Source organism: Erithacus rubecula (assembly GCF_903797595.1).
Source record: "Erithacus rubecula genome assembly, chromosome: 15".
NCBI classification, from domain to species: domain Eukaryota; kingdom Metazoa; phylum Chordata; class Aves; order Passeriformes; family Muscicapidae; genus Erithacus; species Erithacus rubecula.
In genome coordinates, this window is record NC_136667.1 from 9,274,988 (window position 1) to 9,518,441 (window position 243,454).

The 243,454-nt window shown below is 40.0% G+C and overlaps 3 protein-coding genes and 1 long non-coding RNA gene across 14 annotated transcripts; 3 read left to right on the forward strand and 1 right to left on the reverse strand.

Moving 5' to 3' along the window:
* The first annotated feature begins 7,313 nt into the window (after positions 1 to 7,313).
* GRIA3 (glutamate ionotropic receptor AMPA type subunit 3) lies at positions 7,314 to 151,828 on the forward strand. Of its 6 annotated transcripts, XR_013776029.1 has the most exons (17): positions 7,314 to 7,942; positions 8,774 to 8,932; positions 41,635 to 41,874; positions 71,703 to 71,890; positions 88,449 to 88,502; positions 89,954 to 90,115; positions 93,603 to 93,770; positions 96,885 to 96,989; positions 98,276 to 98,383; positions 99,543 to 99,749; positions 109,351 to 109,727; positions 116,523 to 116,721; positions 131,129 to 131,376; positions 131,935 to 132,049; positions 147,351 to 147,465; positions 149,592 to 149,839; positions 150,435 to 150,676. XR_013776029.1 is itself a non-coding variant. In XM_079318994.1 (16 exons), exons 1-15 carry the CDS (start codon positions 7,852 to 7,854, stop codon positions 149,835 to 149,837), a joined length of 2,667 nt encoding a protein of 888 aa, XP_079175120.1. In that variant the 5' UTR covers positions 7,314 to 7,851; the 3' UTR covers positions 149,838 to 149,839; positions 150,435 to 151,828. The 6 variants fall into 6 exon arrangements, 3 of the variants coding, with proteins under 3 accessions (XP_079175120.1, XP_079175122.1, XP_079175121.1); XM_079318994.1 differs by lacking the exon at positions 147,351 to 147,465 and having other exon boundaries at positions 150,435 to 151,828; XM_079318996.1 differs by lacking the exon at positions 147,351 to 147,465 and having other exon boundaries at positions 149,592 to 149,809.
* An 8,596-nt stretch (positions 151,829 to 160,424) lies between these two features.
* Positions 160,425 to 209,485, reverse strand: THOC2 (THO complex subunit 2). 2 transcript variants are annotated; one of them, XM_079318527.1, is made up of 40 exons: positions 209,284 to 209,485; positions 203,558 to 203,613; positions 202,305 to 202,396; positions 201,106 to 201,157; positions 198,986 to 199,056; positions 198,181 to 198,302; positions 197,344 to 197,477; positions 195,620 to 195,786; positions 194,841 to 194,933; positions 192,308 to 192,463; positions 189,290 to 189,462; positions 188,949 to 189,144; positions 187,226 to 187,267; positions 186,497 to 186,538; positions 185,890 to 186,020; positions 185,702 to 185,803; positions 184,431 to 184,515; positions 183,334 to 183,427; positions 182,818 to 182,898; positions 182,451 to 182,547; positions 180,641 to 180,758; positions 180,248 to 180,427; positions 179,489 to 179,653; positions 178,539 to 178,814; positions 177,925 to 178,066; positions 175,411 to 175,568; positions 174,450 to 174,578; positions 173,859 to 173,990; positions 173,591 to 173,775; positions 172,690 to 172,874; positions 172,294 to 172,399; positions 171,502 to 171,938; positions 170,601 to 170,659; positions 169,086 to 169,121; positions 164,934 to 165,071; positions 164,519 to 164,588; positions 164,286 to 164,443; positions 163,579 to 163,655; positions 163,430 to 163,477; positions 160,425 to 161,302 (listed from the first exon to the last, which is right to left on the reverse strand). In XM_079318527.1, the coding sequence occupies exons 1-39, from the start codon at positions 209,343 to 209,345 to the stop codon at positions 163,450 to 163,452; spliced, it is 4,827 nt and encodes a 1,608-aa protein (XP_079174653.1). In that variant the 5' UTR covers positions 209,346 to 209,485; the 3' UTR covers positions 160,425 to 161,302; positions 163,430 to 163,449. The 2 variants fall into 2 exon arrangements, with proteins under 2 accessions (XP_079174653.1, XP_079174654.1); XM_079318528.1 differs by lacking the exon at positions 187,226 to 187,267 and having other exon boundaries at positions 172,294 to 172,396; positions 209,284 to 209,484.
* A 347-nt stretch (positions 209,486 to 209,832) lies between these two features.
* On the forward strand, positions 209,833 to 216,643 carry LOC306808222. 3 transcript variants are annotated; one of them, XR_013775924.1, is made up of 4 exons: positions 209,833 to 209,930; positions 212,428 to 212,507; positions 213,485 to 213,538; positions 215,482 to 216,643. It is a non-coding gene; the product is annotated as an uncharacterized lncRNA (long non-coding RNA). The 3 variants fall into 3 exon arrangements; XR_013775925.1 differs by having other exon boundaries at positions 209,833 to 209,906; XR_013775926.1 differs by lacking the exon at positions 212,428 to 212,507 and having other exon boundaries at positions 209,838 to 209,906.
* A 1,235-nt stretch (positions 216,644 to 217,878) lies between these two features.
* Positions 217,879 to 234,761, forward strand: XIAP (X-linked inhibitor of apoptosis). 3 transcript variants are annotated; one of them, XM_079318537.1, is made up of 7 exons: positions 217,879 to 217,999; positions 225,606 to 226,508; positions 227,975 to 228,074; positions 229,540 to 229,618; positions 230,208 to 230,241; positions 231,476 to 231,700; positions 233,154 to 234,761. In XM_079318537.1, the coding sequence occupies exons 2-7, from the start codon at positions 225,638 to 225,640 to the stop codon at positions 233,345 to 233,347; spliced, it is 1,503 nt and encodes a 500-aa protein (XP_079174663.1). In that variant the 5' UTR covers positions 217,879 to 217,999; positions 225,606 to 225,637; the 3' UTR covers positions 233,348 to 234,761. The 3 variants fall into 3 exon arrangements, with proteins under 3 accessions (XP_079174663.1, XP_079174662.1, XP_079174661.1); XM_079318535.1 differs by lacking the exon at positions 217,879 to 217,999 and adding an exon at positions 224,587 to 224,651; XM_079318536.1 differs by lacking the exon at positions 231,476 to 231,700 and having other exon boundaries at positions 217,902 to 217,999.
* Positions 234,762 to 243,454: the final 8,693 nt, after the last annotated feature.

A 243,454-nucleotide genomic window follows, 5' to 3' on the forward strand; every position in this document is an offset into this window, starting at 1 on the left:
CTCTTGCAATTAGAAATAAGAATGACAAAAGTAATCAAGTCTGCTTAGTGCAGTTAAGGTGAAGCTTCAGCAACAGACTCCTGCTGTAGATTCTGCCATGACTTTATGCTAACACTATGGGTTTAGCCTAGTAACATCAAAAAGCACAGTGAAAATGCCATGTCCCAAATTCCATAGCATTTTTCTAATCCACTATTACACATTACAATGAAAACACATTAGCTAATTATAAATCATTACCTTCTCCTGCTCAGGTAGATAATCTGAATCCCCAGTGTCCCAGAACACTATAAATCATCTAAACATGAAGCTTGATTATCCTGCAAAATCTTGGGTGTAATTAGTAAGAGAAGGTACGGGAAAGCATCTGGTATGACCTCAGTTACCATGGACGTCATTAATTCTAGTCACTGAGCATTCCTAGCAAAGTATATAAAACATTTCCATGGCACTGATATCCACATAAAGGCAAGTAATCTACCATTTTGTCCCAGGACACACTGAATTCACTGTAAGAAAGATAAACTGTGTTGAGGTCTGTAGATTTCTCCAAAATCCATATGGATACAGACTTCTTCTGTAAAGTTCTGTCAGGTTCGGTTTGGTTCCAGTTGTGTCAGGTGGAGATTAAAGGTATGAAAAGGTATGAATGCGATTTCTGCGATAAAGTGATTCCTTCGGATGCATACAGGAGTCCGTGTCGCTTTGTTCCCCACAACCACGGGTTTTCTGGACAAGCTATATTAAAATAGCATAGCCAACCTTAACGTGCAGTAGAGATGGCAAAAAATGTAAAGGGCTTGTTGACACTGGAGCTGATGTCTCTATTATTAAAAGCAATGAATGGCCTAGTAATTGGTCCACAATCAGCCCCACATCGACCTTTATTGAGGTGGGAGGAATGCAGTGCCCTAGACAAAGTGATCACCTTCAGCTTGTCCTTGGCCCTGATGGGCAAACTGCCCAGATTTCCCCATTCCTTGCCTCTATACCATACACATCATGGGGAAGAGATGTTCTGGGACAATTTGTAACAACCATATAAATAGACTTGACCTCACCAGAAAACCTTTTTCATAGGTTTTCACTGATTAGCCATTACAAAATCAAATTCTGGACATATGGAAACTCACATGGTAGACCGAAGACTGTGTGGGTTGACCAATAGCCTCTGCAAAGGGAACAGCTACTAAATTTAAAACATCTTGTGAAAGAACAATTGTCCTAAGGCCATATCTGTCCATCTCCTAGCCCCTGGAACAGCCTTATCTTCTGGATACCTAACCAGAATAAGGAGTGTCAATTATTTCAGGATCTATGGGCAATAAATGCAATTATTGAACCTATGGGAGCTCTGCAGCCTGGGCTTCCATAATCCACAATGATTCCCCTCAATTGGCCCCGAGTAATTTTAGACCTAGAAGACTGTTTTTTCAACATCCCTCTACATCCTGATGGTGCCCCTCAGTTTGCCTTTCTGTGCCTACCTGGAATCATGCAGAACCAATGAAGAGATTTCATTGGACCATGCTGCCACAAGGCATGTGTAACAGTCTGACCATGTGTCAAAGGGTAGTAGATCTTGCCCCGCAGCCTGCTTGTCATAAATTTCCTGCTGCATCCATATATCATTATATGGATGACATTCTACTCACAGCTCACAATAAATCCATCATCTGTTCTATTCAGGTAGCCGTCATGCAGGCAATTCACAATGCAGGACTCATCGTGGCACCTGAAAAGGCGCAATGTGAGTCCCCATGGTATTATCTGGGATGGAGAATTACTCAGCAGACCATCAGCGCTCAGCCTTTAAGGCTTTGTGTGAAAGACATCCTAACCTTAAATGAATCACAGAAACTGCTAGGTTCCTTGAATTGGTTGCATCCTGTTTTGCGTCCATCTACAGAACTTATAAACCCTTTATTTGACTTACTCAGAGAAAACCCCCACTTGCATTTGGTTCAACAGCTAACTCCAGAAGCTAAAACTGCCCTTGCACACTGTGCTCAAGCACTAGAAAACTGACAGAATTGGAGGTGGGATCCTGATAAATGTGTACCTTGCCATAATTGCTAGTGAATTTTTTGCTGTTCTGTTTCAATGGTTTGTTCATGATGAAGACACTTTCCATGTGTTAGAATGGGTATTCTCACCTCACACAGCAACAGTGACTGCATGGACTGTGAATGACATGTTCTCATGTTTAGTTAAGAAAGGCAGAGAGTGACTACAATCTCTCAGTGGCCGAGATCCACGTACCATTTACATACCTGCACGTAAAGACAATTTGACCTGGTAACTATCAGAATACACCAAGTTTTAAATTGCACTTGCTGGTTTTTCTGGACAATTATCAATCCATTATCCCTCACATTGTTTTTGGACAGAGATGGGTAACCTCCCCCTGTATGCAAAACGTCACTGCAGCATGACCCCTGTCAACAGACCAACTGTTTTTACAGATATATGCAGCAAAACCAACAGAGCTGCAGTGATTTGGCATGAAGGTGACTCTGTCCAGTGGCATAAAAGGGTATTAATGTTAAAGGATGCCTTCGTGCAAATTTTAGAATTGGCTGCTATCCGATATGCCTTTCAGTTATTTTCACAGGAACCACTTAACATCATAACTGATTCTTCATATGCTGCCAATGTTGTATTCTGTTTAGAATATTCATATTTATACCTCTTTTGTTTACAGAGTTAAGAATATTGTGGACTTTGATTAACAGCCAGCAGCATGATTTTTATACGTTGCATGTTCACTCCCACACAGGTTTATCTGTGCCTATTACAGAGGGTAGCAACTATACAGATATCACTGTGGTGACAGGTCTGGTACCAAATACTTTTGCACAGGCCAAATTTTCTCACTACTTTTTCAACCAGAATGCTCATTCTCTTCGTAAGCAATTTCAATTGATCTCCTCACAGGCTTGTGATATCATGCTGCCTTGTCTCTCCTGTGGGGTTGCTACTGCTCCTTTAGCAGAAGGCACTAACCCCTGAGGCTTAAAAGCTCTGGGGCTAGCATCTGGCAAACTGATGTTACCCATATCCCAGAGTCTGGTCACTTAAAATACGTTCATGTTTCTATTGACATCTATTCTGTTTTGTAATGGAAACTGCTCACACTGAAGACAAGGCTCAAGATGCTATCGGGCACTGGCTCACCTGTTTTGCCACTTTGGGCCTTCCAGATACCATCAAAATGGACAATGCACCTACACTCAGAGCAAGCTCATAACTTTTTGCAGCAGTGGGGTATGTCTCACCATACGGGCATTCCCCACTCTCCCACAGGGCAAGCTATTGTTGAGTGTGCCCACAGAACCCTAAAAACCATGTGTCCTGGTTTGGAGGACAGGTGTTTGTCAATAAAGGCAGGAGCTTCTCTTTGAAACGGAGAATGTAGACCTCCTCCCTCCGAATTATTATAATTTTGCAATTAAGGGGTTCTCAGGCAAAGATATAGGAAACAAGAATAACAGTTCTTTACTAGAAAAACTAAAATAGAAATGCAGTATTACAGGGAACAAGCCCAAAACACTGACAGAGTCAGAATACAATCTGACACCCCATCAGTCAGGGTGCTGGTAGCAGTCTCATTGAATGGTGGCTGCATCCTCCTGCAGTGGCAGATGTGGTTCAGCTGGAGCAGTGCTCCTGTAGAAGGTGCAGTTTTCCTCCAAAAGTCCAGCAATGATGTGGAAAGAACCGGTTTTCCCCTGGAATCACGTGGAAAGAAGGCTGCTTTGGTGTTCAAAATCTCAGTTTTTATCTAGGTAGGAAAGGCTTGGCTCCTCCCCCTTGCTGGAGCATCTCCCAATGGGAAGATGTAATTTTATCAGTCATACAGTGGGACTTAATGGCCCATTAGCAGATGATATCTGCCTGGAGGGAGGTGCATTGTGGAAAAGATAAAGATCACTGTCCCACCTGGTTTTAAAGATGGCCCATTAGCAGGTAATGGGAGATGAGGATCACTGCCCCACCCAGCTTCAGCAGATGGTGATAGAATACACGTTTTTGGTCACATCCTGTATTGCAACCCAAGACACACTGCTTGAAAAACAAAAAGTGGGGGGAGTTGGGGTGCCCACACAATGGATTAGCTAAAGTCTTATATGTCCTCAATTCTTTAAATCAAGATGAGATGGGACAAACCTCATGTGAGAGGCAGTATTGCTTCAACACAAAGGCTCATCTAAGACCTCCCATAATGGTAAAGGACTAACTGACTGGAGAATGGAAAGGACCCCTGGACTTGTTAATATGGGGGAGCAGCTCTGCCTGCATCTCCACAGGCCACAACATGGAATGGATTCCATCGTGATGTGTGCGGCCTTTGGTCCCACGGTTCTGATTCTACGCGTGTATAGTTACTATGCTATATGCATTTGCCACAGTTCTTGTTAGAGTAATTATTGTTGCCACTTACTAATGTCTTAGACGTTGTTTAGGTTTTTCCTAGTAGGTTTTCATTGCTTAATTAAAAAAATAAAAAAACTAAAAAGAAGAGGGGACAATATAGGATATGGGGTTCTGACTGTTAAATGGTTCAGGCTGTTGCTCACCGGAGGCCCTGTGGGAAGGGCACAGCCCCAGCCCGCACGGCTGGAGCTCGCTGAGGGCTGAGCAGCGGTTATGGGTGAGGAGAGGCAGCGACGGCTGCAAGTGAGATTGTGATTGGCTGGAGGAGCGCAGGGACGGCGTGTGAGCGGGAAGCTGATTGGGTGGAAGGACGCGCGGACAGCAGCGCCGCAGCTGAGCCAGCCAATGGGCGCCCTCCTTCTGTAAAGTTCTGTCAGGTTCGGTTTGGTTCCAGTTGTGTCAGGTGGAGATTAAAGGTATGAAAAGGTATGAATGCGATTTCTGCGATAAAGTGATTCCTTCGGATGCACACAGGAGTCCATGTCGCTTTGTTCCCCACTGCTACAAATGGCTGTTGTGCCATTTGTACCTGCTAATCATGCCATAAAGCTAATTGCATAAGAAAAAAAAGCAAACTGCATATTCCAAATACTGATGAGAATAATAATAACAACAACATGTAAGGGACTTCAGAAGGAAGAATGTGGGTGATAATGAAGATTTGTCTCTCAGCACAGACATATTTTGGATCACCATGACTGTCCATTTGTAGATTTGACTGTGAAGCACCATTTTATTGGAGACAAGGTACCCACCCTGCTGGCAGTGTGTGAAACTGAGACTCTGATACATGCCACATTCATTCATGGCTCTTTTATCTCCTCTCTCGTTCTAATACCTATAATGTTATACATAATTTCTTTCATAACTTTTTCAGCTGTCAGTGTGGCAGGTGGAAATTAGCCTGCAATACTTAGCTGCAGAGATGGAGAGAATTTGCAAGAACAAGTGAACAGGAAGAAAGCAAGGCCGCTAGCAAAGGGCACCAAAAAAAAGAGGACAGCAGGACTTTTAGAGAATACATTAGAAAGAGGCTGGAGGTGTGTAGAATAGGAAAAAGTAAGTAGTGCTTCTGACAACTATCCTTGATGTCTAAACTTCCTGTACCTGTCCGTAGCTTTCAGGTCTGCTATTCTTACCAAAAGATATTTGTGAGCAGAGTGCTCTACAACAAAGCCAGTCTCAAGATGCTAATTAGATTAGTTCAAGATGCTAATTCTGGGTATGAAACTTCTAGTTAGGTGAAGGGGGCCAGTTGCTGTCCCTGGGTTTTAGATTTTTACATGTGTAAAAGAAGAATATAATCACACCTCATGGGGATGCTTACAGGAATTCATAGGTAATATGTGTTCAGAGCTTTGAGCTTGAGGAGTGCTATAGATATAATCATGACCCTTATACCCCACTGTCCATACATACTACCATTTCTTTAAACAGAGAAAGCGACAACTGCCATCTCAATCTAAATAGGGAATATTACCATCCACCCTGATGGATGGATGCAGCCTGATCCCCACCTCTGCCTGAACTGGGACAGTCTCCATTTTCTGGGAATGATTCTCATAAAGGAACACAACCAATGCACGCACCTTGGAGAGAGCAGGTGTCACTAAAAGCACGTGTTACACTCCTGCATCATGGCTGTGGTGCCCTGCTCCTCACCTCTACCTCTGGCTTCCTTCAAAAGTATTGGTTTGAATCGCTGATGTTGCTCAGCAGCATTTGTGCAGTAATCTGCAGCAACCTTCAATCTTACACCTTGACGACTTACATGATGCTACAGCCAGTGGCACTGGCTGATTGTTTTACAATATTATCCCTAACTGATCTAAACATCAACCCAAACAATGCCACACTCTAAGATTAAGATTAAAAAAAGAAGCAGAGCAGCACTGACGTAAAGTGACTTCTGAAATCAGAGGAAATACAAATATTAAGGGAAGAACAGTCTTTGTTGGGCCTATGAGACAGACAACTCCACCTAGTATCACTTTTCTGTCTCTATTTAGTACATTTTTATGAGTACCAAAGCAGGAGAAAAAAAAAAAAATAAAAAAAAAAGCACTGCATGATCCTTACAGCGAAGTGTCAAGGATGTGAGTGAAAGACCACAGAGAAACTGACCCAGGCAGATGCACAGCAGCTCTCTGTGGATACAAATGCCAGGAGCGTCCCAGGGCTGGTGTTCAGGACACACAGGATATCTGCCACCCATCCTCCTGCTCCCCCGCGACCACCAGGCTGGCCCTGCTTTGTGCCCTGTGGTGGCAGCCCATCAGCTGACACACGTTGTGTCTTTTTCTAGCATCAAGGATGAAACGGAGATTTTATTTGAGTTCCTTCCTTTAGAATAGGTTGGGAAGGACCTAACATTCCCTTGTGTGGGATTAAACTCTTCTTGTCTTTCTTCACTTCACGGCACTGTGGGCGGATGATGCTTCCCGCTGATGCGCTGGCACCGGAGGAGGGATGGGGAGAACTCGGGCGCAGGGCCGGCAGTCCCTTGGGAGAGTACGGTCCCTCGGCACCCCTTGCTGCGGCCCTTTCCAGCCCTCCCTCGGCAGCCCCTGCGCTCCCGTCTCCCCCCAGCCCTCGCCCCCCAGGCGGGGCCCAGCGGCACCCGCCGGCCCCGGCCATCACCGGGCCTCCCGCTCCGCCTCCGCTGCCTCCCGGCCCGCAAGTCCTGGGGCGCCCGCACCGCCCCCCGGGCCCGGGCGCGGGCACGGGCAGGACCCGAGCACAGCCCCATCACCCCCGGCCTCCTCTGCCGGCCCCGGCTCGGCTCCCCGCTCCTCCTTCCCTTCCCCGCTCCCTCCCCCGCCCGCCCACAGGCGCACGCACCGCACTCACACTCACACACAGACACACACACACAGACACACACCCCGAGCCGATGCAGCTTTAAAGGGGCAGCTGCAGCCCGGGGGCCGCCCCACGTGAGGCCGGTGCGCTCCCGCCGACCGCAGCCCCGAGCGCGGAGCCGCGGCCGGAGCCGCCGGGGCTGGGCGGGCGGGCCGAGCGGAGCCGAGCGGAGCGGAGCCGAGCGGAGCGGCTGCCAGCCCGCCTCACGCCAAGTTTGATCGATAGCCCCCTCCCGGCCCGGGCGGAGCAGCCTCGGCGGCTTCGCTACCCACCATCTTTGGGGGAAGTCCCTGCGTTGGGGGGGGCTGCCGGAGACGGGGGAGAAAGGCAATCTCGCAGCCAATGAGCCCTGCTAGACTGGGGTGAAGACGAGAGCAGAGGGATTTGGGGAAGGAAAGGATAAAAAAAAAAGAGACGAAAGGAGGGGGATCGTCCTACCCACCACCTCCGCCAGCATCGCCACCACCGTTGACACCGCTCCGAGTCTCCAGTTGCGCCCATGCCTGTGCCGCCAGTTTCGCTTTAGGGGCTGAACCGCAGGGGCTGAAGAAAATGGGGCAGAGCGCGCCCCGGACCCTCCTGCTGCTGCTGGCGGGGCTGCTGGGGGAGGCACTGGCGGGGTTCCCCAACACCATCAGTATAGGTAAGCGCCCGCCGCGGCACCGCGACCCGCGCCGTCCCCGCCAGCCGGGGGAAGTTGAGTGGAGGGGAGCGGGGGGCGAGCCCGGGCGCTGCGGGGAAGGAGCCAGCCCCGCTCCGCTTCCTTCCCCTTTCGGGGGGCGAGAGGCAGCGGCGGTGCCGGGGCTGCGCCGGCGGGCGGCTGCGAGGGGCGCCGGGCTGCCCGCACCGCTCCGAGCAGCGGGGATCGGGTCCGCGCTCTGCGGAACCCTGCCCTGGAGCAGCGCATCCCGTGGAGCGCATTATGTGAGAGAGTGGCGGCGTGAATCTGTGGAGACGTGCCCGAAACCGGTGCCGAGCGAGCCGTGAGGCTCAGGGCAGCGAGTGAAGCGGGGCTGTTCCTGCCGTCTCTCGGAGCATCATTTCCCTCGGCCGCGCTGCCGCTCCAGCAGACCGTGAAACCGCACGTTTGCCACGCCGCACGCCACCGTGTCCCCGCACATAACTACAGTGGCGATATTTCGGTAGTCTGGACAGGATTTAGGAGCCACGGTTCCCCAAGTTAGACTTTTAAATCTCTGTGTGAGCATCCGTGTAGAAGTGGCCTGGTTTTCAAGGTGCACCTGCAGCTCCAAGCGACTCTCATTGCTCTGGGGGCACCTGGATGTGGTGTGTGGCTTTAAAAGCCTGACTTTGGACTTGGAATAAGTGTTTCATGTAGGTACTCGGTCAGAGTTATGTGCTCAGGTTCAGGCTGCTCATGTTCATTCTCTCCTGCAGTGTGCAGCCATTGTTTCTCCTCAAAATTAATTCTGAAATACCTTTTCCCTTTCTTCCTTTTTTTCTCCTCACCTAGGTGGACTTTTTATGAGGAACACTGTTCAGGAGCACAGTGCATTTCGATTTGCTGTGCAGCTATACAACACAAACCAAAATACTACAGAAAAGCCCTTCCATTTGAACTATCACGTAGATCACTTGGACTCTTCCAACAGTTTTTCAGTGACAAATGCTTGTAAGTAAATACCTGCTTTTTAAAAATATATTCATTTGTTATCTGTCCTGCGTTCCTTCCTGGTAGCCTGGAGTTCCTAGAGCCATACAATATATAGTGCAATAAATGTGTGTAGTGACTGGAGGATAAGTAGATTTGGAATATTATATGGAATACCTTAGGAAAAGTTCTCTCACCACTTCATCCCCTTAGTTTTGTTTTTCAGGAAAACAACCATGTTGTTGATATAGCAGTGCTGTGTAGCTTCAATCAGTGAATTGCTGCTGAAGTAAGATCCCTCTTCTGTTGAGGCTACAGCCTAGCTGTGTGAAAAGGCATAATTTGCAAATAATATACCATGTAGGGAAAAGCCAGAAACAACTGTTTAGAAGTGACCTTGAGGGGAGAAGGCTAGAGGGGCTTACTCTCCTCATCTGCTTTGAAATACTGAGTTGTTTTCTTCCAGTGAGAGTCCTGTGAAAAGCTGAGGAGACTGTAAACTGACACATACTGTTAGAGCTGAGGGAAGAGAAAATGGAATCAGAACACTTGGCGTAAGGAGAAATAGCTCTGCACAAGCCGTGCACATGTAGAATTTGGGCTTTTATTAACAGAAGATGCAAAATAGAATTTTGAGTATTGCTAATGTGGTGTTAAAATGCAAAATCTCTTTCAGAAAGACTTGTGCGTGTTCTGCATTTTAAAAAGCATTCCTTTACCAATAGTAGTTCCTGGATATTTGTTTTACTGATGTATCCAAATTTGATTCTATAAAAATTTTATTGTAAATCTTTGAAAATGAAAGGAGTCCTCTTTCAAGATAACTAATGCACTTTGCAGTGTGGAGATATATGTCTGCACATGATCTAATGGATCACTGAATGCAATGTACTAACTTTTCGTTATGAGCAGGTTTCCTTTCACAGTTTGCAGGTTTATACTCACAGTAAAAAATGGTCAAAGAGGAAGAACTGTAGTGAAATAGTGAAATACTGGAGTACAGAAGACTAGTATTTTTTGCTTCAAAATAATTCTATATTTTTAATAACTTTTTTTTTTTATTTGCAGGAGATAGGATAGTTCTTACATTCCTGTCCCACTGTATATTCTGAGAAAGTTGATGGTTAAAAATTATACAGTCAGGAAATATTTGGACAAATTTTGGATTCATATTCTAATATATCCCCCATGTGACTGCTTCTTGGTAGTGCAGTGTTACGCTCTCCAAAGGACTTTGAAGTAGGGCCTTTTAAACTTTTGCAGGGGAGTTAATTTTGTAATATACAATAAAAATATTTGGAAAAGTTGGGAAAAAATGATAAATAAAAGCGTGTCTCTACTTTGCATCTTATTTTACTAATCCTATCGAGTCTCAACAGCTCTTACAACTAACATCAGACTATTAATCCTTAATCAGTGTAATCCCTTCAAGACGCTGTATCTCAAACACTGTTTCCTAAATATCAATTATATGGATTTAAGCTAAATATGTTGAACTGCTTGGACGATTAATTGTTTTAAAAAAGTTATTGCCAGTGCTTCTCTCACCAACAGAAGTGATCCACTTGTTTATGGGCAGTCAGTATATTTAGTCAGTGTTCTACTCATCTGGTGTCTAATGATTTTTGTCAAAGCTTAATAAAAGCTGTGGCAATTTTAGTAAAGTGGAATGATTTTCTGTAGTACAGGGTTCCATGTCCCAACATCCATATTACCAATACAGTAAAATCGGAAAAACTTAAATCTCTGGAGAAACTGTTGACCAAAGAATATATACCTACAATAACCTATTTAAAAGCAGAAGATGTGAAAAAGAAATAGACAAAAGAAAACAAAAAGGTGACCTTGTCTGTACTGTGTCAACCATCTGATAATACTGTTGATAAGAGAAGGATATGGTGAGTCCAAGTCACCAGTCACAGGATTCAGTAGCTCAAAATATTAAAAAACCCATCAGAACAGTTGTTGTTTTGAATCAGGTACCAGTTATCTTTGAAAGTCACAACACTTGTGTGTATCAATGCATTAGGATGAATTAATAGCTCCTCACACTACCTGACCAAAATTCCAGCCATTAACCATATCCTTGTTTCATATGGGAGTGGCAAACCATTTCATCCTGCTGCCATATCCATGAAGGAATTCTTTCCACAACATTTTTACCTCACTTGGAGATAAGCATACATTGTCTCCAGTGCTGTCACACAGCCATTTGATCAATATTTGCAATTGGCAGGGTTCCATAGGAGAGAAACCTGCAGTGACTTTGCCTTCACTGTGGTGGGATAGGTACAGGAGCTGAGAGGAAATTGAAGACAGAAGCATGTTAGGCTGAGCCTAGTGCCTGTACTAGTCAGTACCCATAAAATAATACTCTTTATTCTCTTTTGCATTGATTTGTGTGATAGTGACTGTAGTAAGCATTCCTGTGTGCAGGGATTGAGGGGGGCTCTGCTCAAAAAGACTTATGTTCTTACTGTGCAGCTGCACATCCCGCTTGATGCAATCTGGTGCATTCCAGAGGAGAAAAAAAACCTCTTCTGAAGTATTCTCATGAGCCTGAGAAAAATAACCCACCTCTGCTACGGCAGATTTGGCAATATCCCAACCTAGGAACAAATTTGTTTAGAAGCAAAAGAAAATTCCTGCCCTAAGCCCCTCCTTCTCATTCCTTTTTTAGTTAAATGATGCATAATCTGATTTATGTACATGTATTCCCTGCTTCACTGCTAGCACCAAGCCTCTTTCTGTATATTTTACACACATTCATACAGTATTTATCCCCTCTCTATTTATCTGCCCACTTATTTATTTAGCTGTATGATATCTTAACAGAGAAGAAATGCAAACACAGATGAAAATTCAAGTGTATTTAAAGGTGAATTGAAGTTTATCAGTTGGCTCTAGGGAAATTATTGCATTTCTTGAAATATGCAAGTTTTTGCTGTCAGTAGGAAGAGAAAGAAAGCTAACTTGACCTATGAATGTATAAAATCAAAATCAAGTTATATTTTCTTTAAAAATGCTCATGTAGAGAGTGAGCTAGCTTTTCAGAATAATATGAATATAACAACTCACATATATAAATTTGTCACTGAAGCAATAACTTCCATGCATTTCTCATAATCTGGTGAAGGATGTTTGTGTTAATGTTGAATTGTGAGTATAGTTCTGTAGATCACATTCCCTGGAAATAACCCACGTCTGTCATTCTGCTCTGCACTTGTAGTGCACTATACTAACACTGCTCCAGCCTCTGCAGTGTCAGCTCATTAGCACACAGATCTCATATTCCCTCTCTGCACTGTCATTGCAAAAAATTGCTGTTGTACACCTTTACAGCCAACAAATGTGCACTTGCCTTATGTACAATTTTCAATAAATATTTAGAAAAGTATACTAAATCTTACGTCTTGCCTTCCTTGAATTTCTCAAAATCAAGCATTTTTTTAATGAAAAGCATAGTTTTCATTAAAATCTGTTGGTCATGTAATGGGATGTGTGCAAGTGAAAAGGGGCTGTGATTGTAGAATCTAATTAATCTACAGACAGATTCCATCTCTCAGCTAAACCAAACCTATCAGCTGCAAATTCTTGTCCTATTAATTTATTTGAGTTTTTTATAAGCTTTTTGTATTTTCCAAGTATAGATGTGTAGTGGGTTGTTGTTTTTTTTTTTTTAATATATGAGCATTCATTTTTCAAGAGGCAAAAATAAAAAGGGAAGATGCAAAGATATGCTAACCTTAGGTTGCTAAAATCCTGTAGGTGGTTGTGTGAGCACTTTCTTGAGGGATTCTGATTTCAGACTTATAAAAATTTACTTTAGCATCCTTGCAGTCTTTGTGTTTAATCTTAAAATTCAACTTGGAAGATTGTAATGGGAAAAGTGCATGTTCATTGTTGTGAGAGTGTTGCAGAAAATGATAGCTCAGGACTGGCAGACAGTTTTCCCAGTTTAACTGAGTGCTCCCTTTCCTGAGCACAGGTGTGGGGTGTGTATGCTCACTCCCACCCGAGCACCTGCACAGGCACACGTTTTCTTTAGGTGCTCTTCAGCATTTCTTTTTTGCCAGTGGGCAGATAATTTGCTTCCCTTGCATCTGTGTGCTCTTTGGCCAGCTGGCAAAGGACACTGATGCTGCAAGTGGTCAGCTCCCTTCTGCCAAAAGCATCAGCATGTATTGCTGAGAGCATTGCCAAGTCTGGGCCGTGTTCTGGTGGATTTGTGGGAGCAGCAAGCACAGGGGAGATGCCTGAACTTTCCCAATGTGGAATATACTCTGGTGTTCTGTGGTAAAACACCTGGAAATGTGCTTTCTACACAACTCTGTTCATTACAGATCACTGAAAATGCCTTTTTTTGCTGCAAAATGTGCTCAAGTATTGTGTGTAACTGCTGTTTGACCAAGAATAGCAGCTGGCTTCAGTTTAGGGGTCAAAGCTTTTGCATTGTTTGGTCTAGGTTGAAACATGAAAGGTGTATTCCAGCTTATATTTGTTTCCACTTCATGGCAGAGCAGATGATTTGTCATTAAACTTAATGTGATCTCAGTGTTAGCAGGAGGAACCATGCCACTTTCAAACTGTTTTATTATTTCTTAAATTAATTTCAGAATAAGTTTACTCTCTCTCCTCTGCTGCATACACAACATTGATGTACATTGTGTGTCTAGATGTGAGGGTTCCATTTAACTCACACAATACAGATGGAAATAATATCTTGCATGGATGGACACTTTTTTGAGAAACTGATTTCACCAAATGAAAAAAGAATAAAGCATGGTAAAGAGTTCCATTTACCTGTTTAACTTTGGAAAGATTTTGTGCAGATGCAGATATGAAATTATTCAGTTTTGGATGGAGTAATTTGGACAGTTCATTTTGGATGACCCATGGGGCTGTTAGGATGGGTTGGAAAGCTACTGATAACTACACCTTCCCATGAAATGTACAACAGCTGTAGTTTATCTCTGAGAGGAAATGGAGATGCCATGATGGGAAACTAGCCTGTGATAGAAGCTTTTAACAACAAAAAAAGTCCCACAGTTTTGTTGAAGGCTGATTTGGGAGCTTGTCCAAGAGCTGCAGAAAACAGTGGGTTTCTTTCCTCTGGGTTTGCTGTGTTCAGTCTGGGAGGTGGGAGGCCATCCTACTGCCAGTGCAGGACTGTTATGCAAGAAGGTGTGAAATGAGAGAGCTGTTGTGTTTCCAGTCCTTCTTTATTGTCACAAACTATCGATTTTACATTTTCCTTTTAAAGTATATACTTTGTCATTACCAGTTTTAGAATGCTAATTTTGATTTAGCTCGGCATCCTTAAAATGTTTTAGAATATGTTATTTTTGAAACAGCAACAGTGTGTTTTCCTAGTTCATTTCAAACCAAGCCAACCCATATAAATGAAAACCTGTGCTCATTTATTGTGAGAAAGTTGTTATGTGAATTGGTATTGGGCATTTAAGTCACAACCTGAAAGCTGTACTTTCTGTACTGCTGGAGAGCAGAGATCACTGGAAGGCCATGACCTCTTTTCTGAGGAAACTCATAAGGCAGCTTAAAAACTCTGTGCCTATTGTCAGGACTTTTGTTATATGAAGGCTTGTACTTCCACTGAAACAGCATGGTGATCTAAACCCAAAAATTTAGAAATTATTGATCTAGATTAAACTACTTTCTCTGAAGCTGTGATGATCACTGCAGTGAAGCAATTTCCAAGTTTCACCCATAGAGATTTTTTTTTTTCTAAATATGTATGCATTATATTTCCTGTCAGAGCTAGAGGGTTCTATCTGTTTTATCACCTGCTTTATATTATTGTTGATATTCAGAATGTCAGATGCCTTTGAAACTTCAAATTTGAAATCATCTTTGAATTTTTATGTGTAGTCATCTGATGGAGACTCCAGAGCAGACTCTCCTGTTTCTGTCTGTAGTCATTGCAGCTGGACACTAATAACTACCACACAGCCTCACAGTGCCCACTCCAGCCTCACTCTCATGGCAAGTTTGGAGATATTTCTGTATCACCAGATACAGAATGCAGAGTTCATTTTATTAGTGCACAGCAAGGTGTGAAATATTCAAAGGCAGTGAGTGCCCTTTCAGATGATCTCACGAAGATGTAACTGTTAGTGGTGAAACTATCTTATGTGCACAGAGCAAGAGAGAAGCATGTGATAGAGTTTCTGTGTAAAGAGAAAGAGTGAATGTAGGAATGAGTTATGTCAGTGAATCCACTGGGCAAGGAATGAGTTATGCCAGTGAATCCACTGGGCAGTCATACCTGCATATCCTTGCCATTGTGTCTGAGGCTCTGGATCTGTTTTGTCATCTTGACTGTTTCTAAAATAGCAATGTGCAGCCCTGACACAAACACCACACAGGGGGCACAGAAGCCCTTATTGCATGAGGATCAATCTGCAGACACAGTGCTGTGGGTAACTTGCCCAGGCACTTGTAGAAGGGTGAATTGCTCTCTTGGAATGGATAATAACCCAGGTGAGCATTCTTCTGCTGGGATGTAGCAACCTATCTGGTCACTTGATGTCATTATTTTGCCAGACTGTTTAAATGTTTCAGATGTGCTAAAAGTTTTTTTGCATGGTTTGTTTCAAGTGCAATTTACATGTTTGCTTTCAGTCCACTTACAACGTAAGTGATTGGCTTTGAGTGCTTGGTCCTGCCCCTGTTTTGGGCTGGTGTTTGCTGGAGTTTATTCAAATGTAATGTTTGAAATTCTGGTCAAGAATTAAAAAAAGATGCAGGGGTATGGGCACTTGAATAGCTTGAGACTTTCTTGGTAAATGCATTGTCTTTAAATGGCTGTTTTTAGCTATCTCTGGGTAAGAGATAGCTAGTGTCTGATGGTGGTATGTAGTCTGTGCATAGTCACTCATTTTGTGTATACTTCATTATTTTCACACGACTTTCTCCTGGGCTGATGTATGTAATGGTGCTTGCTGATTTAACCATGGGTGGTTTTGCCAAGTGCAAACATCAAGCATTTGAGCCTGGCCTATCTGGTAATGGGACTGAACTTGGGAAATGGTGGAGTCCTCTGGTGGCTCATAGCATGATTTGGAGTAAGTTGATTTGTCCTTTTGGTAGCACAGTTTTGCTATCTCTTCTACAAGGGTAGTAAAATTTGCCTCTGTCTCAGAGGTTCTGCAAGGCTATTTCCAGTAAAAAACTTGGAGAATTTAGGCTAACAGCTCCTTCTTTGATTTATTGGTCACTTCTTCCACTTCCTAAAAGAGACAAACCCCAAACCAAAAAAACAGCCAAAAAAAAAAAAAATCCCCCCCAAAATCCAGCCTACTTTTGATCTTACTGAAAGATGAATTAAAATTGGCAATTACAGATTTGCTGTCCTTGCTGTAAAATGTTCATTCCCACGGATGGACCTGGGAGAACATGTGTCACACCTCTACAGTAAGCCAATCTATCACTTGGCTAAGGAGGAACTTTCAGCTCTTTACCTGAAGTAAGCAAAGCTGTTGGAGAAAAAAGAAATTTAATACTAGAAAGACTTTTTGTCTCCTATGCCCTTTGGGTAGTTATAATAGGTATAGTCCATACTAGTGCAGCACAGCATATGCCCAGTTCTTGCCTACCTGACCCCACACTCTGACTGCTTATTTGAGTGATGAGAGAAAGACCTGTCTTTACTAGAAATGCTGCTGTCTGTTGATTTCTCCCAGTGAGGTGTGTAAAACGTGCTGTAATCAGTATCTCACAGCTGCTAGCTTTTTTCAGAGATGTGCAGCAGTGTGTTTCAGGGGTTGCTGCCTCCCCTGATTACCCTGTCTCATTTTCATTTAGAGATCTCAGTCTGATAGAGGTGCTGCAGCCCTCTTACTGAACATGGATCAGGTCTTGTGGATCACAGGGTTGCTGCATCATGACACACATCTTGATTTGTCTTTGTGCTCTGCTGTGCATGCTAAATTCCCTAAAACTTTTTGGTAGTTGCCATTGTAATCTGTGTTTTTCTGCTGTGGGAGATCTGCATGGGGGAAGATGGCTTGGGGGAGAAGTAGTAATGGGTAAGTTTTTTCAGGTGGTGAACTTTTTATAGTCTTTCTACCGGGGAGAATGATGAAACACTGATTTTTATCAGTTACTGAGGTTTTGTCTTTTTAGACTTTACCACTTGTGTCACCAAATTTGAATTCTAATGAAGTCTGCTGTTCAGAAAACTCAAGTTCATGCATTCTTTTTTTTTTCCAGCAGTTAGATGAGAGCTAATTAGTGTCTATTGATTTGCAAAGGACTGACCCCAACTCTAACCCTGGATTGAATCAAAACTGTTAGGGGGATTCTAAATTGTCTTGCAAGTTTAATGTACTCACCCATCTTTGTCTGAAGTGTTTGTGCAGTGGTCAAATAGCATCTTCAGAGTGGCTTCACTACTGTTGTGGAATATGAGAAAACCATTTGGACCTTAGGAAATGCTGAATGAGCAAACATTCTGTGTAATACCTTCTATCCAACTCTGAATTTGTTTTTTAAAACATTGCTTTTTTGTGCATATTTGCTTATGACTTCTTGATGAATAGAAAACAGAGCTAAGGAGAAAAAGGGTCATGATCATAATGTGCCAGCTAATCCTATTTCTTTTCCTATTTCAGCCATGTCAGCAGAGTGATTCTCATGACTAATGATAGTTTTTATATATTTATATTGAATGCCTTGGCCAGCTCAGACCTACTTCCTCTACAGAACCATTATCCTACTGTTCTGTGCATCCCAGAAACGAATTCTATATCCCAGAATATCATGATGTGACTTGCTGATCTTTTGTTTTAGATGTAGTTTCAAAAAGGTTTTAAGATTTAGATTGGGATCAACCAGAAAATGAGACAATTAAAAATAAAAGCTTTTTTTGAATAGTTTCAGATCTTAAAAATTACTCAGCTTCAGTTGAAGTCTAATGATTTGTTTTGGAAATGACGATTTCTGTTTTGTGCATTTTTTCCCCTCTTGAAACAATTTGGTGATGCTTATCCAAGTTAGCAAGATGTTTCTGAAGGCATGAATCTGCCTTTCTCAGTGCAAAAGCACCTGTTCTGTCCAAATTTTATAGCAACATATAGATTATGGATGTGAATTTGAAATTGAGTGTGATTTGGACAAAATCCTACTTTTTTTTCAGGGTATATAGTTCAAACTGCTTGTGATGGATTTTATGGCTAGAGAACTTTTGTCAGTCAAAGTGTGTTTAGCATGTATTTCCAAACCATCTACAGGAAATTTACATTATTACCTGGAGAGGCAGTGAGATAAGCCCAAAATCGATTAAAATGAGACCAGTTAACCCTCCTGAAGTTTTCCACTACTCCAGTTTGGCACTCCAGGTGCAGAAGCTGCTTTAAAGCATGGGACAGTGTAGCTTTACTACATGCAGAGAGTAGTAAATGTTGTGAAGGTTTCCACAACTGCCCGTGTCCTGTTTCAAAGATGTGAGTTCATATGCATCAGATGTCCTTTACTGATAGTTACTTTGTTCTAGATAACACAAAAAGAAATTGCAATTGGTGATACTTAATTATGCCTATCTGCAGTGACCACTGGGACCTAATGTTTAGTGCTTCATTGTTCTACCCAGAAAAAAAAAAAGAAAAAAGAAAAAAAAAGCATCTGTATTCCATTAGAATAAATGGGGGCAGTCAAGATACATGATGGGGTCATGTATCTGTGATTTACCCCAGAGTAGATTTGGAGTAGTTCTGTGAAGTCAGTAAAGGCTAAAAACTGAGTGATCCCTCCTGGGGTGTGCCTGGCTCTGAGTGGGGAACACGGGTCCAGGACACCAATGGATTCTTCAGGGGAAATCCTGAACATCTTAATCAGTAGCACACCTTTCCTCCAGGGCTGTGCAGGTTGTCCAGACTCTTGACTTCAGCAACTGACTGAATACATCCTTGTGTTGCATTGCATGTTATTTCCTTCTGGAACTTTGGGAAATTTAGCAAAATGATCACGTTCAGCAGTAATAAGTGTCCCTTTATAAATGATGCTGGGTATCTCACAAGTATCTGTAATAGACTGTGTAGAGCAGAATCTGCCAAGGAAAGATTTCGTTTTTCAATTGAAACAAAATAGTGTAAATCAAATAGTCTCCAACAGAAAGTGCTGACCCTGCTTTTAGCAGAAGTCACTTATACTGAGTCTACTTTCAGATTTCCCTTTTTTCCCCCCTTTCCCAACTACAGATATATTTTTTTGTAGCTGTGATGCTTTCACTACTTTTCTCTGCATCAGTTTATGTATTTTGCAATTTTATGAATAGAAGCTGTGTGGCATAAAAGACCATAGACTCTCCTGTGAAATTTAACTCCTTGTGTCTCTTATGTGCTTGCATGAATAGTGATAGTCTTGGCTGAAAAACGTTGCACCTTTTTCTGAGTTATTCTAGAGATAATTCAAGAGCCAGACTCTGGAAGAACAGAGTCTTTTGACAGAAGCATAAAGTTAACATTTTAATTTATTTTCACGTGTAAAAACACACTGTTGTTTTTCATAAATAGGGAACCTATTGTGGGTAGTGATGCTGCTACCTCCTGCATCCTGGTCAGGTTCCAGCTTGGATCAGCATCAACATAAATCAGTTATTCTCCTGGAAGCTTTATTTAGATAAATTATCTGCACTTCCTGTCTTAAATTCTTACTGTGTTGTTCTGCAGTGCTAGCCCCTGTTTCACATAAGATGCATTTGAGATTTGAGGCAATCATTGCATACGCTGGAGGATACAATTTGATATTAAAGTATATTTTCCTTGCAGGCTTTTCTGAAAAAATTCTGTGCTTTCTTAGTACTGCCTGGAGATTCTCTGTGTTAATAAGAATTGTTTTGTTAATTGATTCCAGAATCTGCTCCTCTGGAATAGTCTGCCTTAATCAGGATCTCCACATGAATTTTAAAATGGCATCTTTCTGGAAAAATTCTACTTTCTACTATGTTGTCTCTAAAACTGATTATATCAGCCCAGTCTATTTCTTCTTTATGCTGGGTTGATTCCAGTTTACAATATTCTCTATAGGGGGATTAAAACCAAAATTAACTGTGTTTTCAAGAAGCCTGGGTGAAGCTGTGTATGAAATATGAACCATCTCAGTTTCTCAGAAATTCAGCTCTGTAACTGAATGTGCTCAGAGTACACTTGAAAAACTGTCTGAAAACTCCAAAGACAGGAGACCTTCTTCTGCAGAAAGGGTGTGTGACAAAAGTAGTTTGACAGTCTCCCCTGCTATCCTGCCTGCCTCATTCCTGGATGAAAGAAGCTGGGGAAGTGCAGAGCATTAAGATCAAACCTCCTGGATAATCAGGACTGTGACTTTGTTCTGCATAACAGAGAAGGGCCTGCAGTTCCTGCTGCTGCCTGCCTTTTCCACTGAGCCTGCCAGCTAAAGGATCAATTAGTGCCAACTGCAGGAGTGCAGCTCCCTTACAGAGGCCTGTGTCCACTTAGGACTGTTCATTTAAGCTCTCATTATGAACTTCAGTTTAATAACAGTGCATGCTGCTACCTCATCATTTACCTGAAACTGAGAGACTATTTTATCAGTTTTGCCATCCTCCAATCTAGTTTGGGTGATTTTTTGCAACTGAGTCCAACTCTAAATCACCAGGCAAAGTGGATCATGTTGTGCTGTGATGATTACAGTTACAGTGTGTAGAGATTTATTGGCAATATAGAATAAAAAATAGTAACTTTAAAATATTGATGATCAAAGCAATAAAGATGTGCAGCTTGATAAATTTACCTATTCTTAAAAGCTGGCTTTTCTTTATTAATGTCCTGCAGACAATTTACTTTAACAATAAAATCAAGGCTTTTGTTTTAAAACAGCCACAGCCTGCCTCATTTCTCAGAGGTGTGGAGGTGGTGAGGTTCCCCTGTTTGTCCACTGATAAGTCACTTTTCTCTTTTCAGGGAGCTTGGTGCCATTAATCTTTTTGCTTTTGCTGGTTATGCTGAAAAAATCCCACTGCAGTGTTGGCTTAGTGTGGCTGGGCGTGCTGATTGTCATTAAACTAGCAATAAGCTTGTAAATTGGACAATGCTACAAGTTGAAGATTATTTTAATTTCCAGGATATAAATTTTCTGAGCAACAGGCTTTAAGACTGAAAAGAGATTTTGGGTGTAGATGGAAGAGTGTGACTTTTGAAGCTTGGTGCAGCAGTAGTTTGATTACCTGGGTTCACACAGATGTGCCGTTCCTTCCTGTTCAGACAGTGTTCAGAGGGCTTGGCCACTTCTGCAGAGCTCATCTGATGGAGTTTCTTTGGAACATTACACTCCATGTGAAGGAGCTGAGGTGATGGCCTTGGCTCCCATTCATGATCTCTGCAGAAAAGAATTGCTGCAGTCTGGTGGTGTATTGAGCTCTCTGCAGTGGTGGCTCATGGCACCACAAATCCTGCCTGGAAGCCAAGGAGTGCCAGCCTCTAGGTCCTTGGGAGAACTGATCTTTCCTGTTTCCCCTAGAGCACACACCAGGCATCTTGTAATTCTTAAAGTGAAATAGGATGGAAAACCTCATAAGAATTCCTGATGGGTAGGAGATTTTCCTGCAGGAGCAGGAGGTATGTGCCTGAGCCCAGGGCTGGTGGCCCACCAAGGTGCAGCAGTGATGTTGCAGTACTTGCCCACAGCCCTGCAGGATTGCCAGGGAGAGATTCACTACGACCACAGCAACTGGATCTTTTTCACTTCAGTGCTTTGGAAGCTTTCTCTGGGATCTGTACTCTGCAGGGATGTGGTTTTTCCCTTTAGTCAGCTGTCTTTATTCCTTTTTCTCTGTTCTCTGTTCTTTCTTTGCTTTTATAGATAGGAACATAACTTTTTTAAGAAGAGCTATTTCCCTTCCCAGAGACAGGGAACAGGACTGTGAATGGCACCTTCTGTTCCCTGTCTGCCTGGGTTCACCTCGCGCCCATCAGCCTTGCCATTAGTCTCACTCACATGGAGCTGTTTGGTTTGTTTTGCTCTCAATAACTCTTTTGAGAATGGGCAAGTTTCACACTGAAGTAGTTAAAAACCCCAAACACTTGCTCATGTTTCCTTTTAAGTGACATTAGTGTAAGTCACTACCCAGGCTGGGTTTGCTCAGATCACTGGAGCTTTCTGTGAATCCAGTTTGATTTTTGAGGTATTTACAGTCCTTGAGATTGTGTGAGTTTCCTGCAAAGTTGAAACTGCTAAAGCACTGGAGGGATCATGCAGCTTTCAGTGGAGTCTGTATGTAAATACAGTAACTGTGTGAGTGAAAAACAGAGTAAATTTCATCAGCATTTCTTTAGTTTCTTGAAGGCTGCCATGCTTTCTGCTCTGATATGAGACTTCTGCAGCTCCCGGTGATGAACCTCCTGAAACAAATGACTGAGATTAGTATTATTTATAGATAACCACAGAGATCATTCATCCTTCTCAAGCTGTTTATTTTTGGGCAGCCCAGTGAAACTGATGAAATTGCCAGTTGTCTGAAATGCTGCTGCCAGTTGTTTGAATGAACAGTATTGATTATAGTTACAGGACTATTCATCTCATACTGGCACACATACAATACATGGATTATAAAAATGTTGTCTCTGTTGACAGCTGGGTTATGAAATGATACACTGAATTATATGTCCTTGCAGGCAGTGTCTGCATTGACTTTTCTTACCCTAATTCAAAAGTATTAAAAGTTACTTGAAGGAGTACAGAATGGAGCATCAGACTCTGAAAATATTAAAGTACCTTTGTTAGAAATAATCAGTTGACAAGTTTATGTTGAAATGAGGTGACACTGCAAAACTCCAATGAGTACTAACTGGTTTAAGCAACCTTTTGCTGTGGAGGTGAGGAACATTTGTTTTATTAAAAGAGTAAAGGACTTATTGGAAGTTGCAGATAGAAAAGAGACTGTTTAAATATGCTCTTTTACCACAGTTTTGTTTAAAAATCAAAGAAAACCTTAAGACAAGCCCTGTTTGCAAAACATATAGTAGTAGTCTTCTGGCTTCAGAGCAAATACCTTCATATTTCTCTTTCTTTTATTTAAAAAAAAATGCATTGATGCAGTGATTGTATTTGTCTACAGTTACCCTCAAAAGTTTTCCATTCTTCATTCTGTCTCTTACTCAGTGGTGTGTATCCCAGTTGCCTGGGCTGTTCCATCACAATGTCTTTTGCCATGCAATTGCTGGAGACAAGGTCAGCAGATGGCCTGTTGGCTGTGGAGCAATCTGTTCTTCTAACTCAAATGAGTTAGAACCCCAAAACTTGAAATAAAAGCTCTCTCACATGTGAGAAAGTGCTCTCTCACTGATATATTGTGGTATATTTGAAGGACTCATGTTTTGAAAAAATGTGATCATTAAATAAAGATTACATAGATTTTTAAGTACTGTGCTTGAAAATTTCCATTGTCTTACTCTGTAGCCATGAATGACTGTAAATAGATTTAAGTGCTCAGAGCATTTTTATTTTAGTTTTACTCATTCTTACTTGTTTATATCTGAAGTAACACCACTGCCTCCAGCTGCTGTCCTGAGAACAGACTTTCCCTATATTTACCTGAACTAGTTGGTAGCATGAACAAACTTCAATAGTACACAGTGGTGACAGAAGTAACTGTGGAATGCTAGGATCTGTATTGAAATGTGTTTGCAAATGTATCCAGTTTATTAAATAATTGCATTTAAAGTTTTTCATTAAAAATCTATTGCATTTAAAGTTTCATTAAATACCTAAGTCCATATCACTCCAGCTGGAGTAGATTGACTTCTGCCTCATGGAAACAGATCAATGTCACTATGGTTTTTAAAATTATATTTAGCAGTTCTTCTTGACAGTAGTGTTTACAGATTTGCTATGAATTTGTGAGTTGTTCATTTGCCAATGGGTCGTATTCTTCAGCAGCTTGCATTACTTGTGATAGCTTTCAAGTGGAATATTTTTTACCATAATTCCAGGTTTTTCACAGCATGAACCACCAATTTCCCAAACAAGAAAATAATATTTTCTCTTGTTCTTTCTTTTCCTTCATAGTCTGGGATTTTTTTTTTTTTTATCTGTAAAATTTGTAACCGAGAAAAAGCTTTGTTTGAGTGTCTCTTGTCATTGGCTTTTCACATCCTAGCAAGCCATTTTTTATCTGTCTGCTTCTTTTGCTTGCTTTTCCTTTGTCTCAGTCTCTGCAGTGAAGCTGTTCTAATACCACCACTTTAATTGATGATGTTTTATTCTTAAATTCTTTCTCCAAGAATTTAATCTCCTCTTATGAGACGGGATATGGTCAATCTCTGTATAAGTGGATGAGTTAGCAGAATAAATATCCTATGTGTTCATGGGAGAATAGACACCCCCACGCCCATGCTGTCAGCTGAGAGATGGATTCTGTTGATATTTGTGTGGTGCAGTGGCTGACAAGATACAGTAGCAAGGATAAAACACTAGTGACTGCACTTGGCAAAATTTAGTGGTCTCTTCAGCTGTGAATGGGTCTGCTTAATTGTTCCCCTGCTGGAACGATGCATCAGAGCAGCACAAGCTGAGCAGTTGTGATGGCTGAACTTGCTCCTGCTGCTCATGAACCAGACAGACTGTAAATGCAAACAGTAGGTGCTCCCCTTACCTCTAATTAAAGCCTGGATGTGAGTTTGACTGTTCAGCTGCACTGTCAAGTCACTCACAAAGCCAGCTGGAGGGGTGATAAGCAGGTATTTTTGCTAGATACCTTTGCCTTTCTGGCTTCCTCGGCAGAAAGGATAGCTTGAGGGTGAAGAAAGGTACAGTGATGAATCTCTCCTTTTTTCTTTTTCTTTTTTTAATTATAGAAAACTGTGACATTTCTACAGTTCACTTTAGCATAAAGATTATTTCCTGTGAATCCTGAGGAAAGGTGTCCTTCCCTTAGCAGAATTGTCTGATTCTTCTGTGGAGCAGCAATATGACTGCTTCTGTCCTGCTTGAGTTTTAAGGACACAAGATCAACTGTGGTAATAAAGGTTACCTGTGATGGCTATCTGAGCTCTTGAGAAAAGAATGGCAGAGAAAGAAATAAGAAAGGGTGATAATGTCATTTGAGAAGTTGCTTGTATAGGGCTTGTAGCTAAAGCACCTTATTTAGTATTCTTCAGTGTTCTGTGCTCTTGTCCATAAGGGCGTTAACACCTTGTGGAGAACTTGGATGTTGAAACTGAACACCCTAATGTCCAAATTTGCCTTTCAACAGTCTGCTCAGCTGTATAAAACAGCTGTGGATATCTAATTCTGGCCCCAGCTTTGTTCTGTGTGGTAGCAATATCCATTGCAAGAGGCAATCTGTGTAATCTCTGTTAGATGTCAGTTGGGGTGAGTTGTGTTGTCTTTCAGAAGAATGAGAACATGTAGGCTTGCTTAGCTTAAACAACTGGCTATTTTTCCGATCTAGTTAACCACAAGGCCAAGTTCTTCACCTGAGTTATCCTTCCAGAGTAATCCATTCAGGTATTTTTTTCTGGTCTTGGGCAGCAATTACATTTTTAACACAAAAAATCTGATTATGCTGTTTTAGAGGAAGAACCTTCCTCTTGTGTTTGACAAGTCTTATTTTTTAGAACTCTTGAGTTTTATTTATATTTTTCTTTTGATGCAAACTTCGTTTTATTATTTTTTGCTGCATTTGTGTCATGGACTAAATGTACATCTTCTGCTTGTGCAGACAATATCTGCTGATATCAAGAACACAGATTTTAAAATTATGTGTTGCAGCAGCATCTTTTTGTAATAGTACTGTGATCAGTGCTGTTTCTTAATAGCAACACCATATTATTGCTCCATTCCTGAGGACAGTCTCACAAAGATGAGTTAAGTTTTCCAGAGTGAGATTAATTTGTCACTTGCTTCCCCCTAGTCTCCAAAACTGTTATTCAGAAATAAATATTTTAGGAGTAGAATTTAATTATCTTGCATTTCCCACATTGTTGGCTCTAATTAGCTGACTGTGCTTTGGATTCACCTCATTTGGGAAGTTTGAATGGACTCTGTAGATACAACAGTTCTGGAGACTTCAGAGTGTCCCTTGTCAGAAGGCAACAGCTCTGTAGAGCATGATTAGTTTCACTTACTGGCTTCACCCAACACATTTATTCTGCTTAGCTGAAGAAATGAAAATCCTAGATACTGGATTTATTTACATTTGTTTGAACCATCTTTTTGCTAAGAGAAAATATTTTTATTGTGACATTTCCATGGTTTGTTTTATTTGCAGTAATACTCTCCTTCTTATGTTTTTATTCAACATTAATTGTGTGATAGCAGGATAGGTTTTATTTGAGAATGGGTTTGGTGTTGAGAGAGGAAGAATAGGACCAAGTATGTGAAGGGAAGCTGCAGTTTGGAAAAGGATCTGCAACCAAGAGTTAAATTGCACTTCTTTCTAAGATGTGAATGGCTTAAAAATACTCTTTTCTAGGGGACACTTCTTGGTGTGTTTGCTAGTGCTGTCTAGAAAGATTTTCAGTCACTGTATCATGGGTAGATTTTATGAAAGGGAAAGGGTTTTTTTTCTAACGAACAGAAATTAACTAATTTGGCACTAGTGTTTAGCCCATATATTCATGGCTACTAAATTATCCTGTTACTGTCAATCTCTGTGTTCCTATAGTACCTTAACAAAGTAAGAGGGAAGACTCAGTGTAATTTTGTTTTGATTCCTCCAGACTGAAGAGGAGGCTCCTATCAGCTGGGTACCACTGAATCCTTGTATGACCTGATAATTTTGAGGGAATGAAATGTTATCAAACATAGATTAAAACAATAAAATCCCAAAGGTTCTGTGCTTAACAGACAAAGTAAATTTATGAATTATATATACTATGTGTAAAATAATTTCCTGCTGTCTTTACTCATAGCACCAACATGGCAGTCAACCAGGGGGGAAAAAACATTCTTTTATTCTTTTTCTTTTTTCTCTCATTTCTGTAAGTGGCAGCAATTGCTGACTTGTTACAGGATTACATGCTTATGTTTGTTAGTCCCAGCAATTTGTCTTTTTATTTATCTAATAACAAGAAAAGAGAAAGTACTGTATGTAAAAGTATACTGCTAAATCCATTTTAAAAAATTTTATAGTCCATGATTTTTCAATCCATGATTTTTCAATCCATGGAGTTCATTTAGTATGTTTGATAGGGTTTCGGTAGGTCTCAGAACTTTTTGAAATGCTAGAATATATTGTCAGTGCTTAACTAAAACTAATGATAGTCTGTGTTTGCATTTCTGGCATGTTTTTGAAGACTTTTCATGATTTAGTGGAAAACCATAAAGATCAGTAGCTTGCTATGTGTCCATACAGTAACTTCAGAACCAGGATCCTAACCAGAAAGGGTGTTACAAGTGTATTATTCTAATGAGAAAGATTGGAAGCAAATCAGAATATGTTTAAACGTGTCACATTTACTTACAGCAGATCCAACAGTGAGTTTAGCCCCAGAGGCAAAGAACAGAATAATAGAGGGACTTGAATGCCTGCTTTTCTTTTATAGGTGATATCTGTAGAACAGGAGGTAAGAAATACTGTCTGGGCTTCTTTGGGAAGCTTGGAAGAGCTGATGAATTCATCAATCCCTTTTATGCAGCTCTTCTAGAGGATTTAAATCTTCCTGTCTTCAACTTATTAAATTATTATGAGAAAGTCGTTCTATTGTTATCAAATTCATTTTTCTTATGCAAGTTTCTGTGCTATTTTTGTTATAGAAAGGTATTGTCTCACTGATAACATTGCCAATGGGAAGGAGGGCTTGGACTCCCTCGTGCAAATGGAAAATACATGGAGAAAATCAGAGTACAAAGAAGTCTTCTCTGCCTATAGCTGACATTTCTTAGAAAATGAGGTCTCTCAAGCCTCCTAGTATAGTCTGGAGAGATACTTTACTTAGTCCATTAATCTATCTGAAAAGCTTTATTACCTGAGTTCAACAAATAAATCTATTCAAGGCCTACAAAATTTTCAAGTCCAAAAGTAGTCTGTTGATGGGACACTTTAAAAAGCTTGACTCTGTCAGGGAGTTGGTTTGATTATCAGAGTATAAAATTCAGTAGCAGTAGCCTAACATCAGTTCCTACAATGCATCAGTTTAATCAAATACAAGGGCACATTATCATAGCCCTTTCTGTTGTCTGCTGCTTAGGCAGTATAGAATTACATGGGATGCATTAGTGTGTGATGCAGAGAAAGAGAGGTTTCCAGGTTTGGAGCCTTTGTGATGAGCTGCTTTTTGCTAAATGATGTGAATGCTTCTCTTGACTATTACATGGGTTTTAACAGGAAACAAATATTTTAAATTTACTTTGAAATTGGCAGTGAAATTTTCAGGTTAAAATTCAGAATCATTATTCTGTAAAAACTGGAAGATATTGTGAGTTACTTTATAAGAAATTAGTAAACCAGAAATTTAGTGAGTTTTTGTTTGGTAGGACATGAGTACATTTGAATTAAAGTAAGGCATTATTTACAATCTCTAACTGTAGTCACATATCAGTTCCTGTTCTGTTGTGCATGGCAAGCTGATTTTTTAAAAGCTTTTTTGAAAGGCAGCTGAAAAATTAATCGAGTTCATTGAGTTCATGAAATGGTTCCTCCCACCACTGTGTCTGTGCCTGCTGTGAGTAAGAGCTGCCCAGACTCCAGAGCCTGGTCATGGCTCCCAGAGCTGGCAGGGACTCTCCAGAGCCTGGTCATGGCTCCCAGAGCTGGCAGGGACTCTCTCCAGAGCCTGGTCATGGCACCCAGAGCTGGCAGGGACTCTCCAGAGCCTGGTCATGGCATCCAGAACTGGCAGTGACTCTCCAGAGCCTGGTCATGGCACCCAGAGCTGGCAGTGACTCTCTCCAGAGCCTGGTCATGGCACCCAGAGCTGGCAGGGACTCTCTCCAGAGCCTGGTCATGGCACCCAGAGCTGGCAGGGACTCTCCAGAGCCTGGTCATGGCACCAGAGCTGGCAGGGACTCTCCAGAGCCTGGTCATGGCACCCAGAGCTGGCAGGGACTCTCCAGAGCCTGGTTATGGCTCCCAGAGCTGGCAGGGACTCTCCAGTGCCTGGTTATGGCTCCCAGAGCTGGCAGGGACTCTCCAGAGCCTGGTTATGGCTCCCAGAGCTGGCAGGGACTCTCCAGTGCCTGGTCATGGCTCCCAGAGCTGGCAGTGACTCTCCAGAGCCTGGTCATGGCACCCAGAGCTGGCAGGGACTCTCCAGTGCCTGGTCATGGCACCCAGAGCTGGCAGGGACTCTCCAGAGCCTGGTCATGGCACCAGAGCTGGCAGGGACTCTCCAGAGCCTGGTGATGGCACCCAGAGCTGGCAGGGACTCTCCAGAGCCTGGTGATGGCACCCAGAGCTGGCAGGGACTCTCTCCAGAGCCTGGTCATGGCACCCAAAGCTGGCAGGGACTCTTTCCAGAGCCTGGTGATGGCACCCAGAGCTGGCAGGGACTCTCTCCAGAGCCTGATCATGGCACCAGAGCTGGCAGGGACTCTCTCCAGTCTCATCTCTCTCTAAGATTCTTCCTGTCCTTAGCACAGTTTTGTCCCATGTTGACCTCCCAGAGCAGGTGGTGCTGCAAACAAGGGATAAGCAGCAGTGGGGGCAGCCCTTCAGGGTGATGATGTTCTTCTGGAAAGAGCTCATCCTGCAGCTCACTGCAGAGCTTGAGGAATGGTACAGCCCTGTGGGAAATTGCCTTAAGGCAGAGAAATTTATTACTGTCTGTCATCCATAGTGCTGCAGTTGAGCTCTTTGGCAAATTGGATATCAGACCTACTGTCCTAAAGATGCACACTGCCCTTTTGAGACTGTTTCTCCCAACTCTGTACTGATTTGGGTGTGGCACAGTTGTATTTCAGACAGTGGTGAGACTCATCTGCTTGTTCCTTGGCTGAAAAAATGTTCCCTAAATAGGATAATTCCAAATGATTTGTCAAAGACTGATTGAGAGATGTGTGTCTAAAACTGAGGGAAGGATCCACAGAGTATTGCTATTTAGAAATTCATATTTACTTTCTGCCATAAGGATTAGTGTTCTTGTTCCCAAAACCAGAAAAGGTTTGGATGGTGTTGGAGCAATATTGTTGTTTCAGACTTCCCCCTGCTTCATTTTCCTCTCCCTCAAAGTTTACTCAGTAGTTTTGCAGGACACTTGGAATTTATTGGTGTATACAAGCAAGTTGTTAGCAGGTTTAGTGATTCTTGTAAAAAGCCAGAGAGATGCTTCTAATAAAGTGTCAGAATATTTTCAGAAGAAAGCTAATATTTGCTAATCATATTTCCAGTAGGGAGGAGCTGTAACAGAATAATGTAATCCAGATTTTTAAAAAATATCTGTGGTTCTACATCCATTTCTGTTCATGCTGATGAGACCACAAACATGGTAAGATCACAGGAAGATTCACTGGCCTGCATGATGTTTGTGAATAAAAGAGTTCCTAAGTCATAGGAGTGGAAGTTACAGGAGTCTTCTTATTTTCTGTTAACTCTCCTAGTAAGTGAGAGAGAGAGGAAGAGGGAAGGAAGGGCTGTACTTTGAAGGCATGGATTTGCAGGTGTTTTACTGCAAAGAGAGATTTTACTAAGTTTAGTAGAGAAGAGACCAAGGAAGTGTGGAATGTAATGGTGTAAATCAGATTAAATCACCTGACATCAGATTGTAATGCCTGGTGGAAGGGACCCACCAGAGTGAGCACCATGGTAATTTGACCCTCAGCTCTGATTCAGTGTCTTGGGCTGACACATGCTTCAGTCTCTGTCTGTCCATCAGGACACCCAAGCATGTTCTTAAATTGGTGCACACACAGCTTTGGGATGTAGGACATTAAATAAAACCTTCTGTGCATGTTGAGCAAGTAACCAAGCTGTGGTTCTTCAGGTTCTAGAGAAAATGAAGTGCTGCACCACACTACCACTGTCTCATGACACATCAGTGTTCTGATGAGGACTTCTAGGTTCTCTTGGTCTTAGAACCAAGGGGCTGCTAGTCTGGCCTTGATATGAGGCAGTTAGCTCTTTTCTGTCAGTGAAGATGTGGGAAGAGCCCCACTTCTCTATCAGCATCACTCATACCCCTGCAGACCACAGTCTCATGCTGCTGCTGATGATTAATGGGATTGTTCTCTGCTTATGAATGTAGCAGCATCTTGTGGAGCACAAAAAATGCATATGCACTGTTTTAACATTTCACTGTGCAGGTGGCTGAGAGCAGACTTTAAACCAGTATTTAAAGCTATGACCTTGTGTCCAAACCCTCTGAGATTAACAAATAATTCCAAACTAGGTCTGTCTCTCTTGGCCTCCCCTTCCCCCTCTGAAAGGGCAGCAATCACTTAAGAATTAACATGTAGCAATGTGACTTTTCTTTTGCAATCAGGCTTTTGCTGTACCATTTCCATCAATTTTGGCTTCCACATTATTCAGCTGTGCACCAGACAACTCTTTTGTTATGTGCCAATTAACCCAGCTTGATAAATAGTGATTATGCATAATTCATAAAGAATAATATTCTTCTTGTTCCGTGTAAATAAGGCACTGGCTTAGCTGAATGTACTGGTCTGTGAATTACTGTCAGATGTGATCATGAAGGTCCAGAAGGCTGATAGCAAGAAGAACTCTGGGGGCTAAGGCAGATACAAATAATATCAACAAAAATAGATGGGAGGATGCTTTTGTAAGGGCAGTTGGGATGTTGATGTGGCATTTCTGTAGTTTGCACTTTCAGTGTAAATAGGTCTCTCAGTTCTAATCTAGCTTTCACTGAATTCCACGTGAACTTCTCCTGTGGTACTGATGAGTGCTTTATTGGGCCCCTAAGGAGCATCTTCAAATAATTTCTCTGGCTCCTGAAGCCAGTTTTCACAGATATCCTGTTTCTGTTTCTGCATTAACTGGTCTGAAACCTCTCAGACTGATAGACTGAAGCAGTGGAACACGAGGGTGACAACTGCATAGCTCCATGAACTTTGAGTAGAACAGGAGAGGAGATACAGAAATGTGAAATCCAGTCCACTGGTCCAAGATGTACTTACAGTGACTGGGATCCCATTGCAGAGCCTCTAGGAAAGTGTGAGGGACTGTGGCTTTGGGTAAACTGGGCTGTCTGTCAGCCAGCACTGTGCAATCATGGAGCCAACTGGAATCCCTCCAGAGCTGGAGGCCGCTTGCACAGCTGCTGTTCTGGCATTCACATCCCCGTTCTCCTTGAACAACCTTAATTGTGACCTTCACCTCCTGGTGAATTTTACCCAGCTCAGTGTTTCAGGTATGTTGGCCTCTATGCCTTTTCTATCTCATCCTCTGTAATATATCCCCACAGGCCTATAAATGGCACCACCTCAGCAGACTCAGCTCATCTTTCATCACACTGCCAGAGCCTTGTTTTGATTTATTGCCTCTCACCACAGTGGCCCAGAATGAAGTCAACTTCTGAAATCACTTAGAGAAGGATCTGCTGAACAAGCATACATTTAATAATATGCCTCCGCCTTTTTATTTCTTCCACACTGAGATGTTCCAGTGATATAAGAAATCCCTTCAGAGTACTGGGGTGCTGGAGAGCTCAGCTGCTGATTTGTGGCTCTGAGGCACAGCATTGCCTTCAACTGCTGCTCCTTGATTCAGCCCTACGTTCTGCCTAACATCTGCAGCTACAAAATGCTGCTCTTTTTTCATAGGTATGAATTATTTTATTCTTCGTGCCACAAAGCTCTTGCTTTCCTTTAGCCTGGGTTTAAAGTATTGTTAAGATACATGTCTCTGAAGAAAGTAACAATAGTGAAGTGGGTACCCCGTGGTCTACCACACCTCGTCAAGTTCATATTTTTCTGAACATGTCTTTGTTCCAAGGCAGAGTGCTTAATGGCTTGTGGAACTCTTATTACTCTGAATACACTTACAGAAACATTTGTGTTACTGTGTTTATTAGAATATGCATATTATTAGAATCTATTGTCTGCTTGTAAATAAATGGCTATGAAATTTACTAGTGTGTTATAACTGGACAATTTTTGAAAGAACAGGGGTTTTCTTATTTTCTTCCCACCAACATTTTTAGAAAAATTGCTTCAGAAAATAAGAGATACAGTTACAATCCAAAGTGATCAGAGCGAGGAGGCATGACATAGATATTAAATTAAAAGCATTTCAAATGGTGCAACAGATGGAAACAAGTTATTTCACTTGAGTGAGTGTTAGATATTTGTGTTGCATGCACAGTGTCTGTGTTTCTGCAGAGATTAGTCACGAAGCGGGAGTTGGATATTGGATGAGAAGAGCACAAATGATCATTGTTTGCTGTGAATATATTTAGGCTCTCCTGCTGGAAGCTTTGACAGGTCCTCTGGACCCCTCACACAGGTGTTAGCTCATCTCCCACGGTCCATGGAGAGGGAGTGTGTGGTTGTGTGCACGGGATTGGCGAAAGCACTCGCCAAGGGCAGAGCTCAGTGAACTGCTTTACATCCACTCATTAAGTCTCTGACACTCTCTGAACCTGAGGGAGGCCCGTGCCATAAATCTTAAGCATTCAGGATGGTGGAGCTGCAGTCTGGAGCTGTGTTGCCATTGCACATACTGCTGCTGTTGGCAAGGCATTGCTTGTCCTGGAGTAGCTGAGCAGAAGCTTTTCAGCAGGTGTGAAAGGCAGCTACCAATACCTTTCCATTTCTCTCCAGCACTGAGTTCACTGTCTGCCAGGAGAAGCCTCTTATGCTTCTCCTGCAAGCATCTGCTTTGTTGTTAAGATCGCCATAGGCAGAAAGCAGAAGAGGTCACAAATAACATAAATCCACAGCATTTAAATTTGACTCCTACAGCAGTGTTACAAAGTCTTCTTTCTAAAACCTCTTTGTTTAAAACTGCGTGGTATGTGATGTCTTTCCTTTAAAAGAAGTGCTTTTTGTGGGCAGCTTGTGGGGATGGTGGGATCAGGATGAAAATTGTTCTGTTAACAGTAGAAGATCGTGAATTACCAGGATGGGTTTAAGAATAGAAAGCTTGGCTGTATCTGTGGTGCCTGGTCTGAGAGCTTGAACTCCATCTTGTAAAGACACAAGCAGGACAATGTAGTATTCTAATCAGCACATACCTAAGTATAGTCCTTAAGTACCTAACATGTTTTTTTAAATCGTCTCCCAAAAAAAATCAGTTGATTTTTATGACACATATATATATTCTCTCACCTTTAATCCATTTTAAGCTTAAACCCCTGTTTTATTTCTTTCAAACTCCAATGCTTTATACCTCAAAATGAGTCATGATTATCTGACTCACAGCCTTTCAAAAGGAATGTTCTAATAGTACTCAGAATCAATGATATATATTTTTTTCAAATCACTATGTAAAAGAGGTCCCAGGTAAACAAAATCCTTTCATAGTTCATATTTTGGTCCTGAGAAGAGGTTGACATTTCCTGGAAAATGGCTGGATTGACTCCTGGGTTTCTTCCACCATCAGTAATGTGTCATAATTACAGAGATTCTGAATAGCAAGTGATTTTTTTAAATTTTCCTTTTCCTTTTAAATTTTTTTTATCATTAAAACCATGCATTATAATTTGGTTGATTTGTGGGACAAAAGACTCATTTTGTGCTTAAGTTTTAACCTGACTTTACAGGAAAGAAAAGGTATTTGTTTTTGTTTTCTTAGCTTGGTGGCTAGTAACCTGAAAACAGAGGTAGTTCAGACTCCACACCATCTTAAGTTTGGAAGTAGCTTGGGAGCTAAATGAAAGTGAGTAGAAAATAACAATACAAATAGCACTGCCTGTTCCAAGCTGCTCAGGCTACATGCAGTGCCTTCTCAGGTACTTCTCAGACTAAAGCAGTTTTCAGAAAGTTATGCACAGCTTTCTCAGTAAAATCAAGGTTATGTTCAGCCTGTCTTACAGTTTGGTACTCAAGATGAACCTTTTTATTTGCATTTTAAACATATTAGCTAGATTTTTAAATACCAAAGCTTTAATTCACGTATATATCAGATTGGCAGTTGGGGCCAGAGAGGTTTTTATTCTGGTTTACATTTGTCTTACTGCAGCTGTGCTGATGGACAAGTACCCTTATTGTGGCATGTATGAGGCATGGTGCTGCTGATGTTCCCACTTAACACCATTGCAGCCTAAGTGGCTTGTTTTTGTCATTGCAAGCTGGCATTTTTCATGCACCCATAAAATTCACACAAACATTTCAGTGTGAAGAGAAGATCCTGCACACAAGAAATTCATGTACATTATTAGGGTTTTATTTGACCACAGTCGTGCATATAAAAACCAAACTGTGTAAAGTTTAATGAGTCAAGTATGTCATAATAATTGGGCACACTGAAAGATACCAAGGTTGTGGTGATGGGTTTGTACAGCACTCAGTACAAAGGAACTGTAATTGTGATCAGGGTTTTCAAAGTCATCTTGAAAAGCAGATAAGGAATAAAGACCCTTTAACACTTTGTGATGGAGTTGTGAAATGGTGACCAAAGAAATCTTGAACAGGATCATGACCAGAGTGTTCAAGGATGCTTGGATCTGAACATGTGTTTTGAATTACTTTGCAGTAAATGGTTTGTAAAATATGAATGGATTAATCCTTATGCCTTTCATTTGCAATTTAATAATATCCCCCCTCCTGCTGCCTGAACATGCTGTTTTTATTTTATTTGCTCTCCTAAAAAGAAATGCAAACTGAAGTAAGTGTGTATATTAGAAGACATTAGATAGAACGAATCAAGCTGAGTAGTTCTTTATAAGAAGAACTAGATAAAACATTGGAATTTCATCATTGAGAAAACTGATGCCATAAGTGAATTAGCAAGTGTAAATTACGGTTTTATTTTGTGCTCTGCTCTGAGATTTTAGGTTGGAATTTTTTGTTTTCAGGGGATATTTTTTTTGTTTGTGAGGGCGTATTTTTTCTAGGTAGGACGCGAAGTCATGTTATAGCCAATATCTCAGGAAGATTTGTATCCAATTTCAAGTGGTAGCTTCCTTGGTTTCCTCCTGCCCTCAGGAGTTTTCACTGTTAACTATTCCAGGAATAGCTGCTTTCAGAAATGCATCTTTTCTCACCTGAATTTTAAACAATATTTTCTTCATGACAGAATTCAGTGTCTTAATTAAAATGTAAAAGATGGTTTTATTGGCTGTAGGTAAATGCAGTTCACTTCAGTTTAAATTTTTAATATGATGGGCTTGTCTTTAAAGGAAGCTCTCCAGTCTGATTGCCTGGAGCCCCCTGAAAGTAGCTCATTCTGCATTCAGGGGCACTGCTGTGCTGATCTCCTCAGGGCTCAAGGTAGAGAGAGTTGTTGCTTTTCATTCTGTGTATTAAAATGAAAGCAAAAGAAAGCAGTAGAGGCATTGTCTGTCTCTAAGTTAGCCTGTATTCTTACTGTAAGAGGTAATGTTAATGGTAACCCTTGCTTTATTACAACAACGAGGTCAGGATGGAGCCCCAGAAAATGGCAACTGCTCTGAGATAGGCTGCATATTATTCCATTATAAAGTAGTCCTATTAGTCTGTTGGCTGGAGCTGGCAGTGAGAGTTGTCTGGAATCCAAGACAATTGGCAGAAGAAAGTGGAGGGAATAAAATAATTTCACAGCTGAGGAATACCCAGAACACACACTGAGGAGCTGGTGTGAGCAGCAGGCAGTAATGTCAGGGAGATGGAGCTGCTGCTCCTTCCCTCCCACGGAGCTCTGGGAGTGTCACTGGAACAGCTGGCACTGCCCTGTGACACGGGAATTCTGTCACCTGCTTCAGAAGAAATTGATATGGGCCAAGGGGAAATTACTTGCTCATGAAAAGACTAATGAAGGAGGAATAGTGTCTGAGGTATTGTAGCCTCCAGCCCCTGACTCCAAAACTCTCAGGCTGTTGTGTCCAGTCCAAGTGCCCTGGATGCCACACCTGGGAGGATCCTGCTGGCTTCTACAATTCAGTCATTAATGATATCATCCAGTGGAAAAGCATCTATTACAGTCCACCATTAACATATCTCTTTTGTTAGCTTCATACATCTTTTCTTTAAACAAACAAAATCCAAACCTACTTATAAATGTTCCTAGTAACACTTCAGTTGTTTATAGTAAGAACTGGAAGTAAAAAAAAAAAAAAAAAAAAAAAAAAAAGGTGTCAGAGGAGTTTTGACTTTAGCTTCTAGGCAATAGACAGTAGAAATGTCAGGTCTTATACAACCTTGTTGTGTCAGGAATACTCACAGTCACTAAAACACAAATAAAATAAAAAACTAAATACCGTTAGAAAGCAAAAATAAATTTTAAAAAGACATAAAACATTTATTAACTTGTGTGAAGTGGGGCATCTTTTGAGATTCTGGCCTGCAGCCTTCCTGGGATCTGAGTGCAAAAAAAGACCTATCTGGTTAATCTTAGCAAGTTTCAGTGGTGGGCCTGATTTGGCTGGAGGGAGGATGGAAATACAAGTAAAACAGATGTCTGGGTTCATTGGATTATACTGATTCTTAGGATGGCTCAGCTGCTATTCAGTATGGAAACTAAGATTTCTATTTATTTGGCTTCAGTAGTTGCATTTTGTGTGGTTGGTTTTGGAGCTTGGGTTTTTTTAGAGTTTGTTTTTTGGTTTTTTTGGAGGGGTTTATTGGTTTGGTGGGAGGGGTTGGTTTTTGTTTTGTGTTTTCTTTTTTTTTAAGTAAATTCTGCTTACCTCTGTTATCACTCTGCCTCTGAGCATTTTCCTTCCTTGGCAGGAAACACCAGTCTGTCATGACCTGAAAGTTTCATATCTTCTCTTGAAATTGAGAATTCACAGATTCTGTCATACCATCACTTCCTCTCCTGGACACGATGGCATGTGGCAGCTCACTCTGAGAACAAGTCCAGTGTTAAATCTCCAATAATAAATACTCACCCTGCACCTAATGCCAAAATAATGGCTTATCATGATCTTCCATTGGATAATTACTGCTCAGGACCTCTCTCCCTCATTTGTGGACATTGAATCTTTTTCAGATCAAGTTATAAAGCAACTTGGTTATGTGCTGTCCTTGGAAACAGATGTGCATCCACATCAAAGCAGTTTCATAGCTCAGCAAAAAAAAATATTTTTTCTTGAGGAATGAGGACTAGTCAAAATAATCTCTTTAACAGCCAAAGTATGTGTTTGATCATGTGTTTTTTTCAAATAGGAAAAAAACCCCTATAAATCAACTGTGATTAATTAAGGAAAAAATACCAAAATTCTTACTCAAACAGACAATTGTTCTGATTGTCAGTAGAAAGTAGTTTGTAAAAAGAGCTTAAGAATAAGGCTTAGCCTTTTAAAATTTTTTCTTGTAGCTCAGTGATGTTAGAATAATAGTGTAATTAAAATTAATTTAATTACACATTTGTGTTTGGAAAACAAGTAACAATATGACTGTGGGTTCATAGATATTCTATAGGGTTTTCTGATCACAGAGGAGATTAGGTCACAAACTGAGTGGAAGACCTAATGCCATAAAATTTTAACAAAACCATGAGTTCATAAATGCAAATAAACACTGAGGACCAAAATAATTCACCTTTTAGCTTTTCCTTATAAAAACAAAGGTTTATTTGCCTTTAAATAGGCTGGTAAAACTAAATTGGCATCTTAACAGTGCATGCAGAATAGATAGTCAGGAATAATAAGCTACTAATAGAAGACAGTTTATCAAAGGGTTAATCTTTAAAATCTGCTGTCAATACAAACCTGAAGAAATAAGAGTGGGCAGGCAATTGCATTTGTTAGAAGATATTCTTGGTGGTCCTCCAGTAGGAAACAGAATTACAAATACTGAGAGGACCAAATCAGAATTCACCTCCATGCCAGCAGCAGCTCTAGGAGAAGGTTGGAGAAGGTCCTGCTTAGTCAGATTATTCACAGACTGTTTTTTATTCTCTGCTTGCTCACCAATTGCAGATGGGCTCTTTGCATAAATGAGCACAATCTGCTATGAAAATGTACTTAATTCAGGTGAGTTGCAGTTCACAAGTATTCCTGAGTCTTAGGCCTGATAATAAATGATGGGTGAATCCAGAACTGTTTGGAATATTCTCAGTTTTTAAGATCAAGTGATCTTTGAGAATGTGTTTACATTGCAAGAAGTGATGATTCCTGGAAAATTTACTTTTGTCTGCAGTACAGAATCTACATAAAAACTATGCCATTAATATAAATGTAAAAGAAGCATGATTTGTGAACTATAGGCTCAGTGTATGTGAGGGCACTCAGCTCATTAATCCCACTTCATTGATTATTCCCATGGAATTAGGGGGTTTACACACCATTTAAATTATTAGGAAATTGCCAGACTTTCTAATGTAATTTTTATTTTTCCCTTTTTTTCCACCTGTAAGTTAATGCTTTTTATTTGTTACTTCAGCAGATAATTTTTTATGGTAGCTTTTCTGCTTTGTATCCTGCTGGCATATAGTTTAACAAAATGCCTTTTATAGCAGTGTATTTATTTCCTCAGTCATGCCTCTGGGAAAAAATTTGTACTGTATTATAATTTCTTTTGTATCTTTTCTGTGAATGAGAACCTCTGCAAACTTTCCTTTCAGAAATTACCAGCTCTTATTTCCTTTCTCTGTCTCACCAGCTGTTATTTGCTGCAGGTATCCACAGCTGGTCATGTCCTGTTACAGTGACTTAAATACTTAAAGAAATTCCTTAACAGCATTTCTAGTTTTTGCATCTAGAGCTCCAGGAAGAAAATCAAAATTTCACACCTGACTGCTGATTTTAGATGTTCTCTGTGATGCTGTGTCAATGAGCTGATATTGTGGAGAATCCTTTTTAAAATTACTTTAACAATTTTTAGTGATTCTGAATGGTAGCATTTATGGTGGAAAATGTGATGGTATTTCAGAAGTAGCAATGCTGTACATTTCAGTGTAGAAGACATGTCTTACTGGTAATTACTTGGCTTTTTGCAAAGTTAAATATGCAGCGTTTTTGCAGAAATGTTTAATGGATGTCTTGGTTTAGAGACAAATTTTAAGAGAAAATGCCCTGGAATTAGCACTTCCTCTAGGGAGGAGGGAGTTTACCAATGAGATACCAGTGGGTGAAAGTGAAAAAAACTCTCAAAACCAAACCTAAAAAAAACCTTAAAAGCAAACCTAAAAAACCTTAAAACCCCACCACAGCAGCAACCAAAAAAAAAACTCCACACACACCCTCCCTCCCCCAAAACAAAAACCCAAACCAAACCAAAAAAAGAAATCGACCACCAAAGAGCTGAAGGGTCTCTGCTGGAGTCCAGAGAAAAGGGTGGGAAGTGAAAAAAAAGAAACTTCTTGTCCAAGCAAGCCACAACTGATCCAACAGCAGGAGCAATGTCACATCCTGGTCCCTGGTGTCCCAAGCACACCCCAGTGTTTGAACCCCCTGGATTCCACCCTGGGGTTCCCAGACTCCAGCCCTGCCCCTGGCTCATTGTGAATCCACAGAAACCTTTTCTGGGCATAAAGCAGATGAATAAGGAATAGAGTATCACCATAAAATCACCCCAAGACAATGGGGCTGGTTGTAAATTGTTGTTAAATCCAGTTTTTGAGGAGTAAAATTATTGATGCTAATTGTTAATGGATTAACATTTTTCTGGGAAACCTTTTTTTATTACAAATGTGCCTTGCTGATCCCTGTTCAGCAGTGGTATGGTTAGCAGTGCTGCTGTGCTGTATTGTATTGCAGTTGTACAGTCTTTTTATGATCCAGAGCCCCAGCACCTCACAGATCAGGCTCCCTCACTCTCTGTGATGCAGACACCCTCCATGGAAAGAACCCAGGGTCACAAGAATTTTGTGCTTTTCCTACAGAGCTGAGCAACAACAACATTATTTTTCCTGCAATGCCCATAAAACTGACCATGTTTACAAATTGAATTATTTTCATTTTTGTACAAAATGGTCATTGTTCAATCTCTGTAAAGGATGGGAAATAATGAAGTGTTTTCCCAGATAAGTACATGTGAAAAAAAAATCATCTTTGTCTGCATTTTTATTTTCTTTCTGGTACAAGATGAGTTCCTCAGGACAGCAGAATGGTTAATGGCTAAGAGCCTTCAGCTTAAGGGATATCAGCTTTAGTCCCATGAAGCAATAATATGTGCTCCTCATTTGTGTTGTCATATAGTAAGTCACAGATTTTATTGCTTCTGAAAGATTTTAACACACTGTTAAAAAGACATCATAATTTCTTACTGAAAAAGACCATACAGAGATTTCAGAGTTGTGGACTATAAAGGAATAAAACACCTAGATTTCATTGAATCAGATCTGAATCAAGTTTGGATACCAGGAAAAAATACACCTTAACATTCTGACTTTTAGGCAGGTCTAACATTTGTCATGTAGCTCCTCACAGAGCTCTCAAGGTGCTACTCAAGGAAGGAAAGGTGTTTTGCAGACAGGTAATGTAATCCCATGTTAATTTTTAAAGAATAAAGAGAGATCAGTGAATTGTAGCAACACAGGACAAAACACAACGAAAAATAAATGTTTCAAGCCAGTTTAAATGCTACAAAGTTGGTGCAATTTATTGCTACACTGAAATTAGTATATATTATCTCATTATTTCACTCTTACCTGCTGCATGATACAGAATAATTTCAGAATGGTTAGAATGCTTACCTCAAATATAGTTTGAAAGTTTGATCATATTAATTATATTTCAGATTTTAACACCCTTGCCTGTGTTTCTCAGTCTGTTCACAGTTTTCCAGAGGAGTTTATGCCATCTTTGGATTCTATGACCAGATGTCCATGAACACCCTGACGTCGTTCTGTGGAGCCCTTCACACGTCCTTCATCACGCCGAGCTTCCCCACGGATGCAGATGTGCAGTTTGTCATCCAGATGCGCCCAGCATTGAAAGGAGCCATCCTCAGCCTCTTAACTTACTATAAGTGGGAAAAGTTTGTGTACCTCTATGACACAGAACGGGGTAAGCACTATTATTTTAACTGATTTTCTGTTTCACAGCTTGCTCCAAGTACTGCCAGCATCAGTGCGTGCAGCTCAGTTTTCTTCTGGATTTAGGTAGAACATTCTGATGGTCCTGGGAAACAAGTTTGTTCTGAAGAAAGTAAATTAATGGATAAATAACAGGGAGGCATCTTCATGCTATTGATAATTTTTAAAGAGACTGTCTGAGAATAGTGTTAGCAGTGTAAGTATTCAATTTGGTATGCCTGGTTTCCACAGAACTGCAGACTCCACATTTGCCAGGCTATTTGAGTCCGTGCAAAATAAATTAGGTCAACACTATGAAATAGGGTGATAAGCAGAACCTTCTACTGTGCATAACATTGCAAATCTCACACTGCTTTACATAAATGCACATTTTTCCTCTCACTGGACAAAGTCCATGCTAAGATATGCTCTGGAGATGTCTAAACATTAATGATGGTCTAAGCATATATTGTGTAAGATCTCTGCTGGAGTCCTGAGAAAAAGGTGGGGAAAGAAATAAAACCTTCTTGCCTAAGCAAGCCACAACTAATCCATCAACAGTAACAAGGTATCTCAGCTGTGCTAGGCTGGAGAAAAGGTGCTTTAGGTCACTCATATTCCAGGGACAAATTGACATACATACCGAGAATGCCAGAGTTATGTTTAACTAAGTGGAAACATATTAAAACCAGTTTTCACACTTAAGCCAATTGGCAACTACTAATAAGCAGAAAATGTAGCAAATACTGTCAAAAAGATATCTAGACATCAGAAACCATTTTGTGTGGGGAATCTTTCAGCTGCCACCTGCTCTGAGTGTATTGAATTTGCTGCATTTGCTGAATTTGCTCTGTTACAGATTTCACCTGGGTAGCATTTTTTATATCAAATAGATGTGCCACTGCCCTTCTTACCAGCTTTATGATTTTCAACTTCAAGAAGTTTTTCAGATCAAAGGGATCTCAATAGAGACAAAGAAGCTTGGATTCTGTTACTGGCTCCCATGACAAAATTTCCTTAGGCTACTGCATATTGTTAAGGATGAAGTCTTCAATGGGTGTGCTTTTCATACTGAAGAATAGCAGCATCCTGCAAATAAGAACACAACTAAAACCTAAGAAAAACATATATTGAAGAAAAGTAATTTTCAGTCTGATTTAGGTGAATGCCAGGAGTTTCAAATTTTCTGAGTGATTTGGAGGTGTTAAATATTTCTAGCACTGAAAAGCACTAGCTGTGAGATTAAGTAGGAAAGTATAGAGAAGAATGCCATTACTTTTTAAATCTTGTAAAATCACTCCTCATACATCTGTTTTTCTGGCTTAGTCCACTTTTAAATGGAAGCTCCTGTGAGTAAGTGATTTGTCTGAGTAAGAAAGGCTTATTTGATGTGGTCAGATACAGTGAACTTATAGTATGTGATGAAGTAAAATGCCATATAGTTCCAGGACTGATTAAACTTATCATGATTAGGGCTAATAAAGTTTGCTTTGGAAAGAGTTTCACTAGTCCTTCAAGAAACTTGGCACTTTAGGCTGGAAAAGTTATCCAAAACAATAGGAGTTTCACTGGAACTTGTCCAGATGACATGACTGAGGTAATAATGGGAGTCCAGAGGAAGGGAGATTTGCAGCCTCAAACCTGTGTTTATTTGCAGTTCTCAGTGTGTGCAGTCTTCAGGTAGACACAGTCTGAGCTTATTATGATGGCTAATCCCTTTGGCACACTTTATTCATAATCTTACAATGACTAACCAAAACCCCTTCAGCATCCCACAGTGGTGTTACACTGGCCCTGTGTTCTGTCAGCCATTCTGGCTGTCAGATGACAAATCTGAACGAGCCAACAGTGAAGGTCACTGTAGGATTATAAAAATGTAGCACAGGGCAGAAAGGTAAAGAACAGCTGTGTCTTTAGGATGGAAGAAACATCAGTACATGTAGATAGCTTGATGATGGGCTTTAAATTATTTGGGATAAACTTACACCACCTTATCTGTTCTTCCTAGTTGCTGCTGTTTGGTAACATATCTACTATTTGCTAAAATGGGAAAAAAATGAACAGTTTGTTAGCCTCACTTACTGCTAATTTAGTTTGCTTAATAGAAACTTGGTAGCCATCCCATCAAGAGTTTTAATTCTTCTAGTATTATAATAAACTAAGAAGTTTACTGTAGGAGAGATGCAGGCAATTAGGTACTGAGAAATGGAGGTTGGATTCCTTTGTTTGAGGAGTGGTATGACAGCACTTGAAATATTTGCCAATTACAGTAAGCTCACAAATTTTTTTTTATAGGCCTTCAAATACAAAAAAACTCCCCAAAAGCTTGGACAGTAATAATGGGGAGTCACTGCTTGTGTCAGTTAGTGAATAGACTGTACATGTTCTTTTGCTAAGAAATGCAATCACTAGAGCTGTGCCAATATTTAATAATTCCTGTCTTAGATATTTAACTGCTTTGGGGCACAAATACTGTAGAGAGAATGTGTTGAGCAGTTAATTGTCAGTTCCTGAGATAAACTATCATTTAAATAGTGCTGTTTTAGGAATATTATAATCTCACTGAGGACCTGAGAAATCACTAAATATTGTACTCCTCTTTCTTATGTTCAGTATTATTTATGGACTGAATTGCTGTTGCAAGTAGCTTTACCATGTTCTGCTGAAGTGGAATACCACCTTGTACTAAACATTGCATTTACTAGTAATACCACAACATGTTACACATGCCATACAAAACTGAGTAAATCTTGTGGTTTTATTGAATTTTTTTTTTGTTTAAGCTTAGGAAAATGCAGCTTTGTAAAATTGTTTTCATTTCTTTGCCATCAAGTCATGTAATTGTGTGATTTCCTCCTCAGTGATATTATGTACAATACTGTGATTTTTGGCTTCTGCAATGAAGACAAAAGATAGATCTCAAACAATAGAATTAAATTAGGATGCATCATTAGATAGATAGGTGGTGAAGCTTTTAATCAGTTGAGTTAGTGTGTACATTGTATATAATTACATTCTTAAGTATAAAATAATATTTTCTATTGCTATGAGATGACTGCTGCAGATTGTGCTCTCAAATGTATATTTCTGTGAAGGTAAATTCAGTTTCTTAAAAAATGCTAAAGCACACAGGAAAAAGAAAGGCGAGATTCACTAATTTCACCAGCAAAAATTGTCTTATCATTGTTAATTTCAGTTAATAAACTTATTCTTCTATGAAGAAACAGAAATTTAAGAGAAGTACCAAATCACATTGCTCTTCTAGAACCAGCAGGTAAAAACCAAAAACATGCTTTGCAGAGAGCAGTGATGCCTTATGAAATGGCTGCCAAGGGAAGGAGGGACATTAAATGGTGTGTACAAGAAATAATCATATGTTCACTCCATGCCACATGCTTTTAGTTCAAGTGGAAGGAACAGGCAGGGTTGATTTCTATTTGTATTAACTCACATCAGTAAGTTGACACTGTTGGTTGCTGTGAGGTGTGCAAAATATCAGATTAATTGTATGGTGCTAACTGCCTCAGTAGGTTTCTCTGCAGTGGGACTAAGACTAATTAAGATTATGTCAGGATGAGATGAAATGAGGTGAGGTTATGTACAGGAAGCTATTAAAAATTTGGGTAGCACTTGTCAGGAAAGTCACCTTTTGTATCTCATGCTGAGGCTTGTGTTTCTTCAAAACCCTCAGGTTTGCTTTGAGTCTTCAGCTCTGTTTCTTCTCTTGCTTTGCTTTTAATCAGATGTAGTTCCACTGAATTCAGAGAACTGAAGTAACAGAGGTGTGAATGGGTGTAGGGTTTCATGATCATTATATTGTTATTTGAAAGTATGAAATACTTCTTAATTATAAAAATGGTATGGTGAGCTATAACACTGAAGTTTTTGTTTATTTAAATTTCCATAATGTCAAGTAACATTTTGGTTTGCTTTTGCCAGAGAAACACAGTTTTGTGCAGATTGTTCACTTTCCATCCAACAAGGGCATTTTTACGAGGTTATTTTGATTGGTCATACTTACTGTGCACAAAGACTGATTTCTACTAGGCAGATCATTTAAACAAAACCACACCAAGTGATTTCTGTGATTTGTGTCGAGTCTTCATCTTCTTCAGGTGATAAGAGTCATCACAAGAGAGGAAAGCCAGCTGTGTTTGTGTAATGCCTTCCTACTCCATGGCAGCTCAGTCTGGACAGACCTACAGAAACATCTGGTTTTTGCAGTGTTGTGACCAAACCCCTCACTAAATCTGAAGTCATTTGGTTTTGATTTAGTCTATCAATAGATACCTAGCAAGACCTAATGTCAAGGAAAAAAAAAAGCCTTAATAAATGTGGTATTGTTGGTTGGTTTTTTGGTTTTTTTTTCCATTGGCTAGCAGTGGCTAGATGAAGGCTGAGGCAGAGAGATGTTAATCTAATGCCTCAGGTTATTTGGCTAAGGAGAGTTGAAAATATCTGCTTTAAAAGCAATTATATCTTTAATCCTACTGCTACCAAAAGACAAACATTTGACCTGAATGTAATGGGGTAAGCATGCAGAAGGCCTCAAAATACAAGTTCAGAAAATATGACCAGTCCTATTTCTTCTAAATATAAAACCTCCTGGTACTCTGTTGCATAAAGTAATGCCAGGTGAAAGGAGTGGGGAGGAAAAAGAAGTTACAACTGGGAACTTTTCAATGATCATGTGTAAATTGCCTTAAAATGGGCTCAGTACAAAGCAATGAGGTCTGATTCCCTGCTTCTGCTGAAGACAGAGAACAGCTCTGTTGAGTTCTGCTTTTACAAAATGAGGTTAGTTATCTATTGCTATCAAAGGACAAGGCACTTCTGTACTGCTTTCCCTAGAGAATGAGAGATTGGAGCTGATAAAAGAAGTGGTATGTAGAACCAGGCTCATTATAGCTTCCACAAAATTAAATTGATGGTTTTTAATTTTTTTAATCAAGTAAGAGTTGCACTGAAAGTTACTCATATGTAGAATATAACTTTTTGTTGTTTTTGTTGTTGTTTTGTGAAACATGGGATAGGATTTATTTTTATAATCTCAAAGGACTGTGCTTTAGTACTTGGTGAATTCCTAGGGATTTTAGAATGCTGGGTTCTGGTGGACTGATTCTCTCCTGAAAACAGCACTGAAAAATGTAAACTCAGAGAGTGACTGACTGCTGTTTATAAGCACCTTCCATCAGCAGAGAGGTGCAAAGGGAACTCATCTTTTCACATAACTCATTTCTTAGACTCTGTGCTGTCTTTCTGCATGTCAGGAAGTTTTATTTCATTATAAACATCATTCTTTAATGAAGGTGAAAATAAAAATAGTGGTAGTAGCTACACCACCATTAGTAAACCTTGAATTCAGCACCTACTGTTCAGTCAAATGTCAAAAGAATCAATAGCTGAGCTGTTCATTAACATGTTTATTCTTCTGAGCAGGGAAGTTATCCCAATAGCTAAAAAACTACTCTGAATCCCTTACATAAAGAAAAAAGTAATTAACTCCAGTTTACAGTTTTCTCAGAATTGAACACGGGCTTGGTCCATTTTAAAATTGTAATTCTAGTTTGCTAGAATGTTTCTACCTGTGTAATTCTTCTCAATTGCACCTGTGAGGTTGAGTTGCTTACTCTTTCAAAAGTATGAAGAGTTTTAAAATTTTGACATTTTCTTCTGTAAGTGTCAGTATGTCAGTCTGTGGTGAAGAGTAAAGAATCATACAAAGCTTGTTTGGGACTCTATAAAATACCAAAAGTGATGAAAAAAGGGAGGGTTATCTATGTAGATAAAATGTCTCATTCTCATTTCCCACTTTATATAGTGACAAGACCTCCCATGTCACAGGACCAGGTGTCACAGGTCTCTACATTTTAGAACTTGTGTGCCCCAGTAACTGCCATGCAGAAATTTCCTTCTAGATCAAAACCAACTTGCAGCATGGCCACAAAATGTGGCACCTTTTGCATTGCTTTGCTTGAAAGAATGTGGTGTAGTTTCAGGTTTTCATGTTCTGGTAAAGATCCTTATGACAGAATATCCATTATTTAGATTTAAAGAACAATCTTCATGTACTTACACACAATACTTCATGTATTTGCATGCATTAAGAAAATTATCTCTTTCTTTCACTATCACCCTTTTGGGCATGAGTAGTTTTACCATGTTATAATACCTAGGATTTATATTTATATAGAATTGAAATTCACAGATACTGCTTAGAGATGCTTGTATAAAATACAAATAATTTAACCTCACAAGGAAGTAAACCTTGACATACCTCTATTTAGGGAACATTGTTTCATTGCTTTCAATGGTATAATGTATGAACCAAAGCTCTATTCAGGAAACAAGCCAAGACCTTAGCTGAAATATTTCAGGATTACTTTACTGTTTGATTTTACTGCCTGAATGAATAATCTGAGTCTGAACAGTTAAATCTAGCTTTTGATGATCACTTTCCATTTATATCTTCTGAAAGCTCTGAAGTCTCATACTGACTGCTTTTATCTTGGTCTCTGTGGTACACAGATCAGAAGAATGTCCTTCCACTGATCCTTGCCCAAACAAACATTGAGATCCCGTGTGGGAGAATGGATGTTGGCCAGTTTTTAGGTGGACTGAGATCCTTAAGCATTTTTCTCCTGGTTTTTCCCATTAGCTGCTATTTGTTTAGCTCACCCCTGGTAATCACTTAAACCATTTTTCTAGCTTATGAACAAGAGGAATTAATCAACTTTGAAAGTCATCCAGCATGAGATGTGTCATGCTGGCAAGATGCAGCTTAAGACCAACAGCACAGAGTTCATGGGGGTATTCTGTATGGCAGCTTTGTGCCTCTTTACAGCAGTTGTGTAAACACAGTGGGCTCAGTTTGGTGTTGAGATTCCTGGGCCCAATGCCTGAGCATCCCTTGAAGCTGTTGGAACACACACTACTGTCAGCAGTGTTTTCCAATAACAGGAATAATTGCACATGCACAGTACATTTGTGTCTTGCTCCATGGAACCTCAGAAAATAAGGAAGTGTGTCAGCCCATTCATAAAGAGAGGGGAATCATGGTATCCTTATACCCACATTCACACTGAGTGTGAATCCAGTTGTGGCTGAGAAAGTGTCTGAATCTGTCTTGACCTTGTGTGAAATCAGGTCATAAACCTGAGTCAGAACATTCTGGATACAGAGTAGGAATGGGCAAGTTCAGGATAAATGGTATCTGGAAGTCTAAAGCAGGATATGTCCATCCTTGAGGTTCTAATGAAAGCAGCCAGAACCCTCAGCATCATGAGCTGAGGCCCTGAGTATCTTCTGTAGTAAACAGGAAAATCAGCAGCATTGCTACTCACCAATACCTTGCAGAGATAAGTCTGCAAATCATTGTATTTATAAACTGAGTTGGTTAAATGTGTGCCTTTAAATATTTATCTTTTTATAAATATGTGTGTTTTATCAACTTTTGGTAGAGCCATAACATTTAACTTTTTCATTGTGTGCACTAGTAATTTAAGTGGCAAATGCTTTTGTTCTCAGTTGATTTTATGTCTGCAACAACAAGTCTTAAATGGTTAGAATCTCACTTTTCCAGATTTCCTGAAACAAAGCTAAAGTTTCAACAGGTTTGAGGTGGAGGGAGAAGGGAATCATTGTTGGCCCTTTTGCTCTGAGGCAAAGGCAAGGACTTGACACAAAACCAAGCTTTAGATATGATGGCCAGGTTTTGCTTGGAATCAGAGGAGACAAGGTGGAATTTCTTAATCCTGGGAAGGAGGTATGACTTTTTAGACTAGAAAGGAAGTTTGTAGAGAAGAAAACCTATATGCGAAAGACTGTGGGTAAATTTTTATCAAACCTATTTATTTAATCTATCTCACCCAACAGATCTAGGAGTGTCTGAAAGCTATTTTCCTTGAGGTTATTATTTGGCATTTGTGCATGCAGAACAGCTTTAAAAGCTGGAAGCCTTTGGTGTCTTTGGCATATGGATGCTCCAAGAAGAAGCCATGCTTCCCAGGCTGGCTTCACCTGGGAACTTGGGCTGATTCTGTCCATGGAACTGAACTGTCTTGCTGACTTAAAATCTTCATAAAGGAGCTGGTATTCTCAGTGGGACTGAATAAAGCAGCACTATTTAACACAAAATCAAGAGGAAGCAATTTTCAAGTACGTACTAAAAAGAGATGTGTAACATGAATTAATATGTGAACTTGACTGCTTCAGTGGAGTAGCATGTTCTGGTTATCACAAGTTTTCCAAAGGAGGGACATTTTGACACCTTGTTCCTCAGTGAAGTTAAGGTGGCAGTTACTTAGCATGTTAGTATTCTTAAAAGTTTGCAAATGTCATCTGCCTTCACTGGATCTTGACTTTGTGTTTGTTCTTCCTGTGCATCCTTCATCACCTAGAAATCAGCCTTTGTTAGCCTGAGTGACAACTGCTACTGGTATTTATGGAAGAAGGGCTGTTTCTTATTCACAACAAGGGAACAGGTTCCCAGCATACACTGTGAGAGACTACACACTTCTTTAAACTTGATGTGGTGGTGAGAAGATGGTTTTCAGCCCTGGCAAATGAACCATCCACCAGGTGAAGAACTTTTGTGGAATGAGCACAGACTGTTGTAGCTTAATAGAAGGACTGTAATAGTGGAAGTAGAAAAAACACCTCAACACAAAGGAGATTTCTGCAGTGTTTGAGAAATATGTGAGTAAAATGGAGTATCTGAACAAGTTAGCAAACCAAAGCTTCTCCTTTCATAGAGTAGCCTGAGATGCTCCAAAATGGCTTTCTCAGCTGAGCAATGATATGCATGTTCTTTTCTCACTGCTAATACAGAGACTTCATATGCAGTTTGAATTTCTTTTGATACAGAACTGTACCATGCTGGGTGAATGATGTGTAAGAATTTAGCTTTGTTAAAGCCTTTGTGCTTTTGAAGTGGTTTTCATTCAGTGGTTTCAAAGAGCAATGAGAGAATGCTGGTATGGAGGTTCCAGTCCCATTTTTTAGATGGAAGGTTTGATGTACTGATCAGCAGGTTAACAACCTGGTCTTTGTCTGCTTACATGTATGGAAATACTTTTGTTGAGTTGAAAGCTCTGTGAGCTTTGACTTAAGAGATGTGCAGAATGCCATGCTGGAAGTCATGGACATGGAATGGCCATCATTACTAATGTAAAGAGTTTTTCATGCTCCTGCACAAGAATTCCCTGAAATTTTACCATTAATTTCCCTTTTCACCTAGAAAAATACTTGAGTATTTGAAAAAAGTCATAATGGATTATTTAGAAGCTTTGTATTTAAGGTAGTTATTTAAATATGTTTGCCATGGAGTTTATATGAACAAATCCGTTGGTCATGTCTTCAGAACTTTCCTTCATCTATGACATTTGGCCAATTTTGATGTGGTTTATTTCAGGTTTCAGAGGATTTACCAAACTTGTTTGACCACATGCATTTTTCTTTACAGAAAATATCAGCTGTTTCAGTAAGCATAAAGATGATTTGTCTGCTTTGTAGAAGGAGAAAAAATGTGAATGCATTTGTTACTAGCAGGTAAAATGACCTCATATTGTATTTAGGTTAAGGAGTTTTTAAAGGATTTTTCTCTCACAGGTAGATTTTTCTCTAGTTTCTCTTGAGACATTTAATATCAGACCTTCCTCTTGTTTTATTTTTTTTTTTTTTTAATTCTCCTTCTTGCAATTCAGAGTAGGACAGCACTGTGAGCCTGCATTTCAGAAGGTATATAAGATATGGTAGTACAATGGGATGAAAAATAGCTCCATAAAGTGATTGAGTATCAATCTCTAAAGAAAAAAAAAATTAAAAGTTCCTGACATTAATTTTATACTCAGTAGCAAGTAATTACTCATTTCTTCAACTCCAGATGCATAGCTTTTCCTGACCACCTCTTTTGCTTTGATTCATGGTGTAAAGAATCATCGGGAGGGAAAGGTGACCTGAGGTTTTATTCCTGCTCAGCCTGAGCTCACCGTGTTCACAGACTCTTGCTTTGCACTTATAAGTATTTCTGACTTACCTTGCTTGTCACTTAGCCCAAGGAAACAAATCAGCAGTCAATGATTTGCACAGCTTAGCAGCATTGTTTGGGGCCCCTCTTCAGTTTGTTACACTGAGCAGAGTTGTCATCTCTTACAGCAAAGTATCCCCTTTAATGCTGAAGAGTTTCTCCTCCAGTACTTAGGGCCAGATTCCTCAGGCACCACTCCACGATGCAGGTTAGCCCTGGAGTCTGAATGTGCACATAAAGCACACCTGTGCTCCTTCCAGCTGCATGGGATGGAGCCCATGCTCCACCAAAAGGTGCTTTTGCCCAGGTAGTAGTTAGTGAGTGGTGTGGGCTGCTGTGACAAACCTGAAAGTGCAGCATTTCACAAAGCAGAGCTGTGACTGCTGGAGCCACAGCTCAGCTCTGTCCGTGCCCCAGAGCAGTGACTGGTGCTGCAGCTGTGGGTGCTTGGGAAGCTCTGAGCATCCCAGAGCTGTGCTGGCATGTACCAGCAGCAGTCTGGAAAGGTGAGCACATACAAGTGCTTGGTAAGGTTTCTTAGGAGCTTCTGAGGTGTTGTTTGCTTAGGGAATATTTTTGTCAATAGTAGAAATTACATGCAGTGAATTGTCTGGGCTGTGCACATATAGGTGTAAGAAGACTACTCTTATTTACATAAAGTGCTAATATCTTTATAACATTTCTTCTGTTATGAGTTATTTCTCCAATGTATATTCATGTTCAGAAGAGCAATAATTCATTTTGATAATCTGTACTATAACTGGTTTATAAAGGAGCAGGACCACTCTGCACAGTGCACTGAACCCTCCTGCCCAGGGTCTAATACACATCCAAAGTGCTTTGTTCAGCTGTGGCACTTTTTAATCAGCACCTGTGTGCTGTGAGCATTTAACTGAGGCTTCTTTCCCCTTTGCAAGGTAAAAGACACTCCTGGCTATTCTACCTTAGCCTAATGAAAGGCTGTTCAGTGAAAAGTCCCTTTGCTCCTTTCCTGTTCTTGTGGCTGTACAAAACAGTCTAAACAGTGGTTCTGAGCTGTTCTTAAGCTGTCTAGATCTCATACATAAGAGGACTTTTCCAGAGAAGAAAGTGCATGACAATGGCCATTTAAGATTTTCTGGGGGTACCTTAGAATATTTTAGACACTTTGAAGCCATTAAATAAATATGGCAAATAATGGAGACACCTTCAGGTGTCTTTTAGCAGAAGTATTTCATGCCAGTCACTCGGAGGACATAATACTGTAATTTTTGTAGCTATATATGGCTTTGTAAATTCATACTATGATCCCCTTGGTGATATAAAAATAATGATGTAGTCTCAGAATTAAGATGGAAAAGCATTTATTAAAACTCTTGGGTGCTTTCAGCTGGAGTGGAGTAGTTAATACAGAAGTATGTGTGGTTCTAATGGATGAATGCATCAAATAAACTGAAGTTGGATGGAGGTGTGATATAAACAATATATTTTCTCTTTTTAATGTAATTTTCAGTTCCATTATGTCCTGCTGAGCCATTTAAAATATTTCAAAGAATCCATAATTGTCACTCATTTTTACGAAATGCCAGTCGTATACTACATGGACCTCAGTCTATGTGCATTATTAATTCATCAAAAATTTAATTTGTTGAGTTTAAGTCAGAACAGAAGTATGAAATCCTTTCAGTGCAATTTATTTATTTTGCTAGTCTTATATATGCATGACACCATCGTGGACTGGATTCTGTCATGATCTGCTGCTACAACTGTTTCTAGATCAAAGATTGCTATTTCCTGCAATCTTAGTTCTTACTGGCCTTTTTCCCCCTGCTTAAAAAAGGAGATATTATGATTTTAGGAGCCAATATTAGTCTACAGTTTGTGTAGTTTAGCACATCTTTAACTAGCAAGATTAGGCTTCATTCTTCTTCAAGGGGAATGAAAAAGAAAAAAAAGAACAAAAATAGGGATATGAAAAACAAGTCAGTCTCCTGACATTGGCTGAGCAAGATCAAGCCTTTCAGCTGCCTGCACTGGTGTCAGTAATTGCTCTGTAGATAGAATTGCCTATTGCTCTGTAGTGCTGCCATTATTGATCAGCTGGGTTTGTCCATGAACTGACAGTGATAATCTCAAATTAGATCAAGTTTTTATTAAAGGAATAAAATCAAATTATACCTGACTGTAGACAAATAATAATGAATTATATAAACACATAATTATTGCAGTACCATTTTTGCAGAGATTTCTTGAAAGTAAAGCCCCAAAGCCTCCTGGGTTTTTTTTTTTCCTGACATTTGTTACACAGTTCTCTGGGCAGGCCTGTGGGTTTTTAAAGGCTTTATAAGGGTTGCCACAAAGAGATGGAGAAGTGGGGGTGGGATTGGAGAGCTGAACTTCTCTTTGAAAGGGGAGGTGTTTGAGGGGGAATACAGGGATGCATAAGTAATTGCAGCCTCAAGGCAGCAGTAATTTATGCACTGACAGTTTGAGTTTCATGCTATGCTATTTTAAAAAGCCTTACAATGAACTGTCTCTGTTACACAAGTGTCTGTGGTGCTTTAAGAGATATTCCACATCATGAAGACAGTTTTTCTTCAAACTTTTGGGAACACGCTCACCACAATGTTGTAGTTGTCCTGTTTCAGTAAAAAAAGAGTGCTGAAAAAGCAGACTTACTTTCCACATCTTAATATAGATTTGGGCACCCTGAAGCACTTTGCAGCATTGTCTCATTACTTATTTGTCTGCTTTTAGATACGTTGATGCAGGTGAAAATTGTGTGCATCTGTATTGTTTTAATGTAGTTACTATTGTAGTCATCCTATCTAGAAACACTTAGCTACACTTTTCAAAGAAAAAAATCAAAATGGATGTGAGTGGCAAACATTTAATAGTGATCCATTTGGTTTTCATGTTTTCCTTATTCTCCAAATCAGAGGAGAGAATAACTGCTCACAGCATTCAAAACATGTAAGACCAAAAAATGCTTCCCTTTTGACATGACCATATAGTAATATCACTGTATTAAAGCACCATTTCCTTACAAGAAAGTATTCACCTTGGCTATTTGATTATAAATTCTCAATTATACAGTAGTAATTTTCATTATTTTAACAAATTATTTTGAAGCTACACATCCAGAGGCATTAATAAAAACAGTGACTTCAAAATTTTGAACTGTATAGAACTACACTGAGCTTTCATTAATAATATAACATACTGACTGTAAGCAGCTGTAGACCATTGCAATTTAGATGTAATCTAGGTAATCTCTGGGTTGACCTTCTTCAAAAACTGGCTGCAGTAGGCAATGTAAACACATCATTATCTGTCTCATAGTGAATTTTAGATGCCAGCTGCATCCTCATAACATTTTACTTGGTCTCTTATGGAAATTTCGGATAAAAAGATAATGCAAGCAATGATGTTATTTGTTCTTAACTTTTAAGTGCCATTTATTTTGCATAGATATCTTTTTGCTTTATGAGATATTAATTTGCATTTTTCTGCAGATAGTGTTTCTGTGACTTTAGTGACCTCCCTTTGACTCAAAAGCTGGGTTTTGTAAAAATGTTTTTAACATTAAAACTTTTACTGCAGGGAATTCAGACTGCTACTGGATGTAACCAAGTAATTTCAGTTGCATAAAAATCAGCACATGCCTCAGAGCATAGCAGAAGCCATTCATTGCATTTCTTTGAAGTGAAGCTATGCAGATTTGCACAGGTGAAGATTTGACCTAATGTGTTTAAAAATAATTTATTTACGTGTCCATTTCAAACAACAGAATTGTAACACAGGGATAAGAACTTGTACAAAACCATTCTTAAAAAAGATGAAAAAATTGCCATTTTTTTTGATATTCAAATGTGCTCTTTTTCCTAAATCCCAGATAGGTAATCTTTTGTACTCCACATGAATAATGGATGCTATTTAAAATGTTTGCTTAAGAACAATGGGTTCATTGTATCAATAATGAGAAGTTCTGCTGTGGACCACTTTGTAATATTTTGATTGTCATGATTTATACCACTCTGGAGGTCAAATGGTAGAACTTCACTTAATTACTGTATTTAACCTCCAGTCATTACTGAAGGTGGGGAGGGAATGCATTTTTGCTCAGTTCTGCAACATCTGTCACAATGGGGATTCTTGAGAACTACTTTAAACAAATTATTACAGATTATTACAGTGGAGTGGAGGGAAATGGGGAGGCTTCAGTGGACATTTTGCTAGAAAATTACGAATTAGCTTCAGTTTTATCACTTGAGGTGTGTTCATGGGAGTTAGAGTGAGAAGAATCACAGCCTCAATTGTCACACAGAGACTGGAGCTAGGAGCAATAAAAGTGGAAATTGCTGTGTCACGAGGGAAACTGGTTTTCTGTAAACTAATAAAAATGATGTTCTAATGATTTCTCTGTGATCCCTCAGGGATTTTTAGGGACATATTTGTTAAAGAAATCTGAAAGCTATTGTATTTCCCTGGTTTTAGTTTTTTAATGACTGTCCTGTACAGAATATTCCTTGGCGCAGTGTCGTCTTCTGAGTTACTATTCACAGACTTTTCTCATTTCCTTTCCAGGAATTTGTACTTTATTCTGTGATAACATAGGCTCTTTAACATAAGCAAAAAATGTATATTTTCCTTTCTGCCTGACAGAATTAAAGCTCAGAAAGAATAACTTAAAATCAAGTGGAACTTGAGAAGGAGTGGGAAATGTTGAGTGAAGCAGAAATTGCAAAAATTCATTTTGGACCAAGCTAAAAAATGTTAGTTTTTCTGCAAGAAATCTGGTCCATGCTATTTCAATCCTAACTTTTAGTTTAATCTTTGTTCAGTTTTGAAAGTAAGTGTCTTTAACTTTCATTTAAAAAATATTTTTCTTCCTTTTTTTAAAGTCTGAGTTACAATTTCAGTTTGGCCTGCATCAATCATTGTGGTCTCTTTTTCTCCTAAAGGTCTGTTCTTTCCAATGAATGTAATGTCTAACTTTTCTGTGTTTGTTTTATTTTCTGTTCACTGTGATCTTGTTCCCATGACATTTCCATACTGTTGTCTAGTGATGATAATGCATTATCTTTGTAGAGGTCTTAAACATTGTTTTATTGGTGTGAATGAGAGATGCTTTTCCTTTGCCCCAAGTGTTAGTTTGTATTTTTGTTAGGAATTATTATCAGTAACTTGCCAGAACTGTCTATTTGTAAGGACCTACTCAAGAGGTTTGGGTGGTGGGTATAGGTTCTAGCCAGACATGAGAACCACCAGGCAATGGACAATCATGTTTGCTTGCTGTCATATCTCTTGCCTGTTGCTTTCCAGACAAGCAGTAGTTTGGGTATTTTTGTCTTGCCTCATACAGAAGGTGAATGGCACCACAGGAGTCATGAAGCCATGGGACAAAGTTGCATTTTCTAGTGGTGAGAGTATTTTTGCAGATGGAGTAAATCACCTAGACAAAATGAAGTGTTAAGACTCTTATCTCTTAGTCCTGGTGGCATGTATTGTTCATTTTCACACTACCCCTTAGAAATACCATGATGAAAATCCTATTACAACTGAGACCTTTTCCATCAGCATATTCACTTTTCAAAGCAAAAACCCTAAGCAACAGGAAAGAGACTCCAAAATCCATTAAGCTACATAGCAAATAATTGCTCTGCCAGAAAAGCAAGCTTGTTTCGTATTCCTTGTGGAGAATGGAGAAGTTGATGTCTCTACTGTGAGCTGTGGATCTGATCATAAAGGAGCACTGCATGCTATTGTGTTCCAGCAGCCAGTTCTACCAGTGTTATAGGAAGGCCCCTTCCAAGCCTCTGGTCTTTTTAGATAAGTCATACTGCAAGGAATTCATTTTTTATCATGAAGTTAATAGAAATATGTAGTTTAAAAGGCAAGTCTCTGTACATCTGTACATTGAGTCTTGTTTTCTAATGGTGCCTGGAAGAGACTTTATGCATGAACTGTGGTTGTTTCACTAATTGGATTGTTGCATTCAGCTGCTATGAGTTGCTTTGACAATACCCAGTGGAGCCTCTGCATTTTGTGAGCAAGGGTACAGTCATGGTGCATCAGTTTCACCACAACTGTGGCTGTTTTAAAACCATCACACTTGCTGACCATTCAATAAAGGTCATTCTGTTTGTGACAGAGCGAGCCAGCCTGAAAAGAATTATATGGCTTCTGGCCAAAAAAAAAAAAAAAAAAAAAAGGCACCATGGAAATATTTTCTCTTTTAAAATGTCTCCTTTTTTTTTTTTTTTTTTTTTTTTTCTTGGGATTCTATCCAAACAAATGAAGCATATTATTCATGTGGCTTTTGGGAGAAAGAATATTTGAAATAGCCTTTTAGCAATACATCACTGAGGTCAATATATTATGTCAGATACAGGTGTTGCAGTTTTATTTACTAGGCAGTGTAGAGGGATGCAGTCTGATCCATCAAAGTAAGGAGAAGCTGACTTCCATCACATTCCACCTGAGTGTGGAACAACTGCTTTAATGCAGTCTGAGTGCTGCTACATCAGAGTCTTCATCTCACACCTTTCTTTGTACTCGTAATGTTATTCTGGAACACTTGGGAGAAAAGGCACAATTTTGGTTCTTCAAATGCCAAGTGAAAATTTAAGTCATTCTTTCAAAGACAGCTGCTGGTGCAGAACTTCCCTGATTATTCCAAGGCAGTCCCATGGCACTGGAGTGTTCAAGGGGGACCCAGCAGTGTTTGAATGCTCAGTGTTGTTGCTCTGAGAAACTGTGAAGGACGCAGGAACTGAAGTTCAGTAGGGAGTGAAATCTTTCTCAAATTGCCAATAATGTATTTTATTTAAGAGGAAAATCTTTGAAGAGAATACAAATAATAGGAAGGAAGAACTTTTCCCGTGCCACAGCAGAGGTGCAGCTCCATTCAGAATTCCTAGAGGAGGTAGTGGGAGGTTTGTCCAGTGCATTAGATTTTCCATTCTCCTTGAATATCATGTCAGTTGGCCATGAATTGATCTCTGCAGCTTTCTAAAATGTGATAATTTGGATTTAAATTTACACTTTCTCCCTTCTTTGACAAGTATATTTTTTATGTTTTAAATGTGGAATGTCAAAAGGTCTTTTCTGTTATTCAGGTTTAGATGTTTAGATTGAAATTGGGTATTTTTGTAAACTCTTTCTGGAATAATACACACCAATCTCTTTGGAAATATGGCTAGAATAATTGCATGTGATCTCTGAACTCCCACAAAAATTCCACATGGCTTTAGCTGAAGCAGATTTAGGCTAATATTAATTTTCAGTGTTTTAAAACTCTTGGCAGGCAATGGGCAATATCTAGAACATACACAGTTTAGCTCTCTTCCTGCTTCATTCCCAAGGTATTACAGTTCCAGGATAAAAGAGGGAGAATAAAATACTACTATATGTGGAAAATGAGGTGGGAGTATTATGTGGAAGGCTGAGGAATTAGAAAGTAATTTCTCTTCTGCTATTCTGGATAGATATGTGATAAATTCACTCATCTCCAGAGTCCTGAGTACAGAGGATGTTTGGGAGTGTGCTTAGGATAGGCTGAAGGTCTGAAGCAAATTATCCCAGAGTACCTGGACCACTGATGTAAGAAAATCAGTGGAGGTGGAGAAGGGATGTGCTTCACTGCATGCCCATAGGGACGTGGTCTCAGCCCTCTGTGTTTCACAATGCCTTTATTTGGATCATCCCTCAGCTCCACATCATCCAAAGTAAATCACAGTGGGGAAGTAGATTGAGTAGAAGCCATGAAGTGTAGCAGAGGAGAACAGCAGTGCTATTTCTGACAGGTAGGAGTGAAGACAGCAAGACTTCTATTACAGGAGAGACAAAAGGGATATCCAAAGAATGAGGGCAGAGATGCCAAGTGTAGACCTTTTAAAACAGGAGCAAAACTTCTGCTGCATTAAAAAGAATAAAAAGAATCAATGAAGTGATGGGGCATGCACCAAACAAGCAAGAGTATCTGGCACAGAGAGCTAAGACCTTAATGGGATCTCTTAAACATTGCAGTACAGCTGGAATGTGATTCTAGACCTCTTTTACACTATATTACATAGCACAGTCATAATCCAGTGTTCAAAGAATGTACTTTATAAATGTTTGTGCTTTTATTGCCCTTTTTTGGGGTGGTTTTTTTTTGTTGTTGTTGTTTTTTTTTTAGAAACAACAACAATAGAACTTTTTGCTACAAAAAGAAAGACGTTGGCTTGATATTTCATTGCAGGGAGAGTGTTGGTTAGTATTGAGTGCAACCAAGGGGACCTGCTCCCTGGAGTTAACACAGGCATCATATTTTGAGCCTAGGACATCTGTACATTAATAATTAGTAAGGTTAGATGGAAATTTCTCATTGAAGTCAACTCCATTTGCTTGCAGGCGTGACCGACCTGGTTTTAACTTGTATTTCATACCTGCACAGAGATAACCACAGTGGCAGGAAGTGTTAAAGAAATCTTAGTTAGTTTACTTGGTGGTAAAAAGTAGAAGTAGACAAGAAGTGTCACCCTATTGCAGGAGGGCAGTGATAGAATGAGAACCTTTTGGTTTAAGGTATTGATTTGCACAAAACACAACTTTTCCGCTCTTCATACCAGGGACCTCCATTGTTCTGTGAAATCTTGCTTTGCTTGAATGACTACAGTAATTGTAAACTGGGAGATCAAAACCATCAGTGCTTGGGCCTCTAGCTGTGTATGCCAGTTACTGTATGTTTTCTCCTTCAGATTAGATAATGTTAAAGTTCTTGCATGTTTTAGTTGCTAACCATTGTCATTTGCTAACCATGCAATCAATCAGATTTGTGAGGCTTTGTATTCATGGAAGAGTAGTCATGCATCAGTACAATATCAAAGCAAATGGAATAAAAGAGTTATTTTGTTTTACTGGATATCAGACTGAATATTCAAATAATATGTAAATATTTTAAATAATAATAAACACTTGGCAGCGTAATTGTGTGTAAACCCCAGTGTAATTGGAATACTGAGCCTGTCTGGTCTCAAGGATGTGTTTGCTACAGCTGCCTAATTTTACAAAGCAATTCTGAGAAAACATTAAGAACAATTGAATATGAACCTAAGAAACCAGGGGTTATGTGGTTTGCATGCAACCCCTGGTTTGTAATAGTTAATCTACTGCTCTGCAGCCTTGGAGGGGAATTTTCTATCTTCCTTTTCTTCTTCAAGCTAACAATTGATAGCCTGTCTCAGATATATGTACATCCCATTTAGTCAGACAGTCCTTATCTGTACACTTGTTGAACATGTTACAGTGAAATAACTAATTAACAGCATATTCTGTAGAGAATTCTGTGCCACTTTTTAAGCAGGCCACAGAGTACAAATCCTGAGATGCAGATATCCTATTTTGGTAAGTGATTTTCAAAGGCACACAGGGCAGGTCTTTCAGAGTATTCAGGATTTCAACACACAGAGAATGACATTGTGAAAAGCAAGTCAAAGAGAGCTATGAGTGGCTTTGGAGTTATGTGTGTCAGTGAAGGCAGTGGAATGCAGATACCTCACCTGCTGAGGCTCTTCAGCATCTGCATCTTAATTGCCTCTGAAAACCTGCTACCACCACCCTACCCAAGTCACTTTTGGAAATTAAAGACAGAAATCTATGAAAGTGTTACCTCTACTGTACTGTGAAGTGAACCCATTTCTGAGAGAATCATAGGCAAATGTATTATTGGTTTCAAATTCTCTGGTTATTACCATTTCTAGATAATTTAACAGAATCTTTACTATTTGCCACGTACACATGCAAGGACAAGACTTTTTTCCAACATTTATTTATCATATTAAGCTAAGAAACACAGTTTTACATGTTCAGTAGCATCATGAATAGATATAAGTCTGTAATTCAGCAGCAGGTCTAGAGGACATGAAGAATGCATGACCTTTTGCTGATACTGTTCCATGGTCATGGTGATCCAGCATGTACACTTCCATTATGCTAATTTTTGGACAAATTTTGAGGGCATATGTGTGTCTGTCAAAAGGTTCTTTATATGCAGGACCAGGTTTTGCCCAAGGTGACTGTAAGGTAAGGTTGAGCTTCTGCTGAGGTGGCCTTTGAAGTCATGTAGGTTACCTGAGTCCTGTTTCTTTGTGAAGCCTGTCATGCTGGTATTTCCAAATGACTGTTATCAGAGCAGTAAAGCAAAAAAATTCCACCCATGTCTAAGCAACATAACCTTTCTTTTCTTATTTTTGGTATCTTGTGCTGTATTAAAGTCTGGATCTGAAGCCCAGACCTTGCTGGTTTGTGGAGCCAACTCCAAGAATGCCTCTCTGCTTCCTTCCCCAACTGAGCACATGGAAACTTGGAGAGATGAAGCCAGAGCTAAATGTTTGAATCACATCCTTTCTCTGTTTAGTGAATCTTTATGCTGAAATGTTTGCATGTTTCTGGATAATCCAGCCTAATATTTCATGTGAGCTGCCTTCCTGAGCTGAATCAGGAACAGCATGTGCTGAACTGACCAGAGATCAGACACACATCTGGGGCTTCTTCCCCCATCTGAGCTTACTGTCTCTGACCTCTGTATTTAGAAGGTGCAAAATAAAACACAGCAGCCAAAATATTCTGTGTTAGTAGAGAATGGATAGCTGATACTAAATTTCTGATTGTTGGTGCAATGAAAAAATTCTAGACTTCTAATAGCCAAATGGTATTACAGGGTTAAATAATAAAAGCAAGGCATTGTTTCCCCTTTTAGTTTCTTTCTTGAATAGCAGGTAAAGCCAAAGGGATTTCCTGACTGGCAGGCAGTGGGAAGTCTCTAATCTGCAGGTTCATGAGCCTGTTGGTGTCACCACCCAGCAGAATAAAGCAGGTTCCTTTTGAGACACAGAGCATCATGCTGCAGGAAGGAAGGAGTTTGGCCACTGAGCCAGTCCATCCTTGTTCTGTGGCCCCATCTTTGTGAAGTGTTCTGAAAGGTAACTTGTTACCCCCAAGCTTTGTCTTGGATAAGGTGTTGCCTATTGATGCCATGTGGATTCTCCAGTGACTTTGTGAATTGTCATTCTGTGGTGTCACTGCAGCAGGAATCAGCATGAAGCAGATCAGACCATACACACTGTGCTCTGGTCAGTGTAGATGAACCATGTTTGTATGTTCAAACTCAATTCACACCAAATTACCAAGGATTAGCATGTATACAGACTGGATTAGAATTGACATGAGGCCTTGTGATTAACAAATATATTATTATTATGAAGAGAAATCTACTGAAAAAATACAAGAAATAGTTTCCTATAAGAATATAGGAAAGTTCCATATTGCAAGCTATTAGCAAAAATCAGGCAGAAATAGCCAGCTGAGTGACAAAAATGAAACACATATGCAGACTGTGAATGTGGATCCATAAATTATCATTTATATTACCATAAAAACTCATTTAAATTTCAGAATACTTTTAAGCTTGGTAGTCACCCTTTGATTGTTTTTTTTTTCCTCTTTTTTTCTTGTTTTTGTGTTCAGAATAAGTAAAAGGAAATTAACTCATGGGTTGAAATATGAAACACATTCCAGCTGCAAGGGCAGTTAAAATACTTGCTGCTAAAGGGTGAGATGTTGATGAGGAGAGACTTTGAAAATCTGATAGCATCTGTTAATGAAAATTCTCAGAGGCATAAGATCTGTTTGCTCAGGTAGTTTGAAAACTGCAAGTGTAGATAAAGGTTACAAAGTGGAATATATATTTTTCTAACATTATTGACTGAAGGTCAGGTAGAAAGAATAATTTTTGTACATCTGAGGACAATTCAACTAGCACTGTTTCTTTTCCAAGACATTTATCTGAGGTGAATCCAGGGGCTTTTTTGTGATGAATATATATTTCAATTCATAGTCTGATTACCATAATCTCCTGTGATTGTTTCTTCAAAGGAACAATATTTATCACTTTTTAAACTCAGCAGTTCCAAACATGGTTTTAAGAGAAGGCAGACAGCAATACTCTTGCACACTCATGCTAAAAAATCTAATGTATCGTGATAGAGTTAACTTGTGTTACTAATATTTTTAAGTTTATACAATACTTTGCGGTTATGTTTTTCACTCTTTGAATATGTGAAGCCAAGTTTTAGGTATTTTCAAAATCCTCTCCTGTTGATAAGTGAGTAAGTTTCTTTTTTCCAGAATATCTATGGCCTTTAACAGAATAAAAGCAGTGATCCTCTCTTTTGGCTGAAGAAGTTATTTAAGCTTAAAAAAAATTAATTTTTATTTCCTTTCTCAGATGATAATTCCACACGATACTTTCCTTTTTAAATTTATTTGTAATTGTACCAAAATGATGCAACTTTACCTGGAATAATAAATAATGGTTGGTTTCCACTGGTATCCCAGCTCACTGGTGGCTTGTAGCTATTCAACTTGCTGTAGTAAATAAGAGAAAAAAGTATTCTGGAATGCCATATGGGTGGAATGTGGCTTTATATGGAATGTAAAGGCAGGTTGTCTTTTCTAGACTGATTCCTAATTAGAATCTTTTTTTTTCTGAGATAAATATGTAAACACAATGAGATATGTACTTGTAGCATGCAGTAAAATCAGCCTCATCAGTTGTTAGTCAAGACACTGAGATTTTTCTTCTGGTTTCGTTTTTCAGTTGCAGGTGGAGGTTGTGAGTGATACCTGATGATGATGCTTTACACAGCTTTGTTCCTTTATATGTTTTCTTCCACTGATTTCCATGCGTGTTTCAAACACTGAAAAATTACATGGCATGTCTCTCTCTCCTGACTAGAAAGAGAATATAAGAGACTGTCATCCAAAGGTGCCTGAAGTTAAGGACAGGTGAAGTCCATTTAGGCCTCATGGTGGTCAGCTCACCTGTCTGATGTCAGCAGGGTTATGGCTGAGCTACTTTCTATCCATGGTGACTAGGTCTGGCTTTTTCAGTAAACTATGCACAGGGGTAATGAAAAAAACAAACAAAACTTCTCTGATGGGTCTGAAGGAAATAGTTGATGATACCTGTGTATCCTCATTTCTTCTGTTTTTACCCAAAAGAAACTTCTGATGTGATTATATCATTCAAATGCTTTTCAGCTGAAGGCTGGTCTATTGCTAGCATCAAAGCTTCTTGCTTGTTCCATTCAAGAGTCAGTAAGTGAGGCTGCAGAACCATGGCTGTGAACTAGAAGAGCTCAAAGGTGAAGAAGACAAGGGAGAGCCTCTGCAGGAAGCTGCATCTTGGCAAGACTGTGCTGAAGTTATGGTGTTAGCTTGCTGATACCAGTAGGATGCAGGATACTCAGCAAATAGTTAATTCTGGGTTTGCTGATGGCACTTGAAGCATGTCCTTGCTGGAAAATTCAGGGCACTCAGGGAAATTGGTATCAGTGATAAATATCATAGGAATTTACCTCCATAGATTTGTATCTGACTGCATATGTAACAGTACTGTGCTTACTGCCTGGTGTTAGGGTTTGGGCTCTGCTGGACTCTGTAGAGCTTCCCTGGTGAAGTATCTGTACTTAGGCATTTTAATTATTTTTTTGTTATTCAGATATTCTAAAGCTTGAAAGTTAATTACTTTTAATGCTAATGTAGTTTTACAATTTTGCCATTTGCATGTAAGAAGTTTTACTTTTGGGAGAGCTCTCCACTGCCCCCAGGCCCGTGTCTCCCAGATCTCAGCCCTGGCTGGTGACAGAGTGCCCTCACAGCTCTGGTAGCATCAGCATCAGTCTCCTCAGCATCAGTACACAGAGGATACCCTACAGCCCATATCACTGGACAACACAGTGCTCTTCACTTTCTGTCACTTCTCAAAATTCATTATTCCTTTTTCTGATTTACAGTGTTAATTCTGCCTTTTGTTCACGTGTTATGTTTTCCTCAAGTGGAATCTACTCTGGTTTTGATGTGCTTCCATCTTGTCTGTTCTGTTACCACTCTGTATCCAGAAGCTGTTCACTCAATTAGCGTTCCTTTGAAAATTATTTAAATAAAGATTTGCATAGCAAAGCTAAAACTAGAACACAGCTCTTTTGATAAACTTTGGATCATATCCTTGTACTGAGGTATCCCTATCTGTCCTACACCAGCAGATTTGCCCACAACATTATGAAAGTCATATGAATAAGTCCCCCTGTGGAAGTGACAGCATTGCTTACGGCATCTTTTTGTCTTGTCCTTGGTTATTGAACTCTTTGATCCCTTTCTACATTGCTCTCATTTTACACTGGCACAGCTTCATTCAAAAACAACGTAGTTGCACTGACCTAAAACTTGAGTGAAATGGGAGGCGAGTTAGATGCAAGGTTGTTATGAAAGAATAGATCAAGGTGAAATGGATTCAGAAAGAGCCATGTAGGGGGAAAAAGGTATTTTACTTGCATTCAGCAGCTCTGAATTTCTGCAGTTTTAGCTGTATTCCATCCCTGAAAAATGTGAACCAGATGGTTCCTGTAAATTCTCCTTTAGAGCCAGGCAAGTTCACATTCACTCAACCAAGCTGTCATACCTATTTCTGTGTGTTTCTCTGTTTATGGATGACAGGTTGCAGTACTGTAGTGTATGTACAGGGGAAAGTAGAGGTTTATAGAACAGAAAAAGCAGAAATTAAAAAAAAAAAAAACACATTAGAATGTGTTTGCTACTTGGTCTTGAAGATTGTCTGCTACCAGAGTAGTGGAGTGTAACACTTTACATGTTGGTTACCAGTCAGAAGTGCTCAGGTCAAAACCAGATGTACTGCACTTACTCTATTTAATAATTTGAATGAAAGTATATTAGACTGAAAGAGCATCCCAGAGTCCTCATCATTTGCTGAGTTGCTTCCTGGTGACTTGTTCAGTGGCTTATGAAGTGTTAAGCAGACCTGGGTTTTGCAAAGCCTATTTGCCCCACAGACATGTTGGCATTTTGGATGATGGGGAATTTTAGTTGTTTTAGTTGTTTTTTCACCTGTGCCTAAAATGTTGATCTATTTGCTTTCAAATTAGTGTTAGGTTCAGTGCCAAAGACACAGAATATCAAATATATCTCAACCTACCATCCTCTGGTACACTTGAAGTGTAAGATGGCATCATAGAAATTGTATTTGTCATGGGGAATCACTTGCCTGGATGGTCTCCTCTTTGGTGAGTTCATTGTGCCCTTGACAAACACAGCTCAACACTTAAATCCCTGGAGTTCACTCATGGGCCAGAAGTGTAGATCTCTGTATCATGTCCCAGGTGCATAGTACAAAACACAAGTATTCAGATCAGAGCCCATGTTCATTCAGGTGGCACAAGCATGCTGCATGTCAGGAAAATACACCCCTCATAGATCATTGGTACTCAGCAAGGCAAAAGGGAGAACAAGTGCCCTTTCATTTCTGTAGGAGGCTAAAGGTCTGAGGTCTTAGCAAGAACATTCAGGAAAATAAATTTACATAAGTGGCAGCATTTTTCAGTGAGTACTTTGGTGCCAGTTACAAGGGCTCATGTGATACTACAGATGTTCCAGTCTGATCATTTAGTCATGTCACATTAATGATTGCTGTTACTTAAGAGTAAGTTCAGTGATGTAGCACATACATTTTCATATAGCTGATCAACTGCTGACATGAATTTTGTCTGTGTGGATGTAGGAGAAGTTTTGTGAGCTTTCAGAGATGCAAAAAAGTGAAATGTCATATTCACTTGTGTTAGTAGGATCAGTGGAGAGAGGCTTTTATCAAAGGAATTATTGGACAGGCACAGACTTTACTTCCCTGGCAGAAGTAGGAAGATACTGGCTGAATTTTTTTCTTAGTCCAGCTTCAGGGAGGACTGGCCAGAATGTAATTCCATCTGTGTTGCTTAAAGTACAGAGATAGCATTGCAACAAATAAGACTTTCCCTGCTTTCCCTATGAGAAATTTATTTAGAATGTTTTTCTTCTTTGCAGGCTTCAGTCCACAAAACTCAAAATACTTGCTTCAGCTCACTAAGAGGCAAGCTGGGCACTAGATTTGCTTCAGTTTTACTACTGTATTTACCTTCATCACAGTAATTTTGCAGGCTGTTAGATGAGGGCTAGCTCTTTGAATTCATCAATATTTTAAGAATAAGTCAGACAATGCCATATTTGAATGTTAAGGCCAGGATCATCTAAGCTTTTAGCAGTGCAGATCAAATTGACTTGTGAGATTGCACTCAAAGATGATAGAAGCAGCCTGTGTGTTACATGACCTGGCAAATATAGCCACAACCATCATGTCACCAGACTATTCTTAAATCTGTAATGCCAGCTCATTAATAACAGTGCAGAGAAGGGATGTGGTGCCTTCAGATGAACTGAGCTCAGAAACAGTGCTTTCATCCTACTATTTTTCACATCCAAGGTATGATTTTAAAAAAGAGATTGAAAGATCACATTGGGATCTAAATAAATTTTTATTGTGGTCTGTATTGTTGTTAATGACTACAGAATGAACAGGCCCTGAATTTTGGTGATGATATTGTGTACCCTGTTTCAAAATAATCCCTAGGAAGATTACAGTTTTTCTTGCCTTAACTAATATTTTTTGGCTGTCTTGATAGAAGTAGTATGAACTGGCTACAGTATTGATGGAAGTCCTTCCTGCATGACTTCTCCACAGACCTGTGGTGAATTACCAGTTCTTTAGTCTTCTGGAGTAAATGTGATGCACAGCAAAGACTTCAGACTGGAGATAGTTGCCATGGCTGGCTGTTGCCTTGTCCTTTGGGGGAGCAAGATGAGAATTACCTGTAAGAGTTCTGCACCTCCAGGGTGCTCAGGGGTGAGCAGTTCTTGAGGAGTTTTCACAGGTGTGTGTACTAGGGGCAGGGTGTGGAAAAGCACATGTGCAGGCATGGTCACTGACAGTGCACACAACATGGAAAATAACTCCCCTGCCCATTACCCAGACAGTGCTCCCAAAATGGCACAGCTTGCATTGTTATGCTAAAGAGAAATAAAAGTTCACAATTCAAGATAAAATGGTCCTTTGAGTTAAACAATCATACTGCTTATGCAACAGCTCTTTTAATGGCAAGGTACAGCTGGAGCCTGGAACATGCTGTTTACAGGAGCACCACGTAATGGGTAATGATGTAAAATGCAGTGAATGGTGCTGAAGGCATTAGACACAGGGAGAGGGCTGAGACTGAACAGTGAGGATGCAGGCGCTGCCTTCCTGAGAGCCAGGTTTAAACCAGGCTTTAGTAAACCAGGAGGATGGGCTCTGTAAGGGTCATCAGGGGACAGGTCTGAGGAGCTGCTGCAGGAGGGGCAAATGGTTCTTCTCAAAGCAAGGATGGGAGAGGGCCCAAGAGAGATGAGCTGGCACAGCACAGAAGGTGCCCAGAGGGAGGATTTCAAGAGCTGGCAAGGGTAGAGTGGACTGTGATTGTAAAGATTTTATGTGACAAGAAGAAAGAGGAAGCCAAGAAGACAGAAATTACAAAGTTCTGAAATTTCTCAGTCTTAGCTTACTGTAATTGCATTTTCATGCATAGGAGAAAGGCTGCTGAGTAATCTTGCTCTTCTCTTTCTTGAAATGGTAACTACTGACTAATACACATGCATACAAAAATACACATACACTCACACCCACACAAACATGCAATTGCACAAAATTAGGAAAATTGTCCAACTTTCTTCTGAGCTACTCAAGGTTTGACAGAGCAAATTCTGACTCAGTGTTAGCTGGGAGAAACTGAGAGCATGGCAGTTAACCAATGTTATCTTCACTCCAGCATATTCATTTTCCTTCTTTCCTGGAGATAATTCACAGGCTTTGTAAGTGTCATTAGCAAAAAACAGACCTACAGATATGTTTGTTTTTTCTGGCAAATATGTCAGTTCTTCATAATATTTTGAACTAATTTGTTCAGTCTGGAGTAAAAAAACCTGGACTTATGGTCAGTTGTTGTTTACAGGAAGCTCATGGCTCATACTTAGATGTTACACAAATGATGAAACAAAGTTGTAAATATTTATTACTTAGTGGAATCGTGTCTTTTCAAAACCACATCTTTGTACACAAAGCATTTGTAAATCCCCATTAGTGGTATTTATGTTTCCACATAAAAATTCTTCATTTGCAGCCAACAAAGTATCTTAGGCTTAGATCTTCCTGCCACGTGTAATGCAATCACAATGCTGCCACAGACATCACAACCATTTTCGTGAAATATGATGTTAAGGAAGACTGAGTTCATTGTACTATACATATGTAAATGCCTCTCTTTCAGTCGTCTCAGAGGAAAAAAGATGCCAGAACGAATTCTCAACTAGTGTTCATATTAATTGTCACCACCTTTCATGGGATAGTAAAGTGCATTCATACAAAGACAAGCATTAAGAATCAAGGAGGCTGCACAGGGAAAGTGAGGGCATTTGAGTGAGACCTAAGGAAGTCACACGGTAAATTATGATAATCTAATTGTAATCCAGAAAATCATTCTTCCCTTGTTTGTGTCTGTAATGAGGTAATGGTCCAGCTCCTCTGCCTTCAGACAGTGCACACTACAGATTTACAGCAGGCTGTGGAAGATCAGGCTGCAGCACAAGTTCTTTGTTATTGTTGTACCTCTACAAGGGTGTATGAGTTCAGAACAGCTATTGGTGTAATTCACAGCAGTGAACATGTTGTTCCTCTGTAGCTCAAACTCCTTTCAGTTTCAGAGAACTGGTTATCACAGAGCACGATTAATTGGTTGTTGATCCTGTATGTTTATGTGGTTGTGTGTAAGCTTTTTAAATCTGGCTGTGGATAAGAAATCCACAAACAATTGAACTGAAAGTCCTGCAAATAAATTTTATGGACAGAAATAACACTCACATGGATATGCTTTAGTACAATAAAGCTCTACTGAAAATCACTGGGTGTGCTTGAAGTAGATGACCTCTGTCTTTGATTGGCATCTGCTCAGAATTGAAGGAATTAAAACTATGCACAAAATTAATTTCCTGAATGAAAACAGGTTCCCAGCTACATACTAAAATAAAGAGTTGCAATTCAATATCTGATGATTCCTACATAAGCATGACTTGACAGAGATTCTGTCTTTTATTCCACCACTTTTCACTTAGGGACCTGACTTGGGTTCTGCCTTTTGCTGAGGCATGGCTGTTCACAAGAAATTGAAATGCTGCTTGCCTCTGTGATTTCCCATTGTGTAGTCCTTGGTCATTCTGTGCTGCTCCTCTCCTGCACTGAGGATGCTAAAGGAGTTGGTATGACCTTAATGAACACATCGAAAGTGTGCTTAATTCTGCTAGACTCCTCATTTAAAAACATTTTTTGAAATCAAAGTGAGTATCAGTAAAGTACTGTCTTGTGGCTGTGGCTCCAGTGACCGGAACAATGACTTAATTGACATTCTTGTGCAGTGCTTGGATTCCTGCCAGTTAATGACCCATTGCTGCAGTCTGCACAGGCAAATCACCCCTTTTGTCCCACTCCTCAGGCTGATGGACTTCTGCCCAAGTTATGGCTGCAGGCTCCTACTCTCAGCTGGCACAGACCCCAGCATGACCATAAACATCCCTGAGAGGATCATGATATGGTTTATTGGACAGATTCTGATATGCCTTGCAGTAATATACCACCAAGATGTTCTACTGAAGTCAGTGACTTTGCCAGTGGCATAGCTGAAAGAAGAAACTGGTCCCTATGCTGTTGTTTTCTCAAGCAGTGAAGCACTTGCAGGCTCTCAGCTAGTCTGCATCCCTTTACATGATGCAAGATTTTGTGAACCCTTTGTCAAACATTCAAAATAGCTTTTTTTTTTTTCTTCTACTTTTAAATGGTTGTATTGTCTCTTCCCCCACAGGATTTTCCATTCTTCAGGCAATTATGGAAGCAGCAGTACAGAACAACTGGCAAGTGACAGCCAGATCTGTAGGAAGCATAAAAGATGTTCAAGAGTTCAGAAGAATTATAGAGGAGATGGACAGACGGCAAGAAAAAAGATACTTAATTGACTGTGAAGTAGACAGAATCAACACCATTTTGGAACAGGTATCTGCTTTTCAGAAATTGTGATCTCTCTGTGTCAGTCATCATTAATATTTCCAGAACTGCTTATTTCTAAAGATTATTAAGTATCCTTTGAGATGTGAGTCCCAACTGCTGGCCAGTTACCTAATAAAATTAAAATGCCACAGTGATGCTCATAGTTGGTTGCAGCACTTATATGTAACCTACCAGAAAATGTCACTGTGATATTTTTTCCTGAATGCTAATAATTAATTATTTTTAAGTAGATAAGGAACCTAAAACCTCAGCTGACAGAGTAATATTACTGGAATCGAGGCTGCTTGTAAGGATTGCAAGAAAGGTGCAGTTTTTTAAGTGGAACATGAAACAAGAAATAAAAGGCCAGTGAAGTATCACAGAATCATCTTAAAGAATTCCCAAACAGAAATCTTGCTATTGAAATACTCAGCTGAAAGTCCAAACAATTCATTAGTACATTTTGGTACATAAAGCCCTCCCCTCAGCACAGACATTGCTGTTGACAGGCATAAATTGTGGATGATGGAGTCTAAGAACCTTAGTGAGGGGAGATGCATTTGGAGTGACTCTTTGGCTCTTGCATGGCTTTCCCAGTGTTTGGTTTGCTCCAGAGGGATGGCTGCACCCTCTGGCCATCCCAGGGTGGTACCCATTGTGCCTGTGTCACTGGTTGGGCTGTGCAATGTGCTTGAAGAGGTGCAGTAACAGATACAAATTGTTGGACAGATGCAGGACAGCTCCCTGCTGGCTGGGCTCACAGTAAAGCTTTGTTGCTGGTGTAACTCCAAATCCATGCTGCTTGGTTATTCACAGGCATGTAGGAATTCACTTGCATTAAGACTGAAAAACCCTCTGGTTACTGCCAGTTTGTAAATTTAACTGTGGGCTCATAGTGGAATATGGAAGTGGTTTCATGTGGGTTCATGGAATAGATTAAGAGTAACATTTAAATTTCATAAAGCATTAGCTTATCTCTTAGAAATGTTGCATTGGAAACTACCTACAAACTCACCTCACTGCCATAAGCCCTGGGAAACATGAAAAATATATTCACTGTGTTCCTTCTCAAAATATTCAGTTCCTGTCAAGCCTTGAGGTGTATCAGTGAGGGTCAGTCTGTGGAGACAGCCTGGTGCCACAGCTGCTACCTACAGAGCAAGGAAAGCAGTGCTAAAAGAACAGGGCACAAATGAACTGGTCCCTAACTCTAACAACTGCTATGGTTGTGATGCTAATACACAGCATTGCATTTTACACTGTATTTTTAGGCAATATGGTGAGTGCTGTCTTTAGGGAAATTCATACTGAAAAGTGTAAGAAACTTCTCTCATCCTTTTTTTCCTTTCGTTTGCTCATGCTCTTGGAAAAGATGCAAAACACCATACCTACCCACAGCCCACTCTTCTGAAAATGCTGCAGGAGAGCACTCCTGAGCCAGCTTAAAGAGCTCTTTGGGCCCACTCTCAGCTGAGAAGCAGGCCTTTTGTTTGATCTGACTTCATTTACATTTGTTCCAATTTTGCTTCTATTGTCCAAGTAAGAGAAAAAAAAGTCGAAGTATTTCAGTGCCTGAAAGAAAAGCTGTATACCAAGCAAACTATGTAGCAAAAAAACTGGCAGCTCTTTGCTTCTGTTACTGTTCTAAATTCAACTCTACTGAAGTTTAAATTTTGTTAAAATGTGTGATTTGGTCTTCTGTCAGTGTGATTAGCATCTGTTAAGTAAAAATTTGCTATTGGGTCCTCCAGGTTTCCCCAAACTCTACAACACATGCTGGTGCCCTTGATGCTGAAAATGTCTTTTTTCAACAATTTCCAGCAGGTTTTTAATTGGATACTGAAAAGCAGTAACTTAAATTTCTGCAGGGAAAGTCAGTAATGGTGGATGGACCCTAGGTCAATAGCTGAACAATTATTGTTTGTAGGCTTTTCCTTCCATCTCCTCTGCTTACCCTGTTATCTTCTCATAAATTAGTTAAAAGTTTTCACAAACGTGTCGTATTTAAATCCATCCATCCCATTTGCTCAAGGGAGTGGAGAGTTGTCTTTTTTTTAGTCAAGTGTGTTTGCTGATAGCATATTATTGAGGGGAGAGATAAGTCTGGATTTGCATATTTAAAATCTAGCGTTTTATTGCAGTTTAAAAGCCAGTTTGGTGCTATGTGTGGAGTCTAGGAAGGCTGCTCAGCTGAGAAGCAGGAACACCTGAGCCTGTTACCACTTGCTGATGCACATTTGCAGATGAGTTTGTTTTTCCCAGTGAGAACAACAGGAAGCCAAGACACTTTACCTGTCTGAGCTGCTGTGTCAGAATACTGATGAACAAACTGTCCCTCACAGAGGGCTTGTATAGCTGCCTCAACCCAGCTGCTTCTCCATCCCTCTGCCTTTTTTGTCCTCCTAGGAGCAGAACTCCAAAGGTCAACCCTCCCATCAGCTTGTGGGAGTGATGCCTCCCTCCAGAGAGGGGGTTTGTGTGGTCACTGTGTGGCACCTGCTGTTTCTTTCTCTGAGTCAGCACCAGCATTTGCCAGTGACCCTGGATTTCAGAGGCTTAAATAGAACTTATTCAAGAAGAAAAGTCATAGCAGAAATAAACAGACTGTAAACCACTAAGCAGTCTACACACGCACTGAGTTTGCTATCAGACTTTTGGGCTCCTGGCCAGCCCATTCAGCAAGCTTGTCAGTGCTCTGCTCCAGGAACCATGTATCATGGCTTTGTGTTACTGCTTGCATTCAGTAAGAGTGACCTCTTTTCCTGTATCAGGCTGGTCAGTGTGTGCATTTTCTTCCTTTGATCCTTTTTTTCAACCAGTTCACACCAGGGTATACATCTCTTCCAAAAAATCAGGGTCATCCAAAGAAATTACACGTCTGGAAATTTTCTTCTGAGACTTCAGGTCATTCTGGAATATTCTGTACCTTCCTCCAGTAATGTACAGACATGTGAGTCAGTGACCTTGAGTATTCCATATGCCTTTAGCATATGGCACATGTGTATGTCCCCCCATTTCCAAGACCTGTAACCTGTCATATGAATTATTTCTGTTCTCAGGGCTCTCTGGTACCTGATCTTCCCAGCTGTAAATATGAGGTCAGGGAAAGAGGGCACCTCAGCTCCCACCCTGCCTGACTAACCTGCTTTGTGCCAAATTTCCTAGTGCAGACTGATCTGTTTTCATTCCCCATTCAGAAGATTTTGTGATGGGCCTTATATTTTGTCCTGGAGGTGGATATCCTGCCCAGACCTTTTCAGCTTAGAACAAAGAGAAGCAGAGAAATTGGTGGTTGTTCTGTTCACTTGCCCTGTAGCTCTGTAACCACTGAGCATGTGGATCTATATCCCCTTTGCACAACAAAACTATATCCAATTCAATCATCTACTGGCCTCTCAGGCATACACATAGCAACACTTATATAATGCAAAATTCATAAGCTCCCCACACTTCTTGTCCCTTGATGCTAAAATATTCTGTATTTATTCACAGATAGATATAAAATTTTGTTCTCACAAACAGAAGAACATTTTCTTCTGAGAGTTAACAGTAAGCCTTAGCCTCTTTGACCATGTATTTAGAGATATGTTTTTAAGTTAAAAAATACATTTTTCTTATTCCCAGGATAATAAGCTGTATTTCAGACTAGAGTGGCTTTATGTCCACTTAGAAGAAAATCTCCTGAGGGCAAATGAGGAGGAAGAAACTCCATTCAGGATCAAAATGGTGGAACTTTACAAAAGACCTGTTTATTCCAGAGACTGCATGCTTTTATCAAAAGGATGCTATCTCCAAACTTAGTCATGAAGGTTAGGCTCCAAGGCAGTGTCTGTATTAAGTGAAGGCATCTCACAAAGCAAAAGAAATATTACAGTAGAGAATGCAGAACCCAAAGTTTTACAAAAACAACTTAAAGTGAAGCATCTCTAGGATTAAGAAGGGTAATCTGATTGACTGAACTCTGTCCTTTGCACACACTATGACAACCTTCGAGTCTGAAATTTTGAGATTAGAATGGAGGTGTGAATCTGAATCTCTCTGCAGATCTGCTCAGATCCCAGAGGAGTGAGCTCACTGCACAACAACTTTCACATTTAGGGTGTCATAAGAATAAACACAGAACTGCAGTATTGGGTTGACAAACAGTCATTAAAAATAACAATGGGGAAAAATGTCATTGAAAGCATTCAAAACTGTTGTTATGTAAACTTCTTGGTTTATCTGTTCCATTATAAACAGATGGTCTGGTGGAGGTTTGCCTGTGTTCTCCACAGCAATTTAAAATACAATTGCCTACGAATTCAGAAGGAGGCTTGAAGCAGAGCTATGAGTAGCTGCAGCTTCTGCTTTGCTGTTGAAGCCCAGCAGTGCCATGTCCTCTGAGGCACTGCCCTGCTCAGAGCAGTGTGCCCATCACCTGCTCCAGGGGCCACAGCTGTGTCACAGGCTGATTGCATCCTCCCTTTGGAGCTCTGGGGTTCAGTTGAGGCTCCAGGAGAGTATCTGCTTTGTAGACTGTTGTGTAACATCACTCTGAAACTGGTGCAGTTCATTTTACATTTCCAATGAACTAAAAACTTAAAATTTAGGACGTTTCTCCGTTAGATACCCATGAGGATTTTTGAAACCAGGATGTAAAGGAGAATGAAAGGTCACTTTTCCCCTTCACGCACAGGGAGTTTCAGCAGCTCACAAGTCTGTATGGGCATATGGGGTGGAAAGGGGAATTACTTAGGTCAGGCACCCTCAGGACACAGCCAGCACAAGAGTCAGAATGGGCATAAGTCAAAAGTGACAGCTGGATCTGCCTTAAAGGGCCTGCTTCTGTCAGCTGTGAAACTCAAAAAGGGCAGGAGATAAACTGCTAAAGCAGAGAGAGTAACATCTTGGGTTAATTGCCCCACAAACAGCACATTTCACACGTACCTGAGGAAAGAATTTCTAGCTTGTAAAAAGGAATGTCTCTCCAAAGCCATCATCCAGCTTTCATAAAACAAGCCAGGTTCTAAATGACAGGAATTTATCAGAGCATTATTAGTCATCCTGCTGAATGATTGACGTAGTGGCACCCAAAGCTTAAAGTGTTCAAAATTCATTAAAGCACAGTTTTAAATGTATCTGATCAGTGGTAATAATAAATAGTACCAGAAACATCTCACTGTAAATGTGGAAGCTGCTATATGTAGAAGACTTCTGCCAAGCAACTCTTGTTTCTTGTGCCAGGTGTATATGAACCTGAAGTCACCATTAGAGTTTTTATTTTTCTGTGATTGTAGCAGTTGCTCATTTTATGTTTTATGATAATGTATGGGATATAAATGCACACACCAATGCATGGACAGGCATCTGCTTTTAATACTTTGCATATTTTTACCACAATATTTGTAATATACAGTCACATTTATATGGCGACCTCTGCATTGCCCTTAAATGTACAGAGAACCAAAATCTTTGTTTAGTTATGCTGTTGCAAATAGAGAGTCAACCATTATCCTGGAGATGATATTTAAATTGATATCATTGTGCTCATACAGAGATTGTATTTGCTTTGAACTTCAGTTAATAGGTAGCCATAAAAGCTCGATTTGCTGCATAGTTCACCTTCCTATGCAGCTTTTCAGTGCACAGAAATGGTGCATGTGTTTGCCCTGAGCCCTCTGAGGATCCCACTCACTGTGTGTCCACACTGCCTGAGCTGCTCAAATTGTTACCCTTGTGGGTAACAGAGATCCTGAGGGCTATTGGCCCTCACCTTTCCCTGTTGCATTTGATGAGTTTTGAGAGCAGATCTATCCATAGGGGCTTCTTATGCCATATCTGGACTGGAGGAGAGGATTTGGTCTTTCATTAGCTCTACAGGTATTTTTCAAAAACAACATTCACAAGAAGTGTTTTAAAGACACAGAGGATTTGAGGGAGAGAACTGTCTGTAATTTGTTTATCGTGTGATCCCCTGAGTTTTTGTCTTTCCCTGTTTGTCCAGCTCTCCATCTCTAATAGCTTTGGGAATCTGATAAGATTCTTCTGAGCTCCTGACTGATTTTGAAACCCCTCACTCACTCATCTCTTCCAGGTTTTAAAACTCAGTTTGTGTATAAGTTGCTTTGTTTCAGTCCTGGCATTTAAATGTGGTTCTTTCTTCTTATGCATAAAGGATAACTCCTTTCATCTTAGCAGACATTACCTTAATTTCTGCATCTGTCTCTCAAATAGTTTAATGCTTCAAACTCTGCTTCTAACCAAAGCCTTTCCTTAATTAGTTTCCAAGGCAACCAACCATCTTGGCGACAATTCAGATGAACTAACTGCAGGGAGAGGAAGGAAACACACTATCAAAATGAATAGCAATAGCACAGTGCCACTGTGCAAACAGGCGCTGTACATCACCAGGGACAGCACGGGACTTCTGGTGTCTCATCAGTTCATTTACAAGGGAAGAACTCCCAACTCAGTAAAAGAAAAGCTGCACAAGAGTGTGTGTCTTTTTTTCACAGCTCACTAAACTGGGATTAATGACTTCAGCATGACATGAATCACGTATCTAGGGGAGGAGGAGAGCCACTGGGGCTTCTCAGGGCCCCTCATGGACCAAGGTGTTCCCAAGTGCATCTCAGAGAGCACATCTTGCTCAGACAGCAAGATTGTCAGAATGGGGGCCACCTCACTGGGCTTTTTCAGCCCAGCTGCTGGTGGTGCAGCCTGGAACACCCTGATAGTTCAGAGCTACAGTCTTGTGCAGAGACATCCCCAGACATGAGGTCCAGGGCTGTGATCTCTGGCTGTGATCCATGGCTGTGATCCAGTGCTCTGATCCCTGTCTGTGATCCATGGCTGTGATCCATGGCTGGGATCCAGAGCTGTGATCCATGGCTGTGATCCATGGCTGTGATCCATGGCTGTGATCCAGTGCTGTGATCCCTGGCTGTGATCCAGAGCTGTGATCCATGGCAGTGATCCAGAGCTGTGATCCATGCCTGTGATCCATGCCTGTGATCCATGACTGTGATCCAGGGCTGTGATCCAGGGCTGTGATCCATGGCTGTGATCCAGGGCTGTGATCCATGGCAGTGATCCATGCCTGTGATCCATGCCTGTGATCCATGCCTGTGATCCAGGGCTGTGATACAGAGCTGTGATCCATGACTGTGATCCATGGCTGTGATCCATGACTGTGATACAGAGCTGTGATCCATGACTGTGATCCATGGCTGTGATCCAGGGCTGTGATCCATGACTGTGATGTGTTTGCTCCTGGCTCCAGCTGTTTTTGAATCAGACCATTCCATGGCACAGTACCACAGTACCACTCCAGTCTCTCACTGCTTTATTTATACATTCATATGGGATTCCTGTCTCTTATCCCTCCTGTTCAATTCCACCTGTGTCTGGGGAGCAGGTTTAAGACATCAGGGGGAACCTGGACATAAAGTCAGGCCCTATCAATCAACTCAAATACAAACTTCCCCCACTGTATCCGACCAGTGAGCTGGAAAGCAGTGTAACAATATTAGTGAAAACTTATGTTCCCTGGCTTTAAAAAAATCCATGTTACTAAATTAAATTTGTTCGTGTCACACCATAGGCATGCATGTGGAGGTATAATGGTGCATGTATTAGTGGAGGCTCTTTCTTCCAAAATGTGTAATAAATATGTATCAGCAAGATACATAGACCCTAAAAGAATACCCTAATTATCTTCTATCCTGGGAAAATGCATGTAAAGAATCAGAAAAGAAAAATATTGCTGTATCTCTATTACCTCATATGAGTAAAACAGTCACCCCTCTGCATAAACTAAATCTAGTGAAAATAAATTAACTCTTCATAATCATTTTCAGTTCATGGTTTATGCACCAAGTTATATGGGAATATTGCAGAGTGCTGCTTATAGTGAAGCAGAATAAACCTTTCAGACTCTTTGAAAGCACTGAAGAAAGCAAATTGAGTGCAATTCCAGTCACAGTAAAATGCTATTTATAATAAAAAAATAAGAAAAAATAACCTTGTCTTTCCTAGAGGAGATTGCACTTACTTTTTTTTCTTAATTTTGTAGGGCATTTGAAAAGGAAATAAAATGCTTGAAAAGGAAAAAAAAGAATGGCTACTATTCAGTATTTTTGGTCTGCTTGAAGGCAGTGCTCTGCAGTACAAAACCCCTTCCAAAAAATTCTCGTGTGAGCACTGGGACTGAATTACTGCGACACTTCTGGGTTATATCCAAATAATAGTTTGAAGTGATCCTGACATGCAGTAATAGTTTATATAAGCAGAATTCTTTTTCCAAGGACTCTTGTCCAATTCCGGGGAATAACACTGGGATTTCACTCTGACATGCAGATGAGAAGTATGGAGAAAATGTGAAATATGTTTGTTTTTAAAATGAAAACTATGTGACTCCATTTACCTAATTTCTTCCTTTCTTCCCCCAGTGAATATAGATCTTTTTATATTTTAAGCAGCTAAGACTGAAGAAGTTTTGTTTATGGGATATGAAAAGCAGGAATGAGCATTGCTTATGTGTGTCTGTGAGCAAGGGTGTGCTCTTAAATGTAAAGTTTCATGGAATTACAAGCCAGAAGGGACAGTTGGATATCTCCTGTCACAGGTTTGAACACATGACCCAAAGGGCACTAAAGAGCTGCCTGTTAGTGATGTGGATACACCATCAAACTCTGACAGTGCTGAAGCTCCTCTGGCTTCTGCAGAAGCTTTGGACAACTAAGAATAAAGTAGTATTACTATTTATTTGCAATCTTTGTGGAAGTGACTTCAAGTGTTGTGAAATTTGGGGAAGCACACTAAGCTAAAGTCAGCTTTGATAGTGGTAGTTCTGATCTACCTGATATGGAATTTTATGTGCTCAGGATCTGCTGAGTGAAAGGAAAGAGGGTACAGGGAGCTGGAAATGAGGAAGGTGTTGTGGTGGGACCATGTTACACGGGATTGGAGCTGGTTGCACTGTAGATTGAAGGAAATGTAACTACAAATGTTGCTTCAAAAGCAAATTTTTTGTGATTTCTGTGAGATGGGAAGCCTCTATGGGAAATATTAGGTGAAATTTAAATTTCAGGAGAACTTAGGATTTTACAGAGGCTTGGAAAAGTACTGAAACTTCCTTGAGTGTTAAAACATCTTTCATTATCATTTCTCGAGGGAGGATATTTCTCAAAAAATATACTAGAACTGCGTAGACAATTTAAATATTATCTTCTTAAAATTACCTATGTGTGAAAACCACTGCTGCACAGTAACATATGTAATAAGTCATTTGCTTCCCATAAATACAGCTGCAAAAACTCCTCCAGAACACAACTGGATTTCCAGATCATTACCCTTACTTAAGAATCTAAAGAATTCACTAATTAAAAATTTGTTTGACACATTTCTTCAAGGAAGCTGTCTGGGAACAAGTCTCTTTTCTTGAACAAGTATCTTTTCTTGGCAAAATAAGGGGGAAAGGTCTCAGCAATTTTGAGTATCCTTTTCATATGGTACAAAGAATTTTTGTTGTGGTTGATCCCCTTGTATCTGATCTTGCTTTTAGTGATCTAGCTTCAAGTGATGGAAGGTAGTTTAAGTTTGGATTATTTTTGGCATGAAGTCTATGTGTTGAAGGATGTGAGTTGTGAAGAGAGATGCAGTCCTGAGAGATATAGCACTGGTTTTGTCTGTCTGAACAAAGGAGAAATTTTGATAGAAATTTTATTTAATGAATTTTATTCTGCTTAAAGAGTAAATAATTGTGATTATGGATGGCAGTTACCAGAAATCATAAAACTCTTCATCTCTGTGTGCTCTGATCTGATGTTTTGCAGTCAAATATGTCCTTTAACAATAATTGTGCCAACAGATCAGTTAATCTGACAATATTACTAAGTCATATCAAGAAAAATGAGTTTAAAATTTTTTCTCAGGGCACAGAAAATTTTGTCAGCACAGTGAAAGAAATTAGGAGAAGGGATCATGCCCTCAGAACCAATGTTGCAGTTTGTACTTTATTTCTGAAATAATTTCTAATGTAACCTTGTGTGCACAAATTAAATGTGTATTCCAATATACAGTCTTCAATCAGTAAATGTCAATTAGTTATGGGAAAAGAAGTTTTAGCCATATGGAGGGAGAATGAAGCACAACACAGCTTTCAGATGTTCCATTTAATTACCCTCTAAGGGCTAACATGTACAACCATCATCTATCTGGAGATGGCCTAAAAGTAGAATTTCACTCTTGATGTGACTATCATGAAGGACAGAAGGAAGGGGCAGAAGGACACAGGAAGGGGTCAGAGGGGGAAAGCCTAATGAAATGTTACAGAGGCATCAATTCCCTGCACCAGCTAAACAGAAATTTGTCCTCTTCTTCTTGGAGATTCTGGTTCTCTGGGAGAGAATCTCCCGTGAGAGATTCATTGCAGAACAGCCAAAAGCTGTTTGAAAACTGTTTTATATGCCCAAACAAATGATCTTGTTATTGTGCTGTAGAGAAAAGTGAGGATTTGATTATAAAGTATAGTCACAAATGTATAAGGTGGCAGTAGCATGGAAGTAAAATTCTTATGTCCATATCCTGCACAAAATACATTAATTGGGATTGTGTGTGGATTTGTGACATTCTCTAAAGTTCATGAAGACTGAAATGATGGATTAATTAATCTCAAATATATATTCAGTTATTTTTATCTGCAACAAATAATACGTGTATGGAATCTTCATCTTAATATTTAACACATTCTTCATTTAATATTTAACTCAAATTTAATGTAATATTCATTCTTCATATAAATGAAATCATTGTTTACTGCATATTTTACAGCATCACTATCCCTGGTGGCCAGATTCCTGCCCCATTAATACCAAGTGAAGAGATAAATTGCCTTCTCTGAGTTTGCACTACAGTTACAGTCATGAGGTTTTGACCCTTTGTATGAGGGAAGCAGCTCCTGCAGAATGTGAAAATGGTTTTGTCTCAGCAGAATTAAAGGCAGGACAGGCATCACTTGTTTGGCAGAGGCAGGCACCAGTAGTTGACATGCACCTTTTATCACCATGAGTTCGTGGTTCCTGTGGAGCCTCATATATTGGCACTGGTGGTGTTGGTGTGATAGAAAGAGACAAAATCATGGCACCAAAAAAGCCTTTTTTTTATAAGTGTGCTGAGAGAAGATTGAACCTTGTCTAGTGTTTATAATCCTCACAGGGAATTTGGTCTTCCTTCAGAGGCTTGTGTGTAAATTGGAAAACAGGTGAGTGGGCTCTGCAAGCTTGCAGTAAAATTGAGCTGCTGAGGTTACAAGGGTTCTTATTTTTATTGTGATATCTGGTTAGATGAGAGAAGTCCTGTTCCCACAGGAGAAGTTTTGTTTTCTGTTCTCCTCCTGTTTTCCTTCTCCTATCTGTAAAATGTCCCTGACAGGGGCTGAGCTGTGCAAACACAGTGAGGAGTGGCTGTGTGCTCTGTCCATTGCTCACATGGTGACAGTCCAGCATTGCTGTTTGTGGTGCACTGAAGCAGAGCACTGCAGTGCCATGGCTGCAGACCCCACAGGCAGCTCCCCCCCTGCAGGGGAGGCCAGGGAAAGGACTCTGAAGTGCTTCATAAGCTCCCCTTTTTCCTGAGGCTAGGATCAGAGCAGAGATGTAGTACTTGCAGATGGCACTCAAGAGGTTAAACATGTTAAGAATGTACTGACAGCTTTTTGGGGCTTGCCTTCAGTTTCTACTAAACTAATTGGATGGTCACCCTGATATTCTGTTCCTCTCCTTTTTCATGTTGTCCTGAATACATATCAGCCAGTAGAACTGGTTCCATAGGGTGCTGCATCACCTGGCACAACTCTGCATTCTTTCAATACAGTATGGGTGGGAGCTGCTCAGATCTGAGATAAGCTTCAAGTAACTCCATCCTCAGAACAGAGATGCTTTAAATAGAATTTGGAGCTAGAAAACACCTGACCTGCTACCCAGGTGAGAAGGCAGTGTGCTCCACAGCAATTTAGGCTTGCCAGACAGTTGTTGCTATGCTTGATATCCCTCTGTTCCCATAAAGTGCAGTCAACACTGATAGCTCATCCTGATGATGCTATTAAATTTTTTTATCCCTGAGTCCATTTATCAGTTTTGCTTGTTTGCTGTGGGAAAGAAAGAATTGTGCCATCACTTCTGACATTTCCTGACTGCTTTGAAGGCAAAGGTGTCCTAATTGTCTTTCTATAGCAAGGCGTAAAGGCCCATTTACTGTCTAGGTAGCTAAGTTCTCCTGTCCTCAGAAATGCACATGTATACTTGAAAAACAGTAGATTCTTTTCTAAGTGTGGGCTTTTTGCAACAATGACACCCAAGTTATTGTGCAAATAACCTCAACAAAGACAACAAAATACTTTTAAACTCTGATCTTAGGGGAAATCTCATTTTCCTTTCTACTGTCTTACTAAAACCTAGGAAAGCTCTGGAGTTACCACTGCCTCATTGTTCCCAAATATGACCAAAATGGAAAGACACATTACAGCAGGTCAGATCTCTGCCTGTCATTCCATTAAAGTGGCATATTTCTGCCACTTGTCAGGTATGAAAAGCATGGTAAAAATTTTCAGATCTTCTTTGTGGCAATATTGCATGTCAGCACCAGTATTTTATGTGATGGAAAGATCTAACAGACTCATAAAATATTGTGATTTTGAGCTGTAGATGTGATAGTCTGTATTTTGTGATCTGCATTTTTTCTTTATTTTCTCATTTGTAAATAAAGGATGATGAATCCTTTAGTCTGACATCCTAGTCAGACTAAACTGATCAGAGGGCAGTGGATTCAAGTGTAGGGAAGATGTGTTCCTAAGAGTTATTAATTTGGATGGTGGTTTTCCTTTCACTTCTGCCAAAGTCATGATAGCTCCATCTCTCAGTAAAAGTGCAAGCATATCCTCTCAGCTTTTATTTTTCAACGACTTTTTAAAATTAAAGCCCACAGAGGCTAGAAGGTGGATTTAAAAATGACTGAACTGCTGGGTTTAGAGGGTTGTGATCAGCAACACAGAGGCCAGCTGGAGGTTAGTTACTATTTGGGGTACCCTGGGGTTAATCCTGTTTGACTTCTCTCTGAGTGATCTGAAGGTTGTAGGATGGAGTGCAGCCTCAGCAAGTTTGCTGATACCAAATTAGGGGGAGTGACACACCAAGTAGTTGTGCTACAGTACTTTGGCAGGCTGATGAAGTGGAACATCCTGAAGTTCAAGAAAGGGAAGTGCAAAGCCCTGCACCTGAGGAACAGCCCCATGCTCCTGCACAGACCAGGTGTACCTGGCTGGAAGGCAGCTCTGCAGGGAAGGATCTTGGGTTCCTGGCACTCCAGCTGACCCCAAGCCAGCACTGTAGTGTCACAGCAAAGGCCCACAGCACGCTGGGCTGCAGTGGATTAGCATGGGCAGCAGGTCAATAGAGGTGACCCTGCCTTTTTGCTTTGGTGGTGTGGCTGCCTCTGAAGTGCCATGTACAATTCTGAGCTCAGCAGTGTAGGAAAGACATGAGTGTCCTCATGAAAGAACTGTCATTATAGCTCTAGAAATGCCACAGTGGTTCATACCAACTTAATATTAGCCAGTTAATATCTTTAGTGCTATCTTCCAAAACTTTTAGAAAAATCGAAAAGCTAAGGCAAAAATTTGTAGTTCCTTTTTTTTTATAATGATGACTGATGCAGTGGAAACCAAATTGTCTTTTTGCTTGCATTCAAAAAATAACTCCCCTAGGCAGAAGGAAAAGTAAAATTGCCAATGCTGACTTAATTTCTCAGTATGGCATGTAGGTCTGTACTTCAAGTAATCCTGGTGCTGATTACTAATTTTACTTTTAGTTTGAAAGCAGATATATTTTAGTTATGTTCCCTCTAGATGTTCTCTTAATTAATTGAAAATATCCAAAGAGTAATTAAAAATACAAACTTTATTTGATTCTCTATCAAACCTGACATTATGATCTTTTTATCTACAAAGCAAGAATTATGTGGGATCAGAAATCTGAATTATTCATTATGGTTCCCAGCCATTTTTTTCTCTTGTCCTTTGTTCAGTGTAAAATCTTATAAGCTTTTCTTTCAGTCAAGGTGAAAGCAATATTAAGTCTCGGAAGTCAAACTTATGAAAGACATGTAGCTCTGTGAAATCCTGGCCCTGTAATCCTGGCTTTCTATTCACCACCACTATTCAATATCCCACTTTCTGTATAAGCTTCACAATATATCAGCAGTTGATGAGATTTGTTTGTTATACTCCTGTTATACTCCTGTTTTCCTTCTTCATAAAAAAGCTTTATGCATCACTTTGCTCCCCTGGGAGTAACACATGTCTGTGATTGTTTCTGCTGGGCTTGCTAATCCAGCAGCTCCCTTCAATATGCTGGACAGTTGGTACAGGGTGGAAAGTGAGGGAGGAGGAGAGTTGTACTTGTTAAGATTTAGGACAGCTGTATAGTGTGTAGTGAATTTTAAACACACTGTTAAGATCCGGTTCAATAGTTATGAGCCAACATGGTTGATTGTATGAATAGAAATGCTGTCAGGTCACTCCTGAAAGATGCTTTATGAATTAAAGCTTGACTGTAGTGCGTTGGACCTCTCAGGTTTAATAAACAGAGTCATTTTGAACACATGACAACAGATGAGACAAAAGTTGAGTCTCATCTATGCTAATGAGTTCTACATTTTGTGTTTGCAGTGTAACTCCTGATGCCTGTAGCAGTTCCATGTGTGTTTTTCTTACAGCCTCTGACTTCATCTGTGGTGATATTTGTCTCTTAAATAAACACATTTCTGAATAGAAATGTAAAGGCTTTCTTATTCGTTGTTAAGGTTAAAATCTCAATTGTTGTTCTTAAGTAAGTTTTTTGTCTCTAACCTGCCTTTGAGGTGAAGTTAAAACATACAGAAATGTATGCAAATAATGCACACCAGATGATCTGAAGGAAGCCTGCACATTTCCACAGAAAACAAATGTGAGTATAGGAAAGCAGATGCTTTCTACCAACAGAGTGTACATACAGTTCTCAAGAGGACCTGAACAGCAATTTATTTTCAGATTGCTGGAAGTATGCAAATTCCTCCAGAATTAAATGTGAATTTTAAAAAATGGCATCTATTAAAGACAATACTACCCAAAGAGTCAATTGGGAACTTAATAATTGAATCAAGAACTTGAGCAGGCTCAGCAGTATGTCTAAAGTCAGTGACTCAAATGTCATCTGTTTTTAGCAAAGACGTAAGTGGTTATGTTGTCTTTTGAAGTGTGGCATTTTGAGTGTTCTTCTGTGATCATGGAATTCATTTGTATGGTTATGTATAGATTTTCAGATGATTCTCCATCAAAAAGCATCATCTACTTGCTTGAGCTGCATATAGGATATATACTACTATAACACGTGTGTATTGCTAGCATTGTGTTTGCTGGTTTTAACCCAGCAAGCCTGGGTAGAATGGATTATGTATTGACATGCATGCAATCACCACAATTATAAATTAAATTCTTACTGGTGGACGTTGTTCCATTTGATGGCTGTGGAACTGGTTGGATGTTTCTGAGATTATAATCTGAGGGCAAGGGCATAGTCTTGCACCAGTGGTCTTGCTGGTGAGCCAGCTGCCAGCTGTGTAGACATGGGAAGTGTGTGTTTTCCTTCTTTATGCAGAAGGACAGCATTCCTGGAGTGGGGGGAGCACACAGAATGGCAGAGTTCAGGCTTGCCAGACAGTGCTGCCTCCACTCTCCCCATTACCCTCAGAGAATTCAGCTGCTGAGTTCATCCTGCTGCCCTTTTGTCTCTTAGCAATTCCATTTATTGACTGTTTGTACAGAGAGATGCCCGAGTGAGGTCAGCGAGGGAGGCAGGAGATGTTGCTTAGTGGAATGTGCAAAATAAGGTTTAGTAGCAATTTTGACACAGCACTGTAAGGTCGGATGTATCCATTTAGATGCACTGGAAATGACAAGTTTTCCAGCCTTTTGAAACCTGTCAAAAGGCAATGAAGGTCGCTGCTTAGAACTTTGGGAATTTAGCTTTAGCCGTTCATACATGGAAAGGCTTGGCCAGGGTTCTTGTAGGGAACTCCCTTTGCAATTTGGAGCCTTCCCAGCCCTGCTGTGCTGGTACAGGTCGGTACCCAGTGAGTCCTGGGCAGTGTCCTGCACCTCTCCTATGCTCCACAAACAGGGAACTGAGTAAACAGGATTTTTAGATACAGTATTACCTCATTTCAGAGCAGAAATACTTGAACTGATAATTAAAATTAACCTGATCTGCAGGGAGGACACTGTGACCACAAGAGTGAATTTGCCAGGTAAGGTCATCTCTACAAGCTGAGTCTTCTCAGCCTTGTGAGTTATTCTATGTTGTGCTCTGCCCATGTCTTTGAAAAACACAAATGACTGCATCTTGTCTGTAATGCCACACATCTGGAATACTCATGCTGTCCACGGATTGAACATGGAAGATTATAAGAATGTTGATTCTCTGTCTCTTTTCCACTAGTTAAGAGTCATCTTCTTACAAATGAATAATATGTAATATTTTTCTCCACACAGGTTGTAATCCTCGGCAAACATTCTAGAGGCTATCACTACATGTTAGCTAACCTGGTAAGAACTTTTCTTCATGGAAAGTATAGTTGCATTTTAGAGGGTAAAATATTCTGTTCAGGTTGTGGAAACTTTAATCAGAAAGTAGAAATGCATGGATGAGTACTTGGATTTTGAGAAATTACTTCAGTAAATACTTAAACTGGTATGTCATCTCTGCACAGTTTCTGTTGTCAGAAAATGTCATGTCCTCTACTAATTTTAAAGTAATAATTTAATTATATATTTTCCACTAATTTCTAGCTACATAAAGTAGATACTTGTGACTGTGATTTTCTATATAACATATATTGAATTTAAGCACTCCAGGAAAAATAGTTGTAGCATATTTCTGTATAAGTGGTAAAAATCTGCAAATTAGAACAATTCTATCCAGTAAACCAACAAGGCTGTTTAGCTTTTCTTTTGTATTTCAGAGTGTAGTGTTGTGCCTATGAATGTGCTGTCCTACCAGGAGGAGGCTGTACATTTTTATCTGTATCAGAGCTTCTTCTGAAGAGTAGGATTGACTTTCAGGGATGTTTGTGATGCTTTTGAAACACCATCTACTTAAGTTCCTTATAAAATGTCTTGTAATTAATCCTGCAGGAAGACTCATTTTTTAGGTTCTGTGTCTACTGCAAGTGAAAAAATGTTTTTCCAAAACTGTCACTTTCTAGTTGGCAATCCTAATTACTCAAAAATTCTCTGTATCCATGTTTTGGTGTTGTTAAAGCAGAAAAGACAAATTTTAAAATATTCTTATTTAGTGTAAGTACTGTATGACTTGAAGATGCATCATTTTGCATTATAAGAAGCAGTCATGATTTCACTGATTAGCTCGTGCATAGAAATACAGAGGTTTCTTATTCTAAGTTGCCTTTTAGTATGTGTAACCATTGACATTCAGATAAACATGACTGCAATCAAGTCATACTAATCAAAAAGGCTCCAATTTACTGCCTCAGGTATAAATAACAACAGAGTGGGAGAGAATCATCCTGTTCTGCTTGCACGTGACATGCTGAGTAATGCTGTGATGGAGAGCTGCCTGGCAAGAGCATTGAGTGGTTTTCTTTCCCAGCCCTGAACCTTTGTGTTCATTTTGCTGTACAAATGGGATTTGAGGTCCTTGACCAGTTTTCACCATGATCAGGACAAAAGAGGAAATGGTACTTTGAGTTTCCCTGCTATTTTCTGTATGCATGGCAAATATTACCTACCACATTGCCACAACCCAAAAGGAAAGTTTTCTACTCAAAGAACAAGAAGATGTTTTAAATTCTATTCTATGCCACTATCAAAATCCTAATTGTGATAGTAGTTGTCTCCTGTAGATGGTAGAATATTTTCAGCTAACAAGATGGATGTTGAGCAGTGTCTTCTGTGCTGCACTTGTAGCAGGTAAAACTGAGACAGAGAAAATGGCTTTGGATGACAATGATTCTTTTTTTCTACATGTGTCCTCCCAGGGTTTCACAGACATTGTTCTGGAGAGAGTAATGCATGGAGGTGCCAACATTACTGGATTCCAGATTGTTAATAATGAAAACCCAATGGTTCAACAGTTCCTACAGCGCTGGATGAGGCTTGATGAAAGGGAATTCCCTGAAGCAAAAAACTCACCATTGAAGGTATTTATTTTAATCTGCCAGCAATGGACATGGTATGCTTTTAACAATTCTTTGGGAGTTTTTAATCTCAGATATGTTCATGAGTATGATACAGATCCCTGATGAGAATATGTCACTACATTCAGTGCCCTTCCAGAGAAAGAGGCCGAGGCTGTTTCACACAAGTGCCCCTCAGAAACAAAGGCTTGGTCTTGCAAATCCTGTCACTGTGCAGTGGATGTATGAACTTCTGACATCAACCTCTTGAGTTAGTCTTGGGCTGGGAATGGGGGCTAGTTAGGTTAGGTTTTAGATGGAAAATTTGGATGACTAGTCCATTTTAATGGTAATCAAGAATTTCACATGGAAAATGAAGTAGCTCTGGATTCACTGCTGCCTCCTAGTTACTGCTGCCAGTTACCCTCATAATCTAACCCTCTGTTTTGCACCAGTCCTTTACTTAAACAGTCTGGCTATATAACTGAAACCAATAAAATCTTTCAAAAATTTTTTGGATGAAAGTCCCAGGTTCACTGAAACTGTCACAGATTAGATGAAGTAAATGCACCTGTTATTAGGAAACTTGCAACCTGTTGCTATCTCACCCAGATTTTTTTTTGCCTCAGCATCTCTATCAAAAAGGGGGATGCTATTCACAGTCCAGTGGAGTGCATCAGGAAAACTCTTTCCAGCACAGAAGTCATAAACTCTCCTAGGACCACTGCATTTTAGTAATTTTCCTATTGTGTTCCTTCTTTCTTTTCTTCTTTTGTTGAGATCTGTTCTTTTTCACCACTATCCATAGGTGAAAGAAACCTGGGTATGGTAGTATACAGACTAATACAAACCACTGCCCTGATGGGAAAGTTCATGTCTTTCATGTTTGATTTGAGAAGGACACATGCAAACTGATGGAACAGATTTGAATTAAGAATTACTTTGATGAACTGGAGTAATGTCTCGGTATGAGTAAGACAAAATTCAGGAAAGCTTTAAAATACTGGATAGGAAGGAAAAATCTATTCCAGTTCCATGCATGGGGGCACCAGGGTAGGCAGTAGCACTGGACTGGGCTTAGAGACAGAACAGGAGCCTCTTACAAGGGTTTTCTCTTTCTGGCAGTGCCATTCATGAGTGACTGGTGATTTGTAGAGGTACTTTTCTATCCCTGGGATAAAGTAATTTCTGTGAGGGAGGAAAATTATCTTAATCCCACACCATCCCACAGCCTTGCTGGCATTTCAGAGGAAGCAGAGAAAGGCAAACAGAGGCCCACAAAAACCAGATTAATGTATTGTTGCCTGTGGATTAGGACTTAGTCCTGCTTTCTAAAGCTTTCTAGCAGTGATGCAGAAGTGAAGATAAGTATCATGCTAATCTTAAATGCTCTGAAATATACAAAGTTAACCTGAGATGATTTTATTCCACTTGAAAGCAATTTACCTGAAGGAAAAAATTATTCTCCCTCCTTAAAAAAGAATCTTAAGTATATGGTAGAAACACAAAGATTACATTACCTTTCCACAAATATGCAGCTCATTATAGAAATGTGCACAGTATTTGTTAATCAGACAAAAAGCATATTTAAAAATTGGTGTACAATATTTTTGATTAGGAAATAAAATTGCCTAGAGATTAAAGTCCTGATGTTTAATTTATTCTGTATTTTATCAGCCTTTCCCTTCTTTCTCTCTTTTTTCTCTTTGCATGCTCATGCATTTATAAGTAGAATTCAAATAAAGTAGAAAATTAGATAGCTCTCTTGGCATGACTCGGAAGGAACTGCATTAAGGTTACTGACAATTGACACAGTCTACTGAAAAAATTATCAATGTGTAAGTTTTATGTACTGCTAGATTAGGCAGCTATTACAATACTTCTTTTAAATACATGAACAAATACCTTAAAACTACTGTCCAGTTCTGTATTATTTTGTGGATTGGGACATACAACCTTTGTTAACTTTATAAAAGAGGAGAGAGTGGTTATTGTGAAGCATCACAGGGAGAGGTAAAAGTGGGCAGGATCAGAAGTGAGTGCCTGTGCCTGAGCACCACCCATTCCCAGTGAGTTTATAAGCTGCTGTCATTTAAAGCTCAGTGAAATGTCTGCTCTATAACCTTCTTCCCAGCCCTACCTTTGCACTCTTTTTGTCTGACACAATTCTCTTGGTCTGCACGTGCAGACACACCTTGTTCTGTGCAGAGTTCCTATGTCAAACTGAAGAACTTACAGCAAAATAATGCTCAGCTTTAAGAAATGCAGAATCTCCAATTGTGCTGTCCTGCCCTACAGAATGGAATTAATTTCTGAATATATTAAATCTGATCCACAAAGAAAGTAGCTGAACAAGCAGCTGGAACTTGGACTTCTGCCTTTCTAACTTGCATGTGGGCAGCAGGTCTTGTGGCCTGAACTCCAGCATGAGATTCCTCAGGAGGCAGGATGTCTGTGGGACCACAGACAGCCCAAAGAAGGGCAGGTGCACCTTCCATTCTTCATTTCTTCCTTTGTTCTATTACAAACGATGTGGAGGTATTGAGGATCACCTACAAGGGACTTGAAATCTGCTCTTACAGACTGAGCATGTTCAATTGCTGCCATGGTCCATGCTACAAGGGTTTCCCATGCACAGACCCTGAAATTATGGGTTTGCTGTAATGCCAGTGGAACCCAGGGTGTCATATACAAAGCCCAGGCCATGCTAGGAGCAAAGAACTTTCAAACAACAGATACATGTGGAAAAAATGCCAAAAAAAAAAACCCCTCTTTGATGACATTTGCTAGGTGATACTAAATTTATAGCATGGTGGAGGTGTCACCAGATAACATGCAATGAGCAGTGAATGAAGATGGCAGCAACAGGAACATGTAAATTAAGTTGTCTGGGGTTTTTTTCAAGAGCTGCTGCTACACAGAGTTTACCACCCTCTGCAGATTTATCATGGAGTAAGGGAAGGCAGATGTGGAATTACCAAGGTGATGTAATGCCTAAAATGTATTTTGTGATTATTTGCTTGTATAGCTGTTTTCTAAGAAAAGTAATTTTATCTATTCTTTGCCACAGATGCTACCTAATCAGGATTGTGATCCAAAGAGAAATGATTTATGTTAACTTCAAGTGAAAGCTCTCTTGGCAATCTTGTTAAAAACAACAACGACAAAAAATCTAAAGCAAAAACTCAGTTGTGGTATCAGTATGGTCCAGCATGGAATTGCAGAATTTCGTACTAAGCTCAACTAGATGAGCAAGTTTCCAATTAAATTGAAATTTTATGCAACTATGAACTAGTATTGTTATTTTGCTGCTATATACTGTACAGAATGAAAACATTTTTCTTTTTTTAATTGAAATAGGTGGAATTGTTACAAAGCACCAGCTGAAAGACAGCAAGCAGAGGGATCTGCAAAGCACGGTTCTTCTAAGAGAAAGGAGGCCTTGTGGTGGTGCAGCAGGGGCAGTTCTAGAGCTGCAGTTTGTGATGAGTTTTCCTTGTCTCCGTTGCAGTACACGTCTGCACTGACCCACGATGCCGTGCTGGTCATTGCCGAGGCGTTCCGCTACCTGCGGAGGCAGCGCGTGGATGTCTCCAGGAGAGGCAGTGCTGGGGACTGCCTGGCCAACCCTGCCGTGCCATGGAGCCAGGGGATTGATATAGAAAGAGCCCTGAAAATGGTAAGGGCAAAGGCAGCAGCTGAAGAGCAGCAGCAGCAGTTCTGTGGTGCTTTGTGTCCCCTGCCTGTACACAGAGCTCCTCTACCCGCACAAACGGCTGCAGCTCCTCAGGGGAAGCAGAGTAAAAACAGAGTTAATGATGAACTCAAAGGATGGATAAATGTATTCGATAGAGGGCAAGGCATAATGTACTGACTCTCAAAACTTTGGCCAAAATCCCTCTGGTACTGATGCAATAGCTGCCTGATTGTCCCCACCAGAGCACCTACAATCCCCCAGACCCCCCATAACACCCCAGCTTCCCAGGAGGGTGAGCATGAGCCATTTGGCAATCAAACTCTTATTGGGGCTTTCTAAAGTCACAAGAGCTGCAAATCTGACTAACAGAACCCCACTGGGTCTTTGGCACCCGGATTGTAATTCTTGAAGGAATAGATATGTTTATGAATTTAAATACAAGTGTGCAGTTTTGATAATTTGCCAGTAAAAATTCAACTCAGATTAGTTTAAAACAGTGGAGAAATTGTTGTTGGTCATATCTGTACTGATAGATCTCAGCACCAGGCTGAACCTAGGAGCAGTTTAGCCTCCAAGCAGCTCCAGTTGCTGGCATAACTTTGCACTCAACCAGATTGCCTTCTGCATGGCCAAATTTTTTATCCCTAGCAGTAGTTATGCATAACAGTATTTATGGGATCATACCTCACTTACGTCTCTAATTGTGTTGATTTTTAACTCTTTTTTAATCTGCCATTTGTGTTAAAGCAGGTGACAACAGGAAAAATCGGATAATGTTTTTGTAGATACAAAATACAAGATTGCTTTTAATCTGCTCAAAATAACTCTCAAACAAATCTATTATCATTGATTATATTAATGCAGACAGAACTGGAGTGAGTAAGATCAGAAATAAGCCTGTGTTAGGTGCAAACAAATCCTAGGTTAATCTTCATACACTTAGCTTAATTACTACTTTTTCTCAGCTACCAGATTGGAAGGATTGTATGAGAATATTATAATGAGTTGTGGATGGTTATAATCAGATTATATTACTCTTGAAACTGAGATGGTTTAGTCTCACATAAAAAGAGCCAGAGTTCTTTTTTATGCCATTTTTTCACCTCCTAACATATTCCCTAACTGCACTTCTCTTAGTGTATCATTACACACTTTTGAAGAGAGATGAATTCAATCTTCACAACACTTAAAGGATTTGTGCTGTCCTGATATACGAGGTATTCATGTCAATAGAGAAAACCAACACTGCAATAGGACACTCCATTATTTAGGAGAATTTATTTTAAAAACACATTTTAAAGATATGAAAAGGCATGATTGGCAAAAAAATGCAGAAGTTTGACTTTTAGCTGGTTGCCTTGAATTTTTTTAGCTATTTGGAGTCATGTAAGTGAGGTTTACATATACCTCCAATGAGAGCTGCCCAAGATCATCCCACATGGCCTTCCAGTACCCATCCTGTCCATCACCTTTTCTCCTTCTATTCAGACATTGACCTTCACTCAGGAAAAAAATAAAAACAATGATTTAATAATTTTTCCTCTCCACTCTGTAGCATCAGGTCAGATAATAATGTTTTTTCCAAGATACCCTTGAAATATCTATCCTGTGCCAGCAGAAGGTCCAGTGCCTCACTATAGTCATTAGGCATTACTTGAAACTTCTTCCCAACAGCCTTGAAAACTGTGCATATCTTTGTTTCTGAAGCTGGTTCTAATACATCAGGTCAGTGGCAGTTTACCTGAACAGATCTGGACACTTAAAAATAGTCACTCTGCAATTGCCTCAACACACTCCCACCAAAAGTGTTTGAGTCCTGGCGAGCCTTCCTGCCTCAATGCAGACAAGTTTTGCAAATTGCTGTTTTCCCACCACAGAGAAACAAATGAAGTTTGAAGCCAAAAGGTGTCCAGTGCACAAAGCTCGTGTCTCAGTGGGGACTGGGAGGAGCCAGTTTAACAAGCTCCCAGTAAATGCCAAAGGCAGGTGCAGCAACTCACATCTGGATGCACCTTATGTGTCAACTGCCCTACAAGGACATTTGCTCAGTCCACAGTTGATAAGATGTCTTGGGGTCAAATTTGGTTTTCAAAGTGCAATTCATCTCTCTAAATTTCTGGAGACCAGAATACCTTAGATTTTTTCCAGCCCCTATAGTGATATAAACTATTTTAAAGAAGATTCAAATCTACTTACAGATAAAAAAGAAACTCCCTCTGTGTTGTGAATTAGGCTCACTGGATAATTTGGAGTCCATAGAAATTTTGGTTCATGTAGCTTTGCACTTCATCTCTAAAGAGTGAACAGCAAATCAGTCACAGTTTGCCTTTGACTAGTCTAGCATCACCTCTTCCTGTAACTTCTACAGTTTTTGCTAAATATTAAAGCTAATTTGCCCCTACTGAAGTTTGAGACTCTTACCTTTTCTGCCTTTGATGACAGCTTGTCATTATTGGTAAGTGATAAATTAAAATACCTCATCCTTTCATACAGGGAAATAAGAAAGGCTTTTTTTTTTTTGAGACTAAGTACTTTATACTTCCCCTTCAGATGATTCATATGAGTAGGTAATGATAATCCTGTCTGTACACCCATCCATCCTGACTGAGACCAAAACTCCGTAAGCAGCAGAGACAATTGTCTGTGCTCATTCAGAGAAGACATTTGTTCCTTTCTCCTACACTGGGACTGATCCTAAAATAAAGCACTTCCCAGAATGAGCAATGATATGCCATTCTGGTCTGTGATGCAGATCACTCTGTGCCATACTGTGAGAGGTTTAACTGCACTAATTGTTGCTTGTGCCTCGCTGATGCTCTGTTCTGTACCAGTGAACCCAGTGTGGCCAAGCATGGCAGAATCAGTCTTTCTTACATTTAGCATACCTGCAGGGCTCATTTCACTTAAATGCAGCTCACTCTGGAGTGAGTCACCAGCTGAGCTCTAACAAATATGTGCAGCTGGAACTCAGAGAATGGGGACTGGGGTTGTTTTGAACAGCACAGCTGGCTGTGTCAGAAGCAGTACAAGTCTCTTACATAGGTAAAAAATAAAGTGAATCTTTTATTAAAATATTTTTCTGTTTATTTCCTCAAGGTGCAAGTTCAAGGAATGACAGGGAACATCCAGTTCGACACCTATGGGCGGAGGACAAATTACACAATTGATGTGTATGAAATGAAGGCTGCTGGGTCACGGAAGGTGAGCTTCAAGACATGGATCCAGATTTCACACCTTCACAAATACTTATTCCAAAAACCAATGACATTCAAAAATATGGGAGATGCAGTGCAATAACAGGGTCCTGAGGAGTGCCCCCTTTGTGCTGTCTTCCCTATCCCAGGAACCTTGTTATATTCAGTTCCTGGACTAAACCCCACTCACTCTGCTTAACGTCTTCACTGGTTTCCATGTCAACTTCAAACACAACTTCTTCCCTTAAAATCCTTCTGGAACTTTTTCACTGCCAAGCATAATACCTACTGTCACGGTCCTGTGCCTAGTCCTATCTTCTAAATTCCTCTCCATCTTGCCCTCCCTCTCTACATTGGACTTTGGAGCCACAGTGAAGCTGGAACCAGTGAAACCTTCTGAAATGAACAGAAAATAAGTTTGGTTTTAATTAGAATTTTATATTAATTCTCTTGTCTTCTGAATAAAGTTTAGATCCTAAGTGGGATAGTTGCCTAGATCAGTGTTATAAAAGAAGTTTAAGGCAGATGTTAAAAAAAAAAATAGGTAGACAGGGTAAAAAAACTACTGAGAGAAGAATGTGTGTGGGTGAGTCTCTTAAATCCCCTGATTTCACCTGCTTGTTCACCACTGAGACTCCTTAAACATTTCTGCACATTTGATAACCAAATGCCTCTAAACATGGCCCAGCCACTCAGGGAGGTGTGCAATGCAGAGAACAGTGTTACTTCTGTGTTGTGCAGAAGTACAAAAGCTATTGTGATAGCCTAGTGATGCAGCCAAAGGTCAGCACCAGCCAGCTGATAAAGTCCCCTTGTGCTCTCAGAGGGTTTTGTGTCCCACAGTGGAGATAATGTGGCTGTGCCTGCATTGCTAATGATGTCTGTGATCTTCTCTAAAGCCAGCTCACATCTGCAGGGACTGTATTGGATAAAAATCACAAAATCAGAGAATTTTACTCAGAATGCTATGCAGTTTATTTTCTTCTCTGTAGTATGTCCTTATGCTGTGGGCATATAGGAATTTATTCCACAGGCACCATACTGATGTGAATTGAGATAGGAAAAATTTAATATGTATTTTCACTTAGATTTGGCTTGCACTGATTTGCTCTTGGGCTTGAGAACATTGTTTCTTTAAGGAAATAAATGTAAAGCTAATGTAGTCCCTTAATGAAAAAACAGTGAATGAGAAATGTTGCAAAGCCTTAGGTTTTTACAGTTGTTCTTATAAGTTCAGATACCAGAGTCCTTGTAAAGGTATGTAATGAGGTAACAAAATCTCCATTTTTGTAGGCTGGTTATTGGAATGAATATGAACGATATGTGCCAGCATTAGATCAGCTGCCTTCTAATGATACTTCATCTGTGGAGAACAGAACTATAGTAGTCACCACCATCTTGGTAAGTTTTATGTTCTTAGTGTATTTGTGTTTAGGAAACAAGGCACATGACTCCTGAGGTGTGCTAGACACCTTGTCAGGAGGGAAATGGTGAATACTGTGTGAATTCAAGTGGCTGGAAAGTTCAGTATCTTACAGAGATGTTCTGAGGGTTTGACCCTGCTAACTTTTATATGTATCAGTAAGTCTGCTCACTGAGCTCACCATTGTGCTTTGATGCTTCCCAGACACTTGAACTCAAATTAAGTGCCTCGTGTAAGTGAAGTTATTTTGCATGTGTGTCAATGAGCACAGAGATTGGCCTTTCTGCTGTAGAGTCAAATCTTGCACCCCTCACTCAGGTACAGCTCCTGTAAACTCAACCCTGTGGACTGAGTAAGGGTGGCACAGTGAAGCCTGTAGAGAACTGGAACTGCTCTAGACTGGGTGAAAAGCAGCCTTTACCTGTGCAATTCCAGAGGAGCAAAGCTTTTCCTGAGTGTCACGAGCAGCAGCACCTGTGTCAGTCCCAACGCCTCTACAGACCTGCCCTGTGCAGCATTTGCTGGGACTTCTGTGCTTTTTAATTCTACTAAGCATGAGTCAATTTTATGCTGTTTCCTGAAGCATTGTATTTTATATTCCTATGGATTTAGTGAGATATAATCAGCATTTCAACTAGAATTTTCCAAGAAGGCTAAGGGAATTCAGTGACAAAAAACACTGATGAGGATTTTAATCTAACTTCCCTTAGGCTGCTTTGAAAATATCTCCATCAGAGCCCCAGTTTTTGGCCCTGGGGCCTTAGGAAATTGTGGTGATGGTATAGGCATTGGATATGTCAGTCTTTAAACACTAAAACTTGAATTATTGCTACGATGATGCTTCTTGACTGTCTAATCAGGCAGAATTCTGCAAACAGAAGTGTAACTTTGTTTAAAAAGTCCTGTTGTCTTCAATGGGTCCTTACTAGAAATAAAATCAATAAATAGTATGTGTGGCTGTAGGTTCAGCCAAGGATTTTTATGCTTTAGAAGACTGTCTTTCTAATTTCTGTAGTAAAGCACGAAATATTGTAAATGCTTGTCAGTAATATAAAGGATAATAGCAGCTTTCATTTTGTGTGGTTTACAGCTGTGTTTTACATTCATAGACTTTTGATCTTTACTTTTGTTTCAAAGGAATCACCATATGTAATGTATAAGAAAAACCATGAACAACTAGAAGGGAATGAGAGATATGAAGGATATTGTGTAGACTTAGCTTCTGAAATAGCAAAACATGTTGGAATAAAATACAAACTGTCAATTGTTGGAGATGGGAAATATGGAGCTAGGGACCCTGAGACTAAGATATGGAATGGCATGGTGGGTGAGCTGGTCTATGGGGTAAGTTTCTCTTAACCTTCATTTTAATGTTCTTTATAAAAAATTATGCTCAAAGTTAATAAACTGCAAAATAAAGATTATCTGTTTGAATACTACCTTTAAAATTCTAGATATTTCTTTGTATTGCTATTTTTATAGTCTACTTTTCTAATTGTTTCAATGCAGGAAATGTCACATTTTTATTGCTGCTCTCTATATCAGAGTCCACAAAATGTTAAAAAGTAGCATTGGGCAAACTTCAAATTCTAATTTACAGCAGAATTTCCAGTTTGCTCTTCATATGCTTCTTCCTCATTTGCCAGATCTTATTTTTCTGTATCAGTCTCTTAAGTGCTGGGGGGAGGGTATCCCTGTCATTGAAGGTCTGATCTGGGATGCTGAGCCCTGCTGGGTCACTGATCTTGGTGTGTGTTTGATCACACCCATTTAACTCCATGGTTCCTTTTCAGGGTAAGAAGCAATGCAGGTGTGAAATTGCCCACATGTTTTTTCTCTTCTTCTGTTTAAACTCTGGGTTTGGCTTCAAAAATCAACTGTCAGACCAAAAAAAAAAAATCCAAAAAGAGGGCTAATTCAGTGCATTCCTCTTTGTATTTCTATATTGGGTGTACATCACTTTGTTTAGTAAGAACAAAAACAGTCCGGAACTGCCATTTTAGAAACTTCTTTCTTCTTTGGAAATGAGAATTTTGGAATACAGATAAACCAGATGGAAGGGGGAGAAAATTGGCTTTGCAGAAAAGACTTCTCAAGCTGATATTTCATCTTTTTTTTTCCCTCAGATGCTAATGAGATGATTTGTGATTCCGCCCAAATCTTTTTTGCAGTTTATTTTTAACAAGTTTCCATTTATTAAAAATATCTGAGCAGAAGCACATATTTCAATTGCCTCCTTTTGTTCTATGGCTGACTGTAATTTCTAAAAGTCACCTCAAAATTTCCTTGGGATAATGCATCATCATTCTTGCAAAATGTTTAGTGAGAATTCTTTTCAAATGAATCAGTCTTTTTTAAGTAATTGCTAGATTTTCACAAGTTTTCTTACTCTGAAGCAGTCAGTCCTAATGCCTTATTATGTAATTGGTAGCCTGTTCAAGTTGAAAACGTTTTATAGAAATAACAATGTTTTTGTTGTATTGTATTATGGCAAGGAGGAAAAACTACTGATTACAGAAAGTAAAACAGGGTTCTGGACCCTTGGTTTGCTTCTTTGTTTTCCTGTTGCTTTGAGGTTTGACATTATGCAAATCTTCTGAACTCCCCATGACTCAGTTGTGCAGTTTGGCAAACTGATGTTTGCTGTCTTGGAGAGCACAAGCCCACTGAGAACCTCTGAAGCAAAGGTTCAGTTTAGTTCCAAGCACATTGCATTGCACTGGAAACCCATACCCTCAGTTGCTCTGTGTGTGATTTAAGAAATATCAAGAGTATCAGCTGTAATTGGTTCTTTTGATGCACTTGCCAGTGACAAAAAAAAAAAAACAAAAACCATACCATGTGGAAAAAGCATGGCCAAAGAGAAGCTGAAATAGCTGGTAACAGAGCACAGGGCCTGTCTGCACTAGGGAAGAAAAGGTGTGATGGGGGCTACAGCTTTTGTGTCCTGAGCAGTGAGATCAGTCTGTGCAGCTGCTGTGCCATAAAGGGCCTCTAAAAATGCTCTGAGGGCTGGAGCAGCTGTGCTGTGAGGAAAGGCTGAGAGAGCTGAGACTCTTCAGCTTGGTGAAGTGAAGGCTCCAAAGAGCCTTAGAGCACCTTCCAATATCTAAAGGGGCTACAAGATAGATGGAGAGGGATGTTTTAGAAGGTCATGTAGTGAGAAGACAAGGAGGAATGGCTTTAAACTGATAAAGGGTAGATTCAAATTAGATATTAGGAAGAAATTCTTAATTGTGAGGGTGCTGAAGACCTGGCCCAGGTTGCCCAGAGAGGCAATGGATGCCCCTTCCCTGGAAAAATTGAAGGTCAGGCTGGACAGGGCTCTAAACACCCTGACCTCATGGGAAATGCCCCTGCTTACAGGAGGGAGGCTCAACTAGATGATCTTTAAAGGTCCTTTCCAACCCAAAACAATGTGTGATGAGCAGGTTGGCTGCAGCTGCATTTTCCACAGCCTCTTGGGACCAGCCTAACTCAGAGTTCTGCATCCTTGGCATCAAACTTAGCCCTAACCATATTTGTGACCTTTCCACACCAGCAAAGCCAGCCCTGCAGGCACCACAGACCATTCCTTAAAACAACCCCAAAACCACCCCACCATTCTCATTTTCCCCTGCAAAAAAGGTCAGTTCCTTTGTATTCTGAGCACAGTTTTCATCTGTGTTTTCTTGCTAATGAAAAATTGAGGAATGTTTTCCTCCCTGACCCCCAACAGTTCCTGTACTCATGCTGTGAGCTCTGTTACTGAAGCCTCTCTACTGCAATGCTCAATTATTCAAAGGTCAGATGTGTCCCATGAGGTTTGAGTGCAGACCCAGGTTAATGCTTCCAGCCCTGTGCTGCTGAGCCAGCTCCCCAACCTGTCCAGCTGAACTGAGCTTGCAAGCTGCATGGAAATCCACCTGGCTTTCTGTAAGCAGGGAAAATAGCCCCTGAACTCTTGAGTACAAACCTCACCAGCCCTCCAGACCTTTTCCCAGCTCTATTTGCAAACATTGTGAAATACCCTTGGCCTTTTTCTCCATCCCTTGAGAGGGGGCTGTGTACCACACTCACAAGGATGTGCACTAAGCCCTTTGAAGATGAGAAGTACTCTAGAAGTGCTAATTATTTGGAGCAAGTGCCTCATTTACTTGCTGACTTTCCTTTATCTCTCACTGGCTTAAAACTCTATTAGGGGACTAAAACTATATTAACGTAATGCCCCTGTGAATCTTGTCAGCAAAGTGACTCAAATTTGGCTCCTCTGGATTCCATTTTGGGAAAATAAGAGACAGATTAGATTTTAAGTACCTTTGTTAGCATCTATGGAAGATAGACTTGGTAGATAAAAGGGGCCTGATTGGTTTTGGTACCAGTTATCCAGCAGCTGAGCTGAGCTGTGGCAGAAACAATCCTTTAGATTGCATTTGTCTCAAGTGATAACCAGTGACTAGTCATTTGTCAAACACAGCATATTCCTGACCCAGCAGCCTCCTATCCACCACCTGGCACTGCTGGGGCCTCTCAGCCAGCTTTTTGAATACTGAGCCCTTTTTTGCATGCATGCAACTCTTTTCTAAAATTGCTCTTAGGACAGTCGTAGGAAACAAATGGCTTGTCATTTTAATGTTAAAAGCATAATTTACTGTATTTAATGTTTGGGTTGGGCCAGTTCATTGTTACTATTGCTGTCACTTATGGAATGCAGGCAGCACAGAGTCAGGGGAGGAAAGGCAGCCTCCAGACCCTGCCTTGGAGGGGAAGGGCCTCAGTGTGCCCTGAGCTGTACCCAAAGCAGGGGTGATGTGTCACTGTGCTGCAGGTCTGGGGGGTGGCACAGCCCTGGCTCCAGTGTAAGGCTCACTGGAGGTCAGCATTAGTTAGGCCAACTGGAGCAGTCCCAAGACTTGCACATTGCCATTTACACACTGAAATGTTGCCCATTAGAAATTCTCCCTGCCCTGTCTCATTTCACATCAGGTCTGGTTGGAGGGCATAAAAGTCTGCTGTACTGTAGGGTCCCTGAAGTCAAGGACAATCTCAGCTGTGGCCCTTGAGTCTTTCCTTGTGGAAAAGGGGCTGTACCTAAGCACCTGGCTGCAGAGGGATTGCAGCCCCAGACAATTCTGCCTGAGCATACATTCCCAAACTCCTTTTCTGCAGGCAGGAGAACCCAGCAGTCTTGTTCGAGAGGAAATAACAGGGCTTTGTGATTTGTTAGCAAATTTTAAGTGTTAGTGATAGTAGTAATAGTAGTAGTAATTATAATTGTAATACTAATTAATAATAATAATGAAATTTGTCATGAAAGAAGATGTATTTGGCTTTTCGTAAATCAAAAAGTGTCAGTTCAGGCTGAAAAATGCTCCTTAATTTTGCTCTTTTACTCTGATGGCATCAAAATAAAACTCTTCATCTTGCCAGATACCCATTCAAGCACTATTACTTTTTTTAAACTAAGAGAAATTTCCAAAGAATAGTGGAAATTTTCAACAGAATAAAAATAGAAAATAGGTAAAGCTTTTTTCCTGGACATTTCAGAAGGGAAGTAGCTAAATCATTCAGTCCAGGAGACTGAATCACTATTTAAATCTCCCCAGCACAGCAATCCAGCGAGGCAGTGCTGTCCTGCAGTGACCCAGAGGCTGAGGACGTGTCCTTGGCTGGGGCTGAGGAGCAGCAGCAGCTCCCTCAGCCCGTGTGCTTGGGGCTTTGTACCCACCAGCTGCTGAGCATAGACAGTCGTCTTTTCTCTTCTGTGGGGTCAGCCTCTTTCTGTAGGCTTTTATTTCTTCTTCCCCTTTTGAAGCAGGCTGCTGTTCTTCCTTCCCTGTTCAGCCAGGGGAAGCCATCCCTCCCCGGGCTGACGCTTTTCACAGCGCTCAGGCTAATTGACAGGAGTTTTAACACAGATCTTAATTGTAACTACAAATGCTTTGGGAATGAAAAGAGCAGCCAGACCTTGCAGCCTTTAAAACTCTGCTCAGGTTAAAACAAGCCTTTATAAAGACCTCTCAATATGTAAAATGGCACAAAGGAATGAAGCAGGATGTGAAGGGCGGGCGGTCCCGGAGCAGGAGCTGCACAGTCTGTCAGTGGGACTGTGACACATCTCCTGCCTTTAGCAGACTGGCCAGCCTGGTGTGGGGCTGCCTCCCTGGCTCTGCCAGCAGCATGCAGAAATACCAAAGGTGGCCCATACAGCCTTTGAATCACTGCAGAGAGGCAGACTAATTCAACTCCTACTTTTTTCCTTAAAACCTCCCACATGCTCTTAGTCTGTGGCAGAGCCTGACTGTGCCATGAGTGGGTGAAGCTTGTTCTTTGCTCCTCACTCCAGGTTTCTGCAGGGGGGAAGCCCAGGGACAGGTCCCCAGAGGCAGCTGTGTGATGCTGCTGCCCTGCAGCTCAGACCCTCATCTGTACTCATGGACAGATGTGTGCACATGGCCAGGCTGAGCTGTGGTGGGGACAGGATCACAGCCCTGGCACAGAGCCACACTGCCAGGGGCCTGGGCTTTGGCTGACCTGGGCCCAAGCACAGGCAGGGGAAGCACACATATGTCCACAGCCCCAAAAACAGATGTACCTGTTATGTCTCCATCTGTGAATGGCAGGAGTGTGTCAGAATGAGCTGTGGGCATCCACAGAAATCACAAATGGACTTAACTTTGACAAACTGTGGCAGACAGGGCCAGCTGCTGTTTTAACACCTTCATACCTTTTTACACTGCTCAGCTAGGGTGTATTAAGACTTCAATGCAGCATATTGCTGGTCAGATATGACCTGTTGGCTTTAAATAAGTGTGAGCTAATGTATTAAAACCACATTGCCCCCATTACTCAGCCTCTCAGCACACCCTGAATATCCTTGGGAATATTGGACTGCCTTTGCAAAGGTAACTCTTACTAGCTGATACCACAGGTGAAGTGCTGCTCTGTCTGACTATTTTCTAGTACCTGGAAACCTCAGATTGCACTGAGAAGTGTTAAAACATGCTCAGAGACAGTCACCATTGCAGCACAGTCTCTTCTGGTGCCCCTGTGTACCTGCATACAGCACTTTTGGGGTGCCCAGAGGTTTGGCTGCCAGTGGAAGTTGGTCAGTGTCCCTGTGCTTCAGTCTGCACAGAGTTGGGGTGATGCCTGGCTTCCCATCACACACAGTGACTGCAGTCCAGCCCCCTTCTTGAAGAGTGACCCTCAAGCAAAGGAGGTGTTCAGTTCTGTGAGCAGGGGTGGCCCAAAGCATGTGCAGGCAGGAGCACAGCCCAGATGTCTCACTGTCTCTAGTGCACAGATTTGAATTTGGGAGAGTTATCAGAAGGTCTGTAAGCAGAAGAGTCCTGTCCCTCCTTTTGGATTATAGAGGTGGAACATCTTATCATTTTTCATTCTCCATGTAGAAGGATATTTCCATTTGCTGCTTTTTTTCTCCCTCCCCGTAAGAGTCTGGAGGTTTGCAGCTCCCTGGGGTCATCTTTGAGCAGAGTGGGCAGCGCCTCTGTTCTGCCTGTCCTCTCTAAATCCATCCCTCCCACACTAGCAGGCAAAGACAGAACAAGCCTCAGAGGAATGCATGACATTTCTTGCCCAGCTCAAATGCAGTGAAGATGATGTTTGAAACACCATTAGTCATGAGTGATTAGCAAAGCTCAGTTTCTGAGGTTCTTAAACCCCTCTCCAGCTCTGTACGAAGAAGGGCATGTTTGTGGTTGTGTTCTTTTTAATCAAGCTCAATTTGTATGGGCTCTGCTTATCTGCAGCCATAACAGGGAGAGAAATTCTCAACAGTGCTGCAGTTATTAATGATCCTTTAGGGTGCTTAGAGCTCTCCATAAGCTCTCCATTTCAAATACTGTATCTCTAAATAGATAAGCAAAGAGAGAACTGTTTTTTAACCTCCCTAGTGCAGCTAATATTCAAGGAAGTGATGAGCAACCAGGCTTGGGTGTTGGATTGTAGCTGGTCCACTCTCAGTGCCCTGGTTTCCCAGGACTCTGTGTGTGAGCCCATGCTTGTTCCCTCTGCAGAAACCCTTTGCTGCCACGTTCACAAAGGGATGAAGGTGGTTTTTGGTGTTTCCAATACAGTGAATGCCATTTGTGGGAATGGTAGGAAAACAGGAAGACCGAAATGTATCAGAAAATTAGTACTTGTATCCCATTTAATATTAAAATGCAGTTCAAAATTATTTACAAATAAATCTGTGTACCATGAACATGGTAACAATCAGGGTTTTAATAAGTGATTTTTCAGTGCTTCAGCATCAGCTTCATCCCCTCATAGGAACATCCTACATGAATTCAGTTGCCCATGGAGATACACACCTTATTGCATGCTGCATCAGCACTTAGGAACAGTTCCACCATGTCTGATCTGGCAATTAAAATATCACTTTAGGAAAATTAAAATTCTCCAAGTCCATGAAAATGCTCCAGAAACGAAATGCTCTTACAGCTGAAGCAGCCTTTTCCTCCCTTGGCTGCTCCAAGGCTGGTAGTCCATATGCCAAAGTGCCTGGTGGAAAGACACCTGCCTCCCACCTAATCTTCACTTCACATGGAGACATTGCTAAGTCTCCACAGGGGTCCTGATCCATTTAGCTTGCTCTAATAAGGATTAATTTGTAAGTACCTCCTTAATTCAACAAGAAATACAGTGGTATGGTCAACGTGCTTAGTCTTCCTGCTGGCTGTGGGCTCTGACTACATTTAAAACTGATATTTTGTGTGACTCTCACCCTGACTGCAGACATCTAGTATTTAACAGGAGCTCAACAAGCAGCAGCAGTAAGAGAAATGCACATTTTGGGGGAATTCCTCAGTGAACAAGTTCTAACATCTTCTGAATGTGTTACCTCACTCTGCCCATGTCCTCCCCTCCAATCTCTCCATTCCTTAGGTGATGAACACATTCATCTACAAAGCCAGTAGCATCTAGGCATCCAAACACATTTTCAGTTTTTATATTCAAGCCATGTTCAGCTAGAATTTTGCAGTAAGTGAGCAGAAACCAGCTGAGGTTTTCTCCTTGAGGAGCAGCCACTGAAGGGTAAAGGCAGTGTCCCACTACACAACTGTCGAAAGGGGCTGAGCAGGGCTCAGAGGGGCACCCAGGGCCATGATTTCTGAGTGGCTTCCTTACATGCCCAGGCATGGTTTTATCAGATTATTCCAAGCAGTGAACTTGTGCACATACCTTATAGCTGCACATGCTGCTGTGAACTGTAGAGAGGCATTCTTGGGTGGCTGGAGCAAACCTTGAGGTTGTGTGTGCAGATGGGTGCCCTGCAGAGAGAGGCAGCTGTGGGGAGGGCCAGCCCTCATCTGACACTGGCCTTGGTCTGCAAACCCTGAGCAGTGCTCCAGGATGGCTGCACCAAGCCCACGATGCTCTGATCAGTTGTATGAGAAGCTTTTGCCATTTCTGCTTATCAAATGTAAAACCCAAAGCAGTAGCTAGGAGGAGGAGCAATCCAGACAGTAATGACAGTCACGTACATCACCACCAGATTTACATAAAGGCATATTCAATTACTTTATGGCACAGATTTTAATCATATCTTATTAACATTTCCCATTATCTTTTATTCAAGCTTCCATTTAATCAGGCTTTACTTTTCCACCAGAAAAAGATGCCTGCTTACTAGAGGGGAAAAATCTCATTTAAAAATTGCATAGTGGCATGGGCACTAATAAATTAAGGTTTCCCCAAGAACTGTTTTTTCTTTCTGAAATTCTTAATTACCAGTGGAAGGCTTTCTTTAAAAATATCAATAACATGAGTAGTTTGAGTGTTTAAAATAGTATATGTATGTCTGTAGACTCTCATAACACTCTTCAAATGAAAAGGACTCTTTTTAACATTCCATTCCACTCTCATACAAATACTAACACCTGCTTGAGTACTTGGCTGGATCAAGGCTAGGGTATCTAAGTAGCATGATTTGAATCTTTGTAGCATAGAAATACAAGTACAGTTAAATATCTTGAAAATCTATTCTGGGATGTTATTTTTAATCAGGAAACCAAGCAATGTGTTGATACATGCCTGCCTAGCCATGGAATCCAGCAGGGATGTACAGATTGAAGGGAAGGGCATTCTTTCACCAGCACACAGGTGAACAATGAATGATGTGACAGATGCAGCTGTGCTTCCAGGTGACACAGCCCCAGAGCAGTCTCCTACAGGCCTGGAGAGCCAAGGTCTCTAAGACAGGAGGGCATACATGACACTGCATTCTCCTCAGATTATCCAGGCTATTTGCTCCTCAGAAATCTGTGTTAACTGTTCTTCAGTGGCCACAGAAAGGGTCTTTCTGATTTCCATCCCCCCAGTACTTACTATCTTCTGTCCCTTACTGCAGTTGAATTTTAAAGGAGCATATGAGTAGTAGCACCCAAGTGCAAATGAAATTTGGTGACTGATTGCTTCTCATGAGTTCCTTTTAAAGATCCTGGACTATTGCTTCTCATGGGTTCCTTTTAAAGATCCTGGACTAATCAGTAAGGCAAGAGAACTTGCTGAAAGAACAAAAAAGAGAGAATTAAAACAGAGCAAACACAGAATTTGTCCAAAGTCTTCGAGACAAATGAGTGTTACAGACCATTACAAGAAAATGACGTGTTGGTTGCCATCTCACTGTCCAGTTTGAGTAGTGTTTTAACTTAACAGAAGTATCTGCTGCTGTCATGAGCCCCTTGCACAGATTTGATTTTAATTTTTCTTGCTAATAATTTCATGAGCCCCTTGCACAGATTTGCATTTAATTTTTCTTGTTAATAATTTTCTGTTAGTATCGTGTAGTCTTTAACTTCAGTGACTGCAAAATAGCCTGCAAAGAATTTATTTCTACTTGCTCTTGTAATTTATAATCTGATTCATTAGCCTGAGACTCTAGATTGTGATTCTGTTGTGTCTGACTTGTACCTAACTTGGGTTTGTTTTCCCTTTTCAGAGAGCAGACATAGCTGTTGCCCCCCTCACCATAACCTTGGTGCGAGAAGAAGTCATAGACTTTTCCAAACCCTTTATGAGCCTGGGCATCTCCATCATGATCAAGAAGCCTCAGAAATCTAAGCCGGGCGTGTTCTCTTTCCTGGATCCTTTGGCTTATGAGATTTGGATGTGTATAGTCTTTGCTTACATTGGCGTCAGCGTAGTTCTTTTCCTAGTCAGCAGATTCAGCCCTTATGAGTGGCACTTGGAAGACAACACTGAAGAACCACGTGACCCTCAGAATCCTCCTGACCCTCCAAATGAGTTTGGAATTTTTAACAGCCTTTGGTTTTCCCTGGGTGCCTTTATGCAGCAAGGATGCGATATTTCTCCAAGGTTTGTTCCATATCACTCCATCACCTTTTTGCATTTTATGGTCATTTTCTGATTCCATGGTGCATATATGTTACTTTCTCAAATTTCTTTTTAATTCCAAATTTTTTATTTTGACATTTCCATTCAATATTCAGCATCCTCATCAAGCCACTATGCTTGCTAATATTCGCCTCCAGAGTAAGTAGCATTGCCTGTAATGCCATTTATGCATTTCTGCCAAACTTATATTCACCATGTTGAGGCTGTAAAATGCATAGGGTCTTCTGTTTTCAGCAATGCTTGGAGCGCTACCGTGTTTTTGCTGCATATCTCATTTTGCGGTCATCTCCTTGGTGCATTGAACACATTCTGCTTTGTAAAATAAGATTTCTTTTCAAAAGTCACATGCAACAGCATTTTAAAGCATCTCCACTCCCATCAAGGCTCCTATGAATCTGTTTACTTTCTTTTGAGCCTAATTTCTCCAGTTTTGTTCTTCACCCTTCTGCTTACCACCATTTTGCACGTGTTCATGTCTCCAGATGTGCTACTGTCCTCTGTCTGTATTGTTATTCCAGTCCAGTCTAATCTGTTGTCCCTCTGTTCATAGTCAATATAGCCAAATAAGCATTGCCAGTTTCCATAAAGATTTTTCTTATTCATGAAGACGTTCTTTCTGGATAAGGCTGTAATAAAGTATGATTGATATTAGTACCCATTTAACAGAGAGCACTGTTATTAACTATTGTAGAATTACATTTCTTTTTATAGAAGTATTTTAAAAACCAAAAGAAAATAGTGAAGCTTCCTCTAATTGAACAATTCATACCACAGATTATTTTTTTTAGTAACATCTATCATGTTTCTGCATTTACACTGGTAAAATGCTTTGGTGATGTGCTTGTTATAAGCAGTAAAATTATCTAGTTTATTAGTCTTGGAGCAATAATTTTGTTTTGTATGACAATAATTTAATAACCAGTTTCCAGCTATTTTATTTATTAAAAACACCTGCAAAGACAAACAGAATACAGTTTTCCATTTAACAAGGTTGCTATTTAGAGGAAGAGAGAGATCTTTTTCCTAAGTGCTGGCACCTTGTTCTCCATGTTGCCCTTTTTAATACGTAAATCATTGAAAAGGTGCCAGGTTTTCTTGGTCCATATAGCATTAGTAGTCTTGAGTTGCCTCACTGAAGCAAGTGATAAAATTTCTATGAAGTTTTTTGGGAAGGATCATGATTTAGTCTGTTAGTGTGCAATAATCACCCTGTAAATTCACGTTATTTTCCCCAGTTCCTGGTGTCTGGCTGTGCTGCCTCCCAGTGCACTGACAGCCCTTGGCTCCCTGCCCCTGTTGCCATTCCCTGATTCTGCCTTGTGCCTCAAACCTTCATTGACACTTTGCCCCACTGCTTGCTGTTAGAGGGGATGAGTAGCCCTAGCATTTAAATTGCTGTTGAGCGTGTGTGTGCCCAATATCAAGGACCGGGAAATAAGCACTGGGACATCACATGGAAAGCTGCAGGCATGGTGCTGTTCCACTGGGTCTGGGTATTGACACTTAGATACAAGTGCATAGGATTTTTGGGAAGCTCTCATGTGACTCTTTGGCATGGACCTTATATAACAAGTGGAACACACTGGGTTTTTTTCAATGCAACCACAATAAGTGCCTTGGAAATACCTACAAAAGAAGGAGGAAGACAGCAGTATATCTATTTATTTTATCTGTCCATGAGAAGCTATTAGCTCAGTATTAATATATGGCCTTCATTTGAAGAGGGACAGTTATTGTGTAATCTTCCATGATAACATTCCAGGCAGTTACATGCATTGTTATGGGGGAAAAAAAAAATCAAACAAAGAAAGAAAAATTTAATGCCTTGGTTTAAATTCCAGAAACTCTGTTCCTTTGATTGATATGTTGATTTAGGTTGATTAAAATGCCAAATTTCTTTTCTGTAGAAGGGACTATTCCAAGTACCCCATCCTTAATCTGTATCTTTGTAAGGTTATGCCATTCACAGTACATTGACTATATGAATGTTTCATACTATTTTATTGCCACTAAAAGGGGCTTCATTCTTCCATTGTGAGTTTTGTCTGAATAAATTTCTTATATGAGAGCGTACAGCACTCGTAGAGAGATGCCGACAAGCAGTCTGAAGAGATCGCTTTTGTACTTGCTGATAAAGGCTCTTTCAGCTGCCTTTGTGTGGAACAGCTGTGACATCTAATGACTAGTTAGATCTGTCCTTGGTGAGTATGCTGTGTGGATATTCCAGAGGATATATCCCTATACTCTCCTCTCTCTATTTAATAGGAGTCGTCTAAACAGAATCAGAGAGCAGCCAAAGGCTGGGAGTTAGTGCATCCCTTGATGTAATCAACATTTATTTCAGCAGTTTTGTTCTACTATCAAAGGTTGCTGTGTTTTCTGCAGAGTGAGCTAAATCATTGAAAATTCAGTTTTGAGGGATCAAAAGTAGATTATTAAACCTGCTTTTATGTAAGATGTGTACAGCAAATGGATTCAGGAAAAAACAGTCAAATTTGTAACACTGTTCTGAGCAAAAATATCTTTGAAATCTCTATGAGAGCATGTATTTTCATTTTGCTCTTTATTCATGTAGAACAAAGAGGCTAGATTAATTAATTGCTGATGGAAAAAGACAGAGGGGTTATTAAAAACTGTCTCAAGAGGTTGGTCATTTAGAGGGTGTATTTCTAGGTCCCTGCTTTCACAGCAGAAGACTCAAGAGACTCCTATTAAAGGCATGGGAATGACTTTGTGGGACTTTCACACTAGCAAGGAGACAGTAACCTGACATTCCTGAAACTCCCACTGCCATTCCTGTGGTGGAGCATCTCAAGCCAGTGCTTCAGATGCTGTGTCTGCCTGTTGTGTCTCCAAGGCCAGGGGCTGGCTGGGTCCAGAGCTTGGGGGTACCAGCTGAGGGGTGCTCAGGGTGTGAGGGGCTCCACACTAGGGCAGGTGTTCAGGGTAATTTGTCAGCATAACAACCATCTTATATTGATCCAAACAGCCCAATTAAAAATGGAGTAGTGTGAGAAGCTTATTATGTATCTGTAATATAGGAAATCAAATATCTTTCATGGCCTTGAGCAGAAACAAAATCCAAGCTATTTTGATCAATGGTGTTGTTTGAATGTAATATATGTGTTATTCTCCTGGAAACTGAATGTGAATTTGAATGTTTATTTGTTTTTTTCTCTTGTTACTAATTTGCTCTCATTTGACTCCATGCTTCCTTTTAAATTTCCTCTCAAGGTATGCACTCTTCCTCTTTACTTGCTTTTGAAAACACCATCTGACTTTGTTTTGACAATGGAGTTATAATCCTGTTATTCCTGTTCATTGTTGCTCCTCTCATTTGTTAGCACTCTAATTCATTTTAAAATAATGTCATACAAATTGAGGTGATTTGGAAAACTGTATTAAGCTAAAGCATTAATTGATTGTTTTTAATTACATTATTGCACATGTGGACAGGTATGGCTTACATCAGAAAAAGTGCTGCTGGTATTAAAAGCTGTGATTGAGTTTTCTATAATTATTATCTGAGCAATAGAAAAACATTTCTGTGGTTCACAGTATAAACTAAGCAGGCACTCTCTGATTACCAGCCCAGTATGTGTGTACTAACTCTTTTTCTCCTGCATCCCTCTACACCAGCCCCTGCAGTGGGTATAAGGAGTCTTCGTTTGAGCAGATGGACTGGGGGAACTGGGGTTCTTTGGTCAAGGAGGCTGCCAGGCCATGCTTGTCCATGTTACTGTTCTTCAACTCTCTGTCTGTCTTTCCTTCAGTGTCAACTTTGTGGTTTATTTGATTTTTCTTTTGCCTCATCCTGTGAAACCTAGTGACACCAAGCTATGTCAGCCCAATCTGCTTGGTAGTAGCTGCTGTTTAATCCTTCTTTCTGTGCTCATTGGAAGACTCTGGAAGAAACAACTCTAGTGACATCCAGTTTTCTTTGAAGTGACCTCAACTCTTCTGAGAACAACCATAGTCCCCATCTAGCAAGACCCCTCTCTTGCACGTAAGACTTTTCATCAAGGGCTCCCCCATTCCCATCTTCTCCTGCCTCTCAGCTCTTGTCTGTGTCTGTCTGACTTGGTTCATGCAGGTTGCCAGACCTCTGGGGTGAGGTATTTTTACCTTTCTCAGTGTGTAGGATGCTATCTGAACATGCAGCCTGGTACAAACCTTTTATTGTTGATGCAATGGGACCTTGAGGTTTTGCTGGTTTGGAAAACACTTGTCTTCTGCAGATCTCCATCCTAGCAACCCATCTGTCCTACCAACAGAAGGGGCAGCTACCAGTGCAAGTAAGGCATTTCCTCACATATGGGAAACTGTAGGGAAAATGAACACATACTATTTTATGCCAAATGCTTCCACTGAATTTATCAGCACACCCTGATAAGTCCTTTTTCATCTTCCTGTTTTGAGTTCACCTACCTAAAGAGGGCCTTGGGAATCTGGAAACTCCAGATAAAGCTTATCCTGCTGTAGGGAAGTAGATGTTTCATCTGCTGGACCTGCTAGCCAAACTCCTCCTCAGTCTGGCTCTGAAATTGTCCACATCACTGCAGGGAGGAGAAGTTCAACTCCAGGCCTTGTCTGAAGATGGAAAGTGTGTAGTGAAAAAAGGAGCTAAAGAAGGATGAATTTCACCTGACATAGTTGTCTGAAAGCAACAGACTGTGGTTTTTAGTGAGGCATCTTGGTTCCCTCTGAAGTCATGAGACAGATGGACAACTTTAGATGTATCCCACACTACAGCAAGTGAGATAAATCTCTTTCTGAGGGTGTCAGGCTCTTCTCTTTTTCTCACTGGCTCCAAAGGAACCTTATGTGACACGTTCAGCAGGTGCTGATTTATAGTTGGAGAAAATTGTGTCAGCGTAAGTAAGAGGGTATCAAGTTATACCAAATAGCTAAAGCCAAGATCCCACCTGTTAAGGAAGCTGGCCAAAAAGGCCTGCAGCCATCTGTAAAATCCCACTCACCTACAAAGAACGTAGACTAAGGTAGATAGATTCCTTGACTTAAGGCATTATTCTGTATTTATATTGCTGCAAATTCCCTTTGCAGCAACTCAGTAGTTAGTATTAGTGAGCACAACGGCTGCACAGCCCATGTTGAAACTTGGCAGCCTTTTATCCTCTTGGGAGGCCCTCAAGAAAGGCAGGAAGGCCTCCTCCACTTGTGGGTGATCTGGTGGATGTGTGCCTCCTCTGAGGAATCAGCCTTTGTCTGCCCTCTCAGTGGAAGCAGCTGCTTTAGCTCCTTGGGCAGAGTAGAGTGGAGGGCAGTGCTGCTTCACCTTTCTTCATATTACTCTCACATATTCCAGATTGAGCTCTCTGTTTTTATTGTGTTGGTGACTTTTTAATTTGTTATGATCTTTAATGTTGGATGAATATGTTTTTTTCTTTCTTCTTTTTTTTTCCCCTGAATAATTTAATGGCATTTTTTTAATGGCTCAGGCAATCTCAGGCTCTGGCCAAGACTGGGCACTTTGCCAGCAAACCCCCCTGTGTGGGTGGGGTGGGGGCACATCATGAGACTTTTGGGTTTTGCCTATCTCCATCTGTTGGTAGGACAACTTGTACCCACTGTCTGGGGATGGCACTGAGGGGCTTGAAGGAAACAATTAAACAGGTAAGAGTTTTCTATTTCTTCTCTTCCCACAAACTGAGGACTACAGCACACAGGTTCCACACGTGTCTGGGATTGGTTCTTCCTCCACTGATATCAGTAGAGCTAAGGGAAAACGTGAAATAACTTTGTCTCAGCACTTCAAATGTTTCTTGGTCAACATGCTGTATTTGGAGAACAAGCAATGTACATGGCAATGAAATTCCCCACCCAGCTGAGTGATGTGTCACTGCCATCCTTCAGCCCAGATCAAATTCTTTGAGGCTGATGTTAAATTGTTGTAAAGCATCAAGAGCTCTTGCTGACAGGGTCCAGACCTTCTGACCATTAGGCATTTTGTATTACATCTTTGCAAATAAGCTTTTTCTTAAGTCCTTACGGAATCCCTTTAAAAAAAAAACAAAAAATCAAAGACCGCAACAAAAACAAAACACTTTTTTTTTTTCTGTTTCCTTATCTGTTGCTCTGGTGCTTATAAAGCAGGAATATGCTTGACTTGGAACAGCACAACGTGGAAATTTTAATTAGCATAAAACATAAACCAAACCAGCCTCTCTCTCTCATCACTTCAATATGAAGATTCAGTTTGTAATTCCTGCTAGGTTGTGATGAGAGAAGGATATTGGATCATTTTTGGTGCATTCTTTTGAATGTTTACTCAGATTATTTTTTGCAGTTTACTGTATGTTATATTTTGGGAGTGGATGCAGTAAAAGGTGCATTTGTGTCCTCCCAGCTGGGCAAAGAGGCATGATGCTGGCATATCCCAGCATATCCAGCACAGGGAAAGAGTGGGCACACAGAGGCAACAGAAATCTTCTAGCAAAAGCCTTGTCCAACAAAGGATTTGTGGAAGTCAGGAGAGCTTGTTCCTCTCCTGAAATGAATTATCTCTTGTTTTCCCTGAAAGACTACAGAAAGAGTTGCACTAGGTAAGACAAGATGTGCAGTGATTTTTCACTCCTGAGGAAGGTTATCAGGAGTCCACCTCACAGTCCACCTGTTCACAGATTCCTGGAAGATCTGGACAAAAGGGTTATGCATGTGAATTTCTCTTCAGTCAAGAAAGAAAAAAAAACCAAGGATTGTTTTCAAAGCAGTTTAATGATGTGTGTTTTTCCATAGATCTCTCTCAGGGCGAATTGTCGGAGGAGTCTGGTGGTTCTTCACTCTCATCATTATCTCTTCCTACACTGCTAATCTCGCTGCCTTCCTTACGGTGGAAAGGATGGTTTCACCCATAGAGAGTGCAGAGGACCTGGCTAAACAAACTGAAATAGCCTATGGCACCTTGGATTCAGGCTCAACCAAAGAATTCTTTAGAGTAAGTCTGTTAAATCTCCTTTGAGTGCCTAATTTGTGGGTTTCGGTTGTTTGATTTTACCCAGCTGCAATAGCCATCCTGGTGAAAGCTGCTTTGTGCAAGCAGGACAGGCCTGAGTGCAGATTTTAATATCAAAAGGCATTGTATCAAAATTGGGTGGTTTTGCTTAACCTGAAATCTCAAAATGGAAAACCCGACCTCTGCTATCACAGGAAGGTTTTTGTAACACCAGTTTCAGAGCTTGGTCTGACGAGCAATAATGCAGTTGTTGGCACAATATTCAGCAGTGAAAACTCTTGCAAGGAGTGATGCTCTTGACCTACTTGCTGTGCATGCCCAGCTGGCAGGCAGTAATGCCATCCCACGTTGGTGCTCATTGCCAGAATGAAGGGGGATGGGAGGCTGTGCTGCTGCTCATTCCTGGTGGAGTATTGATTGCTGCCATTGTTGTGTCTTCATTGCTCACTGGTGTCTGGCTTTGGCTGTATCTGACAGCCAGGTAAAAATTTTGCACCCCAGAACTCTGGTTGTTTTTCACCTTGTTTAGGGAGACGTAGGGTTTGCAACATTTGGGGGTAGGGGCAAGTGCACACTTTTATTTAAGATCATCCTTTCTTTGTCATCTTGCCAAGCCACAGGCTGAACTGCAGAGAGTTTGGTGAGAGGCATTAGGAACTCTAAGTGTGATCTCAGTCCACTTTATGTCTCTGAAAAGAGACACTTTTATGTCATCCTGAAAAGTTCATATTTCTTTCCAATGGTGAACTGGAATGCTCAGGTCTTTCAGGGAGCTCTTGGTTCTCTCTGAACACTGCCAATCAGATGCCATTCAAACCAACACTTTTTTTGTATAGAAGAGTGGTCAGTGCTGCAGGACTAATTACTGTCATGAATACTGGCCAGGTGTGAGCAAAAAGAAGGGAGACAAAAAACCCCTTGCTGCTCTAGGCTGATGAAATACTGAATGCTCTTTGGAGAAATACTCAGGGCTCCTTGAATTTACATAAAATTTCAATACATGACTGCACTCACACATACATGTACATAGACATCTGATGTAAATCTGAAAGGGAATGCAAAGGTCTTTTATGAAGCTTTTGCATTCTGCCTGTAATATCTTTATATCAAAAGAGGTACTCAGTGGTTCTTAATTAACTCTGGTAGCAGGTACATTACAACAGCTTCTGTTTGTGTTAAAATCCTGTGAGATGAATAATGACCTTGTAAGGGTGACATTAGGGTATAAAAATTTTTATTCTCCTTAATTATCAATTCAAAGCGGTATTATCTCTACAGCAAAAATAACTTAAGTGAACTTGTCAAAAGAGGTAGCACAACTTGTTTAGAAATATTGGTGCTGTTTATCATCACTATACTGGTCTTAGGGGGGAAAATGCCTTCTTTGACTATCTTGTTGCAGTTCATATAGGAAGAGGGATTGTGTAGACATGTTTCTTCATTTCCTTAATAGTTTGACACGACAAGGAAACCCCTTCTCATGCAGAGATCAAAGGAGTGAGTGTTTCGTGTGAAAGGATACAAAATCTGGTAAATGTGTGAATGCTTTGTTGTGCTGCTAATAATCTTGAGATGAGCTGTGTCTCTCTGCTGGTGCTGGGAAAAGCAGGGTTGTAAATGAGCTGATCTGTCAGGAGCTGCCAGCTCCATCAGGCCAGGACAGGAGTTGGGTGGGATGGATGAGAGCAGAGCCCCAGCAGTGTGGAGCGAGGTGTATGGGCCAAGTGGGAAGAATGAGCCCTAAGTGTGCTTCTCTCTCTTTGGCATTCTCAAGGCACACAACATAATTTCAGTTGTATTAACTTTTGCAGAGTAATTAATTTGAATAGAGTGATGCATCCATGAAAGTGTTGTAATTAGAGTCTTCTTCAGTTGATTTGAAAAGGGCAAGAGCTTTGTCTTGGAATAAATGCGTGTGTTCACATAAATTCTTCATTGTACAGTTTTTATTAGTTACTTAATCAGATGGTAAAGGTGGCCAAAACTTGAAATAACTTAGAAGACTCTTGCTTTCTGAGGTCCTGCAGCACAGATGGCACCTCTCTGTGGTTTAGGGGACTAGTTCTCCCTTGGCATCTCTTTTCACTCTGCATCAGTGGGAGTGACAGTGCTCTGAGTTGGATAAAGCCATGATTTCTCCTGAGTACAGGGTGATGCTTATCCCCTGTGTAAGGGGAATATCTTCCACCCATTTGCCCCCAGCATTTTGCTGGTTTAAACAGCAGTTAGCTGAATGGCTCATGATCATTTACTTAGTGAGAATGGAGTAACTTGGTTTATAGCTTCATGCAGGAGGTTCAGGACAGTCTCTCCAAAATCTCATTAAGAATGGGTATGTATGTATCTCTTTCTAGAGCTGTAAGCTAATAGATACTAATCTAAAATAGATACTAAGGCTAAAAGATACTAATCAGATAATGGTAAATGGATAATGGCTGCTGTTGGCCAGAGAAAAGTGCCAGACTGACAGTAGAAAGGAAGAATTGCCTCCTGATGCATCATGAAGGGATGACATGTAAGTGAGCTTCAGATCCCCACCATGTGTCTGCATGTGTTAGAAGGAGCTCCTCTAAAACCTCCAGCCATGGCTCCCTTCTGCCAGCCCCATTTCCAGACAGGATCACTTTTGAAGGTTCTTTTTACAGTGTGAATACCTGAAACTGGACTGATACCAGCCTCTCAATTCAGATGAACAGATGGTAATGACTTTGAGCCACTTCAGACCTGGGCAGACTCCAGCTCATGACCTATTTTCCAGTCTTGGCAGTTTCCCTAAACATCTCAGTGTCTCCCAGGTAGACACTCTCCCAGCTATGGAGTTAATCTGGGTACACCATTGCTGCTCTCACAGTTCCAGCACTGCTCTCACAGTTCCAACCAGAGCTGGTACGTTGTGACAGTTTCACAGCAGACACTATTTACACTTGTCACTTGTTGGTAATTCTCTGCATAAGGGTGTTTGTCCTCCCAGCATATCTAAGATTCAGAGGAACCTTCCTGTAGTCTCATGGTTGTTGCTTGTTTCTGCCCAGAAACATCTTATATTTTGCACTAATTAGCTCATAAAGGCGTTTAAATGGCAATCAATAGATCACATCAATTCCCTTTTAGCTTTCAAAGGGCACTCATCCATATTGAAAAGGAAAAGAAGAAACCTCTCCTGTGGTATTTATTAACACATGGTCTCAGATTAAGGACTCCAAAATTAATCTTTCTCAAAGGTTGGTGAAGGCCTGTATGAGAAAGAAGTTTCAAATCCCTGTACTACTTTTAAGGGTGTATCTATTAGAAATAACATCTTATAATACATTCAATTAAAGTTTCAGCACATCTGAGGAGCTTATCAAAACAATATAATGCCATTTAATCCAAATTTAGCACTGAGCCTAAGTATAACACCACAATCTAATACGTTTCACCTCCAATATGCATATATTCCAATTAGTGATTCTTGTCTAAACTTGGCTGTATTTGAACTTCAGCAGAAGCAGAGCATGTTTGTAGATATTTAGAAATATAAATTGCCCTTGAATTTATTGTGGTTTCTTTTAATTTATAGCAGATTTCTCTGTTAAGAGGCTTCTGCAAAAGAGCTTGCCAAGTATATGTTTGATCATTGACAAACACAGTTGACCTGCTAGTACACTCCACTGAGAACTTGTGTAGTTAATCACTGTTAACTAAATTAAGGAGAAAAGAAGATCTCAAATGAATGTTATTTTATTGTAGAAATTTTTCTTTGTGTATTTCTCAGCACAAGTTTAAGGATGTCCCCAGCCAAACAACTCAGCTGCTGAGTGGCTCTCCCATGCCTCAGGTGGAATGGACGTGCTGCCCTGAAATCAGTTCCCTGGTTTTTCCTCCTGGAAATGTCATTAATTGCCAGATCTGTTGGGAATTTCAGTAGAAAGGCCAAAGATCCTTTGGGCATGATGGTTGTTCCAGCTCATAAAGTTGGTTCATCAGTTTCCTCAAAAAGTGACTCTGCAAACCAGGTTCAGATGTGAGTCCTATATATAAAATACATAGAAACCCACAGTTTTTAAGAAACAAGAAGTCATGCTAAGGATGGCCCCTTAAGATATTCCCTATTTTGGTCTCTTCTTGATTACATCAAATCAGAATAGTTCAGTAGGGACAGATAAAGGAGCATGAGATGCTCTGGCAAGAGGCTTTCCATTTCTGGTTGTCCATACTGAAGAGAGGTACTTTGACATGCAAACAGCTACCAGAAAAAGCTGTAAGTGGGAAGAGGACTGGTGAGATACCTTTTGAAAAGAAATTTAAGTACCAAATTGTTTAGCTGGTAAAACTAATGGCAACATAGAAAACAATTAGTTTTAAAGCAAAGAAAAAAACACCAGGCAGATTAGCACCAAAACAGAAAATGAACATTTATCTGAAAGAACAGTAAAAGAACAAATGAGCTCCAAATTCTATTGAAATGAACAGAAAACATTCCTTTAACCCATCAAAAGGATTTCTAAATACCTTCAGTTAAAAGCATATGGGATAACTCAGACCCCCCCCCATCCTGCTCAGTAGAACCTTGTGTTGGGCTGTGTGAGATGGGGCTGTGGTGGCACAAACCAGGGTCCCTCCTGGTTTGAAAGAGCCAAGTGCCACTTGCCCCTCCAGCTGGCAGAGAGGATTCCCCATTCAGGTGTCTCTGACTGTGGCAGATGAGGCCAGTGCCAGTCAGGCAGCCAAGGAGGAGCTCAGCTCCATCCCAGAGCCTCAGGAGAGGGTGAGGAATTATGACTGTAATGAGTTCAGAAGCACCAGTGTGTTACACCCTGTTATAAGTTAAAGAGCTCATTGCTTTCCTCTGTTGATAAGGTTGTGTGAAGACAAGAGGGAAATAAATTCCACAAGCAAGCAGTTTAGGTGAGGAGAGGCCTTGGGTTCTACACCCACAGGTCCTATGAGATTTTTATGCATTCTGTGCAATCAAATTGTATTGAGATCATCATTAGAGGCTATTAAAAACACCATTGTGAACTCAGTGCACGCAGAGCTAAGGGTTTCATCTGTAGTTAAACTCTTTGATTTTTAATTTCAAAATTTATTTTGCAAGTGAAGATGAAGGACTTGTTTCTAGCACGGCAGTCATACAGATGCTTTGTTTTTGCCTTAGGATAAAACTATGATTAGCAGTTCTGTGTTCTTGACATCGAGCAAAACAACACAGTCATCATAACAAATTCCTGACAAAAATATTGAAGTGCAATTGTATTTATGGGCTTTAAAGAATAGAACATCACAGAAAAGTGGTAGCTTCAAAGATGCATTTTACAGATCTGAGATATGCAATGTGGCAGTGTTAATCATTAGAAGTACTGTGGTTTAACTGTTTTTCAACACAAGGTGTGAAAATTTTACTCACCCATTTATTTTCTCTCTCTTTGTGTTTGATATAGGTGGGAGCATGTACAAATATTAAAAGGTGAATGTATGTGTGCAGAGAGATCAGAGCCTCTCCACTGCATGGATGATAGATGGTCTGCTTGTGGGGGTCCTTTAATCTCTTGAACTCCTTTCTGCCACATGGCCAACAGGCAGTTATAAAGGCAACAGGAAATCAAATGTGACATAATTGCAGAAGAAATGGTTTCCCATGAAGTGATCTAATGTCTTTAGGCCTATAGATTGGAGAGGAAAATGTATCCTTACAGGAACTAAAATTAACAGCTCATCCATCATCCACTCCTTGGAAAGGATGCATTTCAATAGTGCTGGGCTTAAGGTGGCTGAACCATTTTACTAATTCCAGCAGGCAAGCCAGGAGTTAGCAAAGCTTTCAGTCAACACTTAGTAACAAATATTTGAATAAGTCTCTCAGTTATCTTCAACAACAGATGGCATTTGTCTATCAGCTCTTGTGTTTGTGGTTTAGGCTTTCCAGCTCACCTCTGTTTCCATACCACCAGCAATCACCCTCTGTAAGAGCAGGGCTGTGGGTTCTGGGGGCCAGATAGTGAGAGGGGTGCAGGCTGGGGGGAGATGGACACAGAGGGACTGCAGGCTATGGGGAGATGGACACAGGGACTGCAGGCTGAGGGGAGATGGACACAGAGGGACTGCAGGCTGGGGGGAGATGGACACAGGGACTGCAGGCTGGGGGGAGATGGACACAGAGGGACTGCAGGCTGGGGGGAGATGGACACAGGGACTGCAGGCTGGGGGGAGATGGACACAGAGGGACTGCAGGCTGGGGGGAGATGGACACAGGGACTGCAGGCTGTGGGGAGATGGACACAGAGGGACTGCAGGCTGGGGGGAGATGGACACAGGGACTGCAGGCTGTGGGGAGATGGACACAGAGAGGTGCAGGCTGGGGGGAGATGGACACAGAGGGACTGCAGGCTGTGGGGAGATGGACACAGAGGGACTGCAGGCTGGGGGGAGATGGACACAGGGACTGCAGGCTGAGGGGAGATGGACACAGAGGGACTGCAGGCTGGGGGGAGATGGACACAGGGACTGCAGGCTGTGGGGAGATGGACACAGAGGGACTGCAGGCTATGGGGGATGGACACAGGGACTGCAGGCTGTGGGGAGATGGACACAGAGGGGCTACAGCCTGTGGCACAGCATCTCACAGTGGGTTAATGCCATAACTGTGTCTGTACCACAGAGGAGAAGCAGAAAGTGCCTGGGGGAAAATCACTTGCTGTTTGAATGCTCTACTTTTTGGAGAGCAGCTCTATAATAATGATAATGACATTGCTCAAGACAGCAAGGACCCCGGTTTTTCAAGTCTCTACTACTTTATGTTATGCTGCTGTGTCACATTAGTACATGCTTATTAGAGATTCATTTAAAATACATGGGTGCTGATAAATGTCTCACATTACTGCTACTGTTACTTTTGCATAGTTAGAAAATACATGAAGATTTAGAAACTCTAATGATGTGAATATGAAACATCCCCTCATTGCAGTCCACTGGGATTTCTCCATCGTTGCCTGTATATTGGCCTTTTCTGTCTGGAGCTGAAAATTCATTAGACCTGACAGTGTTGGGATCCTGTGCTGGAAATGCTGTTCTCTGTTAATTTATTACGGGCCAAATCCAGAGCAGGGCTGGTTGTGCTGCTCAGTTGCCCAGACAAGACAACTCTGCTGAATATGTCACTGCTGGGAAGGTGCCCCTTAGCCTGAAGGCTGACGTAAGCCTCCCTCCAGCCAGCTCCAGTGTGAGCTGCTCCTGCTCCCCAGACAGACAGACAGACAGACAGACAGACAGGCTTGCACAGCACAGCTGCATGTGCCCCCCAGCCCCTGTCCCCACAGCGCTGCTTCCTTGGGGCAAGCACTGCCCGAGCACTGGCTGTCCCTGAGCCACAGAGGGTTTACAAAGGCAGCTTGTCTCTGTTAAAGACTTTCATTTTAATTTCCCAATTAATTTCCCAACACGAGGAATGGATGGCAGCAGTAAAGAGGAGATGAGTATAGGCTGAAGTTCTGTGTTGTGCCAGGAAAGGACATCTTAAAATCTTGATTTACATTCTGCTGCTCAGATTGCTGCTGACATGTCAGCAATGTCTGGTTGCAGCTGGAGTGACTCTGCTTGTCTGTTTGTGTGAGCAGAGTTCACTGCAGAAGAGCCTGTTAAAGCAGATACAGCACATCACCCGCCTGCTGCCAAAGGTCTCACTTTGAAAAGGACCATGATACACAGGGAGAAAGTCTCAAAACACAACTCCTAAAATATTGTATTATTTCTGTAAGACTCTTTTGTAATCAGGCCACTGTCTGTGTCAGGCTGAAGCCTGGACAGGTTTTATCAGGTTGCTTCCCCAGCTGTTTGGGGGGCAGCACTGCTGTGGACTGTCCTTCCCCACCACCACCACCTCCATCAGACCCCTACTGGACTCCCTTTCTCTCAGCCCCATACAGGGACCTCTTGACCTAGAGGATTCTGGAGAAAATCAGCAACCCAGGAGTTTGCAAATCCTTCTGCTTTCTGGGCTTCACTTGCTCCAACTGGGAAAGAAAAATGTCATTTCTAAAGCCTAAGTTATCATTTGAGCAAGCAAACAACATGACAATGTGTCCCATCACATGCTTGGCTGCAAAATATTATTAGTCACCAGGTCACTCTTTCTTTTACATGCGTGCATACACTCTCAAAGATTTGTGTATTCCTGCAAACATACAGAGTAGTTTACATGTGCATGCTTGAACTTTGCTTTTTTGTGGCGTCCCACAAATTTATAAACCTCGGGTAGAGATTGGTAGACTTGGGGTTTGGCCTTGCTAGAAAAAAAAATGCCCTGACCTACTTTCTTCTGCCGAGAATGTAATAAAAGCAAGAGGTTCGTGTAATGATGGGATTGATTTTTCTGTCCATATAGGTAAGTGAATTGCTGGCATCACAAGTTATCTGTGGCTAAAAGCTGTGACATTGATCTATTAGACTCTGCCCTGTGACCTTCAGTAAATGACATCTCTGCTTTCATGTCCTCACTGGGTAAAGGGGACTAATGGTGCCCTCTGGCCTTCATGAGACCTATTTTTACCTTCTCAGTAAAGAGCTTGGAAATCTCAGGCAGAGGGACCCTACTAATAATATTTATCATGTTCTTATGTAGCATCATCATTAGGCTGGCCTCCATGTGCTCCAGGGCTGAGATTGGGCTGAGGGCTCCCACCAGTGTCCCTCACCCACCCAGAGGCAGCTGTGCCAGGGATGACAACATCAGGCTTGGAGGGGAGTGGAAAGGCATCAAATCAAAGCCATATCCAAACAGCAAGTACAGTGATGCCACTCCATTGCAATTTGCCATATGAGAAGTTCAAGCAACTGCCTAAACCCAGAGGATACCAGTGGGGCCCAAGTCAGGCAGCAGCAGTGGTACCAAGGCAGTCTCTTGGCAGTTTTTTCATTCCTGTTTAGTAGCTTGCTTTTAAATGGTTCATAGGCTCCTGGACTCATTAGCTGCTGCAGAAGAGCTGATTGCACACGTGGAGCTATGAGTGATGATAATGATAATGAAGCTACAGTTCACACTTAACTGCCCAAGTTCATTCCAGTGAGGTGTGCATCTACACAAAGTGAGGTGTGCATCTGTACAAAGGCACCATGTATTATTCAGATTAAATACTGCACTGATTTTAGTATGGACCTTTGTGTTTTGTCTCAGCAGCATCTGTCTGACTTAAGGGCTGCAAATCTCCCTTGTTAAGGAGCTATAATGTAGTCATAGGGCCCATGCAGCAGAGAAGAGTGGTAACTCTGCTGCTTTAGGACTTTTATTGATATCTCTGCTTACCTTTATGTGTGTGCTGCAGGCAGGATGCTCCACATTCTTTTTTTATTTTGCTACACTTTGATTATCACTCTTAGTTTTGAAGGCAAAGGTAAAAAAATCAACATCAGTATAACCTAAAATTTTCTAAAGTATAAAGCAGAGAATATATAACTGGATTTTTAAAATAAAATTTATTTGGGTAAATTTGGCTCATGATTGGATGATCAACAACCCTCAACTATAGGAGAACAATTTGAGCTTGTCTGATGGGAAACCACTTTCTGGTGCCTGTCATAAGAAATTAGGGACCATTTTAGTAATTTTGAATGAAATATCCCAACGGGGTGTACAAGAAAACATTTTGAAGAAGACCTTCAGGTTGTGGAGGTGGTGGTAGGGAGAGTTAAACGTTCTAAAATAGGTAAAGGACATCCCTATAACATACTTTAACTACAAAGGAGAAATGTTGCTTCCTTCAAACACAACAGCTTCACCCCTACTCAGTAGTGGGGGAGGTGACACAATGTCACTTTTAGCAGAAGTGTGAGACAAATGTCTGCAGAGGGGGAAGGGAATTCAGTCACTGGGAGAAGGCTTCATATTTTACAGCTAAATTTAACCAGTGTCAAGGAATTGTCCAAGATGTGCTGGGATTTGCTAGGTATCTCTAGGTGATTTGGAATGTGCAAAAGTGAAACCAGGGCATCAGGTATAGCTCAGCTGGAGCCACGTTTGTGGTTGCTGGGATGGATTTTTGGTTGTTGGAGGGACTGAAGAGATAGCTGCAGCTGAGAAGCAAACCTGCCTCCTTCCCATGCCTGTGCTGGCCACGCTTCTGGGTGCTGCCACACACTGGCTGACCTTTCATTTTGCTGCTGGAGCCAACCACACATCAAAACTAGGAGAATTAGAATGGAAGACAGTGTTAAAATTGTGGACTGATTGAATTGGCATCTTCTTTTCAAATGAGTGCATTGGTACCCAGAAGCAACGTGCATTGAGGTGCCAATTAGTAACGGGCCAAGTGAAGTGAGTCCTTGGCACGAGAGCTGCTGTCTCTGCTGACACAGAGGGGAGCTGCCTGCACCCTTGGCTATGGTGTTTGTGCCCTATACTTCTGCATAAACATATCCCAATAAAGGAAAAAAAATAAAAGCCAGCGTTATTGACAAAGCAAAGGCCAGTTCTATTTATGGCTGCAGTAAGATTGCAATAATGAAAAGATGCTTTAATGTGTCTCAGGGCCTAGATGAAACACTGAAAATGTAGCTTTTAAGAAAAAAATTATAATAATATCCCCTTGAAACCCCGAGGAAATGCGTGTGGCAGTCTTCTGGAGAGCAATATCAAAGAAACAGGACTTGCAGAGCATAGGGAGTTACTGCAGTTATGGGCTTTGAATTGGCTTAAATCTTTGCTTTTAAGTTGTTTTTTTTTTTCCTAAGGATCTCTTTAAAAGTAACACTTTATTGACAGGGAAAATGTTTTACTGCCACTGAACTCTAGCAACAGTGCAGATCTGTCAGACCTTGCCTTACTTTGGAGTGTAAATCCTTTCTCTGTGGTTGCTTCTGCTGTCTGGCCCCTCTTATGGGTGTCAGACTCCTGGGGGGGCTGGGAGAGGCAGTGTGAATGTCTGCAGAGGGGGACAGATGGGTTAGAATGTTCTTTCAACACAGAATTTGGAGCTTTATATTTAGGAAAGACATTTTTCTTTTCTGAAAGTCTTTTAGGGGCTTCTGGGGTGGCTGGGTTTTGTTGAGGCAATTGGAAAATTGGAAAAAAAAATATTTACTAGAAATACCATCTGTCATTTCATCCCATTGCATCTTTTACCTGTTTAATCAACTGGTTGTGTCATGGCATTAATGGTTTAAAATATGGCTCTAGGAGTAGCAAATGCCCTCGAGCATTGCTGAGCACATGTGCAGGTGTCACAGCTCGTCTGGTGGCACTGTCCCTTTCTCCAAGAAGCCTCATTAGGAGTAACTACTTTCACCTTATTATGAATTTGGGCGAATGGCTGCAAAAAGCTGCACTAACCAAGCAGTGGCCAAAGCCCATCACATCCCTGGTCCTCTCTCAGGACCCCTGGGATCCTCAGTCAGACTGTGCTCCAAAACTAACTCAAGCCTGATGCATTTTAGATTAACCTTTCCCAGTCAACACATGCTTTGTTCATTTCTAGCTTGAATTTTTGTCTATTTATACTAGATCAGACTGCTATTCTTAATTAGTTAATTTGATAATAACAAGATGTGAAATCCTGCTTGGCAGAAGAAGAGGTGGGCAATGACCATATAGAAATGGGAGCTGATTTTTAACTACATCATCCAGAAGAGTTAAATTAAGGCAACAGACTATAAAGTTTAGGCTAGTGGTTGAAGTTGAAAAGAGATCAGGTTTTCAGTTGTAGAATTTGGTTTTCTGAAACATGAATGATATTAACCCTTTGCCCTTGGAACAAGGAACATGCTTTGTTTGGACCATGTGCAGCCCTGAGCATGCTGCTGGCACTCATCAGATAACTGTGGTTATTAACAATACACAGATGTACTGGCCACTGCTTTCAGGTAGTTAGGCCAGGTGGGAAGATTATGAAAGAACTTATTACAGACAGGTAACAAGTGAGTTAAAAGATTGTAAGTAAATTAAATTCTGGTTTATCTGAGTAATTAGAGGCACACTCTGCAGAGGAAAACAAGCAAAAGCGTACGTAGTGCATGCACAGTTTGAAAGGCACATGACTTCAGCTTGCTGAGAACTATAAAGAGTAAAGATGGTTTTCTACCTTCCTTTTGTCCCCTGGATGCCTATTTGCAAGTATAAATGGCCAGATGTGTTTGTATTATTTATGTTAAAATAAGATGAAAGTTGTAGGGAAGAGAATATTGAAACTAAGACACGCCAGGATTGCCACTGCTCTGCAGTCTCTGTGTTGGCCAGATGAGCTGTTTTATGTTCCCTTTCTGCCCAAGAGGGCTGTGCTAGAAGGGCTGGCAGGCTGGCCATGGGCAGTGCCTGGGACACTGCCTGCACTGCCACCTGCATCGGTGCAGAGCTGTCACCCTGCTCTGCTGCCCGCGGGGCACGGGGTGGTGGCAGCCCCTGAGATGTGACAGCCACCACCTCCCGGCATTTCTGGTATCCCTGGAATCCTGCAGCCCTCTGGCAGGTTCCTGGGAGCCCTGCAGTGTCCTGGCAGCTCCCAGCAGGGCAGGAGATGAGGAAATGCCCACATATATTAAATGGGTAGTTGGAAAAGCAGGAGTGCCAAGCCAGTGTGCTCAGAGAGGGCACCTGGAGCAGGCACTGATAAAGTGGCTATTGGGGTGTTCTGGCTGCCAGCCCATGGGTGCTGGGCCCTGAACCCCAGTGAGATTCCCTCCTTGGACAGGATCTGTGGTCCTGCAGTCAGCTGAGGCTCAGCACTCCCTGCCAGGAGCTGAGCTGCCACATTCCCCACTCAGCCTCAGAGCCACCATCCTCATCCCAGGATATCCAGTGCTTGCTGTTGCAGAGGAAGGTCAGGAAAATCCAGATTCTTTCTTTCAACTGCATAGGTTACATCCCAGTTACATCCCTCTTTGTCCTGATGCTGGGCAAACAAACCTGTACAGCCCATCTGTAGCCAGGAGATGCTGTCTCTGGCTTGTTTTTCACACCTACCACACAGCCAGCCCCTTTTGTAACTGGGCTGTATTGTTGTCTCTCTTATTCCTGTTGTCAGATGGGCTGATTTTAATTGGTTGGCATTTTCAGTTGTTTTTCAGTTCATCAGGAAGGATAAAATAAAATCCTGCCCTCCATGCTCCTCTCTATCCACCGTAGCAACACCAGCTGAGCATGTTAATCTAAGGAGAAGTGCAGGCAGGGCTTAACCCCTGTGAAGTGTTTGGAGGCTGGTTGTTAAGCATTACATTATTCAAAATGCATTAAATTGTCCTGAATGTGGAGGAAACATGTCTCAATCATCAAGCTGATGGACATTAGCAGTCTTCCACCACAAGTTTGCAAAATTTGAACTAGATTTAGCTACTGCCTGCTTCATTCCTAATCTGCAAGGAGGGTTGTGGAACTGGCAAGGAATAGGAGGAATAAATTTGAGGTACCCACAACTTGGACTGAAAGCCTTATATAAATCCTTAGGATTTCTAGACTGAGGAAATGCAGTTGGCATTACTGCCTTCCATTGACCAAGCAGGAAAGTTTAACCAGTAGTCCAAGATACAAATTCTTGACAGTCTGGAGGTGGCTTTAAGATCTGAGGGTGGCTTAAATGTTACTGGTGGAGAAGAGTGAGGAGGGGAAGTAACACATTTCTCAACATTTCCAGGCTTACAAAGCCTGTATGCTGAGCTAGAAGCTGTTAGGGTTTGCTCAGTTTCAAAATGGGGAAATCAGGAAAAAATATAGATGGGTGACAGGCAGTTAACCAGCAACTTTTCCAGCTTATTACTAATATTTGTATTTGCTGTCTTTTGGGAAAATGAGAGGACAAATTTTGAATATCTGATTATTGATTCATAAAAGATTTTGTAATTGCTGTTTATATCATTCATTTGAATATTTCTGTTGACAGCCACTAGAATGTCATGGTCTCCTGTGTCATAGACCTGCCAATGCCAGTGTGGAAAACACACTCCTGCCTTGCTGAAAACCTGTAATAAGCAAATGCCAGCCCTTCCTAGCTGCAGTTACTGTAAAAAAAACAAATGCTGAGGATTTGTGTGAAGAGAAGAGGCTCCTTTTGCATCTGTTGGCCGTGATGGATGAGCTGGGATTTCCCATCCTCCCTCTGGCTCAACAGCAGAGCAGCACACGGGGTGGATAAACCCAGCACAGAACAGGAGCCAGGGCTGGGTCAGGCACACACTATTGCTCATTCTGAGGCTGCCAGTTACTCAGCAATCAGTAGAATAAATGTCTGAGGTCTGCTTCTCCCTCCTCAAACATTTTGTCATTTGGTCTTTGTTCAGGGGGCAATATATCTCTCTCCAGGCTAAAGTCTCCAGACTTTTTTTGTCTGTTAGCCTTAGTCACAGAGTGTCCTTTTACCTCTAAGCCAGCTAAACCCAAGAAACTCAGTCTTGCCAACATGACTCTTCATTTCCCTCCTTTCATCTCTCCCAGAGGTCAAAAATAGCTGTCTATGAGAAAATGTGGTCCTACATGAAGTCGGCCGAGCCGTCGGTGTTCACCAAGACGACGGCGGACGGGGTGGCGAGGGTGCGCAAGTCCAAGGGGAAGTTTGCCTTCCTGCTGGAGTCCACCATGAACGAGTACATCGAGCAGCGCAAGCCCTGCGACACCATGAAAGTTGGAGGCAACCTGGATTCCAAGGGCTATGGTGTAGCAACCCCCAAAGGCTCAGCATTAAGGTGGGTGGAATAATATAACAATATCCATGTTGTTATAGTATTCCACCTACCCTGATGTATTGTGTTGTCATTTTCTTTCTTGTGGATTTTGAGGTAACTTAAAAGTTTAAAATCTTCAATATTCCATGGAGTTAAATAAGACGGTAAATTATGGTTTCGTTTATTTAATGCATCCATTTTTTTGTGTTCTCTTCGTGTTGTCCTCTCTGATTGTTTGTTGCTGTTTTAATTTTACAGTTCAATGGCTTTTTCAATTTAAATGGTAAAAGCCAAGTTAACCTGCCATATGTGACGAATGTTAACTGCATGATGTGGTGTTCTTGTTACTTTTTTTCTCAAAGACAGTTTCCCCATCCCGCACACTTCAGTTTTGAGCAAATGTTATCCTCCATGCCACCTTCCAATATTTAACCCTGTATTTGCTGTACAGACATTTTGATAGCTCCACGTTCTGTGAAATTTTAGCCAATTTGTCCTCTTGTGCTCCTTTTTTTATACGTTACGATTTCCTAAGCATTTGTGCATTTTTTCTTACAAGTTATGTTTTATCGTTTCAAGAAATGCTGTTAACCTGGCAGTATTAAAACTGAATGAGCAAGGCCTCTTGGACAAATTGAAAAACAAATGGTGGTACGACAAAGGAGAGTGCGGCAGCGGGGGAGGTGACTCCAAGGTCAGCCTCAATGTCACCACAATCGGGTACTTTAGCAAAGAGTAATCGGCAAGGCTGTTATTTTGCTTCTCAAGAAAAAAAACTCAAAAAGAAAGCAGATGAAAACTATTTCACTAATTGTGGTGGGGAGAAAAAAAGCTATTTTCTTGTTCAGTAGCTCTTTCAAAGAAACTTGTCTTATTTAATATCATCAGCGGGTTTGTTCAAGCTTGGAAACCTTATTTAACTAACAGATAGAAAGTCTAGTGTTGGTGGGACCTAGGCAGAGTGAATCAGAGAGGTCACTGTACAAGAAACCAATGATCACTTCTGGTTGCTGTCCCTGAGGCTCAACCTTCTGGTCACTGACGACAAGGGTTATGAGCCTTATTTTTGTCAGGACCAGCTGTGTCAGCAGACCTGGAGGTGAAAGAGCTTTTGCTTCCTTTGCTCCTTTGGGTAGCTTTTGGAAATTTTGAGTATTCAAGTGTCACCTTCTGTGCAGGAGCCCTGTATCTGTGTTTGACATGCCTTTGATACAGATGTGGACTCTAGTCTGGCTCCAGTGGCAGCAGTGGCAACCTTATCACTGCCTTCAGCTGAGCTGAGGCTTCCCCCAGCCTCCCAGGCAGCCTGTACTGTACCTTCACAAAGTCACTTCAATGAGTTCATGTATTGCAAATGTTAACTAGTGTGCTTCCCTCTTGCCAGCTTTCCACTGGCAGTTTCTGCAGTCTTTAACTCACTGAGGATAAGCTATTAGTAGAGTTGGCTGGGTGCTCTTGGTCACCTTGGGTGCAGGAGTTACCAAGAAAATTAATTTAAATGACACTGTTATACTAAAAATACTGAAATTCATTTTTATGGTGACACTCCTACATCTCATAAAACAAGATCTTTGGGGAACAATAACTCCTAATGTCTCAAATAAAAGTGCTTCAGATTTGGTCCAAAATCAATAATAATAGTAAACTGCAGTTTCAGACAATTACTGCAAATTACTGCTACAATCTATTAATAATAAAAATGTAAGAGTTACATACAGTTGGCTACATAGGAAATTGCTCAGCTCGTCGTGTCTGCTGCTAGCAAAAGCCACTGTGTAATATTAAAGGAAGACAAAGCTCTTGAATTTGGATTGATTCAGTAGCTGGAGGTCTGTAGTGCTCAGCATCAGCCTGGAGATGAGCACAAGCTTTTTTATGCTTTTTAGCTGTGCTGCTCATCCTTCACAGAATATTTCTATGTGTCATATTTGCCAGTATATTAAATGTTTAATATCCTCCTGGGATCCAGCACCTAATTGTTTAATGCTGCTCTCTCTGAAGAGAGAAAACTCTTCTTGCAAACAAGTTTCAATGAACTTCATTGCTTCAATTTCTTTGAACTAAACCCAGCCAATAATGCTTTCAGCCCTAAGGAAACTAAAGAAGGCTTTTGAAATGGTCATAATTAGGGCAGGGCCATCCTTCTATTTTTGCTTGTGCTGGAAGATATTTTACAAAGAATGATGCTGTCTATTTGGCAGGCCCTTGGCCTGGTCAGGCAGTGTTGAGGGAGTGGAGTCTGGGGTGCTGTGGTAACATGAGTTGGTACCCAGAGAAGAGAGAAGGGAAGCAAACACAATAATGTGTGTTTTGCTAGTTTAGTCCCAAGTGGTGTCTGGCTGCAGTTTGTTGTAACATGCTGTGCTGAAGGACTTGTTGGAGCTGTAGCCATCAGCTCTTGGGGTACAGCTCAGCTGGCAGAAGTGCCCACAGGGGAGAGCTTGGGATGTAGAAGATTAAGCTAAGGGAGGCAGGGAAGGGATTAGTGGTGTTTCTAGAGGTGTGGTAAATCAAAGGGCTTTTTTGTTAACAAGTGGCTTTTCCTTTGAGGTAGTTCTGTAGGCTTGAGTGCTGCAGACTGCAGTGCAGCAGTTGTTGCAGCAGACAGGCAGTGCCTTCCAGCACACCCCATCACCCTGCCCTGCCCCAGCCCACAGGAGCCTTGCTGCCCTTGGGGAAAGATGAGCTCTGGTGCTACTCCTGTGCACTACAGCTCCAAGAGTCTCGCTGGCCTCTCTCTCCTCACTGTCCTCCCACCAGAAGTTGCCCTCATCATCTCATCCCATCTCTCCAGTTAATTGTTTATATCAACATGGCTTCATTTGTAGAGCATTCAGAGGAGTTCCTTCAAAGCTGGTATTTTTGGATGGGGTGGTGAAGGCGCCCGAGGTGGCAATGCAGGCCTTGCCCCATCTCACAGCAGCCATTGCTGGCTCGGGGCAGCTCTCTCTACCGGCTGAGCTGACAGACTCCTCTCAGCTTGCCCAGTAGGGACCCAGCTTGGGAAACCGCTGCCCCCGAGCCCGCAATCCTGCCCCTGCCCCTGGGCTGTGTGTGAGCCACAGCTGGCTCTCTGGTGCCAGTTTCTTGAGCTAAGTTCCTCTCTAGCTCACACGGCAAGGCAGAGGTAAGTATGAGCCTGTTTGCCCGTGCCAGTGCCCGTGGCTGTGCTGCAGAGGACCCGCTCGCCTCCGCGCGTCTCGCATGCGGTGTGCCCGTGCTCGGAGAGGAATGACTCTGAGTTGTGAGTTCTTCTCTTTATCCTCATTGCCTCTGGAAAACACTGACTTCCGTTTTCACAAGGATTCTGAGTCTTGCTGCAGGAAAAAGTAAAGGTATTGAATTGACTTCCTGCAGGTTTTGAACCTGTTGGCTTCCAGAGTGTAAGGTTAGGCTTTGGGCATTCCATGCTCCTGGGGTTCACTCCTAATTCAAGGCTAAAGAGATGGTGCCATTTTAATGAGTTTGTTTTAAAGGCCTCAGCTGACGTGTCCTGTTTTCAGTGCTGCCATCTGTGTCAGTGCTGGTGTGGAGCAGAGGGTGCAGTGTGCTCTGCAGTGCCTTAGCTGTCAGTACTGCCCTGGCAAAGGGAATTATCCGGTTTCAGTAGTGGTTCTTATTTAACAAGTCTGAAGGGCAATATGCTCCACCCATACGTAATTTTTCTGAGATGCATGTCAATACATCTGGGCTGACTTGGCTGATGGGGATGTTCTGGTACATGCATCAAAACTTGTTTACTTAGCCCTCCTAAATGACAATGAATTCAGTTTCATGGCAAAATTATCCTCTCTTCAAATGCTCTTATACAAGAGTTCTCAATCATGAGAGAATACAAAATAGCAGTTGTAAAAAAACCATATTCCAGGAAATATGTTGCAGTGTATTACAAGTTTGGAAATTAATTATTTTGTTTATTATACAATCCTGTAATCTTAGAGCTGAGTGATGACTGAATAAGGATTTAACAAGAATTAGACAAAAGGGGATGCAGACGGTGGTCACAGGCTGAATGACTTAAGTGAAACTAATTTTTCAGTTGCATAGGAACAATTTTCTGCTAAGATAAATTTCTATGGTTCTGCTGTTGATAAATTTCCTGTATTCTTATGCCTTCATGGTAATATTTAATGACAACCAACATGGAAGTAGAATGTTTGAATGAAGCTTCTCACCAATTTCAATACCAAGATTCCTTGTTAATTATTTGACTTAATTTCTTTAATATATTCCTTTTAGGCTGATACCTCTTTTGGAGTACATCAGAGAAATTACATGCAATGTAATATTTTTTCATTTTCCAATTGTTTCTTTTTAATCATAGTATTACTTTTCCAGTGTGCTAGTTGAGGTTTTCCCTCAGAGCCGTGGTCCATGCAATATCCCATTCCCAGGACCTTCAGAGCTGGGTGTGGCCATTAGCAGATGGGATCTGTTCCCCTGTGTCCATGTGCTGTTTTGCTTTGATACATTTTCAGCACAGCCGTTAGCATTTGCAGCATAATTTTTTTAAGTGGCATATTTTTAGAAAAAATCTGTTATGCTTTATTTTAGATGATACCTGATGCCTAAAGAGCACCATTGCCAAACATGTCGAGCATAAAAGAGAACATTTGGGGAAATGGCTATCTTAAAAAGATGCAGCACGATTTATTTGAGCAATTTGTTTGAAATTATGTTCATCAGCATGAATTTCCTTGTCATCCATTCTATAGGCCTGCGTTATGAGCTGGAAAAAGATAAAATGGCTGATCAGAGCCAGTGACAGTAACACAGGGCTAATTCATGCTCAGAGCTGGGAAAGTAATATGAAATTACTGTATTGTGCAAATTAGTGACAAAGCAAAATAATGCTTTTAAAGGAAGACACTAGAATATTGGTTTAATTGACAGCTATTACTTTATAGCATATTAGGAAATAATACTGTGGATATTTTGTGCTGGTGATGAAGTCTTAATGCTCTAGGAGTTCACTGGAGCATCTCAGAGCACTGCCAAGAAGTGCAGAGAGCCTGCTCTGGTTTGCAGAAACAAAGATGCTGTTGTGTAGATTGTTGAGGGTATTTTCCTGGAAATGGAACTGGGATAAGCAGCACGACTATTTGGGAAGAGTAGGTTGCCTACACTGGGAAGGAGTTGGAGTCAGAACCAGTGGTGTCCAAGAATTGAGAATTGTTTATTTTGCCAGTATAACCTTTAGCATCATGGAGACTGGCTTTGCTGCCTTGCCAAAGTCAACTCAAGACCTGAGTGTGCAAGGGGACCTGTTTGTGCAGCATTAATTGTGGCAGACCTGGTGCTCATGCTGGTGCACCATGTCCTGCCTTTGTGGCAGCAAGAGATCATTCACTGTTTTTGATAATATCTGTGGTGCTTAACAATGGATTGCTTACATGAGTCATTTATCCTGCACTGTATCAGTATGGGAAAAGTCAAGGCAAAAGGCTATGTGGTACTGGAAGAGGAAAAAAGGAAAACCAGCAGCTGGAAGTGGAGCTCCCAGCAGCAGGAGCAGAGCCTTTCGTTTGAACATCTCCCTGGGGGTCTGGGCTTGGTTGTTTCTCTTTAATAGTAACTGCTGTCATTTAAGGTACAAAGGGAAAAGTAAATGTCTTTCTTCTTCTTCAAAGTGACTCTAATGTTTCAGCATTGTGCTCACGTGGACACAGGCGCTGGTGCTGCTCTGTGGATTTCTCTGTGTTTGCTGGCACTGTAACTGTGGGCTGAATCCCTCAGGCTTTTGTACACAATACGTAGCTGTTCTTTGAATGTCTTGTGTAGCCTTTGGACTAAGCAGCACCTACCTGCCACCTGCTGAGGAGCCAAGAGCAGGAGTCACAGAAGAAGCCGTTTCAAGAGGCAAATAAAGATGGGGGGAAAAGTGGATGTGCCTAGAGACAAGAGAAAGAGAAGGTGAGGGGATAGCTGGCATGCAAGGTAAGTTGAGTCTCTTGCTCATACCCATCCAGGTTAGAAAGGACTCAAGCAATGGCAAGGAAGGTCCATGCCACTGTTTCAGGTGTTGTGAGTTTGAGTGTGATGTTGGGCACTTGCCCTCCTTTGCTCTTCCTTCCACCCTCTCACCACATCCATACCTCAAGTGTCAGGCACTGCTGTAAATGAGCTAAAGTGACTTGTTATGTCTTGTATTTCCTAATCCAATCAGCATGTATTATTGCATTAGCACTTGGCACTTCTCTTAAATTATGATCCTGTTAGTCCAGAGTTTAATTTGCGCTACATTTGTGAAACATGTAAATATTCTTTCATAGAGACAACTGCTGCTGCCAAACACAGGCTGCAAACCCTGCAGAGAGCAGAGGAACTTGCAGCCACAGTTGGTAGCACATCTGGCTCTGTGGAGGTGTGCAGAGTGTCTGTAGATGATGCAATGACATCAAGTGCTCATTCAAACACCCAAATTTAAAATGTATACCTGGTGACCAAAGGAAAAACACTTCAGATTCCGCAAAGATAAACTGGGTGCTCCAGCCTGTAATGGCAAGTTACTCCTGCCCAATAATGGAGACTATAACAAAGTTCTGTTATGGAGAACTATTGCAGCTGCTGAGTGCTCTGCAGGAGCTAAACCCATCCCCTGGCAGCCAGGGAGCTGCAGCCCCAGGGTGCTCCTCACCATCACTCAGGGCCCCAGGGCATTGAGCAAAGGGAACTGCTGCTGGCTCTGCTGCTGAGGAAAAACAGCATCCTCTGCCAGAGGATTTATTGCTCTGCCTCCAAGCACTACCCCAGCCATCAACATGCAGCATATTTCTTAGGTGGCTGGGGGATATATAGGACTTGAGGTGCTCAGTTTTAAGTTTCTAAATTTGCATGCTCTTTGTCTTTCCAAACTAGATGGCTGTCACTTTTATCCCTTCCTCTGCCCACCTATAAAGCATTTCAATCCCTCAAATGTTAAATCTTGGAGATGTGCAACTGCTGGTAACACAGGGCAGGGGAAAAGTGGTGTGGATCTGAAATAGTACCAAAGAGCAACCAAGGGCTCATTACTTACAAAAGAAATGCCCGGTGCTTTTTGCGTTTTTTCATTGAATGTTAAATGTTCAGTGTGGAATGCCGAAGATCACATTTTGATACAGAAGGAAGAAAATAGTGATTGACAAGAAGGAACAGGGATTGACCATATGGGTTTATGCCTGTATTTTCAGGGCTCTTCACTTCTTCTTGAGATACCAGGCAACTGTATTCTTTAAACAAACGTAGTGGGTTTGGAATAACAAGCTCATTTCCAAAGTCTTCCCCATCCCTCACGTGTGGGTGTGTCACAAAACGTGAAGTCGTGGCATAGAGACATTGCTGAGTTGGTAAATTGCAACAGGCAGATGGGTGATCTGATCTGAGCAAGAGCAGAGCTCTTGGACAATCCATTCACCCGCAGGTTTTGTATCTATTCAGAAGTTATTTTGGTAACAAGATCTAACAAAAAGTCCATTATACAGCTTGGGGGAATAAAGTGTCTTATTTGATTTGAATGGGTCTATAACCTCAAGCAATGCCCTCTAGAGAGTAGTGCTGGATTTAGTGTATCTTCCTAGATTGTTTCTATCTTTATCATTTAACAATAACACAGTAGTTGTTAGTGACATTTTTTATGGTATCCTGTCAAATTAAGCAGAGATCCTGTGCTTGATTTCTGCCTTTGTCATTCCCTGCACAAGGCCTGTGCCTGGGCAGACTGGCTCAGGGATCCAGTGGTGGCCACTTGTCTTCTGGCCCACTCAGCCCCACTGAGCATCACCTCCCCTCCTCCTGCCAGCAGGGTGGGGAGGGCTGGTGGTTCCTCTGTGTGATGTGTGGCCCTGAGAGATTGCTCTGCTTGGCTGGATGCACTGCCAGGTAGTGGTGCCATCGTTCAGGGTCACACTGAGGGTGGCTCAGTTGGTCAGAGCAGGGTGCTGGTAATACCAAGGTTGTGTTATCCCTGAATGGGCCTTCCATTGAAGAGTTTGACTCAAAGGTCCTTGTGGGTCCCTTCCAGCTCAGAATTTTCTTTTCTGTAACCTCTGTGCTCTTCAGGTATTTGCCTCTCAGATCATGGTAAATGTGACATGTCTCACATGTCTACAGCAATCTACCCTCTGTGCTTGCCCTGAAGTTACTGGGGATTAGTCAGTGACAACAGCAGGAACAATTAATTCAGCATTTTCAGTAGTTTTACCCAACGGGATTTTAGAAAGCATTTTGGATTTAGAAAATGCTTGTTTGTTTGCTTATTCCACTTGCCTTTCTCTGACACTGTGAGGTAAATTTTAGAAACACAAGTGCTTAACATCTGAAGTCTTTGATGTTATAATGGTTTTGTTTGGGTTGTGCTGGTGTCGACAATCCCAGGGATGTTCCAGCCAGCAAGGACAGCTCTGGTCATAAGGAACAAAGGAAAGCATTTCTTGCTGTAGAAGTGAGAGTGCTCTAGATATGTCAGATTCCTAAATTAAAAGGATTAGGTAAAACCAACGGGGATTATTTAATTATAAAACAAGTTTATTACAATTTAATAATAAGTCAAAAAACACTTTATAATGTACTAACCGAGACCTGCTACCACCACAGACTCTCACTTCCTTCACATCACTGAGATTTGGACAGGAGGGTAATGAGCCCTTGGTCTGAACATGGGACTTGGCTGGGGCAGCACTCTGATACAGAGAGAAGATGGGGACAGATTTGCCAGAAGCCTTCTGTGACTTTCTGTTGCTCTGATGCTACAAATCAGCAATGAATCTGGCCTAGCCAGATACTGACCAGATTTCCAGCTGTTCTATGCCGTGCAGTGTGACACAGCCAGAGCCCAGGGTTGTCTTTGGTGCTGTGATTTTGCCTTCAGCTGTTCACCCAAAGGGCCAGTACCAAGTACAGGTAATCTAAGTGCTGCATCCCAAGTGGTGTGCCTGCATTTCCACATTTCTCCAACCAGAAGAATTTGTTGTCTGCTGTTGTACTGTTGGGGAAAATGAGCAAGGGCCTGTTGGTGACCAGTGTTGTGCACTGTGGTAGCTGCAGTGTTGAGTACACAGGGAGGTCTGTTAGCAAAGGACAGTTCTCCCAGTGACCATATTTGCTGTATGTTTGGAGCCAGTATCCATCTGTTTTTGTGAGAAAGATCCCCACTGCCCATGGCCACAAATTTTTTATCTTTGCCTCTAAATGAACTCTGTATTGCTGGGTGAGGTGGCCCCATCCCTCCCCAGTGCTGCTGGGGACATGGGTGTCCTGGCCAAGTATCCCTGCAGAAGCCTGTGGATCTCTCCTGTGCAGGGGCCACTCATGAGCAGTGAGGCTGCAGTGGCTGGAGCTCTTGTCCAGTGTTTGACATCTGCTGAGCCAGCTGGGCATCCCTCCATGGCTGCAGTGATGACCAGGTCTGCTGCAGCTTGTGCTCTGCTATCCTGAGCCACAGCCCCAGGCACACCTCAAGAGATGATGTTTTCAAGACCAGAGAGGAACTGTCAATGCTGAATGTTACTCTGGTCTTCCTTCAAGTTTATGGGTGATTTCTTTACTCTCTACCCCCAAAAGGGCTAGGTCTGGGCTCTCAAGATGCTGCAAGCAGCACTGTTGCAAAAATGCCACACTGTACCCTGTACCCTGGATACTCTACAGAAAATCAGGAACCAGCTGATGGTGGGTGAAGGAACTTCAGCTATAAAACCCAGGTAGTGAGAGGTGCCAGGCAGCCCATGGGCAGCCCCATGGTCTGGGAGATTCATTGCAGCCCAGGCACTGCCCTCCCATCCTGAGTCACCCTGAGGAAGCCCTTTAACTGGTGCTTTGAAAAGCCTTAATTGTTACAGTTTTACTTTGCAGCTTGCTTTTCTGGAAGATTTTATCTAAAAATTCTAAATGAATTCTGAGCAATGGTTCATCTGGTTTGAAAGGAACAGTGTGCTGTCTGCCATGTTCATTCACTCTTCTTGGCAGCGATTGGGTTTGGGTATAACATTTATATTACATCCATTAGAGCATGGAATGGGATGTGAATTATCCAAAGCTGTTCCAATCATCACTTAAATCTTTATAGATTGCAAGTAATAAACATAACTACAGTGTTGCTGAGACTTCATGCCATTCATACACCGGTTAGACAGAGCTGGAAAAAGTCTGCAGATTATTGGGTGAGATGTTCAAGTCCTAAAGTGACTTCTGCTCCCAATTCTCACCTCAGTGGTCACTGACTCCTTGTATCACCTATTGTGACTTGTGAGGACCAGCCCAAACACTGACTACAAAGGCACTGGCATCTTTCCTGGAAAATGGCCCTTTCCTGGCAGGATCACAATGTTCTTTTCACAAATTAACAGCACTTTTCCAAGAAACTGCTCAGACTCTCCACTGCAGCCCAGGTTCATTCAGGAAAGGGTCCTGCTTACAACACCAAACACAATGGGCAGTAACTGGACCCCACTGCCAAAAGCAGCAGCCTGGCCAGCTTTGCAGCCCTGTGTGGGACTGCAGCCTGCTGGGCACGTGTCTTAAGGTGGTAGAAGTCAGTGATGGCAGTAGATAGAACATCTGGTTTGGGGTTATCTTCTTTAAATAGGTGCAGGTAAAATCATGATAATTAACCCAAAAGGCCATTAATCATGCTACTAAAAACCTGTTATGATTTATAATTTTAGAGGGTCAGTAGTTCTACCTTCCCACTTTTGGGATTAATAAAGATCTACTTCTTTGATGATTAATTTACTTGTCTTCTACTTCAAGCTTGTTCTGGCCAGAAAGAATGGAGGGAAATATTATGCCACCAATTTTCTCAGTGGAGATAAAATTTACTGCAACTAATCTGGAACTGGGGCTTTGGTAAGAGAGGCAAGGCAAGAAATCCCTCAGACAGGTAAAGCTGTCTCAAAAAGAAGAGGAGAGAGCAGATGGCCTCTGAGTCATTGTGTTCCATCTTTTCCATATTATTTGCATGAATGGAAGATGGGTAATAATGAAATATAAATACAATAAATGCTCTTCAAAGAGCACATACAGCTCCTTCTTCTGAGAAGGAGCATCTGCATGGTGAACATACTCAGCCTGGAAACAATGCTATGTTTTGTACAGGATCAACCTGCATGATAAAGTACTGTAGCACTTCCTGAATTTGAGGGAGAGGTGGCCCAAGTTTTTAAATTAAACCTGAAGCTTTGGGAACCCAGCTCAGGGGTGAGATTTTAATGAGTCTGTTTTTCAAAAATCAGTTCACTCCATCAGTATCATCCTGTCATCTGGGGCCACCAGCAGCAAAGGGTTCAAAGGGCTTCTGGGTCTGATGTCCTGCACCCAGATGGGCTGAAGTGCAGCAGGGAGGAGACCCAGGGACACAGAGCAAGAGGAGGTTCCCTTTGGGATGGGGTCATATTAAATCTGGAAACAGACTGGCACAGTTTGTTTTCTAGCAGTAGCAGTAGCTGATGACTGAAGAGGGGAAGGTTATGCTACCAGCACCTGAATGGAATCTCCTAATGGGATGGCAGAGAAACGAGACAGCTGAAACACCAATAAAACCCACTTCTGTCAAGGTATAAAATTGTGTTTGTGGCAGTATATAAACTATAAAACAGGTGGGCACTTATCTTACAGTCATACCTCTTAAAAAAACAACCACAGCAGATGGCTTAATTCTTCTCTTAGGGTAGTACTATCTCATATGAGGCTCCTGGTATTGTTTCTCTAAACTCAAGTCTTCCAGTCATTTGTAGAAGAAAATCTTAGCAAGGTTTGGTAGAGCTGTCCAAGAGAATCAGCCTCACAGTTTTAAGCCTGGATGATTCAGATATATTGGATGAAAAGCAAAAGTAAGGAAACAACAAAATTCGTCAGTTATGGGAAGGAAGAAAAAAACTGCAAGTTTATGGACAAGAATACCCGATCCAAATGGCCTCATCTCAATTTTCTTGGCATACAGAGTGCAGCAAGAGAACACAAGCTCTCAAACCTCTGAACATTTTACTTTTATCAAAGCAACCAAACTAACAGGGAGAGGTCTGGAAACCACACAGGACAGATGAAAAAGAATCCCATCATAAATTAAAGCCTGGAAAAACAGTGGAAGCCACCTAGGAAAGGGCTGAGGACTTCATAGGATACCCTGTACAGTCCAACAACAGCAACATAATAAAAAAAAAACCTGGAAAGCACAAAAGTATCCCAAGAAAACTACAAGAAGTAGAAGTCTTCTGAGACAGAGCCCTAGAAAATGATCCTCTGAGGTGGACAGTGAGAGAAGTGGATGGCTGGTGAAATAGTCACCTGGGGGATCCAGGCAAGTAATTTAGTGTCTCCTTTCCTCTGCCTGTAAGGCAATTCTAAAAATCCCCCCTCAGTCAAGCAGTGCCAGGGCAAGTTATGAACAATCCTCTTCCTAGACCCAGCAGCCATCGCTCCTGGAAGAACCCTGCAATTCCCTCTACGACAGCCAACAGAACACTTTGCATCTTGGTGGCCCTGGACTGGTGGCACAGGCACAGCACTGGCACTGCCCAAGGGACACCACTGGGACTGGCTGGGTGTGAGCTGGGGGGTGACACAGAGGATTTGTGCTCCATGGACAATGCTGAGCACTCTGAAAAATGCCAAGATCCAGACATGGCTCTCTGCACTTCCATCAGGATCTCAGCCAAAGCCATGACTGACTCTGACTGTTAAATTGAACTGGGCTAGACAGCTACACAGAGATGAGCAATGGGAAATGTGTCAGCAGCCAGGCTCACTTTCCAATATAGCTACTTATTTTGAGAATCTAGGGTTTGAAGAGTCCATCCCACACCAGCTCATGCTGCATTCCTGAAGTCCTGGACCAGAGGCATCACTCCTCCCACTGTAAGGTTTCTCAAATTCTTCTGCAAAGGAAGCAGCTCATGCATTAGGAGATTTTGGGATTTATTGCCTGGAATTATTTCCAGTGCCCTGCCCAGTGAAGTAGCTGAGCCAAGGGAGGCTGGGAACTTGCTGAGGCAAATCTTCAGGTCATCTGTGTGCTGGGGAAGAGGACAGGCCAAGGCAGGGAGGGACAGGCACCAGCTACTCTTTTATGTCTGGCTTGTCCCCCCTGATCCCTCTGTAAACAACCTGAGCCTCTGGTGCCAGCCAGCTGCTCAGCCCCCATGCCAGGCAGGATGGGGGCAGCCCCAGCACCAGAGCACCCTGGCATGGAAAGAGCTCCACCAGCAAAGCCTGGGTGGGTCTGAAGTGAGGGGTGGCTCCTTGGCATCTGCCCATTCCACTGAGCTCCTCATGCTAGGACACATGGATGGACCAAATCACCTCTCTTCTACCCAGGCTGAGAGGCTGTGGTACCTTACCTGCCAAACAGGACTGGGACAAACAATCGTGAAAACCCCAGTTTAGGCAAATTCCCATCTGTTTAGTTAAGATAATTTTAGTTTACTACTTTTTCTTTTTTCTTTTTTTTTTCTTTTTTTCTTTTTTTTTTTTTTTTTTTGGCAGTTGTGTATGCACAATTAGCTACAATCTTGGCTAAAGAAAAATAAAGCACCCTAATTAGCATATTAAGCCTCCTCATTTCCCAATACTGTATAATGTTGTGAAAGCTAATCTATAATGTATTGGATGTTATGCAAATTCTCAGTACTCCGTATGGGGTTTACAAAGACATGCAAATTAAAAATGGTGTTCAGAATAGGACTAGGGGGAGGGGAAAATTTGCACAATAAAATATGCAGGTAGGAGGAAAGGTGTTTATAACCTTCTTCCTATTGCTTGTGTATTCTCAGCTGCACAGTGGTTTTCAAAGCTGAGAGATGTATTGCATAAAATCTCTCCAAATTGGATAGTTTTTAAATGAAATTTAAAATGAGAGTATTGCTGTCTGAGCAATAATTCACCCCACTCTCTGCTGGGGCTTGTAAAGGGAAGGTGGAGGCACTGAGCTTTCACTGCTGGCATTGCAGGCATGCACAGCTGCTGTAGTGTGTTCCTCTGGGAACCACCAGGGTCTCAGCACAGCCCAGCTGCCCAAGAGGGTCCATGGTGGTGGCTTGGCCAGGCCCTGGCTGCTCCCCATGGCTGTAACCAGGTGAGAGAGGTGCATTCCCTGCACCCCTGGGGTGTTGGCAGTGTCTGGGAGCGTGCTTTGATCCTGTTAATATTTTACAGCCCTACCTGTAGGAGGATGCAGGCTAGCTGCAGCACAGCTGGCTTTTTAGGATGCTGCTGGCTCCTGGTGGAAGAGCTCTGCCTGCTGCCAGCACCAGGCCAGCAAACACAGTGTGTCTCATGTGGCTTGTCACACCACCCGTTGGCTGTGTCCAGCTAAGTGTGTACAGCCAGCCCTGATTGATACTTAATTAGATTACAGCTGCTGCTTAAAAATAGCCATTTTATATAAAGTCTTGGCTGGTGTTAAACTGAGCCCTGTGCGGGCCAGGAGTGAGTGGTGCTGCCTCTGCCTGGGCAGCTGGGAAGCTCTGCAGTGGTTGTCCCCTCCTGGATGGCTTTTCCCTGCTCTTGCCTCCTTGCTGGCCAGGGTAGCACTACATGTAGGGTAATGTAGGAGCAGCCCATGGAGTGTTCAGCTCAGGAGCTCTTGAATATGATCTTTTTTCTCATGATACAAGTTTCCTGGGCTTGGCTGCCACCCTCCTGCCAAAGGACACGAAGCATCTCCAAGAGCAACTCTTCCCAGCATCAGCCAGCAAGGGTCTCATAGCCATCTTAAAAGCAGCTTCTTGGCAGATGAAGGAGCAGGAATTTACCAGCTTCTTCCAGCATCTTGCCCTGCCCCTGGCATGGCAGGGCTCGGCCATTCCTGCTGCTCAACTGTGAGCCCTCCCAGTCTGGGGATGTTTCCCTAAATGCCACTGTGTGATTTAGCTATATTTAAGGTGTTTTGTATAGGTCTTGCTGCTCTTTCTCCTGAGTCTTTTCTGCTCTGCAGGGAGTCAGGCACTTGGCAGGGGTGTGAGAAAGGCAGGGAGCAGCAAGAGCCAGACATGAGGCTGTACTGGGGCAGACATGGGCTGAGCTCCTGTGTCTCCTCTGCTGGCAGCAGGCCTGAATGGAGCCAAAGCAGGCTGTGCATGTGTCTTTCTGGTGTCATCCTGTGCAAAGTGCTGAAGCACTGCTCAGGATAAGGGCCCAGCCCTGCGCCGCCTGGAGCAGGGATCAGAGCTGTTCAAGCACAAGCAGGACCTGAAGATGTCCCTTACCTGTCTCATGAAAACAGGCAGGAAAAAAAAGCCAAGACATCACACAAGGAGGAGTGGAAATGACAAAACTTAACTGAGAGCTCCTCAGGTGCCTCTTTCCCACGCAGAAGGGGCCGATGAGCACAGCCCCTCTGGGCTGTGGGCTCTTGGCAGCGCCAGTCAGCAACTCCATTTTTTCTGCCAGCATTTCCTACCCTAAGCACTTTCAGCCAGCGTTTCCATATTCATTAATTTGCTTCATAGAGGTCTGCATTTGCTTATTTTCTGCTGCAGTTCCCTGGGCTGGGGAGTTGGAGATGCAGCAGTTCTGGGAAGTGAAGCTGAGCACGGTGCCTCCGAGCACAGCCGTGGCTGTGGCAGTGGCACAATCCAACCCCTCCAGGGACCAGCCTGGGGGTTTTGCTTTGCAGATGTGCACAGAGACCTGCCAGGCATGGGGGCTGCCAGATCCAGGGCTACAAGTGGCTGCAGTGGGGTTCTGTCTGTTAGTGCAGTAGGGGGTCCTGCTGGATAAACCCACCCAGACGTGTACAGCTACTGCCAGTGCCTGTGGTGCACCAAAGTGGGAGATTGGCCTTGCTTTGTTTCTACTGCCTTCATTTAACAGTGAGTGCCGATTACTCAAAGCGATATGGGCAGGACCTGGTAATGTAGAGATGCTCTAGCATAACTTAAGGGGATGATCCAGTTGCCTGCAGTGTAAATACTTTGTGGCCAGGAACCCTGCTTTATCGCTTTGTATAGTTTTAAAGTAGTTTAAAGATTGAATAACATAAAATAACATAATATAATGTTATTTATGTTATTTCCCACGTGAAGAACTCCTGTAAACCTTGCAGTATTGAAACTCAGTGAACAAGGCATCTTAGACAAGCTGAAAAACAAATGGTGGTACGATAAGGGTGAATGTGGAGCCAAGGACTCCGGAAGTAAGGTCAGTCGCTGAAGGTCTTTTTGTACTGATTAGCAATCACATTTTGACCCACTGTTTGTTTATTCCAAGAATGACTTTCAAAAATTGCTATTTACATTTTGAAGGTTGAAAGAAAAGAATAGAAAAAAAAAAATAAGTGTCAGAACATGACAGCATTTTTCTTATATGCAGTAACAGACTGTAGTTGTAAGTATGTTTCACTGTGTGAGTATTTTGCTAGAAACGTGCTTAGAGAAGCCCCTACAAAGCCTCCCAAGCTGGTGTCTTCATTTGAATGTGCAAGTTTTAGCACAGTCACTGTTTATTATTCAGGCCAGCATCTTTTCTTATTTTTATTGAAAAAAAAAACTTTTTTCTTTCAAAATTATTACTTAGGTTCTCTACATGTCAGTTTGGGAAACAGTCACATGCTTGCTAAGGGCACAAATTTTCAAAACAGACAGCTGATAATGAAAAAATGCCTTCCCTGCCCTATTTTTACGAATTCATTTTGAAATTGGTTGGATTTAAAAAAAAAATCTAGAAATGCTAATGGTGAATGATCACCTAAATATTGTATATTCCTTTTTATACTGCTTTGAACCATTTTGCTGCTGTACTGCCCTGTCATCCACCAACCATGCTGTGGGGCTGTCCAGCCTCATGCAGGACCACTGTAGACCCCAGGGCAGGTCCCACCCCTTAGGTGGATTGGCCCAGTAGCTGCACACTTAAATTGTAGGGAATATTTATTCATACCATTCATTTAAAAGGAGGATTTTTTTTTTTTTTTTTAATGCTTGTAGACCCACTGGAGAGAAAAACTCTGTAAAAGTGCTGGACTTGTTGGAGTGAAGGACATTTCCAAAGGCACCAAGAGGAGGAGGAATCCAGCTCCAGCTGAAATTGGTCGCAGTTGAGTGCCTAACTCCTTTGGTGCCTTTGGAAGTGCTCTCTGCAATCATTCAGACATAAAACTATAATTTCAAAGCACCCTTTCAGTGCCAGAGGAGAATTTCAAGTTCCAGTGAAGCCAATAATAAAATTTCATTGATTTCAGTAGGACTGGAAGTTGCTTAGGGCACAACCCAGTAGCTGTTTTATCAGATAAATTTGGGATCATGGGATATCTGAACACACAGCAGCTGCCAAAGGGAACTGTGATCAAAAAGAGGTATAAATGATTAAGATCTTTAGTTTTAATGGCAGGTTGTTTGCTATAACCACATGTATCCAAACTGCTTGTGTAACACACAGACACTTACAAGGTAGATCATATTTTACTCTGACTATATGCAGATTTTGCTCTCCCCAGAGAGGCTAGTTAACCAAGCTCTGTCAGCAGTGTGTTCTCAGGACATAGACAGATTTCTTTGGCACCTGCCTGTCCACCCCAATGTGGTGTGGCAGCCCAGCCAACTGTGCCAGCCAGGAGCTGTTCCTACCCACAGCCACCTACCCGTGCAGCAGCAGAAGGGTTGCAGCTCTCTTTAATCCCACTCCAGAACCCTGTTTATAAAAATGCAAGCTTCTCCCCCATCTGACATGTATTGAAGGAAGATAAACCCTGACCAGTGATTTTTGTGTTACAATGTCTGGTTTTGTTCAATAACTCACTCTCCAGAAGGAGCTAGTTTGGCTCAGGGCTCTGCTACTTGACTCCAAGTAACTGACCATCTTTCTAGGGTGGGTTTTTTTCCTAACTGTGGAAAAAAGATAGTTAAGTTTAGCAGCATCTCAAGAATTTTTCCTACATTGACCAAACCCAAGTGTGTAGTGGTTTGGCTTTTTCTTTTTCTAGTTTTGTCCTGGCCGTCTGTAAATCCTGCTGTTTTATGCAGCCACCAGCACAACTTTCCCCCGGTGCCTTTGCTGCCAGGGATGCTCTGGGATACAGAAGGCCTGGGGAAGGCAGAGAACCCTCATTGCCTTGGAGTCAGCCAGGGTTTCACCCAGCAGAGCTGGAGGAGAGGGCAGTGCCTGCTGTGCAGCCCTGGGCTGCGGGGAGGGGGGACAGCGCTGGTCCGTGGGGCGGACACAGAGTAGCCATTCCAGCAGGGCTGATGCAAAGCAGCTGTTGTCTGTCTGTCTGTCTGTCTGTCTGTCTGCCCGCACACGGAGCTAACAGCGCGGCTCGTTTCTCTTAGGACAAGACGAGCGCTCTGAGCCTCAGCAATGTTGCTGGCGTGTTCTATATCCTGGTGGGAGGCCTGGGGCTGGCCATGATGGTGGCACTGATCGAGTTCTGCTACAAGTCCCGGGCCGAGTCCAAGCGAATGAAACTCACCAAGAACACTCAGAACTTCAAACCCGCCCCTGCCAGCAACACCCAGAATTACGCTACCTACAGAGAAGGCTACAACGTGTACGGCACAGAAAGTGTGAAAATCTAGGGGTACGGCTGCGGGCCGGGAATAACCCTCTGGGTTTTCTTCTTTCTTTCCTTTTTTAGCTGTCTGTGCTATTCTGGTGTTGTGTGCACCGGGGAACTGATGCGAGAGGCTTTTGAAACACCATCTTGTGGCAGCTTTTAAGTATCAGTCATTTAAATGTTTCTGTGATCAGAAGTAGGATCAGAAAGGTACCGTTCTGTTTTACACACAGAGGTAGCTTGGCTGGGTGCTGAAGTGAGTAACTCTTCTCTCCAGCATTGTGCTACTTCAAATTGAAATATTTTGTTAATTGCTTTGAAAATCACTGTAATCGGAATTCTCACATCTCTTGTTGCTGATCTCTTCCTCTTTGTTTTGTAAGCTATAATCAGGTCAGGTAAGTGCTTTTAGGAAGTTCCAAAAAAACTTGCAATAGAATCAAACAATCTGCATTAGAATTCATTACTTCTAAAGCAGGAAAAGTGGAGCTGAATTGCTGACAAATGATTCTGAAAAGGCCTGGCTAGCCCCTTGCCCACAGTTTGTGTCTCTCCATGGGCTGAGCTCCCCTGCCCCTCGCTGCCAGGCAGTGATGAAATCTCTCTGGTTTTATTTTAGATCTTCATCCTGACAGCATGCAAGACAAAAAGCAGCAGAGAATGTGGCTACTTCATGGATTTGGACCATCTGAGCCAGTTGTACTCTCTCCGAGGTGTCAGGCATGACACGCATTGATGATGGTGCAATGTACTTTTAATAGGAAAAACTGGTATTTTTTCCTTCAGTGCCTTATGGAAGACTCTGAGACTCACAACAATGCAAACCATCACTGAAATATTCTTGCTTTGCTTCAAAGAAGTAAAAGAAAAAGAAGAGAGGAAAAGTAAAGAAAAAGAAAAGAAAAAACAACAAACTAAAGAGAAAAAGAAAAGGACTGGTAACAAGATGTCGGTATGTGAAAAATAAAAATTCTTGTAAAAAAAGATCAGTGCAACAAAAGCCATTCTTTGATACCACTGCACAGTAACTGAACTTGTGTCCTGAAAGCAACTGCAGCTGGTTTCATCAGCCACCCCAGTCGTATCAAATTATGAAACTTCTCCTGACACAAAGCCTCAGAAATCTGCGTGCAAGCGCGGACTGGCCTGCCACTGCTTTATGAGCTGATGTCAAGATGTTTCAGTATTTACTTACAGTGGTGCAATTTTTTTTTTTTTTTTCTGAGCCACTTTAACTTCTCCAGCTAATTTGAGCAATTCTGTATAGCAGCAAAAGGTGTAACACCTGAAGGAAAGAATCCGTGCATTCTAACCAATTAAGGTCAATGACTGTGAATCTGTAAATCCAAAAGAAAGTAATTTGTGGAACTGCATGTCTTGCTTCCAGATCAGTAAATTAATTTCTTGACAAGGTAGCTATAGTGCGGGCAGAAAAATATTGCATTCCTTTTTTAGTTCTATCATCAGGCACACCTACAGGTGCTTTATTAAAATGACATTGGGTGGCTTTTAAAATTAAAAAATTAAAAAAAGGAAAAGCTACTTGCTGTTTAAGTTCAGACCATATATCTCTTTTCTTGCTGTGCATTTGCATTTTAATTCACTGTTTAATATCAAGCAATGAAGCAAGAGAAGGGCAGGTTAGTTTTTCCCAAACGTGCTGCTGCTTCTCCTCATTCTCTCCCACCCAGCACTGTGCTCAGCTAATGCTTCTCAGTAATGGTCCTTGTGAAACAGAAGCAAGGGAAGAGGATAGTAACTCCAGGTAGAGCTGCAGTTCCAGAGTAACAGCCAGCGATCTAACCTGACTCCTGCTAGTACTGTTATATTATATCAGCTCCTGCCAGCTCTTGTTTCATGGCTGGTGGGAGGATGCCTCTCTGGGAGGAGGATGCCGTGCTCTGGCCACCTCTGCTCAAGGAGGAGCTCACCATTACTCACATCCAGCATCTTAGACAGCAGCAGCATTTCAGCCTTGAACCTCTGCCTGGAAACTACTTAACTGCATCTCTTAAAAAAAAAAAAAAAGAAAAAAAAAGAAAAATTTAAAAAAACACAAAACTTTTAACATATTGTCAATCACATGGGAAATGTTCAATGGAATATCTGCATACTAATTACCTCTAATCGACAATATGTATTTTCCGTAGTTTATGATAGAGTTTTATTTCATCAATAACATACAATGAAAAAGGAACTCATTTAAAGCAGTCTGACCCTTAGGCGTTTAGTTTGCTGATGATAGATTTGAACTTTTAATAGGATTTAAAAACAACAAAAAAAAAAAAAAGAAAAAGACAAAGAAAAAGAAAAAAGTCTTGTTAAAAATATGTATTTCCAACAAAATGTAATATAAAATCATTTTAAAATCTCATAGGAGAATAATTTATTGTTCAAGTTTTTAAGAAGATATTGACAAAAAATTGTTTTGTTTTCATTTTCTTTTCATGAAACTCTGATTTTTTTTTTTCAACTTCTGAAAACGATCACGTCCCCAGCAAGGGTGAGCTAAAGCTGTGCAGTTATGAGTTGTATTTAAAACGATGTTTTTCTTAAAAGCTGTATAAAAGATGTATGTTTATCAGATCAATTTTTAAGAGTGGAGGCTTCACACCAGTGAAGGGAGTTTGGTAAATGGTTCGATATTTTTTAAACTTGCATGTAAATCTAAAATGTGTTGAGTGCTTACCAATTCTGGCTACCAACTTCAAGCTATCAGAAGTTTGGCAGTAGTCTCTTGATTTGTTTTGGTATATTTTTTAAAATTTGTTTTGCTTCAGGGGCTTTGGGGATTTTTTCCTTTTTCTTTTTTTTTTTTTTTTTCTCCTTTTTTGTTTTTTTTGTAATTTAAATTCCTATATTTGGTCGTTGAAACTGCACTTGAGTGAGCAGAAAAATTGCCAAGCAAACTAATGGCTGTAAAAGCATAATAAACTGCATGTGTGGGCATCAATTACTGAGCCTCATTTTGATGAGGTGTTGTACAAAGAGTTTTAATACATTTTGTAAATAAAACTGTAAAGAAAAAAATATTAAAGAGCTTGCTTCTCTTTTCTTCAGGTAAGAAAGAGTCCCTCCCTACTGCTCTCCCTTTGGCCAGTCTGGGATGCTCCACAGAACCCTGGAAGGTTTGGGTTGGAAGGATCACCCAGTTCCACACCTTTCTCTAGAGCAGCTTGCTCAAAGCCTTTCTAGGCTAGCCAGTTTAGGGAACTGAGGACAGTGCTGGGAAATGGCTATTTCTGGTTTTGTAACCTCCAAACCAACTAATTTTTTATTTTCTTGCTGATGGAAGCTGATTGATCTGCAGGTGTAAGGAGGAGCAGTGAGGAGCAGGGGAGAAGCCTCAGGGCTCCAGCCAGGGTGGGAGATGCTCTGCCCTGCCACTGCAGTGGGCAGCAGCGTGAGTAAAAAAATTTCTTAAATGTTCACTAAACAGATGTATTTTCCTGCAATTCCCAGCTTTTCCGTAATTATTCCTTAAGGAAAAAAAACTTTCACCCAACATTGCAGCTAATCCTGCTCTAATTCATTGAGTTGACTTCACCTACAGTGATGTTTCTCCAAGTCACCACAAACTATGAACCTTGGGAAGTAATCCTGGTATTAAACAGCTGGTGTGTACCCAAATCACACCTGAGCAGGGGCAGACCTCTCTGGGGCTACCCCTGGCCACAGCAGCCTCATGGTCTCCATCAGGATCCAGCTCCCTGGGCTCCTTCCACCGAGGGTGGCACTGCTGCTAGCACTGAGAGCCCCTGGGGCTGGGCTGGAGCAGCACCACGCTTCTCCTGGATGACTGGGAATGAACACATCAGCCTGGGAGAGAGAAAAAAACATCCCCCAGTGCAAGTCTTGGGCAGTAGCACTGCTGCAGAGCAGGTGGGCATGGACCTGAGTGGTTTGGCATCTTCCAGCCTAAACACACCCTGCAAAGCAGGAGATACCTGGAGTGTCCCTGTAGGAAACAGGAAATATGTACTGGCAGTCACTGGTGCTTTTCCCAGCCCAGCACCTTGTCCCTGGCAGTGGGTCCCACCATGGGGCTGCTTGAGCCCAGCCCCAGTCCCTGTGGGGTGCCACTGGTGCTCATTGTACACCAGTGCAGGGGGGGACAGGTGCTGAGCCCACCCTGTGTCTTCAACCAAGGCTTCAGCAACTGCAAATTAGCTCAGTAAGAAGCAAGGACTAAATCAGAGCAGTAAACAATTACTCAGCCCAAAACCATCTTACAAGAGTGAAGGTTTCAGGTTGTCCTGTGTGTGAGCAGGGTGCTGTGCTGAGCACACCGTCCCCATGTGGGACCACCCTTCCTCCCCACAGGGAGACCTTGCTGAAATGAGCCTATTTATGTGTAAAGTGCCCACACAATGGATGCAGGGAGGCAAGGAAGAAATATTGCTCTGTCCTTCAGCTTTCATTTCATAGTCAACATCCCATGCTCAACATGGGTGGACTGCATTTTTCTAGAGAGCTGTCTTGACCCATTCCCTACTGCCTGACAGCCACACAGCCCTGCAGCAGCCACAGGGGTGAGTTATGCTCTGGATCTGCCAAAATCTGTCTGCAAGAAGGGCTCAGTGTGCCCTCTGAGCCCCAGCAAGGCCATGAGCCCATCAGCCAGGCTCTGCCATCCCTGCCCTGAGTGAGCAGCCACTGCAGTGCTGCCCTAGGGGGGTTCACCAGACCCTGCACAAAGGGTGTTTCCTAATAAATATGTGTCAGGTGAAACAGGTTAGAGCTGTAGTGAAGGGGCACAGCTGCACCCAGTGAGCTGGGAGAGCCTGGGATGGGGTGGAGGATGACCTCACATAGCTCTGTGGAGACACAGGGGTGGGAGGCAGGAGATGGTCCAGTCTGGAACCTCCCTGGGCCATAAGGACACTGCACTTTGGGCTGAAACCTGGACTTGCTACACAGACTCCAGCAATGGCAGCAGGGCTGCATAGCACTCCTGGAATGCTGGGCTCCAGCATGACCTTGTCTGGAGACTTCTGCAGGTGGAGAATAATTATGTAAGGAAAAATTTAGTATAGCATCAAATTCCAAGAGCCATCAGTGGTAGCAAAAGGACCTCAACAGTGTTCAAGTTTGAGCCTAAAAACCCAAACCAATAGCAGTTCCTCCCCATGGCAAACCACACCTGACAACAAAATAAAATAAATACTGTATCATTGTGGCATAGTTTTTCCTTCCAAGGATTTGTGCAAAGCACTGCAACATTTGTTTTTTCAAAAATAATTATTCTTTATGGTTATTAAAATAATATGTCACGGATATTAAAATTAAATTACAAAATCTCTTTGGTGCCCATATTCATCATTTCAGTCTGGAAAATTGGCTCTATTTTGAAGGCAGCAATACATAAACAAGATCTGGATAATGATAGCTGTATTCAATTAACCTAAAGGGTTTAAGTACAGAGATAATACTTGCATGGATATTATAAATTTCATAGTAGCATTTACTAAGAATATAATACATCTGAAACTGGTATCTGGGGGGGACAGTGTCCCCAGGAGCAGCAGCACCCATAGCCCAAGTGCTGCTCAGCCACCTTCAGTGGCCCCACAGCTGCAGGATGGGCCTGTCTGGCATTACACCATGGGACAGCACAGTGGGGCCAGGGCACCCTCTGCTGCATCTCTCCCAGCCCAGGGGCCCCTACTATGTGTGCCCTGTGGGAGGCCAAAATCTGCCCATCAACATCCCAATCCTGCTCTGACTCTGTGATTGGGTTTTCTTGTCTTGATTTCATCAGTTAGCAACAGAGAAATTACTGAGACTGGTTTGTAATATGGCACCATCACTGCAACAGCATCAACAAAAATGGTTTCCAGCTTTCCCTGAGAACAGCACAGGCACTGGCACAGCTGCCCCACCAGGCAAGAAGCAGCCAGACAGCACAGAGCACCCAGAGAAGAGTCTGAGCACAGGAGCTGCCATACACACCTTAAAGTGCAGCAGGAAAACCTCTGCCCTTCCCTGGGCCAGCTGGCAAAGCTCACTGGAAGCACCTGCAGTGCTGGATTTGCTGCACACCATGGCACTGGCTGCCTGATGTGCTGGATGGTGGTGCCTCCCTGGGCTGACACCAAGAGCAGGATAATGAAACCTTGGTGCACACCCCAAGTATTTTCTTTTCTTTTTTCTTTTCTTTTCTTTTCTTTTCTTTTCTTTTCTTTTCTTTTCTTTTCTTTTCTTTTCTTTTCTTTTCTTTTCTTTTCTTTTCTTTTCTTTTCTTTTCTTTTCTTTTCTTTTCTTTTCTTTTCTTTTTTCTATCACAGAAGTGCTACAACCTTAGATTATTTATGCCATTTTGAGGATGACAGGACATTTTACAGTAGAGCAAGGGAAGATCCCACTCTGCAGCAATTTCTCCCTGGTGAGGAGAACAGGCAGAGCAAACAGGCAGAGCTGACACATCAGGGTGAACTTGGAGCTGATTGAACTATAGCAGCAGATGAGGATCAAAATCAGGATGTGTGGGGGGGCACCTCGCCTTTCCCAGCAGATCATTAGGAGGGATTCTCCCATCATTTGTTTTTTGTGGTTTCCAGGGTTTTCCTACTTCATCCTAATTTCAGGCAGGGAGGAGTCACAGGCAGCAGTAGAAAACAAGATAAATATAAAGAAAAATGGCTCTGAGGAAGGGCTGGGAAACTTGGCAGTGATTACTGACCTGCCCTCTCAGAATGGGGACCAGCACAGGGCTCAGGAATGGGACTGAGCTGGTGACTGGACCACAAAGTGTTAACAAGGGGCAGACACACACCCCAGCCTTGATGGCAAGGCACTTAAAACCTGTAAAAAATGCTCAACACAAACCCAAGCCATGATGCTGGTAATGACTGGTGCTTTAGATAATGTTTAGCACATAAATAAAGTAATTGACCAATTAATGAGCATGTGGCAGATGCTTGATATGCTGTAACAAGTAGGGAAGGGTATGAGGTAACACCAGGAATTGATGAAAGGAATGCAGAAGCAGAGCAGAGTGGGGGAGAGCAGGGCCTGGGCCCTGGGCAGTTGATGTGGGCAGGTTTGGGGGCAGGAGCAGGGAGAGGACAAAGGCTTGGTGTCTGTGCAGGGACAGAGTGGGGCAGGAAGGGCACTGGGGGAAAGGGGCAACTGGGATAACTAATGTTCACTTACGGCTCAGGAAACCAGCCATGTCCTGGGCAGCATCACAAGAAACATGGCCAGCACTCCAGGCAAATTATTGTACTGTCTCTGCCCTTGAGATCGCAGCTGCAGCAGTGTCCAGCCATGGACCCATGAGTGAGTCCAGAGCAGGCAACAAAGAAACTGGCAGGGCTGGAGCCCCTCCCCTGTGGTTCACACACAGAAAAGCAGCATCTGGTGAGACCTCAGAATGCCTTCCAGCGCCTCAAGGAGCTACAAGAGAGCTGGAGAAGTACTTTTTACAAGTCATAGAGTGATAGGACAAGGAGGAGTGGCTTTAAACTGAAAGAGGGTAGGTTTAGATTGGATATGTGGGAAAAATTCTTGCCTGTGAAGGTGAGACACTGGGACAGGCTGCCCCGAGAAGCTGCGGCTGCCCCATCCCTGGAAGCATTCAATTCTCAGAGCAAGCCGGTCCAGCGGACAGCATCCCTGCCACGGCAGAGGCTGGACGCGGGGATCCCGGGGTCTATCCAAGCCCATCCCTGCCACGGCAGAGGCTGGGCGCGGGGATCCCGGGGTCTATCCAAGCCCATCCCTGCCACGGCAGAGGCTGGACGCGGGGATCCCGGGGTCTATCCAAGCCCATCCCTGCCACGGCAGAGGCTGGACGCGGGGATCCCGGGGTCTATCCAAGCCCATCCCTGCCACGGCAGAGGCTGGACGCGGGGATCCCGGGGTCTATCCAAGCCCATCCCTGCCACGGCAGAGGCTTGGACGCGGGGATCCCGGGGTCTATCCAAGCCCATCCCTGCCACGGCAGAGGCTGGACGCGGGGATCCCGGGGTCTATCCAAGCCCATCCCTGCCACGGCAGAGGCTGGACGCGGGGATCCCGGGGTCTATCCAAGCCCATCCCTGCCACGGCAGAGGCTGGACGCGGGGATCCCGGGGTCTATCCAAGCCCCAGCGTTGCGGGGCTGTGGGATTGGGGAAGGGGGCTGCGCGGGGCCGCTCTCGGTGCGACACTGACAAGCAGCGGCCGCGCCGCGGGAGCGCCCTCTGCCGGCCATGGCCCAGCGAGCCCGCAGCCTCCGCGCCCTCCTTCCCCGATACTGCCCAAGCAGATTTCTAATATCATTCCAAGCCTTCGACAAATATTGCATTTGATTTCTAAATATGCTCTGAGCAGGCTAATTGCCAAAAAAATCCTCCTAAATTAATGTAAGAGCTGTGGTTTGATCCGAGGCAAATAAATACAAATGGTGTTTATTTAATATTCCCCTGCCCTTTAAACGAGGGACGTTTTCCAGTGTTGTGGGAAAACACCTTATTACGAAATAGCTGAAGCTGTGACCTATCACAGATGCTACAGATTATACACACCAATTAGAATATCGCACTAGGGCTTAATTAATGTGTTCTGGGTACGAAGTTTTCCCCCAGGACTATAGCAGTGCAGGGCTGCTTGCCCACCCTCCCAGCCCTGCCTATTCTTCCCCACAATTCTCTCAAATCATAAAGACATTTGGGTTGGGAAAGACTTAAAATTCAGTTCCACTCTTAACCCAACGCAAATCCATGGCCCTAAGTGTCACATTCACACATCATCTGAACACTTCTAGAGAGGCTTCACCACTGCCCTGGGCAGCCTGTTCCAATGGCTGATCAACCTTTCAGCACAGCCTTCTCCAGTATCCAACCTAAACCTCCCCTGGAGCAACTTGAGGCTGTTTCCTTTTGTTCTGCTTCTGGTTGTCTGGGAAAGCAGACTGACCCCCACCTCCTTCCAGGGAGAGGTAGAAAGTGATTTGGGCATCCCCAAGCCTCATTTTCCCCAGGCTGAACATCCCTCCCTCAACTGTTTTTCCTCAGATGTGTGCTCCAGATCCTTCTCCAGCTCTGGTGCCATTCTCTGTTTTTCCTCCAGGAGAGGCCCAGAGCTGGACATAGGGGTTGAGATGTGGCCTCACCAGCACAGGGCGTGATCACTGCCCTGGTTCTGTTGTCACACCATTGCTGATGAAAGCCAGGATGTTTTTGGCCTTCTCAGCCACCTCAGCACAAATTCCACGAGTGTACCAGTGCCATGTACAGCCACACAACCCGGCCAGCTCCATGGGACTCACTGATTCCCCTTGGCTGTACTCAGTACACAACACCCATCACCCTCCCCTCACTGCTGTCTCCACAAATACACCCGAGTCCCTGCAGAGACCCCCAGAAGGAAGAAGGATTAGAAGGACCAGTTGTCATATGAAATGTATCTGCAGAAGAAAACCCTCCCAGCAGGCATGAACTTGGCCAGAAACTGTTCCTGTGGCCCCTCTCAGGAAATCAGGACCTTGCAGAGCACATCCAAGTTATCCCAGCCACAGCACAAAGGTTAATCACTCCTTTTCACGGCTGCACTTGCCAGACCCATGACAAGGTCAGTGTAACATCCCACATCCCATCTCCCCCATGTGCAACCGCTGCTCCTGCTGTGCCAGCAGCAACACAGGCGAGGACAAACCCGCCTGCCACGACAGGTACCCGCTTCTCCCAAACTGAATTCTAAATTATTGTTTCAACTTCCCTGCCAGTGTTTGGAATGACAGGTGTCTCCTGGTTTTGGAGATTACACTGTATCCAGAGAGCCCCCTGGCGACCTCCTTCCCCCACCTTGGTGGGGCAGCCCGGAGCTCTGGGAGGCTGCAGCCCCACCCAAAGCATCATCTTCCCCACATTCCAGTAAAGCCCAAGTTCTAGAGTGACTGTGATAGAAGTGTTACATTTTAGACTGCCCCAATGAGGTAATTAAAAGGATCTGAGTATTTAGCTTAGTTACTCTTCTTTTTAGTAATTCTTTCTCACCTCTAAGCAGCTGGATAACTTACCCAATTCTCATCTTGTGTCTGTCTTCCACTGTACAGCCAGGATTTGCAATCTTCTATGAGTCTCAGTAATAAGAACAAAGCTCATCAGAAGAATTTTACTAACCAAGTCCATAAGCACTACAATTTCTTAATATTTAGTATTTTGAAGATACACATCAAGAAAACGTGCTTCTGTTCCAAATCCCAAATTACTGAAAGCATACAGCATCAGGGATGCTCAACTCTTGACCAAAATTATATGTATTTTTTAAAATCTCATCAAAACCCCAACAAATCAAAACTCCAAAATATTTGAGACAAGTCCCTGTGTTTAATAGTATTAATATTTGATACAAAACCAACATTTTAATGGCATTTGGACAAGGGACAAATGGCTCAAAAGGTGTAAACTTGACTGAATGCAGGAAGACAAATGGAAAGCACTGGAGAAGGGCAGCACTTGCCACTTCACAGCAGGGACCACACTCTGCAACCAGCCCCTGGCATCTAAAAAAGGGCAGGTACAGAGGGCTCCTCAGCAAAGACAGGAACCACCCATGCCATGATTCCCACTAACATCCAATTCTCCTAAAGTCCATAGAAATAATAAAGTGACCACACAGAGAATGATTTACGACCCATTGAGAAAACTATTGTTTATTTAGAAAAAAGGTTACACTGGTAGAATTTAGCAGATAAAAAAATTCTTTTTTTTTTTTTTTTTTAAAAATGTCATTGTGAAATCTTCAGACTAAAGTTCAGCAATACAAAGCTCCTGTAGCTGTAACTGAAACTTAATTTATTTCAGTTTTGAAGAAAGCATTTCCAATCAATCTAAAAACAACATGACAAACAAAAAGTTTGACGGGACAACTGAGCACAGGTTTAGATTGGGATGGGACAGGGTTCATTCATTGTTTTTTTTTAAACAAGTCAACGTTATACACAATATACAAATAATCCCTAAGCATTGCATGAAAACAGTGCTCCCACTTAACTTTTTTTTTTTGTTACTGATATTAAAAACAGGCCAAGTAATAAATAAAAACTGAGTTTAAATGAGGTAAATCCAAAAAGGTTCAATAACTGTTTATTTGTGGTTTTCAAACATCTAAAAGAATGCAATTTCAAACTGAAAGAATTACTAAACTCAGGCAGTATTTTCAACAAACTAAAGTGGAACTATGTACACATGAAACCTCATTTGCACTATGGCAACTGTTTGTTTGCAGCACATTGTGCTAAAATATGGAATAGGTAACACTTTCAGCCAGGTACTGAAAATAAATGTATAAGAAACTAAGCAACAAGTTAAAAATACAGTAATGTACAACTTAACAATTAAGTCCTTAGCATGGGGAAATAAAGCAGAGAACTGAATAATTTAAGGAGATGCAGATGGGTCCTCTTCATTCACAATTTTCTGTGCAATCTATACTCTGGAAAATACATTTCTGGTCACAGATATCTTGGATATAATGGATATCTTCCCGTTTCAATGTCACCTGCAACAAAGGTGTACATAATTAGAATTAGATGCTCAAATGAACACTGATCTCAAAACTTCACATTTTATTCTATTCACAACTCAAAGAATGAGGATGGAAATAAAGTTATTTTTAACATTCCCTAACTCTATCTTATTCCACAGCAAGAACTATATTACTATGTGCACTGCACTGTAAGTAGTGAAACACTGATCTAAACACACAAATAGAAAATAAGTAGTTACTTGTGAGAGTACAAACTCATTTACAGATGCAACTTCCCCAAAATCTTACTATCTCTATATTAGGCAAGAAATAAATGCAGTCAAGCAGACATTGTACATTAGGAAGAACGATATCAAAGATTTAACAGGAGCACAGGATGAGATTCCTCAACTGTGCTGCTATACAAAGCACTTTTTCATACTTCACTATGCACACAGTGGGATGCTGTCAGTTCCAGGCCAGAACCTCCAGCCCACTACACAGCTGGATGTGAATTCCACAGTAAAACTGACATTTACCTGAGCACTTGTTACTTACAGTCAGCAGAACACAGTTGTGCTTTTTAAACTAATGACAATCCTCACTTTATATTGAATTGCTAGTCAAGACAAAACTTAGTATTTTATTATTAAAGACACTGTAAGTGCTCAGTAGTGAACTTCATCTACCAAGACTGCCTTTTTTTCTTTTGTTCCCAAGTAGCACTTAGAAGAATAGGGAAAAAGCTGGGATCCCTCTACAAACAGTAATGGCTATGAAGGAAAAAGAGTCAAGAAAAATCCAGCAAATTCTTTCTGGAAAATACTTGCAATTTTCAGTTTAGAAACTATTCACAGAATTATCCTTCATTATTTCAAGAAGATAAAAAGGAATAGTACCAAGAAGCAATAACCTGAACTCCCATCTTTCTACCACCAAAGAGCACCTGGTAGCAGCAGAAGCTTTGTTACCCAAATCCCTTTAGTTACGTGCCCTCGACTGCCGTGGCTGAACAAGCCTTGACACCAAATGGGACAGGAGATCTCTTCTGAAATAAGCACCCTTTGCTCTGAGGTCACAATCCATAAGTGGAAACTTTCCCCAGACATCCAGATTTTGCTTTTATTTCTTTTCCTTAACATGTAGAATTGTACACTGCCTTACGTATAAAGATCAATAGCAGTCTATGACTGAAGTTGGATACATCAGATGAACTAATTTAAGTTCACTGGGACACTTTCCTTTCCACATAACTGAAAACAAAACATTTCAAGACTCTTAAAATGGCTCAATCTAGAGGGGAAAAACCTCCTACCCTCATACCCATAAAAAAAAAAAAATTAAATGCCCACACAGCTGCATATGTTTGAAAAAACCCCAAACCATTCAGAACCCAACCAACTTCAAAGAACAATTGATTTTTCCATAAGAGCCAGTCTGAATAAAGGTTACTCAAAATACCCTGAAGTTTCTTTTCTTTCTTTAAACAGTCCATGTTTCCATGCCAAAGTTTACCTTTATCTTCTTCCTCCTCAGATCGGACCAGATAAAAGATTACGCAGAGACACTGAGCTGACCAATTGCATTATGCAGCATTGTGGTTTAAAAGCTACTGCTTTTTTTTGAAATAAGAAGATACAAAACATGAGCTTGCCACATATTAGGCAAAATACTGTTAAGTAACATGGAGATTATCAAGAGTGATAACTGTCAGAATGACATGAATCCACCTCAGCTTCTGTATGGCAGCTTTTCTCAGAAAAAGTAACAAAGACACAACTCCACCAAACTGCTGAAACGCCACATTCCCTGCCTTTTTTTTTTTTCCAAAAAAATCTGAGCATCTATATAATCTCTGTGATGATGATGGAGAAATATTTTCCCATGGAGTATTAATAAAAACATACAAATAATAATAGTAATAATATTTTTAAAATAATAGTAATAATAAAAAAAACACCAATCTAAAACCACATGTGCCCATAAGAATGCCCAAACATGTACCATCATCAAAAAAACCCCACAAAACAATCAAAAACCCCTAAAACACCACCCTACCACCCTGGGTGATTTCAGGCTGTTTTGTTTGTATATCCTTTACCAGTCAACAGGACCCATGGGAGATACCAAATCAAACAAATTAGTAACAAACATTTTTACCTTTCCTGAAAGAATCTTCATTATCTATGCTTGTCTGAAGATTTATGAGTAAATTCAGTGTTAAGGAAAAAGATGTATCATTTTGCTACATATAAAAAGGAAAGTTCATTTGCTGAAATTTTCTGAAATGTCAATGTTTAGAAGGATATTGTTTCTTTTCTTCTTTTCCCCCAGTACTGTCCCGTTTTTCTTTCTTCTCTGTTTTTTCTTTATCATGTCTTGATTCCTTTAAAAATACACATATGGGAAATAGCTTATTATGGGTACAGGATATTTAGGAGGACTATAGCATTTAACATTATAACTGGACATTGCTAAAAGAAAATCACCATTCAAAATTACTAAGCTTCTATGATCTCTCAGATTATTTTATCTTTCTCATTCAGTTCTCTGGCAAGTGCCAGTAGCAGAGCTGCAACTGGGAACAACTCTTTGGTGAATGCAAATATAACTGCAACATAGCTGCTTTCTCCAAAAGCAGCTGTGCTGACACATGCACATGGAAATCTGAATTACAGACTAGTTTATATATAAGTTAAGCCTATTTTCATCTATTTGTTTACCAAGGCAGTCTGCAAATATTTTAGATTATTCAGAACCTAAAGTATAAGTTCTGAATTTTCCTGGCTACTGCCGAAGTGAACTAGTCCTCCAAACTATCCTACTCCTGCCAGGAGTGACTGCTGAGATATTTTAAGTCACAAGATACCAGAATTTTTAGAAGCACTTTCTTTCTTGCACATTCACAGCATATCTTTTTAATTTAGGCTATAAAGCAGAAATAAATTTTAGGAAAAAATATCAGGTTGTTCTGTCAGCAACAACAAATAAGCAGGAGGAGAACAGCTTATTTTACCTTTTTGCTACCAGAGGAGCTCTTCTCCATCTTTTCTGCCTTGATTGAGTCACCTTTCTCTTTTCCTGAAGATTTTGATTTGTTTTTCTCCTTCTCTTTTTCATTTAAGCGAGGGGAATCAGAAGGACTTTCACTTTTGCTGTGTTTTGAAGAACCAGCTGAAAACAGAACAGAAAGTTGTAATTCACAAGTAAAAGCCTGATGAACACATGCACAAAAAGTAAAATACATACTTGTGCCATTTTCATCTTTGCGCCGTTTAGTTGAATCCTGTGGTACCTCTCGGTCACTGTTTGAATGATCCTGGCACCAAACACAATTATGCAGATGTTAGCACACTAGAACATACTCTGAAGGAGCACCTGCTTGCATTCTTATTTTGGAGAACTAATTTTTGAATCCTTAGAACGTAACTGAGGTGTTACATCTCATGTGAAGTTTCTGGAGATCAGTTTGGAGGGAGAAGAGGTTTGAATACATGATTGCAAACCAACCTTTGAAAGATTAACAGAACAAAAAAGTGATCTGATATAGATCACTTCTGCCCAGATGGGCTGTACAGACAATTATTACTGCAAGGGCTTGGAACAGAAAGCTTTCCAAGCACATACCAACTGTCTAAACTTGTTTATTAAAAATGTCACCAACCCTTTTTCGATCTTTCCTGTCCTTTTCATCTTTCTTCTCTCTCTCTCTGGATCTTTCCCTGGACTTGTCCAAATCTTTCTTCTCCACTTCTCTCTCCTTACTCTTGGACAGTGTTGGAGTAGTGTGGTTTATGTAGTGCTGTTAAATTAAGGCAACATCACCAAGTATTAATACATATTCCTAGACGTGTAACAAAAAAGTCTTATTCTAACATATCCGATCTAGCTCAAATAATAAACATAAATATTTTATTAGCAAAATAAAGAGTAATTGAAGACATATTCAAACACATAATATGTAATTTTACCTAGTGCTTATTTACTCAATTCAAGATTATTTTCTCTTAACTGAAACATTTATGTTAATACACACAACACTGTTCACCAGGATAGTTGGAGGCATGAACACAAATCAGACACGGGGCTACAGAAACAGGATATGAAGGTTACTGGACTCAGTTAACACCTGCAATCTTGCCTGCAACAAACAAATGGAATCAGCTGCTTAAACAAGTTATCATTTATTTTTAAAGAATAATCTTTATCAACAAAGTATTTAAGATAATACTTTGAATAATGTATTTTAGTCTAAATTCTAACCTTCAAATAAGAAAAAACAGCTGAACATAGAAAATAATTTTCTTTCTGTAATGGGTTCTAGATTGTTATTCCACTATCTCTTCTAACTAATTATAAAACAGGTAGTGCGTGTGTTGTATAAATATGGATACATTACAGTGATGATATCTGTCTTTTTAAAAACAATTATATAGCCAGATATAAGAAATATTAAGAGTATATTTTAAATTAAAACCACTTCCCTTGGTATTTAAGTTACACCAGCACACAGATTTAATCAGTGTATTTCAGTCTTTCCCCAGTTCCATAAGTTAATAATTTTATTTGGGAACTAAAATATCTTTATTAAACTGTTCTGTGTATTTCTTTCTAGAGACACATCTTACTTAAAAGGACACCAACAGAAGAGGTAAGTGGAAGATTAGTTTAAAAAAAATCAAGTTATCACTTGAACCAAACCAATGAGTGTTTCAAACATTCAAAATTAAAGCAATCCTCTCCTTTCCCAGTTTCAGTAAATGCTTAACTTGCCAAAACCTGATGTTAATGATCCTATATTAAAAGCCACAGTGACAAATTTAGGTCTCTTTCCTTTAATTATTTCACTGGAATTTTATTATGCTACAACAGAGACTGAACCTTCGATACTTCTTGCACTAGATATTTCTTTTTGCTCTTTCCCTTCACTCCTCTTTTCTTATTCAATTTCCTACAATCCCATTCCACAAGTAAATTTATCCCTGCGCTCTACTTTGCTGACAATGACATGCAAGTATGTTTTCTCTAAACAGCCCCATTTAGCTGTCTTCCAGAGCTCCTTTCCACAGGAGAAAGTAAACTCATAGCTCTGCTTTCTCCTATTCCATTTCTTGTGTTCTCATGATTGTTCACAGATTCCACTGCTCCTCTACCATTCCAATGCAGTGTTTTGGAAAACCACATCCATCCTCCCCTACCTTTACCAGAAAGACTTAATCAACTTGCTTCTAGAGAAATGCTGTCAACTGATGACACATCAAATTTTGGGTGCTTTGATGTGGTTTGTAACTTGGACAAATGCCACAGCAAGGGAAAAAAAAAAAAAATAAAACCAACAACCTAACTCAAGTCTGGCACCATTTATTTTACAACCTGCAGTGGAAACCACTATTTCCATTTTCTGGCTCCAGAAACTGAGCCAAGTCAGGAATAAAGGAAGTCTGTAAGCAGACAACAGCACTAGACTTCTAACTTTCAGTGGAAGCTGAACTCAAAAATCTTACAGGCTTCTGAACATCCCATCCCTTCCCCAGATAAGTACATGGAAGTAAAGAACATTTAACTTGTCTTACACCATGTACAGGGAACATTGCCATGAAGTGCTTTAAGTCTGTTAGAAAGGCATTGAAGAGTGAAGATTAGTTTGTTAAGTGAGAAAGATTAGAAAAGTGCATTTAGAAAAGGAAGGAATGGGTTGGACATTCCCCATTCCCCACACACTTAAAGAATAAATCCATTAAAAAATGTCACAGGACTGCAATACACTTCCAGCTAAGTCTACACAAACACATTACAGTTAATTCTAAAACATAGCTTTTCAAATTAACTAGAAAAATAAAACTGTTTGCTGTTAATTTAATTACAAATAGTTGCACTTCCTGCTTAATTAAATCAATGTGCCAATAACTAAAATAAATATTTTAAAATAAAACTTTAGCTTAAATAATGAAAACATAAGCAAAATTTCAATTAATCAGCTGAATCTTGACTCATACAGTAAGGAAGGGAAAAGTGAGATTTTACAGATTCCCACATACTTCCCTTCATGGCAGTGGTAAGCTCAACACAAATACTATTGTTTTGTATATATATATATATTTTTTTTTTTTTTAATTAGAAGATAATAGAAGTATAAAGTATCTGGATTAAATCTACAGACACAGTAGTTACATCAATGGTAAGACTAAAGAATTTTTCCCATATACACTATCCCTATAACCAGATACAGTTAACATTGGAAAGATTGAATTTTTTAAAAATCCACCAGCAAGTGTCCATGACAGAATCACAGCTATTCTGATTTAAAACATACAAAGTGTTCTGAAGACTTGGCATAAAGATGACTACTAAAACAACAGTGTAAATACAGAACAGAAAATGGAAATCCATAACACATTTTTAAATAAAGTGAATAAAAGTGGTCCTAGGTAAACCCAAAAAGTATCCAAAAAGTCCAAATCGCCGGCATTCTCCAAGTGGTAAAACTTTGTGCACTTGAGCTTCTCACTGGTACCAACTGTGTAATCAAAGACTTTAACAGCAACTTTAGAAGGTTTGATCCATTTCCTATCAGTCACATCCCCTGATATATCATCAGGTGTACAGTGACTGTGACTGTTACTGTACAACAGTTACAATGTGTCTGAGTTTTAAAAAGAGTAAAAAATAGTTACAGAATCTGTCTCAAATACAATATTCCCAGTGCTTGTTAGGCCACACCCAGAGCACTGGGCTCAGTTTTGGTCCCTGCTATACAAAAGGGATGTGGACAGGCTGGAGATGGTGCAGAGAAGGGCCACAAAGCTGATCCAAGGTTTGGGAAGCCTGACACAGAGGAAAGGCAGCATGAATGGGGTTTGCTCAGCCATGAGAAGAGGAGGCTTAGGGGAGACCCTTGCATCATGTCCCAGTATTTAAAGGGTGGCTACCAAGAGAGATGCCCTTTTAACAAGGAGTCACATGGAAAAATAATGGGTAATGGATACAAGTTACTGGTGGGAAGATTCCAATTGGACTCAAGGGGGAAACACTTCACATCAAGAACTATCAGCCACTGGAGTATCTCCTCAGTGAAGTGATGGATTCCCCAACACTGGACACTTGTAACATCTGGCTAGACAGGTGTTAGGCCATCTTGCCTACACCATGTTTTTGCCAAAAAGGTTGGACCAGCTGATCCTTGAGATCCCTTCTAACCTGCAATTCTCATTCTATGAACTCCTGAGAACATTCTTTAGCATCCCCTTTCCTAAGATAATGAAACTGAAGTGTATTTACAAGAAGCAAATACACAAAATTCAGGAGGCTCTGATGCTTAGAAACACAACACTGTAGTACTAAAACATGAATACAGTTGTAAGAGGAGAGTATCAACATTCCAAAGATGTCTCAAATATTCTTTAACTAACTACTGTTCTTTAACTGATATATTCAAAACCACTCAAACAATTCTAAGAACTATTTTAGCTATTCTATTAGCTTTTCCATCAAACAAATAGCTTAATCATAAGGATGTTTCTGGGTATTCACAAATTTTAGAGGGGGATAAAAGAGACACTGACGTATCCCATCTCTTCAAAATACTGACAGAAAGGTAAGTTCATGGGATTTTTGTTATGTTGCTTCTACATTATCAACCATCCCTCCTGTACAGAGGATTTGCACACCATGACAAAAACCCGCCATCTCTCTATTACAATGCTTGTATTTACAGTAATGGAATTTGAATTTCTGATGGGAATTTGCCACAAGAGCAAAACTTCTCTCTGCAACAGAACATGAAAATAAGCTTGGCTGGTTTCTAAAAGATTCAAACCTTTGCTGAAGAGTCCTTGAGTTCGTTGAGGTTGTCCTGTAGAAAATGAACGGAGATGACACGTGAGCTGGAATAGTTTTCAGAAACCAGAGGGACTTTGGGAAGCACGGCCGTGCCCTTGAAAAAAAAACAGCTACTCCTTCTGGAATAAATCTTATGTTAATACCATACTCTGAATAAAGCTAGAAACTGAAAAGCTTTTTAAAAAGAAAGTGGGGGAGGGGGAAAGACACTCATCTATTCTCTAGACTCTGCTATTAAATAAACTACAAAATAAGTCTATATCTAATTCTTCCTAGAATGGTGAAAACACACTCTCCTGCCTAGAAAAAAAACAAAGCAAAAATAGTCTTAACCCTAAGTATAGCTGAGCAACAGGTGAAACAGGTTAAAATACTTTTAAACCTGTATCTTCTCCACTTTCAGTTAAATGTGGTAGAAGTCACTCCAGGATGACCTTATGCTGCCACTAATAAAAAACTTACTGAGTAGTTATCCCTGTCACCTGTCTCCTCAAGACTAGTAAAAGTTAATTGAATTTTCCAAAATTAAGTTAAATCTTCCAAGTAAATCTTACATAGAAAAAGATGTACTTTGAAAAAACAGAAAAAAGAGAAGAGCTCATTCTAAAGTTGGTGAAGTTTAAAGACCCACATAATCCATCAGAGTGCTCTTGATGAAATATTGGTAACTTACAGTTTTAAATGTTCAACGTACTGCAAATTCAAAGATTCCATGAATATAGATGGTTTAGAAATAATATAAATATGGAGCAAGGAATGGCTACCCTGAGTCTTCAAGTAGGCTACGCCCATGGTTTTGTGCTGCGCTTGAGTGCTTGGGATTTCTCTTTGCTGGGTAGGAGGCTTGGTGGCCACATCTGGTTTTATCGTAACGCAGGGCTCAACATGGTGGGAACCCATTGGAAATAAACAAACCTCGAAGGGAAGGTACAGCAGAAGCTGCATGCGCACTGAATATACACAACTACAGGAGAACTGATCACCAAGGAGACTTTAAAATGGAACTCCTTTCAAGACTCCTCCTTAGAAGGCACATATCGGTATGATGCTCATCAAGAAGCCTGATGAATTCAGAGGTATCGCACATCCCGTATCATCCAGGAATCTTCAGTGCTACAGATTCTTCAAAGAAGTGCAGAAAAATATGCTCCACTCTGTTGCAAAGACTCATTTGCTTGTAGCTACCATTGCACTCCAAAAAAACTGACTGCTTAAAGCAATGAGGCACTTCTGTGTAAAAATTCTCTTGAAATTTCCAAATACTATTTTACAAAATTTGTGCTAGGTCCTTGAAGCATTATTTTGGTTAATTAAAAAATATTTTTATAGAAAAAAAGTCCGCCAATAAAGAAAAGGAATGCATTTTCTAATGCAACATAAAATCTCCAGTGGCTCCAGGGTATACTTGGCACAAAACTTGAAGGAAGTCGAATACTGGCATCCCAAACTTGTGAGCCTAACATGGGTGCTGCCTTCCTCAGGCTATACTAACCTTTACTGTTGAGGAATGTGATGGAGAAGAATGTGTATCAACTTTGCGACGTTTTTGTTCTGAGGAAAGAAAAGAACAATGGCATTATTAAAACACAGTTCAAAGAGGAGAATCAAATAATATCACTTTGTGAAGTGCCAACATAATTATGGCTAGATTTCTTACCACTATGTGAATTTTGTTTTCCTTAAGCTATCTACAGTTGGCAGCATATCTTGACCATCTTTATGAAAGTTTGCACCAAAAGTGTAATGTGAACAAATTGCTGCGAAATTATCCTCACTTCAAACTCCCATTTTATGAAAGTCAGTATCTGAATTTCAGAATTGCTATGAAGACCCTGAACAGGTGAACCATATGAAAGATATGCCCTCCCTTATGTGGTTTGCCTTAAGCAGCATCCAACATCAGTCTCAGATAATAACTTAAGGATTTGCTAACCCTTAATATAAGAAGGGACTGATTAAGCTTTCTGCATCCTTCTTAAGGATGCAAAGGTCTGTATCTTTCACTTTTCCTGTTCTCTTCCAAGTTAAAGGTTGTCATGAAGTTCTCGAAGTATACACCAAGTTTTTGCATTACACTTTTGCAAAACTTGCATGGTCAAATTTATATGTTTAAATAAAAGATCATTTAGACTTACATTAAAATAAATGGCAGGCTTTGTGGGAACATGCATTCACTGGAGATATGTGAAGTTCACACATTCACAAAGCTTGCCTTTTGGAGATATTCTGACCACCTCCTTTAGATATTGACTGTATTGAAAAGCCAGTGCCATAATCTTACTTATTATATAGGAATTCTCCCTCAACTTCTCTAGCATTTTTTGACATTCAGTGGTTTTCTAGACACATTCTGTTTTTCTAGACAAGAACAGAAATTAAATATTCAAACTTACCTCTTTCAGATTCTGATGTTTCTGATCGGGGAACAGGTGACTTCAAGGACCCAGCTACTGGCACCTTTTCTCCTCCTTTAGCATTTTCCTTGGATTTCATTTCCTTTGCTAGATCTCTTTCTCTGGATGGCTCCTTTTCTCTCTCCTTTTCTACAGTTGACTTTGACTCGATGATGGTAACAACCGTCTTGGACTTTTCTTCTTTTGAAGCTTTTTCTTCTTTCTTCACTTTTTCCTTCTCTTTGTCAGATTTTGGCGTTTTCTCCTTGATCTCTCTTGCTTTCTCATCTTTGTTTGCCCGTTCTTCCTTTGGTTTATCTTTCCCATCTTTCCCAAGTGCCTTCATCTCCGGAGTGGCAGCTGGAGTCTTGTCTTTTTTTTCTTTATCTTTCTCCTTCCCGCTTTTTTCTTTATCATCTTTCTCTTTAATAATTTTACTGCATCAAAAATAAAATGGCATACAATTAGCACGGATAACAAAACACAGCTCTAGCTTTATCACAGTAGTTTTACTCCTGAATGTTTGACAGAATTTCCTGGAGCAGACACTAAGATTTCTTTATCAGAACAATAAGCAATAAGCAAATGTTCTCATCTATCTTTTGTAGCTAAAATGAAATGCATTTATCAGTAAAACTTTATATTTTGAAAGAAATAATGCCATTTTTTAAACTTTAAATAAATGGAAACAATTTATACAAAACTCAGAAGTAAAAATAAAAGGCAGGTCATTTTCATGTGTATTTCTGTGGCTTGGAAGGAAGAAAATAATGTGTAAGAAGTTTTTCTCACCTATTAGATGCACTGTTTCCATTGCTTGTTGTCACTTTCGGTGTAGCATTGACAGTTTTATTAATAACCTTCACCACACCCTGAGACTTCTCCTTTAGCTTATCTGCTTAAAAAAAGAAAGAGAACAGTTCTATTTCCACAAGTTAATCTATATCATATTGGTTAAAACACAAATAGCTGAGCATATTTATGTTAGGTCATGTGTAGCTAACAGCTAAAATAGGTAGCAAATCACTCTCTCCCAAAACCAAGTAAAAATAAACAGCACACACTGATCCTATTTAATATCACGTTTATATTTTTTCTTTTTAGCTTAATAAAGCAAATTTTGAGAGAAGTCTGCAATGTCAGAAAAATTCTAAAAATAAGCAACATAATAATCATAGATGTGTTTACCAGTCTCCTCAGTAGTGCCCTCTTCCAGTCTAACTGTATTTATTGTGAGAGACGTAGGCATCCCAGCACCACCTGGCCCATTTTGTACTGTTGCAGGTACAGCATTCCTGGCAGGTGGGTCTTTGTGGTGAAATTCATTTTCAGGTATCATGAAAGGCTTCCTACTTTTCAATTGTCCAGAATAGCTGCAAGTCGCACAGATTGTTAAATATGCAGAAACATAAAGCAAAACATGGGTTGAATCTTAAATGTGGATCTAATCTAACAGTTCATCTGTTATTTATTTCACAGCTTTTCCTAACTGATATGCAGTTTCTTCCCCCTATATTGGTGAGCTCAAAAGAAAAACAAACAAACCCAGTAGACACAGAAGCAGCCCTACTTCCACACCCTCTTCCTCACCAACACACACACACCTCCCTGGCCAAGCACATAAAACAAACTGACTACTGACAAAACTTCAACCTGTTAGGGCAACCTGAACTGCCCCTCAGACATACGAGGATGATTCCACATTCACCACAGGAAGATGCAACATGTAACTAAGCATTTTAGAATCATATGCACTTTCAATATCTAACCAGTCTTGTAGCAATAGCCCTTGGCTTTCTTCCTTTTACTATCCCTCCTATCTCTTTGCTGATTTCTCTAAAATTAAGCTATGCTCTTGTGAGTAGAAATCTTTACTATTTTAAGGGGTTTACTAGAGTCTTGTAAAGGAAATTAGTGATCATCCAGCACAAAATGAATGTTTTCATTCACACTGCCAGCACCGAGATGCAGGATAGCGAAATCTTCTGTGATAAGGTAAAAATCAAATGTTAGGACCGTAACAGTTCCGAGTCTTTAGACGCCTTTCATGATCCACTTTTAACCACTTTCTTAAATAAGCTGTTGTTACCCCATAGCCAATGCATATAGATCAGGTCTCTTCTCTTTCTCTTCCTGACATATCTTGTGTACTCTTCTTTCCAAGGCTTGACCCAGGTTCAGCACTTTTGGATACCATGGAAGGATTTTGGTCAGCACAATCAGGATGTTTCTGATATGTGTATATTCACCTGTTTCCAGACAGTGCACAGAAGCCTAAAACACAAATCAAATCTCATGAAGTTTGGGGATTTTTTTAAAGCACTCAAAAACCAGAAGTTTTTGGCATCTTTATTTACCTTAGTTAATTTATAGTGCCATTTGTGTACCACGTGTCTAAAATTCTCATAATCCAATTGATCAGCCTTATTTCCACCATCAAAGCCAGTCGCTCGCAATATAGTCAGGAAGCCTGGATAGTTGCCACATTCCTACATGTACATCAAAGAAGATTTTTCAGGAAACAAAACTGGTAATTTAAATTCTAAACTCTAAAGAATGAGACACCATCATACTTCACAAGACTCACATAATTTTTTTTTAGCTGATTTATGTTGAAATTTTAGTTGTGGGTGAGAGAAAGGATTTTTCACAATTTAACTAGCTGGTGCAAGGAGTATTAAGAGAGTTTCCATATGCTCCCTAAATTATCTTTGAGGTAAGCTATGTGAAAAATCAGAAATGCAATGGGTTTTTTAGTAAATATATTTTTTAACACCATACAAAAATACTTCTACCAAAACTACATGAATTACAGTAAAATATAAGTCAATTTTATGATTGTGCCATCAGAAAAATAATTTTCACTAAATCCATTTTTACTGGGCTAAATTACACAAATGGTTAGTACATATCCTAATGAGCAAACTCATTTCAGTAATTTCCTATACCTTTTCATATATGACTCTGTCACTGTGCCATCTGGTCACTGTCTCCAGCATACAGCATAAAAACCTGCCATATCTACTGGCTTCATTTTCTGTGCAACTTGCAACTGTATATATAATATCCGAGAAAACCTGTGAATAGAACAAGAAACCGTTACTATGACCTTACTAAATTACAAAAGTAAAAAACCTAACAAAAATTATAAATTTCTTTCATCTACATCACCATTAAGCTGGTTTCTAAATACAACAGACACTGTTTATAAAATATTGTTACCCAACTGCTGGTCCTTCACACTTAGCCAAGATTCCAAGCATACAGTTGCTGCTGATACACTGTTTGACAGTTCAAGTGTCTTCATTGACATAACTTTTATTTTCAAATTAATAATGATTTGAGCTGGTAGAAGTAAACATCTAGCCAAGCTATTGCAAAAAGTTTTTTTTTTTTCCTGGCCCACACAGGTGCATCAGATAGGGCTACTTGAGTAGAAATGCTCTTTTGGATATCAGAGCAGATGCAGTGACACAAATAAGCGTTTGCCAGGGTCAGAAGGGTCCCTGGAGGATGTTGCTGGTAGGGAACAAGCATAAAAAAATTCCTCAGCAGAAGAGCACACACAGCTAAATGGGAGGAATGAGAGCAGGACAAGGAAATGCAGATCACTTAAAGGTTACAACCTGAAAAACCTGAAAACAAGTCTGATAACAGCTAATGACTTTGCTCTGAAACTCCAGACTCACTAGGGTAAAATAAACATTTCTTGAAAATAAACCCCTGAAGCTTTAAGAAAACTTTGATCAGAAGATCTGAAGCACAAAAGTGAACTTCTGATTGTCAGAGACTCTAGAATGAAACACAAGTAACAATCTCATTTACCTCTTTTGGGAGGCAGGGGGGATACTAGTTTGGGATGTTCATAGTGGTAATGATGAAAATACACACAGAGTTATAGCTACTTACTCGGTCATAGCAGAGAAGTGTGGAGAAATTGGGTGTTTTCTGCTGATGCACCAGTTCAACGAAGTGAGCACAGTAAACTGCATCAATTGCCGAAAAAATGCATCGAGGAAATATACACAACTGTAAAAATTTGGTGATAGTCTCATTTTTGGTCGATTCTTCAAAAATTGAGGGGGGAAAAAGAAAAACAAAGTAAATTAATGGTTTATCATTCAACTACTCTCTTCCCAAGAAGTTCAGTATGACAGATCCATACTCTGGTATTTGTACATTTGTACAAATACAAGATACTTGTATTTCAGACATATCTTTGGCATTGATCAGAAAAAGTCAATGTAAGTCCAGCTGTTTGAGGGCGAGGATAGAATAGCAGGATGGATGTGGCAAATGTTTATTTCTTAGTGGCAAAATTGTTCTTCCACACAACAGAGCTGGGAAAGCTTCAGTAAACTTCACGTGCTCAAATTGTGCACATCAGCAAAGTAAACACTACCTTCTATTTCCTAGAACACTTTTGTTCATCTTTCTACATGGGGTTGACTTTTCAATTTGGCTCCCTTCAAAACTGAAGAACACTATCTCTAAAGAATCAATTATAATCATTTCTCCAAATAATCAAACACATAGAGGAATTTAAAGAAGAGCCTTCAGTACACTATCACCCCAATACAGACACATTTTGGGAAAGTTTCATTCTACCACTGAGTAAAAGACTGCACTGTATCAAGTTCAAGAGTTACCTGTTTCTGTTTCACCAACCATGGGTTGGTAAACTCAACAGCACAAAACATACCCAAACTGGTCCCATGGCAACAATGAGCATAAAAACAAGCTGAGAGGGATGCACAGCACAAAACCAAGATCAGAGGAAAGTACAGAACTAAAGACTGCAAGTGGATGGCTTCAAAGGAAGAACAGTCATGATCCTCACAAGGGCCACTGGTGGTTTTGCACAGGCTGCAAGTCATAACACCCAAAGGTTTACTTGCAATTTTGTGACGCTCATGGAATAAAGCTTGCTCAAGAAAGGACTGACAGCTTTTACTTAACTAAAAACTTTATGTTGACTTTGTTTAATTTTATCATCTACCCCTCAAAGGCTATAACAAACATCTGATACCTAAAAAAAAAAAAGAAAACATCTATCAAGGGAATCACAGTCCATAGGATAATCAAATATGTATTGCTCTAGAAGGGTACAAACAAAGCAAGTGAACATCCAGTCAGAATAGGTAGTCTCTAATTGCTAAAACTACCAGACTACTTTGCTAAAAATTAGCTATTCTCAAGGGTGCAAACACTCCATCAAAAATTTGTAGACAGGAAGCCAGTCTTAAAAAAATAAATAAATATCAATAATTTTAAAAATAATAATAAACCTCACTACTACACTGGATGTGCTGTTCTAGTTCCTCATGTAGTACAGTTACAGATATATATTGTTTAATGGCAAACTGTTGAAATAGTAAGCTTGCCTCTGGATACAATGTTGGGAAGCTTCCTTTAGCTGAAGCCCGAGCACAAGTGCCAGCAATAAGCTATTCCCTGCATCCCACAAATAGTTACATGTATACCTATGCAAACTATTTTCTACACACTTTTGGATGCTTCTTTAAGTAGACAAATTTACCAAGTCACCTCTAGACCAAGTTTTAATCAGGAATTTTTCAACCAGCAGTTTCTTGTAGTTCATTTGCTAGAGTACATTAAATATTTGTAGGGAACAGTGTTTCTTCATTAAACCAGTTGGATAGATCTTACATGAGCTGGACAACAAAACTCTTTTCCACTGGATTATGCTAGGCTTCTTGGGACAGACGAACTACTACTTCCAGTTACAAACTCAAAGTTCATCCAGAGAAGAAAACTGACCAGAGAAAAACATTTCAGATTAACCATACCAGCAGAGCTCACAAGCAACATGAAATATTACAGATGTTTGGTAGGAGAAAAAACTTGATTCTGCTTACTGCATATCTGCCCTATGAAATATGTGCATGCTGTTTCACTGCATAGGGCTGTTAGACTGGCACAACACTCATCTTGTCATTGGAATAAAATTTATGCCACCACCCAAATCCTGGCATATTGCTCCTAATCACAAGACTCAAATTAAGTTAATTCAAACCAATATTTGAGACTTGACATGACTATTTTTTGTCCTGAAGTAATTATACTAACTTAGCAGCATTCTAACTGCAGTTAGCAAGTACAAGCCAGCTTGCAATTACAAATTTCCACTGAATTGGTCAATTTCTAACTTATTTCCTAAATTAGGGCAAAATTTAAAAGGTCTTGACATGGCAAGAAACAAAAAACTTCTCTATGAAAACCAACTACTCAACATTTGCAGAGACACATTATGTTCTAACTAAAAATTTACCTTGCTAACAGATGTCAACGCATAAAGAGACAAAATTTTCAAATCAATATTAACAGTTATTATTACAAGGAAGTTCTGTAAACAGTGACAAGTACAAAGCCATCCACAACATTTCCCTTAGGCACACTTACTTGCCAGAAGCCAGTTATCTTTCTCTAGTTTCAGTCTCTGTAAAACCCTCTGCACATGCTCCAACTGCTTCTTCTCCTCTTCAAGGAGCTTGTCCTGCAGAGCTGTGCAACGTTCTTTTTCTTTTTTCTTTTTATTTGGAGGCTATAAAATGTCAGTGTAACTCATTTTAGTATTATACCAAAACTTGCTATATACAGAGCAGTAAATTCCTGGTAATACTAAAGAATGCTTGAAAAACTTTTCACTCAAAAATGTTCTGCACTAATAATGAACTGATTCTATGAACACTGGCTGACTACAGTTAAGACAAGTAAAAAGACAAACCACAGATACAGGTGTCAAGGCCTGCTTTCTGAAACTGATTTTCCAGTAATTTTCACTTAGTAGAGTCACTAGTACTTTTAACACGGGAATTATGAAGGAAAGTCAATCCAAACTATGTTAATGTAGCAAATCAGAAGGGATGAACCAGGTGACATAAGTTCCCAGATCTAAACAACATATTTAACAATTTATATTTAACAACATTTAATAATTAATATAATACTTCATGAAAATAGACTCTTTCAAGGCTGAAAAGTTTAAACTGGACCACAACATTTTATCAACATACCATTTCCTGATTGTCATCTATGGCTTTCATCTGGACTTTAAGTTTATTGACTTCTCTGTCATAGCTGCTGTGTGGAACAGCAAGGTCATACATTGTTAAAGACCAGAATGTAGCATAAAACTGAGGGCTGATGTCATCCCAAACTTTAGGGAGGTGCAGAGAAATCACAGCTTCATGAACAGGAGCCATCACCAGCTCGCATGATGTAATGTATTTGTGAACTTTGTGCTGCTGTTTATTTCCTTTCTCAGCTTTTTTTAGTTCATCATACTTTGACTGTGGATAAAAAAAATAGAAAATAAAAAACTGTAATCTATATATACAAAAATTTAACTTAATAATATAATTTAACTATTCTCAAAAATTCTTTTATACAACATTTACTTGTGAAATGTCAGTACATAAAGCACTGAAGAACTTCATAACACAACCTTTCATCTTCATCCTTATTGGATGGATTTATCTTTCTTCAATGATGCTGCTATCTATTACTATAGTAACACATTATACTACATTAAGTAAAAATTACTCTCCATATAGAACTTTTAGATGCAGGAACAAATTCATTTCTGACAGTTCCTGAGATAGCATATCATTTGGCAGCTGCAACACTTTCCTCCACAGCAAAAATCTGTCTAAAACACCTGCAGAAGAACTTACACCTTTGAGGGAACAGGGAGGGAGGGAATTCCTACTGATAGCCAAGCATCCAAAGAGGTGACTTCATTAGCTCTGACTTCTGTCAGTTGTGAGAAAGCTGACATATGGGCTGTATTTTGTTAGGAGATCAAGGACTACCTGTTCCAGCCCATAGCTTCTATTTCCAGTTCTACTCAGAAAACTTTTCAAGTTTTATTTAGGAAACAAACTTTGTCTGGAACCTACCACGTATACTGGCAATAGGTACCAGAACAGCACTATGAGCAGACAAATGGAAGAGTTGTACTCACTGAAATGTGGTGTGCATACATGGGTCTTGAGAGGAAAAATGCAGCATCATGAGGAGTGTGAAACTCATTACAAAGAACATCAATAGAAGGCACTCGCTTTATGTAATCCTCTGTGCTTAGATTGGATGCTAAAAACCCACCAAATTGTACCAGGGTGTCATGGCACTACAAGTAAAAAAATACAAAAAAGTTAACAAACATTATTATTTTGTTGAACAAAGTTAGGGACAGCTTCAGCGCTTGCTTTATTTTCCCTTTTTGTTTCTCATTAAAAATGCTAATTCCAAAGAGCAGAGCAAAATATTTCTCATGAGGGAAGAACAATAAAGTAAAAAGCCCCACCTAGAAAAGCCAGCAGAACTCAAGAGCATTCTATTCTACCAGAATGAAATGCAACTAGTTCCTACTGCCTAAGGCAGTGAAAGAATTTTTTTTTTTTTTTTAAAAGGAAGTTTCACTACCAAAGACTATAAAATCACAATGGACACTTAAATAAGAATTTAGCTTTTTATGACAAAGGATGCTTTGCTTTTTTACTCAGAGGTCACTTGTCAGTATATTTTTAATATACCCATATATTTTAATAGAGCAACCCTGCAAATAGTTTTAAAATTCATACGTATTCATAATTATTGTACTGGATTGTCATATATAGTTCTATACATTTGGTTATTTATGTGCTGAATCCTTACATATTGTGCTGATACACTAGAAGTTAATAAAAAGGAGGGGATCTCAAACACAGGTGTTTTTACTTGCCTGATCATAGAGTTTTCCCACCAACTTCAGATGTTTTTCCCCTCCTTCTTGAAAGACAACACCATTTCTCTGTTGAGCCATAAGCAGGCACAGTGGCAGGGCAAGATCATGGTCCAACAATGCATCTTTTAATCTCTGAGATGATTTCTTTGTATTCCTGATTTGGCCAAAGTATCCACCCTGCACCGTACAGAAAAAATGGAATCGATGTGTGCTGACTGCAGAAATACTGATGAATGAACAGCAACAGAGTTTCCTGTCTCAAGGCCTCTAAGTTCCAAGAGGCCTCAACTTTGCTGCCATCGTTCTCAGCTATGCTGCCAGAGTTCTTAAACCAGAATCTTTAGAACTACCAATAAAAAGCAATAATTATTAAATGTAACACAAATGCACCTCAGCTTTCAGTTGTTCTCCACCAGTCATGGCTTCCAATTGTTCCATGGTCATTTCTTCAGTAATTTCTATCCCCGCCATTTTCTGCACTACCTCTTTTAAAATAAGCAAATCAAAGCTGCAAAGAAAACAGAAAAGTGGAGTAAAAACAAGACAATTTGTTTAAGAACTGGCATTAAATACATATTACATAGCAGCACCACAATGCATGTTAAACAACATTTTCATTCTTTTTTCAAGAAGAAACTGGTATGTCAAGCACAAGGATTTCTTTATTTCAAGTATAAAGTCAGTACTTAAAAGCAATGTACTCATTTATCAGTTGGATTTCAGAACCCATTCAGAACAACTTGTTTTTGAAGATGGTAGTGAATGTGTGCTATTAAGTATCAGCAAATTAATCGAAGTTTATTGTTCCCCTTTGTTGCTTTCCATGTGTTAAGCTGTATCTATACAGTTATTTCATGAATATGGAATATTTTACATATTAAGAGTTTCTAGAAAGTCCTCAGCCTTAGAAATGTACTGGCAAAGTTAGTCTGGAAAGACTACTTGGAAACATGGAAAACATCTTATTTTTACTTGAAACACAGAATATATAAAATACTCCAATAATTATGCTGCCCAGAGACTAGGTTTTACTTCCTGCTCTGATCCCAATCACACAAAGCAGCAATGTTTTCCAGTAAACTTCTGAAATTTGTTTGACTTATAAAATCATTGACCCATGCCCTCCAAAATAAAGTTTCATCTTTAAATAATTCATGTGGCTTGTACTTTTGTTTGCTGTTGCACCCATAAGTATGTTTTCTGTCTAGAACTGTGCAATACCAGCATAAACTCCAGTTCAAATACCTGAATACTGCAGTCCTATGAAACCAGTGATACCAGTAAATCCATTTTATTTTTATGATACCAAGTACTAAACTTTTTCTTCCTAAAATACTTACAGCTGTGATTCTGGGGAAAGACAATAAGCATTACTTACCCTTCCTCTGCAGCTCAATGTGATTGCCATCATCAGAACAAAAAGTAGGGACAGAGGAGCATATGAGACTGAACGTCCACGTTGCAGGGAAGGGAAAAAAAACTACATCTCTCAACATAACTACACTAAAATAACATGCTGTGTTATCACCATTGGTAAGCTGCCTTTCAATAATCTTGTGGGGATTTCTAATAGAAGAAAGCTGATACTCACCTATGTGATAAAATTAAAATTAATTAAAGTAAATGAAACAATAATATTAAGTGATGACAATGGAAAGATAAAAGGAAAAGTCAAATTGGAAGTCTTATTTTGAGTTATGATTGACATTTGACACATGAAGAAGCAATTCAACTACCACTAAATAAATTGGATAGGGTATCTAAATAATATTAAAATGTTAAGAGTCATCCTTGCAGAGAAGACATTATGAGCAAAGAAAAACTAACAGTGACACTGCCTTATATAATGGATACTTATTTTTTAAATAACATACAATAATATCAATGATAAAATTACACTGGCAGTTCTTTTGCCCCTGTCTGGTTAGCTGTTAAGAAAACTATTAAGATAAGTTAAAGATGAAAAAAATCAGTGCTTCAAGAATGTCACAGATACACAATTAGAGGAAAATGTACTAAATGTACTTAATGTACTAAAGAGTGTGTAATTCTTTCTTTCTGCTATTTAACCTTCCCAGTGCTATGAATGGAGTTTACCACTGCTAGAGCAACAACTACATTGAGTGTCTGTGTATCAGTGAACACTTAAATAACATTTTATACAAAGTGAGTTTATAAGGATCCATTGTGCAATACTTGCCTTTTGCCAGCTTTCAGCTGGTTGGCTACATACTGCAGGAGGCCTGCAAGTTCAATCGGGTATTTTCGAAAAACAGCACCACAAAAGCTTGCCAGACCTGAAGCAAAGAGAAATAACTGACTGCACCTCTTTATTAAATAAACATTAACAAAATGCATATGGCATCTTAGCAATACATGCATTTCTGAAATAAAAAGGAAGAAAAAAAAAATTCTGTTGATTAAACTTGCCAGCTCTCCATTTTGTTTAATATTAGCCAGTAGGTGCAAGTGAAATATTGATCATAATGATCAATGGTGGAAAGGACCATGGGGGGGTGTTTAAGTATTTTAAACATTACTGTAATAAATAAAACAAGAATACTAACTCTGCAGCCAGCTTGAGATTGTAGTGTCATCATGCTTCATTCTCTCCTTCTCAGGGTTTGCCAATGCTTCAATGATACAATCTTTAGTGGAGTTAAAGAGTATTTTTCCTCAACTTACAAGCACAAAAGTTACAGCGACCTGTTTTTCTGGCTTTTGTAATATATGAACATGATATGTAAGCACAGCAAGCACTAACATAAAAAAATTTAAATCTAAAAATTAAAAAAATATAAACATGAAACAGTAACATAAAAACACTATCTACCTCACTATTTACAAGATCACTATGCCTTCAAGAGTGAAAGTAATAAAAACAAAGGATAATTTTCATAATGTGAAAGAATTAATAGAGGGGGTTCCATAACCCACTACAAGCGCAAAGGTATTCGCAAACTTCACTAAAATTTCCACAAAAAGCAGCATGAAAAGAACAATGTTTACTCACAATAACATTTAGTCTGACTACAACTGCAGCTTTATCAATAAGTGATGCAGTAATTTACATCAAAGGATACATGCCAAGACATCATAGTTCAGGGAAGTGAGGTATTTCAGTGAATCAACAACCGGAGTTATCAAGTTATCATATTTTTGTATTTGCGATAAAATCTGCAATTACAACAGACATTCAGCTGAACAGGGACAGTATTCCTTATCTTTCACATAATAAAAGCATTTAACAATACTTGTCTTCAAAACCTACACAAAACATGCTTAAAATTAATTTTTCAAAGGTCCAAAACAACTGTTAAAGTCATAGGTAATCTAATTAATCTATCTAGTACCTTAATGATACCCACAAAACATGGTATGTGTAACATTTAAAACCAATTCTGTACAATTTCTCTTTTCAATTATCAGCAAATAAAATAATGAAAAAAAATTCCTAACATTTCTTAAGAATCCTAAACCTCAGCGGCAGGATTTCCTGTTGCTACATAGAGTAATAAAAAACTATTTTAAAAACCCCAGAACCATCAATCTAGGTCATGAAAGACTACAAGCAAGCTCTATTAATTAAATTCTACAATGTTCTCTTTGGTACATGACACGTGTGTACATTGCAGCAGTAATTTCTTCAAGTACAGTCTATAAACTGGTAAATCAATACCCTTAGATCACATGTGTGAATAAGATGGAAGCCCAACAACACATTTTTACAACTCTCCAGCACTCAGTAGCACCAAGCATTCCTAAAAATCCTTGCCAACTTCACAGCTGCATTTCAGATTCCAAAGCATTAAGTTTTCTTCTAAATGTCCCTGATCCATCTCCACCCCAATCATAGACAACTGTCAGAGCAACTTAACCTGAATTTGCATTCTGCATAACCTGATCAGCCACCCCTGTACCTGAGACCCATCTCTGCTGACTCAAAATAATTTTTTTTTTGCAATTGGTTATTCAAGATATGTTTTTGTATTTAGTATCTCACTAAGTATTTTTAAGTCCTATCTAGTATCTTACTATATGTGTGCTACTAAAAAACTGCTATATTTTAAAATCTGAATCAAAGGTAAAAAATAATGAAATTAGAACTGCAGGTCCCTTCCTGAATTTCAATTATCTGTTGTCAGAATGAAACAGCATTCAAATACATGGAACTACATACATAATCAAATAAAATGGTAGGATTGCTGTGGCTGAGCTTCCCAATTTGTCTTCCAGAGGGTTTCACATTTTCCTTAGTTAACCGCCTGTAAAAGAGAACGTATTTTATTATAAAAGACAAGCTAGAAGAATATTAAAACAGCAGGCTAGTTTCAGTGAAGAAACATCTTTGCTAGTCTCAGAGACTAAGTTGTCACTACCAAATGTGTTTTCAAGACATCTCAGCATAGAAATACTAATCTGTTGAGAACTGGAAATTGAGAAATCCTCCAAGATGCAGACAGTACAACCAATCCAGTTGTCCCTCTATTATTATGGACCACATTCTAGCTTCAACTTTGAACATTTTGCTTTCAGAAGTCCTCAGTGAAACCTGTACCACATGCACCAAAGTACCACGTGATGCTGTTAGTTGTTCCCGGAAATTTAACTTGGCTTGTTTATTGAAAAACAATATTTCTTTCTTTGTGTTGCAGTTCCACAGCATTTCCTACTGAAGATTTGAGCTCAACCTGAAACCCGAAGTTAGCAGTAAATTATACACACAGTAATCTTCAACAACTGACAGCACTTTGGTTCATCTGCCCAACTGAAATCCATTGTACAGGGGAAGGCAAAGAAGGTTTATAGTGTATGCAGCAAGTCAGAAGGGAATCAAAAGTATTGTTCCTAGCTTTAACAGCTCCGACTTCAAAGCCTTTTATCTAAAAACAATTGCTGTCTTGCCTATATGAAAAGGTTCTGATGATCCACATTGTAACACCACATCAGTAGCTTTTGGGAAAAAGAGAACCTAATTCCCTGACAGTGACACCAAATGTGAGGTAAATCTGAAATTGCTTTGAGCCCACTCGAGGATGAGGATAAATCATTCTGTTCAACTTACTGCCATACATTCAAATCTACAGAGAACATGACAAAATTCTTGAGACTCTTTGGAGAGTCTCCACTCCTAGAGGAAATACATAGCACTTGTACATTTCATAAGCAAAGCAATTTATCAAAAACCTTACCCATGGAAAAGGTTTTAAATCATTTAATGGGATATTTTTCAGAGATTATATATCCTTATTGGTGACAAATTTGTCTTTATCCTTGCTTATTTGTTGGTTTTTTACCACAATACATTAAATACTTCATGAACAAAGACTACTTGAAAAATTACTAAGTCATTAGACAGGGAATTTATTTATCAAGCTTTTTTTCTCCAGGTGGTGATATGCAATATACTGTAGTACAGTTCATAATTATTTATGGGAATAGACTACTTACTTCATAATGTATTTGGCTCGGTCTATGGTTTGAGCTTTAACTTTCACAAGAAGTGGGTGACTATTGTATGTTTCATTCTTCCATTGCCCATAGAGACGGTACCTGGAAAAGTTATACAGGAGAAGGAATTTCAGAACTGACAATTCAACAGCCCACTCCAAAGGATGGAAACAAATCATTCTACTCACCGGTACTGGTATGGAAAGGTTTTGAACATTCCCCATAATTCCTCAGACATGCATGCATTGCAGTCCATCAAGGAAAGAGATGGAAGCAAGACTTGATCAGTAATACTCAACAAACAGCTGAACAGTGTTTCCTGGGATAAAGACAAAACCTCAAAGTAACTACCAGGAAGTGCTTCAGAAGCAGGATTATATGAATAAATGGAAAATTTGATTAAAAAAACCAAGTACAACACAAGATTAAGACTTCCAGAACAAAAATCTAAACAGAACCTAGAACTATCTCCCATCATAAAAAATTTTTAAAAACTTGTTTTTGTAAGTTAAATTTCTATTGGATACTTGGATTTCATTGTGAACAATCTTGATAATAGATTAGAAAATTTTGAAGTAAATAAATTGAGCAACTAAACAAAAAAATCATTATACCAATAAACACCTCCCTACTCCCAATTTGTCTTTTCTCTATGCTTTTCCCCATCATGAAGTATATCTATAGAATAAATACCTAGAGATTTCCAGCTGATTCCAAGCAAATAAGAAGTAAAATGCACAGTTGGCCACCATTGAAATCTTGCATAAAAAACACCCTCCTCCAAAATAAACTCACCATTTTCTCTTTATCTTCCTGTTTGCTTCCATCAGACTGAAACTGTAACAAAGACAACCCATGTTAAGTGTAGCACAGTTACTGAACAGTTAGAGTTTCAGCACAGGGCTATCTCAGCAAAAGCATAAACGTGAAGCGCCAAGCATCTCTTCAATGTTTAATTTGCCACATCTGTCAGCATTAAAGTGTTTTTAAACAGAAATTCAAATGCATGGATGAAACACATTCCTTACATATAGAGGGGCTTTGTACTATTTTATCCAAAAAGAAATAAAAGCTAATGCTACAAAGAAATTTGCTATTACATATTAAATATTGAATTTTCTTACTGGAGAGGAAAAACAATGCCTAAGCATTCAACTACTACCTAAAAAATCTGGACTTCCAACACAGTTACCAACAGCCACAGATAATTTCCATCTTTCTCTCACTGTTAACATCCTCTTCAAGTTTTAGTTTTCATTATTAAATTACTCTTTCTGCTTGCTCCACTCACTATGAAAAGCATATTAAGCTATCAAAACAGTAAGTGCACAATTATTTTAAGGTACACTTTAGCATGAAAGCTGCAGTACAATATTAGTAGTCTAACTTTTAAACTACTGTATGGGTTAACTTAGAATCAAATTACCTTCAGTTACAAGTATTTCTACTGCGTGTTAAATGTAGTTTCACAACTAGAACATGCTGATGGCAACAATGCATTAAAAATAACTTTCCCTATGTTACCTTAGCCACTCTGTCACTGACGAATCTCTTCACAGTTCCAACCTAGAGCAAATAGCTAAAATGTTGCTCATTCTTGTCAGAAACACATTAAACTGTTAGATATTTACAGTAAACCTGCACAAGAGATTCCTAAAACCAAGTAATCTTCATTCCAGTGTACATATGCTCAGAAACACTGCTTTCTCATAAACCTTCAATACTTCAATTGCAAAGTACTCTTGATAGTCTGCTGACTACAATAAAATTGCATTAGTCCCTTAAAATTATAATTTTCAACTTAACTGCACTGTCAGTGCAAAATAGCCATCACTGAAGTGATATCAGTCTTCTCACTGGCCAGCAAGAAATGAGCATGCTATAAAGTCAGAGTATTTACCACTGGGAAATCTTACCATTCTGGAAGTAGGGCAATAGTTGAAGTTTCCATGATTTTATTACAAAGACTACATAGAACTCAAAATCATAGGCCTCTCACCCTACCACTGCATCTTGGAACCTAACAAGAATAAATTCTCTTGATAAAATCTGCTATTTTTAACAAAAAGATCTTCAATCCCAAGAATTATTTGTGTTCTAACCTCTGCATCATCAGATACAGCTGGACATGAAAACCTCCCCTTAGGTGGGAGATTATGAGCATTCCAATATTTGTTAGTTGCAGTTAAAATAAAAATACTTTTAAGAAAGAAAAAAAACTTATAAAACTGAAAACTACCCACTCCAGTACCAGTTAGATCAATCAACCTCTCCAATTTTCTGCCATAAGCTAAAATAAAATGTTGGGTAGCAAAAACCATGATTTGTAAGTTTTGGGGAGGTGGACCAGTTATTCATTGGTAATAACAGCAATTTAAAAATTCTTGATTCTCAAGTTTCTCTGAGCTGCTGTTTAAAGAAAAAAAAAATTAAACCCCTATTTTTGACTTAAGAACAAACCTGAAACTGCTAGTTAAATAGCAAATTGCCAGAAAAGCAGCAAAAGAAATCATTAGCCTCAATCTGAACTACTGAGTATATGTTAAGGGAGTTCAGGATATAAATTCAACTTGTAGCCTTTTGAAACAGGTCATACTGCTAATCTTTCAATAGACACATGGTAAAGATATGGTCAAAAGACAGTAACCCATCTCAAGAGATCAGGTAATTTTTCAAGTTGGCAACTTGAAGCAATTTCCACATTGAACTCATCCTTAGCAGATTCTAAAGACTGACACGAGATCAATCACAGCAGGATTTTAACAAGGCAGAACAGGGGGATAAAGCATGAAGGATGTAACATCCCTTGCTTCCCAAGTAACCTAACAGCTGGAATAGAAAGTTGCAATTATTTGTACTGAATGTGTATTAGGGTTATCAATCCTTGTTGATGACATTGTAGCTGCAATAATGTAGAAGCTTCCAGGCAGTCAGTACCATATGTCCATTGGGTTTTTTAATTATACACACAGAGATGACACTTCAAAATATGAATACCATAACAGGAAATTAGATATCATTAAATATCTGTGGTTATAAACCTGAAGTGCCTTAAGTTGTTCATAAAAATGTTTATAGATCATAAAATAGAACCAAAAATTAAAACAAGATTCTTCAAGCTACTCCTTAGTCAAAATTTTCTTTTGTTTCAGCATTTCAATATCCCGAAATGCTTGTTTTGCTAATTGTTTGGTATCAGACTAATTGGTATTTTTCACGTTTTGACCAGCTGTTGTGTCATACCAACCTCTTTCATAAATGCTTTTCCAAGGCGAACTACTTTTGCAAATAAAATGGGATCGTGGGACAGATGAGGACCAAGGTAACAAAGCATGTTGAACACTTCCTTTCTCAATTCCTCAAAGCTCTCTGCTTGTTTTGGTGCTCTCTTGTTTGGCAAAGAGGAAATTGGTGATCCTTTAGCTCCCTTAGGTACACCAACTCTGAAAAATACAATGTGCAGCATTTCACATGATATAGAAGTGAAAATCTTAGAAATGTATCTCTAACTAGGCTTATTAGTGAATTCACACTGTAGAAAAATTGCTTTTCCCCTGTCTAGCAGCAGAAGTGTGGCTGTCACTTTACCTGCGGTACAGAGGCTCAATGGTCACGTGGACAAGCTGGCAAAGCGCGATCGCAATCGGCTTGTGCGAAGTGGAGTAAAATGGAGGCATCTGATCCATAATACTCTGTGCATGGTGCCAGTCACCAATTTTTAATAAGGCTTCCAATAAGCCAAGTTTTTGATTATCAGGAGGCTGCAAGATAATAAAGAAGAAGTGTGTTCATAAAGTTTCCTGAATACTTCTCCTTAAGCAGCTACAATCTACAGCTAGAGAAAAAAAGCCTTGTATATCAACCATGTAATAAAAACATATGCAAAATAAAATTTGGCTAGACATTTAGGTAATCAGCAAACCTCAAAAGAAATTAAAAACTAGTCCATGCAAAATTTAACATCTGGATCAAAGTTTTAAAAAACCTCAGAAATTTATAAAGTTGTCTGATCACATATTTTTCAAACCATGCCAAGCTATTGCAGCTTATTTCCTTACAGGACATTTTAAGCACAATGCAAGCATTTAAAAATTATTTATGGTCTTGTGTTTTTCTGGGTTTAAAAGCACAAACTTCTCCTGCAAAAGCAGATTAGGGGAAAAAAAGGCTAAGCCACATGCAAACCCTTCAACTGTCCCAGTGTGCGTGTACGGTAAGTTTCACATCAGCATCTGTTGTAGGAGACTCTAGACTTTCAGTGCAAGTTTTCCAAGGATTCCTTTTGCAATACAGGCATAAGAGAAAACAGGACCTACAATTAAGGTCATGCCTTGAAGCACTTTTTCAGGGACATGGTATTGATAAACTTTATTGTTATGAATTTGTTTTCCCTGGCCCCCAAGGTAAAAGTCTATTCTTAAGTGACTAACAGTAAGGAAAACCAGCTGCAAATAACTACAAGCCTAACATGATGATTACACCCAGTGAAGGAAGTCTACAAGTCTAGGACAAAATGTTATTATTTTAGAGCAAAATATAATTTTATTTAAATCATACAAGCAGAGACAGCCGACTGACAAGAACAATAATTAATTACAAAAAAACACTCCTGTGGTTCTACAGTTTGTGTGGTTTTAGTGTTTTCTTTTTTTTTTTCCTGTTAAAACTTTTACACTGGCAAATATTTTTCTGAGAGTTTCGAAAATAGAAAATGCCACAGCAAATGGTAATATGCAGAGGAAAGCTCTATAGCAAAACCAAATAAGGTCTCTGAACTTATGGAGCCCACATGCTGCTTGAATTTTGGGTAAGCAAGGTCTAACATGAGCTCTCCATATGTCTGGCACAGAGGGGTCAGTCTGGAATTGCTGTCAAACCCATTCCTGCTACCCACACTCTGACATGTCTGGATGTCCTATCACAAAGTTATGGCAAATGCATCTAAAAAGGCAAACGTAGGTAGCACATTTGTCAAGACTAAATTATTCATATTAGGGTCATGACATATTAGTGAATTTTAACCACACAAAATAAGCACTTCATGTATTTAAATGAAAAGTCAGGTCAAAAATTTTTAAACACTGCTTTCCTTCTGCAGACATTTTTCCATGCTATTGTATTAAAAACAGTACATTAAAATGACTTGCTGGATATAATGTGCCTAAACTTAGGCTAACAGCTTTGACATGTAGTTACTCCCCTAATGGCTATGAAGTGCACAGCTAAGCACATACAAAAATATATTAATACATAAACAAGCTTTTCAAGGCACAGCACACACTGCATAATGATGTGTGCAGTCACAGAGATTGGTGTTAAGCACAGCTCCTAATTTTCCCATCACACAGGCTCAGATTTTTATCCTTCAGAAAAATGCTGCACTTTCTGCTGGAGCTTAAAATTCCCTAGTTCTTAATTCTAAAGCTTGGCCATAAAAGCTACCTTAATTCCTTTGACATTACTTGCAATGCATACACTCCCCATGTTCCATCAAGAGTTTATTTTTCCAAAGGAACAGAGTGACAAGCACACTTCTGAAAATTCTGGGCAGCCCCATCTGACAGCAGAGAAGGTGGGCCAATGCAATGTGGTGTAAGCAAAAGTGAGTGAAAAGAATCTGTTTAAGCAGCAGCAGTGGCTGCAGTTGAGAGCCAGAGGGTAGTGACTATCAGGTGCCTGAGGGAATCAGATTTTTCAAGCTAGCATAGAAAAATGAAAGTAGGAAGGAAAGTCAGAGATTAACAGACTCAAGGTGGAGTAGAAGTAGGAATAGGCAGACAAACCAGATTGATAAGGAATACAGCATGACACAGAAATTCAAAAAAGGAAACAATTGACTGATGGATCCCTCCCCCCACTCCAGCATGCAAGTTAAAAATGCATATATCAAGCATTTATTTTTCTATTTTTTTTCTTTGTTTTAAATTAAGAAGTTTAAGAAGTACTTAAGCACTCAAATGAAGATGACAACAGAATGGCCTCTAAGAGATCAAATAGTTTTGTTTCTAAAATAAGGTTTGGACACACTAATTCAGGTTAGACCCAGGGCAACATGAATCTGACATAGTTGGAAATTAAATGAAGAGTATAAATTTACACAAATGGAGATACAGCCTTAAAGAAAAGCATGGTGAGCAGTTACAACTAAAGCCCTTCACTTATACGTTTTTTCCACAATGCAGGATAATTATAACAACATTCCTAAGTCTGGCAATTCTTTATGTCCCAATTCTTGACTGAGAGAACTAATGTCCTTAATTTTATGAAATCAACTAGGATTATACTACCAGAAATCCTAGAAGGGCACTTGCTAAAGGCTGTGAAGTGCATAAATGCTGGGGCATAATTAGTGGAGCTGATTCAACAAAAAGGATGGAAGAAACCAATTACCCATTGAACCAAGAATATTTCATGTACAGAAATCCAGAACAAACCTCAAACCAAATATTTTTGAACATTGGATATAACAGAAGTGCAGTCAAAAGACAACTACACCCAAGAAGAATGTAACTGTTTTTCAAAGAAATACAAGTATGTTTTCATAACAATTGTTTTGTTTAATGTAATTAAAATAATTTTACTGAAAAGAAAGCTATTCAGACACACCTTTTCAGTTTTCTCCTCCTCTTTTTCCTTTTCTTTCTCCTTCTCTTCAGTCTTTTCAGATGATAAGACGACCATTGTAAGTTTTCTGACAATTTGTTTAGCTTCCACTATCTCTCGCTTGTGTTCCTCAATGATGGCATTATCCCCTGGTAGAAGCTGAAAAAACAGAACATTATATCTGAAAATTGGAGAGACCAACTGCTACTGTGGATCACCTGAGCTGGAGAAGAACTCTGTCCTTTCTGGTTACTAATCTGACAGTCTTTCAGGGAATCAGTTTCTTTTCCTTGCTGCCATCATCCCAAACAGGGAATTAAACTAATAGCAGACCATTCTGAAATCCAGACCTCATGAGACATAATACTTCACAACCATTTGTTGTCTGAGCCCTCCTTGCCCTCCAATTTGCCATTCAGCTGTAGCTTTATGGTGACAATTACACATATCTCCATAGCAACATTAACAAAACTCAGCACCTTTAATCCAAGTGAACATTCAAAATATTGCTCATCTAAAGGGAAGAAAAATTTCACCATCAAGGAAAACCAGGTAACCTACTTAGCCACACACTTCGATTGCACCTTTATTTTAAAGAAATACCATTTCAAGCTTACCAAATTTTTTATTTATGAGCAATGTGGGTTAAATATATTTAACATCTGTTCATTCAAAATCATCTTAGATAAAGTACCTAGTATGAAAAAAACCTCAGCATAGTCTTGTACTTGAGAATAATCAGGGTGAGGAATATAAACCTACACTCATAAATTAAAAGGCCAAGTTGTGAGACAAAAGAAAAGCTCTTTTTCTGACAAAGCCAAACTTCAATTTAGCTCCTGAAACCAAGATCACACTTTCCCTGCAAGTAGATAACCAAAACTTACTGCAATGTCACAACCTCTTTGATACACTCATCATTTCTTCTAATGTTTTTAACATGAGAAAATTTTTATTGGATTTTCTTTACCCAAACTGATCATTGAAGGAGGAAAAAATTCCTCCATTTCACAGAAATTTGGGGAAGAACAAATCCCATTTGGAAAGGTAAAAGGTTTAAGGATCTGCATTTTTTCCATTTGAAAACAAAGGAAAGCTACTAAGCTTCACCAAGAAGCACCTAGCATGGAATTTCAATGGGCAAATTATATTTTTAGGATGCCATACATTCTATATGGCTCTGTGTATACACACACTAATTAAGAAGTTTTTATAGGCTTGGAAGGGCATGAAGGACAGAGGTGGAAAAACATTCTTAATATGAGTGGATAATCCTGGCAGTGGTCTCATATGGGAGCCACACAACAAACACCCCTCCAGACTCCACACCTACATGCCAATTATTTGATAGAAACTTTCACAGCAAGTTAAATTAAGCCTGAATTGAAAATATTTTTAAAAAATACACCATCCCAAACATGCAAAGACAGAGAGACTGGCAGAGAGATTCTGGAATGAGACTGAGAATCACCATCATGCAGGTGAACAGTGCAAATGATTGCAGGGACCCTCAAGCCATGAGACTGGCTGTAAACATGCCCACACCTGCACAAGTCTGAGCTGAGATTGCACAGGCAAATATAACTCCAAGTCTGAGCATGTTTTGTAAGCTTACAAACATTCTCTTAAAAACAAGCATTATCATAACACATTCCTCACTCCACGTCAATTATCTAAGACATGCACTCCTACTCTTGCTCCACCCAACACATTTTCAGCCAAAATGCTCCTATGAAGCCAGGGACAGTTATTGACAAGTCAGTATTGATGAGATTGTGACTAAGGCTATGAAATGTCCCACAAATTAGGGGCAGGACTACCTTCCAAACCTTCTACAGATGTAACTAAATTTCCTTGATTTCACTGGAAGAGTTGGAATTTTAATTTTTTTATCTTAAAACTATCTATGGATATTCTGAAATTTAAAATTCTTGTGTAATGTAAAATTAATTTGATAAGTACAGCATTCTGTTAACTATTCATCAAACTGGAATGCTGGTTGGTTGATAAGCCTGTCAGACTGTAGAAAATAAGTCTCTAGTTATATCTGAACACAAGTCCATTTTCTTCCCTCAACCTAACAAATGGTCAGAATTCTTGTAGTGAATGAGAGGCCTATTCAGAAACATGAAAGCATTTAAAAAAAATAACTCTACTATTAAACTAAAAGAATGTCTGGAGCTGATTGTCCTACCACATTTCTCAAAAACTGATCTTGTAAAGAAAAACTTGACAGGTCTAACTCTTAAGGAAGGTTATTTCCAACTTCCTACTCTGCCAGAAGGTAAACAATCTGAAGGATGGTACACAGATAATTCAAATAAAGTTTATCAACATTCGTATTTCAATGTGTGCTTATTTGAGTATGTGGCATTAAGAAAATTTTTAAGAGTAACTACATATTGTACACCTACAGGTATTAGTATTACACAGACTATCATGAATCTGAAAATTTAGAAATAGGGTAAAGTATTTGATTTTATTTTTTTTAATGTCCTTAAGCTTTGGCATCTAGAAGAGTAGTATTGTCACTTACATGAACATAAAGATCTTCCAAATCTATGAGATTATGTTGCAAAAGGACAGCAGCAACTCTGTATAAGGAGGAAGGGGTCTCACCACTTGGATCCTAAAATGGATAACATTGGAAATTTAAGAAAAAAGCAATCAGACCACAGCAGAAGATTATAAAACAGGAACCACTCAATTCCTGCTTACATGAAACTTATTAACCCACAGTTCTCCTTGTTACTATGTTATTTAACTGCTATTGCTTCCAAGTCACTTAACTGCAATACACATTCAGTACTTTCAGAAACAAAAACTTCATCTTCACACCCTCTGGTTCTTGTATGCAATTCTTAACTACACGTTTAAAATAAACCCCTTGAGTACATTAACAAATATCAACCATGATTCCCCTGCAAACATGCTCCTCACTCCTGGGGATAAGTCTTGTTTATAATGTGCAGTCTCTTTGCTCAAGACAGTCCTTCCATAACTCCACAAGTTCAAGTGGAAGGTATTAAGATTGTTTTCAGCTCTTTTAAGAGAACACTAAGCATTCTCCTGTAAAATATGGTAAGAGACTCCCACTCAAATAATTAAATTATCGCTTTTAATATCAACATTTTACAACTTAAAAACTAATTTCTATCTGTAAAAAAAAAAAAACAAACAAACAACAAACAATCCCCACAAACAAACAAAAAAACCCACAAAAAAACCCACACCACCTGCAGAAAATCTGTTATTACTGAGTGCAGTTCAACCACCAACGACAAAACCCAAAAATTAAGAATGGAAATACATTACCTGATAAAATTTGAATTTGAACCCAAGGATATGGCATAGAGTCTGAGGTTCACACATGTACATGTAAGATTCTATCAGTGGTACAAAGAAATCATCATACTCAGGCCTGCACTCATAGACTTCCAGGATGATATCCAAAACTCTGTTAGGATCAAGATTGAAACATCCTAGTGGAGAGGACAGAGCAGAAAAGTTTAACATTGCTGATTTTCATCTTCATTCTGTTTAAAAAACACAAGTGTATTAACTTTTAAAATTAATTCTTTTCAGCTAAACTTGAACCTGATTTATCAACAGCAAAATAATCTAGATCCCTTGTAAGTACAGCACCAATCATTTTGATTTGTTGAATATTGAACTATGTAAAAATATTAAACAGGACTTGTAATGCAGATTACAGTAAAAGCAGGAACTAACATCTTAAAGGGAACATTTAACCTGACCTTGCCAACATCACAGGGCCAGCAAAAGGCAGAGGCTGCTGCTTCTTCACAGACCAGTCAGTTAGTAATTATTTTATACCCCAAACACTAGTTTGAGCTAGATCCTGATCCTCCTGGTGGTACTGCCCTGCCCAGCATTATTACCAGTAGAAGAGAGAAGTTTCTTTATTTGAAGGGGAGCAAGAGCAAAGATACAGATCAGATAAGCTAATGCTGAAATCAGTCCTGTATTTCAATATATAAACTTTTCCATCAAAACTCCAGGAGACATACTTGAGGAAGAAATATTACTTTTATCCAAAAAATCCACATCTAGACTATTTTCTTCATTGTGCCATGACATGTTTTATCCAGGCACATCCACTATGCAGATCTATAACTGCATCAGTCTTTCTTTCCCACAATCCACCTCAATTACCCCAGAACCTACTGAAGTTAGAACATTAAAAGAATTGACATACTGTAGGAAGTCTTTTTGCAATTCCTAAAATCCCAGAAAGAAAAATGTTTTATCAAAAAATTCCTCAAAAGAAGTGTATTTTTTTCACTGTAGTAAGTAGCAAAACTATCCCATTCTCTCAATCTCTTCCAAAACAAATATTTTTGTTACAGGCATTTGACACTTGGGCAAAACACTTAAATAAAATAAATGAAAATGATAAATGAATTTTTTTTTTTTTTTAATAAAATGGCAGCACAGCCTTTTGCCCATTACTCCACTGGCACCACATGAGACTGGCACTAATATAAACATCAGTATATTGTACAAAACTCTTTATTCAAAAAGAAAAGTGTAAAACAAGGGTAATTACAGGTATTTCCTGCTTTTAACATTTTAACATTCAACTTTGACTGAAGATTCTCATCATGACTAAACTTAGAAATATGGAAATAATCAATAAAATAATAAGATAAAGGAAAAATATTTACTACTTCTCATTTCTCTTCACAAGAAATCACTCATTCAATATCTTCAAGAATAAAAGAATGTTCATGCATTGAACTGATACATTCAATAGGAAAAAGCATTACTTTGCTATGCTTCAATCTACCTGACAAGCACATCTTCAAAAGATGTTAAAATCACAGCATGCATATCTGAGGCTATACCACAAATTCAGTATTTAAGTTAACTATACCTACACAGCATTCCCAAGATTAATTTTTCCACAGAAATGGGAACTTCATGAAACCATAATTCTATCCAAGGTGATCTACCTTCTGTAGTCATAAGATCATACAGGAAAACCAATGCCCATATCATTTCAATAAATTCCTTACCTATTAAAGATTTGATATTTTCAAGGATTAAATCACTAGTGATATTTCCAGATAAGTCTTGACCCAGTTCTGCAATGAGCTTTGCATAACCTTCATTCTCCTCTCTTAGCAAATTAAACTTCTGTTGCTTATAACTGCAAATAAAGGGAAATTAAATACTGTGTGTAATATGCATGCAGTGAACACCTTTTTAAGAACTTATTTACCTGAGCTGTTGCAAAAACTATTAAATGCAGCATATGAATACCTGTAAGGTAGCAAGCACTCTCCAAACAAATTTAGCTCTTATTTCAAATGTAGACAATTAAAAAGATTAGACTTACATTTAACAGGAAAGCTTAGTCTACACACTACTCTGCAGAACTGCTCTGTGGCAGTCTGTGCTTAAGAACCTATTCTTGTTTCAAGTGATGTTCTTTGACACTGAAACATTGGAGGCAGAGACAGAAACCAAACATATACCACAAAATCATAACCCATGTTGCCAAAATTAATACAACTATGTTTGCCTAGTTATGAAAACAAAACTATTCTTAACTGATACAAGAGCAGTAATTAGTTTTTTTTATACTTTGTAAATTTACATATCACAAATAAAAGGTAATCTGTGTATATGGAATCACTGCAGCAAAATCCATAGCTAACATGAGAAAGATTTTATACTTTTTAAGAGTTTGAAAACTACCAGCTAATAAAATTCTTTAGTCAATGGCAAAGTAAAGTGCAACAAAACATACTTCCCAAAGAAAACTGAGTACCTGGTAGAAAATTTTACCAGACTAATCATCATTGCCCCTCCCCACCCACTCCCCAAACAACCCTTACCCCAAAACTTACAATAGTTTTGTCTTTATTTTAACAGATTTTTGATTGAACTGTTGAGACTGCTTGATGAGTCCCAATGACTCCAGTGTCTCTGGATCTAAACGCTCCTTTAGGACAGTGTCAGATACAAGATACTAAAAAACACCAAAATACATACCAATTTTGTCAAAAATTACAAAGACATAGAAACCCACAATTATTAGTTTATGCTACATCTGCATTATGACTTTAGCAGAAAAAAGTTTGCATTTTTGCTTCAAACACAAAAGCAGACAAAACTGACACACTATTAACTGAAACTGGAATTTTACAGTGGTAGATTTTATATACAAGAGCACCTTGAAGAAACAAGCCCTAGAGTCTAATTGCTGGTTACCAAGTACACATAGCATAGCATCCAGGGACATTACTACCAAGCACTGCATATTTACAAAGCTTATTCTTTGTTTTTTAAAAAAGTCTTATCTTCATATGCTGAACTTTCCTACAAATCAAGCTTATTCCATGCATTTACAAATGCTATTTCTAAACACAAAGTAACATAAAGAAGTGCAACCCAAAGGATTCTTCTGAAGCAAAATTTCTGGGGAACTTGCAGGTGGAAAAATTTAAGTTCTCTCAAGATTCTTTAAAGAACTGAAGGGGGAACTCTACTATATTCTTCTACTGCAACACTATGGAGACAATTTTTTAAATTATTTGGAAAACACTTTTTGACTCTTTTATGGAGAAAAAAAAAAAATCAAGCTTCACTCTCATTTTTCTTGTCAAATTTCGACATGCAATTTTGCCAAAAGTCTTCCTAGTTGTAACTTACCAAACAGGCCAACACCAGTTGTGTAAAATGATCCCTCTTATTTTTTTCTTCTAAACAACTTGTTTCAATATCTACAAGAGATGGGGGAGAAAAAAGCAATTTTTACTTGTTAAATTCTGAAAGCTTATTTAGTAACTATTCTGATTAATGCTAATGAGAAGGCAAAGAAACTTAGTGATAACATGGCAGCTTCTTGCCCTTTCCCATCCATTCATCCCCAATAGCACATAATATTTTGATGACATTCCCACAAATTCAAAAGCCTCATGAAAAGGTAAAACAGAAACCAGAGGAATGCTGCTATAATTCTTCTTGCCATTCTCTTTGCTGCAATAACACTTATGGCAAGCACTAAATATCAATAACAAGCACAAAAACAGAAGTATGAACCACTGAAGAGTACTGCATGATCCTGGCCTTAAGGTAATGTTCTAATCTTTTTCTCTGTGGCTTCAGAAAACTACTGTCTGCCTGCAGTCTTTTACCAGCTATAGTTCTGTATTACCATTAATTTCTTTTGTAAAGCAATTCACTCCTATGGGAACACAGGCTATGGAACACTGGCCAGGGAAGCAAACCTTCTAAAGCAGTTTTAAAAAGCACATCATTACAAGAAGTGAGGAGCTGCCAGAGGAGTAGAAAACTCCATAAAATAATGCAAGCAGATATTACAATAAACAAACAAACAAAAAACCCACCACACATACTCATATTAAAATCAGACCGACAGAGAAAATATTGGCAACAAAAATGTGAGAAAGAAGACCCTAAAGAGACTGAAAACCAGTGATAGAGCAGGGTAGAAGTGAAGGCAACAGACCAGCCAGATCTGTGTACAGATCTGTACCAGCCAGACCTTAGCAGCCAAGACTCTCAGCCAAAGAACAAGCTGCAGTAAAAAAAAATTCCAGGGTATGTGAATGAGTGAGCAGATCAAAATTCTCATATATTGAAACACATAAACAATTGAGGAAATAAAATCCTAATATAGTAGCAAATACTGATTAGAGTAAAAAAAGGAATTAGAGGAAACAAGCAAGGAATTGTCAAATGTCCTTTGTCCCAAAGTTTGACAACTAGCTCCTTAGCCATACTATTCTCTGCTACTAGTGAAAGCATGGCATTTGGAAAGAAAAATAAATAGAAATAGGCAGACAGATACACTAGTTTCATTTATTCAAGTAGCTCAAGAAGCAGCTAATTAAAATCTTCTAATGCAGATTTTAAAAGGACATTGGTGTAATACAGCATTATGAAAACTAGTTATTATAAAATGCTGATACAAGTACACAGTATTAATAAAGTGAAGTCAATAATAAATGATAAAAATTGTCATTCGGATGTATAAAACCAAGGCTGCACATGCAAACTTAATGAGGTGCCTCTCTCAGAGGCAAGCAGAGCACAGAAGATGTCTCACTCCTTCAACACACAGAACACACAGGATCTGTGATGAGTAGACCAGCAAAAGAATTTTCTGAAATTTGTTGAAAAACACAGACATGGAACAAGACAAACTGCAGGCAGTTAGAGCTGGAAGACATGAGAGCAACAGCTTTGGATCAACATTACAACATAAAAATCCAGAAGTTATCACCAGAATAAGACGTGCACATCTTTAAAGCCTGCTTAGCTGGCAGATAGTGATTTAACGCCATTTGCCTTTAGATTTCTGGAAAATTAGCATAAGCTCCATTTCACTAACAGTGACTGTACAGACAAAAATATTTACAGAACACATTCTGAGGAGAAAAGATCTACCTACCAGTAAGTCAACTTTTATTTAAAATATTTAAGAATTATAAGATCACTAAGTCACTGATTCCATTAGCTAACATCCAACATTCTTACAAGCTAGTTCCTTTAACTATTCTTGGCAGATCAACTTCCACTGCCTTTAATAGGCAAACTTCTGGAAACTATAACAGAACAAAGCAGAATGAAAAGACATTAACAAGTGAGGTATAGATACACTGAGGAAGAAACAACACATGCTTTGTAAAGAGAATTCATGCTTTACAGATTAAATGAAATTTCCTGAAGAAGTCAACAAGCAGATACACAAAACATGAATTTCTCTAAATCTGTTGCAATGCTGAAAGGAAAGGAACCCAGCTTACCCAATATGCAGAATACATCAGCCAGGATAGATGGCATGTCTTCTCGGAATTCCTAAGAAGAAACAAGATCCCATTTAATGAACACAGAAAATCCAATCAGCATGCTTAGAAAATCTTTGCATTATATAGAACAATGCCTCATCGTAAAGTTCAGATTAATCAGTAATGTGTATTATTTATATTATTAATAATCCATATTAATAATGAAGATGCTTAATTACTGATTAATGTAAGTGCCATTGATTATAGCACTTAATTATTGATATGTAGTGAAACTCCATAACCTTGAAATGTAATTTAAGTTTATTTTGTGACCAGGGACAAACCCCCCTGGTTAGTCCCTCCATCTCTTTAGCCCTGTGTGAGGAGCAGGAGCCCAGAAAGTGACCTGCAGTTCCTCAGACACCAGACTGTGATTTCCTATGGCAACCAAAGATCCAACATTTCACATCACCCCAACAGCAAGGTGCCCTGCAGCCTTGCTTTCCCTCAACACCAGTGTTCAAGTTCAAAAAACCTAGAAAAGTTACACTAGATTATTGCAATTTTATTGCAAAAATATTGCAAAAAAAAATTTTCCTAATGTTCCATACATGTCAAAACAGAAACTTACCAAAAATAAGAAATTGCTTCTAAAAGATGTTTTAATGCATTTTTCCTAGTTTTCTTTAAGAAACAGCAATATTTGGTAAACTTAGAAGTTTAGGGGAAATTACTCTTTTCCCTATTTTCTCTCCTTATTCAAAGCACTTTAAGAAAAACCTTTAAGCAAAAAATAAGTCTAATGCATGATTTCAAGGGCAGAACTTGGGACATCCTAACAGTAAAATGGCACACTGTCATACTGTTATAAAAACCAGTAGGTGGCATCACAGATGTGCTGCATGAGCCAGTGACATTTATTTCTAGCATTTATTAACAACTTATTTCTTAACAACTTCAGTCTTCATGTGCCCTTAAAAAGTGACTTATTTAATTTATGCTGAAACATTTATTCCTCACCATGAAAAGTAGACAGAAAAAATGAAACCCTGTCAGTTTACATATACATCAAATGTACACCAATGAGGAATTTGACAAAAATGACTTTTTAGACATGTCAAAGAAAAATCTCTTGAATATTTTCCTGCTCGGTTTTCATTTGGGCATTTATAAGGAAGATTTTACTAAGTATGTAATTATTACAAATGCATACTTACTATGACATCACCAAGAACATTAGAAGCTTGATCATGCTTTAAGTTTCCTCTTACAACGTGGTAAGCAAGCTCATACAAAGCCTGCTGAATATCTGTTGAAAGATAAGAGATGACTAAGGAACATATTAGCTAATCCTCTGTTAAAGCAATGCTTACAGTAATGCTGCAGACTTCAGACAACAGACAAGAAAAGGGTGTTATACTTCCCTCACCAAAAAAAAGCAATAACTTTGTTATTGCTGGTGGATTAAAATTGATCAGCAATATCTAAGATTTCACACAAGCATAAAGTGAGCAATGTTCTATTTTCTCTGGAGAGTTCACGGAGTAACAGTAACACGGGAAGAAAAATTACCATCCTGCAAACAGTAACTTGAGTCTTGATAGTTGGTTTAGCAAAGACACCTTCTAATTCACATAAATATCATATTATACATACATAAAAACATTACAGTACTTTCCTAGTCACATCTCATCACAGATAAGCTTTCAAAACCCATTTCTCTAGAAGAAAGATTTAACCGGAAAAAAATGCTTGATAAGGATTATTTTTCATTTCATTTTTAAGAAAGTCTCCTATAACTCAAGAATGCAACCTTACAAATGCTTGCAATAAGCTGAAGCACTAAACAGAGATATTACGCTTGAGAAAAACTTTGCAATGTAAACATGGCAGTAGCAAAACCAGCTGTGAGAAACCTGTAAGGTTCTTAAATAATACATAATATTTTTGTGTTTTTACTATATGAAAAAAAAAAACCCACAACCTCCTGCTTTCACCCTGCACTTTTACCACATAGTTTGGTGAATAATCTATATTCAATAACACATTCTATAAATCTTAATGCCTTAAATCATGTAATCAATAATGTAGTGACTGCAGATAACTGTGGGTAAATTGAAACAATTTATTTTTTAAATAAATAATTTTGCACTTGCACACATTAGGATTCTTCTCTTTAACTTTTAAAATAACATCCAGTAGCATGCTGAGTTTGCAAAATGCAATTCCATTTTCTATAGTACAGATAAAATACTGGATGATGTTGCCTCGACCCACTACAAAGAAATCCCTGGATGTCTGAAAACAATCCTTGTAGTGATGTTTGTATTTGTAGCATACACCTTTTGCTCATACTAATGATCACCATGCATGAATCTTCCAAGCACATACATGCAAAGGTACCATAATAAACTGTTTCCAGGCTTGATTTTCATTTAATTAAAACCAATAAACAAACCACACAACTTACCTCTGAAACCCACATCATGGTTTTTGTTTTCACTGAGAGCGCGACATAGCTGCACACTAAAATAAAACACATTTTTAAAAAATCATTAGATATTAGCATACATGTTTAGGGCTTCTTTTTTGGTTTATGCTCTGGCTAAAACAACTTTAGATTTGAGCAGTTTATATAGATAATGACAATTTTCCCAAAGTTAACCCTAATTCAAAGAACTTACAGAGCAAAGAAACACAAGATTCCCAGCAGATCTCATATGCATGTAATATTCATCCTCACATTAGGCCTCCTTGAGGAAAGTAAGAACATGAGGCAATGTGGAAAGCATGAAAGTCCTAGCAATAAACTACTGTCATTATCCAATGAGGAAATGCTTCTCATAGAATTACTGTGACTATGGTGATTTTCCAACTCCTGCATGTAAAAAACTTTTAGTATTAAAATATGTACATGTTTTTCTCGTGCAATATTTTACCAAGAGTAAGACAATTTTTCTTTATTCTAGTCCCTAAAATAATCCACTATAGGAAGCAAAAACCTGTCATGTTGCATTGTTGCATCCCAGAGCTCCCTCAACCAAACAGCCATATGCAAAAAGCACTCTAAGTCCTGTTACACAGGAAAAATTATTAGTTCTCTGTGTTAGAAAATAATTGCTTAAAGAGCAGGCTTCTTCACTATCCTGACAGCTTAGAAATGAACATGTTTCCAAGATACAAGGATCTTCCCTTCTCTCTACCACTACTGTCACCCCAGCATGGGGTTTCAAAACCAGTTTCATACTTAAAAGTGACTGTATTTAAAAAGGGTAGTAATTTATCATAACAGACACCAAGGAATATTTTAAGAACTTCTGTTACATTTGCAACCAGAAGTTCACATATTTTTCAAAGTATCTTTCACGTGCAGAAACTGAGGAGGGTACCAGAGCTATGTCTCATTTCTACATAAGATGGCAAGACTGCAGTTTGCTCTGGGAGCCATTTTAAGCTATCTCAAGACAGATATGTACAATTATTAGAGGTTTATCACAAAAAATAACAGTAAAAATAGTTGAGTAGCAATCCACCACTCATATTATTTGAATCCTATATAGATTACCACTTCTCTAGCAGGACTAAACAACTGTTTCAGCAATCAAACGATTATAATTACCAAATATAAGGTATACACACCCTTTAGACAACTGGAAACTAGGGAGTTTCACACATAACAATCTGCAGAAACACAGAACCTCAGCAAAAATCAAAGGTATGGCTAAGATGTCCCAAATGCTATTGAAGAAAATGCAATATATTTGGAAATAACCAGAACAGAGACAGCAAAACAGGGGAATAGGTAATTTATTTTTCATTAATAGTATGTAAACTTTTTTTTAAAGAACAGAATTTCCCCCAGCTGTCCCCAAAGAGTGTAACAATTAAATGAAAATCTACTTTCTTAAATTTTAATTACTCCTCCATAAAGAAGGTACCCTATAAGTACTCATTTCTAAGTTCTGTATACAACAGATTACAAAAAAATTATCTGAGATAGACACCCCATGCCCTGTGTCCTAAGATGGTATCCTCAACTAGGTTACAAGAGCAACAACCCTGTCTGCTTAGATGGATGAATTATTTTAAGTAATCTTAATACAGTTTCAATAGTTTCAACCCTTTCCCACTCCCTTTCCAGCAGTATGAAAATGGTATTAACAAAATGACATTACTTTAGGACATTAATCTGTTTGATCAATAGAGTAAATAACTCTTACATTAATCTGCAAACAACATGCTTAATATTTGCAATTAGAACCCCTGAATTATTAAATTGGAGGGGAAAAAAAAGAAGGCAAAAATATTTATTTTTATTATTCTATTAGTTTCTAGAGGCATTCTCTCAAAGGAAGACTGTAGGTGCTGAAAGGCAGTACAGCTGCACTGATTTAATGGCTTGTTGCTGCAGAAATGGGACACATTCACAAACACTTCCTCCCTTCTCAGCAGCACAGTTTTACCTCTCCCATAAGTTACACCAGCCCAACTGACAAATCCAGCAGAAAACTGGTAAAAACCCAAATCTTCAGCCACCTCTGCAAGTTGAAGCAATTGCCAGGAGGGCACTGAGGCCCCTGGTGACTGAAGACAAGGCAGAAGCCCTCCTTTCCAACAACAAGCAGCTGAGAGATTAGCTCACCTAATTACAGCTAAGTGCATGAAGTTAAAATCGAAACAGTTGCACCTTCACAAGACACAATCTGGCACGTGTTCATTTGACTCGTTACTTTGACCTGGTAGCTCATTGCTGCAAGCTTAGGATGGAGAATTTCCCTGCTCTACTAAAACCTACATCTCTTCAACTGAAAGTAAAACTTTCAGAATACAATTTAAAAATAGGATAACCTAAAAAGAAAAAAAACATTTTTTAAGAACACACAGAATCACTTTTGAAAACCACCATTTCAAAATTAAATTGATTTTGGACTATGATGGGATAGATTTACTTAAAATGCAAATTCTGAAGTGGTGTGAACAAGTTTGCACGCAGAGGCAGCACCGGAACTGAGGCCTCCCAACACGTCCTATAACCTCCATTCCACTCCCACACATGGATTAAAGCAACAATTATCACAAAGGGCACGATCCTGACAGCATTTAAGCACATGCATAATTCAACTGATGCAGGTGGTTTTTAGTTGAGATGAAGTACAACCAATTTTACAGTTAGGAAGGCACAATTACAACCAAACTCTTTTGCTGATTCTCAGCCTTTCACTTGCAAGAGCAATGTTACACAAGCAGTGCTGAGTTAAAGTAACAAACAAGGTGAAGTGCCTGAAAGATCGAGTCTCAAAATTTCACATTTGCAGCATGTTAAGCTTCTTCAGTTTATCTTGAGGCTTAACACATTGCATGAACTGCCAAGCACTTTAATAAAGCCCTCCATCCATGCTAAAGGCTCCCTAATGTGTTGAATCTCTCACAAAACAAGGCAAGGTACCAGTTACTATGAGTTATAAATGTCCATGTAGGCTGCAGTCATAGACCAGCATCTTGTTGTGGAAAACAAAATTTTCCTACAAAGACACTAGACACAAGTAGGTATACAAGGAGTCCAGACTGAGCAGCATAATAGTCACCCTTAGACTTCAACTTCATCTGCACACCAGTATCTGACAGTAGCAAATAAATGACCACAATTTAGTAATCTGTACTTAGAGAGCAATCTGAGTAAAAATGCAACATGTAAGATTACCACAGCCTGACCAACGTGGTTTTGGCAGGTATATACACTTGAAACTACCCTATTTATGTATTTTTATTAGCTACTATTAGTAGCTTGATTAATTAAACTCAAAGTTTGTACAGTTTTGACCAGTGTCTCTGAACAACGATTTGGAAGCAAATGGTCACCACTACATTACTAATTAACATCATGATGCTCTAAGACACAAAATCCTTACTTTCTGATTTCTGGATAGTACTGTTAAATCATGACAAGTTAATCACAAAATCAAAAATATCACACCATTTTAAAAAAATACAGCAATTATCTTAAGCACCCATTATTAATCCCAGTAATGTTAAAATGCCAAATGAAAACAAACCATTTACTTCTCTCAATATAGTTTCATATTCCCCTAAAACACAGAAATGTGTTTCCATTTAGGTAACTACTAACTGCCAAAATACTATCTCAACTGATCTAGCCAGATCATGTAAGCCATTTCATGCTCCAGCAAGTAAATATTTTTTCTATAACAACTAATCTTTTCCATTAATTATTAAGGAGTTTTATCCCCTTAAAATGCCTACAAAAAACCTTATAAATTTCTGTAATTGTTCTATTTGCTAGTAATGTCAGTTTTGTCCTTCTGTAGCATCCTTCCCCTTCCCACTTTTCTAACATCGTTATAATGAGTCGTCCTCACTTTGAACCACAAAGACTAAGAGTGAACTTTGGCCTAGACCCGATTTTTATTCTTGGGCATACTAATTCAATAAAATTCATACATAAGTCAATAAAAATAAGTAGTGTTATTGCATTTATTCCTTTTTTACTTTCACGTTTAAAAACATTTCATGTGTTTCATTTTGAAAAGATAGCATCCTACCTCTGCTTTTCTCTAGTAAATTAGGAGATAGGAAGTTTTGGAAAAAGAAACAAAGTTACACACTGAAGACTCTTCCAATAAAGCTGGCTTCCTAAAAAGTTCTCTAAATATTGTCTACAGGCATATACTTTAGATTCTAGAATATAAGTTCATGCACATTCCTCAGATTTATAAAGTTACCACTGCAAAACCTGACAACTGTTATCCAGACACAATTACATTTCTTTTAAAACATGGTCACATTTGCAAACTGCTCTTTAAATCATGCCTGCAACATCTTTTAAGCAGTATTCCAATGAAGTGCAAGTACCACAAATACAGAAATCTAACTAATTATTTTGTTTTGTTGGTCCCACAGCAGATTAACACTTTGTTCCCATCACGTTTAAGAAGTACTGCTCTGAGGGGAGAGAAGAATCCTAAAAGGTTTTATCATGGTCAAAAGCTGAGGTAAGGTGCCTCTTACAAAGCTCAGAATACTGAGAATCCAGTGAGAACAACTACCCTTACATGGTCAGCTATGAAACATCTGTCCTCTTGCAAACTCCACATAACCTCTCAACATGTTCATCTTGTATATTAACACGATAATGGTTCTAGCATAATCCAAACCCAAAATTACATGGATATAAAGGGGGCCCCCTTCACTACAAAATGGTGGCTCTGGAAAGAACAGTGTTTTCTGCAGGGATTCTCTAATCTCCAACCCACTGCTGTTTCCTTCATGCACAAAGGAGATTCACTGCCAAAGCTGCACAACCTTTCAGAAAGCAGAAACAAAAGAAAATAATAAAATGAGTAAATATCAAAAAAAAGTTTCTCTAAGTAATTCTTTCAACATCCATATTTAAACCAGCAGGATTTTTTTACTTATTAACAAAAAACAAAAGCACAGGAAGAATTAAAATAAGAGCACATAAAAAACATATAGTTAGTACAGAGGACACCCCTGTTTAAACTAACAGGGCAACATGAAATGACCAAACTGGTGAAACACTCACTGAAGAGCTGTGCTCCCAAAACACAATATTTAGTGAACCTGCCACATTATGGCATAAAACAGACACAGGCCAAGAATGGAATGCTCCTGGCACACCTGGATTAATTTGAGAGGTTGCAACCGGACCCCTCCGCGCACAAAAGTTACTTTGTAGGATAGAACAAAATCATATTTTGCCCGAGTCAAAGAAGAAGGGGCCAGTCCCATCGGAATCGGTAAAAGGTGGGAACGGGGGCTGAGGCCTCTGCCAGAAAGGTCAGTAATGTAGAGCCTGCGACACAGAAACGCTTCGGGGTCCGTATTACCACGGGGGGCGGCTGAAGATGAGCCCGACCCCAGACAAATGTGGGCCAGAGGCTGGAAGGGGGCGCTCGGGGCGTCGGGAAAGCTCGGCCTAGCTACGGGGGCCGAGCGCCGGCGAAGGGCGGCAGCACCCGGCCGAACCGGACGGGAGGGCGGCCCGGGCCCTCCTCCCGACCACGGTTTCGACCCTACGCCCAGCAGCAAAGACGCAGCCCCGACCGACGCCCTCTCCGCCGCCCCCCAGCTTCTCCGGGCCGGCGAGGCCCGGGCGCCCCCGCCTCCCTGCTGCAGGCCGTAGCCCCATCCCTCCCCACGACGAGGGCCCGCACTCACAACTCGCTCTTGCCGCCTTTCTCCCAGTTCTTTATCCACTCAGTCGGGAGCAGCGCCGCCATCTTCCCTGTGTAGCGCCAAGGGCCCGGATGGAGCAGCGGGGCGCCGGGTCAGAGGGGACAGACGGGCCGCGAGAAACCGCGGGACGCGGCCGCGCCGTGCGGGGAGGCGGCGGGGCGGACTGCGCCTGCGCGCGGGGGCCGCGGGGCGGTGCCACGGCCGCGCGTGTGCGTTAGTACCGCGGGGCGGGGCGGGGAGCGGTGCCTCGGGCGCGTGCGCGCTGGGGCCCCGGGGGGTGTTCGGCAGTGTGTGCGCGCGTTAGAGCCGTGTTGCGGTGTGGTACTGTACACGTTAAAGCCGTGTTGCGGTGTGGCACTGTGCACGTTACAGCCGTGTTGTGGCACTGTGCACGTTACAGCCGTGTTGTAGTGCACGTTACAGGCGCGTCGCCGTGCGCTGCGCGCGCGTTGGAACCGCGGCGTGCGCGCCAGAGGCGTGGGGCGGGGTGCCCCGCGTGTCGAGTGTGCGCATGCGCGCAGGCTTCGCGCGCGTGTGCGTTGGGCGCCGGCAGCCCCCGGCCCGGCGGAGGTGCGCGATGTCTGCTCGCAGAAATGGCGAGAAGGGTAAATCCATTGAATAAATGAGCGGTTAGGAAAGGATTTGTGTAATACTTACTGTGGCGCGTTTAAATGATCTTTCCGTTACAAGCCAGTCAAGACAAACAATAATATGGATGTCGTATTCCGGGTGTCACCTCAAATGCGTGTGCCCGTTTTATTACACGTCGCTCGTCTCCAATAAGTTTCCTCAAGTTGTTCAGTGTTCACTTCGGTTGCTAACTGAGATATCAGGGCAAAAATACTCCGTTTGATCAGGAACCACGTATTTTCTTTATTTCGCCTAATATTACCTGCACATTCTCAGTCTCATACATGCTTCCTCCTCTCTGTAGCGTAAATGTTTCACAAATACGATGAAACTTCAGAAAACGGGGAGTTTGAAGTCAAATGCAAAGGTGAGGCCTCTGCTCCTGTGCCTGTATCAGCGCTGTGCTCTCTGCCTTGTGCTGGGTTCTCCGTGCTGCGCTGAAATGTGCAGCTCGCCAGCCCTTGCTGTAACAGTTTGCACTTGCAAATAGCTCTGATCACAAAGTGCAGCATTTCAGCAAATCTCTATAGCTCTGTCTGAGAGGGGGAATGGTGTTGTTTCCATTATTATCCTCAGCCAGCTCCTGCAGGCTGTATATTGTGCAGAATGCTGCTATTCTTGGGCCCTGTGAACAACACCTACTACAAGGGAATCCCTTACAGCCCCGAAACTCTGCACTGACACAAGTAATAAAGGAGGCAGATCCTCTGCTTTCCATACTTACATTTTAAATTAGATACAACCACGTTCCAGGCATACCATATGATAGAAGATACACTCTAAGTGCCTAATCTATGATAGCTTATTTTAAAAAGAAAAATTAAATAAATATATTTAAAACATATGTGTGGGTGATAAGAGGCACAGAATTGCAGGCTAAGGAATAATATGAGAGGGTGTTATAAGCAAATGCAATAAGTCAATTTAGAAGATAAGCCTAAGAGACACATTAACAGAGAACAAGAATCTAGCAAAATATATTAGGTGCAAGGATGTATGTAAGAATAGCCATGTAAGGTCTGCATGTAAAAATGTGAGATTTTGCCTTCTTGATGGGGAAGAAGAGTCGGTCATGGAGAAATGCCATAAAATAAAGCTATCAAATGATTGCAGGATGAACAAGTTAAATCCTAAATTTACTTAAAGAATCTAAACCACTTCTTTCTTGAAGTATAGTAGTAATAGAACAGGACAGGTTGAAAATAAAACATAGTACATGCAATGTAGAAATACACATGACACAAACAATTTTAAAATCTACTCTGAGAAGAGTCTGATTCCACAATATTACTATGGTACCATAAAAACATTTAGTGGTAGAATTTATATTAAATATACTCTACTTAATTAATATGCATCATATATATTACATATGAGCTCTAAAACATAGGCAGTCATGAATTTTAATAAAATAATGTAGGCAAAGCAAAATATTTTTATAATAAGTATGTAGCAATTCCTTGTCAGAGTAATATATTTTTGACACAGAGTAGTCTTTGTTCCAGGTTATAAAGTCATACTCAATTTTGACTTATCCTTGCTTTTGTTGCAAGATGTGGACATCTTTATGTAGTGAAACGTCTTTCTCAGTACCACCTGATGAATTGTGGTGAATTGTGAGAATTGTGAATTAGCTGAATTGTGAGAAATTCCTAGGTTATAAAATAAGACTTATGCTTTAGTTCTATAAACCAGCCTTTATAGTTTATTCTTCATCTTTTCATGAGGCTTTTGTGTGCTAGAAAAACCATCCTGGGCATCCTAAGATTTGTATAAAAAAGTCAGAGAACCTTGTTAAAAGCCAGCACAGTTTTGTGTTTCCTTCTGTTATTTCTGAGGTTGACATTTACCTTTCTAAATAATGGAATAAAATTTTGAAAAAAAGGAAAAATGATGCCTGCAAAGGCAGATATGTCACAGCACAGTCTTAAGTCACCTACTGTGCTGCCTGCCTGAATAAAGAAGTGCTCTGAAGGCTTTAGCCCAGCTTCATTAAAGGAAATGCCTGTGTCACCACTATGGTAACAGCTGGATAGCAGTGGGAAGTTACTTAACTGAACAGTAAATACAAGGTTTTCAAGGGTGTAGTACATTATCCAGCAAATACGTAGCTAGAAAAATATCAGTGATAATTTGATCTTATAAAAATGTATTTATTCCTGGTTTTCTAAATAAATACTACAGACATCCATTGGGAAAGCTGGAAATATACAAAAGCAGAAGAAATTAAACATCCAACAGCTCATTTCCTGTGTATTAACCAGTTCCATTGAGCTCATCTGACAAGACATAACTTTATTATCTGTTCTGAGGGTTAAACAATTGAGTCCTTTACTTTTTCTGCACAGACGATTAAAAATGACTTTTTGGAATAAAGTGCCTTTTATTATTTGGCTTTTGTATCATGCCCATGTAAGAATTAGTTGTTCTAAATTCTTTTTAAAACAGTAATTGTTTTATGATTGCTCCTGTTTGGTTTTTTTTTTTTTTCTGTAGGCATTCACTAAATTCTCACACAGAAGAAATAAATGCACAAAGAAGACATGATTCCACATTATTCAGATGATTTCCATTTGGTAAATGCTGTTTAGGCAAGTAAGAATCCTAAACATTAGCTAATACCAGCTGTTCATCTGGACAACTGAAATGAGGACCATTCTCAGACAGTGATTGTCAAACACATCTTGCAACTTTCAGGTTTTTTAATAGCTAAACCCAGTGTCACTGCATCATCCTGAGCTATAAAATGTCCCAGATTTAATTAAGATCAGTGAATGTGGAGGATCACAAAGTTTTGAAGAGCTATGCTTGTTTTCAGTTCACAGAAGTCAGCATAGTTTCAGTCAGAGTTGTTTACTTTTCTTACCACTTGCCAACACAGTCAAGAGCCAACTGTAGATGTAGTTTCCATTTCCAAACCTGATTGACCTGGATATCTTCTGGTCAAGGCTTAACTCGTCAGTTCTGTGTACATTCATGCAAGCTGGTGGTGAATAATGAAAGGCAGAAAGGCTAATTAAACTCTGCTGCATAATGCCTGTGAAGAAGGAGCTTTGTTAAAAATGGTGCTGGAAGCAATGCTGGAGTAATGTGATTAGAAGAGCATCTGGTATGAAGCAGATCAGTTATTTGCTGGACAATATGTTTCACTACTTCACTGTGTATTTCTTTACCATCAGAGCATATAGCTCTAAAGAATCCTGTTTGGTTTTTTCTGATTATCATTGACAAGGAAAGACAAAAAGACCCCTCACAAAATCTCTGTTTCAGCAGCAGTGTTGAACAACGGAGAAACCTAGAAAAACACAAAAAGGATAATTGTTTCTTTAATCACAGTATCACCAAATGGCAAAATGTTAGTGCAGGAGTGGAGATCTGTGAAGACACTTGCTGCTGGGATTTATTTGAAGAATGAGGACAAGCTGATCTAATGGGCCTTACTCCCAGCCTGTGCTGGAACCCTTGCATTGAGAGTTCCTGCTTGTCTGCTCTGAAGAATGATGGCACAATAAAAAAAATCAGTAAATTAATAAAGCAACATTTTGTCTTCCAGTGCATACATCTTCCTTGAAAATTCCATATCAAGGTCAATTACTGGGATCTCAAGGTATGTAAAGTGTGAAAATATGGAAAAAAACTGTAATTTTTACATATTTTGCTAGCTGACCAGTAACATCATCACTGGAAGTGTAATTTGGAGTCTTGTAGAGCTTTCTAAAAGCATTACACTAAAGCAAAAAGACAGAGTAAAACTTGTAAAGTGGATATTCCTGGGCTCATCTTTCAGTCATTGATCTAATAGCTGGGTATTCTTCATGATAGCTCTGTATCATTACACCTCTTGGATTACACATATCCCACAAAAATGGGATGACTTACTGTGCTCTGCTGACAAAATCCCTTTTGTAACTTTAGCCTACAGTGAACTTGTGGTCACCCACATGAAGGGTATCAGCTCCCTGGCAGAGTCTCTCCAGTGTTGGGAGAGCCAGGCAGCCCATGCTGGTGTCCCAGTAGCTCTGCAGCTTACAGTTTGTCCCTCCACCCCTCTCCTCTGGCCTTTGTGCAGAGAAGCTCTGGGTGGCTGGAGCCTCTGGGCTGGGTGCTAGTGATGCAAGAAGTGTAGGAAAACAACATTTGCAAACAGTCATCACTTATCAGTGGGTGGGCAGTACTTGCTGTTCGTCAGAGCTGTTGGTTGTGGCTGTTAGTGAAGTTGGCAGGCATTTATGCCATGGCATAGGTGCCTCATGCTGGTTTATTGCAAGAGGTTGAGGGTATTAGTGCATTGATAATGAAAGAGTATGAAGGTTTGAAGGTAAAACCTGAATTTGGTAAATCAGGCTCTTCCCAATATGGTCCATGCCCTTGTTGGGGTTGTGTACCTCAGATACCAAGTATGTTAAAATGAAAGTGTCTGTGGTTAATGATAATAATGTCAGAGAAATTATGAACCTCTACCTAAACTTGGGGTGTGCAGGCTGTTAGGAGTCAAAGAAGGTATTTCTGGAACTCTCAGTCAGGATTCATCATTCTTGATCCCAGCCTGGAAAGCAGTCTGGGACTCCTTGTCCATTGCTCTCTTCTGCTGCTGCATCTCTTTCTGATAGAGAGTGAGTTCAAGGCTAAAGGATACTTAATTAAATACACCTGCCTTTGACATATGAAGAATGTATTTTTTTAAGCTTCTACAGCAATATAAAACATTTAATAAGTTTACTCTGCTAAGATTTGGATGGTCATGTTGAGTTGCCCCCATATATAATAACTCTCAGATGTCATCAGCAAGATGTTGATGGAGGATAATTAATGAACAAAGTGATCAATTAAATGGACATGTTTGTTAACCACATCATTCCTCTTTGCTCCTCTCTGTCTCTTTTCTCTTGTCAGGACATACGTGTGGAAACATGCAGGGAATAGGCAAGCATTGCCTTGAACTTGCCATTTTTCTACTTATCATTTACCAACTTATCTACTTATCAGACATGCATAGTACCTGTGTGCCAGCACTAATATTCCAGTATAAATAGAAAACCGTGTATGTAGACATATGTCACATGATTGCTAAGTCCAAATTCTTGCCTCTAGATAGTTATTTCTTGCATTAATCAGTTCAAACAGAACTAAGATAAATCACTAGGTGCATTTTCCTCTTCATTTGGCATTTATCTTAGCTTGTCTGCACTGTGGATTGTGAAAGAATGTAAATAGTTTGTCTCTGATTTGACATCACACTGAACTGAACTGAACTTAGATGTAGTTTCAGCAGCAGCATACTGTCATCAAGGGAAGATTCAGTTTTTACAAGTTTAGATGCTCACTTTTGCACAGGCATGTGTTATCGAGTTCAGTACTGTTGCCAATATTTGATGGTTTTAGTTTTAATGAGAAGGTCATTGTCTGATCAACAATGAATTTATGAGTTATAGGAATGTTTGTCCTGCATAAGATTTCGTTGCTGAAGCTGAAAAGGCTCATCAGGTGTTTTCAGCTTTTCGTGTTTCTGTACTATAATTATGCCTCTCTTTTTCTCAAACATCCCTTTAGACTCCTCCACTGCCTTCATGAAAATGTAACAAGAATGACATTTGTCACCTGCTTGCAACAAAAAGAAAGAAGGAATCTGCAGTAAATGCTGTGGAAAAAGAGAAAGAGTGTCCTACTGTTTTGGAAGAGAGAATTAATTTGATATTCTGTGGACCAGCATACAAATGCATGGCTTTCCCATCAAATGACTGCATCTCTTCTTCCAATGGTAATGAAAGCACTGGATATAATTCAAGGGAAAAGACAGCTTTCAGACATCTGTTATGTATTAGTTATTCGATCTTCTATTGTCCTATTAATAAGAAAATATTCTTTGTCAAGTGACCATTTTGTCATTTTTCTGTATTTTATTTTCTTCTTTGCTGTACCTCAGAAATCATAGCTCTGGATTGCATGGGTTTTTATTATTCCCTTCATTGGTCTGGTACTAATGAATCTGGTACAATTGATAAATCAATGAGATGAATAGGAAATAAATTACATTAATTTCTTAGGGATTATGTCAGCAGTTTCCCATATGAACCTCTGTGACTCTTGACCCGTTGTTGACTAAACAGTTTGTGTCAAAGAACAGTGTGCTAAGTCCAGTTTATGTTTATCTGACTCAGCTTGTAACTGATTGAAAATTTTAACACGATTCTGTAAAGAAAATTTCAAAGAGACTGTACTTTTTGTATGATCTGATTTTTTCAGTTTTATCTCATTTTTTGATGGAAAGGTTTTTGGGAGACAATTTAATGCAACCTCCTGCAGGGGTGAGAGCTTTTCAATTTAAACTTTTACCATAGTTCTTGATTTAGACATCAAAACCTGAAAGTGGGTCTGCAAAATCACTTTGTGACCTCTGAAAACCATTTGCTTCATTTGGAGAGGTATCAAACCTCAACAGAGCAAGGGCCTTTGTGAAAATCACTGCGAATGAATGTATTAATAGTGTGGTATGACAAGGACTTAGAAGATTAAATATTCATGTTCACATTGCAGTATTAAGGTGCAAAAATCTTATTGTGACAAAGATTTTTAAATAAATGATCTTGGCTTTGGACTGGTGTGGAATAAGTTTAGATGGCTGTGACTCAGTACTGCAATAGAGCTGTTTGTTTCTTTGATGCTCAGCATCAGCATTGTGCTGCATCACTAAATCTGCATCACTAAATATTATGTTATAGATTGCAAATCATTCTTTTCTCAGAAGAACAGGTGGTATGTGGAATTGCATCCTAAGTTATTGAGTATTGTTGTTGATTACTGAATAATCATGATATGTTTTTTCTAATCAATCAAAGTGAGTTTTTTACTATTTCGTTATTTACCATATACTGTAGTTGTAATAACTAGAAGCTTTGAATCAAACTGAGGTCTTAGTAGGTGCTGGACAACGAAGTGAGAAGCAATCCTTATTCAAAAAGTGTAAGCTTTCAGTGTAAGCCTGGAATAGGCAAACATTCTAATACGTTGTATAATTACACTGCTTCCCCTGAAATTATCCACACTATCTGCCACAAGTCTTTGGAGATACATGATCTGAAAAAAGTAAGTCACTACTGTTGACATGCACAAGGGGGAAACCAAAGACGTTTGAGAACATTATTCCAAGTAGCTGAGTTTTCCTGAGGATAGCAGGAAGCAAGTCCCCGACATACAACCAAGTACCCTGGCTACATTAAATGTGCTGGTCAACAATAAGATCACCTGAGATTTTAAAAAAGAGGAAAAGGTAAAAATAAAATTTTAATGTTCAGGAACATCTTTGTTTTAGCCATAAGAATGATTAGATGGTTTTTGGCCACGACTACCAAAGAAAATAGCCTGAGGTTTCTGTCTGATTTGGAAAATTCAAGTCCCCAAAAAATTCTGATTTAATAGACTTAAATCATAACAAGCTGTAATTCTGCGGGGACAAGAGGTGAGAGCAAGGAGAGCGTTGGCATTAGCATTTTCCGGACACGAAACCGTCTGGAGAACGGTGACATGAAAGGGCTGCTGGAGGTGCTGAGGGAGAGGGAGCGAGGCCGGCACGGAGCTGTGAGCAGCGGGAAGTGAGGCACTAAATGGAGAAACGGAAAAAGCTGAGGAGTGGGGCCGGGGAAATTGTATGGGTTGTGGCGGCTGAGCGGGATGAGAAGCGGAACTGTGGGGACCAAAGGGGCTGAGGAAGATGAGTGGAATGAGGGGAACGAGTGGGATGAGGGGAACGAGGAGCGGGGCAGTGGGACCGAAGGAGGATGAGGGGGCTGAGGGGAACGAGGAGCGGGGCTGTGGGACCGAAGGGGCTGAGGGGAACGAGGAGCGGGGCTGTGGGACCGAAGGGGCTGAGGGGCCGCTCTGCGCTTCCCTCCCGCCGCCGCCACGCGCCGCCCTCCGCCGGCGGGAGCCCGTCCGCCGCGCCCCACCGCCCCGCCAGGGGGTGCTGCTCCCTCCCGGGCGGCGCTGAGGCTGCCGGGAGCCGCCATCTTCTCGGAGAGCGCTGCCGAGAGCGGCTCTGGCGCCGGGGATCGGGCGGGACGGGATGTGCCCGGTGAGTGCCCACGGCAGCGACGGGACCGGGGCGGCGGCGGGGCCCGGAGGCGGGCCGGGTTTCCCGGCTACCCGCGCTGAGGGCTCTCGCTGCTGCGGGCGGCTCGGCGGGGCTCTCCGCGTGCAGCGGGGGGCTCGGTCTCTCGGCTCTGCCCCCGCCCCCACGGCGGTGCCGGGGGTGCCGAGGGCCGGTGCGGCCGCCGCTGCCCCCGGCTGCGCGCGGGGCCGGCGGGAGGGGCCGGTGGCGTTGCCATGGGGACGGCGCGCCGCCGCCTGCGGGAGCGGCCGGGCCGGGCCGGGCCGGGGCTGCCCCGCCGAGCCCCGATCGGACCCTCACTGCTGCTCTTTGCAAAAGTGGAGGAAAAATTTTCTATGCTAATAGGTGCTTCTGTGGTTTCTGTGATTCTTTTTACATATTTTAATATTATCTCTCCTTGCCCGCCCTTTTATTATTTTTATTCGTCTCATCACTTTCTAGAACTGCTTCTTGTTAATAAAAGTGCAGTTTCGTTCGTTTACAGTAGTAATTAAGAATTCTGTAGGGAGAAGTTCACTCCAAGTAATTTTTTCAGGGTAAGTTCAAGCAGAACTATATAAGCACAATGCTTATATATTTCTATTTAATATTAAGTGTTTTCTGCTTCTGTACTCCTTGCCTGATGCTTCTGTCTTCGTGCTGAAAGCCTATAAGTGGGTGTAAGTACGTGTTGTGGTTTGGGTAATCTTTGAACTGTTTTTAATCTGCGTCTGCTGCAAAATGCGAATGTGTTTGTAGCATTACTTTCATTATCCCTTCACTGCTACTTTTACATTGCAATTTTAATACCAATACTTCATGTGGCTAGCTGGGAGAATTTAGTTTTCTAAATTAATACATAGAAATTAAATGATCTTACAGTAGACCAGTTTTGAAGGAAAAGCAACCAATTGCATGGAAAAACCCTCTTTTACCTTTTTTTTTTTTTTTTTTTTTTTTTTAAGCTAATACCTGGACAAAGAGCAGTATTTGCTCATTGTTTATCCTGAAGTAAAACATGTAACAGAGAAGATAATAGTGCATTATTGTCTCTAAGAAAGCAAGTTTTTGTGTGATGGCTTGGTTGGTTAAGCTTCTATTCGGATATTTTTCATTTTCTTAATTGCTTCCTTTTGCTATATACTTGATTGGTTTGCAGTTTTCTTTAAGGTCCTTGAAAGGATCCCCAACTACTTCCTTTTATGAAAAGCTTGGTACCTACAGCACTGGCCAAGAAGGGCAAAAGAATAAGTTAATGATTGTTCTGCACCTCCCCTGACTTTGACCTTTGCCACAGCAGCAAAAGTGGAAGAATGCTGATGAGGAGGGTTGGCTGCGGGTTTTTTTGACTGCTCCCACTGATACCAGACAGACTTGCATTTGTTATCAGAAAAGTAAGGAAATATGTATTCATATCTCCATTTTAGAAGTATGAGAATGGATTTCATTCAGGCCATGTGTACCTGTGATAGGAGTTCTCTCTGTTGCTGTCCTCCCAAGGTGGATGGTGCAGCTGCAGGGAGCTGAAGAGTTCCAGAAATCCAATACAGAATTTCCTAAGAGAGAGAAGTCTGGATCATGGGATTTAATTCTGTCTGCTTTACATTCTTTCTCCTTTTTGCTGCCCTCTAGTTTTTAATTCCAGGGTTTTGTTTTGTTGTCTTTGGATGCTCTGGAGTATCCCCAACTTAGGTCCCTGCTAGTTTTAGTAAGACATCTACATTTCAGACTTTCCCTGACCTCAGACTCTTTCAGCTTTAGATTATATTTTAATTTGGATTTCTTGGCCAAGGGAGAGGATTTAATTTCTTTTTTGTCATGGCTTTGAAGTTGTGGCTTCATAAACAATGCTGAAGGTTATGTGAAGAAGGTTTTTAACCTCTTTTTTTTTTGTTTTTTTTTTCTATCAACAGGAATGTCAATATTGATATTTATTCTAAAGATTGGTGGGAAATAGCAATGAAACCAGTATCTGTTTTGATTAATCCATTGCTATACTTGATCTTATTGGATACTAATTCCTTAGGGAAAACTGTTTAAAGTACCTGTTTTGTTTCACAGTGTACATTCCTTTGTTGCTTTTCATTTTTTATAGCATGGGGTCTTTTTTACAGAGTTCCAATCCAAAATATTCTGAGCATGATGATTTAAAGTCAGGCTTGAGAAACCACAAGATTTTTAAACATGAAAAATGTAACTGTGTGTGAAGACTGAGAGGCTGTTAAGATGAAGAAGGCATGCTGCAAAGCTTGAGTGTCACTCCTATCATATCAAATGTAGAATGAAGCTGCACATGTCTTGCAGATCATTGTCCTCCCCTTCAATGATTTGGATAGTTTCTTATCAAATAGAAAAGCAATCCAACTGTTTTCAACTTTCATATTGCGTTTTGGGGAAAATATTAGAATTAGTTCCCAAGTCATCTCCATTTCCCAAAAAAAAAAAAAAAAAAAAAAAAGATAATCCAAGAGAGATTTCCAAGTGTACAGGATAGTGAGGGATGTGTGTGTGTAAATGCACACACTTTATATATAACCGTATGTATGTATGTAGGCAGATTCATCCTGTTCTTTACTAGTGAAACATTCCTGCTGTGACAGCAGAAAGCATCAGGGTGCTCTTGTGTCAGCTCACAGCTGAGTGACTGTGAGAGGTGAGTTCAGCCTGGCTGCTGTGGGGAGCAGCACTGGAGGCAGGAACGCCCTAGCCAGTGGGTGAGGCAGGAGGTGCTGGTCTGGTGCTTCTCCAGCTTTGCCTTAGAATCCAGAAGGTTCAGCGGTTTTGCTGTGGCATGAATCATTTTGTTGTAGCTGAAGTTTCTTGTCATAATATCTTCGTGATGAAAAATGCCCTTGTTATATTTTTCTTCAACTAGAAGTTTAAATTATTTGTGAAAGAAAGTTATAGCACTAAAAGCTGAAGCACAGCTCATACTCAGGAAAGGAGATGCATCTCAGGGCACTGCAGATTTTAATAGGCTTTTTTTACTACTGGCTGTTCTTTTTAATAACCTCTGTTGACTCAGTAGTGGTTTATTTGTTTGTTTCTTAGCCACAGGAGCAGTATCTTACTTGGGCTACAGCATGCCAGTTTTTCCTATAGCAGCTGGTATTTACTCTTTCCTTCTCATACATACAGCTGAAGTTCTGGTGACATTTTATTTGGAAGTTCTCAAAATTATTTTTTTTCTCTGCCCTTAGCAGCCATCAATCCATCTTTTTTTTTTTGTTGTTTATTTCTCTATTCCATACCATATGACTTCTTCATGAAGTAAAATGCAGTGTGAAAATATTTCTCAAAATGGTATGTTTCTGTTTTGAAGACAGGGAGAACATAAAAGTCTTTGTGCCTTAAGTCAAAAATTGGGAGGGTGTAATAGCCTACTATAACCCTAATCAGCTGACTGACTTCCTGTGATGACAAACCCTGATGGGAGGCTAAGTAGGACCTGTTGGAAGAACAGACAGATAAAGCTGAGCTGATAGGATTATGTAAGCTTTGGCACTGAATCAGGAGGCATTTTGTAGATGCATACCCTGTTTCTAAATTAAATCAAATAAATCTAACCAGAACTCTTTTTTAAAAAATGGCTATTGATAATTAGATGCAAATATGGTGAAATTTGAAAATGCTGTTTAAATAGATAATGTTTGTGGTCATTTTAATCTTTATAAGTAGATTTTCAGTTAGCAGCATGCACCTTCCTTGATCTAATTGCAGCTGAGCAAGCAGAAACTGAAGTTCATTGAAGTGACATATGCATAATCTGTGTGTCAGCTGGTACAGTATGTTCTGTTTGATATTTACTTGGTGTACTACTCACATTTCAAAATTCAGTCAACAATAAACACTAACATGTACCCTTTAGTTGGGAACATGAGGCTGTGCAAGTGTATTTCTGACTTGGAGGTTACTGTCATGCCAGTCATGTAAAAGAATTAAAAATAACTCCCTATAATGCCAATATAGTTGGAGGTTAAGGATGAAATAATCATATCTAGTAAAGTATACTTGAAAGGGAAAAGTGAGTTTTGTGCTTTTCCTTTGAAGCTTTTCAGATCTAGACAACATGATTATGTTGTATTTTTGCATAAAATCAATACCTGTCAATATTTTTAAATTTGAACTAAACATGTTTGTTTTGCAGATCCTCAGTGTACAATTCTGCATTTAGAATAAGTTAACATTTTTGCTATATATTTTTGCCTCCACATTTTCTTCAGAAACATGATCAGTAGGCTATATAAATTGGTAATTCATCTTGAAAGAGGGTGGTGTCTTGTGGCACATAACCTTCAGATGTTTAAAAGCAGGATTAAACTTGGCTCAGCTTCTGGAAGCCTTTCAGGCTAAAATAGACTTTGTTTACTGTATGAAAAAATACATAATGCTTCAATAATAGTTAAAATATCTGGGTTTTATAAGTGAAGATGATCTTTAACATTTCTGGACCTTTTACCTTTACTTCATATACAAATGGCTGAATTAACTTTAGTATACACAGAGTATACTCTGACTTGAGTTGGCTACTGGTATATATTGTAAAGTCTTGTGTGCCCATCTTAGGTGGCAGTTTTTTGTGAATTTATGTTTCTTGGCTGTAAATTGTTCAAAAATTTACCCTCATTTTTCTGCTGCAGTTAATATCTGTCTGAGTTCTGTTCTGATGCCAGATACTGTTCTAAATCATTATTCCAACTAACTGGAGTTAAACAACTGTTAAAGAACCTGTGCAGAAGTACTCTTCCTAAGCTATCTGTAATTTTATACTTTTACACTTTTAGCAGTTATTTGAAATAGAAATAATTGAACATGATACTTTATTTCGAGTAGTACTAGTGTTGTATGTAAAACTGTACTTAGACAAGGAGTTTGCCTCAACGCTTAATAAAGATGTTTCTCATAGATAAAACTAGTGAAATGTAAACCCTCCGTGTTTCAAGGGGCTGTTGGAAGGGAAGGGCTTCATAGTGTGACTGGAACCTTATCTCTACCTGGGAGGGAGTGGTCTTACTTCTGTCATTGCAATAATTACACTTGGCTTTGAGAGCCTTTTAGAATGATAGTTGAACCTTTCTGCTCCAAGTGATCATGATTAAGTTATGTGGTTGATATAATTTGAAAAAGCTAGTTCATATTATGTGAAAATTGATTGGTTGTGATTGTACCTTCTGTGTCAGTACTTATTGCTTTCTTGGTATGTGCTTTTCATACTGTTTTGATTGTGAGGATTGACTCCAGGCAAATATTTTTATTATTACCATGGGGAGGGCATGATTTCTTTTATATTCACCATGTTAACAAGATTTTTAAAGTATTCATAGCATTGTAGAAAAAACTAATGTACATAAACCAAAAAATTAAAATGTAAAAAAATTAAATAGGAAGATTTTTTTCACTGTTTCTGAACCAATTTCTATATAAACACAATAGAAATAGAGGTATACTGCTATTCATACAGAAAAAGCCATATACATTTTTTTTTCCAATGGACAGTTTGAGAAGGAGTCTCTGAAGGATGTGAGGTAGGCTTTGTTTGTGTTCTTGTAGAAAGTCTTTCAGGCATGCAGATAATGCAGCTAACTGGTTTTGAGTAATACCAATTCTTACATGAATGCAGTGTAGTCGTGATAGAGGCTTAAGGTCACTTGAGAGCTTTACAGGAACATTTCTAAAGGCTTTAAAGTAAAGTTATATAAGGAAATAAACATGGGCAATAAACATGAAAGCTTTTAAGTTTTCACTATAAAGACAATTATTTTCAATTTATGTATATACATACATATTAAAAATTGCATGTTTTATGACAAATTTCACATTACTGAATGTAATTACTGGTTTGGGATTTTTTGCCCATCAAAGTCAAAACAGGCATATACGTCAGAATTGTAGGTCAGTCAATGTAATTTATTCAGATGCTGTTTTTGAATTTGCTAAGCTAAAATAGAAAGCCACAGTATAATTTCTAGTACTATTACATTAGTCATGAACTGATGGACAGAAGGAATTAAAGCTGCTGCTCAGAGGTCTTGTGTCCATGTTTACATGAAGCACCCATGCCAGGTGTCTGACATCACGTTTTCTCCACCTGCTTATAGCTTAATTGTCTTTGTCATCTTGGCAGAGGATGCAGCAATCCTGCAATATATAGGCATTTTAATTTCCCCCTCCCTTTTCTGAACCCTAAAAAACATTTTGTAGAAGCTAAATCTGGTGTTATAGAAGTAATCATTGTAACATCTGAATTGATATTACAGAATATACAATCAATATTAATGCAGGTCTTGAGGAAGCTATATTTTTCTGTGCTGGCCCACATTGTGTAGACTGGAAATAGATATATTTCAGGATTCCTATAAAAATGGAGAAGAATACTTGTTAAGTATATACTCTATTCTTCCTTCTATGCCTTTCTTTTTACTAATTGCTGAATTATTACTGCTAAGATGTTTATTTGGGCAGTCTCATTATAATTTAATTTACCACTCCAAGATGTGTATCAGCAACAGCCAAGACTTTTTCAGTTAGTAGTATCACTGCACTTGTCTGGACAAGAGGTGAATGTTTACTGTACTTTGTTTCATCTATGTTGATGAAGGTGATGACTGTCAATTGTGGTTCTTGCACAGGACCTGCTGTGAGTCAAGTTGCTTTGATTCATCAGCAAAGATGGGGCTTGTTTGAGTCCTTAGCAGCCTTCTAGCACAGAAGGGACTCGAGGCAGGTCTGGTAGCTGGTACTCACAGTGGAAAAGTATAGGCAGGGGTAGGAATGTGTGACAGGTGCTGAGAATGACATTCCTTTGGCGAGGATGATGATGGCAGAGGGACAGGAATTTTTGTAGAGGATGTAGGCAGGGTGTGGAAAAGTGGAAGCAGTATGCTGGGCAGTAGTTCTGGGTAGTCCGAACACAATGATCTTGAAAGCAATGCCCCAGTGAAATAGCTGATAGTTTATTTCATAAGGTATTTTGCTAAAATGTAAATTGAGGTATGTCTTTACAATATAACATAAGTAAAAAAACTTTTTTTCTTTTTGATAACAATTTTACCAGTTGCTGCCCACCTGTAATGGGCATGGAGGTCATGGCATTCATATGAGGATAATATATAGTTGTGTTTGAGAATTGAGCTCTAAAATCTTGCAACTGTGGTCTGGCTCAGATCAGTATTTTAAATTTAGTAACTTTATTTTTCAGATTCAGAAGCCTTTTGGCCAGGTTTTGAAATTTGTTAAAGTATTTTGCTGATTTCATTCTTGCAATCTTTACTAAGAAATACAACATATTTTTAAAGCTGTAAACCTGTGTGTTCTTCAGGTAAATGTTTATGGGCCTCTAAAGCATCTTGATCTTTCTGCTTTTCTTCACAACTTTTTTATTGTTTTGGTTTTAATTCCTTAGTGTTTGTGTGTGGTGGGTAATGCCTGTATGTGGTGGGTAATGCAGGCAAGGGTGAAATGGAGGAGAAGAGGAAAAGTTGTTATTTTAATACATAAAGGATGTTACTTGAATTTATCCAGCTTCCAGGGTTGTATATGGGTATGATCTACCCTTCTGTCTGGGAAATTAAAACATGTATTCTTTGTTTAGGAAATCTAAAGGAGAGCCCTGTTTATGAAGAGATGATGTGTAATGTCCCCCAGAACTCAGAAGCTTGTGCCTCTGCAGACACTGACAGTGCCCAGGAATGGGCACAGGAACACGACCGACGGGCAACTTTCGTTGGGTTTCCGCAGGGCTGCCCTGTTTCCGTGCCAGCTCTGGCACAAGCTGGCTTTGTTTATACTGGAGAAGGTGACAAAGTGAAGTGCTTCAGTTGCCATACAACTATTGAAGGATGGGTGCCTGGGGATTCTGCACTTGAGAGACACAAACAGCTTGCCCCCAACTGCAAGTTTATTACTGAATCTGCTCATCTGGAAAATAACATGGATCCTGTTGCCCAGAACTCGGAGAATAGAACTGAAAATGGTACAAGTGATTCAGCCCTCCCATGTGCTCTGGATGACCCTGATGTGGAGGCAGATTACCTTTTGAGAACTAGGCAGGTTGTGGATATGTCAGATACTTTGTATCCTAAAAACCCTGCTATGTGGAGTGAAGAAACAAGATTAAAGTCTTTTCACAACTGGCCCCCCAATGGCCAGTTGACACCACAGGAATTAGCTAATGCTGGATTTTATTATACAGGTGTTGGTGATGAAGTGGCATGTTTTTGTTGTGGTGGAAAATTGAAGAACTGGGAACCCACTGACAGGGCTTGGTCAGAACACAAGAGGCATTTTCCCAAATGCCTTTTTGTACTGGGCCAGGATGTTGGAAATGTTTCAAGTGAATCTATTCCTTCTGAGCTTGGAATAAGTGGTCTGAACAATGCACAGCAACCAAGGAATCCCTCTATGGCAAAATATGGAAAACGTTTACAAACATTTTCATCGTGGATATATCCTGTTGACAAGGAGCAACTTGCAGAAGCTGGATTCTATAGCGTAGGTAAGCCAGACCTTGAAATAACTAATACCTTTTAAAAAGGTACATGAGGAAGTGTCTCGTTATGAAAAAAAAAGTCTCTTTACTCTGTAAACTTCTTTCCACAGTTCTTATGTAAAATTGCATACCTTGTATCTTATGTTTCCTAGCAAAGCATAGCCTTGATCAGAAATTTGTTCTTGGCAGTAAACCAGCCAAGTATTTTTCTTGCCTGTTAGAACCTTTGTGATGCATCTTTTGCAATGACAATTACTTGAGTCAATATTTTTAAAAGACCTTAGGTGCAAGGAATGGGCCCGTACAAAAACCTGTACAAAAGACAACTCAGGTTGTGTGCTATTGTTCTTGAGTTAACATGAGTTTGCATTATCATGGCATGTGGACACCCAAACCCAGCAAATACTACTATTGTCTACTTTATGGAGACAGTGGTAGCAGTGGAGGAACCTTTACTCTTAGGTGTGTAGTGTTTGATTTGGATATAACACCGTCTCTGTGTGTTGGTTTCTCAGTTAGATGAAATTGCACAGTACTGTTAAAGACCTTTGAAATTCCTCACTGAGAGATACTGTACGAGTGCAAAGTGTTGCTCTTACTTGGTCACAAGGAAAAGGGGATTATCTGAGATAATTTCTTGCTCTCATCTTACTTGACTTTTCTCTTAGTAGGTCTCTGAACTTTGCAGTATGATTCTCTTTATTTTACTTAATAAATAAAGTGTTCATAAATAAAATCTTTGCTATATTCCTGTATGGGTTATAAATGGCAAAGTTTTTGCCCAGTAGATTTATTTTATTGATTTCTTATTGGGTTCATAAAAGTACTGAAAGATCTGTATGGTGAAGTTGTACTAACTGGGCACCAGCTTATCAGACCAATGGCTCTTCAGGTGACTTCTGTGAAAACTGTTTCCTTTGGCCAGGGAAGAGTTTAACTCTCTAGGGAAACACTACCCATATCTCCTCTCATTCCAGTAAAACAGTATTGAAGCACTTTCTGGGGCAGTCTTAGATCACAGTAGGCACAGTGCTAGAATAGAGAGGATGCAGTTCTCAGCTGGTTTTGCTATTGCTGGTTGGTGCCTGTTGATCTTAATGGGAAATGGAGGACCACAAAGCCATGTAAACAGCTCTCATTCTTTGTGACAGACATCTTCAGGCCTTGTTTACCATTGGATTGAGTTCCACGGGAATAAATTATTTTCAGCTTCAGTTTTTTATCTGTATAAAATTACGAAAATAAACTCAGGGAACTTGTTTCTCTTATTTTGTGTTTCTTTAAGTTTTAATTCTCCCCTGAACATTTGTTTCAATTCATTTGTGTTGTCCTCTATTAAAATGAAGTTATTTTCAGTTGAAATTGTAAATCAGTAAAATAAATACTTCTTTTCTTAACAGAACATTTTAGTTGAAAACTTGGTATTTATGCCTTCATAAAGTATGTAACTTTTTTCTTGTGTGTTTCCTCAGGTAATGGTGATCACGTTGTGTGTTTCCATTGTGGTGGAGGATTGCAAGAATGGAAGGAAAATGAAGATCCTTGGGATCAACATGCTAAATGGTTTCCTGGGTAAGGTATCTCTTTGTTTTCTTGGTGTGTGTCTGACTCTTATTTACAGTACATTGCATTTTAATGACAGAGCATACTAATAAAGGCTTGAGAAGGTTGAATCTAAACACTGTTTAGATTTATGCAAATAATTTTATGTTGTCTTATTTGTAGTGTTATTAAAGGGAAGATACCTGTGTCTGAATTTAACAGACACTTGCTTTCTCAGCAAGAAGAATGGTGTAGTTTTGTCAATATGTATCTGAGGGTTTTTTCTTGTTATCCAAGTGCTACATTGTAATGGTATTTTTAATAGCTTGGTACATGTAAAAGTTTGTAGCTTATACCAAGATACAAAATTATTAAACAGCAGCAGAGCAAACATACCTGAAGATGGTAGTGGCATGGAATGTAAAATATAGTTCTCTCTGATTTGAAAGGATTAAGGATTCCAGACAATAGTGTAGTAGTAGTACCAGAAGTAATATTTAGAAAGACTGCCAATGTCTGAAATCTCTTCTGAGGAAAGGAAGAATAGTATGACTCAGTAGTTCTCACAAGTGGACGGAAGCCATCCAAATATACAGACTTAGTTACTGGTATAATATTGATAAAATTAGTGTTTTTTATGCATTAACTCCCAAATTTATCTGCTGTGGTGAAAGGCTGTCTGGAAGTTGGAGGTTGGTATTTATGCATTAGCTGTTCCCTTTTTTCTGGTACAGGCAGATTTTAATGATTAGCTTCTGTGACTTCAAAGAGACATGACTCCAAGTTTTTAGTGTGGTGCAGTGAATAGTTAAGGAATGTTTTCTTGCTACCTTTCACTCCTCTTTTATGGGTTTGATTTTGGTTTAGGTTGTTTAGATAATGTCAGGTTTGATTACATCCTCTCAGATCATAAAGAGTCTTTTCTGTTTGGTTGGTTTTTTCTTTGCACACCAGCCTCAGTGGTGGTGTGTCACTCTCACAGCAGCTGTCTATTCCTGAAGGTAGTGAAGTGACTGCTAGAGCTGGACAGCTCTTGTCAAGGAGTTATGACATCCCCTAAATCTTCTGGTAGAGAAGAGCTCTGCCCAGTAGCTAAGACTGGTTGGAAAATAATGAAGGAAAGCACAGAAGGCACCTGTCTGACCAGTGACTGTTTGCTTTCATTGTGAAAGACTGAAAGAACCAGTATTTTAACATAATGTTTGTTTTTTATTTGAGCGAGCTTTTACTTTTAGAAATCTATGTCATGAGCCATCTTGGCCAACAACTTTCATGCTCTCTTTTTCACCAGAAATATGAGAAAGATAAGTACTGCTTAATTATTCAAGCTGTTCTTAGAAATATTACAGTGACATCACAGATGCTGACTAAATATTTAGAGATTTTAAAAGTAGGCAATCTATATGATGGAGGAAATTTATCAAACCTTCCATAGTTACAAACAAATTTTTGCTACTAATGCAGGTCTATTAAATCTAAATATTCTTATTTTTAGGTGCAGATTTGTGAGCAAGGAAAAGGGGATAGAATTTATAAATAATGTTCACTTAAGAGATGGATGTAGAGATTCAACAGTAAGTTTCTTGCTTATTAATCATTTTGTTAAAATAGAAAAAAATCAACATAGTTTTTATATGAAGTTACCTTTTAATTACGTGCCTATCATTTAATCCTCCTGCTACTTTCATTGGCAGAAAGTGAAAGAATTGTAGTATGTTTTGGTTCTGTCAATCAGAGTATACCCATCTCCTAGTTCTCCATAGCTGGATTATGGATCACAGCCATGGCACCTTGTGAATTTTGTATATTGGATACTGAACAAGTGCCTTTTGTTTTACAGCCTGGAAACCTAAGGTTTATGATGAATAGTAGCAGATACATTTTCTTTTCTTGTTAGTAGAGCATTATTAAACTTGTGTATAGTCACTAAAATGTAAAACTGATAATGTTTTAGAATTTTGTAGACTAAGAATGTGCATATGAATATTACAGAGATGGGTTAAAATCATAACAAAATACTGATCATTTTGTTCAGAGCAGATTAAATGGTTTGTCACTAAAATAACATGAGATCAAATAGCAATTTTTTTATTTTGTAACTGTATGCATTTCCTTCTACTTTCTCCAGAATTGTAATTTGGTTTTTTTATATTTCACTTTTAGACAAAAGCTGCTGAAGGGACAATACTTCCTAAAGGTATCTGTTTAAAACAAACATCCTCCCCCTCATTTTGGAATATCTCTATTTGAATGTATAGTGACAGGAACAGTTAATTTTAAAAATAACCTATTACATTTCAAAATAAAGCACAACAAGCAAATTGTTGGATGATTTCCATTGCTTCTAAAGAACTGCAGAAAAAAATTTATTTCTCTTAGAGGAAATATAATTGTAATTTGGTAAATATTGTAAAGTAAAACTTGTGAACTGTGGAAGAAGTTTTTATAGGATGCAGTTTTATTCGATGCAGTGAGTGTGCATCAAATATTGAGTTTGTAGTGCAGTGGGATGAATGTTACAGAATACTGAAAAGAAACAGCCCTTTTTCATGAGACAGGAAGAGTGGGTCTGTTCAATGGCAAGGACTAGGAGGCTGAGCAAGCTGAAGCAGTTTATTATGTCATCCAGTATTACAAATTCCTGCAATGCTTTTCACAAATACCAAGCAATAAAAAGACAAAACAGTTAAAGGGGTAGCAGGAGGCCAGAGGAGCAGCTTCATGCCAGGGAATGGGAGCTATTGCTAGTAAAGTGGCTACACAAAACCTGCTTAGAAATCTCTCCCATACTGCTCATTTATGAGAGTGAAAATAAAAGAATCTTATAAAAAATAAAGTCATCGTTTTTAAAAATGAAAAACTGAAATATTTTGCTCTTGGAACAACGTTGATAAGTAAAAGGAAGGGGAAGGTCCAACAGACTGAATAATGGTTTCCCCAAATAGTGTTGTGTCTTACCATGGATAGACCTGCTTGCTTGTCAATGGTGCTGTGTTTTGGTTTTATAAACTCAAATTATTTATTGGTTTCTCTCAACATATATATGAGGTTTTTTTCTTCCTCGAACGTTCTTTATCCATTGTGACTTGCAATTTTGGATGAATTTCATTTAACATTCAGCTACAAAATTTGTGATGATAGTTACATGAGACGAGTTATTTAATTTGAAGTAGTTGATTTGAACAGCAAAACAAGAAGGATTTCTGTAATATAAATAGATGAAGAGAGAAAGCTGGGGAAAGCTAGGATAGAAGAAATCTCAAATCTGCAGTCTTTACAATAAGCAAAATTCTCAAATTGGAAATATGGTTCCTTTGGCTACATATTTGTTTGCAAGTATGTGTCTTAGAGTACTGTAGTCAATACTGTCAGATAATCAGATTCATCTTTCTTAAAGTGTTTTTTTGTTTGTTTTTAATTTCTTGTTTTAGATGATCTCTTACAGAATCCTTTGGTACAAAGTGCCATAGCCATGGGTTTCAGTTTGTCTGAGATTAGGAACACCATGGAAAAGAGATTGCAGATGACTGGAGAAAGTCACACATCTGTTGAGGATCTGGTAGCAGACTTAAGTGCTCATAAAGAAAATACAAGGGAAGAAGAACCAAATGAAATCCCAGTTGAGCAAGATGAGCTTATTCAGTTACAAAACCTCTGTGTGTACTTTCATATTAGTTCTTTAGTCTGTGAAATATTTTTTAATGTTATCTGTTTGTTCTACTCTCTGATCCCAGTCTTACCTATGGTAAACTTACAGTATTTTAAATTAAAATTGAAGACATTTGGTTTGGGACTTTAAAAAAAAAAAAAAAGCCCTGAACAAACAGGGTGTTAAAATATTTGAGTGTAGCAGCATTTATAAATATCATCTCTAAAATAAGTAGTATTGGTATCTCAGAGATGACAGTCACTCAGACACTGACAGTCTAGTGTGCTTCTGGGAAAGGTTGTATATGCTAACAAAAAAAGCCAAAATTGTTGTGACAATTATATTTAAAAATAAAAGCAAGAATAACTCCAAGAATATAGTTATAAGACAAACTATAGATGTGGCAAAATGAAATAGACACAGGGACACACTCATATTCAGTGTACTCAATAGCAAAAATTCCCAGTGGGAGGGGCATTTATTTTGCAGTATATAATTTTGCTTGGGGTAGGAGTATTTTCATTCTTGGCCAATAAGAAAAAGTGTGCATCTAAATGGTGTTTCTGTTCAGTTATTTATATTACAGCTTTGCTGGGACATGCAAGTCATGCTCAGAAAGCCTTTGTGGTGCATTCTGCAAATAGACCAAACCCAGGTGTTCTGATTCAGGAGACTTGCAATTTAAGACAAGCATATGGGTGAATTCATAGGGGGAGCAAAGACCATCTGGTTGGCATGATAAGCAGAGATCTTACCAACCCACTCCTTTTAATAAGATTTTTAATAGGACATTGTGGGGGAAGAAGAACTTGCAGTGCAGCTGGACCTTATTTTGGTGGTTGGCTGTGCAGAGCTTCCCCCAAGTGGCAGGGGAAGGTGTTTGAATTTTGTATTTTCAAATGGGGCATATTGGAATAATAAAGAGCTCATGTACAATGCCAGATTGACTCTTTCTGTGTTACAGATTTTAAGCTTTTTGAAATATGGGCATTTTGAAAATGGGGGCAGGCAAGGAGGTCACATCCTCATTTTTCTCATTGGAAAAACTCAGAAAAAGAAAATCCAAATGACTTAACCAATAACAAGGAACCTTTCTTTCACCTTCTGATGAAAATTTTGGGAAATTTTGTCAGTGAGAGGTCTGTGAAAAGAATGGTTCCTGATTGAAATATGCATATCCTAAATTCTCTAGGTAATTCAAGCTCTTACAAATGCAAACAGATACACTCCCTGCTTGCATTAGCCTGGGAGATGTAATGGGATAGAAGGGGAAATCAAAAAAGAGGATTCCATGCTGCAGCCAGGATTCCTTTCTCTTGTAGTTTTTCTTTGTTCTTTTTAAGGCTGTGACCTTTAAATCATATGAAAAAAACCTTGTCCTTGTGTGTAAAGAGAAATAAAAAGAATGTGATTCAGTGGCAGTAAGTATGTTAACTTCTTTTTATTTCTATTTTCCTTAGACCTCAGTACTGAAGAGAAGTTAAGACGTTTGCAGGAAGAAAAGCTCTGTAAAATCTGTATGGCTAAGGACGTGTCAGTTGTCTTCATTCCCTGTGGTCACCTAGTTGCCTGTAAGGAATGTGCTCAATTACTTAATGAATGCCCTCTGTGTCGTTCAGATATTATGAAAATACAGGAAATTTTTATGTATTAGTGAAATGCACAGCACTATGGATGCAAATGTTTCCTGTTTAAATACTCCAAAAATGTGTAACATAATTGAAAAAATGCAGTTAATTCCAGAATGTAGCCATATGGCAGGATTTAGATTTTTCTGCTGTCAAACTCTACACATTTTAACACTTTACAAATTCTTTTCCTTTAAGTGAATTTTTGTATGTAATAGCAGTATGTATCAAAGGCAAATATGTATATTTTGTAACTTCAGTTCATAGACCTGATATGGGAAAGCCCAAGTCATGTAAACCTTTATTTATGTGATCATTCCTTTGCTTCACTTTGTTAGGACTTTGTGTCACTGAAGTTTGTGCAAATAGAGTTGTACAAAGACCCTGTCACTATATAAAATTTGTAAATAATTTAATTAAAAATATAATTGTATACATGTATATTATACCTGATAAATTCAGCTTTTTGAAAGTTACGTAGGAGTGAAAATAGGCCTTTTTTTTTCTGTAACTTTGGTTGTGACATAATTCAGATAATACACATAAACTTGCTGCTGTAACATTATGGTTACTTCTGCTATTTTGTAGATTTGTATGTTTTAATTTAATTCCTGTCTCCATATCTATTTTTCTGGTTGAGATGTGTAAATTGTTTTCAGTAAACTGGTTTTAGCCATCTGTTTTTCCACAAAGATCCATCTTTATAAAATGTACATTAATTTTAATTATTAAAAGAGAACTCAAGAGAAATGAGGTTTTATGTACCCTGTGCCCTTCATGAGAGTAGGCTCATTTTAAATTTGCCCCCTACACAAAAAGATGTCCAGTTTGGCATTTTTCTTGGTTTTTTTGTTTTTTTAACACAGCATCATCCCACCTGATTTATTTATCTTCTAATGCTTTGCACTGCTTTGTATTTTATATTTCATAGGAGAAGATTAAACTTTATCTCCTAGAAAATGCTTTTTTAAAAAAGCAGTGTTAGAAATCTTAATACCAATGTTAGAAATATTTCATTTTTGTTCATGTCAGTTTGCAGCATTTAAATTTAAAGGATAACTATTCTAATGAGAGCCACCTTAAAATACTTAAACTATTTCTTAAACTGATCCTCCATTTCTGATTTTGAAAGTATCACAGCCTTGTATTTAAATACAGCTGTTTTATGGTCGCTGCTTAATTAGTCACTTCCTTTTTTGTGGAACTACTGATATCTTCTATATATATATTTTTAAGTTCTACACATTAATTTTGGAATATAGACAATACAGAACATAGTTTTTCATGTTATAAAAGTTTTGAATACACAGAAATGTATTATCTACCTTTTCTATTTTTTTAAATCTGTGCTGTGTAATGGCATGAATATTTAAAATAAAGTGCAACTCAGACATTCCTTGATCAGTGTATTTGATTCTCACATTAAAAAAAATAACAGAAGCCTGCTTTCTGTTGATTTTTTTTTTAAATTAAACTTATTAATTTATCCTGAGTGTTATTAAGGATAATGGATATATTTTAATCAAAGAGGAAATAAAATCTATTGTTTGTATAAATCAAAGTCTGTTAATTATACATCTAACATTAGTTTTGCTACTTTTTATGATTGAATATGATCTTGGGAATAGATGATGACTAGAAATTCATAAAGAATTCAGTTTTATTTTGCCTTTCTGTGCCTTTGTGAGGAGCTTAGCATTTCAGATAATTTATGCATAGAGGGATTTTTTTGGGATATGGACTGGCAATCGTGACAACCTTGTTCCTAGCACTTGTTCTTCCTTAGAGGGAGGGTTTTCTGGCCACATCAAGGGAAATCAAAGAGGTGTTGTTAGCCTTGAGCTGGTGTGTCTTGCCTGAAATAGCTTGTTTAGTTAAGGCTGCACTCTGTGAGCTGCTGACTTGTTTTAGCAGATGGTTGGTTACCTAAGCTTGACCTGAGTCATGTGAGAGAGGCTGTTTGGATCAGCTGGATCCAACTCACAGGCTGCAGAACCTGGCAAGCAGCTCAAAGTCCTGCCTGTGGAAGAGATGGACCAAATTTAACTTAAACTGTTACAAAACTACATCTCAGCAAGGAGCTGATTTGGGGTGTAAATGTAGTATGTAAATTGTCTGAGAAAAGCTGGGAAGTAGGTGACACACAGAACTACACTGCAATGGAGAGCAAACACATTGCCCTACATTGCATGACTGCTTCATGGCAAAGCTTGTTATTTTTTAAAGGCATACTTTTATATTTTTATAGACATAACCCTTACTGCAACTTTTTCATTAATGTTATAAAAGATACAACTGTATAGCAATTCAAATTGTAATCACTTAGGGACATTAAAGGGTTAAAAGCCTTTTAGTGAGATGACAGAATAACTGCTCTGTAGGTTTAAGTTTTTTGGTTTTGTTTTTTTTTTTTAACAACCTATAATCAGAGTTCTATTCAGACTAAATGTGAAAAAAATAATTAGCGTAGTCATCAAATTCTGACAGCTTGAATTAGGAAGATTTTTTTTCAATTTACTTTGATTTTCAGTATCTTAAAGAAACAGAAGAAATTCCATGGCCTCTAATACTGAGCTGAGTGTTTAAGGAGACAGAAATGAAGGATGCAAATAAATGGAGTAGAAGCACAGGGTCTTTGAAAAGGAGGTTAACAGCAGGACGCAGCTGCCCTGGGAGTTAATTTTTATGAGTTACCTATGAGCTGTGCAATATGTTCAAGTATCAGTATTCAGTCACTTTCTTCTAGTGGCTTCTGTATACTATCTTTCTTTGGTACTATTTGTAGCAGCAAAACTACTTGCTACTCTGGATGCAAGAGAAATTCATAAGGGTTTTCAATAAGGTCCTGGAAGTGTGTTGCTTAGAAAACATGGGAAGTGCATAGCTTATTTAGAAACAGAAGGCTAAAATAAGGAGAACCCAAAGAGTCAGTGTTTTTGTTATGCAGGAAGCTTTTTCTCACTGCCTTGAAATGTGGGATCTGGAACACACAGACTTAGCTGATTGCAGCAGCTTGTGTCTCTACAGCTTGGAGCTGTCTGGACTTTTTTAAAATTTTTTTTGATACTTGATTTTAAGCTTATAATACAATGAAAACTTCTTAAAATATTATAGCTTGGGGATTGGTTGTTGGGGTTTTTTGTTGTTTTTAGGGTTTTGGTTTTCTTTTTGTTAATTTATTTTTTGGTATTTCTGTTTTGTTTTGATTGGAGTATTTAAATATTCATTTAAACATTGTCTGGTTAATTTTGGCCACAGCTCTTCAGTGGGCTTTTTTATTAGCTGTATGTGCAGTCTGAAGCTACAGGACCAATAGTTTGTTAAAGTTTTCAAAGTTTTGCTGTTAATCAGCATGGGTTTTAACGTTACCTTTTCTATTTAGTTTTTATTGTATTTAACAGAAATATAAATACAGTGGGTGGTTGGAATTGAATTATAACTGGGTGGGAGGTGAATGCTGGCACTTGAATATGCTGTTCATGTCAAACCAAGCTGAAGTGGTATTCTCTAGGATGGAGCATTACCAGGGGCAGTGACCTTTGCTGCTGTGGTCTTCAGGAGCTGCTTGGAAGAGAATCTGCTCTGCCTTACAAGGTTTGCAAATTCAAGCACCTGATGTGTGAAGGTCAGCTCTTCATAGAGCAAAGGAGGAGCTGGAGATTTTTCTGGCTTTTGCAGTGTTTCTGCAGCAGTGAGGATTTGAACAGTGAGTTGTCATATGATGTTCTTTGTTACCCTCTGCATTGTGCATGACTGAGAGAGGTGTTTCCAGTGCAGCTGCTGAGGCTTCTCTGTTTTGGTCCTGTGCAGAGCAGCTGGATTGGCCTCAGATCTTGAATGTGGCTCGTGAAGGGTGCTGGTCCCCTTCTCCATAGGGTCAGATGGGAAGAGCCACTCTACACACATCCACCTGAATTCCTCATGGAACTGAAGTATGAGTGAATACTCTCCCTCCTACCAGGTTTTTTTTTTTTTGTGATTTACATGCATTAAGTTTTACTGAGTAGCTTGAAAACTTGATCCAGGAAATCTTTCCTCTCCGCGTTCCTGCCATGGCTTTGCACTGATTCAGGTTGTTGAAAGTACCTTCTCATCTTGGCAAATGCCACTGTGTCATGTCACTTCAAGAGCTGTACCAATGCTGCTGTAAAGCAATTAATATGCTGTAATTATATTGTGACTTTCTGTGTGTGAGAAGGCAAATGGCTTGTGATGATAACCTGTGCTGAAATTCAGATTTTGTATTTAATTTTCTTAACCATGAATTCCTATTAAGCGATAATGACAACATTACAGTGCAAGTGTTAACTCAGAAAACATGACTCTGACTAGCTTATCAAGAAACTTGCTTTTTCCTAAGACAGGAAAGAAGATGGTATATATTCATTTATGAACAATTTGGATAAACAAAACCCCAGGAAAAATCTAGGAAAAAATGGTATTAATTACATTGTGAGAATATAATACTTAAAGCTGATCGAAAACTATTCGGTTGCCTTTAGATAATTACTAATTTATAGTTTTATAGCCTGGATAGCTATTGTGTTGGCTGAGATAAATTGTTTGATAAGTAATAATTACTGGAAATGTATTGGAGAGATGTTGGAATTAGTTTTGCTCTCAGATTGAAAAATGGTGCTTAATATAAAAAAAATGAAAAACACAATTGCAGAGTCCCACTGTGAAAACATCTAGAAGAATCATTACAGTTATTGCTGAAAAAACAGATTTACTATAAATGCGTCACCTTCAAATTTTGGAGAGTGAACTAATATAACCTTCAAAGATTACCAAGGCAGCATTTAAATGTATTCATGTTATGTCTTTTTGATGTTATGTAGTTCGATTTTGCTGTAAAACTCTTGACACCATTTCTCTTATGTAACTCCATTTTGCAGTGTATGATGAGAGTTATCACTTTATCCAAATAGTTAATCTGAATATAAGTTTTTCAAAAATGGGTGTCAAGCCACAGGCATCTCTTCCTTTTATCTCTTGTGTTACAGAGAGAAACTTCTGAGTCCAGGATTGACTTTACCTCCCCATTCTGCATAACTGACCCATGTGATGTTACTGGAGTCAGCATGGGAGCTCTGCCCGCAGGGTACAAGCCCCAGAAAAGTTACTGTTGCTTCAAAGGTTTTGCAAAATAGATGTGCCAAAAATAACAACGTCTGCATCACAATTTAGGACTCTTATAACTTTGTCAACTGATACTTTCTTAAAGGCCTAATTGGCAATTGGAAGACCCACGTTGCAGGTTGGAAACTTCACTCCTGCTGGGCCTACAGCTGGAACCAGAGGTGCAGGAAGTGAGGATTCCCTGGGGGAGTGAGAGTGGGAATTGCTGTCCTTGGTGTTTATGGTGAGCATCCCAGGTGTGCCCTTTGCCACCGAGGGGAAAACACTTGGTTCACAGCTGCTGCCACTGAGGCTTTGCAGGACTGCTACTGTTACACTGTAAAAGAATTATTTTTATCTTAACGGTTTTGAACATCTGTGCAACCCACCAACATGTCATAAACTGTTGTATTCCTTGCTACTTGTCATGCATTGTGCCATTTAATCTCAGCTAATGACACAATTGCACTTTGCTTTGCTTCTACCACCCACTGTGTCAGAGTTGAGGCAGCAGAAAAGGCCTTGAGGCCCAGATGCAACTGGCATTAGGGGAGTGACTTGTGAGAAATACAGTCTGAAAGAAACCTTGAAGTTGGTTGATGGTGAAAAACTAAACCAAAGGAAACTTGTGTTAGGGACAGACATATATGAAGGACCTTGGGAATGTGGTAGGTCAGCCCCAGAAAACCTTACAAGTTTATCTGAAAGAGTAATCTGTTCCTTGACCTTATCTGTCAGTAACAAGCCTCCATTCCCTAGACTTTCTCTTTAACCCCCTTAGTTTCAGCCTCAGTAGTTTGTGGGGAAAAGGCCAAGGTACATCATCCAAGTCTTGTGTTTGCCTACACACAGAGGAGTCCTGTCTCATACATTTGAAAGAGGATTTTCTTCAGAGCTTAACCACAAAAGTATTTGATTTAGTTGTTTATAGTTGTTTTGCTCTGTGATCCTGGGCAGAGGTTGAGCTGAGTAGTGCCATTTTTGTCTCAGTTCTACTCTAATTTCACCTTACCACAAGCCAGCCTCCTTTCTCCCCTTTTTAGACAACCCCTGGCTCCATGTCAGAGTCTCAGAGAGGCTGGAGCACTACGAGCTCTGACCAGCTGAGAACTGCTTTTGTGTTCCTCATGGGTTAGGTGCCCTACACATCCAGAGATGATGTAGTTTCACTGGGTTTTATCAGTTTCTCAGCTAAAGCTACTTCCCTTGCTTGGCATCAGTTGTGCTGTTTGGCCTGCTTGACTTTCAGTTCTTGGCAGCTTCTCACCCCAGCCCTTTTTCTGTTGCACACTGTTCTTTGCTGCCTTTAAGCAGGCCCTGCCACTTACCTAACTTACCCAGTTTGAAACGTGTCTCTGGCTCCTGTGCTTCCTCCTCAGACTTTGTCACTGATGCTGTCATAGTGCAATGACTTATAAAATGGACCTTGATTCATGGTTCCTCTGCCTGGACTTAGCTACAGGACACAGATGTCTTGCAAATGTCTGTCTTCCAAAACTTCCCTATATTGTGTCCTGAATCCAAGAGAGGTGGCCTGACTGGTAACACTTGTTCCTGTACCTAGGGTGAGGTGATTCCTCAAATGAAAGTGACTTATGCTGACTGCAGCCAGAAGAAGGGCTTTTCATTATTTCCTACCAAAAACTAGTGTGGCCTTTACACAGTTTGCTGATGGGATTTTAGAACCTGGCTAAGGGATTTTTATCTCAAAGAATGAGACCTAGAAAGAGCACCTCACTCAAACAGGGGAATGAAAATGGGATTTTGGGTAACAAGTGGCACAGAGGACTGAGTAAAGCTGCTGCTCATAATGCAGTTAGCAGGAAAGCATCTGTGATTTACTGGGATTCTGTTCATTTTTAGAGCTGATAATGAAGGGGAGTTGAAAATGCCTTCCTTTGTAGTGGTATGGGACAAACTGTGATTCTGTGCTGCTTCACAGAAGGAGCAGACAGAAACTTACTGAATCAAAGAAAATTCAGACATGAGTTGGGTGTTCTGGAAAGACCTGGGAAGAAATGGGCACACAAGGGACACTTATATAAATGGAAAAAAGGAAGAAATTATTCACAGAGCAGGGAAAGACCTAAGGAGCTACTCATGTGCAATCTCTGTCCTGCAAATTATGGGAAAGTAACCCATTTTTTGGCCTTTATTTTTGTTTCTTATGTAATAGCTCATCTTCAAAAGGATTTAGAGCAGATTTCCCTGGAGTGACTAAGCCAGATTCAAAAACCTGGGGAAAAAATTTGACTGGGGAGACTGCTTTTTCCCTCTATGCCCATATGAACAGGCAAAAGTATGACTTATTCAATACAGGTCATCAAAGCTACCACCTCACCTTAGGACAAATCCAGTACACAAATTCTGGTTTCTTTTTCCAGTTCTCAAAAGAAAAGTCTTTAAACAAACAAATAAATAAATAAATAAATAAAAATATTGTGAGTGGTGTGTTGGTAGAGTTTCTTGTTGCTGTTGTTTGGTTGTTTTGTTTTGTTTATTTGGGTTGTTTTTAAATAATCCAAATGAGGAAATGGAACTGCAGAGGGGGTTCCTATTCTGCAGGAGAAAGAAAAGGAAGAAGCATGAAAAGAAAAGGAAGCAGCATGAACATCAATCTCCTGCCTGGGAAAATGAATCAGCCATCTGGCAGCTTGAGTTTATTCTGATCTTCTCTAGTGGTGAACTTCTGGCCATTAATTCAGAATTGGTACCTGCCCTCTCCTTGCTCAGTTTTCTGTGTGACTGATCATGAAGCTCTCTTTGGATCAAGCATAATAACAGTACCTGTAAAGTCTTTGTTAAATCCTCTCTAAATGGGGCTCAATATCAGAAATGGTGGAATTTGAAGCACCTAAAGAATAGTTTTTTTGAGAAAGATGACACAGTCCTGCGAAATACTTTCTTCTAGTTTTTCATGGAACTTCTTTTCTATCAGACATAAATCCTTTCTAGATAGGTCAGGATTTAAAATATCTCTATTTCTTTATAATGCTTAGATAGCACTTATTTTTCTTTTACATTTTTCACTGTGTTGGAAAGGATGCTAGTGTTGCTAAAACTATACAGAAGCTTCAGGATGGTCTCTGTTTTTTTTCCCCAGAGTCTGAACTGATGGTAGAAGCCCACTCTAGCTTAGAAAGAAGTTGTGTGCTTGCAGAGGAAGTACTTCTCATCATCTTCCCTGTTGTACCAACTGGAAGACTCAGCCCAGAAGCAAGATCTTTTCATGAGGAAAATGCAGGAGTTAGGCTCTTCAGAGAGCCAGTTTGGCCTCCTTAAAGGTGAGAAATCCTCACAGGGCTCAGTTGACTTAAGAAATTTCTGTCTTCTGGTCACTGGAGCAGAGCAGAAACCTTCCTGGCCTCACCACTGCGCTCAGCACCTTCAGCTGTGCTGACTGAAGCACTCCAGCAGCTGTACTGGAACAGCTCAGAGAAATTATCTGGGTGGGGGGGGAGGAATCAAGCCAGTCCCTTAGAAAACAAATGTCCCTCCCCTCTTCTCGGGTGAGGCAACAGTTTTGCTAAGACAGGGTTGAGCAAAAAGTTGAATGCAACAACTGCGAGGGAGGAAATTGAAGTGGAGAGTGTGAAATCCTCTTAGGCAGGCTCTGTGACCAGGGGTTTGTGTAATGTGCTGCACCTGGAGTCTGGTGTCTAGAGTGCTTCCATGTTTTGTCATAAGCAGAAAAATACAAATTCTGTTGTGTCAGTCAGGACACCCAGAAGTGCTTTGGGCTTCCAAGGCCTGAGTAAGCTTTGGAAATGCGCTGAACTCTCTGCCATGGCATTGTCAGTGCTTGTACACTCATCCTACAAAACCACACCTCAAAAACTATGTCATTGTTTTTTCACATTGGCTAAGCACATTTACCTAAAACCTCTCAGCTGTAAGCTCAGTTGTGAGCTATAGTGTTTTTGGAATGGAACTAAATACATGTTCTGTACTTTTTTTTCATGCACAGGTGACTGGAGCTGCCTCGTGTTGTGTTCCTCCCAGCTCCTGCAGTAAACTGCTATAATCTTGCAAAGTTTTGGATTGGAGCTGTAATAGGAGTTATGCCTATTGTATCTCAAGCAGAAAACACATTACTGGAATTCTGTGTGAAGGAAAAATGTTATAGTTTATTTTTATGGAAAGGTTGTCTATCTGTCAGAAGTTGACTTTGTATGGTGAAAGCACAAATGGATGCAGCTCCTTTCCATCTATTCCTAAGTGTTGTTTTATAACAATACAGATAATTTTTAAGGCTTACATTAAGTTTGGTGAGTTTGTATTAATACACAATTCCTCTACAACTTCTGGACACTATCAAGTTAATGTTAAAGATCATCATCAGCACCTGTAGCTGTAATTGAAACCATGAACATAGTTGTATGGCTGGGCATTCAGGATGCTATTTTAAAGTGTTCCCTACAAGGCAGTCTTCCTGCTTATTTTCTTTTTTGTTTCCCCTGAACTTGACAGAAGGTGAAAAACTATTTTGAAATGTGAATTCAAACTACAGAATATAATTTATTTTTGTAAGCCCGTCTCATGTATCAACAGATTGTATCTAGAATTCCTAGGTGTCCAACTTATATTACACTGGCTTAATTTTTTTTTCCTTGTTCTAAAATTTTTTTTTAATTTTTATTTTAAATACTCCTACTTTGATTGTGGTTTCCATTGTAAGCATTACTTTCTCTGTGGGATGCCTCATATTAATTTTGAAAAGACTGGAACTGGTGGATACTCTTTTCTTAAGTATCCTTAGGGATAGGCAGGTGGGCAGAGTAACTCAGTTTAGCGACTGCTTAGCTATGCTAACGCTGTCACCAAAATTATAAGTAGATAAACATAAGAGGGTGATTAGAGACTAACTACCAGGACAAAACTATTGTGCTGACTGATCTAAATATAATCATACGTGGAACTATCCAGCATGAGCAATGCGCTTAGCATTACACAATAAAGCGAAAAAACACCAGGTGTCACAAATTGTGTATCTGGTTACTTTACGAATTCTG

Excerpts from the sequence above, each read along its gene's own strand:
- GRIA3 (XM_079318994.1), top strand. The coding sequence starts at position 7,852 with ATGGGGCAGAGCGCGCCCCGGACCCTCCTGCTGCTGCTGGCGGGGCTG. Across the intron at positions 8,933-41,634 it reads TTTTTCAGTGACAAATGCTT|TCTGTTCACAGTTTTCCAGA; the intron begins GTAAGTAAATAC and ends TGTGTTTCTCAG. Across the intron at positions 131,377-131,934 it reads CCCAAAGGCTCAGCATTAAG|AAATGCTGTTAACCTGGCAG; the intron begins GTGGGTGGAATA and ends TATCGTTTCAAG.
- THOC2 (XM_079318527.1), bottom strand. The coding sequence starts at position 209,345 with ATGGCGGCGCTGCTCCCGACTGAGTGGATAAAGAACTGGGAGAAAGGC. Across the intron at positions 171,939-172,293 it reads GGAAACAGTGCATCTAATAG|TAAAATTATTAAAGAGAAAG; the intron begins GTGAGAAAAACT and ends TTTTTGATGCAG. Across the intron at positions 165,072-169,085 it reads TCAAGGACTCTTCAGCAAAG|CACTACATAAACCACACTAC; the intron begins GTTTGAATCTTT and ends TTAATTTAACAG.
- XIAP (XM_079318537.1), top strand. The coding sequence starts at position 225,638 with ATGATGTGTAATGTCCCCCAGAACTCAGAAGCTTGTGCCTCTGCAGAC. Across the intron at positions 228,075-229,539 it reads CATGCTAAATGGTTTCCTGG|GTGCAGATTTGTGAGCAAGG; the intron begins GTAAGGTATCTC and ends TCTTATTTTTAG. Across the intron at positions 230,242-231,475 it reads AGGGACAATACTTCCTAAAG|ATGATCTCTTACAGAATCCT; the intron begins GTATCTGTTTAA and ends TTCTTGTTTTAG.